The sequence below is a fragment of the Ambystoma mexicanum genome, chromosome 4p (genome assembly GCF_040938575.1).
Source record: "Ambystoma mexicanum isolate Mex_15411 chromosome 4p, UKY_AmexF1_1, whole genome shotgun sequence".
NCBI classification, from domain to species: domain Eukaryota; kingdom Metazoa; phylum Chordata; class Amphibia; order Caudata; family Ambystomatidae; genus Ambystoma; species Ambystoma mexicanum.
In genome coordinates this window covers 1,229,099,812-1,229,388,169 of record NC_090927.1, presented here as the reverse complement: position 1 = coordinate 1,229,388,169, position 288,358 = coordinate 1,229,099,812, and the positions used below count along the sequence as shown (strand labels likewise).

At 45.4% G+C, this 288,358-nt stretch overlaps 1 protein-coding gene across 1 annotated transcript; it reads left to right on the top strand.

Annotated features, from left to right (window-relative positions):
- Positions 1-63,995: 63,995 nt before the first annotated feature.
- On the top strand, positions 63,996-264,828 carry APMAP (adipocyte plasma membrane associated protein). Its single transcript, XM_069606882.1, has 9 exons — positions 63,996-64,249; positions 111,403-111,519; positions 137,221-137,336; positions 151,314-151,406; positions 187,042-187,158; positions 190,527-190,701; positions 209,885-210,019; positions 233,331-233,523; positions 261,976-264,828. Exons 1-9 carry the CDS (start codon positions 64,158-64,160, stop codon positions 262,183-262,185), a joined length of 1,248 nt encoding a protein of 415 aa, XP_069462983.1. The 5' UTR covers positions 63,996-64,157; the 3' UTR covers positions 262,186-264,828.
- Positions 264,829-288,358: the final 23,530 nt, after the last annotated feature.

Below are 288,358 nucleotides of genomic sequence, written 5' to 3'. Positions count from 1 at the left end.
TCCAGTACCCATTTATAATGAGCAGATGTTTACTTGTTGAGGTGTTTAGATCGTTGGTCCGCATAAGAACTCCTTGGACGAAGGGATTCGGATTGTATGTAGCCACTGTCGACCACCAGGAATTTATTTTAATTAGCATTAGGAGGCCTGACGAAGGTCTACCCTTTGGGTTTTTCATAGCTGGATTTAAAAATCTGACATAGCCATCTCTTGACGGGGCCTCACATAACCAGGTCTCCTGCAGGCAGATTACACACACATTTTCCAGATCAGCCTCAAATTTGTTGAATAGGTGCGTAAAACCTCTTGTGTTCCACGATAGGAACACACACGGGAACTCACGCACCTCATGCCATGGCTATTGGGGAGCTAGATGGTAATCAACTTTATGTTGCAATGTCGTGGGCCCTTGATAGGGGCTGTCATCGTGATGTCGCTTCAGTGTTGAGTTGGTCATTGCTTTCCTTAGCTGAGAGGATTTTTGGGCGATGGTGTCCTGTTCGGTGGGCCTTAGGTGCTGATCTTCGACTGGTGTTGCAGTAGCCATTGTTTCGAGAGTTACATCAAATCCAAAGGCAAGCAGTTCCTCTGTTGCTTTCAAGATCGTGTTACGGACAGAGGCTGATTGTCATGCAGCGTAAACACTTAGCTCTCACCCTGAGACGGCATCACGTGGGTGGCCCGGCTCAGCATCGGCGGAGGTACGGGATGCCTTCAGGGTCCGCGGCATTGGACCGCGGGTCACAGGTGGCGTATGCGGCTCAGCGCCGCACAGCAGTGCTGACGCCGCGGCACTTGGGGCAGCGTTGTGGATGGAGGCTGCCATGGCGCCTGTGGTCCCGGTGGACATCCCGACGTCCTGGCCGCTCATGTGACCCTGTGTGTAGCATCACAAACTACGCATGAGCGCGGGTCGCGTGATGGGTGCAGGGTCAATCGGGAGCAGTTCCATGTGATCACGTAACCAGGAAACACAGAATAAAAGCAACACCACTTTTAGTCACACGCTTCTCAGCTGTTTTCACAGCGTGTTGCCAACTACTGCTCCTGAGCTACGATCCAGCTACCTGGCGTATTTTGGACCTTGTTTGCGGATTTCTGGGCTGATTTGGATTGCCCTTCTGGATTGGACTCTTGGTATTGTGTTAATAACGGTTTTTGGAACTCTGGACTCGGTTATTGGATTGGTTCTGTTTTTTCCCTTGGATTTGGTGAACTTGGACACTTTGGCTATTGGCCTTCCATGAACCACAGCATCTGCCACCCCTACTTTGTGCTCCTGAATTACAAACCACAGGTGGTCCCTGGTTGAATCATTCCATCTCTCAGGGAGGGACATCTAGGTTTCCAGCTCACATTGGTCTTCCCACAGGTAGGAGATTACAGCCCTTAAAGTGTTACATTGATTGTACTGACAGTATTTCCTTGTCTAACCCTATCCCTTTCTTGCAGCCACCTGGGATCCGCGTTCCTGTCCCCACCACCTGTGGTCTCAATAATCGGTCAGCGAGTGATTATTTATCTCTCTGTCTGGTACTTGGGAACGGAGGTATACTTAACCTCGTGGAGCTCAGATCGTGACAGACTGCTAAGCCACTTCCGCGTAGTTATGGATACCTCTGCAGGTGATCCGGTGGCTGCTTCGGTCCAGGCTATCACGGTCCTTCGGGCAGATATGACCGCTGCTACTGCGGCTATACACCAGCGTTTAGACGCGATCCAGTGAGAGGCATGCTCTTACACCTGATGAGGAATTTGGGGACGTTGGTGCCCAGCCAGAACCTCCTGCCGCAGTAGCAAACCCTGCTCCGGTATATGTGCCATCCCTGTTTTCTCTGGCAGCTCCCGAGAAATTCCAGGGTGACCCCCGAACATTTCGCACCTTTCTAAACCAATGCAAGTTACACTTCTTATGTAGGTCACAGGCCTTTCCCAACTCCACAACATAAGCTGCCTTTACGTTATCTCACCTAAGCGGGATAACCGCCACCTGGGCCAACCCACTTCTTGAAAACGATAGTCCTGTTCTATAAGATTTTGATCAACTAGTAGCCAAAATGACAAGGGTATTTGATACTCGTCATAAGGCTCAAACCCGAGACCTGGAGCTACTAGATATAACACAAGGAAAATCCTCATTAATCGAGTACATCACATGCTTTAATCAGCTGTCTGTAGAGACTGCATGGCCTGATGATAAGAAGTCTGTTGTGTTTTACCGAGGGCTTCGTGAACAGATGAAGGATGCCCTTGCCGTTGTACCAGCATTACCCACTAAATATATCGAATTAGTGGACCTTGCACTACAGGTTGATGCCCGACACACAGAACGTAAAACAGAAAATAAAAAGACCACCCCACTGTTCTTTAAGTCAACTCCTTCTTCGGATACCAGTGAACCCATGCAAGCAGGGAGTATACCAAGTCCTATATCTCCCGCAGAATGAGTACGCCGCAGGCAAGTTAATGCTTATTTTTATTGCGGAACCCTCTGTCATTTTGTGAAGGAGTGTCCCAGAAGGCCCAAGTTGAAGACCCCGGGTTTTCAGAAGGCTCGTCCCTAGGACAGGGGGGAGTGGACGGGACATTCAGTACAGTTACTTACTCCCCCAGCATTACCAGAAACCTCTAAACCTCTGAACCTACAAGCATATCTGTGTCCCACAGGTGACACCAGCCATTCTGTTAATTTAGTCATTGACTCGGGGGCTAGAGGGAACTACATAGATATATCATTGGCTACTTCCTAGAATCTACCTCTACAGAACAAAAGATACCCCGAAACCATACAAGCAGTAGATGGTTCTCCGCTTGTCTCTGGTCCCGTTAGGCAACGGACCGCACCTTTAACTCTGATACTACAGGACAACCACCAAGAAACCATCACTTTTGATCTAATTACCACACCACAATACGGTTTGATTCTTGGTATTCCATGGTTACGGACCCATAATCCTGTCATAAACTGGGTTCTAGGATCTGTTGTTTTTGATTCACCGTTTTGTCATGAGCATTGCATATGCAATTCAGACACTACAACTCCTGCACAAGCTCTGGGAGCAATAGCCCGATTAACCCTACATGGTCCACCTATCATGGAGAATGAACCTATGGGACATATAATCGGTCTTGTAACAACCGAACTCCTGATCAAGTACCATGATTTTTTGGAAGTATTTGATAAAAAATCAGCAGAACACCTACCCCCACATCGTCCATATGACTGTCCAATCGACTTGGTTCTAGGAGCTCCTATCGCATGTGGACGCATATATTCCCTGTCGCCATCGGAAGAGGTGGTCTTGAAGGAATATCTACAGCATTCACTACAGTTGGGGCATATCACCCCATCTCAATCCCCCACGGCCAGTCCTATAGTCTTTGTGCCCGAGGAAAGGGGATCTCTGCCCTTGCATAGACTATAGGCGATTAAACCAGATTACTATAAAAAAAACGGTATCCGATTCCCCTCATTTCTCCATTGTTAGCTCGCCTGACCCACGCTACGATATTCACCAAATTAGACCTCAGAGGTGCCTACAATCTGCTACGCATCAGAAAGGATGATGAATGGAAAACGGCCTTCTGTACCCGGTGTGGCTTATTCGAATATACTGTTATGCCATTGGGGTTATGTAATGCCCCACCGCCTTTCAGAAGTTTATGAATGAGATTTTCCATGATACAATGGATACATATGTAGTAGTGTATCTCGATGACATACTCATATTCTCCCAATCACTTCAAGAACACATATTACATGTGCAGGAAGTCCTCCATAGACTCTGCTCCAAATGTCTCTACGCCAAACTAGAAAAATGCCTGTTCCATGCACAAGAAGTCGATTTTCTAGGTTTCCATATCACTCCTGGAGGTCTGACCATGAATACTAAAAAGGTCCGTGCTGTCCCAAATTGGCCAGTCCCCAAAACCATTAAAGAGTTACAATCTATCCTGGGGTTCGCCAACTTCTATAGGTGTTTTATCTCAGGGTTTTCAGCCCTCGATGCTCCCTTAACAAGACTCACAAGTCCCAATGTCCCGTTCATCTGGTCCTCACAACAACATTATAGGGCTTTTTAAGCCCTATAAATGGCATTTACCACAGCTCCTATTCTGCAACATCCCAATCCCGATTTGCCATATGTGCTCGAGGTGGACGCCATCAATCCGGCATCAAAAAATTGTTTACGAAAATAAATAGCTATGGGTTCTAGCCCCAATATATAAGATAGAGAAGATAATGGGGGCTTTGAAACGCAAATGGTCCAACGCATGTTAATGGCACAATTATTAACAAGTTGGGAGGTGAGAATTCTCACAGGAAGTGAGCACCTCCCTCAACCTTTGTATTATCTGCTGTAGTTACCATTGACAGAGTCCAATTACACACACTGCTTTAAACAAAGAATTCAGAGAAAGGGGTTTGCAGCACATGCTGAGGCACTTTTGCACAGTGACCATTAAAACAGATGAAACACTTTGCCTGCAGGGCCATTATGATGTGCCTCGGATGCAGCAGCTTCTAAATGCAATGGTTCTGGTGCCCTAGACCCATAAGAATGCTGGAGAACACAATACATTTTTTTACATGTCAGCACTCACTGAATTACGCTAATACCATTCAAACTTCAATGGATAACACAGATGTTCCTGTGAAACTGAGGAAATCTAATGTAGCTTTTGAAGCTTAAATGGGTTTGTCTTAATTCGGTGGAGCCACTGCAAACTTCGAAACAAATCTTGTCAATGTACGTCCAGTTTCCTGAAAAATGTCAACTCCTGTTAGGCTTTAGTTCCACCTATTGGTAGTAGCACGCAACTACTACTGAATCGGTTTTTCAAGCAGGCACCTTTTACTGCTCTTGGCAGCCTTACTGGGAGGCCTCACCAGGCGCTAAATCGCCCAATCCCAGCGCCCGGACATTTAAAATCCTGCTGTATATGTTTGCTACATGCATTCAGTAAGAAGCAACTCACAAATCATCGGTGCAGCTTAAGTGCAGGACCGGACTGAGCCCAAGGCCCCAGACTTGTCAGAGAAACCATGCTCACACATCAATTTCAGGTGATGACAAAGATGGCTTTATTGTTGTCTTGCAATACAACAAAATAGCATCTTGCACCTACTGGGATCTGACAATAACAACCTGACTACCATCCAGATCCCCCACCTTTTTAGGTCACGGGTCAGGTGACATATCCAAAAACTAAAGAGATTCTGGAGTTTCTTATTAGGCCTCCCAGCGGAAGAATATTTCACCTTCCATAAAACAAAACAACCCTTTATTCATGCAAATCTGTCTTCAGAGTCCACTTCTAGTTACTGCACCATGTGACAAGTCCTCCCATTACGCTTCCTGCTGAGGGGCGTAGGCACCCCTCGCATTGTGTTGCCACCTCCACTCTCCGAGCAAGCTTTGTTTGTACCTGAAACAGCCAGTTTAATGGGTCACATCGGATCAAAAGCCCTTGGCTCAAGTTCCTGCAAGTCGGCACTTTTCTCTCTTATGCTGTGTCTATGCTCAAGGGTTTGCTACAGTGATTTGCATATGGTTGGACGGTGGAGCCCTTTTGCAATGGCACAGATGGGCTAAAAAAACTGTGTTGTGGAAGGTTGCCAGAGCATTACCAGTGGCTCAGGTTTATTCAAAACCTTCCACCCCTCACTTTTTTTGTTGTAGTTTGTCTCCCTATATGAGAGATGGTGCGGCCAGATGTGGGTCTCTTGTTCGCTGCGCTATTAGCACAAGGCTGAAACATGCCTGGCGTTGCTTGTGTTTCTGTGCAGTGGGGACCTGGCCTAGCAGTTTGGGCTGGGCTGCTACCATTGGTGGCAGTACCTCACTACTTTGCATATGGTTGGATCCCTTGTGCAATGGCGCAGACGGGCTAACAAAAGGTGGTGTGGAAAGTTACCCAGAGCATTGCCAGTGGTTTAGATTTATTCAATACCATCCACCCATCACTTTTTTGGTTGTAGAAAGCAAGCCTTACCTTAAGCCAAATCTAATAGAACAATGAAACATAATGAAATCCAGTGGAAAAGAAAGTAATGGAAAGAAAAGTTTTGTTAATGCAGTACAGCTAGGGGGTTACCTAACACACATATTTTATTTGCATTTTCTCTGCTGTTTGCCACAACACCTGTCCTCCAAAACGTAGGGTGCATGAAGAAAGTTTGTGACAAATACAAGCTGTCACAATCCTGTAAAACAAAGACAACTAGGCAATATATATATGTTTCAATATGCATATATATGTTTCGATTTAAGTATACTGTATTATAGTTAACATATACTTTACACACATCACAACATAAAATCTGTACATCCCAAATGCACACTCATGATTACCAATACATATTAGAAAAGTACCAAAAGACAAGTACATCCACACAACCAGTTCCTTTCCAGTACAGACATTTCCTCCACGTAAACATATGAAAGAAATAACTGTGGATCAAAGTGTGTCTTTAGGTTCTGTGTCCAGCTGCGGCGACACTGGATTGGAATCAGGGTCCTGTTGCAGCGGCTGCTTGGGCCTGACCGTCGTGTAGGAGTCCATCGTCGTTGATAATTGTGTCTTTGCTTTAGGGGGGGGCATCTCTGCCTTTAGGTCCAGTGTACTGTCCTATTTACGCAGTAGGTGGTTCAGTAGTTGGCGCTAGTTAAGTGAGGTACTTTTTAGTCCCCCAGGTCCACCAATGGAGTAACAGCATGTGTGAGAAGGTTCTAGTTCCGTGACTCACTGTTTGTCCCGGGCTGAGCCCCTCTCCCTTCATGGTCGGGTGTCCTCTTCCTCGTGCGTCACGCTGGGCGGTATCACCGAGCCCTGGTTATCCTGGTTCGGCCGCCTCCCGCTGCTGGACTTCTCCGACGAGGGCCTCTCGTTTTTCCCGCTTCAGGTGGTGTTCAAGAGTCTCCATCCACTATCCCTCTGTCCGAGGGTCCCCCTCTTCCTCCGCTGCAGGGAGCCTCCGGATCTCAACACCTCCCAGGCCCAGAAGCGTTGCACCGCTCAGCGGGTGTAGAAGGTGCAGGTAGGTGGGAGTATTTCCTCTCCTTCTCGGCGGGACCTCTCCGTTCAGGAGCGCCAAGTCTCATCAGCGGCAGTGAGCGCCGCGGGCGCCTCTCCCTCCACTCCGTTCAAGACTTTGTTAGGTCCGATTTCATTTCGGAGTGGGGCCGAGTCAGGGGGGAGAGGTTCCCCTTTCCGCAAATGTGATTGCCAATGCTGTCCGTGAAGTTTTTACTGCGTAATTCCACTCGTTTCAGGATCTCGGGCAGGAGCGCCATGAGTGCTCGTCCTCACTGCATGAGTGCTGGCCACGCCCCCCTTCGTTTTTTATACATCCCCACGGGTTTGGGAAGATAGCCACACACAAGATCTGACCTTCCCACACGCATTTATCCTAGCTAGGAATGTTGTAGGCCACTTCCTGACAATGTGACCTGCTCCTCATCACAGTCCTAACATTAATAAGGGCCAGTGTTTTAAGTGAGATTAGAAATTGAGGGGAGAGGGCTCTCGTTAGGGTGTGTGGCCCCTATCAAGACCCCCCCCCTCGCCTAAAGGTTCGGAGCTGCTAAAAGAAGTAGAGTCGGGGTGAACTGGCATTATTACCTTTTGATGCGCCCAGTCCCTCCTTTTAAACAAAAGAAGGGGCTGGATGCACCAAAGTGTGACACCAATGTGCTCCAACTCACACACAGCAGGCAGCCTTTTCATTCAAGCAGCCACGTGGTATAAAGCTTTAACCACGGGCTCCTTGAATGAAGGGCTGCCTGCTGCTGATGGCTCTGTACTCTGAATCAGGAGGAGGGCTGGACTGCACAGCTCTCCTTTTGTTTCCGAGTAAATAGCGATCAGCCAGCATGAGAAGCACAGCTGATGGCTATTTACTCAGAAACAAAAAGAGGGATGGGCAGTCTAGCCCTCCTCCTGTTTCAGAGTACAGAGCCATCAGGCAGCCCGCACTGCACAGTTATACCTGCTGCTTGAAGGTGTCAGCACATAGGTTTAGAAAAAAGAAAAGGCAATTCCTTTTCTTTTTCTAATCCGAAGTGTTGACACCTGCAGGCAGCTTGTGTAACTGTGCAGCCGCTACATGGGCTGCCTCAGGTGTCAACGTGTCTGGGGCTAGTCGGGGTTGGCCTGGCGCCCTTTCTGGAGACTCCTGGTGCCACTTAAATCACTGACAAAGGCTGTCATCCTTCCACCAGACCCTTTGACAAATAGCCACTGAAAGATCGTTTTATACATGTTTGTTTAAATCTCCATCCTGCTCTGGCCCCAACCACTAGCGCACGGTTCAAAATGGCCATCACCAGGAAGGTAATAGTGTTTCAATACCCATCAAGTACCTTGGAAGGGAGAAGGTGCCAGGACTGTAATGAGGTTGAGGTGGACAAAGTGTTATGAAGATTAACAGGAAATAATTCGGAGATTACCACCACGTCCTCTCTTCCTCGTCCCAGCCTTACCCAAGGACACTGGTTGCCCTGAAATTGAGACAGAACTAGAATGCTAGAAAATCCAGTGCATCTTTAATAACAAGATGAGGAAAACGAGGTCCTATGTGTGTGTGGACTGCAAAACTGTAGAGACAAAACCATGATCCGCTGACCAGGAATGAGTGTAGTGGTGAACAAAATGTTAGAAGCCCACGTGGCCACCCAGCAATTATCCATTAGGGAGATGTCTGTGCCAGAAGCCCATAAGGTGTACATCTGCCAGGAAGAACTCGGCACCATGTTATCCGGATTGCGAGTGTTCAAAACGGAGTAGGACAGAGAGATGGTGTCACGACTCGCTCCCTTCGCTCCCGTTCCCGCCACTTGGGGGCATGTTTTGGGGTTTATTCCCTACTGGACATTTCCTCCGAACCTAATGCTACAGTGCTGTGATGAATTGGGAGTGCTAAAACCTTATTTTCCAAGTTACTTCCCTTCCGGATCCATTCCAGGTTTTTGGCAGCCAGCATGCTACTTTAATCAAATGACTATGCTTCCCAGAATGCCTGGCTCACTGCTTCACCTCCTCCCTTGCAGGACAAGGTTGGGTGGAGGATAGGCAACACCTGTGGCTGCAGGTGCAGCAGGCGGCACACCTGATGGGTGTGCTCGTTAAGCAGCTTTAAAAACCTCAGTTTGCTTCAGTCCAGCGCTGGTCATCGTTGCAGTGTTCCTGTTGTGACTAGTCCCTTGTTCCTTGTTCCTAGCTTTTGTGCCTAGTTCCTAGTTCCTGTTTCTTGTTCCTCCGCCCTGGATTTCAGATGCATGTGCTTAATTGATTTCTGCTTTCTGGATTTCCCTTTATGTCTTCCTCTGTCTGCAGGCAGCCTTTCTCTGTGCTTTACCCTTTGATGCAGCCCAATTTGCCTGTGTTTTCTGTTTCTTTGATGCTGTCCTTTGCTACTGAAAAACTTGATGCATTAGTCTTTCCTTTTTTTAGATTTAGTTTCCTGCCTTTTCTCCTTGGATGGGTGGGTAAGGTTTCCTTTTGTGATATCATTTTCCCTGCTCCTGATCCTTACTTCCTTTTGGGATCCATGCCATGTTTTCCATTTCACTTCTGCATTTATTTCCCATTTGATTATTTAGGTGTGGGGTGCTGTTGTAACTAGTCCCTGTGTGAATGCCTTTTGTTTTCCTCACTATTTCTTTAATCACAATTCCTACTTGTTCCTTGACTTAGGTCTTAGGTATTTAGTTATCCTCCACCCATTGCTGTTATAGCCTTCTGGGTTCCTGTTTGATCAACTGGGTTCGTGGGTTTACTGACATTCAAGTGGTCTTTCCGGTTTTCGTGAGTACTGTTTCTAAGTTCCTTATTCAGTATCATCCAGAGTGTCAGCACACAGACCCTGTCCTTGCTTGCCCTCTACGTGGGCTTAGCACTGTCAGTATCTGTAATAGCATAGTGGGTAAGGAGTTTGCCGACTTTCCTTTCAGTCATAAGGAGGTTCTACGTGCTTACCCCACATCCCTTTTCATATATAGGTATTTTTGTTTCACTCTATCTGCACTCCTGGGTTTTAGTATATATGAGTCGTGGTTCTTGTGTGCACGTTGTTTGATTCAAGGTTATTCACTGTGCGATTTTGTGCACATTTCCCTTGCCATATTCGCTGCCTTTGTACTCACCTGATTAATCCTGACAGATGGTGTCCTTTAGCCATCGACTAGTTAAGTGAGGGGCCTATTGGCACCTCCAAACATCACAAAAATACTAACTGAAGATGGGGAACTGCAATATTCGGTTGGTGTAGAGTGATCTGCTAGGATTGGAGGGGAGAAGCTAGAAAGCAGAAGTTGGGGGGACATTGCCTGCAGAAGGAGGAGTCAAAACCAAGTGCCCCAAGTCCAGTATAGTGCAATCATCGTTTGACTCCATAGACAATCTTGTTCTCTACATCTCAACCCTGGTCCCAATCCAGCTTTCATTATTTTTCTCTTCTAGCTCCAAAACACTTACACCTGTTTCTTAGATCTGTCACTTACTTTTCTATTTTCCATTCTCAACATAATCAGCATCTTCTCTCATTCAGGTAAAAAAATGTTTGTACTGTGAAGCGCTTTCTAATACCAGTGAAAATAAACGTCATGAGCACCGGAGGGTGACCAAGCTAGATTCTCCTCAGGATCGTGGAAATCAGTGGCGTCTGCAGAAACATGCATAGAAAATTTGGAGACTAGCGGATACCCGAGCATCGGTCGCCCGGGTCCTTTCTTCCGTAACACTGCAAAAGAACAGGGGCAGCCCGTGATTGTCTAGGGAGCCAAAAATGTCCACCTCTGGCGGCCTGCAATGGGATTCTCCCAAACGAAATGAAGCAGAACTGATGGACCTCTCCTGGGTTCACGGAAAGTTTCTGCTGAGGAAGCCTGCCAGGGAGTTGTGGATTTCCCTGCTATGTGAGGTCTCCAGTCACAACAATGTCCTCTCTGTCCAGGAACTCAGCGGGAGTCTGATGGACGCAATCGAAAGAGAGCCAAATCCCCCTCCCAAAATTGGCTGACATAAGAGATTGAGCGTTGCGTTGTCAGCGATGACCCTCACCATCTGGAACCTTAACCTAGAGTAGAAGGCCACAAGAACCCATGGGACAGCTTGCGATTCTCTCCAGTTGGAGGACCAGAGAAACTCCCGGTAGAATATCCCCATCCTCAGGCACTTGTGTCAGTTGTGATGACAACTAGCAAGGGAGGGTTGAGGGGAAACCCCTTGAGGAGAATGGCTGGGTTCGACCACCACTGAAAAGAGGCCACCACCTGAGAGATGACTTTGACGACCTCTAAAAACCGAATGAGCTCAGAGACCAATGCACCTCCCTTCCCTCACCTTAGAAAACAAAGGTGTCGACCCTTACATTTTCCAAAATTCCACTAAACGGGTATAAGACCAGGATGAACACACACAATAGATACCATACCAATTAACCAGATCAGAGAAATTGTCACACCAAAATAAATAAACCAGCATTTTAAATCAATGTTGCTGAAAATCATCAGAATCATGCAATTTTGGAATTCCAATAGGCATATATTAACTTCTTGCTTGTCAATGGAGAATGAATACGTGGTGCATTGAAGCAAATGTGTTCATACCATAGATCACGTTAAGTCAGAGCACTTTTGGCATCATTGCCTACCAGGTACTCAAATAACACTAAGTATTGCTCTGTGAAGGTTATGGGTTATCATTGAGGAAAAGGTAAGAGTGCAGCAGATAAACGAAACAGCAGAACATTGATGTGACTGGTGTATTTTCACTTTGATCCACAGTTATTTCTTTCATATGTTTACGTGGAGGAAATGTCTGTACTGGAAAGGAACTGGTTGTGTGGATGTACTTGTCTTTTGGTACTTTTCTAATATGTATTGGTAATCATGAGTGTGCATTTGGGATGTACAGATTTTATTTTGTGATGTGTGTAAAGTATATGTTAACTATAATACAGTATACTTAAATAGAAACATATATATGCATATTGAAACATATATATATTGCCTAGTTGTCTTTGTTTTACAGGATTGTGACAGCTTGTATTTGTCACAAACTTTCTTCATGCATCCTACGTTTTGGAGGACAGGTGTTGTGGCAAACAGCAGAGAAAATGCAAATAAAATATGTGTGTTAGGTAACCCCCTAGCTGTACTGCATTAACAAAACTTTTCTTTCATTACTTTCTTTTCCAGTGGATTTCATTATGTTTCATTGTTCTATTAGATTCGGCTTAAGGTAAGGCTTGCTTTCTACAACCAAAAAAGTGATGGGTGGATGGTATTGAATAAATCTAAACCACTGGCAATGCTCTGGGTAACTTTCCACACCACCTTTTGTTAGCCCGTCTGCGCCATTGCACAAGGGATCCAGCCATATGCAAAGTAGTGAGGTACTGCCACCAATGGTAGCAGCCCAGCCCAAACTGCTAGGCCAGGTCCCCACTGCACAGAAACTCAAGCAACGCCAGGCATGTTTCAGCCTTGTTGTGCTTATAGCGCAGTGAACAAGAGACCCACTTCTGGCCGTACCATCTCTCAAATAGGGAGACAAACTACAACAAAAAAGGTGAGGGGTGGAAGGTTTTGAATAAACCTGAGCCACTGGTAATGCTCTGGCAACCTTCCACAACACAGTTTTTTTTAGCCCATCTGTGCCATTGCAAAAGGGCTCCACCGTCCAACCATATGCAAATCACTGTAGCAAACCCTTGAGCATAGACACAGCATAAGAGAGAAAAGTGCCGACTTGCAGGAACTTGAGCCAAGGGCTTTTGATCCGATGTGACCCATTAAACTGGCTGTTTCAGGTACAAACAAAGCTTGCTCGGAGAGTGGAGGTGGCAACAAAATGCGAGGGGTGCCTACGCCCCTCAGCAGGAAGCGTAATGGGAGGACTTGTCACATGGTGCAGTAACTAGAAGTGGACTCTGAAGACAGATTTGCATGAATAAAGGGTTGTTTTGTTTTATGGAAGGTGAAATATTCTTCCGCTGGGAGGCCTAATAAGAAATTCCAGAATCTCTTTAGTTTTTGGATATGTCACCTGACCCGTGACCTATAAAGGTGGGGGATCTGGATGGTAGTCAGGTTGTTATGGTCAGATCCCAGTAGGTGCAGGATGCTATTTTGTTGTATTGCAAGACAACAATAAAGCCATCTTTGTCATCACCTGAAATTGATGTGTGAGCATGGTTTCTCTGACAAGTCTGGGGCCTTGGGCTCAGTCCGGTCCTGCACTTAAGCTGCACCGATGATTTATGAGTTGCTTCTTGCTGAATACATGTAGCGAACATATACAGCAGGATTTTAAATGTCCGGGCGCTGGGAATGGGCGATTTAGCGCCTGGTAAGGCCTCCCAGTAAGGATGCCAAGAGCAGCAAAAGGTGCCTGCTTGAAAAACCGATTCAGTAGTAGTTGCGTGCTACTACCAATAGGTGGCACTAAAGCCTAACAGGAGTTGACATTTTTCAGGAAACTGGACGTACATTGACAAGATTTGTTTCGAAGTTTGCAGTGGCTCCACCGAATTAAGACAAACCCATTTAAGCTTCAAAAGCTACATTAGATTTCCTCAGTTTCACAGGAACATGTGTGTTATCCATTGAAGTTTGAATGGTATTAGCGTAATTCAGTGAGTGCTGACATGTAAAAAAATGTATTGTGTTCTGCAGCATTCTTATGGGTCTAGGGCACCAGAACCATTGTATTTAGAAGCTGCTGCATCCGAGGGACATCATAATGACCCTGCAGGCAAAGTGTTTCATCTGTTTTAATGGTCACTGTGCAAAAGTGCCTAAGCATGTGCTGCAAACCCCTTTATCTGAATTCTTTGTTTAAAGCAGTGTGTGTAATTGGACTCTGTCAATGGTAACTACAGCAGATAATACAAAGGTTGTAGGAGGTGCTCACTTCCTGTGAGAATTCTCACCTCCCAACTTGTTAATAATTGTGCCATTAACATGCGTAGGACCATTTGCGTTTCAAAGCCCCCATTATCTTCTCAATCTGTGCTTGCTCTTAAGTGAAACAAATGACCAAGTATCAATAGAATTAACACTTTTTATGCAGACTGTTCAATAATGTGTGCTTGTTGTGCAAAAACAGTAGTGGTGCCACGGAGCGGTTTGTGTGCATTACCACCTTTAGTTGGCTATACAATTGTCAACTGCAACAATTACTTTGCATGTAGATTATTATTGTGCAGCAGAAGAAAAAAACGCATTTACTACTGCAAAGTGGGTTCATCCCATGAGGCCAGGTACACATGTCAATCTCCAAAGATGCTACTGCCACTTAGTGTGATGCAGTGAAGATTATATTTTGCACAAGGCCCTAGATTGTAACAATGTTGTGAGAATCCGGCATGAAAGCCAATGAGATGGCTGATTAGGTCTCTCCGTTTGACCATGCAATAAGAGTTCCATATTCCCATACAAAAACAAGCCCTACTCAGTAGCTGTTTCCACCCTCAAAGCCCCAAAACCCTATACCCCCAATCAGTCCTTCACCCCACTCATGCCATGCTAACCAGTTAGATATTACCAATGCACATTTCCTATGCAAACGGGCTAACAAATACAGTCGGTTACTTTTCGAATCCTACCCTAAATCTTCATCCAACTAGAGAGACTGCAGCAGTAGAGCATGAGAACAAGCGTTTAGCAGGAGGGGAGGCTGCAAGAAAGAACTACCATAACAGTGAATTTTTTTTAAATTTATTTATTTTATAGAAACATCAGTGCAACAAACTTTGGTTGAAATCAACCAAGAAAGTTAAACTTTTGTTACATAATTTCTAAGGAAAAGAAGTTGAAGGTAGAATACAAAGCAGAGAAAAGATCCTCCAAACCTTCCTGATGAAGATAGTTCACAAGACAAAAGAAAAAAAAACACATTAGGCCTCATCTTATCATTAAGGACAAATCGAGCAAGAAGGAGTAACACCAGAGGGAAGGAAAGGAGAAAAAAGCAGAAAGAGCAAAAAAGAATCCGACATTTCAGCAGATTTCCGTTAAATTGCGATGGACCTTCAACTTTAAGGAGTCCATGTAATCAACAACAGCACAGCTCAGCTTAACATTGTGGCCAGAGGATGCATAGGCCCACCAATTTTTCATATCATCATCTGCAGGTGCAAAGCGTCCAAGATGACAAGAACGCTATGCCGTGGTAGCTGTGCAAGCTATTAATAAGTGTTGTATAGATTCAGGTACCAGCTTACAATAGCGACAAAAACGGTCTTTCATTTAGTTGTCATGGCGAAGCCAAAGCATGTCTTTGATGTTCAGCGCATTTAGCATTTAGCCATAGTCTCAAAAATTGTTCACGATGGTGATGCGACGGACAACTTGTCAAGTAGCGACGTTGAACATTAAGTTTATGAGCACCTATCCCGGAGTCCAAGGTCTAAGGCATTTTTTTGGCATTGGGCTTGGTTCATTATCCAGCACCAGGCCTCAAGTTTCTTTTTCACAACTTGTGGGTAGTTGATTAGGTCGGATAATGTTTGATCAGCATTTGACAAGATGACATCCAGGAGCTTCTGCCAGATATCCAATAAACTTGAACTTCCACCACCTTGATTGACCCGGAAGATGAACTATGCCAGGCTTGGGGGATTCAGGCTCATCTTACACCTTGCCAATAAGGATTTCCACATGACACATGAATGCAGCGAATTCAGAGACAGTTCGTATCGTATTGCTGTCATCGAAATATGCGAGGGTGTTTTAGTATTCGCTGCCAGAATTGACCCACTAGTATTTGCCAAAAGTGGGCGCCAATATTCCAGCCGGCTTCGGCACCAAAAGTAATAGCCGGAACTACTTTTTGTAGGTAAAATATAAGAACTGGTGCTAGTGTGAATTATCCAAAGTTCTTATTTATCATGGCCCCCTTTAGACTAAATTGCCTCATGCGATTGACAAGATCCTGCTTCCATTGATGTTCATTTAGCGAAGTGTTGAACATGATGCCAAGATATCTGATGGAACTGACAGGGTTTACTGGTTTGTTGTCAATTGCCCACCTAAAGGGTTTTCGCTTTTTTTGTTACCAGATTCCCTAATGGTCATGATCTTCGTCTTGGCGATATTTATTTCCAAGTCGTTCAGGTTTAAGTAATCGTAGAGTTTGGATAGTAATCGTTGTAAATCGATCTGCGTACGATCCAATAACACAAGATCGTCTGCATAAGTCATGCAACTGATCGGAGTGTTGTTTAGTTTTGGGGGGGAAGCATAGCACTTCCTCTAGATGGTTCGGCAGATCGGAAATGAATAACTTAAACAGATCGGCGGCAAGGGGACAGCCCTGTTTAACCCCTTTTATTGTGGGTATTTTTTTTGAAAGCTCACCCTGTTTGTTTAGGCAAATCCGAATCTCTGTGTTGGAATGTAAAGCGATCACTGGTTCGAGTAGGTTTAAAGGGCAATTCCATTTCAATAGTTTCTGCCACAACTTACCTCGATTTACTCTATCGAATGCTTGGCGCATATCGATGAATGCCACAAACATCTTTTTCTTTGCCTTTAAGGTTTCACGTTTTAGTATGGTCAATATTAAGAGGTTGACTTCCACGGCAACCCCTTCAGTGAAACCAGTTTGTCGGATATCACCAATTTTTTCCCAACACATCCAGAGGACTAGTTTCCGTCTCACAAACGAGAAAAATATTTTTCCTATTGTGTCCAGCAGGGCAATGGGGCAGTAGTTGTTTGGATCCGCCCGATTGCCCTTCTTATGAATTGGGATGATTATAGCTGCGCCAGGAATCAAGAATCTGCCTCAAGTTGGAAATTGATGCAAATAGGCCTTCAATAAAAGACGCACAAAGAGATATGTTCTTTTTCAGCATCACATTAGTGATCAGGTCCGGCCCTTCCGCGTGCGAGTTCTTTAGCCTACGTATTGCTTTTTCGATGTCTTGTGAGGCTATTTTTACATTCCAGGTCAGCTGATCATTTCCTGTCAAGGTCTTTGGTTCACTCAAGGGTTCGCTATAGATTTGCGCAAAATGTGATTCCCATTAAGCCTCTAAAATTTGATTGGATAGTAAAGCAGGGCATCTGGAATTACCTGCATTCAGTATGGCCCAAATTTACCGAGAATTCTTCGTGACCAGGAGTTTCATCATGACATCTGCCTTGTCTTGTTCGATTATGATTTTATGCGATTTTAACCAGTTGCTGTAATGTTGGCGTCGATGTTTAATTGCAATGCTCACTTCTACGTCAGACTTTAGAGTACCTTTTTTCTTTCTCAGGATTCTTATGTCATGTCGCATCGCTTTCTTAGCAGATGAAAGAATATTGCTTGATAGGTGCTTGTGAGTAACACCCATGGCACGTTGCGAGGCATGGACAGTTATAAAGTCTGTAAGCAGAGGGGCATAATTTGCCGCTTGTGAATCTTTTTGATTTAGGAACCTTTGACGCAATCTTTGAATTTGTGGTGCACTTATTTGCAGTCGATTTCCACCTGCGTTGATCTCAAGTGGAGTGTTGTACCTTTTGCAGGGCTGGAGCCATTCAATCATGCAGGTAAGTCAAAGTAGATGCTCGCCGTTTTTCATCTCACATACGTGGACAGAAATATCTTGATCGAACAAGTTTCTCGATATCCAAAAATAGTCAATTATCCTTTGTGATTTGTTCTTTCTCCAGGTTGCATTGGGTGGTTGATCGTCATTCACATTGCCATTTACCATATGGCAGTTTCTATTGCAAAGAGCAGACGTCCATAACTGAGCCCTTGCGGAAACCTCCTCTGCAGGCAGGTTTTGATATGACCGTTTCTCGTAGTCATAACCAAACCATGAACAATTTAGATCTCCACAGCAAATGATGGATACGTCCTTGAATTCAATGAGAAGCTTGTCAATTAGCTGAGTCACTGAGTTAAGAAAGGCCCTGGTACTGATTTTTTCAGGATTCCAGTACCCATTTATAATGAGCAGATGTTTCCTTGTTGAGGTGTTTAGATCATTGGTCCGTATAAGAACTCCTTGGACGAAGAGATTCGGATTGTATGTAGCCACTGTCGACCACCAGGAATTTATTTTAATTAGCATTAGGAGGCCTGACGAAGGTCTACCCTTTGGGTTTTTCATAGCTGGATTTTAAAATGTGACATAGCCATCTCTTGACAGGGCCTCACATAACCAGGTCTCCTGCAGGCAGATTACACACACATTTTCCAGATCAGCCTCAAATTCATTGAACAGGTGCATAAAACCTCTTGTGTTCCACTATAGGAACACACACGGGAACTCACGCACCTCATGCCATGGCTATTGGGGAGCCAGATGGTAATCCACTTTCCGTTGCAATGTCATGGGCCCTTGATAGGGGCGGTCATCGTGATGTCGCTTCAGTGTTGAGTTGGTCATTGCTTTCCTTAGCTGAGAGGATCTTTGGGCGATGGTGTCCTGTTCGGTGGGCCTTAGGTGCTGATCTTCGACTGGTGTTGCAGTAGCCATTGGTTCGAGAGTTACATCGAATCCAAAGGCAAGCAGTTCTTCTGCTGCTTTCAAGATCGTGTTACGGACAGAGGCTGATTGTCGTGCAGTGTAAACACTTAGCTCTCACCCTGAGACGGCATCACGTGGGTGGCCCGGCTCAGCATCGGCGGAGGTACGGGATGCCTTCAGGGTCCGTGGCGTTGGACCGCGGGAGCCGAGGGTCACAGGTGGCGTATGCAGCTCAGCACCGCACAGCAGTGCTGACCCCGTGGCACTTGGGGCAGCGTTGTGGATGGAGGCTGCCATGGCACCTGTGGTCCCAGTGGACATCCTGACGTCCTGGCCGCTCATGTGACCCCGTGTGTAGCATCAAAAATTACACATGCGCACGGGTCGCGTGATGGGTGCAGGGCCAATTGGGAGCAGTTCCATGTGATCACGTAACCAGGAAACACAGAATGACACGTGGAGAAGGTCAGGTCCCACAAATGAAGATTGCATTGTGTTTCAAGAATGCCAGCGTCCTCCCGGGTGAACAGCAGAGTTGGGGAGGCAAGCCCAAGCCCGTGGTACTAAACTTGACTCATAAATTGGAAATAAATCGCAAACCAAGAAAGAAGCACATACAACCGGTGAGTTGGCAAGTGACCTGAGAGGCTGGTGTGTGTTAAAGTGAATAAAGAAGCACATTATATCAGAAGTGAAGGCTGCACACGTGTGGATGAGACGCAAAGAGATGCAGACCTGTGAATGAACTTTAAAGTAAAATGCAGCTGTAAGATTAGAAATACTAACTGACTGGTCTGGTGAAAGGAAGTAGCCCACTCGAAAGTCTCAGATAAAGGTACTTTGTTTAAACCTTTGTTTAAAGCAAAGACAGTAAAACAGTGAACTTTGAGTCGAAGTGTTCCTTCGGTGGTCTGTAAAAGAAAGCCACGCACATTTGAAAGACTTCGACATCCAAAAGTGGTCTGAGCCCGACTGAGGGAGACCTGAAGTATAATAAGCCTGGGGATGGGAGCTCCCTGGCAACTTTGTGTTTAACTTTATCGTGAGAGGTCTGAGCCCGAGAGAGGGGGACCTACGAGAACTGTGTGGTGAAAGGTCTGAGCCCGGCAGAGAGGGATCTTTATGAACATTTGGTTAAAGCATTCTTTTGGAAATCAGAGGAAGTGACTTTAACATGGAAGGCCAGACGGGCCTTGATCCACAGGTTTTGAACTGTGTATTGTGTTGGAAGCTGAGCCAGAGTATGTCATCCAGCCTGCAAGGATTGCCTTACTCCGTGAAGTCTAACGTGGGGAGGATAGCTGGTTCAGCCACATTATAATTTTTCCTTTTGCATACATTTCTCCTTTTCACTCTTTTTGTACAAAAGATAAGGCAGGCATTAGGTTTTTGTTAGCATAGGCCATGTTTGATTTGAAACACTCCACTTGGACCGTTTTGTTTATCGTTTGATGGTCGAGACTACTCACATCTTAGTTATAGGGCAAAATAGCAGTTTTTCCAAACCCAATATTTACAATAAAGGTCTTGCAAATTGTATCCATTGTGTCAGTGTCAATTCTTGTGATACCATGCCTTTCCTACATAATACATGCAGGTTTATCAACTTCAGACATAGGAAAGGCTTAGTCGGCCTTGCGGGAAATTGGTATTGTAATCTTGCATGTGAACACAGATCTCTGCAATGAGTGCGTAACACACTGAGCTATCTTCTGAACCATCACAACACTCAAATTTATTAAGCATTTCAACTTTTGGTATTGCATATAATATATTCCCCACGGAAAGTAGAGAATGCTACAGGAGTTGTGTCATAGTGAATGCACAAACTATATAAAAGTGAACACAGAAAGTATTACAGGAGGAATTGATCAGAGCAGAATGGACTTGTCAACAACAGACAGGCAATAGGTTTAGAGCCTCAGCAGCACACCATAAAATATCCTGGTGGGCGCTATTTAAGTTTGGTGAACAATGGGAACTGACTTCTTTAGCTCAGGCAGACCTGTGGGCCCCCTCCAAGGTGGGCGCCTGGGGCAAGTGCCCCTTTGTCCCCTCCCATAAAGATGTCTCCGTTCACTCTTGGCTTGGCCTACCCTTGCTCTTTCCAACTTGTAATAACAATGTTAGAATTGTTGACTGCTTTAGTAAAGATTCAGAGGTCACTCTTCCTCCTAGAATCTTTATTAGGTACACGCGACCACTTTTTTCTGTGCTTTTACAAGTTTTAAGTTCTATAATACATTTTCACTGCGTTTCCTCTTTACGCTTGTGAAAGAGAGAATGTCTGATCACACATGAGTGCTACAATTGAAGTGTTCTATTGTAAAATGATTATCGATCAACTTTGCACCACTTCTACTCATTCCCGAGGGCTTATTTTGCTGTATACTGTTGCCGGCAGTGTTCGTGCAAGGAATAAGAATGCTCGGTTTACCTCACTGGCACCTGTGTTCCTTTCTCTGCGGGCTGGACAACTTCTACAATTTCTGGCTTCACTTTGGACCCACACTCTTTCTCGCTGAAGGCATTTCCGTGTTGGCCATGCAATTAAGGAGACCCTCTCACTCCTGAGACTCTTGGCTCCACAGCAACCTCTGGCCACGGGCTACGACACGCTTCCTGTAATTAGGCTCACATGGGGAAAGGCAATCTTCCTTCATGCCTTTCGCTGTGCAACCTCTGTACATCAGAGTTTGGGGGAACAGGACCCTCACAGGACAAGGAGGTGAAATATGCTGTATCAGAGTCCCGGCTTACCTTTGGTTCTCCCACTTGTGCCAGGATTGCCAACACTGTGCCTTCTTCCTTCTGCTTCTGCTACTGCACACACTCCAGCTACAGTTCTAGCTCTTTCCAATGGCCTGCACCTGAGGGTGGCTTTTAAGCCTCTAAGTTTCCCTCAGGTGTGGCCTATCAGGCTTAATTGCCTGACTACTACTGCAACATGACTCTCCAGCCCTCTTCTTCGTCCCAGTACTTATAGGATTATGGGACTTTGTAGTCCCTACCAACAGAATTAGGTATTTTTGATAAGGGCTTGGTTTTAAGGATATATTTATTTCGCTTAAAGGTATTTAGGAAAGAAGCATTGGAGTTCATTGGTAAAGAGGAAGATAGTTTATTCAAGGCAACATTGTTAGATTCCCTTCCGTTACACCTTTGGGAGTAAAGGGGATTTTTATCCTTAGGTGCCTCAAATGCTCTTTCCTTTCTAAGAGTGTATTCAGAATGTATGTGAAATGTGCCCAGAGCCACAGATTTTATATGTGGTTCAGATACATCATAACAACAATAGGCCATTACATGTTTTGGCCCTTAAAAGGCTCTACCTTTAACAGATAAATACAGCGCCTCATGCTGCAGGATCTCTTCACCACCCTGGGCCTTGACCCCTCCTAGGTGATCCTCCTGCAGTACACCGCCCAAAAGGTCAGAATCAGGAAGCGCCTGCCTTTCACTGACCACCTGGGAGGAGACTTTAGGCAGGGGTTTAGTGAGGGATGCACACGATGCATCACAACACTGGGATGAGGCGGCCCGCCACAAAGAATCACGCAGGCTCTCCAATTAAGTGCAAGGTTGTTTATTTTAAAATCTTTACGGACAAGATGACTCTAACTTCTGGGCAAAGGTATCTGGGCTTACCGTGCGGGAATTTTGGTGGTAGGGCCAGCCCTCTCTCTCTGGTCTTCCCCATTCTTGTCCCAGCCTCCCTAACCCAGTCATCCCTAGTGGGGTTGTTAATACTACAGCCCGGTGACCCCTACTGTCTATCCCTCTTCCAGGGAATAGGTGTAGCTTTCCTGAGACGTTGGCTACCTGAATCCCTAGGGACTTTTAGGCTTTCCCTAACCTGGCCCACTTACTTAGGGATGGTGTCTTCTTCCGCACAGTGTCACTCTCACTTCTTGTACACCAGCTTGTACCTGACCCTTCACTAACGATCTCTTAAGCTGTTGTTACTATCACTCATACCTCCAATTACCCTTTACCTCTATTATCTCTGCTTCCCGTATTCCTCTCACCATACTTCCTTACCTCCGGCTATTCTTCCTATTATTCTCTCTCTCTCTCTACATGTACCACTAGCTACTCCTATTCTCCCACTCCCTATTGCTGTTACTTCTTTTCCTCTATATGGTTCTTACTCTGCTACTGACATTATCCCTTAACTACCTTTAATTCCTACTACTATTACTATGAGACTCTTCTATTCACTAGCACTCACTATCACTCTTTTCTACCAACAGCCACTATACTGTTTACCCCAATACTCCTGCGGCCTACTGCCTTTACTCCCAACTACTACTAATATTTCTTCACGAACCTCAGGGATATGGTGCCTGGCTCATCCCTTTCAATATCATGGAACTTGTGGATATGGTGCCCTTTTCACCCCGTTTGCTTTATCCGCCTACTGCCACTGCTCTTCTACTACTCCTACTCTACTACTCACACACTCCACTCTCACACACAGACACTCCAAAGACCCTTCCTTATAATAGCCTCCACACTCCTTTCATTCTCACCTCCTCTGGTCTCTCAGAAGTCCTCAACCACCTCCTATCCTCACCCAACTAACCCACACTAAACCATTCACACAGGCCTACTTAAATACCTCACCCCCTCCCAGGATTGGCCAACTTACGTTAGCAAATAACTTACCTGGATCCAGGTGGTGGGACAGGGGAAGGCCATGGAGGGCTTAAAAGAGCTGGTAAGCCCCGTCCCTTTCCAACATAGACCCTGCTGGGGTCACGGGACGTTGCATGGTGAAGGCCTCCTTCGGGCCTTTAATATTTTTAATGACGTCCCTGGTGGTGTATGTTAAGACTGGGGGGGGTTATCTGTACTCCTTTCCTCTATATGGCAGAGTAGAAGCACAGAGCACCCCAGCCAAGATTCTCTAAGGGGTAGCAATTGACAAGCAATCAAGGCTTAAGCTCGCAGGAGGTGATGCAGGCTGGTTCATAATTACAGTGTAGTCCCCAAGCACGCCCAAAGGAATGTCCACATGCTATGTTAGTGATAACACAGTTCTTTATGTAAATAAGGTAGAGAATATATACATACACAATAACACACTTTGTGCTAAGGCAATACTAAAATGATAAATATGTAGAATATATATAGTACCACAAGTTACTCTTGACTCCTTTAAAATGCACAAACTGCTGACAGTTGCAATGACATACAAGTCGAATAGCAATGTGAACCAACACCAGACATAGGAGTGAAAAAAGTGGTTAAACAGCAGAATACTTGCCCCTGCCAAAGACACAGTTCTGTGTGAGGATCCCCCCAGCTGGGCAACCTGTAAATAAAGTATATTGTCAATCCCAGTCCATATATCATTTAGCAGAGTCTTGTTCCCTTCTAAAAATGTTCTACTACCCCAATGTACCTGGTTTAGCAGAGTTCTTCGATAGATCATCGACGGATCCTTCTTGAGTGAATTCCCTTTAAGGCAGAAGCTACCGATCGTTGAGATTCCTCGAGGAAAAAGGTGAACAATGTCATTGAGGCAGTAACTTCAGTCCTTGCAGTGCTCATTGACGATCGGTCATGGATATCCTGCGTAGATAAGGCGTACGGTGCACCTCGATGACGAGAGTTTGTTGCCGCAAAGAGTCAATGAAGAACATAGGCCCAGCAAGGTCGTTGGGTCATCGGCATTTGACGTTGGCGATAAGGTCTCGACCACAGCTGGCTTTTGTATCTTCGTCGGCGTCTTTGTGGACTTCGGGTGGCGGGAAACCCACTGGTGGATTCTCCTCGGTTCGTTGTCGACCGTGACTTTCTCCGGCGGGACAAAGTGGTCGACGGTGACGAGCAGGGGGGTCCTTGATTTCAAAGTGTCTTAGGCAATGGAGCGTTGCGGCTCCGGTTGATGAGGTTACAGGGGTCCTCCGAACCTTGCTCGATGGTGGCGGTCGTCGATGGCCTCGATGTCCTGGCGCTTCACTTCAGATTCCTCGGCGGTCCCTGTCTCCGGTCGGCAGCCTTTTGATGACTGACTTCCAGGGAGCCTTGGTGAAGGTTTAGCTGGTGCACGATGTTCCCTCGTAGCTCGGGAGGAGATCTCCTAGTCAGGTACTCTCTTGGACCAGTCCTCGAAGGCACTGCACCTTTTAGATTGTGTCAAAGGAAAGCAGAAGCAATTCTTCTTCTTCCGGCTTGGCTTCGAAAGTAAGCATCAAGTTTCAACTTCGGCTTCTGAACAATTCCAGTAAGTGAGCGGTCCCCTCATATACTGTTCTGACTCTCATTAACACTGCTGAGCCAGGCTCAGGCAGCCAATCATTAAGAGGGGCATTCAGCAGGCAGGTAGCCAATCGGGCTCACAGTACATTCAGGCCATTCTTCTCCATCAAGACACTCCCAACAAGGAATGTGGATTGGGACAAGCACACAGCGATTCAGCACTCCACACTGCATTCATACCAGTTTTGGACAGGGTTGTCTCATTCATTGTGTCACACACTAGAAACTAGACACCCATAACATGAAATCTATATTGGTCACACATTCCATTCACCCCGGTCCCACCCCAAGGGTGTACCCACAAAATACAGTCATTGTGAAGGCTCCAGCCAGTCTGGCCTGGACATCCCCACAATACCATATATGGAACTTCCACCCAACAGCCAGTCAGGGGTAGGGACAGAGTCAGGGCTTCCCAGGAATTTGGGAAAACAAGGTAACAGGCAATAGAAAGCAAAAAGCCACAGGGGCCATCTTGTCTCCTATCAGGAATCAACCGATTCCAATGGCAAGGCCTGGGTATCACAAAATGGAGGATACTCAGAGCACCTGTCAAATTCAGCATGGAGCTGCCACCAGCCCATACCCTGCTCTTTGGGCCACACACAGGTGCCCAAAAACATACACTAGGGGTACAGTGTTGTACCCCCACCCATGGGTGACATAGGGTATCCCAAGGGTCTGTTCACCAAATCAAAAGGAGGAAGAGCTGCACTGCCAGGATTCCCACATGGACTCCTGTGCAGAAAATAACACAGAACACACATGATTAAAGGGGGACAGGACAAGGACATGGAGGCCCTGTCCCTCCAATGCATTTCCAGCATCACAGTGTGGATTAGAGGCCTCTGTGGGGCCTTCTGTTTAATAATTAAATGATCCCTGGTGGGTTAGTGGCAGTTCTCTGTTTGTGCAGACTCCAGCAGGCACAGTCTGCTGTAGCCTGCCGGTATGGTAATTGACACGGCACCCCTTGGTGGAGAGTCCATCATTGCTGCATCTTGCAGCCAGTGTTGCTGCATCTGTGGCACCTCTTGGCAGGGATTTCCATGGACGGCGTTGGGACCACTCAACCCTTTCAAATAAAAGGGGCCTCGAGGCTCAGGGGGACCCCAGCAACTGCCCCCCAGATTGCCAGTCAGCAGTCTTGCAATATAATAATTACTCTGTTTTCGTTCTGTGGCTTAAAATGTGCTTTTTGCAGTGCTTGCATTACAAGCTGAGTTTCTCTTCCCTTGGGATATACAGAAGTGTTGTCACCCCATTCCCTTCTAACACTGGTTCCTCCACATCAGCAAAGAAGGGTTTAGAGCTCTTCAGTCAGCATTTTTTGTTTAAGCTCCCTGGCAGCTGGCCATCTTGTGATAATCGGCAGCTATTAACCTTATCTGTGTCACCATTGCAATGTATGGACCCCACGGGTGCTTCAGACTGTTTTTGCTTTAAGCAGGGGGCCCCCCCAACCATCATGTTGAAATGGGCTCCCACACATCTTCAACCGGGCCTGCTTGATTAGAGTGATCACCAAGCTAGTGGGTGGATGCTTCTATTCTATAGTGGTGTGACTCCACCTTGTACGATAGCAGGGTGTTCGGTAGGGAAGTTTTGCAAATACAGTAATGATGAAGATATGTTGTTTATGTAGAGTTTGCACCGAAACACTTTACACAGAAAATATACAGTATCACCCAACTGACATTGACGCTCTAAAAATCTGACGTATAAATGAAACAAAATACCATGAATGAGCCATTTCTTTAATAGCGTACACCACGCTGGCCAACATATCTATTCCATTCAAGAGATGATAGGGCAGTCCTAGTTTTTACTTTACATTCTGGGACTTGTTTTCCTTGATTTCCCCATTATAAAACCAGGACTATAGGACACGGAATGCAAAGTTAAAACCAGGACTGGGCTAACATCTCCTTAATAGAATGGATAATGTTGGCATTTATGGTATGGTATGAACTGAATAACGTCTAGGCTCTTCAAATTCTGCAGATAAAGCACAGTGAGATACAATCGTGGGTCCAGGATCACACACTTTGTGGTGAAGCTGGCATTTGAAGCCAGTCTGTAGCTTAGGCACTTAAGCACATATATTCTCATCTCTAATTGTTAGAAATGTGTGCTTATACTTACAATTTGCAAGGACAAAGTGAAGAAAAGTTACTTTTTGAACACATAATACAGGTAACATTCTAAGCGTGTCACCTTGTGTTAATGTATGCATTTTGTATTGCGTTTCTATCTAGTTATTTATTGCGTGCCCTATTAACAACATTTGTAACATACCATTTTTGTTGTCATTCTTTTGGGAGGAGGATGGTGGGTGCCAACGATGCTTCCTTCCTGGGGTACAATCTGGTCTACGACCGGCCCTGCTCATGCATGCCTTTTTTGGTTTAAATAGATTATGTTTGACCAAGGGCGGGGTTTTAATTTCATCCCATTCCAATGCTGGAAGGGAAGGGGTACCACAATTTTTTTGCAGCTCAAGGCTTATACCGTATTTGTCCACTAACCAGTCTTCTCTTTTTTTCCTAACATTCCTTTTTCTTTCAGACCAAACATCCACACAGTGCGGGTTTATTCTCCACTGTCACCAGAGGTGTGACCCGTTCCGTCGTCCAGTACCAGTCAACATGCCATTAGGGGCCTTATCCTGGTTACCATTGTGCAGACTTGTCACAGTTCCAATATTAGAAAATGAACAACATACAGTAGTATTGCATTTAAATATAAAAAGTACTTATAAACCTGCAACACAAAGTCTATGCCTTAGGGTAATTATAGTCATTGCAGGTCATTCATAACTGTAACGTTTCTTTCTTGGTCTCATTCGTCTTCTTAGACGAGAAAAAATGAGAAAATAAACTCCTATAAAAATGAATTATATATGTATTATCACAATAGAAATTCTTAAAAATACATAAGATAAACAAATATAAAAATACTCCTATCACCTTAGTTTTACAAATGTCTTCAAGTGCAAAATACCACCTGGAAATAGCCCTTTAAGGACTCGTTCCATCACGAATTGCACCTTGCAGCAGTACATAGCTGCTTTCACAATTAATAGTGCTGTTGCTTCCGAATCTATCAAACATGGAATTATAACACTTCAAATGTTAAATAATCCTAATATTTAACTGTATGTGACATCATACTCGACATGTTTCAGTTCATTACCGTTCCTATTACTGAACCTTCATCAGGAATAATTTACTAGCTTCACTAAGTGCAATGACCAAAAATGCCAATCCACACAAGCAGTTCTCCAGCACGCAGTACAATGTGTGACAGAAATAGACCTCCAAATCACATATTATGCAAAATGATTTTAATTTAATCATCTAAGTCAATTAAAATCACCACACCATGTATTATGATGGGAATTATAAAAGGTTGCAAATACCTTTTGGGTATTAAGCAATCTCTGTTATGGTTCTGCTCCAATTTCTATGGGGACAAAACAACACCATTGCTATCAGTGCTCTTATGGTACGGTTTCACTCTTAATCTGCCTCCTTCGTGAAAGACAGTTATGTCCATTAAATCAATTTTGCTAATACTCATGTAGTGAGGATACTACAGAGATCCACTCTGGAAGTAATTGAGGAGTGTCTTTGGGGTAGAAAAGACAGTAATCCTGTCCCTTACTCTTTCATCCTCTGGTGCACAGAAGTAGATTTAACTGAAAACTACTTTCATTTCTAAGGCGATTTTTTATCAACAAATAGAGGGCCCAGCAAAGAGAGCAATGGTAGCCCCAAATCAGGGCAACCTATTTTTAGAAGCTTTTGAAAAGAGGTTTATTTATGGTAATGATAACCCTTCTTAAATAACATATTGACCTGTAAAAGGTTTATTGATAACATCCTGTTGGTCTGGAAAGCTCAAAGTAAACAGGCAGAAGCTTTTTTTTCCTTGTGGTCAATGAGAAAATCCAATTCCTGCAGTTTACTAACAATATGAGTGTTAGAGAGAATTCTCAGAAATTGGCTAATTCCCTCCACCTTATTTTTTATTTTTTTTATTTATTTATTTGGATTTGTATAGCGCACATCTGCCCAGGGGCATCGTGGCGCTGAAAGCATTCTTACTTGTTACAGGAAAACATGGTATGGATATAGATACATTGCTGAACATATATGAATGTTTATATACAGTTGTGCTTATTTATATACAGTTGTGAAAAAACAGTTAGGACGTGGGGTGGAGTTAGTTAAACAGCGTGGTTTTGAGTAGTCTGCGGAAGACATGGTAAGAGTTTTCGTTCCTGAGCGCTGTGGGGAGAGCGTTCCAGTTTTTGGGTGCTAAGTGTTGGAAGCTAGACCCCCCGGCTTTGCTTCTTTTGAATGTCGGTACGTAGGTCTGGTTGGTCATGTGTGACCTTGTGGGTCTAGTAGATGTGTTAAGGGTGATTCTTTCAGAAAGATAGGACGGAGCCTTGGCTGAGAGGCATCTGTGGGTGATGGCCATGGATTTAAATAGTATCCGCTCTTTTATTGGTAGCCAGTGGGCTTCTTTCCTGGCTTGGGTGATGTGCTCCCTTTTAGGGATGCTTAGGGCTGCTCTTAGAGCATTATTTTGTGTGACTTGCATTTTTTTTAGGTTTTGTGCAGACGTGCCCAGGAAGAGAGCATTGCAATAGTCCAATTTGGTACCTACTGTGGCTCTAGCTACGGCTAGGCAGTTTTTAGTGGATAGGAAGGGTTTAACAGCGTTGATTATCTTCGTGGTGAGTGCGGCAGAGGAGGCTATGGCATTGACTTGCCATGTCATGGAGAGAGTGGAGTCAAGGTATACTCCTAGCGTTTTTACTGCAGTGGAGACTGTGATGGTAGAGTTATCTATGTTAAAGGATTTGTAGTGCGGTGGGAGTTTGTTTAGTGTTTCTTTGGTGCCAACTAGTAGGATTTCTGTTTTGTCCCCGTTTAGGCAGAGGCCGTTGGCTGCCATCCAGGTTTGGATGGCTGTATAGATCTTGGTTAGTGCTGCTGCGTCTTGTTCATAGACCCCTGTGAGATGGAGCAGGACTTGCGTGTCGTCAGCATAATTGGTGTACGCTATGTGGCAACGGTCCAGGTCATTGAACAGTGGGAGGGTGAAGAGGTTGTATAGGGTGGGTGCAGTGCAGGACCCTTGTGGGACGCCACAGTGGATGGTGGTGGGGCTAGCGTTTGCAGAGTCTGAAAAGACTTTCATACGTCATCCCTCGAGGAATGATTTGACCCAAGAGATGGCTTCTGGCGAGAAGTGGGCTTCATTTTTGAGTTGCGTGCCTAGAATATCGTGATTGACCAGGTCAAAGGCGGCAGATAAGTCTAGCAGGAGCAAGAGTGCCAGTTTGCCTTTGTCCATGATGTCATTTAGTTGGATTTTGAGGTCTAATAGGGCTGATTCGGTCCCATGCCCCGGGCGGAATCCCGATTGTCTTTTTCCTAGGATGCGGTTTTCTTCCAGGTATTCCTGTATTTGTGTATAAGCAACTTTGTCGAGGATCTTGAGCAGGAAGGGAACGGTTGTGATGGGTCTATAGTTGTTGGCGTTCTCGGGATCTAGAGTGGGTTTTTTGAGAAGAGGGCACACCCAGGCTTCTTTTAGGCTGGTTGGGACTGAGTTTGAGTTGAAGGACGCATTGATGAAGGTTTTAAGAAATGGTGCTAGTGTTTCTACGCAGTCTTTAACTAGTTTAGCGGGGCAGGCGTCGCCTTTACAATTACAAGGTTTGATTCTGTTGACGATGTCTACTACCTCTTTTTCTGAAACTTCTCTAAATTTGAAAGGAGTAAAGAGCTTAGTCTTTCTGTTCTCAGTCACAGTTTCCGTGTGGGATGCTGATAGGTTGTGCTGAGTGAGATTTTTGTGGTGGTCTATGATTTTTGCTTGGAGGAGTTCAATTTTGTTTATGAGGGCGGACTGTATGGTGTTACACCAAGCTTGGTCCTTAACAATCTCTTGCGACTTAGTAGCCGGTGTGGATAGTTCCTTGAAGATGGCGAAAAGCTCTTTGGATTCAGATGAGGCGTTGGAGATTCTTTCATTGTAGGACGCGGATTTGGCTGTTATGATACTTTTTTTGTATTGGGTGGCCAGTGATTTGTAGGAGGATAGCGAGGATGCGTTGGGCGCGCTTTGCCATAGGTTTAGGGCTTTGCGTTTTTTGATTCGTAATTCTTTTAGTTCTGCTGAGAACCAGGTATTTGAGTGTTTGGTATTTTTAGATTTTTTTCTTTTGTAGAGGGGCGATGGTATCTATGGCAGTGCTGATGGTGGATTTGTAGATATCCGCCAGAACAGCTGGGTCTGATGCGGCAGGGAGGTTAGAAGTGAGGGTGTCTAGGTAAGGTAGGATATTTTCTTTAGTGATGTTCTTGGCGCTTCTGGCCAGGGCTGGATGTGCTGGCTTGAGTTTTTTACCCGAGTTGTTAGGAATGGGGATGAGGAAGTGAATGAGAAAGTGGTCGGACCATGGGGTAGGTGTGATGGAGCTGATGTCGATGCCACAGTTGTGGTCAGCTATCCAGTCAAGAGTGCGTCCTTTGTTATGGGTAGGATGGAGTACTTTATGTTCAAAGCTCAGTTCCTGGAGAACCTGTGCTAGTGTGGTGGAAGGTCTATCTTTCTGGTCGTGGAGTCCCAGGTTAAGGTCTCCTAAGAGGATAGTTTTGGTTGTAGTTTTAAGGTTTTCCCCTAGTAGATGTGAGAGGTTGTCCTGAAAGTCCAGTATTGGGCCTGGTGGGCGGTATACTAGATTGAGGGTGATGGTGGTATTGGGAGAAAGTGCGATCTTGGCAGATAGCGAGTCTACGTTCTCTCCTAATTTGGAGCAGAGTTGTCTTATTTCTAGGTGATCTTTGACTATGTGGGCTACCCCCCCTCCTGTGGATAGTGTTCTGTCCTGTCTAAGGATGGAGTATCCCGATGGGATGGCTAGGGAGATGGCCGGGCCGGCGGCATTGTGTAGCCAGGTTTCGGTGATTGCGAGAATGTCAAGGTCGAGGTTGGTTAGAAGGTCATGAATTTCAGTAGCGTGGGCAGGGAGGGATCTGGCATTAATTAATGCGCATTGTAAATCTGGGCGTGGCAGTGGAGGTGGGGTGGTATTCTGTCCAGTGGCTGCCTTGTTGGTGGTGGCCCTTTTGTGGTATTCTGTAGTTGGTTTGTTTACAGTTTTATCTGGTTGGGTTTGCGGTGAGGATCTGGAGCGGAGGCCTAGTAGAGACCCCCAGCAACTTTGCTGGATTTTTAGGACTTGATTTGTTTACCTGGAGAGAGTGAGACCCTTTTTTCCCACTCTCTCATGTATTTTATTGTGATTTTCGAACACTGTGTTTCTTTTGGTTATGGAGTCTGACAAACTCCATAGGCATCATCTTTTACATTGTGTCACACAGCACCTTCAGTGCAGTGGCAAAGGGAAGTCTTCCAGATTTCCCACAGGTTTAACTACCTTCTCTTGGATAAACTACTGTTTCCAAGGGCAGTAAAGTGAAATTGACTTTACTTACATTTGCAACTTTCTAGACCCAGCACACACTATCTTACAATAGGATGCTGGAGGGGTTACTTAGTATCCCCTTTGTCTAGGTTCTCATGTAACAATTTTATTTTACCCTTTCCTCACTGAATGGCTGGTGGCAGTGGTTTACTTTTAACTACCGTGGTGTGCATTTACCGTGGGCTGAGGTCGCAGCTGCAGTAAAGCACCTAAGGGTGGCATTTTTGTCAAAATGGTCCTGGTTTTCTTTTTTCACCATTTCTTTGTGGAACGGTACTTCTTGAGATTTACTCTGCGCGCCAAACCAGGTTTGGTCCCTTTGTTCGCTTTGCCTTTGGGGGGGATTCATGCGTGAAGCCCGCCTCTGGCTCGAGGGTGTCTGGTGGGGGCAGGAATTGGGGGAGGTGCCCGAAACTCCCTGTGCTTAGTCTCTTATGAGACCCAAATGCACTGTGTGATGATTGGCTGGCTGACTGTCCAGAAAGGACAAAGAACAAGAAAGACGATTCAACATTTGAATCCTCCCGTCCCCTGCACACTATCAAATGCTGATCACAGTAGCTAACTAATACTGAAAAAAGTACTCATATTTCACTTAGACCATTCGTCGAAAAATAACATGTTAAGCAAGATTGTTTTGAAAAACACTGTATTCTTTAGTTTACCGACAAAAAATATATACAATGTATGAAGCAAAAAAATATAAGTCTGTCCTTTGTGGCGACACGTTTACAGGACTGATTCCTCTTTCTCAAGGGCCTTAACGGACTGTAGAATGAATAAAATGCCGGAAACCAATATGAAAAAAATTGTGCAAACAAATTCATAAACCAAAATGCAACCAAATAAATGGTCAAGGGGTCATCCTAATATCAATTTGAACTGCAAAGACATTGGGTACCAAATTCTCATTTTGTTGACAACAGAACATTAATATGAAGTATATCCTCCTTGAAAATCTGTATATTTTCACATGTCAAAAATAATCGTATGTTTCCGATCCTGTTTTCTGGATCTAACGTGATTAACATATGTACTGCATTCAACATTTAGCATATTAGGTATTGAGCCTCTGCCATTTGATGTTTTTTTTATTACAGTTGTCTGTTGGGTTGACGTTTTCAGATTGAAACAAGTACAATTTCCCTGTTGATCTGACTGACCTGGCACGTCCGTCTTTGGACCTAGAGACTTTAATGGAGTACTGCGCTTGATATTGAATTTAAATACGAGGGATAGTAGCCGTCTATTTTGATAAGGTAAACACCTCTTTGATTGTCCACCTCCATACTCGGTCAGGATTAACCAAGATGGTTTCATATTTCAGTATATGATACATATTAGGTGACCGCATGATCCACTTGGAATCTTTACAAAAAACGTACGGCTGAGGATCAGAACCGAATATGCTAAATGTTGAATGCAGTACATATATTAATCACGGTAGATCCAGAAAACAGGATTGGAAACATAGGATTATTTTTGAACATGTGAAAATATACAGAGTTTCAAAGAGGATGTACTTCATATTAAGGTTCCATTGTCAACACAATTAGAATTTGGTACCCTATGTTTTGGCAGTTGAAATTGAGATTAGGTTGACCCCTTGACCATTTGTTTGGTTGCATTTTGGTATACGAATTTATTTGCACTGTTTTTTATATTGGTTTCCTGTATTTTATTCATTCTGCAGTCTGTTAAGGCCCTTGAAGAAGAGGAATCAGCCCTCGAAACCCTTTCCCACAAAAAACAGACTTACATTTTGTTGCTTCACCTCTGTACATTGTATATATTTTTTGTCTGTAAACTAAAGAATACAGTGTTTTTCCCAAAAATCTTTCTAGATGCTCATTCCTCCTACTTCTGAGCACTGTAATAAGGGTACTGCCATTTACTTGCCAATTTTAAACCGTGCCACATCGGCTTAGCTAATGTTGCTGTTTGTATTCAGCCAAACAAAGAGAGTGGGAGAAAAAAAAAGTCTCTGTAGTGTACAAGACGGTTGATTCTTGGCAGAAGGGGACAAAAGCTTGATAACATAGAAGAGAACGTTTGATGATGCGGAAACTGGGGCAGAAACACACCACTGCATTACGTAATTGGCAGTGACAGTCCTTGGTATTTACTTTGATGGACCACGCCACTGCCATGCATGGAGAATCAAGAAAATGATGGGTGTTAAAGTAACCGTTACATGGGGCCTGATCACGAGTTGGGTGGTAGCTCTTAAATGCGGCAGTAACCACGAGTCCGTCGTGTTTACCCCCAGCAAAAATGCTAATTTTTGGTGCATATAACACCAGCGTTATTACCGCACGGTAAAAACGCCAGAAATTCCCAATTGGACCCAATGGGGATTAAGTTAGCACCCAACCCATGATCTGGCTAACGCTAATTAAGTTGCACGGTATCCCAGCCGGGATACCGCCCAACTGGCTATCAGGTACATCGCCTGGTATTATGCCTCGGATAGTAGGACAATTTATGTTGCTGCACCAAATGCTGCTTTTGCATCAGTTCACTTCAATGAGTGTTGACATTCCGAACATTCATTGTAGTGTTGGATTATGGCAAAAGGTGAATGTATCGCTTATGCCCATACATTGTACTGGGAAATAAATGTTGAAGTAGGGCGCTCATAGTTAGATCCCTTTCTCCCTGATGTGGGTTTATGTAGGGTAGCTGGCATGCTCAGGGCGGCACTGGAGGTAGGATCATGCTCTTTCTCTCTGTGCATTCACACTCTCTGTCTCTCCCCATGAATTCTCATGCTCACTCTCTCCATGCGCCTTCATGCTATGCGTGCTGCGACTCTCTTATTTTATTTATTTATTGTTTGCTTGTAAGGTGCTTATACAATAAGAATATACTGTTTCAAAGCTCCCACGGGGCAGGGAGGGAGGGAGAGTGGGAAGTACATTACAGTAATTACAACACAATATTTAAAGAGCAGAGCTGGAAGAGGGAGGGGGCGAACCTTTTATGCCATGTGAGTATTCAGAACATGCAAGCGCAGAAGGAAGAGGGGTTAAGTGCTGGAGAGTCTGAGCCTGTGGGTGTGCCATGGACGAAGTGCTAGAATGTTGAGTGCTACACGGCCTATGATGAGGGAGGTGTAAGTGCGAGTCTCCAGAGCAGAGGGAATGCAGATGCAAAGTGCTGTGGAAAGACAGGAGCTGGGAAGAATTGGTGTGGGAGGTGTAGAAGTAGTGTAGGAGTAAGGACTCTGAATTGTAGCAGGCACATGTAGCTTGTTGTTTTAGCAAGGGTTTGAACTGCAATAGGGGTCATGGGAAGACTCATTTCTGAACTCAAGAGTGTGAGTCTCAGATATAAATAAAGGGATGCCAATGCACAAGGCACATGATTGAAATTGCACAGAGCACATGATTAAAATTGCACGTTACTTCAGGATGGTATTTCAATGGACTGGGCTGCACTAATTATAATAACTAATATAAATTAAAATACTAACTCAACCCAAGTTAACATACAATATAATCCTTCAACAGCACTGAGTGCAAATCAGTCTATGTGGAAATAAGCTGAAGGGAAATTTGGAAAATGCATGAAGCTCTTTGAAAATGGGAAAATAAACATGCAGGCTGAGTGTTTGTGCAGGATGATAAAAACGCTAACATCCGTTTCACTGATAATAGGCCATTGTATGAAGCAGGAAGCGCACGAGAAATGTTTCATTTTTCTTTTTAAGAATGCAGTTAGCTCAATGAGGAAATCACAGAAGAAATAGTGTGATGTGGGTGGATATGGTCAAGGGAAGTATTTCCATTGATTGACAGGGAGATGTAATAAAAAGTAGATATTCAGACATCTTTGGGCACTGGGAGATCGTGGAACAGGGAGCTGGCTGGAGACAGACTTCAGTGCTGGCAGGCTGTTTGGTGTTGTAGTAGTCCTTATCCGAGTGACCGATCCCGGGGGAGGCAGGCGGAAAGATTGATGGCGAGGTCCACGCTAAACGGAATCAATAACGTCGCTCGCCAACATTCTAGGTAAATATAAGTTAAGTGAGGAGCTGCAGTCTTGAGTGAAGTCAGCTAGTTAGGTCATTTCATTTTAGGTGCTTGTGCATGTAACATAGCTGTGTTTTTTTCTGTTTCTCAAAGTGTATGTCTCTTGCCAAATTCAGGTCTCCAAGGTCAGTTGGTAAAACCTGACACAGTTATGAACTCTGAAAATGTTCACAATATATTTGCACAATGAAATATAATGTAACCAAAACCGTTACTCTGTGTTACTTGCATACCTTCATTTTATGAAAAGGAAACAGAATATTTCACATTACTGTGCTTCGTTTTTTTTATTTGACATGCATATAGATACAGAAGTGTTATAAGAGATATATAAACATAAGGTAGCTGTTTAGCTAGAGATTCTGAGTGAATGTGCGGTATTTCAAGTGCATGCCTTACAACTGTTGAAACTCAGCCAAAAGGGCATAATGTGGTATTGTACATGAAATACCATGAGGAGGGGCATAAGCCATCCATCCAGAGGGTACCAAGTCCAGTATTTTGTCATTGTTAGTGACCCTGGTAAAAACAATTATTAGGCAATATTATGAAATTAGTCTCACCACCATAGAAATACCACAATATACCACCAAGAATGATAAAAATACCGCTATATGCCACCATAATAAATAATAGCACAAAGTGATACGTATAAACCCAAAATATATCCAACATATTTGGTGTGTTAGTCATTCCATTGGGAAACTTTAAAACAGTTACCAGGCATAGCCTTGCATTTTAAAGCATAACCATATTGTGCACCCATTAATTGAATTAGTGCTGTGTAGTGGTACAGTATTGTGTGCTCATCTGACTCACCCAATAGTGTCACCATGTCCCAAATCCAGGCTGAGTTTTCTGAATTGGCAAACTATCTTGAGGCAAAGCTTTATGCCCATGCAGTTTGGTCATCAGAAAATGCGACAATATGGAAAGACAGAATTACCACGGAAGTTGAAAAGGAGGAATTTGAAGACATTATTGATGAAGGAAGCATTGTGTAGGTGTGCCTCATGAGGCTATTCCAAGCATCAGAACGCAAGGAGGAGAAAGACTGCATTAGCATGCCACGTTGTGGTTTTTGCTACATAGGTCCATAAGAATGCAAGGAAATGACAGTGAAGTCATTAGCAAATTACAATGTAGCTTGGACAACAAATGTGATCAGGTTCAGCAGTTAAAAGCAGAATTAAAACAGAGGGAGCTAGACACGGAATTGCAATCTAAATGCAGCAGTACGGCTACTCAATTGGCTCAGAAAGAGAAACAATTTGTCATGATGCCTACCCCCGGGCATCAGGACCAAGCCCATCAGCTCCGGGAGCAGGCATCCAGATACTTATTAAAACCCCAACAGCCCCGGCTGGGGGCTGTTTGGGTTCAGTCCTGGCGCCATAGGCGCCAGGCTCATAGACTTTACTTACCTGATGCAGACCATGCTGATAGTGAGTCCAAGCCAATGTGAGGCCTGGATGGGACTATTTTTCTACAGGGACGATTTTTTACTCAGGCGTGGTTCTAGGGAACTTCTTACCTGGAACTACTTTGGAGGCTATTTAAACCACGCCCGAACAGCAGCACACGCTTCTCGTTATTCTGCATCCAGCAGCGTAACGCTCACCGTGTCTGCAGTCTGCATCCAGTCTTCTGCCACGCCCGCCTCAAATCTGGAGCTCCTAAAACCAAGAGGAAAGAAAAGGACAAGATTAGAAAACAAACTATTTCGAATTCCTCACCTGATTTCGGATCCATCTCGCCTCCGGACCTGGAAAGAACATCTTATCTGTACGCATCGCATCTTCAGCTGCAGCGCCGCGCCATACACACCAGTCCTCGCAGCATCTTTCGATTCGGCGCTGCCTCCATCATTTCTTCGTCGAACTAAGGAACCTGAGGGACAAAAGAAAACAACAAGGTGAGCCGAGAAAACCAACAAATAAAACACTTATCATCATAGACTTACCTGATTACCACTGGAGGCATTATTCTATAACTCTCCACATCTTCATGTGCCGCACCTTCAAAGGGAGAGAAAACAACAAGTTAAACACCTGCAACATTTACCGGACGGCGTCGGGTAATACAGACTCTTACCTGAGCGCCACCAACTGCCACGAGGGGTATCTTCTCACGATCTTAGTTGCAAGACAAGGAAGGAATGGGGGGACAAGAGTGAATCATCGGACATATTGAAATCTATGAACTTGATACTTACCGAACCTTGCCAGGAACCTCAGAGTCAATACTCTCCGGAACTCTCCCACGCCTTCAAACCAGTGAAGTAACTGGCATCAACGCGCCCCTGCAATCCACGCAGGATGGAGAGCTCATCATTTAAATACATAAGGTGAGGTTCCTAAAAGGGGATATCGGAGGTGACAAGAAGGGAGAACGAGAACAGTGGGAGGGAGCTATCACTCATGTGCACGGGTGGCTAAATCCCTTTCTCCACTTGCAGGAGAATACTTCTACGGATCAAGCAGACGAGATTAGTCTGGCCAGTCCAGACAGTCATCTCGGCACTACGCATCACGTTGGTGGAGACCGGAGCTGTCCGGGTCCGATCAACGCTTCTCTGGGAACCAGTTGAGCGTAACACAATTCAATGAGAGTGAGCAAGAATTAACCCACTTAAAAGCAATTTTAGAAGAAATAAGAAAAGATAAATATGTTGATAGTTCTTAAATACAAACCCTTCAAGAAGACAACAGGGAGAAAGACAGAGAATTCCATGCTATGGAATAGGAGATATTCAAATTACTGGGCGAAAATGACAAAAAGGACAAAGCGCTTAATCAGTGTCAGGTACAAATCAATGAACTGCAAGCAATAATCAAGAATTCTGATCTCTGTCATGAGGCAGAACAGCTTCATGGACAGTGCAAGAATTTAGAACAGCAAACACTTAGTATCAAGTCTCAGGAAAGGCGACAAGGAACAACATTCAATGAAACTGAACTCAGTCACAGCTCTGGCCAAGGAAACAATGTATTCCTGTAGCCAGACCTAGCTATAGCCCAATGGTAGGGTATGAATCACTGACAAATATTCACAATCATTCCTGCCCACAAGAGAACAGAAATGAAATCTATCAAGACTTTGATTAAACCATTCAAAAAGGGGGGCGGGGTGATTGTTGCATGGAAAACCATTTAGAAACCGTTCATGATATATTTAAAGCCCTCCAGATACCTAGGGAACAATATAGACAGTACTTTCACCTAACCTTCAGCAGCTGCTAGTGTCATTCGGGGTCTCAATGAACAGGAACATTTGTCATGGGCGGACTTTGAGAAAGAGGTTAGACATCAGTTCTCTCCTTATCAGTCTATACAGGATGCTGAAAAAAGCAGCTTATACTATGACAGCCAAGCCTGATATGTCCCCTCGCCAATACCTTCAAAATTGGAAAACAACCTTTTCACGCTTGGATGTGGCCTTTAACGCCAACTCTGCAGAATTTAAGACTGCATACTTTTATGGACTCCAAAAAGAAATTGTATCCCAAATAATTTGTGAATTTGACAGGTAAAAACCACTACAATGGATAATAGAACAGGGGACCAAACTATATGAAGTAATATTTGGTCAGAGAGAAGAAGGACCGAAGAATAAAGAGACAAAACCCAGTCCAAAGAACCTGCACCAGCCATTCTGGAGATAAAATCTGTAAAGATGCTGCTTGAATCAGCCCAAGCTCAGGCAAGAAACAACATGACATCTAGCCAAAGGGGCATGCCTCCACAGAGGACATCACCCCAAACTTCTATGTTCTAATCCATTGAACCCAGCAACAGGAATTCTTACATTAACCCTAGATATTTGGGTAATTCTCCCAGAGTAGGATTTTGCCACGATGGGTCAGGTCTACATAACAAACAAAATCAAATGTACAATGGCCCATACCAAACATTAGGGGCTCAGAGTAGGTTTCACCCTAATACAATGTGTATGACCACCAAGAAAGATTAGATAGAATCATTGAAAATGGAAACCAGAATAGGGGATAATTCCCACCAAATGAAAGACAAAATATGAATTATGTCCCTCACCAATGTAACCAATCAGCACAACCAGTCGACCATGGCCAAAGGATGGACACTCTGCGTTCTCCACCTCCTGTGTCACGTGAATTCAGAGGTAGCACAAATAAAAATCAATCTCTTGAGAGGTACCAGAATAGGCCTAATCAGGGGTGAGTTTAACCACTACCGGCCAAGTCCATAAAGAGAAGAATTCAGAGACATGGACAGGTTTCAATGCTTAGAGGACCAAGTTAAAATGTTGTCTGAACAGATTGGAAAGTTATGTGGAATTCAAAAGCAACAGCCAAGTGAAGGCGCAGAATGTCATTCATAGGAGTAATCTTGTGCGTTCTGACAATAAGTGACTAGTGAATAATCCCTGCACTGATGAAAACACAGATGTCTGTAAATCACCGTTGAATAACGGTTCTGAATTGCTTACTGATTTAAAAACAGGAAAACAAATGAATGAAAGTGAGACAGGGAATTTCAATACACACAAAAAGTGAGTGTGGTTCAATTTAGAGTTGAACCGGACTATTGAGGTGTGTGAAAATGAAGAACTAAAGAGGAAAATGAACAAGAAAAACCCAAAGAACAGAGAAACAGATTCAAAAAGAGCATCCAATGTGAAAATAGAACACAAGGCTAAGAATTAGGATCAACAGTTAGATAATCCACACTTGATAGTCAGAATATTGTTGATGCCCATAAAGAGGAAACAATAGCTCAAAAGTACAGTGCAAGTCAGTCACCTGAGGAGTATTTTGACCCACGGATATTCCAAAGGACAGAAATGACAGGCTCCATGAAAAACACAGATAAGTGTCAGGTGTCAGAAGTTGACAGGCTGTCACGTGACATTTGTGAAAATATCCAGTCAAAAGGTTGCAGTAGGAACGCTGGTGGTCCCAAGTCAGAGGGGCAGTCAGTGGCTACATTCCAAATGGGTTCTGAGCCCAGGAGAATAGGCAAATAAATTCAAAATGAAGTGGGCAAAAAGGAGGGAAAGATGTCATTTAATATGCCAATTTGTCTAGCAAGGAGTAAAAAAGAGCTAAGGAAAGAAAGTCCTGAAATCAGAAAAAATTCACACTTTTTATGTGTACTAGAAGAGGTTGAAGATAGGTTCTATGCTCTAATTACTATTGAAGAAAAATGTAATGCATTTGCAATGATTGATACAGGTGCCTTAGCAACGATAATGTCAAAAGAACTAGTGAGAAGCATCAATTAAGGGAGATTCCCACAAAATCACATAAAGGTGAGGCAAAATGAAGGCCCGGTGTACAACTTCAACGGGGAAGAAATACCTATCAAAGGTGTTACTGAGGTTGACATAAAGATAGGGAAGCATCGGATGAGATAAGAATTGTTTATCACATCCATTAATGAAATACCTTTTCTCATAGGGACAAATTGCCTGAAGAGGTTGTCGCCCCTTATTGATGGGGTAAATGGAGTATTGTGGTCCTTAGCTAAAAAACATTGAGACCTGAAAAATAATGACACAAAGCAACAGTATAAACAAATGTCATACCATTGCTAAATCAGAAAGTGCAGTTGAAATATATATTCAGAATGGCTGTGTGCCCAGCGTCACTGTCATTCTCATGTGTCAAGATGAAATGCGAGGCGAAAAAGAAAAGTAGTCTTTAGAGATTTATTTGGACCCCAAGAAAAAATGGCAAACACAAATAGATGAAAACATATTGAGTGTTTATCTAAATGAAGAAAAATGCAAACCAAATGTCACCATAGAGATAAATAAAGAAAATCACATTTCAACCATCTCAGAAATACAAATGGAAGATGGGCAGCTATGGATTCATATCCATGTGAATAGGCATCCTAAAATGATTTAAGCTATTTTAGCACTTGAACACGAAAGAAGTTTCATTAGTACCCGGCGAGAGTCCAGCAGAATGCATCACGCATTCTGATTGGCTCTCACCGGGTTGTTACCCGGCTGAGAATCCTTTGATTCTTCGCTGGGATTCCAGCCGCCTTGTCCTTGGCGGGGGGCGTGGCAGCCGCTCAACCAATGAGGAGGCATGAAGCGGGGACATCCCCGCTCCAAGCCTCCCCATGGCTGAGAGGCTGCCTTCGCCCCCGCCGGGGACTCGCGTAAGGCTTTTTTTTCCTTTTCTTTTTTCCCTTTCCTCCCTCCTTCCTGCCCTTCCCACCCCACCCCACTCCACTTACCTTCTTGCTCCTTCGTCCCCGGTGAGGGACGATGGCAGCCTCCAACCGTGTGGAGACTCGGAGCGGGGCCATCCCCGCTCCGTGCGTCCACAAGGTTGGTGGCTTCCATCATCCCCGCCAGGGACACAGGTAGGTTTTTTTTTGTTTTACTTTTCTTTTTTCCGTCCTGCCCGTCCCCACTTCCCCCTACCCCACTTACCTTCCTTTTATTTCAGGAGCGGACGCCCTGGGAACACTTCTGTTCCCCACGCGTCCGCTCCCGATGGCCGCCATGGACTCTGTTTTCCCTTTCCCGGTGGCCATTATCTTGGTCGTTTCATTTTTTTTTTCTGTCGCGAAACGCAGCTTTTCAGGACAGGAAAAAATGCTCTTGGTATAAAAGATATTGCAGGCCGGGCTACTAATAGCAATATGCCCCTCGCAGCAGGGGCATTACCAACTCAGGCCTATAACTATGGGCCCGGGGCATTACCTGAGTCGGTAATGCCCCCGCTGCTTGGGGCATGTTGCTTAATTAATGAAAAGGTACTCCACAAATAATTGACAGGGACGAGATCCCAAAATTCAGAATACAGAATCAATGCATTTTTGGCCTGGATGATCCCGAGTCGGGGGAAAGAATTGTAGGAAGACACATGTCAAAGATCACAATTGGTCCTAAGAGTATTCATCATAATGTATGGATTGTGAGTGGGACACAAAATACATTTTATATAGGAAATGACATCATGCACAAAATGTGTATGGTAGTAGACTTTATAAGTCAAAAGGTTTGGCCCAGGTTGGGTGGAGCTGCACCTAAATTTGAAGACAAGTTTACTATTGCACCCACATGACACCATATGCAGCTGAACTGCAAGTGAAAAGGGATTTTACCATTCCTGCATTCACTAGACAAGTGACAATAGCGTCGAAAAACAGAAAGGGACAACAGATAAAAGGTTCTGATGCATTTGTTCGCCTAAATGAATTCATGAGGCAGCAAGGGTTACAATGCAAATATACCCACTGATAGAGATTGGGGATGGACCCATTCAAATCCTGGTGGACAATAAAGGGTGGCAACACATTCATTTGGAAGAGAATTCAGCAATAGGAATGGCAATACAGAAGACTTACTATGCTGCCGATTTCAGTAACACAGTGATTAGGAACATTCCTGAAAGCTATGTGACTGCACAGGGAGAGTTGACAGACTCCTTGGATTCTAAGCCTAAATTAATCTTTAAAGTTCAGTCTGTGTACCCTTATGAGCCAAATGAAATAGTGTGCTGTTATCAAGATGATTGTATTCTATTCGAATTAAGTGAATCTAAAAGAGAAAAGCAGCATATTGAAATGGAGGTCAATGTTCCAAAATATTTGAGTGTAGTGACCCTCCAAAGAGATACTGCCACACGATTTGAGGAAATTACAGAGGTTCCTCCTTAGGAGGACTTCCCAGAGGTCTCTAAAATGGTAGAGAAGCAATTTAAAGTGGCAGATGCTTGCACAAGTGAAGAAGAAATAGGCCAATTGAGAAAAATATTAATGGAATTGAAACAGGTTTTTGCCAAAGATGTATATGATTGTGGATTAACTGATTTGCATGTTGCCACACTACCAGAAGAGCATTGTAGGAGGCCAGTATGTGTGCAACAATATAGGCATGTTGGAAATCCATAGATGATATAATGAAAAATTTTGAATCTAGAGGAATCATTGGGCCCATTCATAGTACATCAAATACCCCTATATTTGGTGTACTAAAACCTAATGGCCAATGGCACTTGTGTTCAGGTCTACGAGAATTAAACGAAAAGGTACCTATTTCAAGGTAGACCATTCCATTTATTGATCAGGGTCTTGAACAGGTTTATGGTTTATGGGTCAAAGGTGTTTACCACATTCGACCTTACAGCTGGATACTGGTGTGTGCCACTAGCTGAAGATATTAAAAAAAAATGTGCATTTTCTTTTGACAAATCACAACATGCGTGGTCTCAGATCCCTTTTGGATATGTCAATAGTGGCAGTGAGTTTGGGATATTGCTGAGCAAGCCACTGTTGGATGCAGCTGAAAACAGGACAATAGTTTATGTGGCTGATGTGCTAATAAAAAATGAAGATCTGAAAAGCCACTTCAATGAAATTCGACATGTGCTTAGTCAGCTACAGAAGGCTGGGGCAAATGTATCTTTACGGAAAGCTACGTGGTGTAAAAAAAGGGTAAACTTCCTAGGTCATGAAGTGACAGAGTATGGATTCAACCCACAAAAGAAATAGGTGCAGGGGATTCATAAACTAAAAGATCCCACTAATTTGAAAAGTTTAAAGAGTTTGTCAGGGATGACAAGTTACAAAAGGAAATGTATTAGGAATTATGCAGAGATTACACAACCTTTAACGAGATTACTGAAGCAGGGTGTACACTGGAAATGGGTAAAAGAACAAAATGAGGCAGTAGCCAGGCTAAAAGAGTGTTTAATGAAAGCACAATCTTTAGCATATCCAATAAATAAACAGGATTTCTTTGTAGAAATAGGATTTACCAATCAATGTATGTCAGCAGTGTTATATCAAAAACATGATGTGAATAACAAAACTATTGCATATGCTAGCAAAGCATCATCACAGGCATAGACTGAATTTAGTGAATGTGAAAAAAAAGTGCTTCTGACCACTGTCTGGGCGTTACAACATTTCTGTCCCATAATTGAAGGGAAGCGGGTAATTATTGAAACATATCGCCAGCCTCTGCAATTCCTACAAAGTAAGTGAATCAGATCAGGGAATATTAGCACTTCAGGGATTTCCTGTAGAAGTGAAATATGGACAAAATAAAAAAAGCCCAGTTGCTCAAGGAGTAGCAGAGTTGCATGATTGTGCAGCTGTATGTGCACCTGATGACACAGAGCAAGAAACAAATTTGAATGAATTTGAGCAATCCCCACACAAAGCATTCATCACAGAAACATGTAAGGATTTACCAACTGTGTATGCAGATGGATGGGCATACCATGTAGAAAATGATTCATAAAAAATGCTAATAGCGGGAATAGGAAACATATGGTTTAAATGTGATAACGTTCCAAGAGTAAGCATGAGGATAGGTCCCAGAAGTAGTCAAGTGGCAGAATTGGCTGCTATTTATAAGGCAATATCTACAGCAGTAGAAAATAAACTCAAGAAATAGTTCTAGTAACTGATTCTGATTATGCACAAAATAGTTTAGTAGAGTATTTACTTGGATGGAAGTGAAAGGCATGATCACCTATAACAGGAAGCCGCTTAAAAATGGCAAGTTAATTCAAGCCATATACAAGCTTGTGTCAAAAATGATCTGATAATCCATTGGAGGAAAATATTGGCCATTTGAAAATGTCAGGTGAAGATAAAGTGGGAAATGATAAGGTAGAACAGTTAGCCAAAATTGGAGCTGTAATGAGAGAATTATTTCCTATTGAACACCTGATTGGTGAAATATAAGTAGATGTGATAACATGTTCCGAGACTCCAAAAACAGTTGAGCAGCTTGTGGCACAATGGAGCTTTGATACTCCAAATCAGAACCTGATCAAAGTGCAAAGGGAAGACGTTATTCTAGGCCTATTTTATAACCATTTGCTAGACGCTGAACGCAATCCTTTGACTGAAGATGATTGGAAAGGAAAAGAGGAGTAGAGACTATTATTAAAAAACAAAAAGGAAATTAGATTACAAGACGGACTGATGATTATAGAGTCAGAGACAGGCCAAATACTATGGGTAGTACCTTTGTCATTTCAGTGACTGATGTTATATCATGCCCACGATGCCATAACTGCAGGACACAGAGGTTCACAAAGAAATGTGGACATTTTAAAAGATTACGCCTATTGGTCACATGTGTCTTGAGATAATGAGGTCTACACCAGAGGGTATTTAGTGTGTTCTCAGTGTCAACCTGCATCACCTAGAGCACCGCTGATGAAAAGGGGTTTCAAACTCCCAGGGTCTGATTTACAAATCGATTATGTCAGGCCTGTAAAAAGATCAGCAAGGGGAAACAGGTACATGCTGACAGTAACTTGTCTAACGTCCAAATGGGTGGAGTGCATTCCAGCCCCAGATTGCAGCGCACAAACAGCAGCCACTTTACTTGTAAATCATATTTTTTTCAAGATTTGGTTTACCTCAAAGAATAGAGTCAGACCTTGGAAGTCATTTCACTAGTACATTGATGACTAAAATATGGCAAATATTGGGTGTGAAGAGAAAGCTACTAATTTCTTACAGGACCTCCTCTTCAAGGGGAGTAGAACGGTGTAACAGATCAATAGTTGATATGTTGAAAAGGTTTGAAGCTGAAGCAGGGTCTAGGTGGGATTTGTGGCTTCCATTGGTAATGGCTAGCAGGTTGACACCCTCTAAATCAACAAATCTCAGACCCCCTGAAATATTGACAGGAAGGAAAATGGTTCTACCACAACACCTACTTTACAGAAAAAATAAACAGGTGCTTGTAAATGCATCCAAAATTCATGAATATGTGGAAGAATTGAGAAAGCACTTGCAACATGCATTTGCGCAGCAGAATTTGGAAAAGTCTGCTGACGGTGCAAAGACATATTATGATAGGATGTAATTTGTGAGAGAGTATGAAATAGAAGACCATGTTTACAAATTACATTTTGGGAAAGGGAAACATAACAACTTCAAGTTTCTTGCAGCATGGCAAGGGACATATAGAATTGTAGATATTATTTCACCTGTGGTCTACAGAATTTCTAAAAAGGAGGGAGAACAGTGGAACAGTTTGTCCATGTTAATCGAATTAAACCATTTCACCCGAAACATGAATTTAAAAGACTAGTGCGATGTAAGGAAAAAGGTTCCAGTTCTAGTAAAAAGCAGCCAAGAGGAGCTGCTAGTAGGAAAGTGATTCAAAAACTATGGTTCCCATGAACCTCCTGCCAGTTGGTACAGGTGTAACATCACATAAGGATAACAATACTATATTTTGGGGACAGAGGGAACAGGTGAGCGAGGGGCCCTAATCCCAATTAGGGGCAGCTCGAGGCTGATCCCCGCCGCCATTCATATGAAAGCTTGTGACAATTGTTTGGCCCCAGCATGTGAGCTGTGACATGCTCATAAATTGCTTGTCTTTTGGAGTAGGTTCTGCCTGCTTTCTCTTGTCCTTTCCAAGTGAGGTGGGGAGGTGTGCGCTTATGTGCCTTTTATTGCTGTCCAACCTGAAGTCTCTACAATGGCTCCCAGTGACTGCGAGGATAAAGTTCAAAACCCTCTGCATTGTCCACAAGGCCTTCTGAGGCCTGGGGCCTAAATACCTTCAACTCTCTCTTCCTAAATATCTTCCTTCCCAAGCCCTTCGCTCATCCGTCTCCAACTCCCTCAGGGTCAGCCGCTTCTCGAAGCAACGAGCTGGGGGTAGATCTCTCTCCGCGGCAGGGGCCTCCCTCTGGAACAGCCTTCCTGCCTCCCTGAAACTTGAGGAGAACCATCTACGGTTCCGGAAGCACCTCAAAACCTTCCTCTTTGCTTCTGCTTTCTCTCGCCCTCTCCCCTTCTAATTCTTTGCTGAATCTGAACCGAATCTGCAACGGGGCCACTCTCGCCGGCCTCGGTCCTGGGCCCAGCCACTCTCCACTTGCACTGCCTCCCTGGCAACCCCTGCACTGCGGGACTGTCTCTGTATCCCTACAGCCCCCGTTCCCAGCACTTGTCTGCACTTACCTTGCACTTGCCACCAGGCTGTCCCTATTTATTTTATTCTACTTACCTTGTACTGCACTTCCCCCCTCCCCTCCCCTTGCACTTTCTCCCTTCCCCTACTCCTGCACTTGCGCAATCTGAATAACACCTGTATTAGTAGGATTGTTGTCTGTCTTCCCCTGTTCCCCCCTCCCTGCCTCGTCGCGCCTTGAAACACTTGAAACCCTTGTGTATAGGCGCGTTACAAATGCCATATCATATCATAAGGCACTTAAGCCTCTCCCCGGCCCATGCTGCTTGTTGGTGATTTTGTATGCAGGCACGGACCGGAGGAGGCAGATGCTGACTTTTCAGGTGGAAGACGTGGAACTACGGGCCTGGCGGTGACAGCGTGCAGCTTATCCCTCTTGAGGGATTGTTACCAGTACGCCATTGTGACCGCGGCCAGACTTGAGCGCCGAAGGACGTTCCTTTCCCACATGGCCTGGTGAGGCACAGAGGCACATGCGGCGGTGAGGCCGCCAATGCTGGAGTATGCATTGCCTGGGGAGGGGCTGGCAAGCCCCCCCCCGCCCTCCCCCAGGCCTCAGTCTAGTGGGAATATGTTTATTGTCCTGTTCATGATCTCATTAGTTGTCGGGTGTGGACGCACCATTTCTATTCTTAATTTTGCATAAACTGTGCCACACCTTTTTGCGAGAGACTATTAAGGCTACAAAGGGACGCACATGCACGAGTAGTACCTTTATTACTAACCTTGTGGGGCAGGTGTCGACCTGTCGTTTTGAACGCTTGATAACAGCACACGCTGGTTCAACTCCGGCACTGAGAAATGGGGGCTTGCTACATTTTTTCGTGGCTGCTTGCTTTGTTGTAAATGTATGTGAACATGTCAGTTGTATGCAGCTTACAGGCACTTTCTGCTGGATGACACGGCAGGAGGGATATGCTGGTTATTCATTTTGCTCACTGAGCTCAAGTACGGTGCAGTGTTCAGGCATATGTTGCAAAGAGTTAAAAAAAATAGAACTGTCATAGCAATGGTTATTGAGAAAATGTCTTGGCCACATGGCATGTTATTGTTGTAATTCGTATTTGTGTGCATAATCAAATTTTATTTCAGATGCTCCAGTGGGAAAGGAGAGTAAAAGATTTCATGTGCTTGGTACCTACGTTGTCTTTTCTTTTTACTCTAGAACAATCATTTGTTTTCCTCCTCAGTGCTGGATCCTTGGAGCGCTGGATACCTGGAGGATACGACTAGAATGGAGTCCCTTGGAAATCCCCCTGGATGAAGAAGGGGGGTGAAGGTGACAACCCCAAAAAGATGTGAAGATGATGACCGCCCAAAACATGTGGAGATGATGACCTTGAAAGGGGTCCCATGGAGTCCCAGAATGGAGGAGTTCCATTAAGGGCGGATTCCTGTGTGATTTGATCACAAACTATTATTTACAAAATCTACTTCTATTACAGACTATTTGGGCTATTTACATCACAAACTATTTTTACTACAGGCTGTATTTACAAACACTGTTTCCATCATGGACTATATTTATCACAGATGGATTCTTATCATAAACTGATTTTTGTTATTTTTACATGTGAAAGAAGCCAATGACACAGTTTTGTTGGATGTATGTTTTCTAAATATGTTAATGATTTGTTTTTAGAAAGAAAAAAAAACAGATCACCAATTTAATAAAAAAAGATAAAAGATAAAGGTGATCAAAAGAAAAAAGATAAGATCTCTATAAAAAAAAGTTAAAAAGAAATTAAAAAATAAAATAAAAACAGATCACCAATTTTTTCTTAAAGATATTGATGTTTTTTGTTCAAGACTCAATTCTTTTGGTCAAGACTGGAAATGTATAGATAATGTTTTTCATACATGGGTGTTGTCTTATTTATTTTCGACTGATAAGAGAAGATTCAGTTGGGAGAAGCACATGCATTTTAGGACATCTGGGTTTGTTTTTCTTGCAGTGATTTCAGGTTATATACCAGCAGTAAAAAAGGAGGGACTGTAGGAGTAGGGACTATGAATTTTAGCATGCACATGTAGCTTGTTGTTTTAGCATGAACATGTTAGCGTGGGTTTGAACTGCAATAGGGCCTCAGGGGAAGACTCATTTCTGAACTCAAGAGTGTGAGTGTCAGACAGAAATAAAGGGATGCCAATGCACAAGGCACATGATTGAAATTGCACAGAGCACGATTAAAATTGCACGTTACCTCAGGATGTTATTTCAATGAACTGGGCTGTGCTAAATATAATAATTAATATACTAACCTATATAATACAATCCCTTAACAACATTTAGTGCAAATTAGTCTATGTGGAAAACATCTGAAGGCAAATTTGGAAAATGGGAAAATAAACGTACAGGCTGAAAGTTTGCGTTGGGTGATAAAAATGCGAAAATCCGTTTCACTGAAAACAGGCCACTGTATGATGCAGGAAGCGCAAGAGATATTTTAATTATTCTTTTTAGCAATGCAGTTAGCTCAATGAGGAAAACACACACAGAGGAAATCGTGTGATGTGGGTGGATCTGGTCAAGGGGAAGCATTTCCATTGATTGACAAGATGTAATAAAAAGGGTTCGAGTAGGAGTAGCTATTCAGACGTCTTTGAGCACTTGAAGATGGTAGAACAGGGAGCTGGTGTAACGCTGACCTGATTCCCGTAGAGGCGCCGGTCTTGACTGGGCGTATACCGTATCTTCAAAGGTGATGTGTAACACACGGCTGGCTCTTTGGGCTGGACCTCTGTGCACTGTATGTCTGACTCGAAGGGTAAGATGTCTTAGGTAAGTGAACGCCGTGCTCTCCATCTGCCTCGGGGCAGGGTGCTGTAACCAGTTTCTTCACTGGATAAGGGGAGCAGGCCTCTTGACTTCAGAGGACTGCTGTCTGTCGTTTACTGCACGAACGGTAAGTTTCGAGTAATTCTAATGTCTTTAAAGTCTTTAGTAATGATGTTTCTTGTTTTGCAAGGTTCCGGCGATGGCGGATGACGGGCTGAAGTGAGTTGAAGATGGAGCCCGTGTGATGAATAGAAGCGCCTGGAAGCACGTAAGTAAGCGCTTGTTGCCTGCTTCACGATGCGCTCTAACTGTCTTTTTATTTTGCAGGTACAAGTTCGGAGCGGCTGCAGGGTGCCGGAATACCCACTGGGTTAGATGTGGAAAGGAGTAATGGCACGTGAGTATTAAAGTTCCCCAATGTCTTTAAACGCACCTTGTTTTGTCTTTCAGATGCGGGATGCAGCGCCGAAGGCCTCCGGAGCGTGCGAAGAGTTGTAAAGCTTTTGTCTTTCAGATGCCGGAATGCAGTGTGAAGACCTCCGGAGCGCACGAAGAGTAGGTAAGCCTTTGTCTTTCAGATGCCAGAAAGCAGCGCGAGGCGTTGGTGACAGCCGATGGACCAGGTAAGTGAAGAGCTGTCACTGAAGACCGTAATGCTAACCTGTTCTTTCTTGTCTTTATAGGTGTTGCTGAAGACTGGATTCAAGATGGTAAGCCTTTTTCCTTAGGCCCAGGATCAGATGCAGAAGACACGATGAGCGTTCTGCTGCAGAGGATGCAGAATAACGCAAAGCAAGATTCATCCATCGGGTGTGGTTTAAATAGCCTCCTGTAGTGCTTAGGTGTCTCCTTCCACAGCCACGCCTAGGTAAGAAAAGAGTTCCTGCTTTCCAGAAGAGTTCCAGTGTTCTGAATCTAGGGAGTGGCTCCTGTCCCACCCAACAGGAAAAGTAGTTCCAAACAGAAGAGGATCAGAGGCTCAACTGGCAGGCAAGTAAGCAGCATGGTCTGCTGCAGGTAAGTCCACCCAAGCATTATGAGCCCGGCGCTTCCAGCGCTGGGACTGGGCATATTTATGAGCCTGGTGCCACTGGCGCCAGGACTGGGTCCAAAAGGTCCCAATTGGGACTGGTTGGCACTCGGAACCTGGGTTATGTATCTGCTTCCGAGGGAGTTGAGAAAACCCTGACCTTTTGGAAGCAGAGATCATAACAGTACCCCCCCTCAAGGCCCCTCCCAAACCGGGCTTCTCCGGGGGTTTTGGCTTGTCGGGAAATGTTCGGTGAAATCTTATGATTAGGCGAGGAGCGTGGACATATTCAGCAGGTTCCCAGGATCTCTCTTGGGGGCCGTAGCCTTTCCAGTCAATTAGGTAAAATAGTTTAGATTTGGAGATCTTGGAGTCCAGAATGCTTTTGACTTCAAACTCGAGTTCTCCATCAACTAGGATAGGTTTTGGAGATTTAGTTAGTCGGGTTTGAGGTTGCACGGGTTTTAATAGAGAGACGTGGAAGACCGGATGTATCTTCATGTGCGGGGGCAAGTCCAACTTGACCGCTACTGGGTTTACTATGGTAGTGATGGAATAGGGACCAAGGTATCTTGGGTTGAATGTGCGAGGCCCTTTTAGAGGTAGATATTTGGTGGATAACCAGACTTGATCCCCTACTTGATATTGAGGGGCTTCCTTCCGATGTTGATTGGCTCCTTTCTTGTATTGTTCTTTAGCCCTTTGAAGGTGAGAAACAGCTACCTTAAAGGCTTGGGTGATTGTAGAATGCAGGTAGTCTACTGCTGGTGTTTCAAGATCTTGGAGGGGATCCAACTCCGAGGTTCGAGGGTGACTGCCGTACAAAAGAAAAAACGGGGTTTTCCCAGTTCCCGAATGGACAGAGTTATTGTAGGCATATTCGGCTATCCAAATGATGTCTTTCCAAGTTTTTTCAGTTTGTTGCAGCATGCAGCGTAAATACTGTTCCAGAGTTTGATTGGTCCTCTCGGTTTGTCCGTCGGTCTGAGGGTGGTGACTGGTCGATAGTCTCACATCAATTTGAGCCGACCGACAGCAACTTCGCCAAAAATGAGAAATAAATTGACTACCTCGATCCGAAATTAGAACCGAAGGAAAACCGTGCAGTCGGACGATGTTTTCGAGAAATTCTCAGGCCAGAGTTGCTGCTGTTGGCAAGCCTTTGAGCGGAATGAAATGCGCCATCTTGGAGAATAGGTCCACGATTACTAGAATCGTATTGTATCCGGAGCATGGAGGTAGATCGGTGATGAAGTCCATAGAAAGCGTATGCCAAGGGCGAGGTGGGATGTCAATAGGGCGTAAGAGGCCTGCTGGTCTTTCCTTTTGACTCTTGTTTTGGGCGCATACTCCACAGGACATTATAAAGTCTCTGATATCTTTTTTCCAAGACGGCCACCAGAAGTAGCGCTTGATCTTTTCTGAGGTCTTGGCCATACCGGGATGTCCTTCCATTAAAGAATCGTGATAGCAAGAGATTACTTTTTTCTGTAAATCTGTGCTGGGTAGGTATAATCGTTCTTGGAAATACAATAAGTTGTCCTTTACTGCAAAGTCCTTTCCCTGCAGATGCCAATTCTGTATGTCTGCTGGAGTTACAAGTTGCCTGGCTTTATCCTTAACTTCCTCTATGGATTCTGTGGCGATTACACCCAGAATTCTTTGTTCGGGAATGATTGGTACAGGTTTAGGGTTGATCAAGTGTTCTTCCACTCCCATCCGAGAAAGGGCATCAGCTTTACCGTTCTTTGTACCAGGTCGATAGGTAATTATGAAGTCAAACTCGGCAAAGAATAATGCCCAACGGAGTTGTCTAGAGGATTGGGCTTTTGCGGTTTTCAAATATTGCAGGTTTCGGTGATCCGTAATCACAGTAACGGTGTGTCGGGCCCCCAGCAGATAATGCCGCCAAGCCTTAAAGGCAGACTTGATAGCCAGAAGTTCCTTGTCAGTAATCGTGTAATTGATTTCAGGAGGCGAGAATTTGCGGGACCAAAATGCCACGGGATGCAACTGATTGGTTACCGGGTCCTTTTGTGATAGAAATGCCCCCATGGCAAGGCTTGAAGCATCAGTTTCCACGATGTAGGGGAGTTCGGGGCGAGGGTGTTTTAAGATTGGTGCAGAGATAAATTTAGTCTTCAAATCCTGGAAAGCTCGTTCCGCCTCGGTAGACCATTCAAAATGTTTGTTTTTCTTTAACAAGGCAGTGATGGGCTGGACTATTCGAGAGAATTCGGGGATAAACCTGCGGTAAAAGTTAGCGAAGCCTAACATGCTTTGCACACCTTTTACTGAGGATGGTGATGGCCATTTGAGAACTGCATCGACCTTCTTTGAATCTATACGCACTCCGCCAGGTGATAATGTGAATCCCAAGAATTCAACTTCAGTCACGTTGAAAACACATTTTTCCAACTTAGCGAAAAGTTTGTGTTGACGCAATCTTTCGAGGACCATTTTCACGTGTTTCCGATGTTCAGATTCCGATGAAGAATAAACGAGGATGTCGTCAATGTAAACAACCTAGAGACCCAAGCTACTCCTCACTGATGATGCCCAACAAGGCTGAAACATGTCTGGGGATGCTTGTGGTCTCGTGCAAAAGGGATGTGACCTAGCAGTTCGGGCTGGACTACCCCTTTGGGGGTGGGACCAAGCCTGATTTGCATATGGTTTTTCCCCTTTTGTAATGGCTTGGCAGGCGAAGAACGATGGTCTGGAGGTTTGCCCAGAGCAATGCCAGAGGTCAAGATTTATTCTAAACCTTCCAGCCATCAACTCTTTTGTTTTGCTATTGTCAATGTAAACAACAACACACACATCTATGAGCTCTCTGAGGACATCGTTCATAAAATATTGAAAGGCGGCCGGGGCATTGCAAAGTCCGAAGGGCATGACCTGATATTCAAATAGCCCATACTTGGTGCGGAAGGCCGTCTTCCATTCATCGCCCTCTTTTACTCGTACCAAGTGGTAAGCTCCTCTAAGATCCAGCTTTGTATATATGCATGCTTTTCTGACTTGGTCCAGGAGTTCAGGGATCAAAGGTAACGGATATCTATTCTTAACGGTGATCTGGTTCAGGGAGCGATAATCTATACAAGTTCTAAGGTCTCCTTCCTTTTTTGGAATGAAGAACAAAGCTGAAGAAGCAGGGGACTTGGAAGGACGAATAAACCCATTTGCCAGGTATTGATCCAGGTATTGTCGAAGGTGAAGGTTCTCAGGCTCGGTGAGGGCATAAATTCTACTACAAGGAGGAGTAGATCCAGGTATCAGGTCTATCTGGCAGTCATAAGACCTATGAGGAGGTAGAGAGTTAGCCTGATCCTTCCGGAAAACATCTTGGTATTCTAGGTATTCGGGAGGTAACTGGGGAGTCTCTGAAGAAATTGCTGCCAGTGCAACACCAGGTTGAGGGTGACAAGTAGAGACACATTCTGGAAACTGGACCGTTCTTGCTCGCCAATCGATCAGAGGATTGTGTTTCTCTAACCAAGGTATTCCTAGAATAATCTGAAACTGAGGGGCCTTGATCACATCGAACACGATCTTCTCATGGTGTCCATCTTGACTTACTAGCGTCACCTCTTGAGTGGTATGCGTTACTGGCCCGGAGGCTATCTCCGTACCATCCACCGTAGTAATGACGTCCTTTACAGCCTTGGGACAAAGAGTTAGATTCATCCTCAAAACCATTTCATGATCCACATAATTGCCGATGGCACCGCTGTCGACGTAAGCTTCAATTGCATGTAATCGATCCGGATTATCAGGGCTAATGAGGACCATAGGTATCATGAAATGCGAGGTCACGGAACTGGTTTTCACGCTCGGCAAGAGGACCTCTATTCTTGTCGGGCGAGGTTGTTTCCCTGCTCAGAGTTTGTAACTTTGGTAACTGCAGCTCCTACTGCCTTCTTGGCAGGTTTCACCGGACAGTCTCGAAGAAAGTGCCCTGAGTTTCCGCAATAGAGGCATAATTGCATCTGTTTTCTCCTTTCCCGCTCCTTTTGTTTTAGAGGACCTTTCAGACCCCCTATTTGCATGGGTTCCCCGGAGTCTACTCCTTTGGAAGGAGTTGGCGGTTTGGAAAATACTCGAGCATCAAACTTGGAACGATCGGCCTTCCTGTTCTGCAGTCTGTGATCTATTTGAACGACTAAGTCTATATAGTCCGAACAATCTTGTGGGGGATTCACTACTTGGGCTAACACATCTTTGAGCTCTCCACGTAGACCTCTATAAAACAGCGTAATCCTTTTGTCCTCAGGCCATTGAGTTTCCACTATCAGTCTGTTGAAAGACGCAATATAAGCCAAAAGGTCTTGATTACCTTGTTGCAACGAAAGAAGCTCATTGTGCAAGGCCTGCCCCTGTGAATGTCTTGCGAACAGTTTTTCCATACTGAGCTGAAAAGCTTGAAAATCATGGAGTACCGGATCATCTTGATTTACTAGAGGGATCGACCAGTCTGCCGCATTGCCACTAAGGTACGAAAGCACGAAAGCTACTTTAGCTTGATCAGTTGGAAAGGCTGCTGGCCGGCATAAGAAATGCAACCGGCACTGATTGATAAATACTGCAAACCTCTTTGGGTCACCAGAAAATCGTTCGGGTGGAGCCAGAGGTACATTCCCAGGTAGGTTGATCTGCACTGGATTCATAGAGGATGTAGAAGGAAGATTTCCCCCAGATGCGGGTAACGGGGTCTGTCCGGCTTGTGACTGTAGCAATTGTCTAGCGAGATCATCTGTTCGCTCCTTGGAAATAATCAGTTCCCTTCTTAGAGCGTTCGTTTCCTGACGGGCTGCATGCACTTCTGCCCTTAGTTCCCCAAGTAACTGGGCTAGCTGGTCGGTATCCGAGGTTTCCATAGCGCCTGGACGGGAGTTTTGTGGTAGGCTTTGCGTTCTGTAACGCTCACCTGATTCCCGTAGAGGCGCTGGTCTTGACTGGGCGTATACCGTATCTTCAAAGGTGATGTGTAACACACGGCTGGCTCTTTGGGCTGGACCTCTGTGCACTGTATGTCTGACTCGAAGGGTAAGATGTCTTAGGTAAGTGAACGCCGTGCTCTCCATCTGCCTCGGGGCAGGGTGCTGTAACCAGTTTCTTCACTGGATAAGGGGAGCAGGCCTCTTGACTTCAGAGGACTGCTGTCCGTCGTTTACTGCACGAACGGTAAGTTTCGAGTAATTCTAATGTCTTTAAAGTCTTTAGTAATGATGTTTATTGTTTTGCAAGGTTCCGGCGATGGTGGATGACGGGCTGAAGTGAGTTGAAGATGGAGCCCGTGTGATGAATAGAAGCGCCTGGAAGCACATAAGTAAGCGCTTGTTGCCTGCTTCACGATGCGCTCTAACTGTCTTTTTATTTTGCAGGTACAAGTTCGGAGCGGCTGCAGGGTGCCGGAATACCCACTGGGTTAGATGTGGAAAGGAGTAATGGCACGTGAGTATTAAAGTTCCCCAATGTCTTTAAACGCACCTTGTTTTGTCTTTCAGATGCGGGATGCAGCGCCGAAGGCCTCCGGAGCGTGCGAAGAGTTGTTAAGCTTTTGTCTTTCAGATGCCGGAATGCAGTGTGAAGACCTCCGGAGCGCACGAAGAGTAGGTAAGCCTTTGTCTTTCAGATGCCAGAATGCAGCGCGAGGCGTTGGTGACAGCCGATGGACCAGGTAAGTGAAGAGCTGTCACTGAAGACCGTAATGCTAACCTGTTCTTTCTTGTCTTTATAGGTGTTGCTGAAGACTGGATTCAGGATGGTAAGCCTTTTTCCTTAGGCCCAGGATCAGATGCAGAAGACACGATGAGCGTTCTGCTGCAGAGGATGCAGAATAACGCAAAGCAAGATTCATCCATCGGGTGTGGTTTAAATAGCCTCCTGTAGTGCTTAGGTGTCTCCTTCCACAGCCATGCCTAGGTAAGAAAAGAGTTCCCGCTTTCCAGAAGAGTTCCAGTGTTCTGAATCTAGGGAGTGGCTCCTGCCCCACCCAACAGGAAAAGTAGTTCCAAACAGAAGAGGATCAGAGGCTCAACTGGCAGGCAAGTAAGCAGCATGGTCTGCTGCAGGTAAGTCCACCCAAGCATTATGAGCCCGGCGCTTCCAGTGCTGGGACTGGGCATATTTATGAGCCTGGTGCCACTGGCGCCAGGACTGGGTCCAAAAGGTCCCAATTGGGACTGGTTGGCACTCGGAATCTGGGTAATATATCTGCTTCCAAGGGAGTTGAGAAAGCCCTGACCTTTTGGAAGCAGAGATCATGACAGCTGGCTGGAAACAGAGTTTAGTGCTGGCAGGTTGTTTGGTGTTGTAGCAGCCCTTATATGAATGACCAACGCTTGGGGAGGCAGGCAGAAAGATTGAAGAGGTCCGTGCTAAACTGAGTCAGTAAAATCACTCACCAACATTGTAGGTAAATATAAGTTAAGTGAAGGGCTGCTGTCTTGAGTGAAGTCAGCTAGTTAGATAATTTCATTTTAGGTGCTGTCTATTTTTAAATGTGCATGTAATTACGCATTTGTATTGAAAACCGTAGCTGTGTTTTTTATCTTTTTCCAAAGTGCATTTCTCTTGCCAAATTCCACGTCTCCAAGGTCAGTTGGTAAGACTTGACACAGATATGAACCCTGAACGTTTTCGCAATGTATTTGCACTATGAAATATAACGTAACCAAAACTGTTACTGTGTAACTTGCATACCCTCATTTTATGATAAACAGAATATTGCACATTGCTGCGTTTAGTTTTTTTTATTTGACATGCATTAAGAGACAGAAGTGTAAAAAGAGATATCTAAACAGTTTAGGTGGAGAGTCTGAATGAATGTGCAGTATTTCAAGTGAATGCCTTACAACTTTTGAAACTCAGCCACAAGGGTGTGATGTGGTATTGTACATACAATACCACGAGGAGGGGGCATTAGCCATCTATCCAGAGTGTACCAAGTCCAGTAGTTTGTCATTGTTAGTGACCCTGGTGAAAACAATGATTAGGCAATATTATGAAATTAAGTCTCACCACCATAGAAATACCCCAACAAGTTACCACAATATGCCACCAAGAATTATAAAAATACCGCTATATACCACCATAATAAAAAATACCATAAAGTGATAGGGATAATCCCAAAATATATCCAACAGAGTTCAAGGCCCAGAAGATGCATAAGGGATAAGGACAGCGATTCAGCAACTGTGAGATTAGCTGAGAAGAGAAGGAGGGAAGGAGGAGGAAAAGGGGAAAGTCTTAAGGAGCTTCTGGAATTTGAGGAGATCCTGCTCCTGGCGTAGGAGGCTATTCCAAAGGAGTGAGCCTGCAGTGGAAAGTGAGCCCCTGCCCTCTGTTTGGAAAAAGGTTTTACACACAAAGAGCTGGTGCCAGAGGAGTGAAGTGGTCTAGATGGAGAACATTTGGTGAGAGAGTTGAAGATAGTGTGGTCCCCGGGGCCCAGACGGCCTTGTGGATGATGCAGGGGATTTGAATGTAATTTGTGCAGCAACCGGGAAGAAGTGAAGACATTTTAGCGCAGGAGAGATGTGGTCCCCGGGCGTAAGGCCAAGGATAAGTCTTGCTGCTCTATTCTGGATAAGCTGAAGGCGTCGCAGAGTGGAGAAGGAAGGTTCAGGAGGAGACTGTTACAGTAGTCAAGTGTACAGAGAATAACAGCTTGAGTCACATTGAGCCTCTAAGGGAAAGTGAGAAAAGGTAGAATTCCTTTGAGAAGGAAGCGCTGATAGTTGGACTTCTTGGCAATGTCCTGAGGGTGAGGGAGGAAGGAAAGAAAGAGAGGAGTTGAAGATGACTCCAAGGTTTCTGGCTTCAGTTGAATATGCAGGGGGAGAGCCCAAGGAGGAAGGCCAGAGTGAAGGGAAGAAGGAGGGAGTGTGGTGGGAGAATGGGATGGGTTGTGAGGGAGTGTAGAAAGGGTGGTCAGAATGTCCTGAGTTTTGGTGGCAAAGTGTAAGGCCAGTGAATTGCAGAGGGCCTGTGAAAGAGAGGCGGGGAGAGGAGACTGCAGGGGGGTTGGCTAGGTCCCTGGAAATTTTGAAAAGTTCAGCCGTATTATTGGACGCACCAGAGAATTGTGCCCGAGTGTGGGCTCTTTTCTTTGCACAGATGGCAAGACTGTATTGCCTTTGGAGCAGGTGGCAGGCCAGTTTGTCAGAGGATGAGCCTGAGGTTTGCCACTTCTGTTCTGCTGCCCTGCACTTTATTTTCAGGACTGCAAGTTCGGTGTCGTACCAGGTGTTACACTTTGAGGCAGGGATCAGACGGATGCTCATGACTGGGGCAAAAATATCAAGAGTGTTGGTGATGGAAAGCTGGAGGTTGCTGAGTGCGGAGTCAGAGGTAGAGTCAGAAGTGGGAGGGTGAGGAGGTGAAGGTGAAGTCAGCCGTAGTCACTCACTTTATCTGGCAGGTGTTAGAGCATGAGGGTGGTGTGACTTTGGGGGGGCGTCAAGAGGCCAATGGGACCCACACGAGAGAAGAGGAGAGCGTGGTCTGTCCAGGAGAGAAGGGAGACCAGTGGAGGGGAGAGGTTAGAGTGAATGAGGGCATCTAAGCCTGTGCCGCAGTGTGGGTTGGCCCCGTAGGGAGAATGAGAGAAAGCGAGGAGCAGAGGTTAGTGAATAGAATGGATGCAGAGCCAGGGGAGTCCAGTTGAATGTTGAAGTTATCCAGGAGGAGAAGGTTAGAGGTCGAGGAAAGTAAGGAAGAGCAGAAGTCAGCCCATTCAGAGAGGAAAATGGAGGTAGCGCTTGGAGGCCGGTATATGGTGGCAATAGTCAGGGTGGGTGTGGGAGAGGTGACCAACTTGCAACCCAGGCTTCCAAAGGAAGAGTAGAGCTGACTGCGTTAGATGGAAACAGGAACCCACTCAAGGAAGATTGAGGCAACCCCCCGCCAGTGCGGTGAGGTCGAGGCTTGGAGATTATTTTGAAGCCGTCAGGGAGGAGGGAGTCAAAGGCAGTGACTGAGCTGGCATTGAACCAAGTCTCAGTAAGAGCGAGAATGTCGAGGTCAATATCTTCAAGAAAGAAACAGATGTCAGAGAAGTGTTTGTTGGATGATTGGGCGTTAAGAGTCGCCAGGTGGAGGAGGTCAGCACTTTTGAAGGTTTTCTGAGGTGGGGTACAGGGGCGTGGTACACCATTGAGAGGAGGGTTAGAGGGAGAAGGTAGGGATGCAGGCAAAGGAAGGAAGTTAATTGGAGAAGGCAAGATACTGTCCAAAAGAAGGAGGTTGGGTTGTGGACCCTGAACGAGAATGGTGCCAGTGTGATAGACGTTAACGAAGAAATGGGAGGATGCAAAGTCAGCCAGGAGGACTTCCCACTTGGTGCCACCGTTAATAGAGGCGTGTGAGGAGGGAGAGAGGGAGTGGAGATGAGGTGGAGGGGTCCAGAGAGCAGGAGAAGGGACCGAGAAAAGGATATCAGTGAAAACCTCTCTAGAGGAGGCACTGACATAGGTGTCTGCAATGGGAAGTCCAGGGTTGTTACTCAGGATGTCTTTTTTTGTGCTTCTTCCTGCTGGACTTGGAGAGAGAGAAGGGTGATAGTGTAGCAGTTAGAGAATATAGGAGAGATGGAGAGAGCCATAGGAAGGCAGAGGATTAGCCAAGGAATGAGGGAGGAGTAGAAAGCACTGCTCAGTTCTGGCTAAACTCACAAGGAGGCCTAGTAGAATGAGGTTAGGGAGAAAAAGAAAATTCCACAGGAAGTAGAATTACATTTGATGAGTGGTACAGAGAGGTGATGTTTTAAATGGGGCAGAAAACAGTGCAAAGAAGATGGAACACAAGTATACAATAAGACTAGAAAATGCTGTGAGGAATGAAGCTAGATGGGCGAGGATGGAACTATATAGGAAGCCTCAGGAGAGTTAGTGATGGAAGTCGGATGAACTCACTTTCATCGCAGCAGGGGTTGTGGCAGTCCTTTGGGGCAGTTGCAGTGACATCAGCAAGTAGTATGTCCGGAGGACGGATCATTGTTAGAGATGTGGGACTGTGGCTGTAGCTGTTCTGACCCAGACAGGAACAGAGAGGAGCCTTAGAAGTGGGGCCTTGGGAGACGGGCCGGCATTCAACTGCTGACTTAGATGATTGGGCCTTTCAAGGAGCAGAGGCCCAATCCCATTTTAAAAACAAAGGAGGTCAGCCCCTCGACCAGAAGCAGAACGGGCGGCCATGATGGGAAGGGGGCCACATGCTGCCTCAAACTGGAAGCAAGGGCTAATGGCACCAGGAGAATGAAAAATAAAAATATTTGCTTTTCTCTCTCCTTGCACTGTCATTGCCACACTCTCTGTGCACTGTTAATCTCTTTCTCCATGTGGTTTCCCGCTCTTTTTCCCTCCCCTTTCACTCCCTCTGTCAGTGCACTGACTCTCAATCACCTTGTACTGTAACAATCTCTCTCTACTACCATTGTCAAACTCTGTCTCTCTTTAGCGCCTTCTTCTCTCCCTGCCACCTTCGAGGATATACCCTTGTGCACTACACACTCATTCCACATTATCCAACCCTCACCTTTGCTCACAGCCCTTACTGTTTCTCTCATCATTCCTTACTGCTTCCCTTTTCTTTTTTTTTTTTATTTTAATAATTTTTATTAAGTTATGTAGTATACAATCATAAAGTCATAACTTCACAAACATAATGCAGTAAAACCTATACAATGGTATGGGTTAAACAGTGGTACAAGAAGGTGTTCCGAGAGAGCAATTAATTTAGTACACTGTGTATATTTAGGAGCTTCCCTTTTCTTTTACCCTCCCATTCTCGCCCTTTTTCACTCATATTTCTTCTGGGTTGTCAATAGAACCCGTTGTCAATTGAGTCCTACCTTTCTCTATTCCACTTCTCATTCTCGTGCACATCTGCATCTTTTCACATTCTCCCTTGAAACGTACTAGTGCTCACAAATGCAAAGAACAGCAGTAAACACCAAAACTATTAGCTTTGTCAATGCTTAACTTACAGATGTTGATCATTTCTGGATATGAAACCAGTGTTTTAATGCATTGCGTGCTTGCACATTTTATTCAAAAGGTGCTTGACTGAAATAATTAATTATGTTTTGTGGAGAGAATAGACCCGTATACAGCGAAAGTAAGAAATGTACAAGCAGGTGGTACAATTGCTTTACTTACGCCTTGATTTCCAGTACAAGGGATGTTTAAAATGTATGTTGAAAACAAGGAAATGGGGCGTTTTAAAAACATGCAAAAGGGCATGGGTACAACTTTAAACAAGAGTGCCACCACCAGGATATTATGTCTTCCTTTAGCCATTTACTTCGGACTCCCAGTCTTTCTGGCAGTCTCTGGTCCTTTTGATTAAGCCAGCAACAAAAGCTCTTCAGGTCATTATAAACCGCACCCCTCCTTTCTGTCATGCCAGTGCTATGCAGAAATTAGCATCAAGATTGTGGGGCCGTTTAGGTACGTTTAATTTCACAAAGAGATGCTAATTTGGACATATAGGCGGTTCTTCTCGAACCATTCTGAGCACGTTATTAAGCCAATGGCTGAATCAAGGAGTAGATGGGTATGGGTAGGGCACGTGTTTGCCCTCTTCCTCTGCGCTGCTGCTTGTTAAATTTAAGTGTTAATTGTTAATTATGTTAAAATACAAATCTCCCAGGCGGCTGTCGCTCTTGCCCTCCAACTGTGCTCTTATGTCCAGATTCAGGACGCTACATTTTTTCTTCAACCAAGGGTTGACTTGCACCTCTTCCTATATTCACAGTTCATAGTTGCAATAACGAGCTATCTGTTTCTATACAGGATATTCCCCTTGGTGGGTGAGACGAGACCCCTAACTTCTCTCCGGGTTCAAACGATTACACGAGAAAGTATTTCCTGTGTTGCGCGGTGAAGCCATCTTACACACGGCAGCACGACTGAAAAGTACTCTGATGTATTGTACCTCAATGGACCGAGTCGGCGGCCATGTTGCTAGTGGCAGACACTGCAAGGGGCGGGCGGGTTCAGCGGCAAAGGCAGGGCGAAGGGAAGGTCGCTGAGCGGTCAGCACTTGCGATCATTTGTGCAGGTTGGTGAAGTTCCCGGTTCTGCAGAACCATGAATGACGAGGATGGGCTACGGCAGCGGCGCCCCCTGCGGGCTCAAGTCATCTCCGAGGAGAGCCCCGCGCAGGTTGCGCGTGCGAGCAGGTAAACAGCCGAAAGTATAACTCGCTCCATGTGGCATGCATGTAATTACCCCCGGCATCAAACCGCCACAAAGAGGCAGCTAGCCTCTGATCACGCGATTTTCAATGGCTCTTTTTGCAAATGTGCAGCAGCACTGTTTGGAGCTGTTGGTTCTGCATGAAGACTGCGGGCTACCTGATGTAATTCCAGCCAACTTTGCAGACAGCCTTCTTTCATGTTAATGTTGAAGGTATCTATATAGCGCACAGTCACCAACGAAGTTGGTCTCTCATGCGAGTGAGTCGTGATGGGAACTGTAAAGTCTAATAGTACCATACCACTTTGAGCATTCGCTCTGTTTCTCAGGTTGCTTTGTCCAGCCATAGATGGTAGTGTAATATACATCCCTGGTAAACGTAGCACTAGTTCTTTTAATTTTTACAGAGCGTACCTTTAGTTCCAAGGTTCAAGAAGAACGCTTTGTCTTAATTTCTCCTGAGCCAAATATTGAATCGCCTCAGGCAGGATATTTAGTGCACCGCCAGTTTCACAAGCCACAGCTAGGCAGACAGACACGCACACACACACAGCATCCTGGCTTTGCAGGTCGTTAAGGTACTGAGGTTGCATATTTCTTTTAATCAGTGTTGGAGCCTTTCATGTACATGGCAGAGCATTTCCAAGTCGAAGAGCTCACAAAAGCACCAATTACGATGCAAATAACACAAAACGTCCACTTAATATGTTTATATCCATGATTTGTCTATGCAAATAAAGTAGCTTTAAGTCATTAATCAAATGTTTTCAACAACGGGCTGGAAATTTGTGTCAAACAATCTGCATATAAATCTTTATTACACAGCTTTTTTTGTTACATGTCTAAAATCAATGAAAGTCAAGTGGCGTTAAGTGTATTTTTCAGGTTGCCATTATCTTGCACTCTGGTATTTATAGTTTACCATTTCAGGATGTGAAAATTAAAGCCACAATTGTATTCTTATGGCTTAACATGTTGACATAAGGAGATGCGTGCTGTCATGTGGCTTTATTATGCAATTTGTCTTTTTTGACTTGAAATCCAACTATATGAGCCAAAGGTGTGTGATCTTGGTCATCCCCCAACGCCATCTATCGGCCAATCCCACATTTTTGTAGGCAGGCAAAGTACCACTAATTCATTTTTTCCACTTCCACCCCTGTGTCCAGTGCAACTGCTTAGCTGACAAGTGGCTATGGCCATTCTCTGACAAAGGCGAAAGGGCAATGTCAAAAGAAGGGCCAACTAGGTAAGCCGGTTTGGGCTCTGCTATCGTGATCAATGTAATGTCCTTGGGCACTGTGTACATTGTAGTTAGCATTCTTCCACCGTTCTGTTTTTCAAGTCTGAAAGTGGTAGACCGAGTAGGAATTGAAGTTGTAAAACGTTCAGTTTGGCCTCGGAGTAGAAGAAGGGACGTAGAAATTCGTGAAAAGAAAATCAAAACATAATCTGAATGTATACAATACTTCTGTGGCTTCAGCACTGGCATTAATATTTTAAACTAGAGGTAGAACCGAGCCGGAAGCCTAGCTTGGCCCTGAGAGCCAAAGGATGAGCAGTGCCATATACTGCCATTGGAAAACATGTGTGTACATTAGTCTGCACAGTATTTTGTAATTATCAGACGTGAAATACTAAAACATGGTGTGTTCATCATTACCATAACATGCTATAAAAGGTTATGTTTTTATCTACACATTACAATTACGAAGCTCCTATATATACCAGACTCAGGGTTGGACTGAGTTTCAAGTATTTTGGTTGCACCATAGGTTGGCATGGACAGAAACCATGTTGGCTACACTTCCTAAAAATGCAACTGAACATTACTTAATATCTGCCTTTGGTGCATCTTTGCAGTTTTGTAATTCTGTACAGGCTGTTTTCACACTACTGTAATGCACTGCATATTTCGGGCTGGGTGGAGGGGTGACTAATGTCTCTACTCCATGAGCCCAGATTGCACGTATTCATGTGTGCGCATATTCATGTGTATGACATCGCCCACTCACGTAAAATCTCACAGTGAGACAAATCTAAAAGTTCCTAGGGCATAGGCATTGGGCTGAAGTGATATTTTGGAGGGTCACAGCAAGAATGATGTGATTTAATTATGCCATGCTTCAGAAGCCACTTTATATATTTGGTTTTCCAGTGGCATATCTACTCCACAGGACTACTGTGAAGGCGAGGCACAATTGATTACTATTGGGCTCTATGATCGCATACCTCATGTATGAAGGCTATTCAAATGTCAGTTGGCTTTCCAGGCATGGGGTTATCTATTCCAGTGAATCCCACGTTGCCATTGACCAAGTACTTTCTTCTGCATAAGGGGGGCACAGAGGCACATATTGTGGTATCTATTGGGGATAATGTTGCAGAGCTGTTAGGCTTTAGTCTTTTGTCTATTGGGTTTATTACAGGATAAACATCATTGCTGATCTCAAGAATAAACTGACTGAATTACTAAAAATGGTGCACGTTGTCCTACAATGCTCTGGGACAGGACTGTGGGGTAACAGTTACATGTCCCCCGGACCTTGGCCCTATGGCTTTTGTTTTGTGTTTAGAAACGCAGACCATGGGCTTCTACTAAAATCTGGTCTGTTTTATACCTCTGGGCTTGCTTTTGGAGCTGACCAGGAAAGAAAAATAGAAATATAGGGAGAGAATAACGCTATTTCTTGGTGTCGGGCTTGGATACAGAAAGTTTGCAAGGTGTTCTTGGAAGGATGGGCAATGTGTGCCTCCACCGCTAGGTGTTGGACACCCCCTTTGTTGGAATGACCGTTGGGGTTTGAGAGAGGACCCTCAAGGGCTGGAGATACCCAGAGTAACCAGCCAGAGACCGGTAAAGCAGAACGAGGCTTTGACAGAAGGGAGCTGCAGGAAAAACAGATAGGATAAGGAAATAAAGGCACCAATACACATTGTGGCATAACCCCTTTGACACACTGTCTCCTTGCTCTAGAATGGCACGATGCATACGTTTCTGTCAGAGCCTCATAGAGTTGTGTCCTTTGGAATTAGCTGAGAGCTCGTGACATGTTTTTATTTATTTATGTATGCAGTAGGAACAATGCTCTTTTGATCACAAAAGAATGAGAGATAGATTAGAAATCAGATTTGACGGGAAGCAGTGAGCTTCTTACAATGGGGTGTGTTTGAGGGACATTCTGACTAGTTTGTAGAGGGGAGCAAATGGAACAGTCAGCGTGCGCAAGACATAAGTGGACATACATAGATGAAGGACAACCAACAATTGCAGAGTTTTAAGTGCAGGTAGACGGTACGGCCAGGTGTGCTCAGGAGGTGACCGTGATGGGTGAAGTGCTGGAGTGGAGGCAGAGAAGTGAGGTACAGAGGCAGGCTAGAGGTGAGGGAAACATGTTAGCTAGCAGTCATATGAGAGGTAAGTTAAGAGGGTAACTCAGGTGAGGAGGTAGGCTTTTAGTTTGGTTTTTAACAAATCTCTGTGGACTATTTCTCTGAGATATTTCCATGGAAGTGGAGCAGAAGTAAGAAAGAGTGGACACAAGAGGAAGCCTAGCGAGGGCGAGGAGCCACAAGGGTAGTCAAGGAAGCAGAGTAGAGATTATGAGAAGAAGAAATTTAAATCTTGCACTGTTTTGCATTGTCAGCCACCCAGATCGGTGAGGGAACAAGGAAGTGGGTATGACGTGAGGGAGTTCAAGGAGAGTCCTGGCAGCAAAGTTAATGATAGTGTCAAGAGGACAGAAAACATAGTTGGGGAGACCAAAGAGGATGCTGGCACAGTAGTCCAGTTTAGAGAAGACAAGAGTTGTTATGATTTGTGTTGCAAGGAGTGAGGTGCCTGGTTTTCCTAATATTTAAGAGGTTCAAGTGAGCTGTTGCAATTTTGGAGATGAAAGCGGAGAAGGTGGGAGAAGGGTCATAGGTGAAACTGCGGTTTCTACCTGAGGAAGAGGGGAGAGTGTCTGTCAGGTGGGAACTTTATAGGCAGAGGAAGAGAAGACAGAGAGCTTTTGGCAGCGAAGAAGAGAACTTCTGTTTTGGTATAGTTTAACATTCGAGAATGCAAAGCCATCAAATATTTAATGGCAGAGAGACAGTTCAACATTTTGATACAGAGGTCAGAGAAGAGTTCAGGAAAAGAGAAGATTTTGGTGTTGCCCGCGAAGAGTTGTTACGAGAACCCAAAGGAGGAGATTAGCTCCCCAAGAGCAGAGGTGTAGAGTTTAAAGAGGACCAGACCCAAGACATAGCCTAGTGGAACACCAAGAATTAGAGTAGTGAGTTGAGAGGTGTTGTTGCTCCAGGAGACAGAGAATTGGCGAGATGCAGGGTAGGATTCAATCCAGGCAAGGGCTTGATCGCGAATCCCATAAAGAAAGAGTATTAATGAGATCAGAGCATTTTTAGAGGATAGGTTGGAGTGTTTAGCAGAGGCGATGAATTTGGACACATTCATGAGAGCAGTTTCTGTGAAGTGGCAGGAGCAGAAACCTGCTTGTAAGGGGTCTCAAAAGTTGTGGATGTCTACGAAATTGGTGAGATGGTTGAACACAACCCTTTCGAGCACTTTATAGTAGTGCAGAAGGAGAGATTAGCCGGTAGGCTCAGGTCAGCCCCTTGTTTTTTTAGGAGAGGGATGACTGTAGCTGTTTTCAAAACGAAGGGAAAGCAAGTTGAGTCGTAGGACAGGCTGATGTTCAGCAAGGCAAGAGGCCACTAAAGGGGCAATAGGCTTGACTAGCTGAGGAGCAATATTGTCTGATGAGGCATAAAAGGGGTTAGCCTTCATCAGTAGAGATGGCAGTTCATCAGTACTTGTGTGACTAAAGTGGGAGAGGCAGAGGATGATGGTAGACTAGGTGGAGTGTAGGAGAACGAAGGTCAGGAGGGAGTCTCTAATTATGGAAATTCTTGCAGTGAAGTATTCAGCTAGGCCCTTAGCTGTGAGAGTGTAGTTCATAGTCATGAATTACGAGGAGTGAGTTTAGGGTGCCCTGTAGTGGCGAGAATGATTTGAAGCTGGAGAAGGCAGTGTTGGTGGAAGAGGCATTGGATGTGAAGGAGGAGACGGAGAACTGTAGGTCGGAGAGGAAGGGGGATTGGCAGAAGATTTACATTTCCTTTTAGTAATACGAAAAGCAATTGGGGAGGAAATGTCAGAGGGTGGAAAGGAGATGGTGGTGGAAACAATTGAGTGATCAGATATGGATGGTGTTACAGTAGGTTAAGTGGCTGAGAAAGAGGTGGAGATGAATAAGAGATCCAAAGAGTTACTCCCTGTGTGAATAGGTAGGTTATGGATAGAGTGGAGAGCCTGGTCAAGGTTAAAGTCACCTAAGAGAATGAGGATGGAGATTATGTGAACCGAGTGTGGCAGAGGAACAGTAGAGATGGTGGATTCAAAGGAGAAGAGATAGAAGAGGACGTGCATTGGAGATTATTGAGACAGGAAGAGAGTAGGTGTCTGATGCCTCCACCTCTGCCAGTCAGTCGAGGAGTGAATGAAGAATAGGTTGGAGTCGTGTAGGGCCGCCATAGTGGCAGTGTCAGATGGAGAAATCCAGGTTTCGGTGATAGCAAGAAGGTTTAGGGGAGGAGAGCTGTAGTGAAAGTAGTCAGTGGTAAGGGACGCTTTGTTGCATACATACTGAGCATTCCAGAGTGCAATGTTCAGTTGATGAGGTAAGGAAGAGTATAGAAGTTGGGTCACAGAGGCAAGGTGGATAATTTTTAGAGGAGGTATGGTTAGATCGTCGGCTTGTTTGTTGGATGGAGGTGGAAGAGAGATGGAGTAGTGAGAGATTCGAATTGTGAATTTTATAATAGGGATAGTAAAGGAGAAAGTTGTAGCATGCTGGGCGAAAGCATAGTGAGAGGTGACTAGGAGGAGGAGGAGCACCAATTTCTTGATTCAATTGTCATGCAATTTTTACAAGTTTACATTCTTCTGTTCCAATCTCTAAAACCTAATACATTCAGAACATCATGTCCATAGTTTTGTCTGTTTTCTTAACTCTTCTTCTGGAGCTCCAATTTCTGAAAGAACTGGCCAACTGCTATTACATAGGATGATTGTTCTCCTTCCATTAAACGAAACCACCAATCCTCTTTGTTCCAAATTTGAAGACCTTTAAGCACATGGCTTAAATGAGTATTTCTTAATGTAACTAGTCCAAAACAGGATAGCAGCAAATGTCTGATTGTTTCCTGATGTTCTGCGTTCTTACAAAATCGGCACTCATTGTCAATCATCTTATAGCTCTGATTTCATTTGTCAGAAGGAGGTTCAGACGTATCCGTGAAAAGATTTTGGGCAATGACTTACTAGGAAGTTTCTTCATGTAAGTTGTGAGTTGATTACTTTCCTTGCTGCTGGTGGCAGGTGAGATGTTAATTTATTTCTGGAGGCCAGGCAGATAGTCTGAATCCTGTCCCACTCTTCCGATGTTTTTGTTTTTAACTTGTTGGGATTTTGGATGAACTAATCTTCAGTACAGTTTATCTCCTCTAGGCTCCTTATTTTATTTCACCCAGTTTACCAGTACTTTGGTCTTCTTTCCTTCAATTTCTGTCTTTGCAATGGCAAAAATGTTTGTGCAATTACTTATGAGTGTCTTGCTGTATAACAACAATGACTTTCTTTTTACCTTTGATTGCAGCGATGGAAGGCATAGTTCATAGCGTAATGATGCCATTGAGATTGCCAACATCAAACTCCATACTCGCCACCAGAAAAGACCTTCCAGTCAAAGCCAGATCTCCCTTGGAATCATTGGCAACACCTCTGAGCCATAGATCAGGGATGGAACAACTTTTCCTTTGTAGAATTGTATGATCAGAATCATTGAGAATCGGCCGTACTTTCTATCGATCAGTCTGGCTTGTGAAGTTAATTCCTTTGCTTTTCCAAATAAGTTGGCTTGCATTGGGGCTTCACGTTTGCTATTGCTGAAGATCACTCCCAAGTATTTTAACTCTTTTACTTGTTCTATTTCCTGCCCTTCCAATTTCTGTTGAAATACCTCCATTTTTTTTTTTCTTTGTCGGCTTCCCCATAATCATCTTGTTTTTTTTGTTGTTTATTGCTAAGTTGTTCTTAGTGATGTAGTTAGCCAGGTTACTTAGCTGGCGTCGGAGTCCGATCGCTGTATGGTTTAATAGAATTAGATTCCTGCCTTCTCCACGTGGACAAACATTTACCCCCCACCCCTATTGTTGGGGGGGAAAAGATCTAACATTGGATTTGTGGTCCTTAAAGAAAAAGGTAGGTGCTAGGGGACACTCCTGTTTAACCTCTCTTGCGGTTTGGATTTCTTTCGACAAGCTACCTCCCTTATTCATTCGTACTCTCATTGATGTATTTCGATGGAGAGATTTAATTGGCTCTAGAATCGGGATATTTTCTCACTGGCAATTTTACCACAGGATTTCACGGTTGACCTAGTCAAATGCTTGGACCAGGTCAACGAAAGCCAAAAATATCCTTGGGCTGCCATCCAGTGTTCTTCCCTTTTAATGTACTTAAGAGGAGGATGTTTGATCAAGTTCCCGCGTCTTTTACAAACCCTGATTGAAAAGGGTCTTCATTGCCGGATGCTCTGGCCCAAGATTGAAAATTGTCCAACATCAGAGACCCGAAAACCTTATCAATGACATCCAGTAAGGCTATGGGACGATAGTTTTTTGCTGTTTCTCTAGGTCCACTCTTATAAATAGGAACCACGATTGATGTTGTCCAGGATGACGGAATGGATCTTGTTTCCATGCAGTTTCTGATGACTCTCTATAAATGAGAGGCCCATTCTTGTGGGTGTTCTTTTAGGTCTGCATTGGTGATTCCGTCTGGTCCCGGAGTCCTTAAGGTGTTCAGTTTTGATATTTTCTTCTTTATCTCTTCCATATCGTAAGGGACACTCCATACAGAGGCACTCTTCTTTTGGCAAGTTGGCAGGGTTTCATCTGGTTTTTGGAAAAGGGCTGTGAAGTAATCAATCCAAGCTTTTTCTCCTACGTTATTTTCCAAAGAGTTGTTTTTATCGTTTGTGGTTGTTTTTATTAGAGTCCAGAATTCTCTGGATTTCCTACCGCACACTGCTTTCAACATTTCGGCTGCTTCGGCCTGGTATAGGGTTGCTTGTTGAGACCTCAGCCAGTTTTTGTATCGCTTTGCTGCCCCGATGGTCAGGTCTTGATGTTCATGAGAATTGGTTTTCTGTGCCAGGTGTCTAGCCTTTCTACGTTTTTCCTTTCAGTGACCAGATGTATATCGTATTCATGCTGATAAAATGTTAATGTTTGATTGTGCCAACTTTTCTTCTTAATTTGGTAGGCAATTAGGAGTGGTAGGTATTCGATAGAACCTGCGGTTATTTCATCTCTGATTGCAGTACTGGTCTGATTGTAGGTGTCGGTTATCTCTATAATAGATTTTGCACTTAATCTAAGACGAGTACCACTGCTGCAGGCCTTGACTTCTGCCATCATCCTTGATCTTGCCTCCCGTCTTGTTATCCACCTGACCCTCACCAGTTCGAATTGCGGCGTTGGTGGTGGTAGTCCACACTCCAAGGTCCTTAAATTGAAATTAATCTAATCAAACACATTTTAATTCCCCTTTATAATGTTTGTAAAAAAAAAAATAAAATAAATAAAAAAAATAATCACTAAGAGGCGTAGATGAAGATGGCCGCCTAAACACATTTCTCCGGACTCCTGGTTGTTATACAGAGTTCTGCTGTGGTCCCAATGAGGGTGATAGATCTGTTGTGGCTGGCTGACTGCTCCTGGATGACGCGGGTATCAGACTGAGTCCTCTACTCAGGGAAACGCTGCTTGCATGCTAGGTCACATCCATATGTGGAGTAGTGATTGGAATGCTGTGGGAGACACGAGACCTTGGTACATGCCTTGTGACTGCTGCAGCCCGAAGATCTTGTATTGCTGATTGAGAGGGGCGATGAGATGGTGATGATCTACCAGTTGGTGTACAAGGGCATTACATTCATGTAGAATGCATACATCACAAAGAAGGGCCCGCTCCCGGTTGCAAGCGCGTTGTTCATGATGCTGAAGCCATGGAGGACTCTGTACTCTGGTGGGTCTCCCGGAGCAACATCGGAGCTCTGTGCCCGTTGCAGCCTTGCGCTACCGAAAGCTAAGAGGTGTGAGGAGTGGTATGATTGCCGGCCTTGAAGGTTGGCCCGTGCCCCTGGAGGAGGACCCATGAGCGTGTTGGGCTCTGTGCCTAGAAAGAATTGAGTGGCTTGGTCTGGCCTCTCGATCCTGTGGACACGGCTTTGGTGTCAATGTGACCCTGTGATGGCACGGTGAGGCATGGAGTGACTGGTGGAGGATCAGAGAGGCTGTGGTGTGGTTGAGGCGTGAAGTGGAATGGTGAATTGGGAGGTTTGGAAGACAGATGGGTCAGGCTGGACGTTTCCCCTGAAAGTCGTGGAGGCTAGGATATTCTCTCACTGGATCTGGCTGAGAATACGGCCTGCCAGGAGACGATCAGCTGCAGGGAGAAAGTGTTGGTTCTCCCTGAATGCTCAAAGTGAGCTTAAGCAGTGGAGTGACACTGGGGGCCGCCTGACACTTACCCACCTTCTAATTTCACTGGTGGAAGCCTGGAATAGGCGACATGACACAGGTCCATGCCCAGCAAATGGAGGGGGGGTTGGTTTGGGGTTGCTAGGTGACCTCCAGACAGATATCCTGTGTCCTATCTGAGATCAAGGCCTTCAGGGTGGCGATACAGAACACCATGTCTGTGATCAAAGAGAGAGTGGACAAAGTGGAGGACAGGGTGGAGGCCTTGGATTATAACCAACTGTTGACAGAAGTCCTGGAGGTGATGATGGAGACAAGGTTGAAAGACATTGAACGCAGGGAGCTGGAGATACAAAGCAAGTTGGATGATGTTGTTATAGGGAATAAAGGAATAACGTGCCCCTATTGGGCCTCCCTCAGACAGACGGTGAGATGCCCTCTGATCTTGAGGGAAAGGTAAACAGACCTAGTTAAAGGCCTGCTCTGCCCGGTAGTTCAGGACTGTTGTGTTTGATGGGGCCCATCGTGGTATTTGCATTTGTTTTATTTGTATAGCGCAGCCAGGCCCGAAGGCAATCGGGCGCGTATCTTCAACAATAAGTTACACATACAATAGATTCCAAGAATTACACATAGTTAGACGAGTGGTTACACTTAGGCAGGTTACAATTAACGTAGCAGATAATTCATAAATGTATACAAAGGTGCAGTATTATTCAGATCAGTAAGTAGACCCCATGGTCCAAAGTCATGTTGGGATCAGGCTGTAACCAATGGTTCATGTGTAGTGGTAAGCCAGAGCTTTGCTTTGTGTTTGAATGAGTTCAATGACGGTAGATTTCTGATGGTGAGTGGCAGGGTGTCCCAGAGTTTAGCCGCATGGACTGGGAAGCTGACACCTCCAGCTGTTTGCAGCTTATATCTGGGGATCGAGAGACCTTGATTTTGGACGGATCTCAGAGTCCGTGTAGGAATGTATTGAGTGAAACTTGAAGCTAGGTAAGTGGGGGCCAGGTTATTTATACATTTGTATGTGAGTGCCAATGCTTTCAGGGAGATCCTTTGGGAGACTGATAACCAATGAAGGTTCTTCCTGGTTTTAGAGATGTGTGCTGATCTGGGGATGTTAAGTGCAGCTCTGATGGCACTGTTTTGGGTGATCTGGAGTTTGTTGAGGTTCCGTTGGTTAGTGCCTTGTTATAAAGCATTACAGTAGTCCAGTTTGGACATAACCAATGTCCTGGCGATGGTGATGCAATTGTGTGTGGTGAGGGAAGGTCGGCAGGCTATAATTAGCTTGCAGGTGTAGGCTGATGCAGCTACAACTGCATTGGTTTGTCGGGTGAGGGAGAGTGTGGAATCGAGGTGGTTCTCGTATCTTTAGATACTTTGATGGAGTTACCGTCAATATTGAAGGAGCTGTAGAGTGGGTTCAGTTTGTTTAGTCTCTGTTGTGTTCCCAAGATGAGGAGCTCTGTCTCGTCATCATTGAGACACAACTCATGTTGGGCCATCCACGCTTGAATGAATTGGTAGATGTCGTTCAGAGCTTTGGAATCGACAATTTGGTCACCGGTAATGGGAATGAGTATCTGGGTGTCATCTGCAGTGGTTTGGTAAATACATTGTAGAGTGTGGGGGAGACACAGGACCCCAGAGGGACTCCGCAGGGGACTGATGCAGGATCTTCAGAGGAGGTAGGTGAGAAGACTCTCATTTGTCTGTTGTCGAGGAAAGACCTAATCCAATTGGTGGCCTTGTCCGAGAAATGGGTGGCAGATTTTAGGTGCTGACAGAGGATTTGGTGATTGACCAAGTCGAAGGCAGCGGATAAGTCCAATAAGAGAAGGAGGGCAAGTTTGCCGTTATCTTTTAAGTCCTCAATTTGTGTTTTCAGGTCTAGAAGAGCTGTTTCTGTCCCGTGTTTGGGTCTGAAACCAGATTGTCTAGTGCCGAGGAGATTGTTAGTTTTCAAGTAGTTCTGAATCTGAAGGTATGCTGCTCTGTCTAATATTTTTAGGAGGAAATAAACAGTGGTGATGGGTCTGTAGTTTGTGGGTACCTCAGGGTCTAGAGTAGGTTTTTTTAGGAGAGGGATAACCCAGGCATCCTTCAGGTTGTTGGGTACCATTCCAGATTGGAACGATGAATTAATAAACGTTGTTATAAAGGGCGCCAAGTCGTGTCCCAATTCCTTAATGATAGGTGCTGGGCAGGAGTCGCCTTGGCAATTGGGTGGTTTCAAGTTACAAATAATGTGTTCCACCTCTGAAATGGTAAGTGGGGTGAAGCTGAAAGGAGTGTGGGTAAAGGAGGCTGTAGGGAGTGACACTAGTTTGGAAAGGGGAGAGGAAATGAGGGTGGTTTGTTTGGCATTGATTTTAGATTGTAAGGTGGTGATTTTATTAAGGAGAGCGCTTTGAATATTATTACACCACGTGCTGTCCTTGCTACAGGTGTCGAGTGCAGGGGAAGGGGATTCTAATTCTTTGATGGTGCGGGTTCTGGGTCAGGGCCAGGACCTAAATCAGACCTGTATAAATGTCACTATTTCTGGGATAAAGAGGCCATCCTCAGGAGGCCATGGACCATAGGAACATTTGAATGGGAAGGTGCCTCGATCAAGTTATTTTAGGACCCATCGGCTTGTACCCTGGATCGGAGGCAACAATGTAGGCTGCTGACATCTTGGCTACAGACAGAGGCAATCCGGTACAGTTGGAGGTATTCCTTTGCATTTCCTTTTGAGATTGGTGGGGAAAGCTAGGAAATCAAGGAAGGGACTATCACTGAACAACTCCATGACCTGCAGGGTACTAAGAGTCCACCTAGGTTGCAGGGACAAATTCAGATGAAGCAAAGATTCAAGAACAATGTTTGAACATCCGTGAGTGAGGGAAAAAAAGTAAATAGAGCAAGGAAGTTCAGGAAGATGACTGTCTCTCCCCTGAAAAGAAGACTGCTTCATAGCTTTGAATCTTATGATATGAGGCGTTGGGGACTCTTGGTTCTTTGTTTATGATGGTTGCCGTCTGAATATGTGGGAAGAGCAACTGCTTTTTAAGTATAGATATGGCGGAGTGACAAGGATATGTGGGGTGGGAGCGTACTGTGACTGGTGGTCTGCACTTCTAGTGGCCCAGGGATATATGGGCATCTCGTGGGTCAAATTACTGTTTTATTTGGTCATGTTGTTTGTGCGCTTGTTTTGGTTTTCAAGTTAGAGTTTAGGGGGATATGTTGGGGTTGGGAGGGGAACATGGGGAAGGGGTTGAACTTTCTAGGTATAATTATGGAAATAGGTTCTAGGGGAGGATGTTAAGCTGTGGGGTTGGTAGAAATGAACGATTGGACCAGAAGTTATGGGTGACATCAAGGTTGGAACACTGAATGTGAAGAGGCATAACTCTTCCCTACAAGTGCTCCTTACTGCTGAGGAGTTTTGAGCAGCTCTGTTTGGGTGTTTTGTTTTTTCAGGGGACACATTTCAGGAGAGAGGACGAATCCCGTTTGGCCAGTAAGAGGGACAGTCCTTCTGGGTGTCGGAAGGGGAAAAGAAAGAGTGGAGTGGTCATGATTTGGCTAAATCTCTTGCTGAAAGAGGCTCAAGTGAAGAGGGTGTTTGATGGGAGGTTACTCATGGTTAAGGGATTCCTGGGGGTGATTAGGATTTCTCTGGTCGTGCTCTACATGCCTAATGTATGCCAGTTACCTTTAATCAGGATGGTCTTCGCTGCCATTGGGCAATGGACCGAAGGGCTGACAATGGTGGGAGGGGATTTCAATATGATCCAGAACCCTAGGTTGGATTGGAAATCTGGGAAGAATGGTGCTCAAAGGGAGACTAGCAGGGATAACCGCGTTCACAAACCTTATTGTGGATCACTTTTGGCTGGACATTTGGCAATCTTGACATTGCCTGCCGGGGCAGAAGGTACCTTCTTTTACCCGCCTCGCAATACATTCATAAGAATAGATCTTCTCCTCCTATCAGGGAACATGGGGGATCTGTTAGGACAGTGGCAGTGGAGACAATAGCCCGGTCTGATCCTGATATGGTATGGCCGTGATGACACTAAACATGGGGGGGTGGTCTGAAATTGTGTGAGCCTCAGGTAGCGTTGCAATGATCTTTTGCGATACAGTGATTGGAGAGTTCTTCGAAAAATCTTTTTTTAGACAAATTACACAGGAGAGATTTCACAGTGCCACATTTGGGAAGAAGCAAAGGTGACTTTTAAGGGTCCCCTTATTGTTGAAGGTGCTAGGAAATATTGGGAAAGAGGCCTGATAGAGAAGAGGTTGAAGGAAGACATTGCCCAGTTAAGAGCCAGCCTCAAGGGAGAACGGGAAGTGGCGGAAGCAACGCTACAGTCTATAAGGGATGAACTGCAGGAACTACATTCCATACTTCTGGGAGAGCAGGATGATGAATTTCACGAAGCAAAGATATTAAAAGACGGTGGGTCCATTCTGGCCCATAGACATTGCCTACGAGGAACGAGAGGAGGGTAGAACAGATAAGGCAGGAAATTATGTTCGAGACCCTCGGGGGATTCTACCGCGATTCGCAGAATTCTATAAAGCCTTGTACAGTCGTGAAGAGACTGCCTCTGAATCTGACCTTGAGGGCCATTCAGGGTTATTCCCCCTTGCTTCTCCACTGTCTGAAGATAGAGCGACCCTTGAGGTCACCTTGGGCCAGGTGAAGATGGCCATTCTACATATGAAGGTAGGGAGGGTCCCTGGGGAGTATGGCTTCACATCTGCATTTTATGAAAAAAAGGTCTTGGCTGCAACTTTGGTCACGGTACTCAACAGAATTAAAGCGTGTGGAGATGTGCGCCCCTCCTTCCTTAGTGCCTTGATAACATTGATCCCGAAAGAAAGAATGGATCCAACCCAATGCTCGGCATATAGACCAACATCCCTCTTTAGATACCAAGATTTTCACACAGGTCCTGGCGTCAAGGCTGAGGGTGTTACTCCCAAAACTAGCCCATGAGCTGGGTTTGTGTGGGATAGGCAAGGGGCAGACGACCTTAAATAAAATAAACATTGGATCTTCTTGTTTCTTTGGAGGCTGAGAGCAGTGGGGCCTCTTCCTGGATGCTCAAAAGACATTTGTTCGGATTAGCTGGTCTTTTATGAGAGCGGTTTTGAGGAAGGTGGGCACAGGAACGGTGTGGATGGGTTGGCTCGGGCGTTATATTTGTTACCCTCCACTAAAGTGCTTGTTAATGGGATGAAATCACGATCCTTTCACCTACAAAGAGGTACTAGACCGGGTTGCCTGTTTTCTCCCTTGCTATATGCACTAGTGATGGAACCGTGGGACTCTGGTGTGCGGTGACTAGCCTACAAATTGTCATTGTTTGTGGACGATTCCTTGTTGTATGAGACCAAGCAGAGGAAGGCTCAACTACCTCCTGAACGGTCTGCAAGAGTATGGTAGTTTCTCAGGATTTAAGATACATCGCACCAAGTCGGTTCTTTTCCAGGTGGGACCTGTAAGGGGTGTTGAATTTGAATACCTACAGACCCTTCCATTTGTGATCAATGAAGATGGTTCCAGATATTTAGGAGTGCAGATCCCCACAGATCTGAATGAGCTGTTCGATGTGAATTATCTGTCACTATGGGCTAGAATTAGACAAGATCTAGAGAGTTGGGGGAAGTTACAATTGTCTTAGATGCCGAGGTTGAACTGTATGAAGAAGACTCTCCTTCCCAGGTTTTTCTTATTCCAGATGGTGCCCAGAGTGGTGTCGGATACCTTCCATCAATCGGTCATGCATGCTCTTTTTCACTTTTCTATAGAAGGGATGTGGGGGTGTCTTAATCTTGCCTATATAGACGGGTGGAGTGGGACTCCCCAACTAGCATCAGTACTACAGGGTGGCTCAACTTTGAGTGTTGGTGGACCACCGGGTGGTTCAACTTTGAGTGTTGGTGGAACACCTTAATCTGCTCACGTGTAAGCAATGGGTGGAGCTTGAAAACGCTGTCCTGGCCCCACTCTCCATAGGGCAATAGTTGTTTGTCCCACAAAATAGAATCCCTAGAGAGTCTTGGAGCATCCCGTACTGTCAGTACTTTGGAGTATGTGGAAAGAAGGGTATCTACATAATGGCTTACATCCTGGCCTTGCCGACTGAGTTGTATTTGCCCCCCCCTTCTCTGCGAGATCTGATTAGTGAAGCGCTGGAGTTTGAAAAGTGGTTTGAGGCTGGCTTGGAGAAAGCAGGGCAGTTGTGGGATGGGGGAAAATTTCATTCCATGGATCTCTTGGGGGTGTACCTACAGATTGGCCCCCTTTCTGTATTTCGATGTATACAGCTGAAGAGTGCATTCCTTGATCCAAGATGGGCGTGGGGCGGATAACCTTCAAAGGGAGCTGACCGCTTTTGAAGAGATCCTTCTGCAAAGGTAGGGGGGGGGATCGAGGGGCCTGGTGTCCAGTATCTATAAAGGGCCTCATTACAAGGTTGGAGGTACCCATGGCGCTATTAGCGCCATGGCTGCCTCCAAAATCGTTCCGACTCCGGTCTGGAGGATGGGGCAATTACCGTTCCATTCCGAGGTCAGTGGGACCGGTAATTCCCCATTCACCAGAGCCATTCCCCATTTCCATTTGAGCCCCCATAGGGCTCAATGGGAAGGGGGAAGACGGCAATAACGGTACTGCAAATTGCGGTACCGTTATTGACCCCGGCATCCCTTTGCGGGTCCCGTCCTTAACGCCTGATAAAACCAGGCGTTAAGGATGGACCCGCATAGGGAACTCGTAGTAGGGTGGTAAGGGATTACCAGCACCGATGCCCTTACCGGTGCCGTTAATCCCTTACCGCCCACCTCGTAATGAGTTGCTCTTGGCTCAGCCGCCTGCGGATGCGAGGGCTAGGGCAGCGTGGGCAAGAGACTTGGGCATGGATATTTCGGACTCATTGTGGTCGAAAATGCACCATAAAGTTTCCCAGAGCTCTGTCGCCCTGCAGTATAGATGGCAGGCAATTTAACTTCTACACGGGTGGGATTCCAGTACGAAGATGCGGTTTTTCAGCGCCGGATCAGTAAAATGACTAACATAGTTTCACTGCAGTGAAATGGGTGGTTGCTAGGAACGCTACAGCCTGTCACCATGATAGATTTGTGGCATTGCACGTACTTTGGAAATGTAATGCAAACCCGGCATCGAAGCTACTTAAAGGGCCGAACCACAAGCGCCAGCAACGGAAAGGGGGACTATCCCGCAGGAACTTTCTGCCAGGCCCAAGGAGACGGGCTCGTGTCCCGGTTAACCATGAGCTAATAAGGTTGTTGCCTTTGGCTTCCCTGCCTGACCGCATTTCGTGTGCCATGCTGGCGACAGCACTCTTCTCTCTGCATGCCTCGCTTTCCTCCTCAGCCACCACACCAGTGTTACTTTCTCCCTGCACATCTGGGCATTTAATTAAACGTCACTATCTTGTGTTGGATATTGTAAGCAGAATGTTTTGGGCGCTGGATCTTGAAAGGGATACATGATTGCCAAACTAAAATGTTGAACCTTTTTAACTGCCATGTCCTTTTTTAGTTTTTGCAGAAAAGTGCTCCTTTTGTTTGCACATGGGCATCATTTGCCGTTATATACAGCTGGTAAATAAGCACAGAAGTGGCAGTGTCATGGCATCACTGGCTGAGGATGTCCTCCTTATATTTTGAAAGAAATGTGGAGGGAGGACTCTGCTCATGGCTAGTTTCCACATCGCCTTTACCCGTTTACTTGCCCCCAATTTTTTTTTTTAACCCCATGCCTGGCCACTGCACAATATGGCAGCCAGCCCACACTATTATACACCTGCCTATCCCTACTCGCCCTACCCCATGCGTGCCTATCACCCCCTACCCACTATGAAGCCAAAGGCTGCCCCCAGCTTTTAAAGTCCCCACCCCCCCTCGCCTCCCAACGATTAGCATCTCTTTGGGACCTGAACAGCCTCTGAATTGGGGTGAAATGTGTATCTAAGGGGCCAAAGGCAGCTAGATATTGAGCCCCCTGGACTCATAGGACGGGAAAGAGGGTCTATATCTATAACTCATGACCAGCTTTGAAAATAGTCGTTCAGCTCCAACCCCCACCCCCCACAACACGATCTTGCTGTCTCAACCATTGGCGATAGACGCAGTAAAAAGCTTCTGCACGCTTTTTACACTGTCTTTTACTAATGATGTGTCTGCAAACACTTAACTTGCAGACCTTTTTCTAATTACTGGGTACGTATTGGCCCAAGTATATGCTGCATTCTTGCCTGTAAATGGAAATGGCTTTTATAATGCGCTTATACACGGGTGTTTCAAGGCGCGACGAGGCAAGGGAGGGGAACAAACAGAAGGAAGACAGACCACGATCCTACTAGGCCAGGTGTCATTCAGATCGCGCAAGTGCATGGGAGGGGAGGGGGGAGAAGTGCAGGGTGCCAACACATTTGGCTTTGCAATGCTTGTTTGTCCTCTATCAATGTTTACAAAGCTGTGCCTATTTGCATTGCAGCAGCTCCTTCTGTGCAGTGCTCTCGTGCTTTCTAGCAAGGCACTTTGCGCCAGAAATCCCCCATACAATGCATACATCTGACCCACCCTTGCTGGGCACTAATACATGACCATGCTTGATTTCCACACGGATATGCGTGCAATTCCATTTTGCTGTCCATGCCAATTGTCTAGCGCCCGTCTCAACTTGCAGTACTGCTTACAGCGCATTACAGAACAGTTACATGCTTAAGTGACTATGCTAACAGTCTTTATGCGGGTACAAGATGTGACATGTTCAAAACGCTGTGGTGTGCTCAATTTTGCCTTCCATAACTCCACTGGCTGCATGTCAAGCAGAGGATCACGTTTGAACTGCTCGGCTTTATGCGCAAGTGCTTGCCCGGTCTTGCTCCTCCATTTCTATGTAAGAAAATGTTTCAATGTTGTCCGACACAATCGTTTCGATCTGAGGACTAGAAACATTTGGTGGTGCCCCGTCCTCGATTCCATTCTCGTAGTGAGAGACCATTTGCCGTTGCAAGCTCAAAACGGTGGAACCTGCTTCCGCGGGAGACCTCCGCAACATGCATATTCCCTCTATAATATCTAGAAAGCAATTACAAACCTTCTTTTTCAGTGAGTCTTCCCCGTTGTAGTCATTTGTAGATTTTAGAAACCATGATTTTACAGTAACAACCTAAGACAATGGGCCTCATTACGAGGTTGGAGGTAGCCATGGTGCTATGAGCACCATGGCTACCCCCTTACCGCATTCCGGGTTTGGGTTCCCGAAATAGGGACTTACCGGGTCATTCCAACCTTGGAGGACCCGGTAAATCCCCATCCCCATTCCCATTTGAGCCCCCATAGGGCTCAATGGGGAAGGAGCTAATAACGGGCCCGCAAATAGCAGCCCGTTATTAGCTCCATGGTCCCTTAGCAGCTCCCGCTAAGGGCACCTGTTAAAACCAGCCAGCCTTAGTGGGACCCGCTAAGGGACCTCGGAATACGGAGGTAAGGGGTTACCGGCACCGGCGGTGCTGGTAATCCCTTACCTCCAAACTCGTAATGAGGCCCAATGTGATTGAAACTTACTATAGTATTATGACTCGTAAAATGAGAATTGTGAAAGATTTTAACATTATGCATATGATTTGGAACATACTAGCATTACTTGAAAAGTGAGAATTGTGAAAGGTTTTAATATTTAACCAAAACACAATAAATAAATAATAAAACTTTCTTTTTCAGTGAGTCTTTCTTGTTGAGTCATTTGTGGTTCACCTGCACCCAGATACAGGTGTTCTGTGAGGACCTCACTCCAGGTATGCGCTGTTTAAATCCTAAATCCAGTCGAACCTCGACAGGGCCATGTTGCAGTGTAGGGCCTAAACGATGGTGCGGAGCCACATGATGCGGACGGCTTCTTGATGAGGAGCAGTCCCTTGCATGAAGAGCCCCTTCTGCTGCTCCTGCTGCGTGTGTGCATCCTCTGCTTCTGCGTCCAAGGAAAAGAGTCTGCAATGTCCTCGCTATATGCACTGCTTGGACCTGGACACTGGCTGGGGTAAGTGGAGTGTTTGGTATGCAATCGCCAGCAAAACTGCCCCTGGCAGCGGTGAGGGCTCATAACCTGAGGCGGTAACAAGGCCCCACATGTTATGCTCCTGCAGTGTGGACACCTACACAAAGCATACAATTCCTCTGCAGCCGCCCAGGCTCCATTGCCAACTCTGCCCACCCTGGCTACCTGGCCACCTGGCCTCCTACCAACCTCACCACTGCGCGCACAACTCCCCTGCCCCCCCACCCCCTTGTCACTCCCAACTGGAGAGGCTCCCTTGCCGACTCACTCTACACTGACAACCATGTTAGCCTCTTCCACCCTGCTGCCTGGGCCACCCACCGCCACCGCATTAGGGGCTCCCTTGCCTCCTCCTAACTCTATCTCTCAGGCACCCTTGCTGCTTACGGGGGGGACCTCTTGTTCCCTGCTTCCCCCCCATGCAACTCCTTCAAAAGTGGCAACCTGCTCCATGTCGCCACACTCTAAACTCTCAACTCTGCTGTCAAGCACTCCTCTGATATCTGCCAGCTCTTGGAGCTTGAGGTACTTTCTCTTACTGAGACCTGGTTTAAGGACAGCTCTGTCGTGAGTTTTGAAGGTCCTCTCGGTGCCCAGAAAGGCCAGAAGGTGAAGTAGCCTTGATCTTTCCTGAGTGGATCCCTGTTTCCACTATTCCCACTCGGGTCTACTCCTCCTTTGAATGCCTTGTCTGCAGGCTCTCTCTCACCTGTCCCCTCTCTTAACTCTGGTCACCTTCTATCGGCCGCCAGGGCAGTCCACCCTCTTCCTCTTGGAATGGCCTGACCTGGCCTCTTCTCTTCTCTCCTCCTCCTCTTCCCAACTCCTGGCTGATCTTAACATCCATCCTGAGTCTCCTGACTCTTCAGGACCCATCCGGCACCTATGTGACTCCCTTTCTCTTTCAGTTCTACCCTCTGGCCCAACGCACACTGCTGGTCACACCTTGGATTCTCTCATCACCACAGACCTCCTGCTCTCTACCCCTATAACTACTTCACTCTCATGGATTGACCATTCTCTTCTTTCCTCTCACTTAAGCTCTCTTCTCCTTTGGCAATAGCACACCCTACACCACCTCCTGCTTTCAAGGTCATCCGACCCATGAAAAGTGTGTCAGTGGCTGCCTTTGCCTCCACCTACTCTCCTCCGTCTACTCCTACAGCTGACTTTCACCCTGATACAGCCCTCTAACTTTCAAGGTTCCATCTCCAACACTCTTGACATCCTTGCCCTTGTCATGAGAGTCCGACTGAAGCCTGCCAAAAAGTGCAATTCTTGGTACGACTCCAATCTGGCTGCCCTTAAACGCAAGTGCAGAGCAGTAGAACGGAAATGGGGACCCAGGGGCACCCTCTGACAAACCGGCCTGCTGCCTTCGTCATAGGCAATATAGACTCTGCATCCGCTCCAAGAAAAGAGTCTACATTCAAGCCCGCATCTCCGCGGCATCTAACAATACGGTCAAACTTTTCAAAGTCTACAAGGAACTGGCCAACCCTACCGGAGCCACATCCTCTACTACACCTACCCATGCTCTTTGCTCGGTCCTGGCCACACAGTTCACCACCAAAACACAGGACATCCTGTCCTCTCTCTCTCTCCCTTCTGCTCACCCCCTTGCACGAACATCTCTTGGGCCCCCTCGGTCGGCACCACCCCTCCCCCTCTTGTCTCCTCCCTCTCCCCTGTCACACTTGATGAGGTTTCTAGACCAGTGCGATCTATGAAAGCCTCTCCCAAACAGGTGGATCCCTTCCCCTCCAAAACCATCAAGGACAATATTGGCACTCTCGCTCCAGCCTTGGCCGACCTCTGCAACCTCTCTTTCGCCACTGTAGTTGTCCCCTATCCTCTCAAGCACTCGCTCGTGCTCCCTCTGCTCAAAAAACCTTCCGCCGACCCATCCATTCCGGCAAACAATCGCCTGATCTCCGTCACCCCTTTCCTGGGCAAACTCCTGGAGAAGCTGGCTATCACTCAACTTACCCTTCATACTGAATCTGTTGGTTGTGTCTCTGACCATCAGCCTGGCTTCAGAGCATCTAGAGGCACTGAAACTGCTCTTCTGAACACCTGTGATGACCTGCTCTCAAATCCTGACTCAAACTCTCCCTCTGTCCTTTCTTCTTGACCTCTCTTCTGCCTTCGAAACGGTACACCACAACATCCTGATCACCTGTCTCTGTGATACCGGGGGCATCGTAGATCAGGCCCTGGCTTGGCTCGCCTCCTTTCTCTCTGACCGGCTATCCCAGGTAGAACTGGGGCCCTTTCTCTCCTCTACCACTCTCTACTTATGGTGTCCCCCAGCGATCTAACCTTTCCCCCTGGTTCTTCAATATCTACATGGCCACCTTGGTCCACAGGATCTCTACCTTTACCTCTAACTTTCAATGTTATGTGAATGACACGCAGCTCTCTTTCAGGCTACCTTCTGACTCCTCGTCGCTCATCCCTGATTGTCTACCCGCAATTTAGGCTTGGTGTTCTGCCAACTATCTCTGCCTGAATGCCAGTCAGACAGAGATCGTACTCATTGGGACCTCGGCTCCTACTTTCCCACTTTCTCACTGGCCTGCCTCTCTTGGCCCTGCGCCCTGGCCTACTAATGAGGCAAAAACTCTTGGTCATCTTCGACTCTACTCTCTCGTTCTCTTCTCACATCTCAGACCCCTGCAAAAAGTCCAACTACAAACTGCATCTCATGAGAGGTATTCTACCTTTTCTCCCTTTTCCCCCAGTTCAAGATCCTCTGCATAATCCTGAAGGCTTTCTGGGCCCAGGGCCCACACCATCTACAACACTTTCTTCCTAAATACTCCCTCCGCTAGAGTCCTCTGCTCGTCCTCCTCCAACTCTATGCGGGTGAGCCGCTTTCACAAACTGAGGTTTGGGGGTAGATCTTTATCCTCTGCAGGTGCCTCCCTCTGGAACAACCTCCCTGCCTCTCTCTGTCTTGAGCCGGAGCACCTTAAGTTCTGAAACCTCCCCAAGACCTTCCTTTTCTCTTCCTCCTTCCCTCACCCTCTCTCTTGATAACCTCCTTTCTTTACTCTTCACCCTCCTTCTCTCCCCTAATTCGTTGCGGATTTTGCTGACTGGTTGCCTGGTTCAGAGCCTACAGGTCCCAGGCTCCCCGCCAGTCTTTTGCACTTAGCCCTGGGGCGCTGCACTTTGTTCAGCATGACTGCACTTTCAGCTTAGCTCCATAAACGGGGCAACCTCTATGCACTTAACCCGGGGCCCTGTTGGACCGGACTCGTTTTGTTCCCACCAAACTAAATGTCCCCCCACCCGCCCATGCACTGCACCACCATCTGTACGTATGCATTACCTAAATGTACTTGGACCAGTTAGAGATGTCTGTACTTTTCCCCACCATCTCTCATCCTCCGTCGCCTCTCCCGCCCTCACCCCCGAGCTTGGTCGCAACTTAACACATCAAGCACTAGCACTAGGAGAAATGTCGCTGGACCTAGTATTCTAGTTTCTCTGGGCTGATCATTCGGAATCTTCAAGGCCTAAGAATTATTACTGTGTTCCCTTCCCGCCTTCAAGCGCTTTGAAGCACTTCACTTGTGTATAAGCTTGTCAAATAAACCTTGTGGCATTTCGAAAAGTGCTGCGTAGTTGGCTTGGTATTCAATATTCTACCCTTAGGCTTCCAAACCCCTCTCTGAGGCGTTTTAGCTGAATCGCTACTAGCAAATGCCCAATTCCCGCTCCTGGAGTGCCCCGGTATGAGTGTTCCCTCTATCATACTCACCAGTACTCTGCTGTTCCTCCAGGCGTCTCCACAGTCTTCTCCGTTTTCCACTTTCCTCCTGGGAAAGTGCTGGGCTCTACAGCGAGCAGCGCTTGCTATCAGAGAAATCTTGCTGCAATGGTCTGCAGCATTTGAAAGTCTTTCGTGTTCCACAGCTCCAGCTGGAAACGCGCGGCTCAGGTAGTTGCTGGGGCTCTGGTTCTCTCATGGGCTGCTTGGGTCACAGCACCTCTCACGCCATGGCAACACACAGCGTCCTCTCTGCCGTCCCTGCTCCAGCTTGCTCCTCGACTTTCAGCTGCCACCTTCTCAACAGGCAGGTTCCCCCTTCTCCTCTCTTGGCCTCCCATTTTATGCACCTGTGGCCTTTAAATTGGTTGCAGGTGTAAGTCTTTTGCCTGACCACAATTCTAGTAATTAAAGGGGCATGCCTGACCTTCCATATTCCTCTTCCTCATCTCAGTACCATAGTGGTGAAACGGACTAAAATGTGCATTACTCCTAGTTGCCGCTTCTCTTCCTAGTTGTAAAGGTATGTTAATGTGGGACAATAGGTGTGTAGGCAAGGGCAAAGGACTTGCAATACCCTACGAAGGTCAGGGGAGGGTAGGACTCATTCTCAGCAGGGAATGGTGGATACCATGTCTCACCAGCAGGCATCCTCTTCCCCCAAGGACCCTCCACCCAGCATCCTCCCTTGTATCTCCATCCCAAGGGTCAGGATCCAAGAGCAATCGCCTTTCCCTGGCCACCTAAGAAGACGATCCAAGGGGAGTAGATGGGCGGATGCCCTCCGTTTCCTCACACTGTACTCCAGAGGTTGTGGATTGCTGCAAAAGAACCTCATCCGGCCATTGGACATCAGTCGATTTCATTTGCTGACTCAACCCATCACTGCTTGATTAAAACCGATCTCTGCTACAGGACTGCACCGCATTGTTGGACCGTTCCAAGCAAAATTGACAACCTTCACACCTGTGATTGAGTGGCAATCATTGTCTTGAAGTAACTTCATACTGGCTCGACCCGTTTTCAAATGCTGAGAAGGCTGGCTTGACACTGTTGCGTGCCAAGGACTAGCATTAAAGCTCTTCTCTACAACATTAACATCTGCTGCCGAAATCCATGCCTGTGAACTCCGGTCTTCAATCCAGGGTGCCCCTTTTTTCCAAAGTCTGCATAGTGTGTTTTCTTTAACAGGGATATGTTACAGCATTTTTGATTCGTTTGTTTGTATTAGTTTAATTAAAGTACTCTACATTTATATAACCTTGGTTGGACATTTTTGGCTTCTAATGCTTTGAAATAAGATTTGTCCTAATGCTCCTTATTAAACCTTCACAAGCACACAGTTGTTCAACAGCTGTGCTGTAGGTGATGTCAAGCTAACCAGACTCATCTAGGCTACTAGCTGGAGCTTAATAGCTCCCAACAGGAGTGATCCCCGCAGTAATGTGTGCCATCTGATTCCTTGCTAAATGTAAAACTCCCAACGCCTAGTATGCAGAGGACACAAAATAAACGCTTCAAAATGGACGGATTGCCACTGATGTACTTATATGATATCCTAAGCAACACTTTGTTTTAAGGACATATTGTCTCAGCGAGGTTACACCACGTCAGTTATTGAGTAACTCTTCTAGCTAATGATCAATTCAAGTCCACAGGATGAGACCTAAAATGCAGCACCGAAATCAACTTTTTTTTTTGTTGCTGTTGTAACAGCACCTTGTGAAAGACGGCTGTTGTAAGAGCCTCGCCGAGCCCTTTCACGCGGATGTCTCCATCTCCGGGATTCGTGCCATGGCCGCATAGATTGTGACATCGCCCCCGAGCGTGTGCTGCTTATGTACAGACTACACCGCACCCTTTCTGCCCTTTGGCCTTTTTAGTAGTGAAGGGTGAAGGCTGGCGCAACCAGTCTACCCAGATTATTCGGAAATAGCAGATGCCAGTTCCCACCTTTGCCTTGCTTTTGTACACGTGTTTTTCTTTATCCCATGGCAGCTTACATTTATTTCCCGGTTTTTATTTGTTGTGTGTTCTTATAGACCTTTAGTATTGCAGTTGGCAGCAACAGATGCAGACGTGCTGCTCCTCCGGGTAATATGCACTTTGCATAATGCACATAATGTTAAACCTTCCGGCTGAACCCCCTACAATCTGTTCAGAGGGTAACCATTGTCAAAGGACAAATAAAGCAGTGGGTGGTAGCAAACAGAATAAACCCATACATAGTTAAACACTTTTTTCTAGTAATGTTCGGACCTTTTATGTTGTTGCATTCGTAACACCGCCGAGGTAAAGTAAAATCTAAGAACTACGCCTTACACAGGAAATCACCAGTTGAGTTTGCATTTGAAATCTCTAACGTAAATTGCATGTCGATGTTCCTCAGCCTGATGGGTGGGTCCAGCCATTAGGCACTGTTGCTTGTCCTTTTCTCCCCGTGATTCCCTTCCTTAGGCGGGTCACCCTGCCTATATATTCAGAGTCGCCACCCTTAGAAAGACGCTGGCCCCTCCACCGCCCGCGTTTCAGTTATGTTTGTTTTAGTGGGCCACCCCAAGATTTCCAGTGACCTCGTCAGACCACCCCTATAAAAAATGTCTGGGGGCGCCATTGTATATATTACCCGTCATCCCAAGAACGAGACGCAGCCTAAGAGCTGCACCCAACCCTGCTCCAAGAGTACAGAGCGAATGGTCAGCATTAGTAGTAAGGTGGCACAGAGGGAGCAATCTTGCTAATCCCCACCCCCTGCGGCGTCTGGCCCGGGACTACAACATGAAGGTAACGGTGTGTAGCTCGTTTCTTGTGTGATTAAACCCGAGGATTTGCCTGCAATGTCGGACTGGCACATGAAATTGGGTCGAGCACGAATGGAAAAGTGGGCCACAGTTGCAAAAAAAGGTTTTCACTAGTACTCAAGGGGGAGTTTTTGGGTAAGATATGTTGCGAATAGAGGATTTTAAATATTCAATAACACTGGTCAAAACTACAAGCCACACAGTGAAGTAATTCATCAGACTAGCCAAATAACGACTTTGGGCCAAAAAACTGCCTGACACTTGGGCGTGCTCAAATTGCCGAATAGGCCAGTCCGAGACTTATTGCCATTGTCTCGAGATGCGGGCCAAGCCCTCACTATGTAGTCGTGGGTTATAGAAGTGGGCAGTAAGATGACGTGAATCCATGTCGAAAATGTTGATTGTCTGGTCTACTGTGAGAGCCAATGCGTATAATATCATATCGCTACAACACGGTTCAACTCGATATTGGTATGATATGTTATTTATTACATGCTTACTACCCAAAGGTTTCTAAGTGTGGACCCAGGAATCGAACTCCGTGTCGTCTTGGTTCCAGGACGAGCACATTGCCGCTGAGCTATCCTACCGAGACAAGATATTCTAAAAAAGAACATTTATGAACTCCTGTTTTTATGTTTGAGATGGAAGACCTTTGCAAAACAACCTACTTGGAACACATTGTGATGACGTCTGCTTTATTATGTTGGCAGCTGAACCGACTAAAGTAAAAAAGGAATATTAACTTATACTTTGACCTCCTGGGGAACAGGCAGGTCTACTTGATAAGTACTAGGATGCTTTCACTTAAATCTGGAGTCATTTCTTGTAACTATCGTTTACACTATGCATAAGTTGTAGGAAATGTGCTTACCACCTTCATATTGACTGACTTTAGATTTTTTTTTAGGTTTGAACGTTTGCTGAATAGTCAGTCCACTGTCTTCTACGTTACCCTTGCCTCGCTTGTTCACTGGTTCTAAAATGGTTACTTCAGCTTAATGAGTTTCTCACTAAAATGTTTAAAATGGCTTGTTTCAAGAACTGTATAATTTTATTTTGTTTTGTAAAAGAAATCTGTGCAAAGAAAAATGTTCATATTTTAACGTGACTATAAATTGAGCACGCTGGAGACATTACGTTTGCCACTCGCGTATATGATATGATATGCCATTTATAACGCTCCTATACACAAGTGTGAAATAGTTCTGCTAGAATTCAATAACCGCTCGCTTATTTACCAAAATGTATTTTTTTCTGTCTTCAAACCATCATCTATTTGTTTAGCAGGAAGCTGTAAAAGGCTGTTTATTTTTAACAAAATATTTTAAAATGGAAATGTGCAAACTTTGAACCCAGGGCTTTCAAGAAGAGTGCATCCTAAATGTTTGTGTATCGGATTCCATACTTGTTATATACATACACTGGCTTGAGGAAGATCCAGCTTTCTTTTTACTATATATTTATCAACTAAAGGTGAATCAACATACTCCAATAATTTGGCATTAACTAAGCTGTATGTGTGGTCTGGACAGATGTTTCGTCCGTCGCTAAGAATTGTATCCTTCTTATACTTTGTTTGATATGGCTGGACCGATTGGCTTTCCCAGTCCTTATTTCCAGTGGCCTCCTGACTTTTTTTTCCTCCCTTATTTTTGTGATGCTCCTCTGGAAAGTCCAAAGGCCTTGATTGAAGAGTTTCAGGCTGGAGATACTCGCCATTTTCCTCTTCATTTTGTCACTTGGGTATTCTCCTGCTTCATAGCAAAGAACTACACATGCCAAGAAAGAAGCTTGACTCGATGGTGGAATGTTCTGCGTGATGACTGTGATTCTGGAAATGCATTGGAGGACCAGGGCCTCCCTTTCCTTGTCTGTAGTCCTTTTTCATGTGTGTTCTGTATTGTTTTCTGTCCAGGAGTCCATGTGGGACTCCTGGCAGTGCAGCTATTCCTCTTTTTGGTTTGGTCTACAGACCCTTGGGATACCCTAACGGCACCCATGGGTGGGGGTACAACTCTGTGCCCCTAGTGTATGTTTTTGGGCACCTGTGTGTGGCCCACAGAGCAGGGGGAAGGTTGGTGGCAGCTCGATGCTGAATTTGACAGGTGCTCTGAGTAACCTCCATTTTGGGATACCCCGGCCCCGCCATTGGAATCAGTTGATTCCTGATAGGAGACAAGATGGCCCCTGTGGCCTCTTGCTTTCTATTGCCTGTTACCTTGTTTTTCACAAAGTCCTGGGAAGCCCTGACTTTGTCCCTTCCCCCTGACTGGCTGTTGGGTGGAAGTTCCATATATGGTATTGTGGGGAAGTCCAGGCAAGACTGGCTGGAGCCTTCCCAGTGACTGTATGTTGTGGGTACACACTTGGGGTGGGACCTGGGTGAATGGAGTGTGTGACCAATATGCACTTCTTGTTAGAGGTGTCTGGTTTCTGGTATGTGACACAAAGACTGAGACAGCCCTGCCCGAAACTGGTATGAATACAGTGTGGAGTGCTGAAAGGCTGGGTGCTTCTACCAATACACATTCCTTGTGAGTGTCTGGAGGGAGGAGAATGGCCTGAATGTACTGTGAGCCTGATTGGCTGCCTGCCTGCATGAATGCCCTTTTGAATGATTGGTTGCCTGAGTGTGACCCAGCAGAGTGAATGAGAGACCAAACAGTATATCTGGGGACCTCTCACTGATGGAAATCGTTCAGAAGCTGATTTTGAAACTTGATGCTTACTCTCGAGGCCGAGCCGGAAGAAGGTGAACCGCTGTTGCCTTCAACGCAATCTAAAAGCTGCTGTCTTCAAGAAATGATCCAAGAGAGGACCTGGCTAGGAGACCTCTTCCTGAGTTATGAGGGACCATCGTGCACAGCTAATCTTCGCCGAAGCGCCCTGGAAGTCAGCCTTCGAAAGACTGTCAACCGGAGACGGGGACCGCCGAGGAGAACGAAAAGAAGCACCGGGCCGTCCACTGTCATCAACCAGGGTTTGCAGGTTTGCTATAAACGCTGGAGACCCGCCGAAGCCGTGTTGCCCAGACGCGGGAACCGCTTGACGCTGAGCCGCAACGCTCCATTGATTAAGCCACTTTGAATTCAAGGACGCTCTCGCCTGCACCGCTGATTACTTTGTCCCACCAGAGAAAGTCAAGGCCACTGACGTGCCGAGGAGCATCCACTGGTGTGTTTCCCGCCACCCGAAGACCGCAGAGGTGCTGACAACTCGCTGCCCTTTCTGGGCCAAAGTTCTTCATAAACTCTTTGCAGCAACGAACTATCATCGTTGAGGTGCACTGCACGCCTCATCTTCGCAGGACATCATGACTGATCGTCGACGAGCACCGCCAGGACCAAAGCTGCTGCCTCAATGCCTTTGTTCACCAGTTCTTTGAGGGATCTCGATGATCCATGGCCCCTGGCTTAAAGGGAGCTGCTCAAGAAGGATCCATTGACGATCCGAAGTCAAACTCTGCTTAACAAGGTACATTGGGGTGGTAGAACCTTTTAAGAGGGAAATTAGACAAATATGGACTGGGCTTGTAATCTTTATTTACAGGTAGCCCATGTTGGGGGGGGATCTACACACAGAACAGTGTCTAGTGGTAGGGGCCATTATTCTGCCTGTTGCTTAACCAACCTACTTTCCTCCTAGGTCTATGGTTGGTTCACTTTATTAACTGATTTGTATGACATTTGAACTGAGTACAGGTAATGCATTTTAATGGAATCAAAGAGTAATTGTGGTACCACATAGAAACTGTGTATATTTACCATTTTAGATTATCTTGAGCACAAAGTGTGTTATTGTGTACATAACTTGAGCCTATTCATATAAAGAACTGTGTTTTCACTAACCTAGTGTGTGGACATTCCTTTTGTGGGTGCTTGGGGACTACACAGTATTTAAGGACCAGCCTGCATCACCCCCTGGGAGCTTAAGCCTTCGTTGCTCGACCAGAGCTAGCAAATGTAGAACCTTGGCTGGGGTGCTCTGTGCTTCTACTCTGCCATATAGAGAGCAGGAATACAGATAAACCCCCTCCCTTCCAGTCTTTACAATGACCAACCTCAGTGAGCTTGGTTCTTAGGATAGGGATGGCCTACCTTTTTAACCCCACCCGCATCTCTCCCACATAAACGGTGCATTAATCTATCTGCAGTGTTGAAATGGAAGAGCAGGGAACTGAATGCGATGCTAGGATTTCACTGCAGGCTGAGATAATGGGATTTCAGAATTATCAGCAATCAACAAGTGCCCTAGGCAATGAGGTGTCGGGAAAATGCATTCCCTTTCTTTAGATCTAGGGATGACAAGGGATTGGGTGTGTAGGTTGGATAACCATTCAAGCTTGACGCTGCAGTGAGGTCCCCCTACTGCCTCCTAAGCCAAATGCACTTCATTGTTGACTGATTAGCGTTGCCCTCTGGTTCTTCAGACAAGAGTACTTGGCATTTTCTTTCAGGGCATACCCTAGCCTCGGCCATCTCTCTGCTCTCCTCCATGCCGTGTAGCCTAACTGCGTGCCAGTCATTGCAGCTGTGTGCTCAAGATTTCTACAATTCTGGGCCTTCAGTCTTTCACCAGTGTCTCCTTCGCCATCATTAGTTATCCTGATTGGCAGCAGTCCCCTGGCAACTCCCTGATGTGGAAACCTGCAGCTGTCATGACCCATCGGACACGCCCCTTCTGGGCCTCCTGGTCCCTGTCACGTCGGGGCTTGCACTCTGTTGTACTACCAACATGGCCGCAAACACTGAATGCTACCTACCAGCCTTCACGTTCACTGCAGCACGCTCGATAAAATAGCCACACCCCCACGCTTCCGCGCGTCTCAACGCTACTGTTAGCTGTGGCTAGACGTGTGCTCGTAGTTCGCTTTCACAGAACTTTGTTGCCTTCCTGGTTCCCGGATCCTTGCTTCATTCTATCCCTTCTCCTTCTTACCCAACCTTCTCCCGGAATCCGTGCACCCGCCTCTTGAGTGCCTCTTCCCCCTTATTTTTTTCCTGGATTACTTGGAGTTTACTATCAATCCCAGACAAGATGCTGAACGAACACTGGAAGCCGAAGACGGCCGAGCGGGCTTGTACACAACCTGAACCATAAGGAAGAAAACTTCTACAACGGAATACATCAAGCAGCGAAAACATGTGAGAAAGGGGGAAACCTGTGACAGATTGAGACGCCACCTGACCGAAGTCGATACAGACATGGAGGCGGCCGTCCAGGATCTTATGTGCGGCATGCAGGAACTATCAACCGAAGTACAAAACTTAAAGGCAGAGAATGCCGTGCTAAAGCAATTACTTTTATCCCACGATTCTGCCACGAAGGAGAGCGTACTATTGGGCGCCATTGTTGACAAATACGATGGGTCAGCAAAGAACCTTCGTGGATTCCTAGATTCCTGTTTGGTCCACTTTACTTTTAAGCCCTATTACTTCTCCACCCCAGGGCTAAAGTGGGCTTTATTATTTCACACCTTACCGGGAATGCATTAACCTGGGCCACACCATTAGTTAATGCCGGAGATGCCCTCCTGGATGATTATGACTGATTCATTCGAGCACTTAAGACCATGTTTGACCGCCCAGATCAGGTCTATAGTGCTCGGGAGCGCCTTCTCGATTTCCAGCAGGGCTCCCAGGATATGCTCACATATGTTACACGATTTAAGCAATTGGCTAAAGAAGCAGACTGGTCCTCTGAAGCCTGTTGCACTCTCTTTCGAAGAGGGTTGAACGAAGACATCAAGGATGAACTGGCCAGGGTGGCACGTCCAAGTTCATACCAGGCCCTTATGGATCTTGCTCTACAGATTGACTTTCGCATAAGGGAAAGGAAGGCAGAGAAAAAGAAAACCAAGTTATCCTTCCAGAGGAATCCCATAGAGACCCCCACGAAATCCGAAGACAGTTATGCCCCTATTAACCAACCTGAACCCATGCAATTAGGGGCCTTCCGTGGACCAATAGCCCCCCAAGAAAGATTACGAAGGATCCATACCGGCGTATGCATGTATTGCGCATCTGACAAGCATTTAGTGAGCGAGTGTCCTATAGCTCCTCCATGGCGTTCGGGAAACGCAAGTTCCTGATCCTAGATGGAGCGCAGTTTCGGGAGGGAGATGTTGGCTCCACATCTATACCATCCTTGAACTCTCCTGGACAGAACAATCTGGTAATTCTACAGGCCTTTCTATCACCATCCAAGAAGAACACCTACCCCATTCTGGCGTTAGTGGACTGTGGGGCCATGGGAATATTCATTGACCAAGAATGGGTCCTTAAACACCATATTCCCTACGAATCCCGGAATGTCATGCAACCTGTAGAAGCAATTGATGGGAGACCCCTTTCTTCCGGACCAATAACCCTCCAGACTAAGGAAATCGAGCTAGCAATAAACCACCATCGAGAGAAGATAAGGTTTGACATCATAAAGTCTGCCCATTACCCATTGGTTTTGGGAATGCCCTGGCTACAAAGACACAATCCATACATCAATTGGGCAGCAGGTTCCTTGTTCCTGGGTTCCGAATATTGCATGTCTCATTGCCTACCCCTGGACCCCACTCCGACACCAGCGGAAGGACTTTCAGCAAACCATCTAGGTCCACTCTCGGTCTCAAACATCATCCAGGTTCCTAAAGTCTATCAGGAATACTCTGACGTGCTTTCTACTGCTATTGTTAAAGCCTTACCTCCTCATAGACCAGAAGATTGTGCCATTGAAACCAAACCTTCAGCTGTGATTCCCTTTGGGAGGATGTTCATTCTATCCGAACCCGAGAAAAAGGCCCTCTGTGAATACCTAGATACTAACCTTGAAAATGGCACCATACGACCATCCAAATCTCCAGCAGGAGCATCACTGTGTTTTGTTCCGAAGAAAGACACCAATGAGCTCAGACCTTGCCTTGATTATCGAGGCCTAAATCAGTGCACCCTAAAGGATCGATATCCATTGCCCTTGATCTCAGACATCCTGGAAGCAGTAAGAGGAGCGGTGGTGTTCACCAAACTGGATCTTATAGGTGCCTATCATCTGATCCGCATTAGAGAAGGTGATGAATGGAAGACAGCCTTCAGGACACCCTTTGGTCATTGTGAATACTTGGTCATGCCTTTCGGACTTGCTAACGCCCAGGCGGTCTTCCAACGTTTCATGGATCGGGTGTTTTCGGATATGCTATTCCTTTTTGTCATCGTGTATCTGGACGACATCTTAATATTCTCAAAGGACCCACTCAAGCATGAGGAACATGTTAAGGCAGTATTACAATGGCTACGTGAACACAAGCTCCTGGCAAAACCCGAGAAGTGCCTCTTTAATGTCCCTACTGTCCACTATCTAGGATTTGTTCTTAGCCCAGAAGGTATTGGAATGGATCAATCCAAGGTGAATGCTGTACTATCCTAGCCAAGTCCGACCACTGTGAAACAGATCCAGTCCTTCCTGGGCTTAGCTAATTTTTATATGAAATGTATACCTTCCTTTTCCGAGATAGTCCAACCAATTATTGCCTTGTTGAAGAAAGACGCTCCCTTTCATTGGGCAACAGCTCAGGAGGAAGCCTTCCAACGCTTAAAAACAGAGTTCAGTCAAGCTCCCATCCTGGCTCAACCTGATATCAATCGGCCCTTCTAAGTGGAAACTGACGCCTCTAACTACGCCATTGGAGCAGTTTTGAAACGAGAATTCTACGACAGACTGGAACATCCTTTTGCTTATCTTTCACGGACCTTAACTCCCAGTGAAACCCACTACTCTGTTTTAGAAAAGGAACTGTTAGCCATCCGTCAAGCCTTTACCGAGTGGCATCATTTACTCTTGGGAGCAAAACATCCGGTCCAGGTTCGCACGGACCATCAAAATCTTCAAGTATTACAGGCTTTGGAATGTAGAAATACCCGTCAAGCCCGTTGGGCCTTCTTCTTTGCCCAATACCAGTTCCAGATTCACCACGTCCCTGGAACGCGGAATCTCTCGACGTCCTGATTACAAACCCTCCTGCAGGCCGTACATTCCCTAAGATGTTTCCCCATACGATATTTGTAGCTCAAGCAATCCGCCCCCTGGAAGACATTTGCTTACAAACCCAGTCCTCTGAACTCTGGAAGAACATTTCAAGGAAGAATCAATGGGATCTGAAAACCAAGGATGGATATTTGTTAAAAGATAATGCCTTAGTCATTCCCACACAGAAAGTACAACAAAGGATAATAAACCTTTACCACAATACACTTCACTCTGGACATTGTGGCATTACCAATACTCTCCGTCTCATACAAAGGCAATTCTGGGTCAAACTTCATTGTGGAATTGCTACCTTCCAGGGGATAAACGACTATCATGGTCACCTTTTGACTTGTTCACTCATTTTGGCTCATTTTACACCCCTGTATAAACTACCATGCTCATCAGAACCTGCTGCAATTTTCCTGGAACACATATTCCGGCTTCATGGTCTCCCTTCCAAGATAATATCGGACAGAGAACTCCAATACATTTCTCAGTTTTGGAAACGCCTTTGTCGAATACTAGGAATTCAACGTGCTCTCTCCTCAGGCTATCATCCCCAAACCAACGGAGCTACAGAACGTGTGAATCAAACCTTAGAACAACATCTTCGATGTTTGGCTGCCAAGGTCCAGGATGATTGGTCCCTTTTGATACCTGTGGCTGAATTCGCCTATAATAACTCGGATGACTCGGCTGTTAAAACCAGCCCTTTTTTCTGTAGCCAGGGGTTCCACCCTTCGGTTCTACCTTCTGTCCTCCCCCATCCTACACCGGTTCCTACAGTCGATTCCTGGATTGAAACGCTTATCAATGTACAAAGAGAAGCCAAAGAACAGCTAGAAAGAGCCCGGAATAAGACCAAACATTATGCGGACTCGAAGAGAAAGACCTGGGCCCTCTTACTCAATAGGCGGTAAAGTATGGCTATCCTCGAAACTACTGCCTAGACATCTACGGCCAAATAAACTGGCTCCTCGATAATATGGGCCTTTTCCTATAAAAGAAATCATCAACCCAGTGGCCTTCCGCCTCAAATTGCCAAATTCCTGGAAGATCCATTTAGTTTTTCATACATCTCTAATAAAGCCATACATCCAGACCTCTCGGACTAACCTCAGACCTAGCCCTGTCCTTGTCAATGACCAACTAGAATATGAAGTCTCCCGAATGTGACTCCAGATATAAACGTGGTCAGCTCCAGTACCTGGTGGAATGGAAAGGATATCCACCCAGTGAACGCACTTGGGAAGCCGTCTCCAATTTGAATACCCCCAGGTTACTCTGAAGGTTCCATCTCATACACCCGGGCAAACCTGGTGGGACGGGTTTTTGGAGGAGGCATGCTGTCATGACCCATCGGACACGCCCCTTCTGGGCCTCCTGGTCCCTGTCACGTCGGGGCTTGCACTCTGTTGTACTACCAACATGGCCGCAGACACTGAACGCTACCTACCAGCCTTCACGTTCATTGCAGCACGCTCTATAAAATAGCCACACCCCCGCGCTTCCGCGCGTCTCAACGCTACTGTTAGCTGTGGCTAGACATGTGCTCATAGTTCGCTTTCACGGAACTTTGTTGCCTTCCTGGTTCCCGGACCCTTGCTTCATTCTATCTCTTCTCCTTCTTACCCAACCTTCTCCCGGAATCCGTGCACCCGCCTCCGAGTGCTTCTTCCCCTTATTTTTTTCCTGGATTACCTGGCGTTTACTATCAATCCCAGATAAGAAGTTGAACGAACACTGGAAGCCGAAGACGGGTGAGCGGGCTTGTACAAGACCCAAACCATAAGGAAGAAAACTTCTACAAAGGAATCCATCAAGCAGCAAAAACAGGTGAGAAAGGGGGAACCTGTGACAGCAGCAGCTTTACCCAATATCTCATTCACAGAGGGCTCTGGACTTGTCCTGCGGATGGTACATTGGATTAATGCGGCCGCCTGAAGAGGTGTAGCACAGAGTATAGCGACAACCCATACTAACCCAGCATAACCCATGGCAGTGCGGGACATTCACAGGCTGGCCACGCATGCGTCCTCGCGCCCATCGAACTCCCTCCTACATTCTGAAGAGCTGTATTCAGTGTTCAAAGGACCTGTAGAGATGTATCTATGATCTCTTGAAAAGCCTGTGTCACGATGGAGTCCTGTGTAAAACAATAGCCCATAAGAAGACTCTTCTTGGTGAATCTTAGTTTATTTTTTTCAGTGTCAATGCCCTCGACTAACCCGATTTGCTGTTTGCTAGTGAAGTAATCCCTTAATCACACTGTCAATTGCAAACGTTGCTGATCTTTTTCAACGCGCGTAAAACTGTTTCCCCGTGTTACTGATATTGAAATTAAACTCATCCCATTTCCTTTCCAATGTAATTCTCTAATGAGTCCATAAAAAGCCTAGAATTTGTTGAGTTTATAGTAGGAGTCGTGAGACTATGGAAAGGGATGGCACAAAAAGACAACTTTCAATAAAGGCTATTTTCAGTAAAGAGTGCAACCGTTTCCTGTAGAAGCTATTCCATATATGTCGAAGTTGACCGGGGTTAGTGGCAACAGTGGGGTCAACTTTCTTTTCCCTTTAGGACAGCAAGACTGCATTAATCTACCACATAACTGAGTCAAAAGACACCGCCTGTCACAAATGAAACTCTGACTGATGTTGCAATGACTGGGTTTAATTTCACCAAATGACTGTTCTAGTTCTAATGATTCAGGAGTGCAGGAAACCAGTATGTTCTTTTGCACAAACGGTTACTGCTCCAAAAACTATTACTTTTGGATTTAATTTTTGTTTTCCCCCACCCAAAATATAGCAATTCATTTTAGGCTTCAGGCTGGATGGGATAAATTGGATCAGACAGAAAAAATTAGCTGAGAAACAAAGAGCACTACAATATGAAGAAAGAGTTAGAAGCAGACTAGGAAATGGAGAAGCACGAGGCGGGGCAGAAGGAAGATGAGGGGACAGACCAAGGTTCCAATTTTCCTTTCTATGCTAAAAAGTCTTTTCAGCAAAGGAACAAAGGTTGAAGAAGTACGATTGGTGGAAGCCTACATTTCTAAACCTTGTTCTCTTTCCATGTAGGCATTGTTTTTTTTTTGTTTTTCTTTCATAGGTGAGAAGTTTCCATTAGTGACGTTTTGGTAAGGAAGTATTTCAGGTAAAACGATTTATCATGGTATATAGTACATAGAACAGAACCTCCTATTTGTACTTTAAAATAGTATGTGGAAAAACTGCCAAAAGTCTATTAAGCTATATGTTGCCTTGCCTACAGCTCAACAGCTCTCTAAGATACCAAGCAAAGTTTGTGAACCCTTTTTCAAAAACTAGAGAAGAGGGTTCTTAGTCACTATTTCGTTTTCTTTTCTCAATGCTATGTTTGTAATGGGGAATTTGTAATGGTGTGTACTGGCATATTTAAACTTGAGATCCTCAGTATAGTTGAACCTCAATGTCACCATTTTGTAGTTCTTGCACGGTCCTTTGTTTTCTGAACATGAATGGATGGATCCAGTGGGGGGTAAAATGCCCACTTTTGTGAATTCTAATCCTGGCATCTCCGCTTGAGCTCCACTGTGTGAGCTTGTGCTTCATGTTTGGCAAATGCAGGAACACTTGAAGGGTTGGCTTTGCTTTTTTAGAAGCCATTGCAAATCTAACTTTAACTGAGGAGAATTTTTGAAATCTGCTTTGCACAAATTAAGGACCAAAGTACCCTTGTTCAGGTTTACAATTAAGTGACTTTGCCTTTCCTCATTTTCCACTGTCAGCATGCAAAGATAACAACATAGTTCAAGCAAAGCCGCAGGATTTCCCTATCCATCAAGTAAACTTTGCTAGGCCTTCGGGCTACATATTGGTACTTCCCACTAGCGAAGGGGATCCGTACTGTGTGCCCCTTGGGCATGCGTACCTATTCTAATGTTAAACTACGAGACTGAAAATATGACTTTCTCGTTGCATAATCTACAGACCTCCACTCCTATAGTTTCCGGAATGCTGCTTTCGCATTGGCAGACTGCTTGCTCTTCCGGTAAAACAGCTGTATGGAGAAAGGTGGCTTTGTCCCGATTCAAGACCAAAAACAAGTAATATCGAGTCACTAAATGATTATTTTTATTTCAGATCGTGACATGTGGGCCTTCAATTATAGCTTCATACCAATTTATAACCAAATTAGATTATGATTTAAAAATGGTTGAAACAACGATTCCAAGATGGCCGCCGGAGCGAGAAGACGCGAGTGAGTCTCGCTCCCGCCGGGCCACTCATTAGCACCTTAGAAGCAGCGAGCCGGAGGGTGGCTGTACCGCACACATAGCTCCGGGTACGGCTCCGGTCACGGGCTGCAGGAGGAGGTCACATCGGCCCCCTCCCGCGCAGAGGAACGGTGCTCCCCCTCCCACTCCCCCATCGGGACAAGGAGCGGCCTGCGCCCCAAGAACCACCATCACAGGCCCCCCCAGAAGACGCGAGGCGGGGGCCATCGGCGGGGGAGGCGAGGATCGGGGAGGCCCCTCGGAACGGTGCCCCGGCATTGCGGCGCCCAGGGGTCGGGCAGACTTCCGGCAGCTCCGAAGAACGGGCCCGGCGACCCACGGCAGCAGCGGACCCCGCGGGAAGAGCGGGACGGAGCCGGGTGCGGCGCAGATCCTCCACAACCGCCCCGGGACGTCGGTATCCAGCGGCGGTCCCCAGCCCGGTGGACCACAAGGTGAGGCGCCCCCCCCTGGTGCACCCCGCGCCCTCCTGGGGCCCCGTGAATTTGGAGGGGCCCCCCCCCAGCGCCGGCGGCGAAACCGCACGAAGACCCACAAGAGGGATCATCCCCCCCCCCCACCCCACAGCTGAGAGATAAGTGGAGGTGGTCACAAACCGGAGCACCGTAGTCAGACCCACCCAGGGTAACAGAGTGCGGTGCAATCTCCGAGGGCTGCACTAACCGGAGCCCCAACGCTGCAGCACACGTGGGGTCCTTACAACAGGCGCCACACCTAAGTGGACTATACACCCCCCTTCCCTCCTAGTAGCCCCCCGAAGCCACCCCCTACAACGATAAACAACCCAAGAAGGGACACGAAATCAGCAGGACGCGCCAAGGCCCACCTAACAAGAGGCTTCCCCCCGGCCTAAGAAATAGGAGAGGGGACGGGCTCGCCCGGGGGGACTCCAAGACGAGAACAGTTAAAGGAAGACATGTCTAAAGCGAAGGGGAGAGGGGGGGGATCCCTACAGACACTACAGCCCCCCAAACAAGACTCCAACCTGATACTGGGGTGTCCCCTGCCCACATTTGTGTCGACCAGGAGCAGGATTCAGGAGGACTCTTCTCAACAGGCCGCGAACTCGTCCGAGACGAGGGACTTGGCCCCCGGCTCCCAACCTCTGACAAAAGATGATATGCACTCCTGGTTTAAAGAACTACAAGATAAATTAATGTCAACGGTCCAAGACCAGTTTGCAGCTATTAAACAGGATATGCAACAGGCAATTCAAGGAGTTCAACATGACATTGTCAACCTGGAGGAAAGGACTGACACCCTAGAAAAGATAGTGCAAAACGCAGAAGAGGAGGCCCTTCAGCGCGCTGAAACACAAGAACACCTGGTGCGCCTGACCCATAATCTAGAAATTCAGTGCGAAGACCTCGAGAATAGGTCCCGCAGATCGAATATACGCATCAAAAATATGCCAGAATCGGTCCTGGACGGGGACCTAAAGAAGGCTGTTCAGGAGGTTTTCGGGGATATCATCGAAGCTCAGGACCCGGAGACAGTGGGGATCGATCGCATACATCGAGTAGGCCCGAGACGCACGGGGGCTCCGGGAGAGAGACCCAGAGACGTCCTGGCGGCTTTGTCCTCCTATCCACAAAAAGAGCTTATTCTACGAAGAGCAAGGCAGCTGGATCAAATCAGGATGAATGGGGCAGACATTCAGCTGTTCCAGGACTTATCAGCCGTTACACTCCTAAAAAGAAGAGAGATGGCCCCTCTCACGAGGGAACTGGTCACAAGAGAGATAAAATATAAGTGGACATTCCCTTTCGGTCTGCTGTTCGACTGGGAAGGGAAACAAAGGAGGGTGACCACCATGGAAGAGGGGCTATCCATTTTGGACATCCAGCCAAGGGAATCCTCGGCCAGAAAAGACAGGAAAATGGGGGAACCACACAACAGGCCGGGGGGTTGGGAAATGGTCCGACAGAAAAGAAAACGGCGCGGAGGGGGTAGGGATGGGACTACCGTAACAAATTAGTGGATGCAAAGATGAAAGCACAGAAGACCCGGGGCCCAATAGCTGAAGACAGCACATGGAACGGCCCCCAATGATGGAAGTCGCAAACGATAGACTTAGTTGGCCCGGCTCGGAGCTGGAACAACCCACATAAAGATCAAGGAACAATGAGGGGTTTATGACTCCCCAATAAGTTAACCTCGAGCCTACAGAGGGCTGGGAGCGACAGGCGGAACGCCAGAGCTACCTTAGGTACCTGTGCCCTCCTCGGGTGTAAAGTTGCGACAAAGTTTTTGGTTGAGGGAATTGTTTATTGTTTGGGAGGGGAGGGCAGATCTTCCGGAAGCGAGAAGGGGAAGCACAACTCGAGCTCTACACTTGTACAATCAGTCTATTTGAAATGGGGAGGATTCGACTTGTAACATTAAATGTAAGGGGCCTGAACTCCCCGGTGAAGCGGAAAGAAGTAGAGATCATGTTAAGAAGAGAAAAGGCGGATGTGCTATTGTTCCAGGAGACCCACATAAAAGCTCAAGATAGGGGGAAAATTCGCCTGAGAGGATACGAGATAATTGCACAATCCAACGCAGCCGAAAAAAAGGCGGGAGTGTTGATCGCTGTGAAAGGAAATATAGAAGTAAAGGTGATCGACAAAACCTCAGATAAGGACGGAAGGTATGTCTTTGCCAATATCAAACTACACAACGTCCTTATGACACTGGCATCCATTTACGCCCCAAACTCGGGCCAAGATGGCTTTCTGAGGGACACAATGGGGAGGCTGGAGGGGTTCGCGAAGGGGGAAATGATAATAGGTGGAGATCTAAATATGGCCTGGCACCCCCATTCAGACCGTAGTGCGAGCGGACCCCTCCACCAGAGCGCCCCCTCTCAGCGCCTGAGGAAACAGATGGAAGGCATGGCTCTGTGGGACGCGTGGAGGGAACATAAAGGCCAAACCAAGGGCTACACCTACTTCTCACACGTTCACAACACAATGTCTAGAATAGACTACTTCTGGGTGTCAGTGGGGGTCCTGGGTAAAATACAGGATCTGGAGCTGGGCCCCATTTCACTGTCAGACCATGCACCTATCTGGCTGGAACTGTCGACTCCGGGGAACGAAAGAAGAATATGGAGGTGGACACTCCCACAAGAAATACTATCCGACCCAGTGATGGGAGAATCCATAAGGGAAAAAATGGAAGAATTCTTTGAGCATAACGACACGGGGGAGGTCCCCTTGAGCACCGTATGGGAGGCGTCCAAAGCTGTAATCAGAGGCCATCTAATTGCCCTCAAAGCGACCAGGGATAAACAAATTCGGCAGTGGGAATCAGAACTCGAAAAGAAGCTGTCGGATATCCGGGAAGAATTAATGTCAAGCCCCACAAGAGACCTAAAACGGACACTCAAACACACAGAGGGTCAACTCGAACATCTCCGAAGCAAACAAGCCCAGAGATCTCTCCTATACCTCAAACAGAAATACTACATCAAAGCCAACAAGGCAGACCGACTTCTCGCCCGACTGCTCTCGTCGAAACGGAACGCAACGACCATCAAGAAAGTCAAAAATGCACACGGGGATACGCTAACGAGCTCCGAGGATATAGGGAACACATTCAGGGAATTCTATCAGAACCTGTACTCCACAGAGAACCCAAATGAAGCTGATCAAAACAATTTCCTGGCATCGATCCCCTTTCAGAAAATATCAGAAGAAACCAGAGCAGACCTAGAGGCCCAGATAACCGAAAGCGAAGTAAAGAAGGCGATAATGAGCCTCCCGCTCAACAAAGCCCCCGGCCCGGATGGGTTCACAGCCACATTCTATAAAAAATATGTAGACATCCTCGCCCCATTCCTCACTAGACTTCTAAACACCTTCAAAGATAGTGGGAATGTCACTCCATCTATGAACGAGGCAAAACTTCTGGTTTTTTATAAACAAGGGAAGGACCCCTCCCTCCCGGGCTCATACAGACCTATAGCTCTAATTAACCTAGATTCAAAAATCTACACCAAAATCCTGGCGGCCAGGCTCTCCCCACTGCTCCCCTCCTTAATCAACCCAGATCAATCGGGTTTCATTCCGGGAAGACAGACACATGACAACACCAGAAGACTAGTCCACCTTATAGAGAAAATAAAATTCTCCCGCACCCCAGCAGTACTACTTTCTCTAGATGCAGAAAAGGCGTTCGACCGTGTAGAATGGTCAATGCTCTTTAAAACTCTGGCGCACATGGGATTTGGGAATCAATATATTAACATGATCAAAGCCAATTACTCCTCCCCCTCAGCCAGGATAGCGGTAAACAGAGAAATTACAGAGAGGGTGGAAATATCCAGGGGAACGAAACAGGGCTGCCCACTTTCGCCACTCTTGTATGCGCTATTCCTAGAACCCCTACTCATTAAAATTAGGGAAACAGATCAAATTAGAGGGATTGAGATGGCGGGGAAACAACACAAGGTTATAGCCTATGCGGATGACATGCTTTTGGCACTGGAGGACCCTACCCACTCAGCCCTAGCGGCGTTCCACCTGCTGGAGCTATTTGGGAGCATTTCTGGCTTAAGAATAAATAAAAAAAAATCAGAAATGCTTATATTGGCAGGGTGCAGAGTAACACTGGGTAGAGAGGCAGACAACTTGGACATAAAGGTAGTGGAAGAGGGCATAAAATACTTGGGTATAACACTGACTCACAAGGTAGAGACTTTGTACACCAAGAACTATCCCCCACTCCTAGCCAAGATTCAAAGAGATCTAGAGAGGTGGAATCCCCTAAATATTTCCTGGTGGGGGAGAATACAGTCGATAAAAATGAACATTCTCCCTAAAGCACTGTACTACTTCCAGTCCCTACCGGTCGGGGTCCCAGACTCCTTTTTCAGAGCCCTAGCCAAGTCGGTCTCATCCTTCATTTGGAGCAGGAAACCCCCCAGAGTATCCAGAACAATCCTCACATCCAACTTCAGGGAAGGGGGCCTAGCACTCCCACACTTTAAGAACTACTACCAAGCGGCCCAGCTCAGGATTCTGAGAGAATGGCTAGGAGATAAGCAACGAACGATATGGGTGACACGGGACCGGGCGGTCGCCAGAACGCCACTAGAAGTCTTATTATGGACACCTAAGCAGCACAGGCACCCGAATCTTCGCATAAGTGAGATTATGAAAACCACGCTGAATGCATGGGACGAGCAGACACGGAGAGAGATCATTACCACGACTACGGCCCCGTTCACCCCAATCTGTAGAAACCAGCAGTTCCCCCCGGGGACTGAGCAAGGGGCATATGGGAACTGGGAGGAAGCTGGTTGCAGGAAAATAGGGGAGATGTTCGTGGACGGGGAGCTGAGATCTTTTGCCAACTGCAAATCATTTTGGAACCTCACTAATGCGGACAGGTACAAATATGAGCAGCTTAGACACTGGCTGATCACGCCTGAGATCACCCATGCGGCGACAAGAGAACTTACCGCCTTTGAAAAGTTTCTCCTCACAAACTCAGGAGACAGAAAACTAGTGTCCAATCTCTATAGGTTCATGAATACCCGGGGAGAAGACATCAAGTGGACATACATGAAAAGATGGGAAAAAACGCTGGGAATAGTCATCACCGCACAGCAATGGCAGTCGTTGTGGTCCGATATCCACAAATTGACCAGAGCAGTTCAAACCAAAGAAATGTGGATAAAGATCGTCACGCAATGGCACTACACCCCGGAGAGGCTAAATAGTATGTACCCACCTACACCTCACCGCTGCTGGAGAGGCTGCACAGATGCAGGCTCGTGGAGACACATTTGGTGGGACTGCCCCAAGGTTAAACTCTTCTGGACAGTAGTAATAGCCGAACTGAAGAAGATCTTCCCAGAAGTGGACCGGTACACGGAGAAAACCTGGCTCTGTGGATTCACGGACCACAAAGTCAACACACTCACCAAGGCGCAGCGAAAAAGCTTCATGAGCCTACTCATTGCGGCCTGGGCAACAATCGCACAGGGATGGAAAAATAGAGACCCACCGATGCTGTTCACCTGGTTACACAAGGTCTGGTCCCAAATGACCATGGAAAAAATCACACACAATCTCCATGGAACACATGGCTCCTTCATAAAAGAATGGGGTGGAGTGCTAGAATATCTCCAGTCAGACTACATGGCACAGTGGTGCCCGCACTCTATAAAAATCTCTGACTTATTCACCTAGTAACTAGCCGCGAGTACTTTGGATCAATGACTATGCTTCCGGAAGAGGGTGGGCGGGGGAGGTGGGATGGGGAGTTGAGGGATTGTTTACCTTTTGTATCACCTACAAAATAATAAAAACATGTTTTAAAAAAAAAATGGTTGAAACGCTGGTTAGAATAGAGTCTAGATGCAGTTGATATAGTAGTAAAATATCTGGTCTAATTTAAGGCATTGATCGCTTGGTTAATATAATCTAGTGAGTTGCTCTAATGGGATATAATGAGGAATGTTAATGTTTTTATTTCCTTCCTCTAGAAAATCCATTAGATCGGCTTACATTAGACGCCAGGCAAAAAAAAGAACAGTCAATTCAAAGTAGATAAATATACTTCCCTCCCAGTAGCAGGTGTACAGAAATGAATGGGACTCGAAATGTGGCTCAAAATTCTTCCTCAGGCTGACCATGGTGCAATTTTGGTGCTTATTAATCTGGACCTGCTGCCGGCTTTTTATAAAGTAGGCCAATGCCTCATTTTGAAGTGGTCAGCCAGGATAGATACCAATGATATATAGAGCGCTATATAAATGCCAAGTAACATAACCTAACATAGCACATGTTTCTAGCCCGGCGCTAAACTGCCTCAAGTCCTTTTTGGATGACTGGAAATGTAGTAACTTTGGGCCTGTTTCTTTTTGCTCCCCTCAAAATTGCATGGTTCAACAGAGCACCCTGCTCTCACCTGTTCTTTTTGTCGTTTACCTGCAACCCCTTGCAGAAATCGTGCAACCCCCTGGAGATGTGATTTCATGTGTATCTTTGCTACTCCAGTCTGGTCGAGAGTCAATGGACCAGATGATGATTGTGCAGCTCTCTCTGCTGCATTAGAGAACGTAACTGGCTCGAGAGCAGTGCTTTGAAGCAGAGTGCTTCTAAAACGTTAGCAGCTTTTCCACCCTACCTCTTTCCACTACCCCAGAAATTTCTAGTGTTCGATTTCCCCCGGACCCCTTTTCTATTACAGTTAAAAATGTTGGAATTCTTTGTGACAGTGATCTCTGTTTTAATGTGCAGGTTGGCGCTGTTGTCAAGAACTGCTTGTTCGAGCTTTGCCAACTCTGTAGAATGTCTCACTTTTATTCACAGCAAGCTCCTCTCTATGGTAGTTGGATCTGTGACCAATATTGTATGTTTATGTATTTGTAATGCGCAGCAGACCCAAGGGTATCAGGCCTCAGAAGATGCATGAATATTTTCAGCTGAGGGTTACACAGTTATATACATACAATAAGCTAAATCAATACATCATTACATCATTTAACAATAATGTACAACATCAACAGGGCATTTACAGTGCAAGAAGAAGAGTAGTAATAGACGGAGGGTGGCTGGGGTGCATTAGTGGTCATTTTCTTTGAGCCACTTAGTGCAGTTATGCCTGAAGTTCAGATAGGTTTGGTCTGCCCTCATGTAGGGGGTAGGGAGTTCCAGAACTGTGCAGCTTTGACTGGGAAACTATTTCCACCGGCTTTAGTCAATTTGGACCGTGGTACTATCAGACAATTTGAGTTTGCCGTTCTAATGGGCCAGCTGGAAGATTTTTTAATCTCTGCGAGATAGCGGGGTGAAGCGTTATTTAGGCACTTGTGTGTTAGCAGTTTTTAGCAGGATTTTGTCACTGGTAGAAAGCCAGTTATTCTGTCTCATCGCCTCCGAGGTGTGCTCTTTTCTAGTTATGAACAGTGCTGCTCTAAGGGCATTATCCTGGAGAATTTAAATGTTGCTGATAGTGTACGTATTGGCACCAAGGTATCGGGAGTTACAATAGTCCAATTTAGATAAGATTAAAGCTCTGGCCAGGGTAGTACAGCTATTGTTAGATAGGAAAGGTTTACCAGCGCTGATTAGCTTGCATGTGTATGCAGAGGCAGAGGCCATAGAGATAACCTGTTTGGTAAACGAAAGGGTGGAGTCTAGGTAAAAGCCTACATTTTTTACCTCTTTAGCAGTCCAACCTGTACTGTCTGGATGCTATTTAGTTCTCAGTGTTGGGCACAATCAATACAAATCAAAGAAAATCAATTTGTGAATGGAGTACTTCCGAATTAGGTATTAACTCCTAGCGATTGGAAGCGGGAGCAATCTTGCATATGGTAAGGGAGATCTACAGCTAAAATGTATACTGCAGTGTACCAAAACCTCACCTATTCCTGACAAAGTAGTGTCGGCCTCAAAAGCTTTCCATCCTAAAATGTCCAAAAGGTACACGTTTTTTTTAAATCTTTTTAATATATCAGTAGTTCGTTTTTCAAAGCATTGTGTGTTTTGCTTTCTCAAACTGCCAAGTGGTCAGATTAAACATATCACTGTATGACGCCCTAAAACGCTCACCTAGTATGCATACATCAGCTTGTTTTTTTTTTATTTGAATGTTTTTCTGTCTAGCTCCTACAGTGGCAAAATCTTCCGAGCGACCTTCATGACTCTGGCCGTGGCTCTTCTCACTCCTTTGCTTGCAGCAATATGTCTACTGGAAAGTCCAATAGAGCCTCAAACATTAAAGTGAGTTTATACTTTTCACCAAAGGCGCTTTGCCCTGTTGAGAATGCTACAGTGCTTGTCTTGGGTGCATTTATAAAATGTGTAGTTTTACTTCCACCTCATTTTAACATAGGTGGTAATAGTAACAATATTTGTTTATAGTATGCCATATTTTCTACAATTTTGTGTTGCTATGCAGAAATGTTTACATGTATTTACTTTTTTAACTAAATCTAGAAAACTGTACCTGGTGTTTCATATGCCAATCTAGTACATGCCTTCTCTCTCTCCCTCTCCCACCCACCTCCCCTGTCTTCCAACAGAACACTACACACCACTGATTCCACGCTCTCTCAAATACCTCCCCTTTTCAAAGGTCTGCCACCTCCACTTCACTGTCCTTCCTCCACCTGGTCTCGGCCCCCCTCCAGCTCGTACAACCCACACTCTAGCTCTGCCTGCTTTCAAGATGCATGGCTGGTGGTATACTCTGCCCCCTGACCCCAAATTGGCTGCAGTGCAGGGCTCACCTGACTTTGTGCTCCAATCAGTGCCTGCCTTTTCCCTATGAGGTTAACTACATAGGTGAGCTGCTTTAAAAACCACGCCAACCTCCTCCCCCTTTTCTACGCAGTTTTTAATACCATCTCTGGGGGGCTCTCCGTCATGTTGCATGGCTGTAACTTTGTTTTTCTGCTCTGTTTGCGGGCCTTCTGGTTTCTTGCAATGCTGGTCATTGTTAGGATGTGATGACCATTGCTGGGTCGCCTTGGTGGCTGGTATTGTTGTCATGCCCTTTGGTAGATTTCTGGTTGGGTTTTCATTGCTGCTTCCAGATCCAGATGGATTGTTGGAGATGTGCTTCTGAAATAAAAAAAAAATTGTAGGGTCCAACGGTGCTGGGGGCATTGAGATGCAGAGAGTGACATTAGGGTTGACATTTTCGTCACATAGTTGGGGTGGGGGGGGGGGTTCTTGCCTGCAACATTACCCCAGACCCCTTCTTACCGCAACTCCCTCTTCAGATGTATGGGCCAGGGCTACCTTTTTATTTATTTTCATTTTTATTTTTTTAGTGAGCCTCCCCTCTCTTTGTCAGGTCATGACCCTGTTAATTTATGTTAACGGCATTTCTTAAGTGCAAACGGTCGCCCATGGGCATCTTGGCGCTGGAGAGAGAAGCAAATGTCCATAATGAGAGGATAAACAAAAACATGTGCAGATTAGAAAATAATTGTCTTTATCGCTTTCCTAAACGGTAGATGGTCAGATAGTTTCTTTATCGGAGGTGGCAACTCGTTCCATGTAATAGCGGCAGCCAGTCAAAAAGAACCTCCTATCCGTGCACGTTCATAAAGCGGCACAACGAGCAGGTCGGCAGTAGCAGAGCGAAGCTGGCGACTAAGAACATAGCGCACAAACCGTGACCCTGTCACGTAAGTTACATTATAGGTACACCACGTATTAGATCCTCATTCCCTAGAAGAAGCTCTGGTTTACTCCACTTTTAGGTCAGATTAAACCTTTATTTCATCCCCAAATTGTTGCCTGTGCTTGCTCTGTACCCCACAAAACTTTACAAAGTAGAACAAAATATTACAAACGTACATCTTTGACATTAATTACATTCCCCAAACAATGAATTAAAGGAGGTTTAGGGCACATGTTGAAGACTTTTAAAGAATATTGAGTCTCACATCATGGGCAAAAGCTAAGTCTGCATCTCATTTGGAAGTTTGATTTAAAGCACTATATGTGGCTCCTCGTTCCTCAGAGGATGCTCCTTCTCACTGGTGAACTGTGGCCTCTTCTACCTCTGCTTGCCCTCGCCGCTGCAGCCCTAGATGCCTCCCACATTAGATCCAGTTGTAAACAGACCTAGCCTCTGGCCGCACCCACTTCCCACACTTTAACTATTCTGTGCATACTCTTTCTCCTTCCCCGTACTCCTTTACACACAAATAGGATCTGTTCCTGCCGTTGGGGGGCAGAGGGGCCTGAAAAACAAGCATTGGCAAATCCAACAGTTTGGGCTTTTGGGTGTAGGCATGGTATATGCATTTGCAGAGCACTACCATAAGTGGTGTCAGATGGTCATAGACGTACGGTAATCAGTATATACATTTCCACATGCTCATTCAATTCATTAGATGCTAATCCTGTCCTTTTTTTACTTTGCATTCTGGGACTTGTACATCTGACTCTACAATGGGGAAAATCCAGGACTACAAGAGCCACATAATGGCAAGTAAACAAAACGGAACAGGATATTCGTTTCCCGAATAGAATGGGGAATGCTGAAATTTATGGCAATAATTTTTGCACATCTCGGACATCTCCAAAAAGTCCCACTACAAACTGCACCTACTCAAAGGCATTCTACCATTTCTCACTTTCCCCCAGAGGCTCACCATCTCGAGAGCCCTGGTTGTCTCTAGGCTGCAACAGCCTCTTTTGCAAGGCTTTCTAGGGCCGGGGCCTGCACTATCTACAACGCTCCCTTCCTAAATGCTTTCCCTATATAGTTCTCCATTCGTCCTCAAACTATTCGGGTGAGCCGTTTTCTCAAACAGAGATTTGGGGGTAGATCTTTATCCTCTGCAGATGCCTCTATCTGGAACAGCCTCCCTCTATGTAGAGCCAGAGAACCTTAAGTTCTGGAAATTCCTCAAGACCTTCCTCTTCTCCTGCTCTCTCCCTCTCTCCTGCTAACCTCTGTTCTTTCTCTCTACCCTCCTTTGTCATTCTCCTGCCTTACTCTGTTCAGTTTTTGCTGACTGGTTGCCTGGTTCACCCCCAGCGCCTACAGGTTCCAGGCTTCCCCACCAGTCATTTGCACTTGCCTCCGGGCCGCTGCACTAAGTTCAGCATTACTGCACTTCAGCTTACGCTCCACGAGCGGGGCAACCTCTCTGCACTTAACCCAGGCCCCTGCTGCACTGGACGTGTTTTACTCCTCCCCCATGCCCCCTTCCTTGCAACTCCATCTGTACGCATGCATGACCTGCATATACTAGGATTGGTACATTTGTCTGTCCCGTCTCCCACCCCCCACCTTTTTGCCCCTCCTCTCAAGTTTGGTCGCAACTGTAACATTTCATGCACTTGCACTAGGAGAATTGCTGTCGGGCCTAGCATGCTCGTTTTTATGTTAGATCCTTCAGAAATTTAAAGGCATAAGAATGATTACTGTATTCCCTTGTTCCCTTCCCGCCTTGAAGCGATTTGAAGCACTCCACTTGTGTATAAGCGCTGTGTATATATAAAAAATTACAATGTGATTGAGTTTTTCAAAGTGGACAATTCAGGAGAAAATGCGTACGGTACGACCGGCTTTGGTCATAAGTGAACTATCACCCCCTAGCACTCTATCGGGTCATAAGTGAGCTCTTTTCGCACCGCCAGTACTGCAGGTGATGCAAAGCAGCATGAACACGTTTCACCCAGCCAGCTGGGTCTGGACTCAGACACCATTGAAGCTCCCACATGAAAAGCGGGCACTCTGCTTTCATATTCTAAAAAACACAGGATAGCAAAGTAACCAAATTGTTGAGTTTTTCTCTTCCGAATGGGCGACTCTGTGCGGCACTGTAACCAATGGAAAAAAGGCATATAAGAGGACAATTGTTTCTTTTGCTGGCTGATAAAACTAAATTATATCGTAATTTTTTCAGCAAAATCTATGGTAATTTTTGCAGCAGAAAAGTTAATGCAAAATGATGGTGTGCAATGCATGAAACATAGGAGGTATAGGGTGTTTCTTTTTTTTCTGTACTTTGATGATTCCTCAAATAGGTATCGCACCAACCAAAAAAGGCAGATCCGCTGAAAACTGCTGTTTTGTTAATCTCACAATACTGCATGCCAATTCCATTTTGGATTTTGGATTTGGGAGATGCAAGTCCAGTGTGGTCTGCATTCTGGGATGTGCAGTATTTGTAGTCCTGGATTTCCCCATATCCAGTACTACAACTCTCGGAATGAAAAAAACACTGGGCTCATCCCAATGGAAGTGGGAATGTTTCAATGGATGCTCACAAATTATAGTAACGCAGAAAGAATAAAAGGCCTGCAGACAAACGTTGATACTTGAACACAGACTATCCTATAGTTACCCGAACGTCCAAAACTCGAGCACCTGGAGTAACTAATTAGGGCATGTAGATGTCCGCAAAACACGAATAAGAACGCTGTTAGGGTTTTCCCTCTCCGGGCCTTAGCCCTAAGTTAAACCCCACAACCAGTCTATATACAGCCGTACACACCATTTTTGGGAGCTTGCTGCACGCGGACCGTGTTCCAAGACAGTCACTGTAACTGCAATATCGAAAGAAGAGGTGAGATGAGAGCAAGTGACTGTCACCATGGTCATGATGGCTCCAGCAGGAAACTACATGCTCTCAAAGGGAACTCCATTTTGAAACGCAGTAGAGCAGGAAGGGGCCAAACGCTGCTCTATTTTAACCATCCGCTCCAGTACTTTACTGAAGCTTTTTGACTCTCGACTCAAAGTGCACACTGCCTAAATTTAAATGCAGGCCGTGCATTAAACAGATATGTCAACATTCTCCAATCCATTCCAGGGACTTTAATGCAGTCCTGGTTTAAACTTTGAATTCTGGGGCTTGTACTCTTGGCTTTCCCGGAGGATAGCACAGCGGCAACTCACAGGTCTTGGAAGCAACACCACGCAGAGCAACAGAGGTTTGAATCCCGGATCCGCGCTCAGAAAGCAAACTCAGGTAAGGTATTAAGCGCATTATAAAAAACAATTAAACTAAAAGTCCCAAAATTAAAATCTAAAACCAGGATCTGGACTATTGTCTCCTGAATGGAATTAATAGTGTTGGCATGTATGGTTAAATTGAGTTATGATTTTACAGCTCCATTTAATGCTCTGCCCCATTTTGAAGCAGTGACAATACAGAGGAGGGGCACAGAGCGGAAAAAAGATTTCCACTGTGCATTACTCCTCCATCTGGTCAGCATACATTGTAAGCCATTCCATGCGGCCGATGCGTGCTTTTCAAATTAAGGCATTGATTCTCAGAAGACTGCTTTGAAAAAACCCTGGCAGGCACTTGACTGCAGAGCAGGACCACTAATCGAGACTGTTTCCACGTCACACAATTCCAAGTAATTCTAAATGTTGTCAAGTCACACGCAGATGGCCATTTTTCACGTGGATCGACATATAGGCACTATTAGTGCCCTGAGCTACCCTTTTCACTGTAGTTGGGCTAATTCAACCCGATCGATCCACTACTTTGTTCGCTAGGTGCACTACGGACCACAACACCTCCCTTAATCAAGCACAGCCACCACTGGCCCTATGTTGCTCATTTTTCATAGATATATCACGCTCACCCGTCACAGGCACTTGAGTCACATATGACCAGAGTGATATATCAAATCCCCGGCTGACTTCATACTCTTCCTACAGGTACTAAGCAGCCCATACAGCCAACATACAGAGATCCAATCTCCTGCGGCATTACCAGCCATCCTGGTCACACTTTTTCCTTCGCAGGTACGATATATACCTACCATCCAGAAATAATTAACTCTGACTCCTACCAACCAGGTAATCTTATACCTCCCCCTTTTTTCAGCTCCTAGCCACAGCAGGAACAACCACTCCTTTCCACCAGTAACAACAACGGTGTTCCCCATTAATTTTACTTCGTGAGACGACAATACTAAGGTAGGTCCCGGACCTGCAGTCTTCAATATAAGTAATTTCCTTGGTCACTCCTCTCTGACACACATCCTGTCATCCCTCTTCACAGGTAACTCGCATTACCTGGATCTAAACTATTATGTCCAGATAACAGTTCGGTCTCTCCAGACATCTGGCGTCACTACAGCATCCTCTGTTGGTCATTCGAGTTCCAAACCAGAAACACCCATTGTGTCGACAATAAATGCGTACAACTATTGATGAGTAGTACATGAAATTGCACGATTAATTCTGCTACTGACCCTGACAATAATAATGTGTAGCTAATTGTGTCAATGTACCTCCTTTCATTTGATTAATGCTTTTAAGGCCTTATGTTGAGTTCTAGGCCTACATTTTTTAGATGTCTGTCTAATATTCATTAAAGCTTGTTTTTTGTATTTATCACTGTGATCCTGTGACCTTGTGTTCTGGCTAGTATTTGTAAAAAAAAAATAGCTTTTTCTGCATTCCGAATCTACCTTTAATGCGTCCCTGAACTGGGGTAGTTTTTGACTCTCCCTTCTTCAACTTGGCTGTTTGGGTGAAAGCAGGGGAACAAGGTGCTATGCGTCTGTTTACTATTTTTTGTTGGGGGTATTTTTACTCCCAATTTTTTTTTTTTTTTTTTTAGATTATTTGCCTATTTTAGGGTGTAAAAGTGGCCGATATACCCTTATCTGTTGGGCTGCTTATAGGTGTCGCTAGCGAAACTGAACAGCCCAAACTTAAAATCTGATTGCGCTAAAACACCAGGACAGGAGGACTTTGCTGATCTGTTGCTCCATGCTGGCCCAGAAGTCTGGAAACAAGCACAGCTTGGAAGTGCAGTGTTAGGCACAATTGTATGCAGTACCGTTTGGGTTACTGCTGCACTACAGCAACCCTGACTGCCTGTCAATAGGAACCCAATCTTTTGTATAAGCCTGTACTACACAATTTGGTAGCGTGTTGAGCAGCCACAGGGTTATCTCAAGAGTGGTCAGTGTGAGCTGTAGGGTAGTTAAGCATAGATTCATAGTGACAAGTATTCAATTAAACTCTTACACACAAGGTTTCTTGAATAAACACTTATTAATTTATTTATCAGTCAGTTAGGATAAGCCTTCTTCAGAAGGGAGCAATATAAAAGCAACACACAAATACATTTCAAAATTACACACTGTTAGTTTAAAGACCCTTTTGGGATGGCCTACAGTCACAACCTACACCCTGAGGTGACTTTAATAGTTAGGCTGCTGGGGACATTAATATCTTACTGTAGCATTTAGAACATTATTAGGAATTGGTTAAAGAAAAAGGTTATTAGAACAAAGAAGAGTTCACAAATATGCTTAAGCAGGCAAATACTTTTGGATCCCCTAAGCAGAGTCATTCAGTATAACAGGTTAGGCCAAAGTCAATGGGCAAAAGTCTATATGAGCTGAAGCACTTCTGGTAGGTAAGTAGAAAAGTCTTTGCACAATGTTTTAGAAGTCTTTGAAGAAAAGAAGAATCAATGTAGGGCGACAAGCTGTTTAGACTTGTGAGTAGAAGATGCAAGCAACTCTACAATAAGAGGTAATGTCGGGGTAATGTCCCGGGGTTCGGCAGGGCTGTCCGCGGACCTCCGGGGTTGGGGAGGCCCCAACTCTTCCTGCGTCCCAACCAAAGGAGTATGAAGCACACACAAGAGCAAAGAGTTACTGCTGTTTATTGCACAAAACAGACAGGGACAGGTTCTTGGAGCGTAGGTACCCAAGGAACATCTCGGCGATGATGGGCTCGCAGGCCCTTTTTCTAATCTGATGACGCTACTATGTGCGTCAACTGGGAAAGTTTGCCCCTAAATCTAACGCTACCCCGGGTTGGCTCCCCGAGTGGTAGGGTCAGTATGGATCAGTATAGGAGGAAATATTAGTGGTGAAGAGGTCAGGTGGTACGCTTGGGTCGTCCCTAAAAATGGCTACATGGAAAGTGTTACATGACGAAAGTTAGTGATTGGTTGAACTATAGTGTCATCACGGATTAGCTTCTCATGTTCTGATTGGTTCATCCGCGAGTCCCGAAGCCTGGGACCATTGTCGTTCCCAGCTCGCGAAGTACCCGGTGTTGGCAACAATGTATGTCTATGTGTCAGTGGAAGACAATGAACAGGTCTTACTACTGGCTATTGGGTGCTCCTTTCCCATTGCCGCCGGTGTCAAATTTGTAACTTCGTTGTTGCAGTCCGGGTCCCAGACATGAGACCCGAGAGCTTCTCTGGTCCTTGGAGCTTGGAATAGTATCAGGTCGGCCTGGTCACCTGTTAAGGTATTGTGGCTGAAGCAGAATTACGGGGATTTGATTTCTATTTCTGCTTTGAGGAGTGTTTAGCAGTGGCAGGTGTAACCTTGGCGCCGAGAGCGCGGCGTGTAGATTGCAACTTCATGGCCTTGGCTTTGGGGCTCCCGTCAGGGTTTGTTCTGCATGATCAGCAACTTGCAGCTCCATCTGAGCTGCTCTGGGCCTGGGGACTCTGGTTTGTGGCCTACCTTAGCCTAGTCTATGGGTGGCGGCATACAGTCCATAACACAGGGGTCGCGAGATGCGACTTGGGTCATTATGCATTAGTCCATCTACAGGGTGACATCTTCAGGGTTTTTGTAGCAAAAAACGTCAGCAAGCATATACACGAGCTCTTCTGGCGTCTTGCGTTTCTGCGGTGCAGTAGTTAGCCTATGTGAAATATAACAACGATGCATGTGTGTAAGTGTGAGCGGTCCTCTACGTCATAGCACTGAGTATGTTCTTCGTGTGGGCTGGTGTTTGTCTGATCCAGGTGCTTGGTGGCACGTGTGTTCTTGTCCGTTGTGGCTATGTCGTCATGTCATCTCTAGCGATGACGATATTGGTGGGTGACATCTAGTCAAGTTGGTCCATATGGTCGGTCTCAGCTCCACTTGAGGTCCCATCACGTGCTTAGGATGGCGCGCAGCTGGCCTGGGGGTGTGGGGCGTGGTCAGGGTGGATCTTGATGTCCCGGGCAGCAGTCAGAGGGCTGAACTCATCCTACGGTGGGTGCTTAGGTCTTGACGTCATAGGCCATGGTCTGGACGGGAACCGGGGAAAGGGATCGTACCATTTTCCCTCTTCAGTAAGTTCTCTCAGACTTTACAGTACCTTTTGGATTGAAGAAGAATGCAGCAGATGACTGCTGTTCCTGTGCGGCTCTGCAGATCTCACTGTTCCTGGGCCTCAGCCATGGGGACAAGAGGGGGGACTTCTGGGAACTCCTGCACTGCAATGGGACGGTCACCGCTTGCAACCGGCAATCTTCAAACAAGTGGCACTTCGGTGTTTCAGCTCCTCGCGACTACCGTTAATACCAACACCGCGTTTCCTAGCTGTCGAGATGGACTTTCCTTGCTTCATGGGACCCGCACTCTGTTGAAGGGGCTCAGGCTCGGTCAGTCCTGCTTCCTGGGAGTCCAGAGGATCTTCCTGGAGCTCTTGGCCAGCTTAAAAGCAACACACACAATCTGGTGTTCCTCTCCCTGGCTATTCGGTTTCCAGCAGCAACTCTGTGGAAATTCAACCAGCTCTGAGAAGATGTCTAGGTGGTTTACTTTGGAGTTGATTGGCCCCACCAACTCAAGGGGAGAAGACCTACTTGCAGGGGCTTTTCTGTCGATAAGAATTTGAAGTTTCAGCATAGCAGCAGGGCTTCAGGGCAAACCAACGGTCCAGGAGTTGCAGCAGGCGTCCTCTTCAAGTTCTTCTTCGGTTCCTTCGTTCCAGTGGTTGACTCTGCCTTCCAAGCCAAATGCCTCGCCTTTTATTCAGGTTTCTTCCATTCATTCCAGCCTAGCTGTCAGTCACCCAGCAGGGTGGCTGTCCTTGCTGCACAGTCAGCTGGCCAATCACCACAGAGAGTGCATTTGGGTCTCCTAGGAGACTAAGCACAGGGAGGTTTGGGCACCTCCCTCACTTCCTGTCCCCTCCAGATACCCTGGAGCTAGAGGCAGGCTTCGCTCGTGAATCCCACCAAAGGCAAAGCGAACAAAGGGGCCAAACCTGGTTTGGCGCGCAGAGTAAATCTCAAGAAGGACCTTTCCACAAACAAATGGTGAAAAAAGAAGACCGGGCCATTTTGACAAAAATGGCACCCGTGGGTGCTTTACTGGAGCTGCAAATGCAGCCCGCGGTAAATGCAAACCAGGGTAGTTAAAATTAAACCACTGCCACCAGCCATTCAGTGAGGAAAAGGGTAACATAAAAATGTTACATGAGAAGCTAGACAAAGGGGATACTAAGTAACCCCCCCCAGCACCCTATTGTAAGATGGTGTGTGCTGTGTCTAGAAAGTTACACATGTAAGTAAAGTCAATTTCACTTTACTGCTCTGGGAAACAGTAGTTTATCGCAGAGAAGGTATTTAAACCTTTGGGAAATCTGGAAAACTCCCCTGTGCCACTGCACTGAAGGTGCTGTGTGACACATTGTAAAAGATATTACCTATGGAGTTTGTCAGGCTTCATAACCAAAAGAAACAAAAAGTTCAAAAATCACACTAAAATACACGAGAAAGTGGGGAAAAAAGGGTCTCCCTCTCTCCAGGTTGAAAAAATTCAAGTCCTCAAAATCCAGCAAAGTTACTGGGTGTCTCTAAGGTGGAGGGAATTGGCACATTTCTGAGAATTCACCCTAACATGCAGTGAAAGCAGAGGACGTCATTCTTTCAGGTTGCATTTATATCCTAGCTTGGACCCACACCCCTTGGCTCAGAAAATAAGAAAGGACGACAGCTGCCTTGGGGAAGAGGAAGATGTCTTGTACTTTTCGACATATACGATACAAGAGGATTTAGAGTGACCTATAGATCTGGCACTTAAAGCTGCCAATATTCTAAATTCACATTTAGGAGAAACCTGGCGCATAAGAAAATGGATCAATGCCAGATGGCTGCTCTGTCAAGCCCCAATGTCAAACAGTTTGGAAGACCCAGATTAGTAAAATAATGTCTGTGGGACAAAACCTCGAGAAATCCTCTTTCGTAACTATTGCCGACAAACGAGCAGCTGATAATATAAAATGGAACGTAATGAATAAGCCACAAGGGGGCCAGTCTTTTCTACTACCTCAAAGGGGGTGGACAACGCCTGTGAAAATAATAAGGTGAGAGAGATGGTCCTGGACGTTTAAGAGAAAGAGCATTAAGCAAAGTCCGCTTAGGAAAAATCAGGGATTGTATTCCCTGCAATTGGAATGTTTTCTCCTTGCAGAGGATGGATTAATTTTAAATCGTTCAAACGTGGTGCGATTATTTCATCACGCCCCCCCTGCTGTGCTTTATTCAATCGGAGGACACTAAAATAGTGGACTTTGTAAAACAGATGGACTTTGATACAGTTAATATCTGGTGTCTTTAAAGCATCATTATTGGAAGTGGCCCATTTATTACTTCCCTTAGGATTTGAATTAAGTGACTGGAGTTATAAACCGGGGCGGTCATCTCTTGGCCCGTGTAACCCAAAAGAGATATTGACGGACCACTGTTTGTCAAAATGGTAGACGCACGAGGGAAATCTGCATAAGCACTGCAATAGAAAGGGTAATGAGAAGGGAGAAGGGTATCTTGAAGGCCCAACCTCTCTCAAGATCCCTCAAAAAGAGGTGCTGAAAGTTTCTTTTAATACCATTTGAAGGAGGGCATTATGAAATGATCAAGAGGTCGTGCGTATGTGGAACCACAGGTTGTTGGAGAGTCCCAATTGGATGTCACAAATAATAACTAGAGAACGCTTGGTCCATGATCTTCTGGAAAGCCTGGGACTTTGTACATTTGGCCTCGGATCAGGATGTTTGTGATGAGAAATTAGACATTATTAGTTTCCAGGAAACAGGTTTGAGACGAGCCCCAATCTTGGATGGATATAGTGGCTACCTAAACCCATCTTACAGTGGGGGTTGGAGCGCGGGTTGTCCTTGTTCAGGTTTTTGTGAAAAACGGGATTGGTTTGACTGTAGTAGAAGCCTTGAACCCGTACCCGTTCCTTCAGGTTTTATATCTGAAACTTGATTGTACATCGCCAACTGATGACAAATGTGGTGTGATTCTCAATTTAAATTGGAATCGATGGCTAGAAGTGATTGTTTTGGAGAGCAGTCGTAGATGCGATTAATAATTTCTATAGCCAAGGTAAGGTTTATTTTGTGATAGTGGGAGGAGATCTAAATATACTGTTAGGCAACATTGTATGTAGTATCCCTGTGGGAGACTACACCAGCCTTGTCCTCCTGGCAATAGGTAAACCAACCTTTGGTATAGGCCTGTACTACACAAGTTGGGAGTGTGACTGAGCAGCCAGGCTTATCTCAAGAGGGGTCAATGTGAGCTGTAGGGTTGCAGCATACAATTTCACAGTGAAAAGTAATCAAGTAACACTTATACACAAGGTTTCTTGATTAATTATTTATAAAATTAACGGTCAGTTTTAAAATAAGCCTTCTTTAGAAGGGAGCAATTGACAACAATAAACATAGACTTAGAAATACACTCCTTGAGTTCAATAAAGTAAGAAGATACCCTTTTGGAATCGCACACAGATATTCCTACACCCGGAGGTAACGTCAATTGCTAGGACACTGTGGACATTAATATATCACTTTTCACACTTAAAAGGTAATCCTGAAGTTGTGGCAAAAAGGAAAAGTTTAGGGAAGGAAACGATGGTTAACAAGTTTCTCAAACAGGCAAGCACTTTTGAACCCCCCACTTCAAAATACATTAACCCTTTCCCAGCTATACAAGTAAGGTATGTATGACTTTTTGGAGGGATAGTTAAACACAAAGTCAGAGGGTAAGAGAGTCTTTCAGGGAGCCAGGACAGTCAATGTCACTTGAGCAAAGTCCAGGGGAGCTGAGGCGCTTTTTGAAGGTAGGTAAAAGTCTTGCACAATGTTAAAGAGAGTTTTGTTGAAAAAGAAATCCCTGTTGGGCCACAAGCTGAGAGGCTTGTGAATGGCAAAGCTGCAAGCAACTCTGCAAAGGGGCAGCCAATGCAAGTCTCAACTGAGAGCAAGCAAGCTACACAACAAGAGGAAAGTACCCCTTAGTTCATAGTACCTTACATATGAAAACCTGGTTCCAGCTGGCTTCTGTTCCTGTTGTAGTTCCTGAAGATCCTGTTGTTCCTGGGCTTCAGTCATGGGGACAAGAGGGAGGACGTCTGGGGACTCCTGCACTACGATTTGAAAGTAGGCCGCAGCAATGGGCACAATACAGATTGGCAGCACTTGCCGGTTTCAGCTTCTCGCTAATAGCACCACCGCGGTTCATGGACACCTTGTGGACTTTGCTTGCTTCTGGGATCCAGCACTCTTTGAGGTGGCTCAGGCTTGGTCAGCCCTGCTTCGAGGGAGTCCGGAGGATCTTCCTGGAGCTTGGGTCTGGCTTAAAAGTGATGCACTGGATTCTAGTGTTACTGTCCCCTTGCACTTGGTTCCTGCAGCAGCAATGGAAGTACAGCCAGTAGAGAGAATGAGTTTCAGTCGAGGTCGTCTTGGGGTCGATTGGTCCCACCAACCCAAGGGGAGAAGTCGTCCTTTGCTGGCGTCTCTAGTCAATGTCAAAATGGGAGCTTCAGCACCGCAGCAGGCCTTCAACTGGGCAAACCAACAGACCAGGAGTTGCAGCAAGCGTCTCTTCCAGTTTCTTTTTTCGGTTCCTTCGTCCAGTGGTCGACTCTCCTTCCTTGCAAAAGACCTCACTTTTTATCCAAGTCTCTCCCGTTCGTTCGCAGCCTGTCTTTCACACATCAGGGTGGCTGTCCTGCAAGGACAGACAGCCGGCCAAGCACTTATGGGTGAATTCCTGTAACCAAGGAGACTAAGCAGTTTGATCGAATTTAATCGATCAAATGGTACTGCCCGAATTTGGCCAGATTTACCACTTGATCAATTAAATTAAATCAAATTGGGTATTACTGTCTCTACACTTCCAGGAAATCCCACCAAACACGTTCCCAGTAGACTCCTGGCAATCAAGAAATACAAGGTGAGCCAACCGTGGGTCCTGAGCATCATAATCTTGGCAGTGATTATCATAGTTCTGACAGTCATTCAGTGCACTCGGTAAGAATGGATTGAATTGCACTCTCACGCTTCCTTTCTAGTGTTGTCAGAGGATCCCAATGATTTGTAGTCTTCTGGGACCTTGTAGCCATGCAACACACTTCTACCAGGGCAAAACCACTCTAGTTGTTCCCCTTCTTACAGAAGCAAGCCTCTGTAGTTTTCCCCTCTTGCCATAAAGGACGTTTCGTATCTGGATTGTTTTGAGGCTGCAGTTATTAGTAGACTCCCAGGTGACAGGTCCTCTTTTGATCTGGTAGTTTTGCAGCTGCCAACATGATCTAGACTAACACCCCTGCAGGCGACTTTATTTTCAGTATACTGTAGCCCCGGCTTGCTTTAAGGGACAGGCCTACAGCAGGATTTTTGCTCCATTGACTTCTTCCCATTTTGAGCTTTTTCACAGTGTGGATTTTTGGCTTAGCCAATTCCTGTTTCTCTGCACTTTGTGTGTCCTTTCTGGCTTGGTTACCTCTTGTCCTCACCTTCTCATCTCACTGCTATGACACCAACTCTCTGGAATTCTGTCCTAACTCCCTCAGAGTCTTGTATGTTGGCTGTGTTAATTCAACCAGTGACTGCTTCGGTGGATAGGTCTGCTTCACCATTAATGTGGGTTTGTGTGACTGGTGTATGCCTAATGGTTCCATCTCCTGCTCATGTCACATTTCTCAGCTTATGTTTAGCCCTTGTGGTATAATACCTTAGTGTGGCCAATCATCAGGCCCATCTGGGTGTCATGATCCCAGTAAGTGAGCACAGTTTCCATTCAGGCATTCAGGAGAAGCAAGGTACATCACATCAGTCAGCAGGTCAAAAGTGGGTATAAGCCTGGTAAACATGGCATTGGTAACATTCATAGCATATGCTCCCATAGTGTCTCATAGTGCTTACAGTGGTCTCATACACTCATCATGGCCGCTGCCAGATCCATTGATAACTTACAGCACGCTCTATACTACTTTCAGAGGGAGCTACTTAAGCCCCGCTTCCACCGGAGCGCTCGCTTTGCATCTTCTCCACTGACAGCAGGTAACGCTACCGGCATCTCTCCTCACAGAACCTGTGAAAGGAAAAATCAGACATTAGTTTTCACAGAAAAAAACAGAATTCCCTAGTTATTGAAAGACTTAAAGACTAACTTATTGAACCGAAGTTATCTCCGAAGTAGTTTTTCAGTCAGCTGTGTTCCTTATTAGCCGCAGCATCTTCTGTCAGAAGTTCTCTACAGCCGCAGCATCTTCAAGCAGCATTCATCGTTCGCAGTCGCAGCACCTTCATTCAGAAGTTTCCTCAGCAGCCACTGCATCTTCCAAAGGTATTTTTCCTCAGCTTACTGAAAACCTGCAGACAAACAAGGTATTTAATTAATGAACAAATGTAATAGAAAATAAGAAAGAAGAAGTTTATATAAGTTTACGTATCTGAAGTTTCTTCAAGTTTTCAACGCTCAGTTATTGCCGTGCTCTTCCCCAAAAGGCTGCAGTTACTCCGCATAGACGAACTTACACTAGTTGAACGCCAGGGGCGTTGCTGGGGGGGGTTAAGAGGGCAATAGCCCCTGATCTTTTGGTTGTAGCCCCGGATAGAATCTCAGGAGCTACAGCCAAAAGACTAGCTAGCCCCCAGTCCCAACAGTTCCGACATCAGCGTAGCCCCGGGTCTTTTCCAGACCTAGCAACTCCCCTGTTGAACGCTTCTCCATACCGAGTAACGTTGCAGTCATCCCACAGCCATTAGACTCTCCGTTTTCCGAGAACCTGCAAAAAAAGGGAAAATATTAGAAAGAGAGGTCTCTCCAACGTAGGGACTATTTTCTCCAGATACTTACCCAAGACAACTTCTGGAAAAGCAGAGACATTATGAAGGCAAGAGTCTATTGAACACCTCAGCCTTCCAAGTAAAAGTTTCCTCATTCCAACCCACCTCTGTAGAATAACAGGGTGGAGAGCTCCATAAAACATAAACACAGGTGAGAAGAGAGGAATTACCAAAAGCACACACTTATACAGTAACTTCTCAGAGATCGGTATTATAGGAGTTCTATTGTTATTGTTGCTTATACAGGAAAGGAATCCTAAAAGTGCCCAAGTAACAGCTCCACAGGCTGAGAAGGCATTACGCTCCCGAGGAGTCCAGTTAAGTGTTACACTGGGCCAGAAGACTGAAATAGTCAGTTTGGTCTCATTAATCCCTCCCTCTCCAACAGAGCTGAGGGTTGCCGTCCAAGGTGCCCTCAACTCTACTGTGGCTCTGACCACATTTTTCCTCCATTGCTCCCTCATGCTCCACTAGTGAGCTACCGCCAGAGTTTCCAGCATCTCTGCGCCTTCCGTGATTTGGGCAAAGGACCTACATGGACTTTTTGAACTTCCTGGTTGCTAGCCCCTATTTGTGCCTGTACGGACTCTGTTCATTCTTCACTTCTCACCATTTCACTGCTGTATTCCTGTCCCTCACTTTCTCTACGTTCTCCTTCTAGAATGGCCTACTCTCCGGCTTTGTCCACTGCGTTTTTGGGCCTTTTTTTCTTCAAATTAATTCTATCTCTTTTAATATGTTTTTGTACTCTCCAATACAGCTTGTTCCTATTCCTGTAAACCCCATAACCCTGGTTATCCCCTTCTCCCCACTCTCTGTACTTCGTAAAGCTGAACTGCGATGGAAGAAAGATCAATCCCCTAATGATCTTGCTGCCCTCTCCTCCTTTCACTTTTCCTACAATTCCTTCCTGCTTGACATGAAAAAACACTACTTTCCAGATCTTATCGTGTTGTGTTCTGATTCCAAGTAAGTAGAATGACACAGTTCCTTCCCTGTATCTGTCCTATCCATTCCCTATAGTGTTCAGTTCCCCATGTGGCAGTTGTGGAAAACAATGATGTAGCTTAGAACCTGGAAGGGAGACACTTTGTAGAGAAGCTGAGGGAGCAATTCCCTCAGTGTTCAAGTCCTTGGCAGCGGAATCCTGAATACTGCACCTGTGGAAAACAACGGTTTACTCACCAGGTTGATTTATGCTGCTGGAGCCTTTTTTGCCAAACTACTGCAGTGAGAAACTAACTTATGGGACCTGCGGAGAGGGGATGAATGGGGGATTGTTCAAGACACTAACTCTTGGGTGTCCCTCCTGTCTCAGGTATACATTTCTTTGAGGTGAGCCTTTAGAGCAATTCCCATAGAGTTCTATTTGGCGTCCTCCTGTTCAGCTACGTCTAGGGTCCTGGGTCAATTTTCCGACCTGTGGAACACTTCTTGGCATCTTCTCTAGCCATCTGGGGTTGCTTGTTACAGAATCCACACCTGTGGGGGTAGATCAGACTTTACTCCATTAATGTGAATGGAGCTGTGAACTTATTTCCTTTTCCCGCCTCCCCCTTGCTCCTTTTCCCGCCTCCCCCTTGCTCCTTTTCCCGCCTCCCCCTTGCTCCTTTTCCCGCCTCCCCCTTGCTCCTTTTCCCGCCTCCCCCTTGCTCCTTTTCCCTCCTCCCCCTCGCTCCTTTTCCCTCCTCCCCCTCGCTCCTTTTCCCTCCTCCCCCTCGCTCCTTTTCCCTCCTCCCCCTCGCTCCTTTTCCCCCCTGCCCCTCTCCTGTTTCCCCTGCCCCTCTCCTGTTTCCCCTGCCCCTCTCCTGTTTCCCCTGCCCCTCTCCGGTTTCCCCTGCCCCTCGCCCCTATTTCCCCTGCCCCTCGCCCCTCTTTTCCCCCTCGCCCCTGTTTCCCTTTCCCCCTACTACCTTTTCTCCCACTTCTGGTTCCTTTTCCCATGACTTTTGCACCCAACTAAGGCTCACAATCTGGTGTGTACATTTCCTGGGACTTCACTTTACCTCTCTATTATTGGTACAGAACAGTAGTTCTAGGTAAGTTGCTGTTTATTCAGGTGGTTTAATTGATTATCAATTTCAAACACATGTATAGCATATTTTGGTTATTCTGGGCTCTTTCGCCTCCCCCACTTCTATCTCCACCTGCGGTGTCTCCCAGGGCTCCAAACTCTCTCCCTGGCTCTTTAACACCTATCTTGCCCCACTTGCACACCTCATCTCCTCCTTCTGCCCTAATTTCCAGTATTACGAAGACGACACACAACTCTTGTTCAAACTTCCCTCTGACCCTCTCTTTACTTCTATCCATTATTCTTTACTGCCTATCTGCCATCCAGTCCTGATGCACTTCCAATGATCTCTGCCTCAACGCCAGCAATACAGAGATCCTTCCTATTGGGACTCCTGCTCCCTCCTTCTTCCCCTCACTCTGGCCATCTTCTATGGGCTCTTCCCCCTTCTCCTTCATCTGAAGCCAGAAACCTGGGAGTCATCTTAGACTCCTCTTTAGCTCTCTCTCACATTCTAGACCTTGCCGAGAAGGTGCACATTCAACTCTACCTCCTCAAAGGAATTTTTCCTTTTCTCACTTTCCCCCAGAAGTTAAATGTCTCTATAGCTCTGGTCCTCTAGAGGCTAGACTACTGCAATAGCCTCTTCCTTAATCTACCCTCTTCTTCTCTACGACCCCTCCAGCTAATACAGAATATGGCTACGATAATTATTCTTGGCCTCAAGCCCAGGGACCACATCTCTCTAGACCCAAAAACCTCTCCACTGGCTCCTGGTTGCTGCAAGGATCAAATTAAAATCCCTCTGCATCATCCATAATGCTGTCTGGAGCCGGGGGCCGGGGACCACGGACTACTCTATCTACAACTTGCCCTCACTAAATAGTCTCTGTCCAGATCTCTACGTTTCTCCAGAACCAACTCTCTGTGTGTCAATCGCTTCGCTAAACGGCAAGTTGGTGACTTATCTCTTCCATCTGCAGGCTCCCTGCTATGGAACAGCCTCCCCCTCCCTCTTCGTCTTGAGCCGGATCTCCTCAAATTCCAGAGACTCCTCAAGACTTTCCTTTTCACCTCCTCCTTCCCTTCATCCCTCTTCTGCGAAACCCCACAGTTGCTGAGATTGGTGGCCTGGGCCCTTGTGTCCTCTTGAGCCCTGGCCTCCCACCCCCAATAGCCTCCAGCTTCCTCCGCCTGCTCCCAGCACTTACCTCTGCACCCACTGGCCTATGCCACCTCAGGCTTGCACCTATTTGTTGGCAGCTGACCATTCAGCTAGGCACTTACAGCTGCTCACTCCCTAGCACATCCCTCCTGGTTCACCTTGCACGTATCCACCCATACCATCGTCCCTTCTCGCTCTCTGCACTTGCAAGCTGGGAATGCTCACAAGGCCTAGTAGGTCCGCCTCTATCTTTCATTGTTAGATCTCACTTTCATTCCCATGTTCCCTCCCTGTTGTCCTCTGGGTGCTTTGAAACACAATTTACTTGTACAAGCGCCTTAAAAATGCACAGTAAATAAATACAATATTTTAAGGGTAATAAGCATGATTTTCAGACTGGCTGAAAATGTTTTTTTGGGGTCTGATTCAAATCTGAATGAAGAAATTCACAAACATTGACTGCCACCACATCAAGACTTAACCTGCTGAATAGAAGTAACATCGGTCCTCTCCTCACCTACCTTTTCGCTAAAATACCCCTCTCCACTCTTCTACTCAGTGTGCCCGATGTTGCCCCTCTCTACCAAATCCTTGGCATTGCTACCAGCACTTTCTGCAACATTCCTAGATCTTGTCCCACTTCCCCTCACCGTTTCTACACGAGCTGGCTCTTTAATTCCCTACCCCATTGTCTTGAAATCTATTCACGGACGAGCCCCACATTATTTGGCATCCTCCACCTCTAGCTGTTCTACAACACGCACCCTACGCTCTAGCAGCACTCAACATATATGCATTTTCTCTGGCTTATATTCCATTTCTCATCAAACCGTTAATTACTGCTACTCCTGTCCACATAGCCATGCATTGCCCTTTTTTCCCTGTATTCCCCCTTTGTGCGGCTTTCTGCTTGAAGTACATTGTTCTATATAAAATGCAGGTATTTCAGCGTTGGTGGGATGCTTTAGGGTTTCCAGAAAGGGAGTGTGGGATGAGTGTGGCAGAGTAAGGTAATGCTTTTGACTCGAAGGCTAATGATAGGAATTGACTTAGACACATTCTGTATGTTCTACCATCGGCATAGACTTTGCTGCCAATGCTTGAAGACTTTCCTGTAATTTGTATCAATCGTTCGCTTCTGTGAATTTGATTTGCTTTTTTTTTTGCTTTCCTATAATAAAAAGACATATGATGTGAAAAATGTTGCCACTCGAAGTTACGAAGTATCCTGTTTATTTTGGGGTAATTGTCAGTAGCTTTCCTCATACAGTTTGGTTGTTCTAGTCTTGCCACCGTACATTTTGGTAACACGGCATGGTAGCATTTTGGTTCAAGTCCAATGTAACTTAATGTGAATAAGCAGAAATGATTCTATCGAACGAGTTTCTGCCTTTGTTCCCCTCACTCTTCTCGATGTTGCCATTTTGCCAATCAGTATCTCAGAGTGATCGGCATGAAAATGGCCACAATGCTGTGTTTCCATGGATTAGTTAACTTGGTATATAACCGTTCCTTGTGTCATAGCAAGTCCCGAGGTTTTCAACGTTTCACTATACCCGAGGCAGTCCTATTGTCTCCAGATACGTAAGTTGTTACCGGTTACCAGTGGGCAACAACTCTCATTAAAATGATGAGCTTTGTGTTTGTTCCACAGCTGGTGAATCCCAGACTCTCGTGTCAATGAATCACCATTGTTGGTTCTGCTCTTTTCATTTGTGAGGCCACTCGTCTTTGTGTATTAGCAGTCTGCCCAGCCTTGGCATGTTTTCTCGTGACTTAAAGATTTTTTAATTTTTTTGTCCATATAGAATATATTTTTATAGTACCAGTGAAACAAAGATAGTCTATAATGGCAGCATTATGTAAATATGTACGTTGCTGCCACACAATTGTATCTGTATCTGATTTTCCATGTCTATCACATATCGTATCTGTATATATTTGTATTTGATGCCCATGCCATAAGAAACTATGTAACCATTACTGCGCCCAGATGCCTACGGACCCGGTGCACAATATAAATAAATAAACAATTACAAGTTTGCTCTCAATTGATCAGCACATAGACTGATCGCCCTGAAGTGATTATCGTTCTGTACCACACGACATCTATTTGGATATCGAATTGTGGTGACTGATCTGGTGGTCATCAGGATTATATTGTTTGTCGGCAGATTGAAATGTTAAAATCCTGTCAAACATAGCTCTACTGATTTCTTTACTAATTTTATTGTCTTGCTCTTGTATACATCCATTTTCGTCCTCCTTTTCTCCTTTTTTAAATTCTTTACACCTTCCTTCCCCCTTTTTCTTCTTGTCTCTTATTTAATTTGCTCCTTTTCTTTCTTAATTTTGTGCCTATCCTGTATTTGTATTTATTTTATTTATAACGCGCAAACCATCAGGCCCGGAGGCATCAGGGCGCATTCCTTCTGTTTTCAATCTTTTTATTTCCTTCCTTCTTCCTTTCATCCTTTCTTCCATTAGGTTCCTCTCATTCACAGGAGTCCCCCAGGGTATTGTTTATTAATATAGCGCCCATACACAGGCAAGTGTTTCAAAGCGCACAAGGAGGGTGGTAACCAGGGGGAAAACAAACAGTCGCTCAGAGCCCTTAAAATGCTGAGGCGATAATAGTCTGCACAGGCAGAATAAGTGAGTAAAAAATGCATTAACAGTTTGGGAGATGGCAAATAGGCCTGGTAGCGATCCTGCAATTTTAACAGTGCAAATAAGAGGTGAAGATGAAGAGAAAACAGACATACAATCTTCAAGCGTGGTGCGTACGGATCGAGCAAGTGCACAGATGGTCACAGGTGGTGGAGGGGGAGGATCAAGTGCCCACAGTCGGTTTTGACTGGGGTAAGTGCAGAGTGAGCCTCTCCCTAGGGTACATTTCTCAAGTGCACTGAGTGTGGGTGAGGTGTAGGGCACTGAGGCAAGTGCGAGAGGACTGGCGGGGGTGCCGGGGACCAGTGAGACTCTGAGGTACACCCGAGGGACAGGCAGCGTGCTGTATGGAAGAGGAGGGAGAGAGGGAAAACTGAACTGGGTTAGCAGGGTAGGGGATAGAAGGAAGAGGAGAGGGGGAAAGTCTTGAGGAGTTGCATGGATTCTGTTTCCAGCTTCCTGTCCACCCCTATCCCACCCATTACTGATAATCATGTTCTCTTATCATCTTATCAAAGGGTGTCCCACCTGAATCTGCCCTTTGTACCCTCTGCCCATTCTTCTTTCTTGACCCCTTCCCCTCACCACGTAATCTTCTGCTCCCTCAACCTCAGAATTCCCGTCTCTCCCACCCTGCTTCCTGCCCTCACCTCACTCCAAATTAACCTGCGCCCCTCTCCTCACCCTCACAAACAGGTTGACCACTTTTAATCAATTGACCGGTCTATACTGTTGACCAGATTTATGGCCCGATTGACCCAACTATAAGTTGGGAGTCAGTCGGGCGGCCCTAAACCATGGTAACCAAAAGAATTGGAATAGAATCTGAGTTGATGTGCACGCGTTACCTGAAAGGCTGAAATAACAATTCTTGCACATACATCAGATTTCAGTTTCTGCTAAACTTAAATGTAGCCCCTGTTTCAGGCCCTAACAGGAGCCAGGAGCACCCATTCCGGGCCTATGTCAGGGATAGTCCCCATTGAGATCAATACCTCACCCAACAGCCCACCTAGATATGGAGGATCACTGCACTTCCAAATATAAAATTGCTGTTAACGGGAGATGGGCTACACCCTGAGTTCTTAGGTTACTAATGAACATAGACACCAGGGTGAATGTTATAGCGATCCCAACTGGGAACCCCCTTTGTTTAAAAAATAAACACATACTTTAAAAATCCTTTTCCCCCCTTCTCTCTCCAGGGATTCTGCTGGCGTGAGCACCAACTAAATGGGGGCCTACTAAATCAGCTCACCCTCCCTTGGAGGGGTCGCGGCGACCCTTGGGGCGAGTCTGAAGCAACTGGTCGCTTACCTAAACTCGGGTACCACCTGTGAGAAACCTGAGGGTATTCTTACTACTAGTCCCCTTGGATCCTCTATGCAGGCAAACAGGAAAAGGCCATCGCTATTGGATCCTGACCCAGAGGTGGACAACTGAGGGAGGATCACCTGGGTAGAGGGTCCTTGAAGAGTGGGAATGAGATACCTTTGGGCGAGACATGGTATCCTCTTATGCACTTGACAACCGGCTTAACCCTCCCCAACCTTAACAGTTTATTATAAGGAAATTCCCCTTTTTTCCCCCTTCACGTACCCAAGAGTACTGAGACGAGGAAGAGGCAACTGAGTGTTGGACAACAGGTGCACTCACCACTTTGGTACTGGGACGAAGAAGATGAGAAGTCAGGCACGTCCCTGTAACGAGAGCCAGGCAGCCTTTAACGAATAACACCTGCAGCCCATCACCGGACACAGGTGTATTAGGGGAGGAATGCTTCTGCAGTAAGAGGAAGCTGGAAAACAGAAACACAGCAGAAGCAGTTGTGCGGGAGCAAGGGAGGCCGAGACGCTGGAACGCCGACTGAGATCCTGGGAGTCCTGCTGGAGTGAGGGTGCAGGACGGAAGCCCGCGGAAGGAAAGGCGGGCAGCAGGCGCTGCCGAAGAGCGAGGGCTGCGCTGCGCAAAAGAGCCAGAGCAGGCGGTTTGAAGTGCAAAGAGGAAGAAGTCGTTACGAGGAGCTGCAGAGTTTGGGTAAGTGTCTGGGACACTTAAACACGTCAGGGAGCTCCGAAAGACCGTACATGTAATAGCGGTCTACGTAAAGAAACAGTTGTCTTTATTGAATACAGGAATGAATGAATGAAAGCAACTAAGCTACATCCATTGAATACTGAACTGAACGAAAGAAGCACAGTGTGTCTCTTGAATACCGAATTGAATGAAACAAGCAAAGCAGCATTTTTGGAACGCCGAATTAAACAAACTAAGCAAATATGCTTTTATTGAACACTGAATAAGAGGAAATAAGCAAAAAGACAATTGAACTGAATGGAATAAGCAAAACATATACCTGTTGAATTAAGGGGAAAGGAAAGAACAACCTTGTTGCACTATGACACAATGAACTGCCAGCCGAAAGTAAGGCGAATGAAAGATCCTGAGTGCAAAGTTGAAGTCAAGGTTGAGAAATCACTGATCTGTGAAAGTCAGGGTACTGCATTCGAGAAAATACTTGTTTGACTGAATATTGAACTACTCAAGGAAACATGAACATTCCTGTAATGGGTGGACCATGTGGTCTAAAACTGCGCCTAGACCAGAGATCTACTATTAATTGAATCAAGAACTGGTGAAAGTGAATGACAGGTTCCTGGTTGCGTGACCTGGGTGGATCATGTTGTCTAAAACTGCGCCAAGACCAGAGAACCCTAATATGACCCCATCCATCTCATGGGTGGACCCACACTCACTGCACAGCCTGTGCTTCCTTAATTGTCCTGACACCCCCGTGCACGCATGTGGGTGCGCCCATCTGGGTGGGCCCCATAATCTGGGGTCCCACTTGTCACCACTGTACCCTCTGCAATCTTAATTTCATGGGGTGTCCCCTGTGAAAGGGGATTCCGCTGCATCAATGCAGCGCACGCATGTGCGTTAAATACATTTTTTTAATAATTATTTTTTTATTGTAATTTTACTGCTGCTGTCACTGCATTGGGCCTGCAGCCTGGCGGGCTTCCTGGCCTGCACTCTCTGCAATGTGTTGTGAGACGCAAGGGACGGGATGCTGGCCTTCTCCCGGCTGCTCCATGAGGCAGGCTGAGGGCTTCTTTCACCCTGATTGCCCAACAGAACAGCAGAGGATGTTCCCATCATCGCTCTTCACCCGGGTTGACCAGCGAGCCAGCCCGGGGCTTTCTTCTGGAGCGGACTTCCCCACTCTCACCTCCCGGGCTGTGCCTGGCATACGCAGCCCAGGTGGACTTTTGGAAGGGGCTTCCCTCTCTTGCCACAAGGTGGACCGACAGGGGCATGGCCCGTCAGCCTGGGCCAACCCCCTTACGTGGCTGTGCTGGTCTTTTTTTGGCCCTTTGCAGGCTGCCTTGGCCCTTGATGATGTTTTGGCTCATCTGGACTGGCCCCCGGGCGGGACGGCACCCGCCATGGCCCCGGGTCAGCCGAGCTGGCCTTGGCAAGCAGCACAGCCCCCTGGCTCACTCTTCAGGGGTCCCACATGCGCTGCCTTGCATTTTCTTGTGGCACCTATGCCCTGTCGGGCAGCGAAAGGCAGTGGCCCCAGGTAAGTCTTTTCCTCCTCTGTTTTTCCTTTTCTTATCTCTCCTTCTGTCCTTGTCCAATGTATTTTTCTAACTGTCACTTTTCTTTCTTCCTCTTGGGATTCTTTCCTCCCCTGCCTAGCCCATTCTTGGGCAGGGGAGTTATTTTATTCCTTTGTTTTCCTTTTCTTTATTAACATTCCATACAGCCCCATTGAGGGCTGGATGGATTGATACAAAACACATGTAACGCGCACACGCTCAGGCACACACAAACACACACACACGCACAAACATGCGCTCATGCACACACGCACATAAGTAAATGAAAACACGCACTACATGTAATAAATCTAGGGACCCTTGGGGGACAAGGATGTAGCCCCTATCAGCCAGGCCCTGTGATGCCATGGGCAGATGGACTCGGGGTTAACATTTTCTAGGTGCAAGCTACTAGCAAGGCATAAAAAGTCACTCTTCTCAGTTCTCCACATACAGCTAGTGCACCATGTCTTTCTGCCAAGAGTCCATAATCCCGATCCAGTAACCTTTGGAGAATGCTGGTTCGATAGGAAGCTTATATTCTTGTATTCTGCTAGCATTATATCTTTTGCAGTGCATCATTTTCCTCCCCACAATCTCATGTTTTTATTCTTGTTTTTGATTTTTTTTCTAGCTTGCAAGAACCGCCATTAATGACTGGCGTTCTGGAGCCAAACCTAAAATTAAGACAAGCAGTGAGACTGTATGAAGACCAGCTTGTAGGACCAGAGTCAATTGCAAACATTGGTGGTAAGCATGTAAACAAATGACAAAAAGATGTGTTGTTTACATTCGTATAACTTCATGTGCCATTTGTTGTAGTAACAACTTATGACCGCTGGTGAGGTTATTCGTGCTGCAGTAGTAGCAATGTTGTTCTCCTTAGCCCTTGACACAAACTGGTATTACTGATTAGGAAATTAATAACCTCTTTTTGACTTTTTCATTCAAATATGAAACATCTACGAACATGTATGTTATTAGACTGTCATGGTGCAAAGTATTTGAATGTAATGCGCTCCAGTACATGATCCAAAGTCAGAATGGTGTTTTACTTTGAAATATCAAGTAGTTAATGTTAATAGACAAAACAAAATAAGAACAAAATTCACCAGTCACGTTTCTATGAGGAAAACATGGTACGTGTTTTAGGCTTTAATGAAAGCAAAATAACATGACTGCATTTCTGCTGTCTCACGCAAAGATATGACCTATTGTCGAGCAAAATTAGATTAAAACACACATTTGTTACATGGGACAGAATGCATCCATCATCCTGCATTTCAAGCCCTGAACTATAAGTGAACCAAAAGATCTGCTTCTGACCCTGGGTTCAACAGAATATCCTTCTCAAAACCAACACATGGTCACCATCAACAATAGTAAGCAAACCTCAACTATGAAGTTCACTTAAATAAGGTCTGTTGTATAACAGTTTCAGTTTTCATTGCTCGGTACCTCAAACTAACAATAGGAAGATCCAGATTAAGAAGAGCTGATACAAGGCCATTATTTCCAACAGGAATGTAACAAATGAGTTTTCAACGATCTTCAAATTGCATTAGATTGGAACATTTCCTAATATCCAGTGGAAGACTGCTCCAGTATTTAATGCAATAACCGTATTGGATTTACCAAAACCTCTCACTCTACAAAATCTCTGGACTGATGGGAGAAGACATGAGGACAGTCTAAGAGGTCTACTAGGCAGGTACCAAGTGAACCACACGTTCATATATAGAGGGACGCATCCATATAAGTTATGTTACGTTAAGAACACTTCTAGAACCCATCCTTCACCAGCTTAGGGCATCATGGTGCTATGGAGGTAACACTGTATAAGGGTGAAAGAGAAACCGAAAGGAGAGGCCAACCGGAGCAGCTCAAGCTGAGAAAAGGAAAGTCTTCAGTGAGTGCCGAAAGGACAGATGGTCCAAAATCTCAGAGTGGCATAGGGGTTGAGTTCTATAATTGGGCAGCGGCAAAGATTAATATGAGCTCACCTGCCATGTTTTCGACAACCTTGAAGGGTTGGAAGAGGGAATTCCTTACAGTAGTTAAGTGGAAACATTAAGAATCTTGAATGGAAATTTGATAAAAACATAAATAATAGGAAGTGGGAGATGCGTGCTGAAATACGCAGTGTTAGGAGCGCCCCTAACATATGTCAGAATGAGAAGATGGCGGAAACTAGATGCATTCATCTGGTACCAAAGAATTGGCTCCGATTCTATAAAGTTCAAGCATATATAATTGGAAATACAAGATCTTATGAAGGAAATTGTTAAAAAGCATGCAAGAGGCATTTGGTGCAGATTGAATAATCATGAACCTGTGCAATTAACAACCCAACCCACCTGTGTGTCTGGACCAACTTGAGTTGCCCACTTTGCTTCTCTTCTAGTTCCCTCAGAGGTGGGTTCCAATACTGCCATGAGGGATATAGGAGTGCAGCATTGTGGGAGATGCATTTTGACCGAGATGACATCTCATCAGCTATTAATAAGCTGAGTAAATCAAGAGCATTTGGTCCTGATGGGATATCGAATTGTCTGTTAAAATATCATGTTAATCTCTATAGTTTATATGTGCAGGTCACTGCTACCATTTCTATTCCAGAGACATGCAATCAAGCCATTATTGCCCCTATTTTTAAAAAAGAATGTAGGGACTCTCCTAGTAGTTAGGCTAATTTCCCTCATTGACACCTCTTCCAAAATACTTTCTGACTTCATACAAAGATTTGATAAGGTGGGCCGAGGGAGCCAATATGTTGAATGTCTTACAAACCAGTTATAGAAAGGGGATTGGAACTATGATCAGTCGTTTAGTTTTCTCCATCTGTATAGCACAGGCTGGAATGGGAAAGGGTAGTTCTATTTATGTGGCTAACCTGGATCTATCCTCCGTGTTTGACAAGGTGAATAGAGGACACCTCTGGGCAGAGCTTAGTTTGTGGGGGATAGATTCAGGGCTTTTGAACATACTGTTTTTGTTTTATGACGACAATGAGATGGGTTTGTCTCAATGCCGATGGAGAGTTAACTGACTCTGTGCTCATTGGAAGGGGTCTGTGTGAGGGCTGTGTCCTGGCGTCGATTATTTTCAACTTGTACTTATCAGATCTGTGGACTTAGTGCGACAACTGGATGGTGTACCCACCCGAAAATGAATACCTTGGTAGAACTTTCTATCGCCTAAGTTGATGATCTTCTATTGCTGGATTTTGTTCCTGCTGGTCCTTCGCGTTGTCTGAATGGGGTAGCAGTATTCTTGCAGGAGAATGAGTTGGTAATTAATGCAGATAAATCGAGAGTTATATCTGCGCGCCATAAGAAGAAAAAACAGCAATATTATTGGTCTATTGATCATGTTAGGATTAAGGAGGTAGATGAGATTTTATGTTTAGGAATATTGTTTGCTAATAAACTTCAGAAGCATAAAGTAAAAATTGGGACTAGTGATGCCATTTATATCACTGATAACGGTGGTAAAAAGTAGGTTATGTGCCTTTTCAATCCTCCCTCTGAGTTCTATCCGGTCTAGGTAGCTGCAATGTGTTTACATGGTATCGAGTTGGCTTCATTTGGAAATCGAAAGTGGTTGATATTTTGGAAGGTAGGATATGGAGGGCTGTATTAGGACTCCCTATTAGCATCCTGAGATTGGAATTGGGATTACAATCTTGGTGTTCCATTTATAAAGCAAGAAGTATAGGGCTATGTATGAATATTGTGGACAAAACGAGCCCCACTTTGTGTAATGAACTGGGGGAGGTGGCTGGAATAAACACACATTTTTCTGGTAAGTGTGTATAGATGATGTGTAATTTTTATTCAGAAAATGGGTATTGTCCCTAGTTCTTTGAAACTGATAATTAAGAATTGAAAGTGAACTCGGGACAAAATAGAAGATGGTAAGGATCTGCTTAGGTTAAAACTATACAAAGATGTGCTGCATTGCTATTCAACTTCAAATGTAACAAGACCGTATTTGGCAAAATTTCCATCTGAACACTTTCGAATTTGTTACATGAAATTAGGCTTGAACTGTCTACCAACGTTGGAGGTACTTGGTCCCGAATTGGGGGTCCCGGATGATAAAAGAATGTTCAGGTTATGCGACTTGAAATGCACCAAAACTATTTACCATCTAGTGATGGACTGTCCTGCAGTGGCGAACCAGAGGATAGCATTGCTGGAAAGATGTGTTCACTCGTCTGCAGTTGTATCAGAAATTGTGTGGGAAAAACTAATGAATGGCAGACATATCTCTTTATTGATCGTGTTTGTGACACTGCTAAAAGGGATTTTTGTGAGATTAGAATTGCAAATAGGTTAATATGATTTAGATGTCTTTTTAGGGTGAAATAGTGCTTGTTTTTTATATTTTTAATGTGTGGTATGAATTGGCTTGTAGACGAGATTTATTGTGTTATAGTGAATAGAAAGCGTTTCTAAATCTGATGAACATTTATGGATAGGGAATTTTGTGATATTAATATGCCTTTCTAATGTGATTTATCATTGTATAAAGGTATACTTTAAACCAAATACACATTAAAATAAAAAATAAATAAAAAAAAAGTAATGTGCTATCACAGATGGGCATAACGAATTGTAGCTGTCCTGAAGAGATTCCTGGAGATGGACGATGCAGTGGCCCTTTTAGACAGAATTTGTACTGCAGCTATTATTAAAATAAACAGTTCAATTCCAGTACTGTAGGAGAGTTAGATGACCGAACTCTGGCATTACTGAGGTATACAAATATCCAGTAAGCACTGCCACTGCATTGCAGCTTACTCCACAAAAGATGGACTGCGGTGCAATTGTTACCTAATGCATAGGTTGGATATTCCAGTATGTCAATGGGCAACCCCTGCCACTTGTGCTTGGCAGTTGAATCTGAAGCTAAAAGGTGGTCTTACACTTGTATCCTAGAGCAAACCTTAACACCTTTTTCAGCCATTAATGACTTCAGGAACTCCTCTGCGCCACAAAAGTTGTTTTCATTTTAGTTTTGGGTGAAAGATGATGAAAAAGCCAACTTTGTCAAAGTATTCCTATTTGGTTTATGAATACTGTAATTAGTCTCTTTTCTATTTGAGGTATGCATGCATCCAAGCTTGGTGTATGCATCCTACCATGCTGTTTTTGCCACATAAAAGCATCACCTTGCAGCCAAAACAATGTCACAGAAAAGAAAAAGGATGTTGAGAAGCAGCAGTCCTTCGTCAGTCTTTTCTTCTGCTAAGTCAGTTCCTCCTTCTTCATCAGTCCTTTTCCCTTGTCAGTCCTTTCTGCGCCTTCATCACAGACTATCAGTCCTTCTAAATGTTGGCAGCCCTCCTTCATCAGACCTTCTCCTTTGTTACAGTCCTACATCTTACAGTGCACTCTTTTCATTCATAGTCCTTCTACTTCACTGCAGCCCTTCTCCTTTGTTGCAGTCGTTATCTTTGCCACAGTGCATCATCAGTGTCCCTCTCCTTTACCAGGCTTTTGCCAGTCTTTCCTTCTGCTTCATCACAGACTGTCCTTTTCTTTAATCAGTCTTCCATTTCGGGCCATCCTCTTTGTCAGTCCACTGTGCAACCCTTCCCTTCCCCCTGCCGCAGTTCTTCCTTCGCCATACTCCTTCAGCAGTCTTTCTCTTTTGTCCTATTCCAATATAACTATCTCATGTCCTCTGTCATTTGTTTTCCCCTGTTGCATGTCCTCCTTATGTCTCTCTGTCTCTCTGTGGATCACTTTCTCTTGCTTGCTATCTTTCTCTCATCATCACTTAGTCTAGGAAAATCCGTTACAATATAACAATACAAAATCAAAGAAAATATGCATTAAAATTTGAGCTGCCAGTGTCCATAAGAGGCGTAACCAAACTAAGACACACGCAATACAAATTTCAAACTCTTAAAACATTATCTATGTCGCTTTCTCACAGTTCTCCCTCTCTATATTGGCAAAGCTCACAAATTTAGGTAACAAGGACCTTTCTCCTTTTGTGACAACTAGCGGGTCACTACTTTCGTCACTGTGCCATTGTTGGTGTATGTGCAGTATTCCCTAGTCTCCTTACATGTTTTAATATTGTTTGACTTAAAGGAATCGGAGCCACTTTTTTCTCCTTCTCCATCTATGATAATGTCAGCATAAGCCTCAGATGAGCAAGAAGTGCACCACCATCTCAGCTGCCTTATCAGATTCAGAGTCTGGCCCTAAGGGCCTTGACCCACTTACGAGTTTGCGTGCCCAGAGAGAGGTATCCCAACATGAGCTACATAAGTAGCTTCCTGGCCCCTTTCTATACTTCTGGCCCCATGGGCCTCCATCTCCCATACACCCCTCCCACCCCCCATGAATGTGGCTGTGAGGATGTGAGCAGGGTGGCCGCCGGCGCCCGAGCAGAGGAGCCCGCTGTACCGCGGGCGTGTGCGGCGTGGGCGTGTGCGGCACAAACGCTGCCAGAAGTCGCGCTGATGGGGGGGGTGCCGGGGAGGTGTCCCTGTCGACGGGAAAGCCTTGTCGGCGTTCCGGGGTGGTGCCGGCGTTGCAGCCGCAGCGCCGCGTGTGCCCACGAGGACCCGGGCCACTGGCGCTGCGGCTGAGCAACCCGGGAACACGGCGTGCATCGGCGACCTCCGACGGCGAGCGGCGGCGGGGCTTGGGAAGTCGAGAGCCCGGCTCGTGCCGACCGCTCGAAGTCGGAGGAGCGCCGTGCACGTGGTCTGGAACCAGACAGGGGGGGCAAACCAGAACCCCCTCCTTACCTCGAGCAGGGCAGAACTCCAGCAGCAGCATGGGGCCTCGAGCAGGACGGGCCTCCGGGGAGCATGCCTCAAGGGAGACACCATGTTGGGGGGCGGGGCCTATGGAGAGGGAGTGTGTCAGACACGACCCAGGTGGGATAGCGACCAGGGAGTGGCTGACAACAGGGAGGGGGAGCCGGGACCAGGCAGCCAAGGGAGAGGAGGAGGAGGAGGAGGAGGGCAGGGGGCAGCTCTACTCATAGAGGGTGGGTGCCTAGGGTCCCCACCAATCGGAAAGGGGGGGAGGGAAGTTGTCCCTGTTTGGCCCTCTTTCCCTCCAAGCACCGGGTATAAAGGGGACTGGCCTAATGGCAGTGTTGTTGCTTTTTGCAGGGAGAATGAGAGGAGAGTGAGAGCAACTGGTGGGCCTATCCGGGTCCGTGAGAATAGGAGACACTTCAAGGGGAGAGGAACTCCTGGTGCCTTTTACTCACAGTGAAGTAACTGTGGGACAACCTGGAGTCCAACCACCGTGGTTAAGACATTACATTTAACCAGTGTGTAATAAAGGTCTGCAAAAACTCCACATCGGCTACTGTCCTGATTTCCACAGTGGCGCACAATAAATCACTATGATTTTGATTTGGTTCAGTTTGGTAAGGCCTCCAACCCTTCTCGCACCCAACCTCAACAATTACCCAGTGCCACAATGGATTAAGAAACAGGCCGGTGTGTAGTCAAAATATATAGATTTATTTTATGTGAACCAAATTTGACAAACTAACATCAGCCACCAATGCTGTGGCAGCACAAGAACAAAAATGACTTCCGTAAAGGCACCAACAATGCAGAACAAGAACAATTCAAGACAGTGATTGCTGATTTGGTTATAATACTTTTCTCCCAGCAACCCCCACCCTCCAAACATTAATTAGCCTTAACTGAAGGCCAGTGGCAGATGGTGGGGACATAATGGTAAAAAAGTTTCAGGATTCTAATAAGATGCACTCTTTGGATAAAGGAATTCAAGGGGCAAAATCGTGTTTCTACTTGTCACCACAGATGCAATATGAGGGACAGTAAAGCAATAGGAACATATGTTTTGCCACACCTAAACAGAACATGCAGGGCTTTGTGGTTCTGGTCAGAGCACAAAGGGGCAATTTCAGTTTTGTACCCTGTACATGCAAAGGAATACCAGGCTTCAAACTTCTGATTTAAAATGAAGGGGATCAATGGGGAATCTTCGTTTGCACCCTGCACACTCCTGTGGAAGCAGAGTTTTGGGATTCATTCTTTTGGCAGATCTTTGTCGATACCGGCTCACAACACACTGGGAATTGGGATTGGTTGGTTTTCTCTACCCACCTCCCACATGTCTGGTAATAGGACAAGGAGATGAGGAGAACACTTTGTCATCCCACTTTGACAGGTGGGCTCAGCATGTTCAAAACTAATCTATCAACATAGCAAGTCCCCTAATTTTTCACCTCTTTACATGTATGAATATATTTTTAAGATCTACACTTTAAGGCAAATCAGATGATGCTAATCTGAAGTCGGCACACCCTTCCTATGCAGAAATTGTTTTTTTCTTCATTTGCTCAGGAAACCGCATCAGTGAAAAATATGCCACTTGATAGTTCTCATGTTAATTATTTACTTCACCCTCACACCAACTTTCAAATCTCTTGGAATCGAGGGAAGGACCAAATCAAATTTTCATTAATAACGTTTTATTTTATCACACAAAGATGGTTTTAGCTTGGTTCAAAGGGGGCTACTGTCACCTTTTAATAAAAGTCTGGAATGACTGTTGTGGCACCTATGCTGCCTTTTTTATGCAATAATATGTATTTTTCTATTAATTCAACTGCAGCTTTATCTTAAATTGCATTTACCCATAAGCATGTGACCAGCCAGAGGCTGGCTCATGTTTGTTTGCCTCGCCCTTTAAGGCCTGTGAGGGCCCTCATAGCACTCTAATGGATGTTTTATGGAGATTGTGACATCAAGGTCACTCCTGCTGAAAGAGCTGGCATGGCCTTATCAGTCCTTACTGTGGTTTAAATCTAAGCAGTGTATTTCTTTCTATATTTTTAAGTAATGGCCCTGATTAATGGCTGTCAACCAGACCCCTCTCCACAGGACATCAGAGGAAAGGTCTTGGAGGTTAAGTTTCATTTTTGGAGAAATGACCGGCTGATGTTGTCCTGCAAGCAATGGCTTTTAAACTCACACACAATGCATTCAACATGACATTTTATACGGCACCTGGGCCTAATATCCAGGTGTAATGTGCTTTAATCTCACAGTTGCAAAATATATGAATATCCATTCTAGATTACTTATTGTCCATATTTATAGGGCAGTTACATGAGAAAGCCTGTTTAATCTCTCAGTCTATTGGGCACTTCTCTGCATACTGACATTTGGATGAGGAAAAACAAAAGGACATTCTTTTATTTCTTGTAAATTGCAATGAGCTCAGTTTGACTTTAGATGCCTGGAGCACAATCTGGTATTACATTGAAGATAATGTACGCACTGTTGTCAAGTAAAAGCGCAGCTCTCCATGGATTGAGTAAAATGGCATTATCAGCCACATGTCTTTCATTTCCTCGCTGAAATGCATTGTGCAAATCTTTGCACTTTTGATTCAATCCCACTTTCTTTCCTTTAGATTTTAGGCCTGTTTTTGGTTCAATAGGCCTCCTGTCTGACATCACCATTTCTGTGCTGACTTTATACTTCTATGGGCATTTACAAAGCACTCTGGCCTCTTTATTTCTGGCATTCAGAGGTTATATTTCACTTCACAGGCAGCCTGGAGCATTTGTTCAGGTTACCAAAAGTGCCCCGTTAAAGGTCTTGCTTCCCTTAGGGAATCTTTAGTAATCGTTGTTTGAGACTGACCGGGTTCCAAAGCACAACAAATGCATACAAAGTTTTTCTCCCAGCCAGCCATGCTATCTGGATTGTCAGAGGAATCTAGCTCACACATCAATTTCAGGTGATGAGAAACTCAGGCATCTTTATTCGTTGTCTTGTAAACCGAGAAATAAAACCGCATTGTACACCTAATGGGGACCTGACCGATTTTAGCCCGACCCGCCTTCCAGATTCCTTAACTTTATAGGTCACACATCACCTGACAGAATCAAAACCTAAAAACATACTAAAATCGGCACTAGGCCTTCTGGTACACTCCTCCAACCTGACGAAAACATTGAACTCTTTCATTCCGTTGCATTTCGGGTGACTGCATCATATGACTATTTCCGATTGGCCGATTCCCATCGTGGGGCTATGGACATCCACCCCATGACACTGGCAGTTGCATTGTACATTCTGGTCCAAACTGGCTTACACAAGCATGCAAGTTCTTCTGACTTTGGAACTTTGGACTTTGGAACACATTATTGCTGACCAGCCCTTTTCAGTTCATGTTACAGAGCGAATACTGAATCAAATCCGAAGGGGAACAAGTGGGAGCAAAGAAAAGGGAGTCTGGTAATAACAAAAAAGAAAAACCTTTAGGGGATTTGGGCTATGACGTAACAGGGGTTTGACCAGCTTTATTTTGTTCTTGTGTATTGTCCATCAGTAATTAATTAAACTTTATTATTATCTTTTGATTGGATTGAATTGATATTTTATTTGTATAGCGCGCATACACAAGTGTTTCAGAGCGCGACAAGGCAAGGGAGGGGAGCAGGGGAGAACAAAAACAACGATCTTACTAGGCCCAGTGACAGTGAGAATGCGGAAGCGCCTGGGAAGGGAATAAGAGGAAAAGTGCATGAAGAGGAGGGAGAAGTGAAAAGTGTGGTGCAGAGGAGAAAACAGATAAATAAGTGAATAAATAATAAAGGAATAAACCGTGGTAGTGCAGCCAGCAAGTGGCAAGTGCTGTGTTTAGCAGACAGTATGTCTGATGATGTGTAGAAAGAAAAGAATGGGGGTTGGGAACTGAATGAGTATAGATACAGACCCCAGTGCAAGGGGTGGCCCGGAGGCAATACAGGAGGGTGGCAGGGTGAGCAGGTACCTGGGCCCGGAGAACAGAGGGTGGACAGGTGCACAGTGCTGAGAGAGAAACAGATTAGCAGGGGACAAGGGGGCAAAGGCAGAAGCAAAGAGGAAGGTCTTGAGGTGCTTCCGGAACCGGAGATGGTTCCCCTCACATTTTAGAGTGGCAGGGAGGCTGTTCCATCTACCCCCAGCTCGTTTCTTAGAAAAACGACTGACCCTGAGGGAGTTCGAGGTAGAAGAGCGAAGAGCTTGAGAGGGGAGGTATTTACGGAGGAATAGTTGAAGGTATTTTGGACCCATAAATATTAATTTATCTATGTATTCATTTATTTACCACACTATTTCACATCATCATACAAACATCCAAGTCTAAGGGCCTCATTACACGGTAGGCGGTAAGGGTTTACCGGTATTTTACTGGTACGGGTAAACTCTTTACGCCTTACTACGAGGTCCCTTTGCGGGTTGGGGAATTTAACGCCTGCTTTTTGCAGGCGTTAAAAAACGAACCCGCAAAGGGACCGGGGTGCTAATTACGGTACCGCAATTTGCGGTACCGTAATTAGCGCCTTCCCCATTCCCATTATGCCCTATGGGCAAAAATGGGAATGGGGAAGGGCAATGGAGGAAGGAGGAATTACCGCCTTCCCAACCTTGGAATAGGGCGGTAATTCCCCTTTCCTCCAAGGCGGTACCGGTAAATTACCGGCATGAACCATGGCGCTAATAGTGCCATGGTTTACCGCCTACCGTGTAATGAGGCCCTAAAACTGCATTCAAAGTGAAACTAGACTTGAACAATTACCCTAAATGCAGGTCCATTTTAAAATTTTGAAATATATATATGGCACCACTCAATAGTTTGAAACCAACAGTTTGTATTGTCATTAATAGTTCACAATTTGTAGAGAGTGTTAGTAAGGTGTGACTTGATTTACAAGAAATGTGCCACCTGTATTGCCACCAGTTTCACCCTCTGGGCTTTTTCAAGACAAATTAATTAAATCGGCTTATTTTCCAAATCAAAACAAAAACACTTGCCAATTACAACTTGAGTAAGGCAGGTTCTTTCCAAATCGAAACAAAAACAGCTGCCAATTATATCTTGAGTAAAGCCGGCTCTAAGATGGAAGACGAGATATGTGTACATCATAAGGTTCATTACATGTTTACAGAACATATTCAATAAGACATGATAACATATATTTTTTTAAAAGGGGGGAAAACAGAAGAGGGCATTCAAAATGGCTTGGTATAATCTGGTCTGGTATAATCTGGTCTATGAGTTACCCACAGTACGAAATTGGTAAAATGGCGTTTCAATGAGAGCTAGGACACAATACCACCCCTAGACAAAGAAAGTCATTTGGAATTCCCTTTGAAAATGAGAAGAGGCTTCTTAGTAAGGAATTTTCAGCTTAAGTAGCTGTGGCACATCATGCATAGCCCCAGAGTTCAGCACCATATATGGACGCGTAGTAAGACTTCCATTGACGTACATCCATGGCACGTGCAGCAATTCCCCCAGTCCCCCATGTCCTCCTCCCAACCCCCTACAGCTTCCTATTGAACCTCAAAAACCTGTCTGCAGATTGGCCCAATGCATTCCCACTCCTAGTTCCTACCTTGGTCCCCCGAGGTGAAGGCAGATCTTCCTTCTATGATCCACAGTTTACATAAACACTTCTCTATGGGCATGTCCTGTAACCTCACCCATTAAGCTTGTGTTTGTTATGATCTTGTTAATGACCATCTTGTTGTGAATAATTTATAGAAGGCACCCCGTTGTTTTGCTGTGCGAGTGCGGTGCACAGCCTTGTCTGCAAAAAGCAGGAGAGGAATGTCTTTGCCTCCACCCCTGGGCACGCACAGTTGCTGCCCTACCAGGAACTCCTAAATTATTCCAGAACAGGCTTTATTGGGTGGGAGCTATCGCACATGCCCGTTTTACACCCGTACCAATAGAAATGCGCCGCTGGAGTTCCTGATCTTACTCTTTTCACTCTTGTGAAGCGCCTCTAGTATTTCCATGTACCACTCTTTGGCCTTCCTCTCGTGACTCCCACAACAACTCCCTATTCACATAGTTGAAAACCACTTTCAACTCTAGACAGCTTTCTCTTTCCCCTTCATCTTACTGGGGATTGTGATGCTTGGTGGGCTGGAAATTGCACTAGCGAAGGCTATAAAAGAATTAAAGGTTGAAAAGCATTTGGAAGAGGGCTCGACACTGAGGCCCTGATTCACAGAATGTTTTTCAATGGGGTTTTGCCATTATAAAACGCTTCTGCGAATGAGTCCCTAAATGCGTTAAAAATGTGATGGGATGTCCGAGAATTTAGCTCTGTAATGCTGCAACAAACCACGAAGCCTGTGTATGGAACTGTTTGTGGTATTTTTACGTTTTGCAACTGGGTGCCTCACTTGTTTGGAAGGTTTGAGGCAAACATGGGGCGTAAGCTCTGGAAACCGGGACATTAGCAGCAAGGACTTCTGTTGTCCCAGAGAAAGATAGTACAGTACGAATGCTGCTCAAATGTTTTTCTGGCCAAAATGACCATCTGGCCTTCATGATTGGATCTTCCTGACATCAGTCATAACTAGCATGCTTGAATTAATGCTGATGCCCTTTTTGCATGGGCATGCCTGGTAAACTGGTGCTGGTTCTTTTACAACACGAGATTCTCCTCTTGCTTCAATCTCTCCAGGACTGAAATCTCTACATTGGCTTCCAGGGCTGCGAGGATTAAGTTCAAATCCCTCGGCATTGTCCACAAGGCCTTCTGGGGCCAAGGGCCTCAATACCTTCAACTCTCTCTTCCTAAATACCTTCCTTTTCGAGCTCTTCGCTCATCTGCCTCCAACTCCCTCAGGGTCAGTCACTTCTCCAAGCAACGAGTCGGTGGTATATCTCTTTTCTCAGCTTGGGCCTCCCTGCCTCCCTGAAATTTGAGGAGAACCATCTCCCGTTCTGGAAGCACCTCAAAACCTTCCTCTTTGCATCTGCTTCCCTGGCAACCCCTGCACTTGGGGACTGTTTTCTGTATCGCTACAGGCCCCCACCAGCACTTGACTCCTCCTGATGTCTACACTTACCCCTGCACTTGCCATCAGCTAGCCCTACTTCTTATTGTTTTTTATTTTATTACCTCATGTACTGCACTGTCCCCTTGCCACCTCCCACTCCGCACTTTTCCTCTTCCCCTTCCCCTGCACGATCTGAATGACACTCGGCCTAGTAGGATCGCTGTCTCTGTCTTCCCTCTGTTCCCCCCTCCCTTGTCGCGTCGCGCCTTGAAACACTTGTGTATAGGCGCGTTATAAATGCCATATCATATCAAACAATAGTTATCAAGCAAAACATGCCTTCCTACCAATGGTCACCTAGATCATGTATGTCTGTATTCTTTTTCAGAGTGGTGCAGTCTTGTTATCAGTCCTGCAGTAAACTGTTCTGGTTACACCTTTCTTTTGTGCATCCTTTACAGTCTGGTTAATTGAAACTTAGTGTGTTGTAACATTTATCATACCATGTTGGATGGACCAGAGATAACGTGTGTTTTTGTCCTAGGAGGCCCTGTAATCTGCAGGTTTCGTGCCACAGCTGCTGATGAGAAATGTTTCATTATTTAATGCGCCCGCAGATGCTGGCTGCTTGTTTAATGTCACTTGATGTTCGGGACTTCATCCTCAATTTTCTTTGAGATGGGCCCAGTCTTTATAGTAGCAGCACACATTCATGTCTATGAATGAGAAGTGCTTGCAGCAACTGTAAAAGCCAAAGTTATTGCCTTTGGGCGTGCTTTTTCTAAATGTGTCCTGTTTACTGTAGTTGAATCTTCGACATTAATAAAACTCATTGTTTTGACATTTTATTTTGTGTAAAATTGTACAAAGAGCCCCATCGTGCTGCATTTAAAATGTGTGTGATTTCTTTGCAGATGTTCTATTCACTGGTACAGCCGATGGCCAGATTTTGAAAATTGAAGATGGAAATATCCACACAGTAGCTAGACTGGGGAAATTGCCATGTGGTAAGCAGATAGCTGCTCAAGAATGTGTTTCTTTGCTACATAAGATGGCTAGCACTGCTTCATACAAATGTCTAATTGACCACATAGATACTGCCGTTTTATGGATCCCTTGCCTATTCTGATGTTTTGCCTTTACCCTTCCTCTCCTTCCCCCAGAAGCTCACTGTCTCCCGAGCCCTGGTTCTCTCAAGGCTGGACTACTGTAACAGCCTCTATCTTAATCTGCCTGCCTCCACTCTCCGCCCTCTGCAACTTATCCAGAACAGAACTGCGAGACTTGTCCTTGGCCTCAAGCCCAGGGACCGTATCTCTCCAGGACTGAAATCCCTTCACTGGCTCCCAGTGGCTGCGAGGATTAAGTTCAAAACCCTCTGCATTGTCCACAAGGCCTTCTGGGGCCAGGGACCTAAATACCTTCAACTCTCTCTTCCTAAATATCTTCCTTCACGAGCCCTTCGCTCATCCGTCTCCAACTCCCTCATGGTCAGCCGCTTCTCGAAGCAACGAGCTGGGGGTAGATCTCTCTCCGCAGCAGGGGCCTCCCTCTGGAACAGCCTTCCTGCCTCCCTGAAACTTGAGGAGAACCATCTCCGGTTCCGGAAGCACCTCAAAACCTTCCTCTTCGCTTCTGCCTTCTCTCTCCCTCTCCCCTGCTAAACCTGCTTAACCCCCCACTGAATTCAGCACTAAACCTGCATCTGGGCCACTCTCAGCAACCTCGGTCCAGGGCCCAGCCACTCTCCACTTGCACTGCCTCCCTGGCTCCCCGTGCACTGTGGGACTGTCACTGTACCCTACAGCCCCCTTCCCAGCACTTGCTCTGCACTTACCTCGCACTTGCCACCAGCTGGCCCTTTTTATTTATTAATTATTATTTCTTACGCTACTTACCTTGTACTGCACTTTCCCCCCCACCTCCTCCCCCTGCACTTCCTCCTTTCCCCTTAACTCTGCACTTGCGCGATCTGAATGACACCTGGCCTAGTAGGATCGTTTGTCTGTCTTCCCCTTGTTTCCCTCCCTCCCTGCCTCGTCGCGCCTTGAAACACTTGTGTATAGGCGTGTTACAAATACCATATCATATCATATCATATCTATCCCCATTTAAATGTTTACCCTTTTCTGATCACCCACTGGCTATTTTTCCCCACTTCTCTTTTGTCATGCGACTTGTATCATAGGACCAGACAGTCAAACTTTCTTTGAATGTTTTGTGCTAAGGGAACTTTACAGCGTGTGGGCAAAATAGTAAACCGAGTAGGCATAAAGTGTAGTGGAAACGCTAGAGTTGGGGAGCCAAAGAATCCATGGGTAGTGCCGAGCCAGAGCAAAACCACAGGGTCTTACTGGGCTCTGAGAGCCAAGCCGGCAAAAGACACATGCCTCGCCTCCCTACCCTCAAACACATAACTCGTATTTGCCATCCTGCCTCCTCAGCCCTTTCAACAAACTCCCCCATACCTAACATCCTCCTCACTGCACCCACAACTCAAACGCATACCTAATGTCCTGCCTTCCAGACCCCATAACAGGAAACCCGCACCTGACATCCCCATTTTGGACTATATCGTACTCTGTAATGAAGATATTTGTCAAGCATCACACACTTTCCATAAGACTGGATTTGATGCCAGTCTGTACTTTAGACACTTGACCACAATTCTCCTCATGGCTTGCTTATATGAATGTGCGTTAATGTACTGTTTTAAGGAGTTGAAATAATGTTTTATAAAGATGGCTGGAAAGCACACGCATCACAATATAAGCCAATTTGACACAGATTTAAAACCTTATGTTAAGCAAAAAGAGTGATGATGGCTTTTTATTTTTTTTAACTCCATTCTGATTCGAATTCTGCATGTACCAGAATGCAAAGTAGTGTCGGCCTAAACAATCGCATGTGTTTTTGCAAGTGTCCTTTCTTTAGACTAAGATACACAAAAACACGGCGTGAACATTCTGTAATCATTGTTTCACACAGACTTGGAGCTGGTTATTTTGAACATCTTCTGTTGGACTTAAAACCCAGGGGATGTATTCTCAGTCCTTCAGCAGGCACAAGTAGGCGCTACAGGGAGCACCCACATGCCCTGGATGGTGCTAGATTGAGGACAAAACCGGAAGGGATGTATGTGGCATGTGTGAAGCCTCATGTCTAAGTAAGCATCACCCATGCCAAAGTCCAGTGTTGCCTTCCCTAAAAAACTGGGTAGTACATAGGGACCCAGTGACCAATGCACAGAGCCCTGTGGGTGGGGAGGAAAAGACACTTCCCTGATCTCTATATAAAGTAAAGGAAAATGCCCCAGGAAACCATCTTCCCGGCCAGTGTACTATATCTTTTTTTTCTTTCCTTTAGTAGAGAAACATCGCTCATAAGTGGTAGAGCAATGAGCAAGATAAGGGATACTTCAGCCTGTGGTGCGCACATTATAAAAAAAATCTTTGGAGCAAATGCTAAAGTTTAATCCACTATGTGTAAGTGCAGCTTTTTGTGTCGTGCACACTAAACAGAAATTTGACACATTTTTAAGTAGCGCGATTTTCCCAGAATTGGAAAGATTGGTCTGATGTGGAATTCAGGCTTTTTTGGTTGCACAGTTTGCAATTGTACAGATTTCTGGCCCCTGATTTTTCCATTGCATCTTTAGTTTTGCAGCAATATGCATTTCCTGGCAAGAGATGAACAAAATACTCTGTTCAAGTAGATGATTACATGCAGTCATGTGTACTGTCAATGGGTGTTAGTGTTACTTTAACATACTTTTTGAATGTAACGAAGGATGAGGTAATGCTTGCCTTGGTTCCTGTTGGGCTCTTGTTTTACCAAGGCACGCAAGCTGTGCCAGAGCCAGTCATTGGGCTCCAACCAGGCTCTCTCCCACCTCTAGGAAATGTCAGGATTGCTCCAGTGGTTTTAACTTAGTAAACTTTCAGGGAAAACTAAACTTTCAATGTAGCTTCTCTCCACTCTATGTTCCAGGATTCTCTTCACTGACAGATATTATGTAACCAATCAGTGTTTCCTGGGGCTTCCTTCACTAGCGGGGTCAGGTAAACGATCTTGAAACCGTCTGATTTCCCCATGCCCTAGTTCCTTCTTCTCCTGGATTTTCTTTAGAATGAACAATATACCAGCTGTGTCAATGGGGCGCCACCGCATCCTTCTCTTATTCTATTTACACTTGTTCTTTTAGTCCTGGTTATCCCTTCTGCAGGCCACAAGAGACTGTTCTCCCTGGTGCTCTGCTCCAATTCCCTAGACAAGGGAATTGGGGTTTTAAGTTGAGCTGGGGCAATCCCCAAGTTCCTTGATGTAGATCAGGGAAGGTTGCCTTGATAGGAGAGTAGCCAACAATCCTTGTACCCTCCCTCAGTCACGATGTCCTTGCCTCTCGGCCCAGCCTATTCCCTCTCTCTGTTTTCAGGCTATTCCCTCTTCATGTTCTGTCACTTTTTCTCGTGGTTATTTCTTTCTCTGACTTCTCTAGCTTTCTCCTTTTATCCCTTCACCAATTTCTGTTCTGGTCATCCTGATCGTACCTCTGCTCTCTACTCTATTTTGCAGATTAATTCCCTCAACATCTAGTCTACTCTGTTTCAGCTCCTTCTCTTTACTTAATTACCCTAAATTTGTGTCCACCCCCTAACTGTGTACCATTTCTCACCTCCTTCACTACTTTGGGCGCAGTCGTTCTTCCAACCACTGCTCTCAAAATCTCTGCAATTAATCACACCTACCTCAGCCCGTGGGATATCGCCCTCCTAATAATCAGGGCCCTTCTCAATAATTTCTCTCTCAAATCTCGTTCTCTCTGCCAGATTGCTCATTCTCTGAATTCCTTTAACCCACTGTGCAGAACCCTCCTTAGTGATCATCTACTTCTTGCTATTACCTCTCCGACCTTCCTCGTCCCTATGGCCACCATCCCCTTCATTATTGCTTTCTCAGTTGGCAGTGTTCCGATATCTCACTTTTTTCACCCATCTGGGTGACATTATTTCACCCCCCTGGCAACAACCCCTTTCTGTTTTCCTCCCCCCCCTGGCAACAACCCCTTTCTGTTTTCCTCCCTCAATAGTCTCCAGATCTTCATCCCACTGGGTATCTTTTAAAGCAGTCTGTGGATGTTCTTCACCCCACTAATAATGCCTAATAATTTCTCCCTCTTTGTAGCTGACTCCAGTTCTCCCAACATTTTGGTTTGGTTTCCTTGGTCTCCCATCAATGCCAGTCTCTAGTATTTTTTAGCCTCTTGGACCTCTCCTCCACTCTTCTGGGCCTTGATCAATCTCCAGGTCTTCCTGCTCTTTAACATTTATTTTATTTAAACCTTTATGCAGTGCTGGCCATACCTAGAGGGTCTTGGCGCTCCTTTACTCCAACTTTTCCAGATGTCCTCTTGTCTCCACTCTCGGGCCTTCTGCTACTGTTCCAAACACCCATACTGTTAGATTGAGCCCTGGGTCTGCGCCTGTGTCCTGGAATTGGTTACCCCTCTTAATCTCACCTGAGCTTGCTCCTAATCATAGGGGATGAACAAAGCCTTTTTCGAATGGATTATGTCCTCCAACGTATTCCACATCTTTGACATGTAATGTCCACAGCTGTGCACTTCGGAAACCTTCGGCAGAGGGCGTCCTGCGTCGATGGCATCGGGTCACTGTCCTTCGAAGGCCTCTGTCGAGGACGACTTTGCAGATTGTTATAAATAGGATGCACTGTGCCCGTAGCCTCAGTTCCGTTTTTTCCACGAACGTGTTAACTTCATGAGACTCGGTGCGCCTCGTGTGTTCATCATAACGGGGTCTTTTTTCTTCGACCCCTCTGACTCTGCGGTCTGGCTTCAATGCCTGCCCGGACTGCAAATCGAAAACGTCGCTCACCGACCCCCACCACATTTGTTTGTGGTGCCTTGGTGAGTCGCACGAAACGACGACTGTTTGAAATGCCAGTCGCTGACTGCCAAGGCCTTGTGGGAGTGGAAGGGGGAAGCTCCAGGTAGGTAGGGGCTCTAAGCCTGTTAAGTCCTGAACATCCAAGTCCAGGGGGGTTTCCACCGATGACTCGAGGGGCGATTCTCCGCGTCGGAAGGAGTCCCGGGGATCTTGGTCCCGGTGTGGTTCCCGCCACTCATCTTCCTCGTCCTGGCACTCTAGGAAGCGCGCCGTCAGTGGTCACCTACCCCTTCCTCCTCGGAGGATGGTGCCTTGAGGAAGATTACGTGCCCAACGAAGTCCTCGACTCCGGAGCAATGGGCAGCATTTAAACAATCCATGTTAGCGATTTTTCAATCGCAGGGCACGGGTCCGGTTGCGCCTTCTGACGAAGCCGGCCAGAATCGGTCTCATACCGTGGGTCGCACGCCTTCGGGTTCACGAGGCGACTCACATTGGGAGTCGTCGAGGTCCCATACGGACAAGGAATCAACAAGACGCAAGAGACTTGTCTCTAGGTATCGGTCCTCGTCCTCAGCGAGACCGCAGCGGCCTACGGAGGGATCGATGCTGGCGTCGACTCGGTCGGTGCTGTGTCCGTCAGACTCGGATGTCAACGCTTTGCCATCGTAGGAGCCCACGGCACCATCGGCCCCTGTGTCAACACCAAAGCCTTCTTTGCTCACAACAGCGAGGTTGTCGATGCTCTCGGCGTCGAAGCCTTTGGCGCTACCGGCGCCTTTGGGGATTTTTTCTCGAAATCTGCCTTTGGAGTACCCAGATATTGTTGATCCTCCAAGGAAGGCTACTGGGAAGTCTGTATGGCCAGTTTTGGCCTCCAGGCCCTCTTCTGTCCCCAGGCCTGGGTTTCAACTCCCACTGGATGACATTTATGAAGAGGAGGAAAGGTCTGAGGTTGAGGACCCTGGTGACCTTGAGGATGCTCCACTTTCTTCTGGAGACAAGTCAGTTGGAGGAGTTGCACCAGACCCTCCATGATGGCAGTGGGCTGGACACTTCTTTGTGCAGGATGATCTGACGGACATTTTAGATCAAGGTCCGTCCTCTGACCCAGTTTTGCCATTTCATCTTACCTTGTAAAAAAGGGTGGCAGCTGCTTGGCAGTCCCTGGAATCTCTTCTGGTTGTTAATAAGTCTTTGACCAAGAAATATTACCCTTCTGTTGGCGACCCCAGCTATTTATCTACTCGCCCCACTTCCAAGAATTTGGTGGTTCAGGCGGCTATCGTTACCTCGAGGCAGGCGGCGTACCCTACCATCCCTCTGGATAGGGAGGACAATCGGTTCGACGATTGGACCCGGAAGGTATTTTCTGCTGGGAGCATGGCCTTGAAATCGGCCAACTCCACGTGTGCCATGGCAAGGTTTTCACACACTCTGTGGAATTGTTTCTTTGGCGGCTGAGCATATTCCCGAGGGGGAAGAAAGGGATGGGTTCTTGACTCTCGTACAAGACGGCAAGGATGCCATGTGCGAATCCCTTCAGTCGGGTTTGAATATGGCCGAAAGTGTTAGCCAATCCATGGCTGGGAGCACAGCTATATGCAGATTTGCGTGGTTGCGGAAGTCTGGGTTTGCTCCGGATGTGCAGGCTCGTCTTCTGAACATGCCCTTTGATGGTGCACATTTGTTCGGCAGCAAGGCTGACTAAAGCCTTGAGAGGTTGCAGACCTCAAAAGCTGCGGCAAAATCTCTGAGTGCCGTGGTGCGTCAACCCTCGCCTTTTCGTCCTAGGGGACAGCAGTGGAGGGGAGGTTCTTTTCGTTACTACTCCACCTTTGGTAGTACGAGAGGGGCTGTCAGTCAAAGGGGCAAGCAAAAAAGTACCCGTGGTGGTTGGGGAAATTGTGGTGCCAAAGCCGCTCAGGCAGCTGCCTCTATGCCTTCAGGCACTGCCGCAGCCGCTTCCAAACAGTCATGAGGCCATGGCCCATGGTTCGTCGGTTGGGGACAGACTGTCTCAGCATCTCAAAGAGTGGCGGGCCATTACTTCAGATGCTTGGGTTCTGGATACCATAGCCCACGGCTACTTCCTTCCCTTCCTTCAGGGCCTCACGACAATCCACCGGGAAAACTCTTTGAAGCTTCCGGATCTGCTCCTTGCGCAGGACATCTTGTCCCTGCTAGAGAAAGGAGCTATATTCCTGGTGCCTGTAGCGTAGAGTAAAGAGGGATGGTATTCCCCTTAATCTTTGATCCCAAAGAAAGACTGGGGATTGAGACCCATCACGGACTTGCATTGGTTGAACAGACTTCTCAGGAAGAACCAGTTCAAGATGGTCACTCTTTCTCAAGTCCTCCAGGCCCTTCAACTTCAGGATTGGTTGGTGTCTCTAGACCTCAAGGATGATTACTTTCATGTGCCGATCCATCCCGCGCACAGAAAGTACCTGAGGTTTGGGGCTGGCGACTCGCACATTCAGGTTTCGGATACTGCCGTTCGAATTGACCTCCGCCCCGATGGTCTTCACCAAGCTCATGGTGGTGGTGGCAGCATACCTCAGGCGAGGGGGGTATTAACGTCTACCCCTACCGGGACGGCTGGCTGATGCGGGCGCGCTCTCCCGAGCTAGCGTTGGATCATCTTGGTGTCACCTGCCGCGCCCTCCACAGGCTGGGATTCTCCCTGAATTTCAAGAAGTCTCACCTGACACCTTCCCAACAGCTCCAGTACATCAGGGCTGTGTTAGACACGTCTTGGGGACGTGTTCGCCTCCCAAGGTAAGGGCTCATCACATTGTGCAGATGGTGGAAAGGTTTCAACATGCCCAGAGTCTCCCAGCTTTCAAATTCTTAAGGTTGCTCGGCCTCATGGCATCCTGCATTTTTCTATTGCCAGAGGCCAGGCTGCAGATGAGATCCCTGCAGTGGCTCTCAAGATGCAGTGGCCGCAGTTCTCCGGCAAGATGTCGGATCCCATTCAGATTGCACTCTCGGTCTCCCAGGATCTTCTCTGGTGGGCCCACAAAGGTAACCTGATGAGGGGGGAACAGTTTTGTCAACCGTGGCCGGAGGTGATGGTAGTGATGGATGCTTCCCTCCCAGGACGGGGCGCTCATGCCAAAGACTTGACCGCCAGCGGTCGTTGGGCTCCATCGGAGTCCAGACTCAACATCAATTTGTTAGAGCTGAGGACCATCAGGCTAACCCTGAAGGCGTTTCTGCCTTCTGTACAGGGGAAGAGTGTCCTGATAATGATGGACAACACAGTGGCCATGCATTACCTCAAAGAAAAGGGGGTGAGGGGTAGGGTCAATTTCGTTGTGCAGAGAGGCAATGCAGCTCTGGTTCTGGGCCATCCAGCAAGAAATTTCAATCTCAGCAGTTCATCTGGCCAGAGACGAAAATGCAGTGGCGGACACTCTGAGCAGGCAAGCACGCTCCCCGAGTGGGAGTTGGCTCAGGAAGTCCATCACGATATCTTCGCCCATTGGGGAACCCCGCAAGTGGATCTCTTTGCCACTAGTGTCAACAGGAAGTGTGAGAGATTCTGCTCAAGGGAATTTCCTCCAAGAGGAGCCTTAGGAGACGCGTTTGTGGTGGATTGGTCATTCCCACTGCTGTACACGTTTCCTCCAGTCCCCATCATTCTTCAAGTGTTGTGGAGGTTAAAGAGGTTTGGTTTCCACATGATCCTCATTGCTCCGGATTGGGCTAGGAGAGCGTGGTACCTGGACCTTCTAGAAATGTCCATCTGCCCTCCACGCCGTCTTCCCCACCTAGAGGATCTGCTGGTGGGAGGGGGGAGGTTGTGGGAGATAGAGGAGTGGGGGGTTTGCGGGGGGAAGTTGAGGTGGGGGGGATGGGGAGGGGGTGTCAGGTTCTCCATTCAGAGGTCAAGACTCTCAACCTTCACGGTTGGTATCTGAAAGGTTGAGGTATAAGGATTGGGACCTCCCGGATGTTGTAATGGAGGTGTTGCTTTTGGCCAGGCGGCCTGCAACAAAATCCCTGTACCGTTGCCTTTTGCGTAAATTCTGCGACTGGTGCAGAGTTCACAATGTTGATCCTTTTCAGTGCTCCATTCCTATGGTTTTGTCTTTCTTACTTTCTTTGGCCCCCAGGGGCCTTCAAGTGGGTACCATTAAAGGTTACCTGGTGGCGCTGTCTATCTGTAAGCCCTCGCCTGAAGAATGTTCTTACTTTAACGTTGTTTTGATTTCTCAGTTTCTTAAAGGACTGACTAATGTGTTCCCGCCGTCCCCTTTCCAGGTGCCGGTTTGGGATTTGAATTGGGTTTTGAAATTTCTCATGGGTGCTCCGTTTGAACCTTTGCACTCTTGTCCTTTGAGATTACTGTCTTTCAAGACTGTGTTCTTGGTTGCGGTTACTTCCACTCGCAGAGTGAGTGAATAGCAAGCACTTTCATCTAAGCCACCCTTTACTGTGTTTCACAAGGACAGGGTTGTACTGCAAGTACGTCCTTCTTTTCTACCTAAGGTAGTCTCTGAATTTCATCTGAGTCAGAAAGTGGTTCTCTCATCTTTCTATCCTCCTCCTCATCCTGGCAAGGAAGAGGAGAGATCCATTGGTTGGATCCTAGGAGAGCTCTGAGCTTTTACATTTCTAGGATGTCAAGGGTCAGGGTGGACGATCAACTCCTTGTAGGATATTCTGGACACCGATTGGGCCAGGCTGTTAGCAAACAGACTTTCTCCAGGTGGATTATCATTACCATTATGGAGTGTTATTGATTGACAGGTAAGGACCCTCCTGAAGGGTTAAGAGCTCATTCCACTAGGGGTGTGGCTACTTCCACGGCCCTCCAGTGGGGTGTCCCTATTAGGAACATTTGTGATGCCGCTATATGGCCTTCCATCCACACCTTTGTTAAACATTAATCCCTGTATACAATCCATGGTCAGGATATGGCCTTTGGGAAGGCTTTTCTTTATTCCGCAATCTAATTGAGTACTCAAAATTATTTTCCCGCCTCCATTTACTGGTACTGCTTTGGGAATCTGCCAAAGATGTGGAATACATTGGATGACACAATCCATTTGAAGAACAAGTTACTTACCAACTGGTAACGTTCTTTCGACTGGATGTTCTTCCAACTTATTCCACATTGCCCTCCCAGCCTGCCCTTCAGGAGAATTTCCTATGCAATTGCAGCTTCTGTATCCACAATGCTAAGTGCAGTCAAGCAGACATGAGACTGGTGCCACACGTTCTGATGGAAAAAACTTAAACTGAGGCTACGGGCGCCGTGCATCCTATTTATAACATCCTGTGACTTCGTCCTCGGCGGAGGCCTTCAAGGGACAGTGACCCAACGCCATCCGTGCAGGATGCCCTCTGCCGAAAAAGTTTCCGAAGTGCACAGCTGTGGACTTTACCTGTCAAAGATGTGGAATACATTGGAGGAACATCCAGTCGAAAATATGTTACCAGTTGGTAAGTACTTGTTCATCTGGCTGGTCCTCCGTTTCAGAATCCACTTCCCATTTCCTGTTGTTGCAAAGCACTCTTTGGTAAGGACATAGCTCCCCTTCTTCCCCCAGTTTGTGTGAGCTTGGTACTTGAAAATCCTTTGTCAGCCTTTTCATTTCCTCTAAATGTGAAAGCATTGCTTGTTCTCAGGTACAATTCTAACTTTGTCTCGCTGTTGAAGGAAGACTCCCAACATCCAGCAATGGATTGCTAAGTTTACACCATTTGTGGGTAGAAATGCTGAAGGAAAACACAAACTGGCTTCATTGTATCATGCATGAGAGCTCTGGGACAACTTTCTATGCCCTTTTAAGGGGACTATCCACTACTGTAAGAACCTTGGCAACCGTAACTGTATCAGTTTTAAAAGTATCTTGTATGTAAGGCTGACACTCTTTGAAATTTTGTGTGTCTCTTTTCTTGGTGGTACTTTGGGGCTGGCTAGTGAGGCATGGCCTGCTTGCTTAATCCACTGGATGTTCCCAGACCGAGGCACGGAACTGTCAAAGTATATAGAGTGGTAGGTCAGGGACTGGGGAGTGACAAGGAGGCGTTGTGAGTGACTTCCTTTATTTTGAACAAAAAGAACCTGAACTATCTCAGCATCTAAGACTCGAGTCTGGAAAAAGAAAAGATATCCAACAGGGTAAACGTCAGTACAAAAACCAAGAAGGTCCTCTGTCCAAACCTATCGTAACCTAATCTCTGTCCCTACCACTATCAAAAAGAAACAAATCATCATAAGATATACTTAGGCCCTAGGCCCTTGCATTGGAATGGTACCTGGTTTTTTAACCCCCACTGAGTAAGTTTCTCTCAAGAGGGATCAAAGAGTGAGTGTCTTTTCAATCAGTCTTTGTTTACTCTGTCAAATAAGTATACAGAAGTGTCTGTTTAACATTAGTCCCCTCTGGGGATCATCTGGTCTATGTCCTTTTCCTCACCTCCATCCAGGAGGGTATCCCATGTCTTCTTTACCAGGAAAGTTCTGGGCTTTCTGGCCCGGGAGGTAGCTCTTGGATTTACGCCCAGGTTGGGTATGGTTTTTCTTAGCCCGCTTTGGGGTATGGTTTTTCATAGCCCGCTTGGGCTCTGGCTTCTCTTGTCCCACTCTGGGGTATGCTTTGGTTTTGCCCTCATTCCCTGGAGCCACTGCATACCTTTTTAAGCTTTGTTTGTGTGCTCCTCAGGTGGACTGGGAAATTAAGCGCAGGCGTTGCCAGATCCTTTGCATCTTCTGTGTTCTCTGCCTCGGGCGGAGTATGCGCCTCCCTCTCTGGCTTCCAGTGACACCGTGGCTCCCGTTCCTCAGCCTGCCAGTTATTGCCCAGCTTGGGCTCCGCACAGCTCTTGTCTGGGCATTCCCGGCTTCTCCAGCAGGCTTGTCAGCATTCCGTGGTATGTTTCTTGTTCTGGCCTGCCACGCTGGGTGTGTGCTCTCCTCTTTCTGCCACACCTGCCAGGTGGAGGGCTTAGCCCATGTCAAAATCTGCAGTTGTCTGTCTCCTGATTCCACTATTGATTGACTCATTATCCCCCTGCTAGTGGGTGGGATTTGGCACGGTTTGCTCAATCCCAGCTGATCCTGTGTACATAGAGGGTCAGAAACCACACCAACCATCCTTGCAGGAAGTTTCCAGTTATCAGATATTTTACCCCCCATATAACCAACAAAGGTAGTATTGGAGTCTTGGGGATTGGGAGGAAAACTGTTTCCTTTTTAGGAACTTCCTGTCCTCTAAAGGGGAGAGAGGATCATCCCAATGGGATCCCGCTTGCCCTGTCTCCTAAGGGGTGTTATGTTGAGTGGGCTCCCCTCCCTCATCCAAAAGGAGGTGGCTCCCCCTTGGTGAAAGGGGACACATTCCCTGGATTACTCACAATAGTCACTCCCTTGCATTTTTACAGGGTTACTTCTTGGCTGTCCAAACATCACTTGCTTCCATAATGTCATCCAAAAGTGTTCAAATCAAAAAAATTGATGTGTGTGTGTGTGTGTTCATCTCTTAACACAAGTCCCAGTCATCCCTGAATCTCATTCTGCTTGTCTCGCGGGATCTAGTTCATTTACGCTTGTCATTCCTAAACTACCCTACCTTTATTGATTCAGTACAATGACAAGATTCCACTTTCCCACTTTGCACATGAAGACCGTGCATATTATCAATCTCAGCAACATAAGATAATTTACAAGGTAATCACTCGAAAGTGGTGACTGTGAGAGGAAAATAGCCTAGGCTATTTTCACTGGCAGCGATCAGCTGATGAAAAAAATTGAATTGTGATGGATGTAAAGATTTAACTGAATTCTAGCCACTGGCATTGCTCTGGGCAATCCTCCAAACCATCCTTTTTCATCCTGCTGTACCATTACAGAAGAGGAAATATCACCACTCTTGATCTCACCCCAAGATAGCCATCTGTCTAGAACTGCTAGGTCACATTCATTCAACATGAGGCCAACAACATCCCCAGACATGTTTCTGCCTCTCTGAGCTGTCATTGGGGGGGGAGCTTGGGACTGTAGGCTGAGCAATCTTAGATCCTCGTCTTGGGTGTCCATGTTATTGTGGCTTATGCAAAGTTATACCCCCGGGCTACCTTAGTGATGATGCTCAATGAGTCTGGAACATGTTTGGAGTTGTTTGTGGCCTTTGGCAGAAGGGTTGAGGCTGGATCCGGTTTGGGCTGGTTTACCATGCTTGGTGTGGGAACGAGCCTGAGGGTTTCTCCTGGCCTCAAATGACTGGTTGATGATTTGGAATGGTGCCCATACAAATACATTTGGATATGACTTATTCAAAAGGTTGCAGCTATCGCAGTTTAGTTCTGCAAGAGCAGCACCACGACCCCTGTGACGATTCACAAGGTGTCACAAATTGGGTGTGAGGTGCACAACCTATTGTATATAGAACAATGTCCAAATCTAAATACCCACTTTCAAAATGAAAGTAAATTTCAGGTTCATCTGGGTATGCTTCCCGGCCAATGGGAACATAAAAAATGAAGCAATTAATAACCTGCTGTTGCCAGTAGGGAAACCAAAATGCACTCCTATGTTGATGTATCCCTTTAAGTTTAACTCCTTTCAACCAATTTAGAAAAATTCACAAAAACATATAAGCCAAGGTTTTCAACATTCTGTATTTCTCATATCGTGTCCGCATAAATCCCAAAAGTTTTTTTTCACTCCATTTTATACAAAAAAACAGTTCTATTTATCCAAATAGCAGTTCGTACAATTCCCTCAACTCAGTTTCCACAGGTTCTTCCCAAGAAAACTGATAGTCGAGCTTGTATATTTATCTGACAGAAAACAACTTTAATAATGGCAATAAATCCTTTGCTGTCACATTGATTTAATCCTATAGATTCCAATGCGTTACGGATTATAAATCCGTCTTCAGGGCATGTTCGATGTCATTCTAGTGTTCCCACAATTATTTTTTTAATCCCACCTACAAATACATTATAAGCCAATGCACAAATTTCACAACATTGTACCAGTAGATAAATAAACTTCCACTAACCTTCCAAAAAGATATGATGCTCCTATTCGAGTGTACCCAAAATTAAAACAAAGTATGTGCATAGAGGTCTGCCCCATGTCAATACCCCCAAGGCATTCAAATAACTTATTTTAACCTACCCAATGGTTTAAAAGAAACCAATCTGCAGAATTAGAACGGTCAATACAGTAGTGGAAATTCTCACTTTCTATCCCACGTTAGATTAAACCAAGTTGAGTAATGATTTTTGCTGCCCAACTTGTTTGCGATTCCTGCTGCAATAACAAAGATAATACCCACATCAGTTTCCTCATTCCTGAGGCTCCGATCTTCATTGCCCCCGGGATATCTTACTTACAGCAATGATGTTCTACATTGTGCAACCACAACAGCTGTCGAGCCAGATTAGCCAGACAGCTGCTGTGTGTGCGTTTAATAAAACGTTTCCACACGTTCTGACGTCTCCATACTCCGCCGAAGTATCATAGCTTATTGTGATTCAATGCAGCCAACTTAATTGTACCAAATCTCAATGGAATTTATTTGAAAGGATCTGATATCCTCAATCTTGCTTCAATGTGTCCTTCCTTATTACCGCACATTAATTACCATATCTGTTTCTTTGCAAAATAAAACAGCAAACCGGTCGCGTGCCCCACTACCACTCCCACAATTACTTTAAGGCTCACACTGTAACCTGCATGGCATGTTTAAACTGTAGCAGTTCACATTATTTAATGTCTCCAGTGATTGTTTTTGATATTCTTCAGGATTTGAGATATTCTGTCTATATCTTAGACGGTCGGTAGGCTTCGTAAAAATCCTCATATTTAACCCGTTATTTTCCTGGATGTAGAGATTTATCGAGAATAACAGGTTGAATACCAGAATTTTTACAAATCCTACCGACCGCAATAGACTTCTTTTGGCTACGAGTTTCCATCCTAATCGCACACTGGATAGTGTGCCATTTAGCCAGTTTTCAAGATATAGACTCAATATCTCGAATCCTGAAAAATATCAAAAACAATCACTTGCGTTACAAGGGAAAATTCTTGCAAGAAATGATGACCCATTATAGTGGATAGAGTTGCGCAAAGATCAAGAGAGAGGTTACTTATACCTTAGAAACCGAAAGTGAGTCCTCCAAGAGTATATGTGACCACATCTTCATTACAGAGTGCTAAGATCAAACTGGTAAACAGAAAACCATGGCACATGATGTCGATGGATCCGATACTAGAAAGACTATTTCCAGATCCACCTGTATTTGCATATAGGATAGTTAAGCTCTAAAAAATAAATAGAGCAGAACTAATGTCTTCAAATAAAATAAAAAGGGTGTTTGTAGGCACACAACCCTGTTATAATTGCCAACACTGTGGATATGTGATGAAAGGCAATGAAACAACTCACCCACATACAGGGAAAAAGATAAAGTTGAGATATTCTTGTACATGTGATTCTGAAAATGTGATGTATGCACTAAAATGCCCATGTGGGCTCCTCTATGTGGGAATGACAACAAGGAAGGCAAAGGTCTGTTCGACTAAGCACAAATCGAACAGTCAGAGTAGGGACATCTCCAGTGGCTACACACTTTCTAAAGGCAAGATACAATGTGGCGCAAATGAAATGTGCCAGTCTAGAACAAGGAACGCCTAGAGGAGGGGAGATCTAGTAATATTGTTAATGCAGAAAGAGGTGGAATGGATTGACCAATTGGATTGTTTGAACCCAAGAGGGATGGACAATGAATGGGAATTGACATGCTTTATTTAATTATGATGTATGGATAGATCTTGAGCAGGTTTGCCCTGTGAGGAGTATTCGGGTCACTAGAGGACAATGGGAGAAGAGCACATGTTAAAGAGCCATTTAGTGACGATCAAAGGAGAATGGGATCAGGTTAAACCTGAGAGCTTAAATTGAGCAGAGGTTGAACAGTGGAATCAGTAACCCCTTGCTGGTCATGGAACTAAATGGTTGCTAAGGACCACATTGGTTTCTTAGTGGTGATATGACCTGTGAGGTCAGATGAGGAAACACCAGAGGTATATAGGCACCTGGACTGTTTAAGGTTGTAGCTCTAAAATCTACAGCTTGACGTTAAAAAGTTATACATATATGTGACCCGGGGGGGGGGGGTGTGTTTAACTAGGAGGAATCGTCTTGATAGTACTGAAGACATCAAACCATGTGAACTGCCATGGTTTAAGCATGCCGTGCAGGTTAGAGCGCAAGCCTTAAAGTAATTGTGGGAGCAGTAGTTGGATCTGTGACTGGTTTGCTGTTTTTCTGCCTCTTATACTGCTTCCTGCGAGTTTCTTTTGGGCGCTTAAGCACAATGTAACTATGTACCTATTTGTATATTTGTATTTGGCATCCGTTGGAGTTGGTTGAGAATTATACACGAGTGACTAAATTCAGATTCTAGTCTGTTTTGACAAGATACAGATATGGTAATATATGTGCGGTATAAGGAAGGACAAGTTAAAGGAAGATTGAGGCTATCAGATACTTTCAAATACCATTGAGATTTGGTACAATTTTAAGATGGCTCCTTTTGCATCACAATAAACTCGTTACTACTTCGGAGTATAGTCATGTCCAAACGTGTAGCAATGTTTTATTAGATGCACACACGGCAGCCAACTGGTTAATCTGGCTCAACGGTTGTTGTTTGGAAAATGTAGAACATCATTGTTGTAAGTAAGATATCCACAGGGGAATGAAGATCGAAGCATCAAGAATGGGGAAAATGACGTGGGTATTATCTGTATTGTTGCAGCAAGAATCACGAACGAGTTCGGCAGAGGAAATCCTTACTAAACTTGGTTTAGTCTAATATGGAATAGAAAGTGAGAATTTCCACGACTGTATTGACCGTTCTAATTGTGCAGATTGGTTTATTTTTAACCATTGGGTCATTGAATGCTTTGTGGTTTTGTCATGGTAGGTGGGATTAAAGAAATAATTGTTGGAACACTAGAATGGCAGTGAACATGCCCTGAAGATGGATTTGTAATCCGAAACGCGTTGGCATCTGCAGGACTAAATCAATGTGACAGCAAAAGATTTATTTCCATTATTTTTATTTTATTTTACAATTTTTATTCAGCATATAACTATACATCTAACAGACCTTTAATCTCCACCACTTTACGCATACAGTTACATGCTTTTGTTTTATTTCTCTTCGACCCCCTTGCCTAGCCCCCTGCCTGCCCCTCACCCAACCCGGCCTACATTGCATTGCATTACTCCGCTTCCTATTCCCTTTACCTTCTTCGTTATCCATCCGTCTCTGGACTAATTTCCATCCTGACAGGCTTGGTCCGGCACAGACAAAGCAGCCACCAGTTGTCTCCAGGCTTCCAGCCCCCCGTTTCTGGATCCTCATGCCTCCCCCTAGCCTCTTGCCACACCACAGTTTCCGCATTAGCCCATTTCAATAGGTCTCTCTACCATACTTGTGACGACGGTCTCATCTGTGCCTTCCAACCCATTGCGATTATGTTTAGCCAGTATGTACACTAGGTCTTTTAGTTTACTCACAGGCTTAGCTCTACGAGGCCTCGGGAATCCAACACTAAGACTTTCCCACAGGGAACTCACGTCTAATATAATCTCCACTTTAGCCATATTAGTACCCTCTTCTTCCCAGAATCTACCAATCTCTGTACAAGACCAAAACATATGCACTAACCCTGCATTAACCACCCCACATTTCAGGCATGTCTGTATTCCCGCATGATTAAACTGAGCTATTTATCCAGAGTTGGGTGTGCTCTGTGGGTTACATATAGTTGTATTTGCTGCAACCTTACATTTCTTGATACTTTTTTGTGGTACCCTTGTGCTCTACTCCACAGCCCATCCGACATTGGTTCCCCTACGTCGTCCTCCCACTGCTGTCTTGTGTGGCTCACCTCTTTCCCCACCTTGGACATCAATAACTCGTATATTCGGGATACCTCATGCCCCCCTTCGACAAGTCATAAATTGTTTCTATTACCGTATCCGGCTGTAAGGCCTATTCAGCTTCGAGCCACATGCTCTTTATGAACATTAGGAGTCTGGAGTATTTGATGTGCTGTCCTCAATGTAATCCTGTGTTTTCCACCAGCACCTCAAAGCCCCTGGGCTTCCTGTCTACCAGCATGTCACCCACTGTTGCTATCCCAACCAGTTCCCACATCCTCCTAACGTTCAACCTAATCTGAGCATCTGCTCCTTTCAATGCCACCAGTGGAATCTGCGGGGAACACAGGGTAGCATTATCTATCATCTGACGGGCCCTACGCCACATCATTGCTCCCAATCGCAGCAACCAACCCTCCCCGACATCTTGTACTCTAGGTAACCATATTATCTCATTTAGGAAATGGGGGGTGCTCCCGGCACTCAGCAGCCTAGATTCTGGCATCAGTTCTTCTGATAACCACTTAGCCACAAATTGGAGCTGACTGGCCAGGTAGTATACTTAAAAATTAGGCAATTTGATGCCTCCTTGGTTTTATGGGTTCTGTAGTTTCCACAATGCCCCTCTACATCTTGAATTGTGCCAGATAAAGTCCCTACATATACTCTGTACTTTCATTAAAAAACTTTATTGGTATTGCATGTGGAATATTACCTAAATAATGTAGTAGTCTGGGCAGCACCACCATCTTCAATAATGCTACTCGACCCATCATAGACCATAGTAGTCTGGTCCAGAATGCCATAATATTCTCAATTCTGGATAGCACCTTTTCGGTGTTATGCCTGTGTTCCGAATCAGGGTCGTGGTATATATCTATACCCAAATATCAAAACGTCTCAAGTTCCCATGCTATCGGCAGCACTGACAGCCTGTGCATGTGCGTCCCAACGTATGCCCCTAGAAGGTAGAGGCATGAATTCTGTGGGTTAACTGTTATACCCGACAGTGTCGCGTACCTTGCCAGTACATCTAAAATGTATTGAAGGTTCTCCTCTGGATGATGCAGATACAGTAACACGTCATCGGCATATAATGAGATCCGGTGTAGTTTCCCCTTCATACTGACTCCCGCTTCCCCATGCTCCTTCCTCAGGTACATCGCCAATTGCTCCAACACTAGTATGAATGGCATCAGGGACCACGGGCAACCTTGTCTGGTACCTTTACTGAGCTGCCATTGTTTAGAAATAGTAGAGCCCGGATTGACCCTTGCCACGGCTCACTGTATAATAATTGCACCCACTTCAGGTATGTAGGCCCGATCCCATACCCTTCTAAAACCGCCAGCAGCCAGGGCCATTTGACGGAATCAAATGCTTTCACTGCATCGAGTGAGATTCCTGCAAACCCCTCTGTGTGCAGTCAATTGTATGGTGTAGTCTCCTTAAGTTGTTGGTTATATATTCCTGTGTGAAACATATCCAGTCTGGTCTGGATGTATGAGTTTGCTTATAACTGGTCTCAACCTATTTGCCATGACTGCCGGAAGAATCTTCCCATCCTGATTAAGCAGTGAGAGGGGTCTGCAGGACCCACAATCTACATCTAGCTTATTTGGTTTAAGGAGTGGGATAATTACCGCCTCCCGCAGAGACTCAGGCAGTTTACCCATGCTAAGCGCGTCATTTAATATCGCTAGGAGTGGGGGCAGTATTTCCTCACTATATGCCTTACAAAATTCACTGGGGCGTCTGTCTGCCCACATGGCATTGCAGGTCGACAGTTGCTTCATCACGTGTTCTAATTCTTCTATCATTATAGGAGTTTCGAGGCTCTCTCTGCTATATCCAGTTTGGGGAGAATGTTCTCGGTTAATGCCTCTTGTATATCTAATCCTTCCCCAGAGTCGCCATATAACCGCCTAGCATACTCATAAAAGCTTTTGTTCACTCCCTCTTCAGTTTCTTGCAACTGACCATCTTCCCCCTGCACAGCCCTGATAGTTTGCCGGGGTGGTGCTCTCACCTTTGTATAACCAGGCAAGAAATCTGCCTGGGTTGTCTCCTTCAGCATGATGCGTCTCAATATATTTCTTATAGCTTAGGTTACCCAGCCTTTCCCAGTGACCTCTACACTCCTGCCTTTAATCGGGATACCGATTTGGCTTCCTCTTTGGAATCCTACACCCTCCCGCATAGTTCCTTCCAATGTCTCTTCCGTTCTTTTCAACTCCAGAGTTATGACCTCTTGCAACCCTTTATTCTTGGCCATAGAAGCCCCTCTCACTACCACTTTAAAGGCTTCCCATAACACCCCGCTTGCCTCTACACTGCCTTTATCATGTTCAAAATACTCCTTCACCTCCGCCCTCAGGTCCTCCCGGAACCCTGTGTCCTTCAGTGCCTCTGCCCTTAATATCCATGTCGGGATTCTAGCCCGGGGTGGGGGGGGGGCAGACCTGCCAGGTCACAACCAGAGGGGCATGATCTGACACGACAATGGCTTTGTATTCTGCTATTGTCATATCATTCCTTTATCGTATCCCTCTCGTTAAATGCTTAATCCAGCGTTGTGTGTAAGTTATGTGAGTAACCCCAATTTAGTGGGTGGCGCTCCCTCCATATACATCCACCAAATGAAAGGCATGCAACAATGTGTTTAAAGCTTTAGCTACTTGGGTCGGATGAGCTAACCTTTTGTCCGACCTGTCCATCTTCGTGTCCAAAATACAGTTAAAGTCTCCCCCCAGATTATCGCACCATCCATATAAGGACCAATCTTCATGTATAGAGCTCTGAAATATGCTGCTGTATCCTGATTCGGTCATATGCATTAATTATACTAATTTCTTTACTTTCGACCAGCCCCCACATCATTACCAACCTACCATCTTTGTCTATAAAGGATTGCAGGAGCTTGAATGGGACATGCAGAGCTATCCAAATCAAGACTCTCATAGCATATGCTGAGTAGGCTGCCCCCAAGGTCGTCCCTTTCCATTTCTGCACAATTCTGTCTTGTATTTCTCTAAACAGGTGGGTTTCTTGTAACAGTGCTATGTCTATCTTTTGCCGCCTTAAGTATGTCATAACCAGATTTCTTTTAATATAGCTATTAAGCCCCCTCACATTCCAGGTTGCTAGCTTAAGTTTGCCCGTCATGCTCAGTCATTATCCTCTCGTTCCTTGCCCCCGCCCTCCGTTTCCTGTTTCGTAATGCATTATTGTAGGCCAACTCCCTAGTAACTCCCCACACTTAACTCCCGACCTCCCCAACCCCCCACCCCCAACAGCCCCAACAATAGCTCCAAAACTGAATCTCATGCTTCCCCGCGTCTCCCTCTTTTCCTGGTCCATTGCCAGTACTCTGAGTGCAGCAGGTTGAGACTTTGATACCAGCATCCTAACTACCTACCTAACAGGGTGGTAAGAGTGATCCCTAGCGCCGCCCATGCAGCACACAATACCCCTGTATTATGCTAACGCCAATAGGGCCTCAAACACAGTTGCATAACAGTCTGAGTGTCTCTGCCACTTAAGCATTTATCAGTCCCTACCCCTCTACCTTGCACATTAGGATACCGCTCGCCGTTCACATATCACTCTCGGCCACCCTCTGGTCACGCTGCTCTGGCATATTATGCAAGTCCATCCATTTGTTCACATCCTCTGGGGTTTCAAAGAACAGAGCACAGTCCTTGTGGAACACCTTCACCTTCGCCGGGTAAAGCAGGATATACTTGAGGTTAGCTGCCTGCAGCCTTCTTTTCACCATCCCATAGCACATCCTTTTGGTTTTGTACGAAAAAAGTGTAATCTGGATATGCAGTGATGGATGCCGATGCCCGATTGATGGTACCTCCTCTCCGGAAATGTTCCAGGATTTTCTCCCTGTCCTTATAGTTCAATATTTTGGCAATTATCGGCCGGGGTGAGGCGCTGGGTGGCGGTTTCCTCGTAAGGGCTCTATGCGCCCTCTCTACTGTGAACCCCTGGGTGAGTGAACCAGCCCCTATCTGTAGTAGGAGCATATTGTCATTATAGTTAGTCGGGTTCTGGCCCTCCTCGCCTTCCGGTAATACAACAATTTGCATGTTGTTTCTCCGAGCCCGGCCGTTTGCCTCCTCCGCTCTGTTTTCCAAATTTTGCACTTGTTGTTTCAGGATAGAGACCTCCTGGGAGCTGTCCTTGCAGCTGCTCGAGTTGGTCTTCACCTCTTTCTCCAGTGCCCCTGTGTGCTCAGTCAGCGTCCTGACATCTTGTCTCAAGAGGTTCATGTCTATTTGCATTGCATCAATTTTGAACTCCAGTGACGCTTTCAGATCGGCTATGGTGACCAGTATTTGTTTATCCTTCCTCTCATGCATGTCTTCCTTGCCTATATCTTGCGGGTGTGTCTTAGCACTTTCTGTCGTCTGAGTGGGTCTGGCAAAAGCGTCTAGGGACGACTGCTTCCCTTTGCTTTTGTTTGCTTTAGACACCATCGTTGTTGCTCTCAGCTTTTCCTAGCACCCACAGTGACACCAACTGCCGGTCCGTGCCTAGTAGGAGGCTCCAGCTACTATTTGTGTATTAGGACCTACAGAATGTCACCCTCGCGGCAGGTCACCCCTCGCGCGCAGGCTGTCCTATAGTTGCACGTGTCCAATTTTCACTAGTTATTCAAACGGGGGTCCAATGCATATGTATCCCTGCGACCGCTTCTCCACCTTGGCCCACTTTACTCCTCTACACACTGTGCATTAACCGCAGGTGGTGGTCAGCATGTCGTTTCCTTGGTTGTTCTCACTCTCTCCTCTCTGTATCATACGCCTTGCACCACTCAACCCCTGCTCCAGCCTGGGCTATGAAGCTCAACTCCTGTAGACTGTTTGGTCCGCTGTATCTTGCCAGCGCTTTTGACTTGCCTACGTGCGTGCTTTTTCACCTTGGCCCAGCGCCGGTTTCCTCCTCCAGCTCCTGTCTACAAGCCCTGCAACATCATTCTGTGCATTCAGTGTTATTGGGGCCTACCGGCTTTCCGTTAACTCTGTCACTCCTACATTCCTTACTTGCCCCCAAAACGCCTCCAGGAGTTGGGGTGCTTCTGTGTCTCTGTTGCCCCCATTGCGCCTCAAGTATTGTGCGCTCGAGGTCCGTCTGCCTATCCTCTACTTGCCGTTGTCAGGGGCCTCCCACGAGGGTGCGCTTCTTGTCTTATGCGATCGTAGTTGCATGCCACAGAATCCGCTGCCTCCAGTAGCTATTCAGGTTCATCCACGTTCCTTCTTGCCTCTGGCATGCAGAGAATTTCGCTGCAGGCACTCCAGTGTCACAATATTGCCTTGAATCACTGCGGGTCCATTAACGTGATGCTTTGTATCCTCTGTGCTCTTGGGGGCTTTCCCTGTGTAACAGCACCCCCCCCCCATCCCCCTACACTCCCCCGTCTGCCCAGGCACGCCGCACCCGTCTGTGTACTGGCTTCGGACTGCAAACATTTGTTTTTTCACACACCCTCTCCCGCCGCTACAATGTATCCAGTGTTCAGTTGCGCGGCCCATTCATGTAAATTGCATCAGTTGCACAATGTTTATCCGCGGCTCCTACCATCACCCGATCCTCATCATGTAAATCGGGTCCACCATCCACCCAAGAGGGAGCAATGCTTCGTTCCACCAGCGCTACAGTGTGTAGCCTCTTCCTTTGTTACCAGCCGGGTGCCATTTTGTTTCCACAATCCACAGGATCACGCCGACTTCATTAGCTTCATACTCCTCTCTGTATTGCCATATTATGTCAGACTTTTCGCCGCTGCACGCCCCTCATCTTCATGATGCTGTAGCTGCAGATTCACACTTTACAGCATATTTAGAGCACCTATTTTCAGGCGGATCTTATTCGGATCTGCAGGAGCACCCGGAATGCACATCTCAGCCCGTGGCCATGTAGCCACGCCCCTCATTGCCATTATTAAAGTTGTTTTCTGTCAGAAAATTATTGACAGGCTCCACTCTGCCGGTGTTATTGGGAAGAACTTGGGGAAACTGAGTTCAGAGAATTGTATAAACTGCATATTTGGATAAGTGGAACTGTTTTTTTTTTTTTAATAATTTATGTGGACATGATATGATAAATACAAAATATTGAAAACATTGGCTTATGTGTTGAGGTTTTTTGTGAATTTTTCTAAATGGGTTGAAAGGAGCTAAATGTGAGGGGATGCATCTGCATAGGAGTGCATTTTGGTTTCCCTACTGGCAACAGCAGGTTGATTGATTTGCAAGGTGGTGTCACTTCTCACCAATGTAAAGCCCTTTTCCATGACGCTATGGAGGTGCGGCCACTACCCAATAGTCCTCTTATGGGTGGTATAATGCGGGAGCGCTTCATGGAGAGGCACTCCCCCTCTGGGGACATGGACGATTACTTGGGGTACAGCCCATTGAGTATTGTCACTCCCCAACCCTGCCCACCGTTCAGAACCATTTTATTGAAAGTAAACCTATGTATTGTTGTAACACAGGGCATAAAGCTAAAGCCAAAAGTACTAGGTCGAAAAAGAGCACAGGAGACATGGAGGTCATTGACTTTGCTAGTACTGGTATAAGGTGGCCCAGAGGAGGCATGAGGATTGAGTTATCCACAGAAACAAACGATTTATACAATCTGCCAGGGCGGATTTCAAACGCTGTGGGCCGACCAGAGTCGGCGAAGAGTGGAGAACGCCGGTGAATCACAGGAGTGCTATGTGGGTCTAGCTGATGCAGACCCGAATATGAAGCAGGAGAGAAGAGATGAGTAGCATACCAGAGCGCAGGGCCACCTCAGTGCTGTGGAAACAGAAGAGAGAAGCCTGGTAAATCTGAGGGAAGAACCCGGGTCTGAGGACGTCCCGGTGGCATGCCGAAATCGCTCCTAAAGGGGAGGTGCGAGAGACCCAGAGATACCCAGTGGGGACACAGGGGTGGAAGATAGATGGGTCGGGGACCCTAATAATTGTATACCCAGCATCCAAGGAGAGATTCCTCGTTGCAGTGGTGACAATAAGCCCACTGACCACCAGAAACGGGTCAGAGACCCTAATCAGTACAAACCAAGTATCAGAGGAGAGTTTCCTCGTCACAGTCGCAACAATAAGCTGTGAGGGGTTAGCAATGTGAGGTGGACAACTGCTTGTAATTTTCTAAAAGTAAGGCATTTTATTTAAAGTAAAAGTTTGCATAATAAACTTTGCTTGCCCTACTTTATCGAGGAATTCCCTACCTATTCTAAAGGCTAAGGGAATCATCTCTAGAATGGGTAAACTGACCCTAGTTCTAAACAACAAACATTAAAAGTAAATGATAAGCAACACAAGATAAACAACAATAATTAAACAATATTTGGATGACCTTCACTTGTCCTTGGTAAGATCCTTTTCCGAGGGTTTTAAAGTCCGCTTCAGATTAATGTTCAAAGGAAAAGAAAAGTCTTGAACCATTTCTTATCAGTTCAATGTCAAAACAAAAGTTTGTTTGGCATAGTGTTTGGTTTGGCAGAAACTTTAAACCTACAATTTTGTCTGACCTGCGAGGAGTTTGGAAGAGTCTGCTTTCACTTGCTACCCTTCTGTTGAAGGAGGAGTTTGCCTACAAAAACACCCGCCGCAGCGGAGCGTGGCGGAGTGTTTGGCAGATTGTTCGGTAAGAGTGGCAGCCTCAACTTATTCAACTGCGGTGGAATCTTACCATCAATAGTGCAGGAGAAAAGGGTAAGATTAAGAAAAACCTATCCATTCAAAACAGTGCGCAATCTCTCCCCCTCATTGGAGCCTTTAATATTTGTAAGGACTTCTTAGCGCGTCAAATTCGTTCAGCGCACCACAAGTTGCTGCGCACAAAAAATTGGAATCTATACCCTTCACTGGTTTTTGTTCAACAAACTCTTAACGGAGCCAGTGAAGGTTAGAAAATAACATAGAAGTTCGCCACTAAACCCTTCAGCAACATTGTTTAAAACAACAGAATAACAGAATCTTACCTGGGCGACTGGACACCCGAGCTGTGGAGGTCTGCGGCAGGTGCCGAGCGGGTGCTTGCAAGGTCTCTGAGTGCCGCTGTGCGGCGGGGGCTAAGAGCGGTGACATCACATAGTGATGCGTCCAAGGGTGAAGAAAAAAACAGGAAGCTGAACGGATAAACAAAACCAACACGCCTACAATCTAACGACGTGTAACAAACAGCGGTGACTGTTGAACTTTCAAGCCTTTGAGCCCCTATCTTGCACTTGTAAAGCACAAATACAACAGGGAGACTGCAGGCCTGGCGCCTTTGATCCCCATTCAATTACAAGACGAACAAAAATATTAACATATAACCAAACCTGAACGGAATGCGAAGAACGTGCAGAGGACTGGAATCGACCTAGACGATCGAAAGAAATGACAACTGAAAAAATTTAAACAAAATACAAACAATGAAGACGAAAATCCTGCAGACTCAAACAACCAAACCCTTGAAATACATAAGACCAAAGACCAAAAAGAACAATTGCCAGAACACAACCACCGATGGGATGGGAATATTACAAACTAATTACAATCTGCTTGAAACAACGAAAGAAGTATCTCAAGTTGACAAAACAACAAGCAGCAACCAATCAGGAAAACAATCAATTGAAAATACAGAAGAACAACGAATAGCCAACACTTCCACTCCATTGGCAACATTGAAATTAAGAGCTGAGCGTGCCAAACAAATATGGCAACAAAAATTCAATACTCAAAACAGTGAAAACAAACTACTTCACTCGACATTACAACCAGAGATGAAAAGAATGGCAAGGCTATCCGACATAAGTGATAGAATCTCTGATATCAAACCATGAAAAGCGAACCCAACTTTTTGGTCAGACTTCCCATAACGAACTATCTAATGATCTCAGAGAGATGACCTCTACACCAGCTACAAGAAATCACAATCCGATAAAAGAAAACGACAAGCAAAACTGTAAAAAATAAAAAATAAACCCAAAATGCAAACAAACCCAATGACTAATTAAAATCAATGAGAGCCAAAAGCAAGGCAAAGTCAGATTAAAACAGAATCAAACAATCATCACACATATAGAAAACGTGAAAAAGAACAGGGTTCTGATTTCTGCGATTGCGGTAAGGAACACCACAATCCAATAAAACCAATCCCAACAACAATGGCAGAATTCCCTGATGGGAGCATCTACCCATGCTCTAATACCCTTTCTAAAACTATTAGAAAATCATACTGATACAATGAAGGCTCAAGCGCCGTTGCTTGATCCTTCTTGACCCAAGATACGATAAGTAAGGTACATACTAAGCAAACTAGTATAGGTGCATTTTTTACCTGAATTCAAGACCCGCTGGATAAAGAAGCAGAGTGTCCTGCCCAATGGCAGGCTAGACTGTTTGACATCGCTAGAAGCGATAGACACGTTAAGAACGACATAACAGCACTCATAAAATTGGTCAAACAGGTAGGAAACGATAGCCATAACAAATCAGCAAGCCAACAAGAGAGCGAAATAAGATCACAAAATCGACAAGAAATGAATGCAGACAAAAATGCTAAGAAAACTGCACTTGTAATAAACTAAGCGAACAAAACTGAAGTTGAACAAACACAACCAACCTTTGCAATATTTGAAGGCCTACAAAAGGAAACTAAACAACAAAAAAAGCCTAAACAATAGCAAAATAAACCATCAAGGGCAAAAAATAGTATGAAAGGATCACAAGCATTTTTAAGAAACATACGGATCCCTCAGCAAGCAAGCAAGCAACCAAGTGCAGCAAAATCAAGATAAAATGGAAAAGAAACAAAATAATTCACAGAAAGCAAAAAAAAGACAATATACAAGAAGACACAGAAATTGCTGAGATAGAAGACGAACAAAAAATACAAGAAATCCTAATGAACTTATCTACATACACTAATGATGAAGAAACATCAGTAAGGCTCGACGATTAATATATTATATTCGAAGAAAATTACACACAAGACGATTCATTCAAAGGCAACACAATAAACATCGAAGAGACCATACTTACATGTGAGGACATTTCTGATGTCGAACTTCACGTTTTCAACGGAATATGATTTGAATGCTTCACAAAAAAAGACAGAAACCAAAAAAATCAATCATCCAATACATAGAGAAGAAAAACCAGATATGTCTTACCAACGTTTAAGACCCAAGAAGTTCATATTCAGATAAAATAATAAACAATCAATCAAAATGGCAAAGACAAGAAGGCATTGTTTTAAATGGAACAAACGTTTTTTTTACATTTGCTACATGCCATTCCAGAATTGCAATTGCACGAGATTACATCTGCTGACATTTGAATAATCGAATTTCCTCAAGAATACAAGACTAACAAAGTAGTAATACACCTACAAACAAGAACAGCAATTGTTAGAAATAAAAAAAAGAACTAAACACAATGGGATTTGAAATCACATACAAAGACGGATCAGATAATCGAACAGTTAATGAAAAATCGCATTCCACTAATAAACCCTCATCAATGGATAAAGCATAACAAGAGGTTAGGACTGTAAGAGCTACTTGGAAGTTATGTTGTTGGAACTCCCGAGGATTGAGAAACCATCCATAGAAAGCAGGGATTTTATATGTTTACAGGAAACTTGGATTAGCAACAAACCAATATGCGATGGGTTCATGACATATATGAACCCAGCAATTACACGAGAAAGAGATTGTCCCTCGTCAGGATTTTTAACGATGATTAGAAATGGCAGAGGCCTCCACGTGATTAAAAACACCAACTTGACTCTGTTCATACAAGTTACCATAGTAAGAAAAACTACTGAAACTTCGAGAAAGAAGGATGACACTGAAACACTGAGCACAAGAATAATCTGTCTCTGTAACATCTACTGGAGTCCTTGTGCAATAAACAACAGCGTATTCATTGATACCATTTTTTCAAAATTAGATGAACTCAAGGTCACTTACCTGAAAATGGAAATAATCCTATGCTGCGACTTCAATATTAATTTATTTGACCAAACTTGAAATTAAACTCAAAAATAACAAATTGGCCAAGAAAGCCCAACTGTGGCTCAAAGAATGTGCAAGAAGAGACCTACACCTCGTCAACTGCCAAATTCAAGGTGATATACCAGCAAAATCGACATGGAGTAAAGAAAACACATTGGACATGTAGATTACATCTTTGTTGCTCCATCCTTGATGACGGACTGAAAAACTCTGGATATTACAGATAGCATCACAAGCGATCACAACATCTTAACTCTGACATGGAAAGAGGTACAGTTGCTAATTTTATGGCCTCGAAGGAATTGAACCATGGACTAAATTGTCTCTGAATATCTGCTAAAGAGACGCAACAACTACCAGCAATCTTTCAGGAAACAAACCTGACAGACCACTGTAAGATTGAATATTAATAGTTATTCCAACCATATAAAGGAACTAATATGAAGCACAGATCTTGCTTGCAATCGCATGACCATGCCTACAATCAGGAAACCGCTACCAGGAAAAAGGTCATTAGACAAAATATTCGATTAGCAAAAACTCCAAACAAAGAAGAGAGCAAGAATATGATCTAAAAATACAAACCGCAATATAGAAATTGGCAAAGGAACACACAAGCAATCCGCATGCAATACAACGCTGAAACTATGTTAGCCACTCTAAATCAGCATGACACCAGAAGCATGTGGAATTTACTGAATAACAAAGACTCAAACAAAGACCTGCTCACGGCAGATGTAACTGAGATAGCCTGGCTTGAAGACTTTACAAAAATCTATGGCGAAGAGGTAATGAAAGATCGAATCCAACAAAAGTCGAAGTCAAAAAGCAACCATGGAACTTCAACTGGTCCAATGAAGAAATATTGAAATCAATTCTATTAGTCCACCCATCAAGAGCACCTGGCCCTGACGGCCTGAGTAACCAGATTCTGAAGAAAAATCCGGAAATATGGGCAAAAGTATGTGAACACCTATTTCATCTCATTAAAAAAAATAAGCAAATACAAAACACTTGGAAAACTGCTACAATTATTCCGATTTATAAATAAGTGGGAATGGAATCAAGCCACCAACTATCGACGGATAGCTTTGCTAGATCCACTTGGGAAGTTATTCGCTACCATACTGCAACATCGTCTGATTGCATATCCAAGAATCAAAGATTTGATATAAGACAAACTGGTTTTGTAAGGGGAGTAGGTACCAACATTAACCTCCTCATACTAACCCTATTTAAGCTCGAAGCCATGATATCGAAGATCCAGACATTAGCAACTTTCGTCGACTTTCAGGTGGCATTCGACCGTGTAACACAGCAAAGATTGTGGGACAAACTGAGAACTTGGAAATGTCCTTCAAACATTCTAGAGCCCATTATAGCCCTATACTCTTCGACAAGTGTCTGTGTCAGAATATCACAAGCATGTGCTGTAACAAGTCATACAAACAATTAATGGCTTAAAACAAGGATGCCCACTGGCTGCAACACTCTTCTGTTTATACCTAGCAGACTTTGAAGAACATCAGAACTCTTGAACAACTAATCCACCAATGTTGAATTGAACACCAATAAAATGGATTTTGTATGCTGATGACTTAGTGCTTTTTGATAAAACACAAATCGGCTTGCAAAAAAAGAGTGCATGCTCTGTCTGATTACACCAAAAAGAATGAGCTGAGCTTCAACCTGACAAAATAGCATCTAATGCCTCTAACATAAATCACTGGTATTAAACGGAGACCACCAAACATTTTCCTACAAAAGACAAAACTCGAGAGAGTGATGTCGTCTAAAGTCTAGGAGTGTGGATCGATCAAACATCAAAGGAAGCTTATGGAAAGAATGCACCATCACAAAAATGGACTCCATAGCTCGCCAAGGTGCAATGCTGCACAGGAAATATCGTATATTCTCCTGCAAGCCCCTGACAATGTTCTATCGCCAAAAAGTAATTGCATCTAATAACATATGGAAGTGAAACCCTCCTAAATGTATCATGGAAACTCTGGGACACAATAGAAGGAAGATTTTGGAGAAAAGTGTTGGCACTCCCTCCCTCTTCTCCAGTTCAACGAATTAGATTTTAACTTGCGCTCCAATCTTTACAATCCATCGTAACATGGAAAATGCTGGACTTATATAGAAAAACTGTAATGGAAGATATTTCAGCTATGCGGCTCTTGCGCACCCAGCCTAAGACCATCAAAATACAATACTAAATACATGGAAGGAAGCTTGTAGCAAGTGATGACCGATAACACGATCACAGAAGAAACATTGGCATGCAGGCCTACAGAAGCAAAAAAGAAAATTCAGCAAGCAGACTGAATTAATACCATAGAAAAAAAACGGAATTGAATCAACTTCCAAAGTATTTAGAGTGTTTTCCCCGTCGATGAACGAGAGATACATTTCTAAGGCTACAGCTGAACTTGCTACCAAAACTGGAAGTTCAAGTAAAAACCAAACAAATCCCAATAGACCAAAAATATTGCAGACACTGTCAAAATATTAAAAAGACTGAAACATCTTGCCACATATTTATGGAATGTGAATCGTTGAACCAATAAAGAGAAAAATGTGCAGCAATGCTCCACAAGAAAACTTGAACTACTCTAGAGAAGAGCGATGGGAGACTATATTTGAAGGAAATCACAATTGCTTGATCTTCTGAGTCGTGCAATACTGGAATGAGATCTGTGACAAACAAAAGCAGAGCGTACTTGAACAATGAAAGACCTCACAAATATCTGACAAATTGAAGAATGAATATGTACTATTTTAATATTTTCCTTTTATCTCCTTTTTTCTTTTTCGTTCTTTCCTCCTTTTCTTAATCAATTACTCTTGTTTTAATATAGAATGCTACTGTTAGCGATTCAAAGACAAATGTAAAAGTTATAACTGTAAAACTAAAACATTAATAAAAAGAAGAAAAAAAAAGTTCATCAAAACACAATCCACTGGTAGCAATTATTTGGTTTGGTTGAAAAGATCCCCTTCCAATCTCCATCAAAGAAAATAACACTGATGGTAATCCTGGTTTATCTTCTCTTCAAGGTTATTTGCCACAGTTCAAAAGAAGAGGTATTTGACTTCTCCAACTACAAAGTTACAATGGGTTTAGACTTTTGCAGTATGTTTTGTATATTTGTCAGGATACTTCTTCTTTGGGTTGCTATTTCCTTTTAACAACCATTCTTCTACTGCTGCTACTATGAATACAGTTACTTTTGTTTCACAGTATGCAACTACTTCAGAACCACTTCAATATGACATCCACCCACAGCTTGGATACCACCACAGTATAAGCATTTGTTCCACTGCTTTATGCTTAGAATTATCAGCAGAGTCTTCAGGTAGTCCAGGCATTCTTCCCTTTAATGACTTTCTAAAAGGGGTCAGTCTCTTTGCCGCTTCTGTCTGCAAGGATAACCTGCCTCTGCCCACAAGACATACTTCCTTTGAAATCCAGCAGTCTCTTAGCATTCTGTCTTTTGGAAATTCTTTACAGGCACCCAGCTCCCCTTCGCCAGATTATACGCACCTCTTCTACCCCAGTAATGACCCAGAAGCTGTAGTGCCACTCTTTCAGCTTTAGATAACAACGCCACACTTGTATCTGAGGCCTATGACTGGTTGAAAGCTTCACAGATTAGGTGGAGGGTTTGAAACAGGTTTTGTTTGACATTACAAAGGGATCGCCTGGTTTAGGTATTTGCTTGTTTCCTTATTCAGTACAATTATTTAGTGAAATAAAGAATATCAGTTCTATATTATATACTGTTCTGTCTTCAAAGAGAAAGCAGAATTAGGTACATGTGACTAGTCTTTAAGATAGAATTTAAAACTTAAATATTGACTGAAATTGTATTCCCGTGTAGCATCAAGGAGGCAACTTCTAACTTCCCCCGGGAAACGCAACCGTTCTTTGATGTGGTTTCACTTGTAACTCTTGTAAAATGTTAATGGCAGGTTTTGAGTACGAGTCGGTAAGCATTCCTCCTAAACAATTAAGGACATGCAACCACTCCTGTAATGTGAGAGTTCAACAATGGATTTAACTGATTTTACTTTCACATGAACACTGCAGCCCTCAGAATAACTGCACGTGTTAGATTTCCATTGTTAATAGTCAGTTTAGAATTAACGAACAGCTTCTACTCGCGTTCAACTCTACGCGAACTACTTTGGAGCTGGTTACAGTGAATCTGAACAATCCGCTTCACTCAACAGCTTCCGGTACACTGTTGTTGCAGGTTGCTCTGCTTCCCCGACTTCCTCACCTCTGCTACTACTTCGGGCTCACTTGGGACCCACACCCTTATCCTGCACTGGTGTGTGGCCACTTTAATTGGGAGTCTCCTTCAGTCCCTAAATCCTTGGCTTGCTTTCTGCCTCTGGCCTTGGGTTGCTTCATGGCCACGGCTCTGCAATGACAGCCGCTCGCTTCACATGGGGAAATCTTTACTTCCAACACGTCTTCCTCTGCGCAGCCTCTAAATAAAGGTTTTGAGCGCACCGGACCCTCTCAGAACTTGCAGGTGAAATCTGCTGTGTCCACGTTCCAGCGGCCATTCAGTGTTCCCACTTCCTCGTCAATTGCCAGCCTTGTGCTTCTCCTCTTCTACTACTGTTGACAGCCTTCCAACACCTGCTCCATGCCCTTCCTTCTTTCCTTTCCTGCTAGGGCCCTTTATGCCCCACAGGGTTGACAGTTGACTTCAGGTGTTTGCCATCAGCCTCAATTGCCTGACTACTACATCTACATACTTTTTCAGCCCTCTTCCTTGTCCCAGTCCCTCTAGGATTCTGTGACATGTAATTTGTTTCAACAAAGTTAGTTTTCTCTGCTTTTTGATTATATATAAAGGTAGATGTAATTCCTTTAATAATTTTTACATATGGGCTGTGGGTTTTAACGTTTGAAGAGGAAGATAGTTTAGAGATGACATTTCCACACTCCTTTGTAGTGGATCTTTGGAAATGAGGATGGCATTTCGCTTTAACTAGCAAAAAGGTCTCTTTCTTTCTTAGTGTGCTTTGATGTTGCAACTTTAGGGTTCACAACCTTAGATTTAATGAAGGTTGAGAAACATTAAAATGACAATAAGCCAGAACCTCTTTTGAAACGGTGGTAAGAATCACCCTGTTAGAGGAAAAATACTGTTTCATCCCATGGAATCTCCTCACTACCCTGGGTGCTGTCTCCACCCATGTGATCCTCCCGCAGTTCACCACCCCCAGGGTTGGGATCATTAAGCGTCTGCCATCTTCTGTCCACCTGGGAGGAGATTTTGGGCAGGGTTTCTGGGGATTCTACACAACGGAGACTGGTCGGGGAACCTAACCATTGGAACCTAAGGATCCGAGGAGAACTTCCTCGTCGCAGCAGCAGTAAGAAGCCCACTGACCACCAGAGAAGGCTGTGGGACCCCAACAAAAGGGAAATGAGCAAACGGGGAAATTCCTCTTTGCATTGGCGACATGAATTCCAGTGATCCACAAAGACGGATTTGGGACTTTGGTAGCACCAACATAGAGTGCCAAAGTGTACATCAAGCTCATGATTGTGAGAAAGAACTTTCTTGACACCAGGAGAAGGGAGTCATTCTAGAGATGGGGCTAAAGCCCTTGGAACCTACTAAATACGCTAGGGGAAGGGAGTCCTTCCTCCTGGCCTTGTTGTGAACTGTGCCAAGTAATATCAGGAGAAGGGAGTCCTCATCCTAGTCTCGTACTTGGAGTTGTGCTAGAGACGCCAAGGAAACAGAGTCATTCCCCCTGGTTTTATTGGAAACTGCATAGATTTACACCGGGAGAAGGGAGCCATTCTCTTGGACGTGGGACTGTATAAAGGCGTTGTGAAACCCGCAAGCCAAGGAAAGGGAGTCCTTCCCCCTGGCATTCTTGTTGCAAATAAACATTTTTGAAAACTATCAGAGCATCAGGAGAAGGGAGACATTCTCCTGGAGGAGGAACTTTCTAGAATAGTATCCTTTAGGCGTAGTGTGAGGGATAGAGGTAAGTTGGGACACAGGATGGTGGAGTTTGATTTGACCGACATTCTGATGTACCCTTTAGTATTAGTTTTGAGGCAGGGAAACCCATCTTAGAAGATAGGTATAGTGAGGGCTTTTTATGCACAAATAAGTCTATACCACCACCATGCCGCCTTTGTGTCTGCTTCCTTCTTCAACACCCTTACACCACTTAAAGAAACTCATATGAAAAAATAAGATGTCTTGTTAATCAGCATTTACCTGTTTCAGGAGGATTAACAAGCGGAAAAGAGTATGGCCAGCAGCAACATTGGTGATTTAGGGAAACCTGCTAAGCAGATCTCACTCTCCCATTGTCAGAGTAAAGCTGTTTAGATAGCTCTCCCTAGGTAAGGAGTAAAGCTGTATATCTGGAGTGCAGAGCCTGAAGCACATTGGCACAAGCTCTGTTGGTACAGTCCATACCACCTGGAATAGCCCACCAATCCGATTCGATAAAATCTATCCTTGTGTTTCTGAAACAAATTACACTTCTATCTTTTGTTGACATGTTGATGAGGAAGCTGTGGTTGATTCATTTTCACTTTATTTGAATTTCATCTTCACTTGCTTGAAAACATGTTTTTTTTTCTTTAGAGACTGAACATTGTGTAGGCTGCAATGTTTAATAGAAATGTGATCTAGATCTCAAATTATGCTTCTAGGTCTTCTCTTTCTGTAATGTTGTTTAACTTGGTTTATCTGTTTGCTTCTAACACTTCTATATTGTCTCAACAGGAACAAGGGAATATGAGCCCACATGTGGAAGGCCCCTGGGCATTAGAGTTGGTCCAAATGGCACTCTTTTTGTTTCAGATGCTTACATGGGAATATTTGAAGTTAATCCTGTTACAGGTACATTTTAACAATGCCTTTATAGTCTAATTTGTTGACCCGGTGAAGATTTAAAATGCCTATCCACAAATAAATCTATGTAGATTAATATCAAAAGCTTGGTAAAATACTTGGATTACAGATGGTCAATTTCCTCTCCATTTATCAACAACTGTTATCCATATTCCTAATGTTCATAGTTTTGTCATGTGCAGGACCGTCTATACATATGCTTTGATGTGTGGGGTGCCTCTGCTCACTAATTGATGCAGGATACCTTGTCTACCCCACCCTTTCCCTGCTGCATGGCAGGGGCTATTTAGTCCTGTCCCTTTACAGACCTGGAGACATGCAAACAGACTCTTGTCTAGCAAGATGACATTAGAGCAAATACAGGAAGTGCCATGCCTTCAGGAAAGAAGAAACTCCAGAAGAGCTTGCCAGGACATTGTTCACAAACCCTGTGTGCAGGAAACCATGTTTGTGTGCATTGGAGATCATAATTTCCAAATGCGTAAAAAATGCACAGCTTCACTGAACTGACATCAGAAAGGTTTAATATATATTTTGATTAATATGTCAGTGTTTGGGTTTCTCATTAAGTAGCACCCCAATCTCATTCCCCTAAATGTAAAATTCCACCCCACACTTTTGGGCAAGAAACAGGCAGTTTGTTTAAAACTCAAATTTATTGAAATCGTGGCATTAAAGGTGGTCCACGACTTTATGCAGTGGAAGTCACCACAGTGCTACCTAATAACCAGCAGCTTGTCTAAAGAAAAAGAATCTCACTATTTCTCACACACATGCATTTATTTCCATGATCAATTTCTTAAGTTCTGAGTAACACTAGATAGACATCCTAGTTGTATTTCTACCTCTTGTTGTCAGTATATCAAAATCTTTGACTTCACACATGTCTGCAAATTACACAAACTCACATTTACCAATGAATCAAAGCATTTGCTTTCCCCAATAACCATCAATTTAGATAATCAGAGAGCTGTTGCATGTCTCGCATTTAGCATTTAGATCCGGTGCTCTGTGCTTCTAACGTGCGTGCAGTTTAAAGTAGGCTTACAATGACTTTCATTAGAATTCTGCAGGTTTTAGTTTAGGGAAGCTGCGTTATCAAAACAGAACACAGAATTTCTGTTCCCCCAGTCAATCTAGAAGAATGGTTTTAGAATTGTATTACTAAGGTATAGGTGTCCATACCCGACTAATGATACTCATTTGTTATCTGTATAGCACTTTCACCAAAGTGCTATACATAGAATAGTTTACATACAATTATCACCCAACTGAAGTTGTTACCCATTTATTGACCTCTGTACGATGAAAGGATGAGTGGGCCCTGCCGGGAATCGAACATCTATGTACCCTGCAGATTACACACCGATCACACCAGTGAGTGCTCAACCCACAAAGCTATCTTAGTGGCTTCTAATAAGCTAGTAAACTAATGGCCCCACTCTGCAGTTTTAAGACTGAGGGGTATATGGGATTTACATTTGCATATTTTTACTGGGAGCAGGAATGACTAGATTAAACACTCTCCTCTCCCATCCCTTATTAAATAGCTATGGCCTTCGAAGTACACACATTATGAAAAAAAAGCCTCATTAAGCTCTACTATGGCCTCAACATATCTCAGCCCAATGTTAACTATTTCTTTGAAAACACGATCATTTAATGGACTTATAATTTTTTTTAAAGAGCAGTGCACTGAATGCACACGAATGCTATCTGTAGCATTGCGGACACAACTCAGAAAGGTATTTTAAGTTGGATTGAATTGACATCGCACTTAATTTTACATGTAGTGAGATTGCCCTGTTTATTTCCAATTTAAATTAATTTATTTTGATATCTTCTCAAAACATCCCCTTTCTGGGACTTTGCAGAAAAAATAATTAAATGGAGTATATATCATTTCTGTTAGGGAACTATAATACTCCCTTTTTATCATCTAAAGCCATTAGAAAAACCTCATGTCTTCCTAATGGAATCTGTCATCTGGTTCCTTTCTGCAGGCTCCTTTCTGCAGGTTCATTAGTGGACAAGAATCATTCCCTGACACAGGGCCCTTCCTTTCTGCAGATCCAATAGGAACAGGTGGTGTTCTTTCCCACTTTCACAACGCTTTTATTTCCTGTGCACACGCTTGTTCCACTATTTGATTGGATTGTTCGTTCCATTGGCTTATCCAAGTCATACACTCCCATTGAATACACATTTCAATTTTCATTGGATGTTCATATTTCTATATTTGTGATCCGAAAATGTGGGGGCAACAACGACTCCTAAACTTGGGACCGAAAAGTCATTTTTCTTTCATAAATTATGATGAAAATATGCTAATTCAATTAAATGAATATTGAAATCTGTGCTTGCAGACGTCACTTGAATATGTGACATTACTATTTGACATGCCTTATACAGTTATGCATGTTTCCCTTTTTACACATTAAACATCATAGGCAAAGTTATATGGCTACAGAATTATGAGCATAATTAGCTTCTGAGTGTAGAAAGTGAATTGTGCTCTACATTTGAACTTCAGAATAAGATCCTGCACTTTTGCACATAATCCAATTAAAGAAAATGATCTAATGGGTTCAGGAAGTGATTGATTCAAAATAGGATGACAGGTCCTTTTGTTCTCACTGTATTTGCATCCAAATGGCCAGTTTTATTGTAAGCCAGAGTTCAAAAGTATCACTTTTAATGTGTAAATCTCCCTTTTGAGGCTGGCCTGTAAATCCGACGATCTTTTTACTCAAATTGTTCATGACTCCGCCAACAACACATTCTATTTTCCTAGTATGTCACAGTATTTTTCTAATATTTTCCCCTGGAAGACTCCCAAAGGCGAGAGGGCTGCCTGGCTCCGAGTTCAAACCCAGGTCATCCTGAAGTAGCACAATATCAGGCTGAATCAGACATCAAATGTATGCAAACCACACAAAAGAATCGCTGCTTTTTCAACATATTTACACTGTAGGATATTCTTTAGTTCACTAGATCATTATAAGCTTTGTACAATAACCTGACAGTTGCTGGAGAAATAAAACATTACATTAAAAAACTATGAATAAATGATGATTCCTTTCCATCAATTATGTTAGTCCATACTAAGGAGAGCTTGCCAGTCTGAAGCCCTATGGAATTATAGATCGTCAGTGTGCATCCTGTCTGCGTTACTATCTCTTTTTTTCCATGCTCTCCTTAAAGCCATCCCACATAGACCTACTAAATACTTTTCTGAATTCTGTGAGCTCTGCAGCACCAACATGTCTCATCTCCTGTGCCCTGTTTTGTTTTCGGCAAAGCTTGGCTTGCAATAGTTTTTTTTTGCCAATTATGTTTTATCACCATCTCTGTAGGTGAAGCTGTAATGCTCATTGATTCCCAAAAACCAATTCAAGGGAAGAAGATGTCCTTTGTGAATGATCTTGTTTTGACTCAGGATGGGAGGAAAATGTATTTCACAGATTCCAGCTCTAAATGGCAAAGAAGAGACTTTCCGTTATTGATCATGGAGGGGACAGATGATGGGCGGTGAGTGCATCCATACAGAACCTCTATACTTATTTTTTAAAATAATGAAGATTGCCCATGCTTACTGCACAGGTCAGTCTTTATTCTATTAAAGACACAGAGGGCGGGCATTATGCTATTCTTTCTTTATTGCTGCCAATCCAGCATTTCAAAACTTTAAACATTTAAACAGGGATTTTCTGCTTGGAACATCAAGAAAGGAAAAATACTACATTTAAAAGTTTAAACTCAAGTCTCTTTTGCTCCAACACTACAGGTCCCATGAGCCTCTCCCTTTCTGGTAGTCCTGAGGCTACTCTATTCCACCTATCCAGTGGCTGCTCCCAGTATAAACTGCCCCAGCTCCAGGTCCTTTCCTCTTTCTTTGACTTCAAACAAGTCTGACTTTAATCAACGACAATCCAAGCCAGTCCAATCCATGCTTAGGACGTTCTTGGATCCTTTCACTTTCGGCTCCACAGGTCCAACTGGACAACTTGCCTTGTCATGACCTATTGTCTCGAAATCTGTCAAGCCGGCTTCTGCTCGTCTCCTACGGGAAATGACAGAAACACTGTGAGGGCGGGAATGCGTAAAACTAAATACAAAATGTCGGTACATAAATATCATGAAGACTATTGTATTCATCTGGGTGGGATATAATGCTCGCCTGTGTCTTTAATAGAATCAAGACTGACCTGTGTAGTAAGCATGGGCAATCTTCATTCTATGACAAGACAGGAGGCGACCATTATGCTTGTTCAAAGCTTGCTACCACCCTATTAGTCGTATCTGACACTGGCTTCAAATAAAAGGTTTTAAACGTAGGTTCTGAAGACCAATCGGCTGTTTTCATTATGTCTTTTAAGGAAACACCCACTGAAATTGCCCTGGAAGCCATTGGGCCCTTGACAGAATGCGCACCATATATGGCTAAATATATTCCAGCCCACTGCATCACTTCTCTCACCCACCTAGATTGTCGCTGTAGCCACCGCATGGTAAGGTTTACTACGCGATATGAGCAGCTGGGTTACGCCTTGCGGCCCCTTTTGCATCTTTGTAATCTTTGATGCATTGCGCCACACACAACTTCTTGCTGCCTACACAATAGGGGTATGAAATAACCCTAGAATCGGTCATTGTTCTTTTCACTATGTTAAATGCTACTCCCTCTGGATAAAAGATCTTCCTGTCAATTTCTAGGGCTTTCACGTCCGACACCCTCCGACACGCTGTTAAACCTAGCAGCATCGCTAGCTTTCCTGAAAGCTGTGAGCGGGAGAGACTATTGTTTTCAGGCCATCTTAGAAATAGTTGAATGATGTCTCGAACGTCCCATAAGACTGCGTACTTGGGTTCCGGCTGCCTCTTCAATTTAATTCCTTTCAGCAGCCAACCGAATGCTGGATGTTCTCCCACCGGGTTACCCTCTACTTTGTCATGCCCCGCCCACAGAGCGGATCTATGCACTCCTAGGGTCCTGTACGCGCAACCTTCCTGGAATCTGGTCGCCAGAAAATTGATAACGTGTACTACAGCTGCAGAAACGGGATCCAAAGCCTGACCTGCATACCATTGTGACCAACTGTCCCATACTGAACTGTAGCTCCTAATGGTGGAAGGCACCCTGGAGTATGACAGTCTGCAGCAAGCTGTGAAATGCCTGGAAACTCCCATCTCTTCCTGAAACCCTGCAGGCTATGAAGCGTAGTGATCCCTCCTCCATCAGCGGGTGATGCTGACCGGCTGGGTTGATGAGAAGGTCCGGATGATGCAGGACTATCCTCGAGGGGGGGTGTGGGGGGGTGTGGGGGAATCCGAAGAAAGTTCCATCGCTATTGGAAACCAAGGCTGGGACTTCCAGAATGGGATGATCAGCACTAACTCTGCTTCTTCCCTGCAAACTTTCGCTACAACCCTCGTGATCATGATGAACGGCAGGAACGTGTACTGAACTGCCCCGGACCATGTCTGGAGGAATGCATCTGTACCTGCTGCACCCGGGTCCATCCCCCAGCTGAAAAAATTGCGCGTCTGCGTGTTCAGTCTGGATGCAAATCGGTCTGTATCTAGGGGTCCCCATGATTCTTGAAACGTGTGAAATACTTGAGGTAGTAGCCTCCAGTCGCTGGAGTCTACCAGATATCTAGAGTTCCAGTATGCAATGCTGTTCTGCGTTCCCAGAAAATACTCTGCTGCTACTGCTATCTGAGGCTGGAGGCAATAGTGCCTGAAATACTTCGCCAGTTCTGCTAGCATCTTCGATCTGCGGGAGTTTATACTGAGAGCAGCCGCTCGATAGGTGGAGTAGAGTATCCTCAGGACTACCAGAAAGGGAGAGGTTCATGGGACTTGTAGTGGTGGAGCAAAAGAGACTTGAGTTTAAACTTTTAAACCTAGTATTTTTCCTTTCTTGATGTTCCAAGCAGAAAATCCCTGTTTAAATGTTTAAAGTTTTGAAATGCTGGATTGGCAGCAATAAAGAAAGTATAGTATAATGCTCGCCTCCTGTCTTCTCATAGAATTCTTTGACCACAGCCAAAGTGTCAAAATGTATTCTTGTACCAAGTATGCATTTGAACCCATTTCCTGTGTGGTTTTGGAAATTATTATTTTTGATGGAATGTATTGACTTTTGACGGTGAAGATGGACAGCTGTGCCACTATTGTTTTGGGTGCTTTCAAAAGCAGCATTCAAGGTGACACCATTGGCCTAATTGACAAAGCTTTGTTTTGGAAAAAATTGGTACATGCCAGTGAGCGTCTTTCATTTGCACCTGCTGCATGATACCCCATTCGCAAATCCTAAAACTGGATTAAATCTGGAGATGCCTCGAGAATGTGTGAAAGGCCTTTGAACAAGGGTTTGTAGTTCACATTTGCACATGAGCACTTGAGATGCTTCTGACATCGCTACATTTTCCCAGTCCATACCTTTTGAAATCGGGCCCCATATCATTAAATTGATCTTTCCATGCCTCTTAAGTGCATTTTCTTTTAACCAAATATGAAAACTGTGCTGCTTACTTTATTGATTTATTTATATTTCAGACAAAAGCTTCATCATTGAGAAAGAAGCTTGAATTATATTCACTCATGTTCTAAGGCATTGATGTACTATCCTAATTTGTTCATTAGAAGCATATTACACTAGTCATAAAGTAGCTAGGATCATGCACTCTGGGTTGCAATAAAAATACTGATTTATAAAGTAGAGGCAAAGCATTCGTAATTAATTGAAGCAACGTGTTCTTAATATACAACAGTAATGCAACCTCTCTGCATTAATAGGCCACATTTGTGGAAATAAGCATTTCAGTTTACTTTTCATGCAAGACTGCTGGCTGTGAAGTGGTCAAATGCAGTCTGCTTTCTGTCCTCCATTTTACAGAGAACACAATATAGATTAGGGAAACATCTAATAAGTTAAGCAACATTACTGTGAGTTATACTGTGGACTACTGTTATTTGCATGGTTTTCCGGCACTCCAGGACAGGGAGTGTTTGGTTAGTGGATACAGCTGGAATATGCGAGATACTTTTGAAGCTGTGTTAATTCTTGCAATTTGGAAGTAATGGGCTACTGTGAGCAGGTCTGTTTTTAGGTGCCCTGTGTCAAGGGCATAGAGGCGGGTGTATCCTAATGGGAATCTAATGTGCCCATAATGCTAGGGTTCATTGGCAGGAGTGGTGGTATGTAAGATGGCTGTAGCAGTGTAGAGGTCTCTTGTTTTGGTGTATGTAGGGAGGGATTTTAAATTGCTGTGTGAATGGCATAATTGGTCTGCGTATGGTGTGTTTGGGGGAGAAGAATAGTATTAGTGTTGAGCAAAACAATCCATACTGTGGGGCAAACATCACTATAGGATGCTAAGGACCAAAATAGGCATGGTGCTTAGGACCAGACTCTGTGGATGTGATAATAAGACAATTGATACCATTGTGGAGCTCTTACTATTATGCTATTGTCTTTTTGGGGCACGACCAGCCTTTTCTGGACCCAACACCACATTCTAAGGGGTGTATAGGTTCATTATACATTTTCCCATCCTCCCAATTGGGCTCTGTGTATCCCAACGCGTGTTTCCTCTGACTGGGAACAGGTATACTTTCTAAATGAAGGACATTCCCTCTGACTCTACAGAAAGCCTCCCTAATGAGACTGCATTCTGCAATTAAACTTTGCAATTCAGATTGATCCTTAATGTCAAGTTGTTCTTGGTCATTTTGAACCCATTCTATCTTTCCAGCTGGAGTCTGTGCAGGGTCCGAAATCTCAGGTGAATTTTGAGGTTTACGTCTCGGTGTCACAGGCTGAGACCTTGCTGCAGAATTACTTTTTTGTTACCAAGTAAGAATCCTCCTCAGAGGATCTGAAGTGTTGGACTCTAGTGCCAACATCTCTAGATCAGTGCTTTTTATGCAAACTGCCTGGAAACATTAGACATTCACGGTGAGACTTGCAGGTAGAATTTAGGAGCTTGTGAGGGGTTCCATTATCAAGGTTACTAAAACTTTGGCGAGTCTCTGCATACACCTGTAGGGTGACAAATGTCTGGTTCACCAGTGTCATGCTGGGAGGGATTTTAAGGCCTTTGATATACATACCACCCTTTATAATATTTTCTAATATTCAAAGGTATTGAGTTATAAATGTTACACTGTCTTTCAAAGCCACAATGGACACTAATGTTGCATTTGCTTTAACTCTTGGGTTCTACAGCAGACGAGAAGGCTGCATCGGACTTTACTACTCCACCTTCTTGACAAAAGGCTAACTTGACAGATGAAACTCCTATGGTTTTACCCTTGGTCATTGTCTATGTGGCCCTTAAGCCCCACATAGACAATTACCAATGCCTTGGAATTCAGGGGCTTGCTAGAGCTAGGCTTCTGCTTGACAGTAAGTAGGTGCACCACTAACCCTATTGTGATGTGTGGAGAATGAAGGGGGTTTGTCTCTTCTCTGCAGGTGGGGGGCACTCCCTTTGGGGCTAGGGAGATGAGCCAGCTCCTGCAAAGACCCTCCCTAGCGGTATGGGCAAGTGGACCATCAATGGAAGTGACTCCCCCTTAGTGGACAAAGGCTTCCATTCCAACGAGGAAGTCCCTAGACCCAATACCAGATCTGCATATATGTGACTGCCTGCAATGAAGATCAATATGTCTTCCTTATGTTGCGCTTCAGGCAATGTGGGAATAAAACAGCCATACCAAAAAAGAACAGATGTCTTTTTAAAAAGAGACTTGCATGTTACTGGGACGAGTAGCTCTTGTTAGGAGATAGAATATGGTATGCAAGGGAAGCTACTTAAGTGATTACGCCTTGGAGAGGCCTAGCAGAATTAAGTTGCGGATCCTGAAACTTTTGGAAAGGCAAGGAATGCCAGAGTATGATGCTGGAGAGCCTTCTCAATCAAATATTTTTTCAAAAGTACTAGCCCAATAAGACCCAACCCAATAAAGATTGGGAGTCAACGCTTTTTTGCTGTGCACAATGTCTATGGGAAAATTAATAGGGACTAGGCCGAAAGTGCTTTTTTTTTTTTACGTTTTTATTTTTTAACAAATTCTTCCCAAAATGTCCTTTCCAGGGGAACTGTGCGTACAAAATTTTTGGCAAATTCATTTTACAAGTAAGCCACACTATAATATATATTTATGTATGTCCACACACTCACAAAACCTTATAAGACGACCGCACTCAGAGGCACCACTACAAAGCACAAAAAATGCTGGATCAATACTGTAAAGCCAGGAGGGGGGTGTCTGTATTCCTGCTCTCTATATGGCAGAGGAGAGGCACAGAGGACCCGAACCAAAATTCTATATAGGGTAGCGCTGGTCGAGCAATCAAGGCCTAGCTTCTCAGGAGATGATGCAGGCTGGTTCTTAAGTACAGGGTAGTCCCCAAGCACCCACAAGGGAATGTCCGCACACTGTATTATTTAAAACACAGTCTTTATATAATTAATATTCAAGGTTATGTACAATATCACGATAACTCACTTTGTACTCGGTTATCTATAATGGCAAATATACAGTTCTGTGTGGTACCATAATTACTATTAGATCTCTTTAAAGTGCATCAACTGTACGGTTAAATGGCACACAAATCAATACGAGGAAAGCAGTTGGTTAGAACAAGTGGCAGAATACTGGCACCGCTACCTAGACACAGTTCTGTGTGGAACCCCAGTTTCTCTTCAGCTTCTGAACACTAATTCTAGCAGTGAGAGGCGCCCAGATATACTAGTTGATCTCCCATTCATTCTGCTGGGTCACACTCAGATAACCAATCGGTCAGAAGGGCATTCATGCAGGCAGGCATCCATTCAGGTGCATAGTGCATTCAGGCCATTCACTTCTCTGCAGACACTCGCAACAATGTATGTGTATTGGGACAAGTACCCAGCCATTCAACACTCCACACTGCATTCATGCCAGTTTCAGGCAGGGCTGTCTCAGTCATTGTGTCAAACACCAGATACTAGACATCCACAACACAGAATGCGTATTAGTCACACACTCCATTCTCCCAGGTCCCACCCACAGGGTGTACCCACAACATACAGTCACGGGGAAAGCTCCAGCCAGTCTGGCCTGGACTTCACAACAATACCATATATGGAACTTCCACCCAACAGCCAGTCAGGGGGAAGGGACAAAGTCAGGGCTTCCCAGGACTTTGTGAAAAACAAGGTAACAGGCAGTAGAAAGCAAGAGGCCACAGGGGCCATCTTGTTTCATATCAGGAATCAACTGATTCCAATGGCAGGGCCTGGGTATCCCAAAATGGAGGATACTCCGAGCACCTGTCAAATTCAGCATGGAGCTGCCACCAGCCCATACCCTGCTCTGTGGGCCACACACAGGTGCCCAGTATCATACACTAGGGGCACAGGGTTGTATCCCCACCCACGGGTGCCATAAGGGTATCCCATGGGTCTGTACACCAAACCAAAAGAGAGCTGCACCGCCAGGAGTCCCACATGAACTCCTGCATGGAAAACACGACAGAACACATGATAAAAACGGTAAATGACAAGGATATGGAATCCCTGTCCCTCCAATACATTTCCAGCATCACAAATACATTTAACATTTATTTCAATATAGCAGTGGCAGGGAGCATTGTATTTCGCACCACAAGGTGCTTGATCACACAAGTATACATAATTCATCCCAGAATAAATATGCAACCAGTCCTTTGTCCATTGCGAATGCATGCAATGTTACCCTTTCCTGGCTGGAAAGACCACAAACGGCGGCCTTCTTGTGCTACATTACATATCAATACACACAACCCACATAAACAAAATAGGTTTGGTGAGCACACAATAAATATGGCATATACCTAACACAATTAAAAATTGTGACTAGTGAAAAGAATTCACAGTCCATGCATACTATTTTGCAATAGCTTCCCATAATAAATGTCATGCAAAATGCCAATATGTAAATTGTGACGGTGCAGACATCGGAGACAGACACAGGCATGTTGGTTTGCTTGATGCGCCTTTAAAAGAAAGGGGATTGGGAAAATTCCTAACTTTCCCTAAGCCTAAAAGGGGTTTCCCTACCTCAACAAAACTAGCTAATATCAGTGTCAGAATGTCCAAAATAAAGTTCTCCGTCCTGTGTCCTAAACCTAATCTGACCCTCGCACTATAAACTCAACAGAACTGTGCCAAAGAGGAAACAGATGTCTCTTGGCTGATTTCCTCCAGCCTTAGTTTGTGGTTTCCAAAATGAAAGTTATAACAACAAAGAAGTTCAAGGGAGTTGCTCTCCTTCCCTTTTATAGTCACTATGGTCCCAGGTAATGGCTTTCCTCTTTGTCCAACTTTAGGTTGATTCACAGTCTTGGTTTATTCTCCTGCCAGGATCTGTGTGAACCTATTGCTTGCAGAGGTTATTTTGATAGCCTGGATTCCTTGCCGGGCATCCCACTGGCTCACAGCCTTGTTGTACTCTCATGTCAAGGTCTGTGTCTTTTCAGTTGTCCAGTGTACCTAGTTCACTAAACTGCCAAGTGCTTTCATATGTATTAGTCCCAGATTATGCTGCCTTTTGTTTCCCCTGTATCTTAGGTTTTTCTTTTGTCAAATATTGTTAGCTGCTTTGGTGTCTTGGATGCTGTGATGTTTCTTTGGGCTTGTAACATTCATGTGGGGTTATTTTATACCCCCTTTCAGCCTAGTCATTCCCTCTTTTCTTTTGAGGGCCCGATCCCACTCTCCCCCTGCGGTACCTTCTTAGATGGCTCCATAGCACGGCTCACCTCCACACCGCTTAGACTGTCCCAGCAGGCTTTCAGGGATGCTGTCGCTCTTCCTCCACTCGGCACCGCTGGCATCAGCTAATGAAGACCCCGTTCTCTGGGCTCCTTTTCTGTTCCGCTCAGTACCGCTATGAACCGGAGGAGCAGTGGCATTCCGGGCTCCCCCTCCACTCTCCCGAATCCTGACATGTCTCTCCCTGTCTGTGACAGTACTACTCCTCCTCTGGCCGCACGCGTTTACTGGGGGCCACAAAGCGGGCTACCATTCTCCAGCCCATCTTCCAATCTTTGTTTCCTTCCCCGTCTTTCTCTTCTCTGGTCGTGAAGCCTTGCTGTAATTTACATTACGTTCTTGGTTATTCATTTCTCTGCATTCTCTCTGCCTCAGTCTGCCTCTACTACTTCTTTGTTCTGGACCACTGCTGCCACTTCTATTGGTGCTTGATCGGTCATCCCTTCTTATTACATTTCTGAAAAACAACTAGAACGTTGATGGCGGATCTTCTGCTTGTTCCTTTCCACCCCCTTGAGGCCACCTTGTCCCAGTATTGAAGTCATTGTTTTCTAAACGATTTGTTTTACTATTTTTCATTACAGTACTTACTGTACCTCTTACTGGTACTATCTTACACAAACACATGGATTTTGATAATGTGTAAGGATTTAGAATGGGTGCTGTAGTCTTTTGAGGAAATGCCTATGTTTGGGAATGGGGGTGGGAATTCTTCTCCTAATAAAATGGACGACATCCTCCGATTCGTCACATACCCTTCCCCATAGGACAGAAGCTCTCCCATTTGAGACTGAGGATAGATTCTTTATGGAAGTGCTTACCAATGTTATTTCCCACGATGAAATGGGTGCATCTTCCCCCAAAATCATCATCTTCCCATCTATCAACTGTTGAATAGGTGGAGTGGGTACTATTAAGCTAACTTAAGATTTTATTAAAGTTTGGGAAATCCATCCGTATAATTCTTTCTTCAGCAAGACCTGGCATTACAGCTATATTAATGGTTTCTTCCTGGTCCCGGATCTTAGTTATTACTGGGGTTCAGTGGTATATTTCTTGATCCCCATGTACACAGGTGATTTGAATAGGGTCGCTTCCTATTAGTTCTTCAGGGTTAGAGTTTGGGCCAAAGGGAACAAGGGGAAAAATAGTCATTCAGAGCCCTTGAATTTCTGAATGATACAAGTCAACACAGGCAGAGTAAGTGCATACGATACAATTAACAGTGTAGATAACAGCTAATGGGTCTGATGACGATTCTGCAGTCTTTCCAAACCCCTCAGTACATAGCCGGTCATCACTTAACAGTGCGAAAACAATGCTCCTTCTGGGAATGATGGCATCCTGTATTTATCTAGTGCCACACGGCCGAATGCGCATGCGTCCAATGCAAGAGTGGCTAGCAAAACAATGGTTACAAGCAAGCAATCTAAGGGACGATCTAGTGGTGGTGGTTTCAGAACCCCTGGTTCAATCGCTGCAGTAGTGGACCAAGGACAACCTATTTAGGGAAAAACCTTTCAACACGCCTTCTATCGAAGCCACTCTTACAACAGACGTATCCCTAACAGAGTGGGGAGCACATTTTCTCCATCATACTGCACACGGAGTGTGGACACAGAAGCTAGTGCACAAGACTGTCCTCATGCTGGCAGACAGCACCACAGCCATGTTCTACTTAAACAGGGGGGGGGGGCGGACACATTCTCCAGGGCTATCCAAACTAGCCCAGAACATTTGGCTGTGGGAACTAAAACAAAACGTGTTTCTCCTGGCACAACATGTTCCAGGGGAACTCCATTCCCTGGCAGACAATGTAACCTGGAGAGAGTGAGACCTTTTCCCACTCTAATGTATTTTTCTGTGATTTGGACTCTGTTTCTTTTGAATTTGGAGTCTGACAAACTCCATAGGCATCATCTTTACATTGCGACACAGCACACCTTCAGTGCAGTGACACAGGGAAGTTTCTTAGAATTCCCAAAGGTTTAAATATCTTCTCTTGGTGAAACTACTGTTTCCAAGAGCAGTGAAGTGAAATTGACTTTACTTAAATTTTTTAACTTTCGAGACCCAGCACACACTATCTTAAAATAGGATGCTGGAGGGGTTACTTAGTATCCCCTTTGTCTAGTTTCTCATGTAACATTTATGTTACCCTTTCTACAATTAATAGCTGGTGGCAGTGGTTTAATTTTTCTGCCATTGTGTGTTTTTACTGCAGGCTGCAATTGCCTAGGGGTGCCTATTTTGTCAAAATGGCCCCAGTCTTTTTTCGCCATTTCTTGTTGGAAAGGTCCTTCTTGAAATGTACTCTGCGCGCCAAACCAGGTTTGGTCCTTTTGTTTGTTTTTGTCTTTGGCAGGATTCACTGCTGAAGCCCGCCTCTGGCTCCAGCATGTCTGACAGGGGCAGAAAGTGGGGGAGGTGCCCAAAACCTCCTGTGCTTAGTCCCCTTACTTACAGGAATGCACCAAAAGGTGATGGGCCGACTGGCTGTACTCGAAGGACAGCCACCCTGCCGGGTGACTGACAGCTAGGCTGGAATGAATGGGAGAAACCTGCAGAAAAGGCAAGGCTTTTTGGCTTGAAGGCAGAGTCGACCACTGGACGAAGGAATCCGAAGAAGAACTTGAAGAGGACGCCTGCTGCAACTCCTGGGCTGTTGGTTTGCCCGGTGAAGCCTGCTGCTGTGCTGAAACTCCAAATTCGTATCGACAGAGAAGCCCCTGCAAGGACGACTTCGAACCTTGAGTTGGTGGGACCAATCAACTCCAAAGTAAGCCACCTCGGCATCCACTCGAAGCTGGTTGCAATTCCACTGCAGTTGCTGTTGGAAATGAAGAGCCAGGAAGAGGAACACCAGTTTGTGTGCATTGCTTTTAAGCTGGCCAAGAGCTATAGGAAGATCCTCCAGGCTCCCAGGAAGCAGGTCTGATTGAGCCTGAGCCACCTCCACAGAGCGCTGGACCCCAGAAGCAAGGAAAGTCCATCTCGACGGCCAGGAACCGCAGTGTTGCTGTTTGCGGTTGACACGAGGAGCTGAAACACCGAAGTGCCACTTGTTTGAAGATTGACGGTTACTGTCGGTGACCGTCCCATTGCAGTGCAGGAGTCCCCAGAAGCCCTCCCTCTTGTCCCCACGACTGAGGCACAGGAACACCATGATCTGCAGAGCTGCACAGGAACAGAAGTCATCTGCTGCATTTTTCTTCTAACTAAAGGTAGTGTAAAGTCTAAGAGAACGTGCCTCTTGTTGTAGAGTTGCTTGCATCTTCTACTACTCACAAGTCTAACAGCTTGTGGCCCTACATTGATTATTCTTTTTCATCAAAGACTTCTAAAACATTGTGCAAAGGCTTTTCTTACTTACCTACAAGAAGTGCTTCAGCTTATATAGACTTTTGCCCATTAACTTTGGCTTAACCTGTTTCACTGAATGACTCGGGGGATCAAAAAGTATTTGCCTGCTTAAGAATATTTCGAGAAGAAAGAACAAACACCCCGAAACTTCAACTAAGAACCGCAACAACAGAACACACCCCCACAGACAGGTTCAAAGATCGGACCAACACTGAAAGAAGAGACAAATCCCTTTACCTAACTCCATACCTCGCTGAGACCTGCTCACCAGATCGAACCAACGCAACGCCAAAACCAACTACACTGAACAACCTACCAACATCACGAAGAAGGACAAACCCCACCAGATACAACAAGCACACAACTGAAGCAATAACCCCATACATCACCAAAGCAAGAAGAACCCACAACCACGTCCCCTGGAAGACGAACCAGATGAAAACAAAAACCCTAGACTAAACCTAGAAATACTACTCGAGGACGCCGACAACCTGAAACCTGCTCCTGAACAAGATCAGAAAACGACCCTAACAAAAAAAGGCAAACCAAGCTACACCTCTAAACTCCACTGCAATCTAATAAATGCAAGATCTATGTCAAAACACTCTACTGAGATCTTCGACCTACCCGACGACAACGGCATCGACATCCTCTTCATCACAGAAACCTGGCTGGACGACAACTACAAAATCACACTCCAAAGCTGCCTTCCAGCAAACTTTAAATGCCTTCAAATAAACAGGAAAAACAAAAAAGGAGGAGGCATCGCAATAGCATTTAAAGAGCAGCTGAAAATAAGAACAGACGAACCACTCAACATCCCCAACTGCGAGTCCATGGTCATACACCTAACAGCTAGCCCAAAAACCAACATCACATTCATCCTGGTGTACAGACCCCCAACTTATCATGCATCCTTCGTCGACAACTTCATAGAAGCAATAACCAACATAGCCATCAACCACGAACACCTAATCATACTGGGGGACTTCAACATCTGGTTCGAAGACAAGTCATGCCAACTCCCAAAACTCACTGATTGAACAACTCGCCACCATGAAACTATGACAACTAGTAAAAGGGGCAACTCACTCAGCAGGACACACCCTGGACGCATTATTCTCAGAGGAAAAACTCATCACCACGGCACCGCCAATACAAATACTGTGGAGCGACCATCTCATCATCCCATTCGTAATCACTCTGCCTACTCAAGTCTACATCCAACCTCCCAAACTCTCAGCCACCACAAAAAGAAACTGGAAAGACGTCAAAAAAGGCAACCTATTCGAACAACTGGAGTTAACCAAGCCCTCAACAACAGAACTAGACCTAGCTGATGTAGACGCGAAAGCTGAGATATTACACAAATGGATTGCAGATACAAATGACAAGATGGCCCCAGAAAAACCATTCACACCATCAAAAAAGAGAGCAATGGCAAAATGGTTTACCCCACTACTAAGCACCATGAAAAAAGAAAACATAAGATGGAAACGGAATGGAGGAAAGATTACAACCCAGGCAAAAAAACAATGTTCCAGAAGCAAATTGGCGCATACAAGAAGGAAATTCAAAAGGCAAAGAGAAGGCATTATGATGACAGAATCACAAATGCCACCAACACTCAAAAAGAAATGTTCCGTATCATTAAAGAAATGAGAAACCCACCAGGCTGTGATAACTCCCCAACCCCCTCGGAGAAACTATGCAACAACCTTGCAGACCACTTCAAAATGAAAATCAATGACATCCGACAAACCATCCAACAGAGACCAACCAGCCGCGACATACAACCAAACTAACCTAAATCAGAACCGCAGCACAAACTCAATAACTACCCTGAAATATCAGCAGAGGCATTCTCAATGCTGGTAAAACACAGCAAGAAAGCGGGCTCACCGATGGATCCCTGTCCCCCGGACATCTACAAATCAATCCTCGGACAAGGAACACCATCAGAATACTTCAGAAACCTTCTAAATCTATCACTGGCGACAGGAACAGTACCAAGGATCTTCAAATCGGCTTACATCAAACCACTTCTGAAAAACACAAGCGGGGACGTAGATGACCTCTCCAACTACAGACCAATCTCCAACATCCCCTACCCGGCTAAACTCCTCGAAACCTACGTATACAAACTAACCCAAGAATACGTTGAAGAACACCACCTGCTAGACCAAGCTCAAGTCGGCTTCAGACCCACAAGAGGTACAGAAACAGCACTACTATCCATCTTGGATGACCTAAAAACAAACAGACTCCAACACAACATCTGCCCTTATCCTGCTTGACCTCTCCGCAGCCTTCGACACAGTTAGCCATGACACCCTAACCAAAAGACTAGAAGACATAGGCATAACAGACACAGCGCTACGCTGGACTAAATCATTCCTAGCAGACAGAACTGAAACCGTCTGGATCAAACCCTTCAAATCCACCCCACGAGTCAACGACTGTGGAGTACCACAAGGATCCTCACTAACACCACTGTACTTCAACATCTACCAAACCCCAGTAATCGAAATCTTCAAGAAACGCAACATCAAATGCTACAACTATGCAGACGACACTCAAATCATCTACAAGATCAAAGACACCCAAGCCGATCATTCAAACTTAACCGACTGTCTAAGTCTTCAACTGGATGAATGCCAACAACCTGAAAATCAACCCAGGAAAAACCGAAATCATGATCATATCCAAAGACCAAGAGAAGGAAACCGCCATCCCGTGGCCAACGGAAATGGGATCTGCACCATCACCATCTAAGGTAGTAAAAAATCTGGGAGTCCTGATGGACAACACCCTAACCTTAGAACCGCAAATAAACGCAACAGTCAAGAAATGCTTCTTCCTCCTCCACACGGCAAGAAAAATACTACCTTTCCTCTCCTTCACACACAAAACACTCACTATCGTCGGCCTCATCATGTCAAGTATCGACTATGCAAACAGCCTCTACCTCGGTATACCAGAATACCTACTGAAGAAGCTACAACGGATCCAAAACACAGCAGCCAGACTACTCCTCAAACTATCCAGAAGAGAACACATCACCCCGGCCCTAAAAACACTACACTGGCTCCCAGTAAAACAGCGTATCATCTTCAAAACAATGTGCATAACGCACCGGGCAATCTGCGGACAAGGAGCAGAATTCCTACAAAAGAAAATAACAATCTACAAGCCAACGAGACCACTCGGATCAACCAACGAAATCCGACTGGAAAAAAAAACCTTACATCAAGAAGAAACTCGGAGGCACCGCATTCTACCACTTAGCCTCGAAAACATGGAACAACATCCCAAAAGTAATAAGGAACATCAAAGATCACCTTAAATTCAGAAAATTACTAAAAACCTGGCTCTTCAATGCCAGAGACTAAAACCGAAACAACAATAAGACAAATGACTCAACAAAAAAGGACATTGACAAAACCCTAGGATTGACAGAAGTACTCTGAGCACCAGTAGGGCTGACGCTGGACACAGGGGTCCACCTGCGAGACCCAGGGAGACGGAGGCAACAACTCCAGCCAACCCTTACCATCCCCCACCGCCCGTACAGCCACAACTAGGTACCACGGGGCTGTGGAACGGACGAGATACCACCAATCACCACACAATCGGAAGTGTGGACGCTAGCAGCTGCGCTAGTCATTTGGGGGGGGTGAGGAGCATGCAAAGTTATTAAGGGAGCGGGCGGAGGGGACAGCTAAATCCTCAAACGGCCTTGAATGCAAAAAACGGGCACGTACCTCCTGAGGCACAGGGTGTACAAGCATCCTGTCGTGTAAGATTACACGGGCCCAACCGGTTCAATCCAGGATAGAGATACCAACTAACCAATACCACTAACAATTTCCTTCTCTGCATACACCTCTCAAACTCCAAACCAAATGCAACCACAAACCTCCAGCACAGCAAACCGCACGAACTTCACTACACTGCAACAACAAAACAAAAAACACACATAGACTCGCACATCAGCACACGACGACTACCGGCCGCATACACCCCAGGCCCAGCCGACGGAACCGCCGGGCTGAGGCTGCCAACATCACATCACTGCAATCTTGCACTTTTACAGCCTCCACCCACTAACCCACCTCTCCCTCCTTCTTTCAGAGCCGCCAGGGGACCACTCCGGTGGTGATAGTGCGCGGTACAAATGACCTTTAACATTAACATCTTTTGTTTGTTCTAATAACCTTTTCTATGACACTCATCCCAGTACTATTCTAAATGCCAACAGTAATATATCAATGTCCACAGTGTCTTAGCTAATAAAATCAGCTGAGGGTGTAGGAAGTGTCTGTGTGTCATCCCCAATGGGTGTTTGCTGATTTAGAAACTAAGAGTGTGTATTTTGAAGGTATTTGTGTGTTGCTATTATATTGCTCCCTTCTGTAGAAGGTTTATACAAATGACTGGTAAATAAATTAATAATTGTTTTATCTAGAAACTTTGTGCATAAGCGTTTATTTGGATACTTGTCATTGTGAATCTTTGTGCAAACACACTACAGCTCACATTGACCCCTCTTGAGATAAGCCTGGCTGCTCACCCACACTACCAACCTGTGTAGTTCAGACTTCTACCAAAGGTTGGGTCATATTGTCAGGAGGCTAAGGTTGTTGTAGTGCACACAAGGGGTACTACCCAAAATCTTTACCTAACAACGTTGCACTAGGGATAACATTACAAACATGCCCAGTTGACCTCCCTGTTTAAAATTTTAAAAACTTCATGTGCAGTACTCTGCGCCTATCACAAGATATCGGCCTATGCAAAGCATGTGAATCCAAGCAGATGCAATCATCAGAAATCCGATTGCGGTAAGTAATATATGCCATACATATACAGGGCGGTGATGGCCACCCTATAGTTAAGGTGAACATGTGCACATAGACTTTTCCCAAAATGCTATTGCTAATAACATCTGACTTGCTTATAGTCCTCCCCAAACAGGACATTATGGGGAACATTCTTGAAAAGATGAAAAAGTTATTAAGAAAACAAAAAAAGCAGTTTGTCATATTTCCACTCATTTTCCCATAGAGAATTTTTATTTTATTTTTTTAACAGCAGTAGCATGACAACCACTGGGCGTATAGGCACCAAATAAGAAATATTTTGGGCACAAAGCGTTGACATCATTTCCTTTACTGGTTTGGGGTAAAAACATCTAGTCGTTTTTAAAATATTTGACAGAGAAATGGTGCCGCCTGCTCCTAAAAACCTTTATATATCTCCCAAGGTGCTTTGCAGCTGAGCGGTTTTTCAGAAATGGAAAACCTGCCATTTTTCGCCCATATTCCATAGCTAATAACTTTTAACTCGCTGGATGAAATTTTCCCAAGCAAAGGTTATTGGTAATAGTTTGTCAAAACATACAAAAGTTATTTAGAAAACAAAGCAATCACAGTTTTCGGCATTCGCTCATTCATTTTCCCCATAGAGAAAAGAATGCGATTTTTAAACAGCTGCAGTGCGAAAACCACTGGGTGGATTTGGACCAAATAAGAAATGCGTGTTAATGCCGGGGAAAGCTGAAAAGTAATTCAGAGGAGGAAAAAGGATGCAAGCACATCAGGCTAGAGGTCGGGAGTGGGAAATAAGACACCATGTGAAGTTGGAGATTTGGGGGTTGTTTAGACTTCCAGTTAAGGGTAGAACATTTTCGGTTTATCTAGCGAAGACTGCCATAATCCTGCAAGATTAATGTGACCACGCATAAAAAAGCACACTCGGAAACAAATGCGTGTGTCACAAAGTGATAGGGGGTAATGGGAGAGGTTTAAGGAAGGAAAAGACAATTAAGAGGACTGGGGGGGGGGGCTTAGAAAAAAGGAGAAACACATGCTGTGACGATGGGGGGAGACCTTTTTAAAAAGTTTTTTTCCCATTATCGTGGGAATCTGCAAACCCACACCCTACAGCTGTAACTTCTGTTTTCAGAAATTACTGAAATTATTCCTAGAATAAGGAGTTAGGAAAGAAAGGTTTAACATCTGCAGCACCTAAATCTACTAATAAGGGGCAATGGGTTTTTGGTAACAAATTATAATGGTGTGACATGGCCAGGGTACATGGCTAGTGGGCCCTAAAGAAAGCTATTGGTGCAACATGTATAATGGCCAAGGCCAAAATCCATGGCTACTGTCTAGTGAGACCTCAAGAAACATGTACAGAGGGTATGGTCGAAAAGCCATGGCTCGTGGACCCGAAAAAGAAATCTATTGGCGCAACATGTACAGTGGCCGTTAACAAAGGCCATGGCAGTGGGACCTGAGGAAACTATAGTATAACAAAATCCTTGAAATTTAGTGAAGTTTGGAAGTGATAACCATCTTAACTCTGCGTCCCCTTATTAAGCCCATGAACACATCCATATATAACAGAAGAGATTCCCAATGACGTACAAAATGGCATCATGGGCGACGCTGAGTTAAGATGGTCATCACTTCCCATGTTAATTGGTGGCTCCCATGAAGAACGATCAATACACCAGTCCCCTCAATCCTACGTTTACAGGAATGGAGCATTTAATAACACACATCACCATATGTACATTTGATGTACATCAATGTGCACATCCGCCATACGTTGAAAAGTGTATGATGGCTTGCGATATGTTGTAATTTTATAGAAAACCACATTACATTGAAGCATCCCTCCTTATCGAAGTCTCTCTACCTCTTTGGCATAAACATAAATACCTTCCCTCTGCCCAATAGGCATGTGAGAATCTCAAACAGCATTCCAGAAACTCAATTTAAAAGACAGGCTACTTAACACACCCACATGCAAATTGCTTGTAAAAAGGAAAATGCACTTTTAGCGTTTGTTTGTTAGATTCCCCTCAGTAGTATTTCTGTTGCATTAATGTGAAAAATTGAGTACATTTGTCATTTTCAGACAACTTAAGGTTGGGAAAATGGGTAGTAGTTAATAACCCTTTCCATCGATTCTGGTTCAGCACCAGTAACTAAACTCTGCTTGTGGGTGCAACTAGGAAATGTCTTCATTTAACTTTTTCTAGGGATGTACATAATGAGATATCCTTTTGGATCTTTTACTTGTGCTAGACTGATATGTTAAAATCAACTTCTCAACAGTCTGTTACCTTGTTCTAGTAATTCATATCTGGTCCTGTAAACATTTATTTTGACGGAGACAGTGCTGCTGCGTTGCCATTTTGAAACATGTCTTTAGAGAGTGTTGGCTGTCACCCTCTGTACAGTTTCTACCTTTTAATTATGTGACAATACCCGAAAAGCCATCTAAGGGTTGGGTGTATTCGTTTTCTGCCACTTGATAGGTTAAAAGGGCTGCCTGGTGACATGACATTAAGATACTTCGCTTTGCTCCAGAAAGGCCTTTTTCATATTTCATTTCTGCTTTCCCAGCCACGGTTCCCCAAAAATGTATACATGTGTTCGTATTAGCTGTAAATTAGTTGGAATATAGACACAATGGGCTAAAGTGGCTCTCATGCATTCATTTATAATGGTTTCTTTCCTGTTTTACAGCTTATTCGAATATGACACTGTAACAAAAGAAGTGAAGGTATTGATGGTTGGCTTGAGGTTCCCAAATGGAGTCCAGCTGTCTCCTGCGGAAGACTTTTTAGTTGTGGCTGAAACAACAATGGCAAGAATAAGGAGGTGCGTACATTCTGATATCGGATCTATGTGATCAATGCGGAAAATAAAATTAGAATCCCAAAATATGGATTTCTTTTTTAAATATATTTTTTTACCCCTTTTTTACCGCATATATAACCAGATGGAGACCCCTGCACCACCCCAATAGCCCTCCACCTTTATTAACCTACCCCACTCTCATATATATTTCAGAAATTCTGTATTTTGGGATTCGAAATTACTTCATTCTCTAGTTTGGTATGATCCCCTGATATCAGGGCAAACATGTTTTTCTACAAAGGGATTCGGAGGAGCACATTTGTTCTTCATGGATAGCCTTCGTTATAGCTGGTGACTCGATCACGTCTGATTCCGTTTGCTATTTAACTGCCTCTATTTTTTATTTATGTGGAATGGTTTCAAACCAACCATTCACACTAATCATTCAACATCTTTACAAATATATTTTAAAATTTCAATTGCGATTATTAAACACTTTAGGCGTTTTCACAAATTTGAAGTAGGAGAGAGTTTTTGCCATAGTGTTATTACTTCAATTGTCAGTTAGATTTCATACCTGTTCAATAGTCTACCCCAGAAAAACTCATTAGATAAGGCAATCTGACCTTTTAGTAAATGGCAATATAGATCTGCCTCAATGCCCTGGTTTACGCATTCGATAAATAAGTGGCATAAAGAATCCATCACGCCAGGCCCTTAGAACAGCCCACATATCGTATGTTTTCTCAAGATCTTTTTCCAGAGGCCACTATTTAAAGTATATCAGGATTATTGAAGCAAATTTCCGTGAAAATATGATGGATAAGTCTATCAGAGGATCCTTCTAAAACTAAAATATTTTTAGGTACTCAATTGTAGATTATTGTGCTTACCAAAAAGTCATAATTTAATGAAAGGTATTACTTTTCTGCTTTCTATTTTATGTATTTAAGTATTATAGCTGGGCTCATTAGAGCATCTGATAACGTATGTCAGTCAGAAACCCATCACAAGTGGAAGTAAATAGATTTAAATCTACATTCTTACTCTAAGATCTCCTTCGAAGAATACAATGTAATGAGGTCCCCTTACCAAAGTCCCTTTCCTTAATTAAGCCTGGCCAAGTGAATTTCATGTTAAGTGCATTGGAAAGGAAGATGGAAGAACTAAGGTGGTCTTCCAAAATCTTCCTTCCAGAGTCAGGAGCCAGTCATAGGAATTGTGCAATCTGATCTCCCTTACATATAAAATAGTAGGGTCCACGTATTGCCTGTAGGCTTTGATGAGAGGAGATAATGACAATCCCTCATTTTTCCCATCACCCCCCCAACATAGTCATTAAAGGGCAAGATGTTCCACACTATTTTCTCATGAACTCCAGATTCTGACATAACCAAAAAAAATACAAAATGATTACTTATCAAGTTTTATTTGCCCACGCATCAAAACAAGCAACCCTTTTTTTCTTAGAAGGAAATGTCAAGAGCCTTGATTTTTCTCAATATTAATCTCTAGAGCATTTAGTTTAGAGCTATCCCAAATTGCGCTCAAACATCTGAGAGCCTATGGGGGAGTGGAGGATCTTGTGAAACAAAACGACATCTGAGTTGGCAAGCCAATTTGTATGGTTGTCTTATATTTTTGGGGGTATTTTTTTATATGGCTCCTGGTTTTCTGGTATTTATTTCTACTAAATTTCTGTCTGTATGTATCCATAGATATTTACTTAACATGTTATCTGTAGTTATCTGCATTTTTGTTTTGCACTGTAAAATTTGACATTGGCGCTTGCATGGCAGTAAACGGAGCCACAGGCAGCTGAGCTCCTACATGTTCCATTTTCACCTTTAATACAATTGGGGGTTCTATTTGCTTAAAATCATATTTGAAACCTGTAGAACGTGAACCTAAAAATCACATCACATTTTTTCCACAACGTTTCCAAAAATGGCCACAATTGCAAAGACCATTTACTTTTTTTTCGTGCAAACTATGCCACTCATGGATTTGGACCGCAACCAAAAGATTAATCTCTGTTCTCTAATGTATCGACAAATGCATACACAAACCAACACACTCACATACTTGCTTATATGTTAAAAGAAAAAAATACCGACATACAAGCACAAACTGAACTTGCACACTAAGCAAAGTTCCATTTTAACCTTTCAAACAAACAGATGGTCTTTAAAATCAAATTAAGTATTCTGTGATTGATTACTACTGAACTGAGCTGCATATCTGAAGTGTGACCTGATTTTAAAGAGAAATCACCTAATTTCTTTACACTCTGCATGCTTTATTTGTGCACTCCGTTGGCTTTCAATGTAGTGATGATAAGATAGGGAAAGACCAACAAGAGATACCTTTCCATTTTTTTCCAAATAAATGCTGACAAGACAAACATTGATTTCCGTCTGTATTTGTGTCAAAATCTGTAAACACAAAAGAGCCTGATTGTTTACAAAATAAACTGTTTCCCCCAAATCTGCCATACACAAAAGGAAAAGGCGTTGACCTAAAATAAATCTCCAGTTATGGAATTAGCCTGTAATAAATTAATTTGATTCTCTAGCATGGGGTCTGCCATGGGTTCACATGCTCATGAATATTCCCCGTCGTCGGGCTGGGAATCCTGAGTAAAAGAAAAACAGTTTCAGTTTAGTTTCCAAACTGTCTTTCTCCTATAAACCAAGCACTGAGCTCTGGATCATACTGCCCCCAGCCAATGACTGCCCTCTCCCTAAGCCTCTCCTTAGGCAGCCAGCTTCAGATTTTTACTGCACATTCAAGTATTGGGAGTCCTCGCGTTTTGCTCTTTGAGCTTTGTGTTTTTTTCGTGCTTTTTTTGGTAGGAAATCTGTTTTTCGATCAATTGATCCTGTGTGCTCCATTGTTTAAACATCCGATTAACGTGGACCCGTTTTTCAGCTACTTTCATCGCCCCTCAAGAGCAGACATCATTGAGTGTTCTTCTTGGAAGCTTCTAGAAGTTCATCAGGCCTACACTGAGCCGGACCATGCCGGAGGCGAAGAAAGGATCTTCCCTTTTCAAGCTGTGCACCAGCTGCGGTTTGTGGAATGTCTTCACGGATGACCAGCATTCAGAGTGCCTGTATTGTCTACACCCGACGCATAAGAAAGAAGATTGTGAGTTTTGCTGTGGCTTCTCCAAGCGCACAATGAAGGATCGACGCATCCGGTTGGCGACGTGGCTCAAGGCCAGGGCCTCTACCCTGGGTGGTTCACAGAGGCATGCCTCTTCCGGATCCAACCAATCTGAGCGGGCTTTTATGTCCTTTTGAGGGCGCCCCATCCATGGGGGCCCAAGACAAGGCCAAGCACTGCAGGTCTGCTTCCATCTGGGTCCCTGCGCAAGCATGTCCTGCGACGGTCAGGGTGTGTTCGTCTGCCTCGATCTCCAGCTCTTCCTCCAAGAGAAAGTCAGCTACCCTAGGGAAGCTGCGGGAGAAACCGGAGAAGACCAAACAGGACAAGGTGTCCAACCTGCCCGTGAAGGCCCGGGTTATCCAGGCCAAGACATCCTCTTCCATCGAGATGGTTGCTGCCGCCGTCTCATAGGTGAAAGGGGCTGAACCGGTCCAGTGTGCCCTTCCTCCCAGGCGAGCTTCGGCCAAACTGGTAGAAAAGACTCCAGAGAAGAGGATGGCGGAACGTAGCCCGGGACCGACACCTTAGGACCTGAAGAACAGGGTGTGGGGGTGCAAAGGTGCAGGGGGCTGGGGGGAGTCCAGGGCATAGACATTTCTTTGTCCGACGAGGAGTAGATACTTTCCGTCCACACCATCCAGGGTGGTGACGACGCCAACGACGAGAACATTGAAGCGCACGGTGGAGGTGACGACAACGTCTACGGGGATGACGACATGGACGTTGGGCCCAGTGACCCCGTTCCCCAGGTGCCCCCTGAGAGACCCGTCGCAGGATAACCTCTCGACACTCCACACGCTGGTGTCAGAGATTCAGAGGAGGATGCCGACGGCGCCACCAGCAGTGACCACGTTGACACCGGAGCAACCTCTGGCGAAGAAGGAGACACCCTACACCTCCATTCCAGCTGTCGCTCCCCTCCCCCTGGGGGGACGGGGAACGACACGGTGACAACTGACGCAGACGATAACAACGGGATGGGAGAACCTGCATCACTGCTGCAGAGAGCTTCTCCACCAGACAAAGTGGGATCCTTGCATTCCATGCTCACCTGTGCGTCAGTGCGTCAGATCTTTTCCAACTCACCCCGGAGGAGACGGAGGGCTTCCTGTATCATTGCCGGAAGGCGAAGAGGACGACCATCCTGTCAGTACCGCTCCTGGATGACGTCTGGGATGAGGGGCTGGCACTGCTGAGGAACCCCCCTTCAGCCCCAGCGAAGAGAGACCGACTTGAAAAGAAGTCCCGGGTTCCGGGAGTCTGCGCCCAAATATCTGCAGTCTCAACCATCACTGGACCTGGTGGTCCTGGTGGCAACCATGAAGAAATCGTAAAACTCGTCTTCTTCATCTACACCCCCGGACAACGAGAGGAAGGAACTGGATTCAATGGGTAGAAAGGTTATCTACTTGGCGGCGGCGACGGTCAAGGCAGCCAACGCCCTAGCAATCGTGGCAAGATACGACCGGGAGCTTTGGTACAAGACGACTCTGTTCCTGGATTTCCTCCCCGATGACAAACGGGTTGAGACTTTGGAGATCCTCCAGGAAGGCGAGGCGGCGTCGGACCATGCCATTACGATGGCCCTCGACATTGTGGACATGTGTTTCCGCCAGATGGGAAACAGGGTTTGCCTTCGCCGTCGTGGCTAGATCAAGGCCACCAACTTTCGATAAGAGGTCCAGACGAGGGTCCTGGACATGCTTTTCGACTGAGGCAACCTTTTCGGTAAGGCCGTCGATTAATCCCTCTAGGCCATCAAGACCGACACGGAGACGGCCCGTGCCTTGGGCACTCTACAACAACACCAGACGTCCTTTCGTTCCTCAGGAGAGAAGTCTGGCAGGTCTTTGAAGGGTTTCAGCAGGGGCTCATCCTCTTACCGCTAACCCTCCTGTTCCTCGACCTAGGAAGCCAACAGGGGTCGCTCCAAGGCCTTCAGAGGTGGCCACCGTCATCGTCAAAGCTCCCATGGTGGTGCACCGGCCTCCAAGCAGGACTAAAGTGGCCAAGACGTCAGGGGCCCCCCACCCCTGCACTCCGGTGGGAGGCCAGCTGGCGGACGTAGACAGCGTGTGGGAGGCCGGCTGACGGCCTTGGTCAGCGTGTGGGAGACCATCTCCACCAATCTATGGGTGCTAGATGCTCTCGTCCATGGACACACTTTGGAGTTTCAACGGAAGTGTGCGCGAATACCACCGGTGGCCCGACAGGAAAAACACACCGCTTGGCTGCTGCTGGAGGTTCGAACCTTGTTAAGAAAAGGGGCGATAGAGCTGGTTCCAAAGCGACCGGGGGCTGGAGACCCATTCTCGACATGCGACGACTCAAGTTCATAAAGTCCCAGAAGTTCTGAATGGTCATGCTGCAGCAAGTGCTCGGCCAGTTGGAGGAGGGTGACTTTCTGTCATTGGATCTAGAGGATGCGTACTTACACGTCCCCATTCACGAAAAGAATTGCAAGTTCTTGCGCTTCGTCGTACAAGGGAAGCATTACCAGTTCAAGGCTCTCCCCTTCAGACTGTAGTCAGCGCCCAGCGTCTTCACCAAGTGCCTGGCTCCGGTGGCGGCCATCTACGACTGCAGGGGATTCATGTGTATCCGTACCTGAACGACTGGCTCATCCGGGCCAAGTCAAGGGACATCGCCGTCGATCACACGACAAAGACAGACAGACTTCTGACAGACCTGGTGATCTTGGTGAACTATGCAAAGTCCTGCTTGACTCAATCGAGTGGTATGCAGTGAGGATCGCCACGGTGAGGACCATCAATGGGATTCGGCTCTGCAGATTGTGGATGTGTCCACTCCTGGAGTTCCTCGACGCCCGTTGGGTCCAGGTGTCAGGAGGCTTCCAGAACAGGATTGCACTCAACGAGGAGTTCCGTCGAGTGGTAAATTGGTGGGGTTTTCGCTCCAACATCGCCGGTGGCATGAAATTCCAGAGCCCCCCCGTACCAGCAGACGGTCACGACAGATGCTTCCCTGGAAGGGTGGGGAGCCCACACTGACCGTCTTCACGCCAGAGGCCTGTGGCTGCTGGAAGAGAAGATGCTTCACATCAACGTACTGGAACTACGGGCTGTGTTTTGGGCCCCTGGCTCGTTTCTGCCATCCCTCAAGGGCAAAGTGGTGAGGGTCTTCACGGACAATACCACCACAGTGTTTTACATCCGGAATCGGGGGGGCACCAGATCCCCAGCGCTCTCCAAAGAGGCGCAGGACTTGTGGCACTGGGCCGTCGCCCAGGGGATGTTCCTCATTCCATTTCACCTGGCAGGAGTTAAGACCACTGTTGCCGACTCTCTCAGCAGGGAGCTGTGCTCTTGCCACGAGTGGGAGCTTCGGCAGGATCAAGTGGACATACTTTTCCTCAAATGGTGCAGTCCGCAGATCGATCGGTTTGTGACGGCGAAGAACACCAAGTACCAGAGGTTCGCCAGCAGGTTTCCCCATCCGGGTGCATGGGGGACGCATTCGCCTTCCCTTGGCAAAGCCAGTTTCTGTACACGTTCCCTCCGTTGCCGCTGCTACTACGAGTAATCATTCAACTCAAACGGTGCCAGTGCAGGATGATCCTCGTCGCACCAGCGTGGCTGAGGCAAATCTGGTACCTGTACCTTCTCAGCATGTCAGCGTCCCCTCCAGTCAACCTGCCAGTGGTCGCAGATCTTCTCGCCAGGGAAGGAGGCACAATCCTGCAGCACGACCCAGGATCGCTGAACCTGAAGGGCTGGCTCCTGCAGCATTAGAGTTTGGTGGGTACGAGCTGCTTGGAAGTCCTCGCCAAGGCCAGAGCGTCATCAACTCTGAAGTGTTACGGATACAAATGGAAGCGTTTCGTGACCTGGTGCCGGTCGCAGAAGATTAACCCTCTAAGGTTCATGGCCCCCCAAGTCCTTCTGTATTTGTTGTCGTTGGCTAAGTCGGGGCTGGCACATGCCTCCATCAAGGTGCATCTGCTGCTACACCAGATCTCCAGGACAGTCTTCTGTTTGGTCACACCGTCTATTGAAGGAATTCATCAAAGGACTGTTCCGTTCGTTCCCGCTGGTGAAGGCTCCTGTCCTGCCGTGGGAACTCATTGTGGTGCTGAATAGGTTCATGGGGGCCCCATTTCAGCCAATACATCGGGCTCCGCTTATGTTTCAGTCTTGGAAGATAGCTTTCCTCGTGGCCGTCACCTCTGCCAGGAGAGTAGGTGAGATCCAAGCGTTGTCCTGCAAGCAGCCTTACTTGACTTTCCACAAGACGAGGGTGGGGCTGCGGATGCACTCCTCCTTCATGCCCAAGGGTCTTGGTGGAAATTCATCTCAAAGAGCCCTTGGTGTTACCTGTGTTTTTTCTGACGCCTTACTCGCCGGTGTTGGGCAAAGTTTGTATGAAGTACCCTCTGGGAACATTACAAACAACTCTGACTACGGGTATTGGAAACCCAACCTTTGGTATAAGCTTGGACTACACAGTTTTGGAGGCGTGTTGAGCAGCCAGGATTATCAAGAGGGGTCAATGTGAGCTGTAGTGGAGTTACACAGAGATTTACAGTTACAAGTATTCAAATAAACTTTCACTCCAATTTTTTGAACCATTATTAATTTATCAGTCAGTTAGAATAAGCCTTCTTCAGAAGGGGGCAATATAACAGTAACACTCAAATATACTTCATGAAATACACATTCTTAATATCTCTAAATCAGTAGATACCTGTCATGTCCTCTGTCATGTCCAATCGCTCATCTACTACTGTTCCCAGTTCCCACATGCACTCTCAACAGCAGCGACAGCAGCAGCGGCACAGCCGCAGAGGTTTCCCGGCTGGTGGACCATTGTCTTTGCGCCCCTTTCCATGGTGGCGGTTGCCATGGCGACTCCTTCACGCTCCGCGGCGAAACAAGGGCGTATGGAACCCACGCATCACATGCCCGGAAGACGCCTGCAACACCAATCCCTGTCTGCGTTGCGTTCCATCTGACACGCAGCTGCGGTCACGTGACCACGTCACATGACCACGCTCGTATTTAAAAAGGGCGAGCAAACGCGGAAACATTGCTTCACAGCTTCTTCACGGAGAACTGCTTGGCGTTTTGGATTACTCTTGTTATTCACGTACTACCTTGATCACGGAACGTTTGCTTGGACTGTCTTTTGGATTTTCCCTACCTGGGTTTTGGCGTGCTCTCTGATTACCTGGACTTTTGACCGCTGGCTTGGATACTGGACTTGGTACTTGGATTTCCCTGTCTCCAGTTCTGTCTTTTGGCTTCTGACCTCGGATTGTGTTTTGGATTGATCACGGATTATGTTCTTGTTCCATACCTAACTCCGGTGTCTCCCGGAGTGCCATCAGAACACCTCAGCCTGCCGCTGCTGTCAGCATACTATCTATCTACGCCTACAGCTTCCCACCTGCCCACTATAGGTAAACTGCTGTTACATTGTCACTACTGGCCCTACCATTCTTGTCAATTATCACTGCTTAACATAACCCTTCATTGCCTTACAGTGGTCAGGGGGTTCTTCGGGCGTTCCCGTTTCCAGGCTGGCGACACTCTACACCTTGTGGCCTCAAAGATTGCTCGAGTAGTGTTTTTGCTCTTACTCGTGTGGCACTTGGGGACGGAGGTGGTATTTATCTACACGACCATCAAGTCAGAACAATACCCTTTTGGGATGGCCCACAGACACTACCTACACCCACAGGTGACTTCAATTGCTAGGCTGCTGGGGGACATTAATATATCACTGTTGCATTTAGGATCATATAGTAATGAGTCAAAGGTTATTTAGAACATATGAGACCCCAAATATTCTTAAGCAGGCAAATACTTTTGGATCCCCCCAGAAAGAGTTATTCAGTACAATATGCTAAGCCAAAGTCAATGGGCAAAAGTCTTATGTAGGATGAAGGGCCTCTGGTAAATGGAAAAGTCTCTGCACAATGTTTCAGAAGTCTTTGAAGAAAAGAAGAATCAAATGAAGGGCCACAAGCTGATTAGACTTGTGATTAGAAGATGCAAGCAAGTTCTCTCAGACTTTGTACAGTACCTTTTTAAAATGAAGAAAACATCCAGCAGATAACTCCTGTTCCTATGCAGCTCTGCAGGTCTCACTGTTCCTGTGCCCCAGTCGTGGGGACAAGAGGGAGGATGTTGGGGGACTCCTGCAATGCACTGGGATGGTCAAAACTTGCAACCGGCAAACTTCGCTTTCAGTGGCTGTTCAGTGTTTCAGCCCCTCGCGTCTACCGCAAATAGCAACACCATGGTTCCTGGCTGTCGAGATGGACTTTCCTTGCTTCTGGGGTCCCGCACTCTGTTGAGGGATCTCAGGCTGCGTCAGTCCTGCTTTCTGGGAGTCAGGAGGATCTTCCTGGAGCTCTTGGACAGCTTAAAAGCTGGTGTTCCTCTCCCTGGCTATACGGTTTCCAGCAGCAACTCTATGGAAATTCAACCAGATCCGAGATGGATGTCCAGGTGGCTTACTTTGGAGTTGATTGGTCCCACCAACTAAACGGGAGAAGTCGTCCTTGCAGGGGGTTCTCCGTCGATGCGAACTTGGTATTTCGGCACTGCAGCAGGGCTTCACCGGGCAAACCAATGGTCCAGGAGTTGCAGCAGGCGTCCTCTTCAAGTTCTTCTTTGGTTCCTTCGTCCAGTGGTTGATTCTGCCTTCCAAGCCAAAAGTCTTGCCTTTTATTCAGTTCTCTCCCATTCATTCCAGCCTAGCTGTCAGTCACCCAGCAGGGTGGCTGTCCTTGCCGGACAGTCAGCTGGCCGATCACCACAGAGTGCATTTGTGTCTCCTAGGAGACTAAGCACAGGGAGTTTCGGGCACCTCCCTCACTGCCTGCCTACTGCAGACACACTGGAGTCAGAGGCAGGCTTCACTCGTGAGTCTCGCCAAAGGCAAAGCGAACAATGGGACCAGACCTGGTTTGGTGTGCAGAGTAAATCTCAAGAAGGACCTTTCCACAAAGAAATGGAAAAATGTTACATGAGAAGCTAGACAAAGGGGATACTAGGTAACCCCTCCAGCACCGTACTGTAAGATAGTGTGTGTTGGGTCTAGAAAGTTACAAATGTAAGTGAAGTCAATTTCACTTTACTGCTCTTGGAAACAGTAGTTTATCCAAGAGAAGGTATTTAAACCTTTGGGAAATCTGAAAGACTTCCCTGGGCCACTGCACTGAAGGTGCTGTGTGACCCAATGTAAAAGATGATGCCTATGGAGTTTGTCAGACTCCATAACCAAAAGAAACAGTGTTCAAAATCACATTAAAATACATGAGAGTGGGGAAAAGGGTCTCACTCTCTCCAGGTTAAAACAATCAAGTCCTCAAAATCCATTGCTGGGGGTCTATAAGGTGGAGGGAATTAGTACATTTCTGAGAATTCTCCCGAACACTCGTTCCGCCCCACCCCCCCCAAAAAATAAGGGACAGGAGGATTTAATCCACCCTTGGATGAATCTCCTTACTCCAGTCGGTCATACTTTCTGGAGAGACCATCAGCATTTGGTGATTACACCCTGACCTATGTTCAATGGTAAAATCAAACCCCTGTTGGCTGATTGACCATCTTAACAATTTAGGATTTTCCCCCTTCATCTGCATTAACTATCTCAAGGGTTGGTGGTCTGTTTGAACAAGTATGGTCTAAACTTCTTCAAAGACCACACAATGGCAAAACATTCACGTTCTATGGTTGCCCACTTTGTCCCAGGTTCCTTCAGTTTCCTACTGATGAAGCAGATTGGATGTTCCCTGCCTTTCTCATCCAGGTGGCTCGGAACTGCACCTATACCTGTATTGGAAGCATCTGTCTGTACATTAAAGGATTGGTTGTAGACAGGAGCTCTTAAGACTGGAGCTTGACAAAGTGCTTGTTTAAGTCCTTCAAATGCCTTAGTGCACTCCTCATTCCACCTGGCCTTCTTGGGGAATTTGGGTGAGATCACCACATTCAATGGAGAAGCTATGGACCCATAGTTCTCACCTGTGAGATCTAGAAAGGCTCTCGCTTGGGTTTGAGTAGTAGGGGTGGCCCAGTCGTGTACAGCTTGTACTTTGCTAGGCAATGGCCTTATTTCACCACCGCCTACCTCCTGTCCAAGGTGGACCACTTTACTGTGACCAATTTGACATTTAATTGCTTTTATGGTCAGATTGGCCTGCCGAAGAGCCTGCAATACATTTCCTAAGTGGTCAATATGTTCCTTCCAAGTAGGGCTGAACACTGCAATGTCATCCACGTATACAATGCAGGAGTCCTCCATCCCATTCAGAACATGATTCACCATCCTTTGGAATGTAGCAGGTGCATTATTTAGTCCAAAAGGCATAACCTTAAACTGGTAGAGACCTCCTGGCGTTGTAAATGCAGTTTTCTTCTTGGCATGTTCTGTCAGAGTTATTTGCTAATAGCCTGAGGTTAGGTCAAATGTACTGAGGTACTTGGCTGAACCAAGTTTGTCCACCAGCTCATCTGTCCAGGTAAAGCATGGGCATCAGTCGTGGTGACTGCATTAAGGGCTCTGTACTCCACACAGAATCTCAACTCCTTGGATCCTGCCTTTTTTACTAGCACAACTGGACTAGACCATAGACTTGTAGATGGCTCTATTACCCCGAGATCAAGCATCTTGTTGACCTCTTCCTTGATGTGGGTTCTTACATGGTCTGACATTCCGTAACCTCTGATTTTAACAGGTAAACGGTCACCAGTGAGAATCTCATGCTAGCCTCAAGGGGTCAAGCCTGGTGATAGTGAAAACAGAGGGGCAAACTGATTTAACCGAATTGTGCACTCCTCCTTCTGTTCCAGTGTCAGATCAGAAGATAGATTAACTTCTATTTTCCCATCTAATGGTTGTCCCTAAAGGAGGCCAGGTAGAGGTTCACTCACCTCCTCCTCTTGAGCAGAGGCTAGAAACAAAGCTCCCAGTTCTGGTCTAGAGACATAGGCCTTTAGGCGGTTGGTGTGAAAGACCCTGGGGTCCTCTTTAGGGTTGCCCAAGTCCACCACATAATTGACCTCTCCAAATTTTGTCACAACTTGAAGGGTACAATCCATTTGTCCTGTAAGGCCCTCTGCCTTGTAGGTACCATAACTAGAACTAGCTGGTCTTGACCAAACTCAACCATTTTGGTCTTCTGGTCATGCCAATGCTTCACCAGAGCCTGACCTGCTTTCTGTCATCATGTGGGTCATTCTCTTTTGGAGACCTAACACATAGTCAATGACTCCCACTGGCTTGTGGGAAGAAGCACTCTCCAACCCCTCCTTGATTAGGGCCAATGCACCTCTAACCGGATGACCATAGAGGAGCTCAAAGGGGCTGCATCCAACCCCTTCCTGAAGGACTTCTCTATAAGCAAAGAAGCAGTAGAAGGTCCCACTTTCTTATAAGGGGTTCTTCTAAAGCACCTATCATGCTCTTCATAGTTCTATTAAACCTCTCTACTAACCCATTGGTCTGGGGATGGTATGCTGTTGAGAACTTGTAGGTCACTCCACAGTTTTTCCACATGGCTTGCATGTAGTGAGACATTAGATCCCCTGTCAGAGATATCTTCCTTAGGAAAACCTACTCTGGTAAAAATACCAAGTAGGGCCTTAGCCACTGCTTGAGCAGTGACAGTCCTTATAGGTATGGCTTCAGGATATCTGGTAGCATGGTCTTCCACAACCAATATTATTCAACAATCTTGTAATCAATTCATTTTTCTTTCCTTTAACAGGGAGACTCCTGACTTTACACATTTCTTTCAGTTGATCTGCTGTTAGAATGATCAGGGTTTCCTGCCTGAAGTTATCTATATCTGGCATGTTACAATTGCTTTTCTAGTGGAGCTTAGCCTTGTGAAGTTTTTTAGTTGAACAAAAGCAATGCAAATTCTAGTGTAACAACTCTACAATATATCCTCACCACCTGCCAACAGTGTTAGGCAAAGTTTGTATACAGTACTCTCTGGGAACACTACAAACAACTCTGACTACGGGTATAGGAAACCCAACCTTTTGTGTAAGCTTGTACTACACAGTTTTGGTAGCATTTTGAGCAGCCAGGCTTATCTCAAGAGGGGTCAATGTGAGCTGTAGTGGAGTAACATAGAGATTTACAGTTACGAATATTCAAATAACTCTTACACTCCAGGTTTCTTGAATAAACAATTGCTATTTTGTTTTTATCTGTCAGTCAGCTAGAATAAGCCTTCTTCAGAAGGGAGCAATATAACAATAACACTCAAATACACTTCATGAAATACACCCTCTTAACATCTCTAAATCAGTAGATATGCTTTTGGAAATGGGCTCTCAAACACAAAATGAGTTCCGCTGGAACATGTTGCGACAGGAGGAACAATCTTCTGGCGAACATGGTCTGCAGAGACCTCCCACTACCTGTACGGTACGAGTGGCGATTGCACGAAGACATTGTTCTCAATGTCTTCGCAGATTGGGGCTTCCCAGAGATCGACTTATTCACAAATCTGGAGAACGCACAATGCCCAGATTACGCCTCCAGGTACCTGCTGAACCCCTCCAAGGGGAACTGACTCTGGATAACATGGTCAGGGAAACTTGTCTATGCTTTTCCCTAGACTCCCCTACACAACAAGATAGTGCACAAGATGCACCAGGAACCAGTCACGATCATCCTGGGGGCCCCGATGTGGGCCTGCCAACCCTGGTTCTCTCATCTGATGGCAATGTCAGTCTCCCCTTCAAGGAATCTGCCATGTCCATACAACATGTTATCACAAGACGGGGGGGGGGACACTTCACCCATGCCCGCAAACTCTCAACTTAGTGCCTGGCTCCTGAGGTCATAGAGTTCGGACACCTCCAACTCCCTCAAAGATGCATGGACATACTTCGAGAAGCACGAAAACCTAACACCAGACATTGCTACTCCAGCAAATGGAAACGCTTTATCATCTGGTGCAATGCAAAGAGCATCAATCCCATTGACTGCTCACCAGTACATATTGTCCTGTACCTGGCTCACCTACTAGATTCAGGCCTGGTCTTCAATTCCTTAAAAGTCCACTTAGTTGCACTTTCAGCTTACACCACATCCTAGAAGAAGGTTTTGTGGTGGAAAATTCCAGTAATCAAGGCTTTTATGGAGAGGTCATCAGCATAGTTGTAGCAGGTTAGGTCATGTGAGTGGATTAGAGCAGAGCAGGGACTCAGGCGTTGAAGAGTAAAGGGGATAGGGAGGTGCCCTGTGGGACTCCGTTGATGACAGGGCGGGGGGGTAAAGGTGTTGGGAGGGAGGAGGGTGATTTGTGATCGGTTAGTGAGGAAAGAAGAGATCCATCTTAGTGCAGTGTCCCAGATGCTGAGTGAGTGGAGACTGTCCGTGAGGATGCTTTGATCGATAGTGTCAAATGCTGCCGAGAGGTCAAGGAGGGTAAGTGCCGGACAGCCTCCTGAGTCTCTGGTTCTTTTCAGGTCATCCCAAATGGAGACGAGGGATGATTCAGTTTCTCAGAGGGGTCTGTAATCAGTCTGGGTGGGGTCGAGCATGGAGTTCGATTCAGTGAAAAGGCAGAGCTGGGAGTATGCCGTAGGGTCAATGAGTTTGTCTATGAATCTGTCGTTGGAGATTAGTAGGTAGTTGGCCGCAAGGAGTGGGTCAATGGAGGTTTTTTTGAGTAGGGGTTTGAAGTGCGATGTCTTGAATGCTGCAGAGAAAATGCTTGAGGTCAGGGAATGGTTAATTACAGATCTCACAATGCTGCCTGCACAGATTGAAGAGATTATATTCTTAAGGAGGGAGGCGAGAGGGGGCATGGATCTCCTGGAGATCCAGAAGTGCGGCTGGTAGCGAGTAGCTTCAGGAATTTGGGCTGGAAGATGGTGGAGAAGGAAGAGAGGATAGTGGGGCTGGCGGGGGAAGTCCAGTTTCCCACAAGGGAGCCGTCGGGATTGGTGGGAGTGCTGCTTTCTTAGTGCTACTGGTGTGGTTTCTTTCAATAGCGATGTTGTAAAAGTGGTCCGAGAGGGCATCAGAGTGCTTGGGAGATTGTAGAGGGGATGGGGGTGGAAATCCAGGTAAGGGCCATGAATTCTGAGACGATCTTGTGGAGTTCCTGCCTGGAGTAGCGGGCATTAGAGATTAGGTTCCAGTAAAAGGTTTTGATTTTCCAGATTTCTGCCCTGTATGCCTTGAACTGCCTGCCGTAAGTGGCTCTATTACAAGGAGAAGGGTTTGTCGGCCATCTGTGTTAAGTGTTTTGAGGAATTTGATGTAAGGGGTGAACCACTTGTCTGCGGGAAGATCTGGTGGGGGTGAGTGTATGAGGTCTCTTGAGTTTAGGGCAAAACTATGTTAAGGATTTCTTTGGGGCACCAAACTACTCATCCATATGCACCCATCAGTGAGCAAAACATTTCAGCCTTCCCATACACACACCGTTCTAAACAGAAGATGAGTATTTTTCTATTGCTCCCAGAAACTTTTAAAATCTAATGGAGGGTTTGTGGGGAGGGAGTGTGTGGTTCATTTTACAATTTAATATAAATTCTTAGGATTTACAGGCAGTTCCAAAGAATACTGCGTTTGTCGGAGTCCTACCAAGATACTGTCAACGTATGCATGTTGTGCAAACATTCTTGGATGTTGTCAATATTTTCAGAGTATTTCTAACATATCCAAGGTTGCTGCTAATATGATCCTCAATGGGCCAGCATTTGAGGGGTGATTTTCAAGCATGCTCTGGCACTCTTCGGTCTAGACCAATTGAGCTCAGACTCTCATGTTCACGTTGCTGCAATAGTTTCACTTTGCCAGAGTAGTGTACATCGTCATGCCAGTGTCTGCATTGTCCATAGAAAATGACCATGCTATTTTCATCAGTTAGGTGATATTGATGCTGCTAGCCTAAAATGTTGCAACATGCAATATTGCATATGGCATTATTAGTCCACTAGTTAATCTGGCCACAAAGCAATTTCTCAAGAACAAGACATATCCCAGCTTGGAAAATTATACAGTACACTGATCAAACCTAGAATTAACTATATATGAACTAGGGGCTGTGTGGGTCATTACATTGTACAGTGCCGTTCAAGCCCATACATAGATGAGGTTGAGAGTCCGGGTGTGGCTTTTGGAGACTGAAACAGACAGAAGCGGTTTACCACAAGTGCAGGTGTGTGCATGCAGAAGAAGGCCACCCTGGCCATGCATCACTGTCTTATTTCAATGTACTTTTAGTCTGTGAGAGCACACAATTTGCTCAGATGCAGATTTCACTCGATGAAGCTGCAGAGGTGTGGGGCCTCCTACCAGCTCCACCTAAGGCAGGGGCCTCATGACTCACTCTGTTATTTCTACCACTCTGCCTGCATTTTTCCTTAAATGCTGGAGCTTCTTTGAATAATTTAGAAATGTATTGCGGGAGAGCGCGAAAAGGCCGGTTTTGTATCCAGAATAATTGTGGTGCCTTTTCAACACGCGGCTGTGTCGTCCTGATTAATACAGCCTTGAATTTGGTCTGTGTGTGGCACAGTGCTTTTGTGGCTTTTAAGCCCTGCATTGTTAATTGCTCAAAGACGGCTGTTCCAGTCTAACCATCTTCTGGCTCTTCCCTGTGCCTGCAGTCTGGCCCATTCCCATTGGGCAGCGAGTTTCATTTGACCCATTGAGTGTCTCCGGGAGGTGGGAGCCAGCACCAGCAACTAAGGCCCACATCGAAGGATCCTGCCTGTTTCCTGTACGCTACCCAACCCCCAGCCCGGTCGCCTGTGATGCTGTGTGCCCCCCCGGTCACCTATGATGCTGTGTGTGCCCCCCCGGCCACCCGTGATGCTGTGTGGCCCCCCACCTCCCCGCCGGTCACCTGTGGTACTGTGTGCCCCACCCCCTCCCTCCTGGTCGCCTGTGGTACTGTGTGCCCCACCTCCTCCCCCCTGGTCGCCTGTGATGCTGGGTGTCCACCAACCCCATTCCCCCGTCGCCTGTGATGCTGTGTGTGCCCCCCCGGTCACCTACGATGCTATGTGCCCGCACCTTCCCCCAGTCGCCTGTAATGCTGTGTGCCCCCCACCCCCTCCTTCCGGTCACCTGTGATGCTGTGTGCCCCCACCCCCTCGCCCTGGTTGCCTGTGATGCTGTGTGCCCCCACCTCCCTTGTCACCTGTGATGCTGTGTGCCCCCCACACCCTCTTGGTCACCTGTGATGCTGTGTGAGATACGTCCGGGTTTTGCGCGCTATATAAATAAACAGGATTGTTTTCCTCCACTCGAACACCACCGAACACCAACAGTAGTGTGCAATTTTAAGTACGAGTCTCCAAGTTTAAGGAAGGCCGCTTTGTTAATGTATGCTCTGTAGGGGTGCATACAAAGTAAAGCAAATTCTCCCCTGGAAGAGGAGAGCTGAATATTTCCCAGGATTTCTTACATTACTCCCATTTCATAGGAAATTGACTGGATCTTGCCATGCCCATAATAATCTAAATTGGACAAAAACAAGGCAACCATTTGTTCTGAAAGAAATTGTATGATAACAGTGTACATTAGAACATGGACAAGTACACTTCATGTCTGGACTTCATTTCCCCCTATGCCAAAAGCAACTTGTTTTTCCTCCCCGTCTACTGGTGTTTGGAAAGATTTCTCTTTTGACAACTTTCCCTCCATAGTTTCTACGGAAGCCCAAACATTTTTCTTTGTTTCTTAACCTGTTCTGACTTTTTGAGGGGAAGTACAGCCTTCAGCTTCACCTCCCCTGTCTTTTGCTCACTTATTAGGGTGGAAAATGATCACTCCTTCAGACTATCAATACTGGGAACTATGCTTCCCTTTTATCTTTTACATTTTGGGGTATGCTGTGCAATAGGGATACTTTTGTATCACCCTAGCATTTTACACTTGGGATATTTGGTTTCTTTTAAATGTACCTTAAAACATATGGCTACTAAACGTGGCTAGTGTCCCAAAAAGGCCACGTCACAAGATTTTCACTTGTTCTTTGGCCATATTGTTGTTTGGCCTTCTTCCCGCCATGCAAAGTCAGGAAATCCCATATAAGGTCATGCACTTGCCTGGGAAAGCTGCTGCTTTCACTGGCTAGTGCTGCCTTTGTCTGTGTGTGTGGCCCAAGAAGTGGGTGGGACTATCTGGTCCTGCTCCACATCTGTGGGGCATGAGTGAAACTAATAGTTGTCCCTGATTGGACAACTACTGGCTTTTTGAATTATGCAGATCTTTTACCATTGGAGGGCTTGGCCTTGCTTCCATGCTGGATTTTGCATATGAAGAGGACTCTTGCAGCCATTCCTTCAGATCAGCACTAGAGCCAAGAGCCCCTCATAGAGGAACAGCAGACTGAAGATCCGACAAAGACTCCCAAAGAGACCTGGTATCTTTTCCTGTGTCTAGCCCAGTTAAGCCCTGTTGGACTGCCTGATCTGTAAAGGCCCTTTATGGTGCTTCAACCCTTGGACTTGTGTGACCAACCAGTCTCGACGTGTTCTTGAGGATCCAGCCGTCCTCAGTCTTTGGAAGAGTCCCTCGACTGTCCAGCTCTCCAGTGGGCTACCTCGCTAGAACCGTCACTGTTCTCTGTTTGCAGATGTACGTGATTATTTTGATTACTAAAATTGTGAAAACGTAAATTATGAGTTTGAAATGTTTGTTAAGGAAATAATCACGAACATCACCACAGCGAGCCATCCCTCCCTCCCTCCACCTCCCTAACCCTAATGCATCCATACTTGGCTCCAGCAGCCAACTTACCTTTACTCCTTCACTGCAATGCCCACAATACCCATTGAGAGGTGGAACTTCCACCGCAGGGTCCTTTTCTCTTTTTTTTTTTTTCTTTGTCCCCCGCTCTTTTTTTAATGGAAGCAGGGGACACCCTTGGGCGTTTTGTTTTTCTTTTCTTTTCTTTTTTTTTTGTCAGCTTCCGTGTTTGCACTCACAACTTTGGTGGTCACCGGCATATGGTATAAATCACCTTCCTGCTGAATTTCAGCATCCCAGCCTCAAGGCATCCTATCCTGATAGGACTTCTACATCTGCAAATGGAAGGATGCTGCATTGTGGCTTCTGTGACTTTTAGGCACAATGTCCCGTTCTTAGTGATTTGACTGGTGAAGTTGGGAAATATCACTTGTGACTTGGTTCCATCTTTACTGCATTACTCTACTTACCTCTTTTGTTAATTGAAGTGTTGGAATGCATTTTAAGAACCTAGGGTGAATGTATATGTTTATTACTGACTATTGTGTGATAGTATCACCTGCTAGTTTAATTTTTAAGTGTGTGTTTAAGGCCTAGAATTAATATTTATATTTGTATTGTAAGGTTGCAGAAGTACGAGTCATGACAAAGTTGTGGTAAATTGGTTGGCATAGACTTTTACTTACAATCGGCAAAAGACAAAGAAAAACAATTCTTGTCCTGCTTACTATGAGGGGTTGCACTACCTCAACAAAAATACTAAGGACCCAGTCAGGATGTCCGTAAAGTAAAATGACCACTGTGCTGTGTCTAAACGTTTTTCCGTCCCTTACGCTTTCAAACTAACTAAAGAAAACTAGATGTCTCATTAATCCAGAAGGAGGCCCCTCTCATTCTGGACACTGACTCCAAGTCAGTCTTGTGAAAAAATATGTAGTTAAATTAGACCAATTTAAAGACAAGCCAGTTCCCCAATCTCTGGGAGGGAACCTCTTCCACTGCCTGTGAATCAAAAATGTACCTCTGCAGTCTTTTATGAGGGCTGGTTCACTGACCTGCCAGACCTGACCGTAGACTTCACCAATAGTGTATCAAGCCTGGTTCACGAACCTGCCAGACTTGATTTCATAATTTTGAGTTCCATAGATGTTTGCTCTGTCGCTGGTTTCCTGTTTTATCTTTCTCGGGGTCTCCCTGACTCCAGCCCACTGTTTATAGGTATCTTTGCACTGTTGTGGGTCTTCAACCCTTATATACTGATGGGCCCTGTCCATTTCCATTTGGTTCCCAGACCCTGTTGTACACTGGCAGGGCTTCCCCGCTTTCATATGGGTCCCAAAACCTGCTCTTCTGCAGGATCTCTGTCCCTGTTTTACTTGTAGTCTACTTGGATAGACCTGGTATACTCTCCCGCCAGGTACTATCCCACTTAGGTGTATTCCCAACGTTCGTATCATCTTGTATAATTCCAATGTCTTCGAGATTTGGTTATCATTTTTACAAAGTTTGTATCAAATTGTACAATTCCTCGTTTATCCCCTTGTGCTCTTCCTAATATATTCACAGGGCTTGTCAGCTCCCTCTCTGCCCCAAAAGCCGGTCCAACCTTTTCCCTACATTTGGGAAGTCTTGGGGTGGTCTTCGGTCTCTTCTGCAGGGGACCTGTTTAAGAAAAGATGAAAGACCTATTTGTTCAATTAAATGATCTTGACATGCTCTTAAAATATTCTCCTTCTGGCTTCCCTTTTTGGATCTTTTGGCTTTATTTGTGGTATTTGTCATGTAGTGCCCTCACGCCTTTGGGTCCATGGTTGCGCTATATAAATGTATGAAAGTAAAGAAGCAGAGCTTCTCTGTTGCTGCCACACTCAGCGTTCTCTTTCTCGTAACTCCGCAGCTGCAGATTCTCCCTCACGTCTCTAGCTTCCCCCGTCCTCGTTCTGCTTTAGCCGTCTGGCTTCCTTTCTCTCTGCCGCTGGTCAGGTCTGCCTCACTTGGACCTCTTCGATAGTTGCAACTCTCTGCATCCCGGGTTCCAGCCTTTGGGTCCCCTGCCACAGAAATGACGTCTTTCCCTTTTTATGATTAGGGCTGCCTCTTGACAACTGTACTCCCTGTGTTGATTCTGCGGTGGGCTTTTGCCTCCTTGTTCCATCTTCTTAGTCTCAATGGTATTTTGTATTAAGCTTGGGTAAGTCTCCCTCTTCCGTCCCAGTATTGGCAATGAGACCTTCTACTCCACCATAACACACAGCGGTATGAGGGATCAGAGGGGCCAGAGTTGGGAGTAAGGAGAGTGGGGATGCCAAAGGAGTAAGTGAATACTGCATTCTCCTAGGGCCATCGTCATTGGTCCCATGAAGGATTTCCCTCCCATGAGATCCACTCGCTGAGTACCACCCCGAGGGGGACTATTGGGTAGCAGCCTCACCTCCCTGTCCTCATGGAAAGGGGCCTCCCCCCATGGAAACGGTGACAATACCCTGGGATTCGTCACAGTATACAGTCCTGCTAAATTGGATTGTGTGCTTCACAGTGTGGACTCACTGTGGATACCTGACCCCATTCTGGATGTTAAGAGCATGGGTCTAAACCGTGTGAAGAACAGGAGGCTAACCCTACCATCTTTGATCTTAGTTGAGTCGTGGTGCCAACCCGGTAGGTAATGCAAACCACCCCTGGGCACAAAACCCAATGGTTTGGGCCAACAGGAAACCTACAAGTGTGATTGACAGGTCGCAATATAAAACTATGAATATTTCAAAGAAGGTAGCATTGCCCCGAAACTGAATGACCTGCGAACTGAATGGTGGAACCACTCACAAGCTGAGGACTATGTTTGTGAAGGGAGAAAAAGGGGAGCAGCTCTTGTTGTCAGGATCCAAGGAACGTTCAGGGGCTGCAGAAGACAAGTGCAAAATGGCATGCATGCAATCCCCAGGATGGTAGTTGCCCTTTTTAAGCCTTTAGTCTTGGAAGCAGCAACTTGTTACCCAAATGAGAACCGTCTAAAAAGAAAGAAATAGGCAACACATTGAACCAAGTGTGGGAGCCCCTCTACTGAGAATGAACATGGTTCAAATAACCTAATTTTTGGAATTTCCTCCACTCTGGGGGGGGTCTACAACCACATTTTAACTCACCGACTCTTCAAAGAGGAGAAATATCCATTGTGATATCAGTCTGGTCCCACCCACAAGGGCAGTCCAGCACCGAAATGCTTAGCAATTCTCCTCTGAACAAGATTACCATCAGCAACCTCAGACACGTGTTACGGCCTTGTTGGGCCTCCTCAGTGAGGTGAAACTGAGCCTCGCTAAGGCACAGGGAGCAAGGGCTCCACATCTGAATTATCCCAGGTTACGTTGGGTGAAACCTGAAGAATTGCTAAAGACTAGACTTAAGTAGTGTGCCAATTCATTCTATGCAAACCAACCTTGTAAGGTGGGGAATACCTACAGGCTTTGCTGACACTTTGATCTCCTTAAGGGCAGGGTAGAGGTCTTTCCTGGTAGTTGCAAGGGGCCTTTGCTTTGTCTATAGTGGACAAAGAGCTCATTTCCAGCCATCACCAACTTTGGGACAAGCCAACTCTGTGACCAAAGTTTGGACTGTGGGCGAGCATTGTCAAGACGTCCGGCTGCTTGACAAAATTGTCACCCCTTTGCAAATGACTTTGGCAGAACACTGTTCTGCTTGGATACCCAGAACCTTTTTGCTTTCTAGATAAGAGTTGGACGCTCACATTCCTGTCATTTTTGATTGGTTACCCCATCGCAGACTTTGTATTTCTTATATTACCTTGCACGAGTTACTTGGACGTCTATCCCATTGAGTTACTTATACCTTTAAGTCCATCATCTTAAACAAGTTAAAGGAGCCCATGAACATTGTAGACACTGTGAGAAGGGCAAAGTTGTCTGGCTCAAAACTCCCTTAGAGACTTCCCAACTGTGGAGAAAGCGGAATGTCAAGAAGGCTTCTCTTGCGTTGCATTGTCTCTTGTGTTATCCCTCCATTTGGTCTCCTGAAACTTCATAGGCAGCATCGCACTTTCTGATGTATTAAGCATTGTTTTATTCCTCTCGCCTGATTTTGGAAATTAACTGTATTAAGGCCTTTGTAAACCTGCGACTGTGTGCTGTTTCCCATATGTCATGATGGATGTCGTTGGCTTGCTGCTGGCCTTGCCAAGTAAGGTACAGGTCAGCATGAAGTCAGTTCTGGTGCTTGGTGTCAATGATGGCAAGGAGGTGGTGTATGGTCATCATATGTTATTTCAGTGACAATAATTTGAAATGTTCAGAAAACAATGAGATTTCTTCACAAACATGATGAATAAGTAGTTACATTTCTCTTTTTTTAAATATTTGATTTTAATTATGATGTTTCAATGTAGCTGACTGATGGTTTATTTCTGTTTTATTTTTTGTGGTTGTTCAATATCTCGTCACTGCAGGTACTATGTATCAGGGTTAATGAAAGGAGGAGCAGATATGTTTGTGGAAAATATGCCTGGCTTTCCAGACAACATTCGACTAAGCAGTTCTGGGGGCTACTGGGTAGCGATGTCTGCTGTTCGACGAAATCCTGGATTCTCGATGATGGATTTCTTGTCTGATAAACCTTGGATAAGAAGAATAATTTTCAAGGTACTAATACTTTATTCATTTATTTGTATTACAAAAGGCAGTGCCTTGGCACACTACATGAGTTGCTATTTGCTTCATACAAGGGAATTGTTTGGTGTGGAACAGCATTTAGTGAGACTTCAATAGGTAACGTTTTTTTCTGCAAGCCTTGTCCTTCAATTCGTCTGAATCATGAGGCCACCTTGGCTACAAGATAGGTACTGGTCCGCTCATGACTGCAGGTTTTTTCTAGAATGTGCTTGCTTCAAGTGATTTGTTAACGCATATGAAATGGATTTCTGCAAATTTCTGGTGGATATTGGTCGAAATTACTTTTACACATAGTGCTATACCAACAGTTCCTCAATTAGCTATCTGACCACTCACACATCTCCTAAACCCTAAGCTGATGTGTCTAGCTGTGTAGACACAACCGTTTTCTTGATGTGCACAGGTTCCTATCATGCTGTCAAGATAAACCATTAAACAAAGTAGCGATTCATATGCCATGTGGACTGTAAGGCACAGCAAGATGAATACTAATCTGATTTTCTTCTCATTTCCCTTGTTTAAGATACATATTGGTCCCATAAACGTTGGCGACAGCTACTCCTCTAAGTTAACATACATATATTTTTATACTGCAGTTGTGTAGGAAGGTTCCCTTCCTCTTTACCTAGAATTTTGGTGGTAGCTCTAATTCAGAAAGCACATTTTGGAGTAGCAGGCCCTGCCTGTAGTGATGTAATTGCCATGCCCCCAAAAGAAGTCCAGTCATCTCTTCAAGATATATAAAAATGACTCGGTGTAAGAAGAAATGGTGTATTTAATTTCACCTGAGATTATTTACACATTTGTCAGGAATTTGTAAAACGCAACTAAACTTTGTATTTGGTGGCTTAAATATCCTGCCGGTGCAAGTTTGCATACTCTAGTTTGCTTTTCCTTAACACTGCAAGGCTATTTAAAATCATCCGTTCAAGTTATCATCATAATACGTCTATTCGGATAAAAAGAAATCCATTAAACATCGCAGCAAGTCATAAAAGCAGTCAAAAGAACAATTCCAGATACAAAAATAAATGTGACAAAATCAGCATATATACAATCAACCATAACATAAAACCCCATTAATGAAACAGAATTGTGGTAGAAAAATCCAAATAATATCTCCTTACCATCATTGCCTGTTTAAATAAGATAGTAGCGCCCAATTCACGCAAGGTGAATCCGCCAAAGCAAGATAATATAGGGCTTGGGCGGCATTGTAAGAAATTCTGATGCCGAAGTACTGGGAGGATGTCTAAATAATAAGGGTAAAAAAAATATAAAATGGAGAAGATCATCGACAGTCATATGGCAACAGGGGCAACTGGAGTCATTGGGGAAAGCCGGGCCAAGTAACTGTATTAGCTCTTAGCATTAGATTGTTGAAGCGAGCTCTAGTTATTAGTCAACAATTTGATTTCTTGTTGGTTACTGTTAAATACATTTGGATAGACTCTGCATTGCTTACAATCCCGATTCTAGTGCAGATAGCAGCAGCACCTTTAGGTCTACTACTTTCCTCAACAAGTGCAACAAAGCGGCCTGAGGATCGTTTGGGACTATATGTAATGCAACCTATCATAGGCTACATTAAATCACTTGTCTCTCCAAACCAAATGCACACTTTGAGAAATGCTCTTCCAACCAACGAGTAGGTGTGCTAAGGAGAAGTTTAATTTCTTGTGCCAATTCCCCTCAACCTGAGACCCCTAGCACTTTTGCTGGACTTCTGGGAGTGTGTGCTTTATTCTCACGAGTGAGTGGGACTTTTTAACACTCACTCATTGTTTTTGCTCTGAAATGGGAACCCGATTTTTCTGCTACTGTATTATTTTTACTTTTAATGGAGTCATGCTTTCCTCCATGTATTTCACTAAAGGCATCTGTAATAAATTGTTGCAGCACACAGCACCCTATGTGCAGTGCTGCTGTGAAGTCCTTTGGGCTCCCCTTCCTATTTCTATTACGTTTTCCTGAGAACTACTGTATTCAAGGAAACAGTCTCATTTAAAGACTTTCCTTTAATGTTTACAGAACCTTGAAACAGTTATAACTACTTGTTGGCTCAAGCCAACACTTGTGCAACTTCCTAAAAGAGACTCCTAGCCTCCTGAAAAGATTTTAATTGGAAGCTGTGACTAAGGGCACAAGGCCCATTCTTTTCTAGCTAGAAAAGGACATTTTATGGTTAGACTCTTAATTCTAAGGTTTTGTATGGTGTTTGCTGACTTCTTTCGTCTCAGCCTATGAGTGCTCAAGGTCTTGATCGCTTACCTGGTTCTATTTCTTCAGATTTTTCTTTTTAAACCTTTTGTTTAATTACTTGGGAAAACCTATATCACAGTCATGTTTACATGTAACTGAATGGATACATTGGGATCAACCGAGCACTAAAACAAAGAGTTTACAGCAACCAGGCACAAGGTCTAGCACAATGAATTTATAAACCTGTTCATGCCGTGGGTTTTGCTTCCACTACTACGAACAAGCTTGTATACACAGAGGTAAACCCGTATATCCTTGTAAAGAGGTGGGCTTCAGCCTGGTCTGTTGGTTTGAGGGGGGCCAGGTGTGCATCTGGAAGCCCAGTAAGGAGGCATTTTCCCCACCAATGTGTGAGATAACGAGGGCTTGGACCATCATACGGAATTCATTTGGGGAATGAAGGGTTTGATTTTGCAGAGTGTTTGGATCTGTAGATATGCGGTTTGTGCCTTTTTGGTTATGTGCTTTTGGAAAAAAAGGCTAATGTCAACAATGAAGGAAGGCCAGGCATATGGTATATGGCTGAGTTTGACAGCTGAGGGGTGAATCCTTCGAGGCACATGCCATACAGCCATTTTTGCATCTGTTGCACAGGTTCTTGTTTGGTGAGAGGACCGAGAAGGACAAATTCGGTCTTGGCAGGTTCAGTTTAAGGTACACGTTTGACATACGTGTTTGGATAGCACCAGGCATTCGTGGAGGCAAGCAATGTCCTGGGGGCCACTGATTTTGATGCAAGCTGAGTGTCCACATACTGATGGATGGTTGGATGAACTCTTCATAATCTGCAAGGAACCTGCCAACCCGTCCGCAATATCCGCTGCCCCTATTCCTCCCCAGGCCCTTTGCAATGCACTCGCCACTCACTTCACCTCCAAAATCCAGGACATACTGAGCAGCCTTGTCACGCGCTCTTAGAACACATCCCCCCCCCCCCTTGTCTCCTCTGACCACTCAACCTCCTCCTTCCACTCCTTTGCCTCTGTCTCTCCGGATGAAGTCACCAGAGTTGTCAACTCCACGAAGGTCTATTCCAAACAAGTTGCCCCTTGCTCATCAAGAACAACATCTCCTCCTCGCCCCAGCTCTCGCTGATCTTTGTAACCACTCCTTTGCTACTGGGTCTTTTCCTTCTTCCCTCAAGCACTCTCTTATGCGCCCCCTCCTTAAAAAAACAGTCACCAGACCCTTCCTGTCCGGCCAACTTCGCCCCATCTCCATCACCCTTTTCCTGGGGAGACTGCTTGAGAGGTTGGCCCTCCCCCAACTTAACTCCCACACTGAACTTGTTGGCGGTCTTCACGACCATCAGTCTGGATTCCGAGCAGCCAGAGGCACGGAAACTGCTCTTCTGAAAACCTGTGAAGAACTGCTTGCATCCTTTGATTCCAACTCCCTGAGTGTCCTCACCCTCCTTGATCTCTCTTCTACTTTTGACACAGTGAACCGTTCCATCCTCATAAGAAGGCACCATGACACCCTTGGTATCGAGTAGCGGGCACTGGACTGGCTTACCTCCTTCCTAACAGACTGCTCCTCTATAGTCATACTGGGCACCTTCTCCTCCAGTACTTCCTCCTCCTCCTGTGGCGTCCCCCAGGGCAGCCTTCGTTCGCCATGGCTCTTTCACATCTACCTTACTCTGCTGGCATTCCTCATTTCCCCTTTCTCACCCAACTTCCAGTGCTATGCTGATGACACACAACTCTTCTTCAAACTTCCTACAGACGCCCTTGCCCCTTCCTTCATCCCTGACTGCCTCTCAGCCATCCAGCCCTCGTGTACTTCTAATTATCTTTGCCTCAATGCCTGCAAAAGATCCTCCCTATTGGGACCCAGGCGGCCTACTTCTTCCCTTCACTCTGGCCGCCTTCCATGGGCTCACCCCTTGCTCCCTCTTCGGAAGCTAGAAACCTCGGAGTCATCTTCGACTTCTCACTCTCCTTCGTCCCTCATACTTCAGACATTGCCAAGAAGTCCAATTTTCAGCTTTTACTTCTGAAAGGAATTCTACTTCTCCTCACCTCCACCCAGAGACTCAATGTCATCCGTGCTCAGGTTCTCTAAAGGCTTGACTATTGCAATAGCCTTCTCCTTAATCTACCTTTGTCCAGTCTGCGGCCCCTCCAGCTAATCCAGAATAGAGCAACAAGACTTATCCTTGGCCAAGCCCAGGGACTGCATCTCTCCTGCCCTACAAAGTCTTCACTGGCTCCTGATCGCAGCACAGATTAAATTCAAACGCCTCTGCATCATCCACAAGGCTGTCTGGGGCCAGGAACCACTCTATCTGCTAATCTTTCTGACCATATAGTCCTCCTCTAAACACCTGTGTTCGTCTGGCACAACTCCTTGCGTGTGAAGCGGTTTGCGAAACAGAGTGCAGGTGGTCGGTCGCTTTCCTCAGCGGGCTCCCTTCTTTGGAACAGCCTCTCCCTCCCTCTTCGTCTTTAGCAGGGCCTCCTTAAGTTCCAGAAAAGTCTCAAGACCTTCCTCTTTACCTCTTCCTTCACTCTGTCTCCCCCTGCTAATCGCATAGTAGCTTGACTGGTGTGCAGGGCCTTTATGCATCCTTAGGGCCCCGACCTCCCACATCTTTCATCCCAGCTGCTGTCTATCCCCTGCACTTGCCTCGGCTCACCCTCCACCAATGGAGGTTGTGCTTAGCTTTCTTCATAGCACTTCTCCTGCTGCTTACCATGAGCACCACAGCACCTATCCCATACCCCATTCCCCCGTGCATTTGCACCTTCTGAGTACTCACAAGGCATAGTAGGTTTGTCTTCCCCTCCCCATCGTCTCTTCTTTGTTGTATTTAATTATTTATGTTGTAATTACTTTGTCTATCATCCCAGTCTCATCCCTGTTGCCCTGTGGATCCTTTGAAACAGTAGTTGCTTCCTGTATAAGCGCCTACCAGTTGAAAAATAAATAAATAAATGGCTGTTTGGGACAGAGTTCCCAAGGGTTCCATGAATAGATTGAAGATGATTGGGGAGAGAATGAAACCATGGGGTACCCCTCAGGTGACTGGGAGTTGGTCAGATCTGAATGAGCCCATCAGTACGAAGTGCCAATTGGATAAGTAGGATGCAAACCATTTTAGGACAGTTCCAGAGAAGCTCATCTGTCCGCGAGGAGGGAAAGGGGTATTTGGTGATCAGTTGTGTCTAAGGCAGCTGAGAGGTCTAAGAGAACTAGTCCCCAGTGTTGAGGTTGAAGTGAAATATACACAGCTTCATTTTTATTAGCCTATACCAATGCTAACCGCCAGGTTTTCAGAGTTTGGGGGATTACTATTTTTCCAGCACCACAATATAGCCCAATTCGCTAACAAAAATGCACTATTAAGAAATCTTCTTTTCACCCTCTCCATTTTGAAGTAACACCCAAACGGGGACCAACGAGGGTCAATAGGAACATTCAGATCCACCATTAAAGGTAACAGGGTGCAAATGCCTAACCAATATGCAGGGAGCTACAGACATGACCAGGACATATTTGTTGTAAACCTTTATTCAGCGTGAGCCATCGGGTACAAAATGCAAACCTATAAAACACACAACAAAAAAATACAGATTAAAACCCTTAACACGAAAGGTACTTCAAATATAAACAAACTAGAGCCATATGTCACAATTGTTAAAATATCAGGTTAGCATAAAGTGCTAGAGCATACAACTGATACAATTCTGCATATAGCCGTCCTCAGCTTGTTCCTCTTATACCATGCCTGGCGAATGTACCCAGCAACAAGAAATACAACATTCAGGTTTTCAGCAGATTTACAAAAATGCATGGATTTCCTAGTTGTTGACATCCCACAGAGGTAGCAGTTTCAAATACTGCCTCTTCATATCTTTAACCTGCACATAGAAGTAAGAAATGAATGAAACTCTCATTCTGTGTGACAAATTGAACATCTTTTACTTTGGTTCTTGTCCCAGATAGCGATAACAGACCTCAATGGCAGGGTGCCCAAACGTAGTCTAATAAATTACGATCAGGTACGTGGGGGAGCTATAACATTGCGATATCCCTCTTAGCCTTGCAATTGGCTTACATGTTAGGTGATCTAGCCCACTGTACAGCGTAGAGCACATTAATTTACTTTATTTCTCCTATACCTAGGCTGAATTGGCTGATGATTTTGCAGTCATGTGGATAGCTGGGGGGTTTTCCCAGTACGCACTTAGGCCTCAGGTAAATAGCCATTTCTTCACGTTTAGCAGCCACAGAACTTTATTACTACCCCCCAAGGAGATCACTTAAGAAAGTGCCTATCGATATCTGGCCAGACCAGGATTGCCCCATACTCTCAGCCAATAATATACCGGTCGCATTTTTGCTTCATCACCAATGAAGCCAATTTCACACTCCATCCGTACTGAAGCAGAGGGAGTGCTTTGGGGAAGGAGTAGGACACTCCTAAGGAACTTATTCTCTATCACTGTGAGGGGGGCAGAGTTTGTATGGCCCCATATCTAAGATCCAAAAAGGACCAAAGCTTTTATCTGAGCGTGACAAACTGCCAGGGCCCGTTTAAATGCCCCTCCCCCATGGCCAAGATAATACCTTTTTCAGAGCCCCACTAGTTTTCTCCAAGGTAGTCTTAGCCTTAAAGAGATGTGCAGACCAACTGGCCCCCCGGATGAAAAATGTATGCCCAGGTAGTCATACCACTAGACCTGTGCCAGAACATCACCTTCCACCATAATTTTCAGGGGTCTGTTGCTGTTATTCCTTGGACTGAAGATCATCAGCTTCATCTTACTAATATTGATCTCCAGCCTAAGCTCATTACATTTGCTCACAAAGCCGGTCACTGCCCATCACAACCCCATCAGGGACGTGGTCCGTAACACTGCGTTGCCTGCTAAAAATAAACCTTACATATACTTTTCAGAATAGCACAACACACATTCAAGGTAAGAACTTTTGTAACTGTTCATTCTCAGAGTTAAATTTACCAACTAACTCCTTCGCAAGTAAGTGCACTTCAAAACACTTGTTATATGTTTCAAGGCAGAATCCTTTTCTTATCCAGTCATTCCCTATTCTATTGCATGAGTTCTCTGAGGCAGAAGTGGGCCCCTAGTGGTCTAGGTGCCAGCTGTAGGCAGGGTGAGATAGGGTTCAATTGCAGAAAAAGTCAGGGTTCCTGTCTGTGGAAGACTGTTCAAACAAGTAGGTAGTTCACTTTAGAGTTAGTTAGGGTCCTGGGACTACTGAGAAGACACCCTAGGAGGATTCCAGCAGTGGGCCTGGGTGAACTGAATGAGACGACAAACAATCACAGAAAACACCCCAAAAGCTTTAAAGAAATCACACAGGCTTAAGGTAAGTAAATTCCCCAGCCGACACAGTAACTCTGCACTGAAGAAGAGTTGCAGCAGGAAGATTTCAGGATCTGCAGCCAAAAACCCGGTCAATGTCTTCTTTTGTCATGAAGACTGAAGAATTTGGAAGAGATTTTGCAGCAGGGATCAACTGGGGAGGATCCAGGGAAGAGTTTCTTCACAGCAGGATGCAGCTCTGTAGTTTTGGTGCTCTTTTCAGGAGCTAGAAGAAGACTGAATATCCCAGTTGGATTCTTATCGCCTCCAAGGTCCAGCACTATGATGAGGGGCCTTTTCGAACTCTATTCACGTCTCTCGAGGTCCTGCAAGATGCCACCAAAGTTTCAGCTCGATTCGGAAGACTGTGCACTGCACACTGGCTCGGGGTCCCAGGGTATTGGGGGTATTGCAGCACGACGTTGGATGGCTGAAAGTGCAGGTTTTCTTGAGTCTAGTGGATCTCACCAGGCTTTGGGTCGGGGTCGTCGTTTTTGGAGTTCGTAGGTCGCTTGGAAGGATTGGCTACTGTAGGCTCCGGGTACACAGCAGGCTCTCCGGTCCCTGGAAATCATCTTAGCCGCGGTTTCTTCACCATCTTCTTCGGATACAGGTTCAGTGGTCGACTACCTCTTCAGCTTCCAGGATCAGACTTTTATGTAGGAACCCAGCTAATGAAACGGATGTGCAACATTCAAATTTGGGGGGAAAAATGGGGGTTGGCAGTCCTTTCAGGATTTCACCAGGAACTTCGCGGTCCAGAACGGTGCTGCTGACGTCTCTTCAGGTCTTCTGCTTCTGATGTTCCTCACCAGTGGTTGACTCTGCCTCTAGTCCCCAAAACCTAGCTTCTCCAGCATTGGATCTTTCATGGATTCACATGCTTAGTATATTCCCGTCGACAGACTGGGAACACTCAGTACGCTTATAAAGCCGTTTCCCATAGGACACAAAAGTGTTGAAAGTTTTCCTATCTATGTCGTTTTGGGGCCGCGCACGCATGCCCCACCAGGACGTAGCGGTATAAATGCCCCGCCGCCGCGGCTCCCTTCAGATTTCAACCGTCTCCAAAGTAGTGGGAGCACCCCATGTAGTCTACTATTTTGTCTAGGTTGTGCTGTTGGAGTTTTCTCCCGATGTCAGGGAAAGCACTGTTCCGCCCGTGCTCTACGTGCGGGTTGAAGGTGTATGAGGGGGACGGACATATGGATTGCATATATTGTCTACACCCTCATCATTCGGCAGACAAGTGCGACATCTGTAAGGGCTTCTCCCAGAAGACTCTTAAAGATCGAAGTCGAAGACTTGTGGCATGGTTAAACGATGGAGCGGGGGCATACCCGCCTTCGGAGGTGGGCTCCACGCGCAGCGTGGCCTCGGTGTCAAAATCTTCAGGGGCCCCGCGCCGCTCGACATAGTCGGAACCCCCGTTGAAGAAATTACGACAGGCGGAGAAGGAATCATCGAGAAGCCATTCTAAGGAGTCTTCGTCGAAGAAAGCCTCGTCATCCTCATCTTCGACGAAGAAAGACAGAAAATCAAAATCTTCCACGGGTGACCTAGAGTCGAGATGCAGAGAAGCGTAGGTCGAGTTCGGAAAAGGCGGGAACGCCTCAAGGACCTGCACGACCACCACCGTCGTCGACGGCAGGGCATTCATCGACCACTTCTCTGCCACTGACACAAGTGGTCTCAACCGTTGTTGGACCGCAGACGGTAACAACGACGTCGATGACAGGGCCAGCTTTAGCTTTGTCGACGGAGACCCCGCAAGAGGCCTGGCGACCTGAGGTATCCGACCTAGTTTTGCCGGAGACACTACTGCAGTAAGAGGCCTTGGTGTCCTCGGGAGATGAGGATGTGAGAGTAGCTGGCCCTGCAGACCTCGGGTTACGAGGGATTACCAGGCCTCTCTCGGGGAGCATTCCGGGGTCTACCCCTCTTCTCAATCCGCAGTCACTCTTGTCGCTGGAGGTCTTATCCACGTTGCTGAAGACACTGGACGAGAGACTACCTCAAACAACTCCGGCTAGGTCGGCCATCGACGACCCGGGCCCGTCTCGTCGGCCATCTCCGTCAACCCCCACGGCAGTGCCTGTGGGTGGAGACCCCTCGGCTCCACGCCACGAGGAAGGAGAGCTGATAGATTCGGCGGACAGTAGAGCCTTATCGGATGTCTCGCTTTCCCCCTCCAGGGATCCAACCTGGGAGTCTGAAGCGGAATTCGAAACCCCGAAAAGCCAGGCTCAGCCGTCTCCCCTGGACGACATTGGGTCATTTCACACCATGATGGCCAAGGCTTGTACAGAATTCGGGCTGGCCCAGGAAGAGGAGAAAAAGGACTGTTTTCTTTTCGACCACATGGGAAAGAGGAGAAGGTCAGTGTTTTCAGTACCCATCCTGGATCATGTGTGGCAGGAGGGGTTACAGACCATGCACCACCCTTTCTTGGAACCGGCGATAAAAGGTTGTTTGGAGAAAAAATTTAAGGCCCCAGAGGCTACCCCCCAAGTGTCTCTCTCCTCCCAACCAAATCCTGACTCAGTGGTGTCGGCAGCGGCGGCGAGAAAGGCGAGGGCCCAGCACAAGTGCACGACCCCCCCCCCTGGAAAGTGATGCCAGAAGATAGGATGCTTTCGGCAAAAAAGTGCTGTCGGTAGGTGCTACCACAGTGAAAGCGGCCAATTCTCTGGCCATATTAGCTAGATACGACAGGGAGATGTGGCACCGACTGGCTCCTATGCTGGAGCATCTTCCGGAAGAACATCGTAAGGCGGCGATGTTACTGGTCAGGGAAGGTGAAGAGGCCTCCAATCATGCCATAAACATTGCGGTGGTCCTCACGGAATCGGGGTTTAAACAGATGAATAACGGTGTGATTCTCCGAAGGCCAGCATGGCTGAAATGCACCAACTTCCGACCGGAGGTGCAATACAAGGTGCTGGATATGCCTTTTGAGGGGAGACCTTCTGTTCGGCGAGAAGGTGGACGAGGCCCTGAAGGGCATGAAAGAGGACTCGGACATGGTGCGTTCCTTGGGGGCCCTCCAAAGTGGTCGAAGTTTCCGGTCTTTTCGTCCCTTCAGGCGAGCATCGGGAAATTCCAGATTCACGGCATCGAGAGACGGATCCGTCAGTAGGCCAGCATACCCCTCCCAGGGATACAGACTGGCTTCTCAAGCAGCAAAACGATGCCGGGTCTACCAGGCCCCCAAGAAGAGAACAGGTTACTCGTCGACGAGGGATAAACAGACCAAGGACCAGCAATGACGGGCATCGGAACGTTCTGGGAGGCAGGGTATCGTGCTACATCAACGAATGGGAGCAAATAACAACGGATCAATGGGTGTTGGACACTGTAAGATACGGACATTCCCTGCAATTCAAAAGCAACCCTCTGCACATTCCACCAGCGTTTGTAGCTCAACCCCATCTGAGCGTGTTGCAGCAGGAAGTAGCACTTATGCTACAAAAAGATGCTATAGAATTGTTTCCGTCGTCACAGAAGGGTCAAGGGGATTTATTCCCGATACTTTGTGGTGAAAAAAACCAAATGGAAAGTGGCGTCCCATTCTAGACCGGCGCGATCTAAACAAAATGTTGAAAAGCCTAAAATTAAAGATGCTCACGCTCCAAGAAGTGATCCGGTCAGTTCAAGAAGGGGACTTTCTGGCGTCTCTGGACCTGCAGGACGCGTACTTCCACATACCGATGTGTCGGCGACACAAAAAGTTCCTAAGGTTTGTGGTAGGGCGGACTCACTACCAGTTCACAGTACTTCCTTTTGGGCTGAAATCCTCTCCCAGAACGTTCGCGAAATGTTTGGCCCCGGTGGCGGCCTGGCTGAGAATGCAAGGCCATCATGCATACCCGTATCTCGACGACTGGTTGGTGAGGGGGTCCTCCCCTATGTCGACTCACACAAGTTTGCAGGCCACCATGCACCTCTTACAACGGCTGAGGTTTGCGGTAAACTTTGAGAAATCCTCGTTAACGCGGTCGAGAAGCTTGGTGTTCCTGGGCGCACAGTTCGAGACCCAGTCAGGGTTAGTGAAACCATCCCTCGACAGAATCACCAAACTCAATCGATTGGTAGGTCAGCTGAAAATCAATACCAGACTGTCAGTGAGAAAATATATGTCAATTCTGGGCGCTATGGCGTCCTGCATTCCTCTGGTGGGCAACTGCCGCCTGCTCATGAGGCTGGTTCAAGAGTTTCTGGCAGACCGGTGGACGCAGGCCCAAGGGCTCTGGTTGGACAAACTGACCGTCGACAACGAGCTCCTACTAGCTCTTCAGTGCTGGCAGAGCTTCCAGAATCTATCCAGAGGGGTACCCCTACAGGAGCCGGAGTTTTGGCTAACCATAGTGACGGACGCATCCCTGACAGGCTGGGGAGCACACATGGGTACTCTACAAACGCAAGGTCGATGGTCTCAGAGGGAATCTCTCCTGCACATCAACGTTCTGGAACTGAGAGCAGTGCGCTGGGCCCTGAAGTCGTTCCTGCCGCACATCAGAGGGTCCACAGTGAGAATATTGACAGACAACACGACGGCAATGTTTTACTTGAGGACGCAAGGGGGCACGCGATCCAGAACCCTTTCCACCGAGGTTCAGAAGGTGTGGCATTGGGCTCTGAAACACGATATATCCATCGTAGCTCATCATCTTCCGGGTGTACGGAACGAGCAAGCAGACTCGCTCAGCAGAAATATGGACCAAATTCACGAATGGGAGATAGACAGCGTTCAGTTGTCGAAGGTCTTCGAGAAATGGGGACGGCCTCCGCTGGATCTCTTCGCTACGCAGAGGAACAAGAAGTGCGAAATGTATGCCAGCAGGTGGCCACAGGAAGTCTCTCTGGGGGAAGCGTTCTCCTTCCCGTGGACGGACAAGTTCCTCTACGCCGTCCCTCCGTTCCCTCTAATACGGCGAACTCTGCATTGGATACGCAGGTACGGGTGCCGGGTCATCCTAGTGGCACCGTGTTGGCCGAGGCAGCCGTGGTTTTCCGACCTGCGTCACCTGTCAGTGGATCAACCAATAACGTTCCCAAAGGTTCCCAATCTCCTGTACCGGGACGAGGGAACAGAATCCAGACAGTCTTAATCTCACAGCTTGGCTCCTGACTTTTCGGAATTTGGTGCCTTGAGCATTTCGTCGGACTGTCGGAGGATCCTGCAAGCAGCGTGAGCCCCTTACACCAACAAGTCGTACGAGTGTAAATTGAGATGGTTCTGTACGTGGTGTCAAGGACAGACGGGAGTGCAACCTCTAAGGGTCACTCCGGAACAGCTTCTGCCGTATCTGCTACACCTAGCGAAGAACGGATTATCTTTTTCATCAATAAAGGTACACCTGGCGGCCATCTCTAGATTCACGAGGAGGAGGAAGTCATCTCCCTTGTTTAGTGACGGGTTGGTGAAACACTTCATGAGGGGTTTGTTCCGGACGTTCCCTCCAGTTAAACGTTTTTCACCAACGTGGAGCCTTAATATGGTGCTAGCAGGGTTAATGAAACCACCCTTTGAACCAATGGTACATCGTTGATGAAGTTCTTGTCATGGAAAGTGGCCTTTCTAACATCTATAACATCAGCTAGGCGGATCTCGGAGTTGCAAGCGTTGGTCATAGACCCTCTGTACCTAAGGTATTTTAAGGACAAAGTGGTTCTGTCAACGAATCCTTGTTTCATTCCAAAAGTTCCTACGGCTTATCAAAGCACTCATCCATTGTCCTGCCCACCTTTTTTTGCGACCCCCCCCCTCATCGGCTGCGGAAAAAGTCCTACATACCTTGGATGTAAAGAGAGCTTTAAAATGTTACCTTCATCGGACTCAGCAATTTAGATCTACGCAACAACTCTTCGTTGCATATGGTCCTTCGGCAAAAGGAAAAGCAATTTCAAAGCAGGGACTGGCCCGATGGGTCTCGTCGACGATTGCCTTCTGTCATTCCAGAGCGGGAAAACCGCTACAAGGGCGTCCGAGAGCTCATTCCACAAGGGCAACTTCGTCGTCAACGGCGTTGTGGGCAGGAATCCCCCGACGGACATTTGCCAGGCGGCGGCATGGTCAGTGCCTCACACATTTACCCGCCATTACTGCCTCGAACGGCAGCATGCGGATGAGATATAAATGGGAAGAGCAGTCTTGCGCCATCTGTTTCAATAAGGTAAGCCCTTTTCAAGAAGGGTCTGTGCTTATTTTGACATATGTATATATGGATGTATATAAGGAGATATATATATATTTACATATGTATATATGTGTATATAGGTATTGATCTGTGCATGTACTGTTGCGTATTTTACATGGGCGTCCTATGTAAGCGTGGTTCGCTATACATATGCTTAGGAGGATGACGGATTGCATTCACACCTCCTCTTTTTCAGGATCACTGCTGTGCATTCTATTCTAAGCATGTGAATCCATGAAAGAATAGTTTCTTACCTGTAACTCCATTTCTCCAGCATTGGTATCTTTCATGGATTCACATGCGCCCGCCGGCCTCCCCGGAATGCAATCGTCTTGTATATCTAGGTTTCATCCCATTCATTTTTGGAGGGGTCAAAATCTGAAGGGAGCCGCGGGGACGGGGCATTTATACCGCTACGTCCTGGTGGAGCATGTTTCCGCGGCCCCAAAACGACGTAGATAGGACACAAAAGTGTAGAAAGGTTTCCTATGGGAAACGGCTTTATAAGCGTACCGAGGGTTCCCAGTCTGTCGACGGGGAATATTCTAAGCATGTGAATCCATGAAAGATACCAATGCTGGAGAAATGGAGTTACAGGTAAGAAACTATTCCCTTTTCATGAGATTTCCCATTCATTCACAGCCTAGACTGTCAATCACACAGCAGGGTGGCCAGCCAGCCAATCGGGACTGGTTTCACTCAGGCACACCTAGAGACAAAGGACAGGGAAGTTTCGGGACCCTCTGTCACTTCCTGCCTTTCCAGACACACTGGAGCCTGGGCGGGCTTCAGGGCTGAAGCCTGCCAAAGGCAAAACACACAAAGGACTCAAACCTGTTTCAACTAACAGAGTAAAGGCCAAGAAGGGACTAACAAACAGAAAATGGTGAAAAAAGGGCCATTTTGAGAAAAATTGTTATCCCTGCAGCAGAGGGTTCAACCTGCGGTTAAAATGCACACTGGTAGTAAAAGTAAACCACTCCCACCAGCCATTTAAAGTATGTTAGTGTAACAAAAAATGTCACAGGAGAAGTGGGATAGGGAATTACTAAGTAACCCCCCAGCACGCCATATAGGGTGGTGTGTGCTGGTCTCGCAAAGGAAAAGCTAAGTAAGACAGGGATCATCTTAATATTCTTGGGAACTGTATTTCACCCAAGAAAATGTAATTAAACATTCAAAGACGTCCAAGGGACTTCTGTGTGGCACTGCACCTAAGGTGCTATGTGTCGCCATGCAAAAAGCAGATGCCTATAGAGATTGGCAGACTTCATAAAACAGTACCATGCAAAAATCTTAGGAGAAATACATGAGAGAGTGAGAAAAAGGTCCACTCACTCAGGAGTAAAAAGCACAATCCCTAAGGTTGAAGGGAATTAGCACATAAATGAACATTCTCCCCAACCCCTCCCCAGAGTTCCTCCTGGGCCTCTTCGAGACCACACTAATCAGCAACCTTTGGAAGGATTTAGGTGTCTTGTTTGTGGGCATCTGGGCGTTCAAAAGCAACGTTCATTATTCTGGGGGGCCCTAGTGACCTAAATCTAGATCAGGCCTTTGGCAGCCCAAAACCTCTGTCCTGGCTCCCATTGGTTTGTCTTTTGGGATGGGCGTACCTGCCCTTGCTCGGCCATTCACCTTCCTTTCTGGTTTTGCAGGCCTGCAACACAAAACAATTGTATTTTATCTATCTGGCCTAAATGCCTCTACGTTTGATTTCCCTGCTTGGGCTTGGGATAGTGAATTGATACGTAACTAGAATTGTTCAGTTTTCACAGCCTTAAGGGCAACCTTTGGTGAGTTTGCCTGATTTTTAATTGAGGTGTACTGACTGACTGATACTAGGGGTTGCGGTCTATGGTGTTGACACTCAGGCTGCCCAGTGTTAATAACTACTAAATCATAACATCAAGAACACCAAATGGTGAGCCGCGCCCTTAGTTGTGAAGAGAACAATTCAAGGTAGAGCCATTTGTTGTTTCAATTATTATAATTAAACAGTTTGTCCAGCAAAGTAGAAGGCTCTTTAGTTTCACTAACCATATATTTCAACAGAAATAGGCATCTTGTTGATTTAGCAAGTTTTTTACAAAGCAATATTGTTGGTAAATCCACAAAATTCAAAAGAATAGAGAACCTAAACTTGTTTTCACAAATTTTCACAGATTTTTAAGACGATTGGTTGGTCCTCCGATTGCACCGTGTGGAGTGCAACAGTTTAAGGTGCTTTCAATGTATGTTATTTCACATATATTGTTATTAGGGTTTAGTTAAAGTTCTTAATTGGTGCCTTCTTTGTTAACTCCCTCCATTTGTAATTGCCTTTTAATTTTGACATATTCCAAAGTTGTGTTAATCCTTATGACTCTTTCCTAGATTGGAAGTGTGACGGACATAATATATTTTTGAGGCTTCGTGCTCTGCGATACGTGATATTGGATTCTCAGGCAAGTATGGTCTGAGATCTTCATCTGATGTATGGATCGACCAGTGTTTGAATAGAGTTTTTCGACCTATGGATGCTTCGGAGTTAAATGTTGTAATGAATCTGATATCTTGATCCTTTGATGTTTTGATCCAGAGTTTGTTTTGTAGTAGCTCAGTTCTTGGTCTGAGTAGTGTTTTTTTTAAATGCTTTTTTGAGGTTTGAATTATGATATCCTCTTTCACAAAATTTCTTTTTGGCTTTAGTCACATGTTTTTTCGAATTCTTCAGTAGTCGTGCAGTTCCTTTTAATTCTAAGGAATTCCCCACAGGGGATATTTGTTATAGTATGATGAGTGGTTGCTTGTGGCATAGAGTGTACTTTGCCTGACTTTGGTTTGACATAGAGTGTGGTTTGTATGATGTTATTTGCCACATATAGTTTCAAGTCAAGAAATTGGATCCTCTCTGTGCTTTCTTGTATGATGATCTTAAGATTGTAAGGGTTGTTATTGCGGTACTGATGGTATTCCCTTAGTTGTCTTGATGTTCCATTCCAAATCAACAGTATGTCATCGATATATCGACCCCAGAAAATGTTATTATTTTGCGTGAAGGCCGGTTGTTGCCATGCATACTGTAACTCATAATGGCCCATGTAGAGGTTGGCATAGGCTGGTGCGAATTTGGCCCCTATCGCCGTGCCTTGTTTCTGTTTATAGATCATGGTGTTGAATAGAAAAATATTATTGTTTAATACAAAGTTGAGTATCTCTAAGATCATAGCGTTTTGTCTATAGTAGGAAATCGAACGGGTTTTCAGAAAGTATTCAGTCGCCTCAATGCCTTTTATTGTGTAGTATGTGGGTATACAAAGAGGAAACGTCTAGAGTAATCAGTTTGACATTTTCTTCCCAATGTACTGATGTCAGTTGTTGGATGATGTGTTTCGTATCCTGTATGTAGGAGGATAGGCTGGCCGCCAAGGGTTGAAGATGTTTATCGATAAAATCTGAGAATGGTTCTGTTAAAGAGCCTATGCCATTAATAATTGGTCTTGTTGGTGCTAGGTCCAGGTAAGGCTTGTGAATTTTTGGTATGAAATAAGCTATAGCTGTTATTGGATAGTTTGGTGTCATACAATTCCATTCATCTTCAGTCAAAAGTCCTTGTTTATACCAGTCATTGTTCATTTGTTGCCATTCTTGTGTTGGTATTGGATTTTCCTGTATTTCCTCATAACATTCTGTGTCTTGAAGGTGTATATTGGCCATTGTGATATAATCCTTGGCAGTCAGTAAAACTATTTTTCCTCCCTTATCCGCAGGTTTTAGGATAATTTCCTGATTGTTTTTCAGTTCCTTTATGGCTTTCATTTCCATGGTTGTCAGGTTGTATCTGATCCTTTTATCCTGTTTTCGGTACTCGTTCAAATAGTGTTGTCTGAGGTCATTGGTGACAAGTTTTTGAAAAATGTCTATTGAGGTTATCATTGGGAGATTAGGATTAAATGTTGATTTGGATTTGAGTTTGGTTCCAAGTGCCAGTCCAAGGTCTAAATTCAGTTCTGATGCTAGAGTTTCTATAGAGTTAGCTTCAGAGTCATCTTGTAGGCTCAGCAGTTTAATGGTGTGTTCTGCCATTGTGGTTGTGAGTGTTGAAGGCGAAAGTGTTGTTTTTTTAGGTTTGCAGATTTTGTTGGAGTAAAGTTTTTTTCAATTTGAGTTTTCTGCAAAATTTGAGATCCACATTTGTTTGGAAATAGTCCAATTTGCTTGATGGGCTAAAGGAGAGGCCTTCAAGTGCCTTTATTAAGTGGTGGAAAGGTTTAATCCTGTTAGGTTCATGACTGTTGTCCTTGTTTATTTGTTTTTGATCTTGTGGAGACTCCGGGTCTTTCTCTCTCTTCGAGCTTCCCTTCCCCCTTGCTCTTCTCCTCTTTGTTTTCCAGATGTTGAGATATTGTTGTTTGGTTTGGGTGGTAGTGATTTGAAGACCGGGTATTTTTCGTGCCCGCCTGTATTATTGGTATTCTTCTAAAAAAGTAAACCTATTTTCCACTGTTGTCAGAGCGGTCTCTGTGTCTTTAGCTGATGGCTCACTTGGGGTATCAGTCTCACTGCCACTTGCTGAGTCTATGTCTGAAGATAGTGGGGTTGAGGTTAGTGTTTCAGTTGCTTGTATAGATGCTTTGTTCTTTTTTTTGGACTTGCGTGCTGATGTAGGGGGTTTCTAAAATGTGTAAACTCTGGTGTACTTGTAGTCGGATTCATCTCTAAAGAATTGGCGCTGTTTTTTTACCTTTAATTCATTGGTGTAAATATTGAGGAAACTGTCTAGTATCTGATAATTTTTGAAAGTGGCTTCTGGCATATTCAGGTTTGTAATTAGTTGTTTGGTAGTTTCCATTTCTTTCAGTACACGTTCATGCCTTTTTTTTGCTTTTTAAATAAGTCTGTGAATCATTTCTTTTGAGGTGTTTATAAGTAACTGTTCCCAATCTTTAAGTGCCTCTACTTCTTCTTCTTCAAATGACGGGAAAATACAGATTCGTAGCCCTCTAGGTATTCCATTTGCTTCTAGGTATTTTTCCAGTGTTGCAATCTCCCACCATTTGGATATTTCTTTTTTAGATTGTCGTTCTAGTTTTTCAAAGAGTCTCTTGAGTGAGTTTGTATTTGGACTGGCTTGTCCATTGTTGGATGCTTGACTTGGTGTGGTTCCAGAAAATAGTTGTTGTGCCTCTTCCATCCGTGATTTGAAGTGCTGCAACATTTTGTTTTGTGGGGATAGACAGTTAGTGGAGGTAGAGGTAACTCTGCTCAGGTTGCTGTCTGAGAAACAAGAATTGTTCTTGATGTTTTGATGTAGTAGCTATTAACACTGGGCAGCCTCAGTGTAGACACCATAGACCGCAGCCCCTAGTATCAGTCAGTACACCTCAATTAAAAATCAGGCAAACTCGCCAAAGGTTGCCGTTAAGGCTGTGTAAACTGAACAGTTCTTGTTTCTCAAAAAACACTACTCAGACCAAGAACTGAGCTACTACAAAACAAACTCCGGATCAAAGGATCAAGATATCAGATTCATTACAACATTTAACTCGGAAGCATCCATAGTTCGAAAAACTCTATTCAAACACTGGTCGATCCTTACATCAGATGAAGATCTCAGACCATACTTGCCTGACAATCCAAATATCACGTATCGCAGAGCATGAAACCTCAAAAATATATATTATGTCCGTCACACTTCCAATCTAGGAAAGAGTCAAAAGGATTAACACAATTTTGGAATATGTCAAAATTAAAAGGCAATTACAAATGGAGGGAGTTAACAAAGAAGGCACCAATTAAGAACTTTAACTAAACCCTAATAACAATATATGTGAAATAACATACATTGAAGGCACATTAAACTGTTGCACTCCACACGATGCAATCAGAGAACCAACCAATTGTCTTGAAAATCTATGAAAATTTGTGAAAATAACAAGTTTATGTTCTCTATTCTTTTGAATTTTGTGGATTTACCAACAATATAGCTTTGTAAAAAACTTGCTAAATCAACAAGACGCCTATATCTGTTGAAATATATTGTTAGTGAAACTAAAGAGCCTTCTACTTTGCTGGACAAACTGTTTAATTATAATAATTGAAACAACAAATGGCTCTACCTTGAATTTTTCTCTTCACAACTAAGGGCGCGGATCACCATTTGGTGTTCTTGATGTTTGATTCAGAACTAATTGCCAAGCTATGCTGCTACTTTCCCCATGGGCTGCACAAGACTAGGCCTCACGTTAAATATGGCAGTGCTTCAGTATTTCACATGGCGGGGACCAGGGCCTACGTTTACATTATTGCACACTATTTCACCTATTTTAGTCTAATATCGCTTATACTTGGACATACCTATGTTTCCATGACAATTGGATAAAAGTACATTCGTTAGTGCCCTTTGCATGCCCTACTCCCCTGCATTTGCGCACATGCATTTCCTTGTGCACTAATATATTTTCCTCAATCTAAATCATTTGGTTTGACATGGGACCTCAACGTGCATCCCATCAGAGACATACAACCACAGACAAATGGAACCAGTGTTCACAGGTGAGTCAGAGGATCCATCCCAACAGTAGACCTCCTCTGCTCTAGTTTCTCTCCACTGCCCCTCCCCATCTTATTTCCTCTTTTTTTTCTATGTCCCGTTATGTTCCCTTTGCTCCCAATCCCTTTTCCTACTTGATGTTCCCCTGCCCTCCCTGTGCTAATTCCCACTTTAAATCCTTTTCTCTTCTTGCCCCTAAACGTTGGAAAGCTTTTCCTCTCCGTTCCCTGTCCTCCATTTAATTCATCCCGGCAATTTGTTTTATGTACAGTGCTTTGGCATATATCACTCTATAAATAAAATTTCAATTCAATTGAAGTTAAGCAGTTGGAAAATGTTCCTGACAGGAGCCTGCAGAGTGGATCCTAGGAGAAGCAGCATTGAAGGTTGTGGTTTAACAGCCAGGGAGTGGGATGATATGCAGAGCAAGGAGAAATAGATTTGGATGCCCAGGTGAGGTCAGTAGAACCCTCTAGAAAAATAAACTCTGTGGTAGGGAGACTCACCAAAGGTAAATCGGAGATCCAGCAAAAGACACACTTTTGCCCAAAGGTCACTTGCTACGGATTGGGAAAAGTGCATTAGGGCCCACCACTTGAGATGTTCACAGTGGAAGGATGGTACAAGGGTGCTGCAACACAAATTCATTGTGGAGTAAAAGGTCCAGCAAAGGCTGCATCCATGCCAGGATGACAGGCGACTACATCACTGGCATGAACTGGGAGATGAAGAGCCACTAAAATGCCTCCTGAAGAACAGACCAAATTGGCCCCACTGGATCACAGGGAAGGGGCTCTACGCAGTTCTTCTAGCCAGTAGAGGGGCAGAGTCCCAAATGATTTTGATGCAGAGCTTCCACAGTCTTCATCTGGTGAATCATCCCTATTGGATGCCTCAGGATCAAATTCCAGCCGTTGACAGCATTCCAGATTCTTAGTGTCAGGTTTTGTGCTATAATTAAGGGTGGAAGTCATCCCAAACTTCCAATCAGACATGCATGCACTATTCAAACTGGCCACAAGCTAACCATTTATGGCCACCACATAGCAACAAGCAACGTTTGAGGGCATTGTTCCAGGCAAACTCTGGATGTTTATTCAGGGGAATCCCAGAAAGTCTGCTCCTACAATCACAGTGACAAACCCACACTTTACTATCTCCTAGCAGGAAAATGTCTGCACATTATCAATCTCAAGGCAATCCCACTGAAGTTTCGGCAAAGCACAGTTGCCCGGTAACTGCATTTCACAACACTACATGCTCCATTTTTGAAGCCTTAGGAATAAAAGGCTTTGTGTGAGCCAAAATAAATGCAGCTCGTTCAGCAACCTTTTTTAAAAGCACACGATCTCCAACCAGAACCCGTAAAACTGTCTGGCTCTGACTAAGGGGCACCTTTTGGTATCCCACACCTCTGGGATCAATAAATGTCCCCAAAGGGCCGCATGCATGTAAGTGTTGTGTCCCCAGTAAGACCTGGATGGATTTCAATGGGAAACAGTCTGCACACCAGTAAAGATTAGCAAACCGTGGCGGAGGACTTTCTTCTGACACGTTTTGGAGTTGATGAGCATCTTCCTGCCACCAAAGGCCTTCCTTTCACTTGCATGGAACCGGAAGATGATGTTGATACTCATGGTCAAAAACACTGTAATGGTCTCATAAATGAGCAAGGGGTGGGAATCCAGGTCATTGAGGTCATGTCTATGCAAGTGTCGGGCGTGCTTGACACGAGGGCACTCTAAGCTGATTGTCTTATTAGACGCACAACTGAATACTGCAAAACCAATATTTCAAACACGCATTTTGGAGGAAGGGACACAAGTGTCAAGCACACATGGGGCCAGTAAATGCTAATGCTTCAGGATTCTTTTCGCGTAGATTGGAGTGTACCGCTTCTGCCTTTACACAGCCCAAATCTATGCAGATTCATCTTACAGACAACGGGGTTATTCTGCCCCAGCAGGCGAGTGTCCTGCCATCTTACCATCCAGATCAGCTCTGCCCCCTGGATTGCGAGGAGGTGGGCTGCTCAGGTTAAATATCACTTCTAAGAGCTTTTGCAGTTTTTTTAACTTTTCGGCACGCTCATTCCACCTGGGATCTTAATATAGTACTACCTGTTTTGGCCCACCAACTGCCCCAACCCATTGCAACTGCCAACATGAAGGTGGTGACCTAGAAGAAAGTGTTTTAAGTAGCTCTTAACTCTGTGAACCAATCAGCAAATGTAAGGCACTTTTAGCAGGGAAACTACTCTTTGCTCTACTGAGGCCAACCTGTGCTTCCTTTGTTCCTAAAGCATTGACTGCTTTTAAACTCAGTGATAAAATTGTGTTGGTGATATGTTTCCAATCTCTGCTCATCTTTCATGTACTAAATTAATAACGGACGCCCCAGATAAACTTGAGCTCACCAAGTAGTGCCATGTTTATGGTAGGTTGTTTGTGACCTATGCAGGTCTGTCCCTCCGGTACAACAGTGACAAAAGATTCCATTATAGGCTGAGTGGTGACTTGCAACCTTGGATGCTACTCAGTGACTGGTCGGACTCCCACGCTTGGCATGCACTCTTTTCTGTCAGCGCCAATGGGGCTTCCGTGGCTTTCGTCTGGAAGTCATCTGCAGGGTACTGATATTGGCATTGGACATGAGCACAAACGCTAGCACACGCATTGGTTAGGTTATGCTTTGTAGCCTGTTTGGTTGTTTCTCTGTTACGGGCAACCTAATCCCTCTTTTCCAGCTAATTCTGGTATAATCTTTCCCATGTGTCTGGAGGAACCGTAGTGACTTTGTAGTTATAGTCCGTTTTTCCTTTCTGCAGACAGCCCACCTTCTCCTCTCCCTTTCTGTAAAAAGATCTCCCTTTGAAGCATGTGCAGAGAATAAAAGGGCTGCGGAAGAAAGGCTGGTGGGCTGATAGGAGGGTTTGAGGCATGAGGGTGGGATCAGCACACCCAGTCCGGCCTTTCCTTTTGCTTTTCGATTCTTTTTGGTTGTCACAGCACATTTTTTGCAATGTGGTGTGGGTGTCCAACAAACCTGGAGGAAGGGCAACATGGACTACCAGTACAAATCACTAGACTTAAAAATCATCTGTATTAAGTCCAAGGATGTATGCCCACTTTGCAGACAGTAGACAAGGCTATCAGTGTGGCATCTTCTCGTTTTCTGTGGCATGCAGTCAGTGCTCCAGATAAGATTTTGAGGTGGGAATATTTTACTCCCTATTTTTAAACTTTGAAGATGTGATTTCAAAGAAGTAAAAATGACTTTTGTCCAGCACAGAAAAAAGTAAAAAGTATCACCCTTTCACTAATGGAGCAAATGAGCACTACCACTGTGATCTTCACCTCACTATATCTTGTTTTCCCAACCCCTCCTATGCTCCGTTTGACTTCTTGCCTTTAAACATTGGAACTTTTCCTTCATGTCTTCGCCATCCATTACCATTTATGACTTTGTCTGAGGCCATCTTCTTTCCACTATCTCTAACTTAATTAATTCTCTAAACTACAGTGCTTTGGTGAAAGCTGTAAACAAATGTCAATACAAAATATAAAATAAAAAAGAAATACATATAATGCATTGCTTTGGCCGTAACATTTTTCGGGTACTAAGAAGAATTTAGAACCACTCTTTAGGGTTCGTGGGCATTTAAGGATTTCCTGAAATGTTCCCAAAGACGGGCATATTTGAGATGAGCTGAAATTGTACTGCAAGTGTTTGAAGAAATAACAATGATAATGTCTGCAAACATGGCAAGTTCTACTTTCCTGGGTTCTACACAGAAAGATGTAATCCTTTTTACTTTTAATCATGTCTCGAATTCCCGATCTTCTCTCCAGAGAAAACAGAAACATACTGCATCACGACCCGCCGTCGCTGAGCCTCATGGCCTGGCTCCTGCAGACCTAGATTTTGGCCATTATTCCCTGCAGCTGGAATGCAAGAAGATCCTGGCCAAGGCAAGAGAACCCTCTACGTTGTCATGCTACTGCCACTAATGGAAACGCTTCACAGTGTGGTGCAAGACTCAAAAGATTATGCTGCTGCGAATCACAGCTCCGAAGCTCCCCCGTATCTGCTTTCCCTGGACAAGACTGGCCTGGCTTACGCCTCTGTCAAGGTGCATCTGGCTGCCATATCCCGTTATACCATGGCACCTGGTAAGCACTCCCTATGGTTGCAGAAGCTCATAAAGGAATTTCTCATAGGCCTCTACAGGACATTTCCGCCAGTGAAGGCTCCTGCTCCAGCTTGGAAGTTCAACATAGTTTTGAATAAGCTCATGGGTGCCTTGTTTGAACCAATGCATCATGCCCCTTTGATGTTTATCTAGTGGAAGACAGCTTTACTTGTGGCCATCACCTCGGCTAGGTGGATCGGAGAGATCTAGGCCCTCCTTCATGCAGCCGTACTTACCCTTCCATGCTCTGAGGTTGGTGTAGCAGACCCACCCCTCCTTTATGTCGAAGCATCCTTCAGAATTCCACATCATCAAGCCTTTGGTTCTGCCAGTCTTCTTCCCGAATCCTAATACACTGGCGGAAAGGACACTGCATTCGCTAGACGTTGCTCATGCCTTGAAGTTTTATGTGGCATGCACAAAGGATTTTTGGAAGATAACTCGACTTCTTGTGAATTTTGGCCCAATCGGGCCTGAGACGGCCCTTTCTAAGACTTACATTTCCAGGTGGCTCTCCGGCTGCATCATACACTTGCATCATCTGGCCAACAGACCCCTTCCAGGCTGGCCAAGAGCCCATTCCACCAGAGCTATCACAGCGACCACCGCGTTTCTCTCTGGTGTTCCCCTGCTTGACATCTGCAGGGCTGCTATGTGGACAGCCGACCCACGCCTTCACCAGATTCTACTGAGTCGACAGGGATTGCAGGGAGGAGTCCTGGGTCTGCCAATAGTGCTGCGCAACCTGTTTGTTTGAGATGTGTCTGTTCCATGGGTAATTGTATTGCTTCTGTTGAGCCTTGCCGTGTGTGTGTGTGTGTGTGTGTGTGTGTGTGTGTGTGTGTGTGTGTGTGTGTGTGTGTGTGTGTGTGTGTACGTGTGTGTGTGTGTGTGTGTGTACGTGTGTGTGTGTTTACGTGTGTGTGTGTACGTACGTGTGTGTGTGTGTGTACGTACTGCTGTGTAATCATGTTTGTGGGCATGTGAATCCATGCCAGACCCCAACTAGAGAAAGAACAACTTGCCTGTAACTCATGTTCTCCAGCATGGGCTTGGCATGAATTCACATGCAAACCCTCCTGCCTTCCCTTCTGTGGCTCTTCTTGGTTCATACTGCCACTTTACGTGCTCTACCAAATCTGAAGATGGCCACCAGGGAGACTGTCATTGGATGGGGGCATTATGACCCAAAGAAAAGTGATTGGTTATAAAGGAGACAAGCACTTTTCAGGCTAAAGACAAACTTTCTTATTTACAGCCTGACGACGGGGAATATTCATGAGAACAGGAGTTACAGATAAGTAACTTGTTCCTTCATAGGGCTGGTTGCATTGCTCTGCAGCTATGTCGCCAGCCATCTGTACATCGATCCTGGGGTACCAATCACCAATTCTTACCTACATTGTCACTATAACTGCATTAAAACTATTGACTTTGTCCTGTTGGTTTCTATGGACAAGCATGTCTAAACTTGTAAAGCTCCCTAAAAGTACTTTAGAAGACATCTACTATCTGCAGACCTGGAGGTTGCACAATATTCCGTTGCTTTCTGATGTATACTAATTTGTTATGCATTTCTATATGAAAAAGCAATCCATATACTGTTTAGAGCCTTTGCTAAAACCGTTGTCACTTGTACTTTCTTTTTCCTTAAGTTTTCAAATGTGAATTTGTTTTTTTCTAGAGCGTCTACTGTTTTTATAATACTTGTATTCTATTTTTTGACTTCTTACCTGATTTTGGAAATTTCTCAATAAAAGGACAGTGGGTGGGTGTGTATCTCGGCCTCTTTATTTGGTGCTTATCTATATTTATCTGTACCTTGTTGGAGTCAACCCCCCTCCTATGAGTGTAGCTAGACTTGTCTTCTATACTATGTGAGAGTTCGAACTAACATTTAGAAAACCCTGTAGAACTACTACAGGTTGGTCTTTCTGATTCCCCACCACCCCTCTCATCAAGGACCTCAGACAAGCTTAATAAAAACTACAACGCTCCCTCCAACCACTTAATGCACTAAAATATACAACATACTTAGCAATGCCCGTGGCAGGACTTAGTCCAATTGATACATTCCACAAATATTCAAAATCACTCGGGCCCACTTAGCCATATTTCATTAATCACCTAGCCCCTATCACGGCATGCACTATTATAGCAGCACTAATGCTGAATACTGGTAGCTTAGTTAACATTTATTGTATGTAAATTTGTATAATCTGTTCCCTGTTTATCACTTGTTAACGCCTTTAGAACCACAGACAAACTGTATGTAGTGCAGCTGCACTTTACAGTGACTTCTGCGAGGATAGGGCGTCGGCGCCCTTCAAAGCAGAGAAGGCTCCCTCTGGACACTGACTGCCACGTCCAGGGTATTTATACATACAAATCGTTATTGACCTCCTCTCAGCCAATTGGAATGTTTAGAGCTGCAGTCAACAACTATTCTGTGTGTTCAAAAGCAAACCGGGAAACAGCAATGCAACTTCCAGGCAAGACGTTCTCCAACAAGACACTTCCTCTCTGGGAGGTTCTCTTTTTTTGCTGCAACGTGCTATTAAACACAACATCGAGAAAGCTAAGACATGGGAAAATGCTTTCTCTTTTTTTTATAGAGAAATATTTACCTTACATGACATCTAATGCATGCTCATATTAAAATGCATTATCATAGTTTGCAATTTAAATGCTTACCTAATGTAGACCACCTTATTTAAATACCTCAAAATAAAAACACATTGGTTTGCCTATTTGCATTACTCACTATAAAAGTAGCGTTTTTACTTCACCACCAAAGCTCAGAAACATGTATTGCTATTACCACTACGTGCGAATAGCCTTATAGATCTCGGGAGGGGTCCTCATCGCTTTGGGATAAAGACCCTTCCCCATCTTTTAGCCCTCTGCTTCACCTCGGGCCTTTACTTGGTGGCGGGTCGTTATCCTGCAATAATGACACCTCCATCTCGCTGTAAGGCTATATTATACCTTTTTCGGCCAGCTCCAAGTTATGTTTTTCTTTCTTCAGAAAAGCATTTTGCAAAATGTCACTTGGCTTTGAGGTCACTTGCGCCCGTATATCTACTTTAATAATAATAATTTGGCATTTATATAGCGCTACGAACCCTCAGATATCTGAGCACTGCTTATTATTACCCATGGTGTGTGGTGCTCATTTATCGACCTCAGAAGGATGAAAGGCTGAGTTTGGCCTTGCCTGGGATTCGAACCTGCATTAGCAGACTCTGCACGGGTGTCAAAGCGAGCGCTCTACTCGCTGTGCCACTTGACTGGCCACCAGACTTTAATCAGTCTATGGCCCACGTTCTTTAATGACATTAAGGGTGGTGAAGGCATTCCCTTTTTTGGGAGTTTGGAAGGAGGTACCATCTATATCATATAATATTTGCCACTGCCACTTAACCCCCGTGTAAGGATAAAATGTGGCGGCCGTTGTTGTTTTTGGATGTCAGCATTTCAAACTCTAGGCACCCTTTAATCCTCACCACAGTTTTTCGCTGGATCTGCGTTCTTTATTTGGTTCCCTAGTCCAAGGTGGAAGATGGGCGCTATGCCAAAATGAGGAATTTGCCATTATGCATCAGACAAATACTTGGCTGTAATGCTTTACCTGCAGTACGTTTATATGCCTCCTTTTTTTTTTTATCCTTGTGACTAATTAGAATTAAAAAGAACATTGATTTTTGGCAGTCCATTTCTTTCTTCTGTCCTGCCTCTGAAATCAAAAATAGTGATGTAGAAGTATAGACTGGTTCTTCTGGTTACCGTTTGCAGCAGCAAATTCAAAAAATCCGAAATATTATCTAAACATGTAATGTTAAGGTTCTTCAATTATTACATACTGACAAGTCTGCAATTACTTTTTTTTGTGGCTAGCTGCTGAGTCCCGATACCGTGATGAAACTGGTGCCCAAGTACAGTCTGGTTGTGGAGCTCAGCGAGAGCGGATCCTACAAAAGAAGTTTCCATGATCCCGATGGACTGGTGTCCACCTACGTCAGCGAAGCGCATGAGCACGATGGGCACCTGTTCCTGGGCTCCTTCCGTTCCCCCTTTCTGTGCAAGCTGGACCTTCACAATGTTTGACAGTGCAGCCAGTGGGGGGGGGGGCCTGCTGCTGTGGGCATAGATTATGTTTGTCGTCGACTGCACTGATACCGAGCAAATGGGCCCTCTGAAGTCTATTGCATTTTGCAAGAGCAGACCGTGGCGGGCATTGGTGTTTTAATTTTTCCTTCTTCAATTATGAGTTTCTTTATGAGGCGCTCGTATGTTGGTCCAAGGCATGCATGTGGAAAGAATCCAGAACCAAGTGGCCAGGGACATACGTTTACAGTTTCTTCTGAAGTGGATAACGCAATAGGGCTACTGAGCAGCAATTTGCTATCTAAATTGCTATGAAGAACACTCAACAATCACATTTCAGTGGGTATCCCGAGGGATCGGCTTTAGCATAGCAGCACATGTGCCACCGCCACACTGTGCACTCCACTCCAGATTACATACTCCTGGGTTGGGGGAAGACGCGTGGTTGACAGGGTGTACTAGTTCCCATATCTGCACTTCATATTAAAGCATAACCGCCATCATGAGCCATTCGCTTTGCCCATCGGAACTAACATTTGATGGTGTGACTCATTTGTGATATGATAGCGGTTTATTGTGATGTGGGTTTTGTCCCTTTTTGATGTTTCTAGAGCAAGGCCTTTCTGGCGCACAAGAACTGGTACCCTGGATTAACTGTTGGAAAGGAAGAACATTCCTCATTTGTAAATTATCAAGTGGTTCCAAGGGGCTCTTACAATGAACAACCGGCTTCTACAATCTTTGATAAAACTCTGTGTATTGCAACCTGCTTCTCTACTTCTCTATAGAAACATCTGTACCCTACCTTAGGGGAGTGATTGTGTTTCATAAGTTTAAAATGATCTCCCCCTTCTGCTCCAAAACACGTTTCTTTTGGGGGGATGGGCACTTTGTAAACATTACTTGGACCATTTATTGGTTAACGTCTAAACTAAGGCAAGGGTGTCATCAAAACTGTGACATTGAAAGATAAAGGAAACTGTCATCAGGGATGGGTTTGTGTGAGAAACAACTGCTGTGTCGCAAAACTCTGCGGGAGTAGTTACAGCAGGCACGGGTTTGTGCCGCCAGTCTCCTGTGCGGTATCTTCAGCAAAGTACCTATCGATGTCTGGGTAACATAGGTTCGTTAAAAATGCGTAAATGTCTTTCTGATGTCTACTTGGTACTTTGTCTTGTCTGCAGTTACTGAAAATGTGCATCCACACAGTGTCTGCTTGTGCCTTACTTTCGACGTGAGATCTCTTGATAAAGGGCTGCAAGGTGCTGTGGTGTGTAAATAATTACTGCAAATGTGTCTTTACTACTGTGACGGTACGAAATGAATGTAAATGGGGCGTTATAAAATGTAATTAAAAAAAATACTTTATTTTACTTTAGGCTCCCCTTCAGTAGCATTAAGCATGCCAAAATCGTGCATCAATAAAGTGTCCATAATTCAAATATTTTAAACTGGTGAGAAAACTAGCAAAATGGCCCTGTTTACAGGTTCTAGTACTAATCTTCGCCATGTAAACCTTGAGCATGCTGTGTGACTCCAGGGTTTCTTCTGCTAGGTCTGGTGGTTAATGACCGAACTCTTGAAATGCTATGGATGGGTCATTTAAACTGAAGAGTGAAGTAGTCCCTATGTTCCGAATTGATTATACAGCAGGTCATCTTGAATCGTGTTGTATTTTCCAGCAAGCACTGGAACATGCACCCAGCTTGGCGACAGTGGGTTATTCTGTTTTTTTAATCCGGCACCCCCTCATATTTTGAGACAAATAAAGTATTCTCTTTTTCTCATTTCCGTTGCATAATTGCTGAAACTCATTGCATAGACAGCCAACACCCTTAAATATATCCTGGGTAGTATCCATGACGACTGATGTTGCTTTCACAGATGTAAGCTTCCAAAGCAGTGCTCTTACAGGCTTCCAGCTCAGAAGTACTTTTATGACTCCGAGATGATGGTCAGAATGCTCCGGTTCTTGGTGGCGTCGGGCATGTATGTATGGCAAATGACTTTTGCGCCACTCCTCAGCCATTTACCAACGACAATGGGAAACCTGGTCTATGCTGCAACACAGAGTTGCCCACAGCAAAGAGCTGAAAACCTGAGCTGCTTCTGCTTAGGCTGCATTGTGAGGCGCACAGCTAGATGTGCAGGCTCCCATGCCTCCTACCTAATTGTCTGCACAAAATGAAGTGTCGCACTCTGCATTGGGTGCTTTTGAATGTGTCCTGTAATTTGTTCTGGTGCGCATGCAGGCTGAGAAACTGCTGCCCCTGGGAGAAGGGGGGCCCTACCATGATAGGGGGTTTCATTTGTATTTTATGCCAACATTGACAAGAAGGCGGCTCATGGGAGGAGCCAGGGGCCTAAAGAAACAAATTAAGAAATGAGCTGCATAGAGCACCCTTTCACCTTTTGTTGGCAACATGGGCACAGTGGAGGGGAATTATACCAGAGGACACCCAAGGCAAAGTAACTAACAGTAAACGGCAGCAGAACAAGTTAATGTTATTTCATATTGATGTTTAAGGAACAATTCTTTTAAAGCTACAAAATAAATAATTATAATTTGATATTGCACGAAGGGAAAAAGTAGTTTTTTGTATGAAACACCTGATCTTTTATAAAATGCCATCCCAAACCGTTTCTGTGCCTTCTTCTTTCTTACCATATCCAAGATGCCCTGTAATTAAATGGAAGGGATGCAAAAGATTGTTTTCAGTGTACTTGAATGCACGGGGAGGCTCTGAGAACCCACACGATTAAAAGCATGCATTTCTGTTAAATATCAATCAATTTATTGATGGAACTTTACTCATCGTGTGTTCCCAGAAGGCTTGTAGCTCAAGCATGCCTATTCCTGGAGTTTTTTCTCACCTTGTCAATGTTCGAATAAAAAAAAATGCACCAGTCCTTGTCCCTGATGGTGCAAACTGGCTTGATAGTTTGTGTTCTTGTCAGTGGGCCCACACCTTCAGGGCATCAGGATGAATAAAGCTGGCAATGCACCTTTCCTTCCGTCTTCCTATGCAGTGTCTGTATAACGAGCTGTTGCCGCACAGAAGAGGGAATCTGGCACAACACACGTGTGAGCTGATGATCAATTGACAATGGACAAGTGAGTGAGAGCCTTCATTTGGCACCGGATCTGCATCGGCAGATCTGGACGTTTCTTTTTGCCCCTGGAAAAAAGAAAAAAATCCGATCTCACTTATGCCTGGGAGGATGGCCGATGCTCAGCCAAAAGCAGCGCCACCTTACGGTAAGACATAGCACTGCACAGCTGCTCATTCAGCCTTCCGTCCGACTATACGTGTGTGTATGTATGTATGTATATATATATATATATCACTCACTCTCTCCTACAGAGAACTTTAAGTGGGCTGGGTCCAGGCCCCGGCAGTCTCCTATAAGTGGGATTAAACCGGGGCCCCCCGGTCCCACCACAATGTTGGCGGGACACATAATCCTGCCCCCTTCCGTGATGGGAGATGCGCCCGCCATTAAATCAGGCAAGCTGGCAGAAGTGCTGCGGCTGGCTGGCACTTCTGTCAGTCACTATAACTCCCTCTGGTGACCCCTCACTTGAGGAAATTACATCCCTTTGTTTCCCCATCCCCTCCTCAAGTCGCTGAGGCGTCTTTAACACTCGGTGAACTTGGGGATTCCTTAACATATTCAAGGTTTATAAAAGATGGCTTGAAAAATACACAATTCAAGCCATCTTTTATAAAGGTTTGCCCACGGACAAAGATGCCTGGTGCTTTATCCATCGTCAAAACTTTGTAAAAGATGGATTGAATTGTGTACTTTTCAAGCCATCTTTTATAAACATAGAAATGTTTTAAAAAGATGGCTTGAAAAGTATGCAATCCGTAAGGTATGCACACAAATGTTATATATTTGTGTGCGTACCTTACTATGGTTTATGTATTTTTAAGCCATCTTGAAGTACACAAACCATAGTAAGGCACACTAACAAATATATAAATGTACGCATTTATATATTTGTATGGCATAGGAAGTATATATTTGTATACCTTATTATGGTTTGTGTACTTTTCAAGCCATCTTTTATAAACATAGAAATATGTAACATACTACTATGTTTACAAAAGATGGTTTGTATAGTACACAAACTATAGTAAGGTACACATACAAATATATATACATGCTTACATGCATTCATATATTTGTTTGCGTACCTTACTATGGTTTGTGTAGTTTAGGCCACGCACATCCCACCGGCCACGCCCCCAAATGAGGCCTCCCCCTCGATTTCTTACCCAACTTAAAGCCCTGCTCCTCCCACCATCCCTGCTCTCCAGGAAGCTCAGCCAGCCCAAGCAATTCTGCTCCTGCTCCCAGTTCAGGTTAAACGCTTTCTCGGGCCAGAGAAAAAAACTATCGAAAAAAAGGGAGAAAAGTAGATGGATAAATGACTCACCCGGAAAAGCAAGCTGCTCCCGGGGCCTGGTGGTAAGACTGTAGGGCTGACGTTCTCCCACTGTGTTAGCTGGTGGGGACAAGAAAATAGAGGTAAGTGAACGGTCTTCTCTAAGTGATAAAGAAGACTCTTATCAGGCTGGTCTCCTAATGCTCCATTTACAAAACAGAGGCATATTCATACGGGGCACACTGCAGATTATCTCTGCGGTTTTAGCCCCATTCCCTGCACACCCTCAACAATCACTTCGTGATGACACGTATGACTATTTACGTTTTTACCTTTTCTCTTTACCGTAATCTGACAAATTCCATCCTAAATAACTTTTTCCTCTGAGCATTTATCCATCCATTTTTCTCCATTTTTTTCTTCTTCGTTTACGTTTACACAATTTCATACAAGGCACAGTTATGCCCAAAAGGAGTAATTCTATTCATTTACTATGGAGGTGGCAATACCGAGCCACCTCTTACCTAGCCACACAAGGTCAGTGCTTGGTAACCTTTTTAAAGCTGTTATCAAATTAAGATGTTTATACAATACCTAGGAATAGCAGAACCTAATGATATATTTCCATTCTCTTAGGTTAGAACTTGAATACCTTTGAAATACTGTAGAGAACCTAACGCTCCTTGCCCTGAAGATGGCATGATTAATTCTGAGAGGAGTGTATTGGATTGCCTACCTCAAACGTAAATTATGTTCACACGATGATTGTAATTTGATGTACTACGGTTGATTTGTACTATTGACCTACTTTTAGGTTCTGATGAACACTGTATTTTTGGGAATTTGTCACCTAAATACAGAATGTTTTGTTTAAGAGCATACAACCAAACATGTATATGTCTTTCTTTTGGAAACTTTCGTCCTGTGTTTCTTTGTTACTTGTTATTGAGAATAACAGGATTAGATGTGCATTTTAACACAAATCCATGCCCTTTGATGGCCAGAACCTGTTTGCGGCGAAAGATGATGATGCCATCGAGAAATTCCAAGCGTCAAAGTTCACAGCAAAGTAGTTGGGCTTAGCTGTGCAGCAACCTTCTGTACCTTTGTCAAGCGGTCAGGGTTTTCACCCCTCAGCCTCCTAAACCCTGCCCGCTTGAGGCCAGGCTGCCCTGGGAAGATTACAAGGGAAGTGCTTCCCAAAGGGTAAGGGTAGAGGTGCACCCAGAGGGGAAGCAACTGGCCACTGTCCCCTCGGCACCACAAGGAGCAAAACCTCTGCGAGGTCTTCTGCCATGGCTCCCCTGTGCAGGTGGGAGAAGGCTTTCCCTGTTCAGTACGGAATGGTCCAAGACCACGTCTGATGCGTGTGCTTTACAGGTAAATTAACAGTTTTACTGTCTCCCATTTGTAAAACAGCCTGCAGACCATTGCCCTTGCACCATCGCCTTGCCGCTGCATCCCATCCTTTTGGAGGAGGTCCACCAGCTTCTCTCAACGAGTGGGATAAAACTGGTACCGCGCTCGGAACGAGGCAAGTGTTGGTATTCCACTTAGAAGGACCGCAGATTTGCATCCGACAGTGGATCTGAGGCTGATGAATTTGTTCCTCTGCAAAAACAAATTCAAGATGGTTTCACTAGTCCAGATCCTGCAAGCCCTCTATCTGCATGAGGAGTTGGCATCAGTGGACCTTTAGGATGCCTACTTCCAAGTTCTGATTCATCTGAAACGCAGGAAGTAGCTGAGGTTCATGGTGGGCCAACATTACTAGCAGTTCAAAGTCCTGCTGTTTCGTCTTTCTTTGGGTCCCAGGGTTTACACCAAGCTGCCAGCAGGGGTGGTGCCTCGCCTCAGGAGGCAGGGCATTCACGTCTTTCCCTACCTGGATTACTGGCTCGTCCGAGCTTGCTCCCCAGATCTAGTGTTGGAGCACCTACTGCACACATGCACAGCTTGGGCTTTTCCCTGAACCTAATAAAGACTCGGGTTTCACCATCCAAATCTCTGATTTGTCAGAGCATTCAGGACACTCGCCTGTGCAGGGCATTTCTGCCTGAGGACTGAGTGGTCAATATCGTCCGGGTGGTCAATGTCCTCCAATCCCAGGAACAAGTCAGGGCCTCAGCTGTTTGTCACCTTCTGGGCCACATGGTCTCCTGCCTCCTAGTGGTCCTGCACGTGAGGATGGGCATGAGATTGCTTCAGTCGCTCCTCCTTTGCCAATGGTCACAGATTCCAGGCCACATGTCAAACCTTATGCAGGACTCAGTCCAAGTGCCCTAAGGATCTTGCATGGTGGGCCGTGAGAGACAATTTGCTGAGAGGTGTGTTATTTCATCAACCCTGGCTCCAGGTGACCCTGTTGGGGCCCTCACCTGTCGGAACTGACTGTGAGCGGACTGTGGCCTCCCTCATAGCCTCATGAACATATCCATTTGCAGGAGCAGCTGAGTGTGATCAGGCTGGCCCTGGACACCTTCCTCCCCTCTGTGAAACACAAGACTGTGCTGATTCTGATGGACAACAAAGTGATGGCATGGGCTCCTGCCTGTATTCAGAGAAACAATGTGGCTGTGGGCTCTGAAGAACAGAATGGCACAGCGGATGTCTTGAGCAGACAGACGTTGGCCTCCCCTGCATGTACAGCTCTGCCAGGAAGTTCTGGAGGAAATCTTCTCCTGCTGGGGAACTCCTCCAGTGGACCTCTTTTCTTCCAATGTGAACAGGAATTGTGAGTTGTTCTGCTCCAGGGAATTTCGTCATCAGGGAGCTGTGGGGGACGCAATGACGGTAGAGTGGACATTCGACCTCCGTTGTGCATTCCCGCTGGTTCTCTGGATATTTCACCTCTTTGGAACGCTGTCGGAGGATATTCCACTTGCACTCTTAATTGAAGGGGTGGGTTCTCCACCCGACCATCAGCAGCCCGAACCTTCATGCTTTGCTACTGAGAGTCTGTGATACGAGGAGTGCGACTTGTCATACGACATCCTTGATGGGCTCCTTTCAGATCGGAGACCTTCCACAAAGTGTATGCCTCAAGATAGTGTAAATTGTCCGCTTGGTGCAGGCAGGTGGATCTGGACCCTTTATCCTGTCTTTTGTCCCCTGTTTTGGATTTGTTGCTGTTCTTGGCTCAAGCGGGCCTGCAGATTGGCACTGCTAAGGACACCTTGCTGCTATTTTGATTTTCAAGAGGTCCCAGAACAGAACTCGTTCATCACAAAACCCACTGTCATAAAGTTCTTGTGGCGTTTGTACAACCAGATTCCTCCATGCCAGTTGAACTTCCGGCATGGGATTTAAATTTGGTTTTGACATTCATTATAGGAGCTTCATTTAAGCCCCTACACTCTTGTTCTACTAGATTGCTCACCCTTAAATTGAAACACTTGTGTATAGGCCTGTTATAAATGCCATATCATATCTTTCTGGTTGACATCACTTCAGGGAGGTAGACGAGTGAGCTCCAGGCATTATCTGTTAAACCCCCTTTTTTGGTTTTCTCCAAAGAGAAGGTGACTTTAAAAGTGAGACCCTTCCGAAAGTAGTCTCGCATTTTCCTCTCTTTGAAAAGATCCAACTTCATGTGTTTTTCCTCCGCCACATCCTTCTAAGGCAGAGGAACGATTACACGGCTGGACTCGGTGCAGGCCCTCAGCTACTATGTCTCTTGGACGAGAGAGGCGAGGAAAGATTACCAGATTTTCATATGTTACACTGGTGCTGTGCTAGCAGGGCTGTAACCAAACAGACCCTGTTGAGGTGGATCATTCTCTACATCTTGGAATGCTATGATGTGGCTGGGAAGGATGTGCCTGAGGACCTCAGAGTAGTGGCTGCCACCTCTGCCCTGCAGAGTCGAGTCCCTGACCTGGACATCTGCCAGGGGGCAACGTCAGTGTCTGCATAAGTTTGCTAATCATTACTGCTCAGATTCCCTTTCAGGCCAGGATGTCCATTTTGGTAGGGGGGGTCCTCCAGAGTTTTCTGGTCTAGGTAATGTCCTTGGCTCTCTCCATATGCTCGTTCTGCTTTGGGAGCCTATCATGGATGAGGAATGGTTGGGAGGAAGGAATCGATTAGACGAATAAAGTGCCTACTGCTTGGTAATGTTATTTCTGATGGATGTTCTTCCCGCTGATTCCTCATCGCCTCCCTACCTGACCCTATTGGCAGATAGCCAGTACACCATTTTGTGGTCCTTCAGAGTGTTTGGGGAGAAAGGGTGCAACTGAGGACACAGCGGCTCAATATATACTGGCCCCGACGTACTGTCCAGCGCAGGGCCGCGCTGTTCTAACCTGTCGTCTGGACATTTTTGTCCGAAAGAAGGCTATGGATAGCATATCATAGATCAGGAATCTGTGGGAGGAACATCCATCAGAAAGATCACAAATACATGTAACTAACTTGTTCTTTACTCTTCCCACCATCATTACCTGGGTCTTTCCTTAATAATGAGGTTTCTTTGCTTAATGTACTTGCAGAAGGCACCCAGAAGTCTATACTTGGACAGCTCTGAACAGTAAATTAAAACTGCATGATCTGAACACAATAGCATGGGTAAATTCTGGCCTCCCACCATAGCCACATCCAAAATCTGATTTATTAATTAATCCTCCAAGTTATACAGGAATAGAGTAAATAAAGAGGGAACCAGGATGCACCCTTGCATGACTCCAGCCCCCAGAGGAAACTATGATGTAAACTCGCTATGCAATCCATAATGATCTCTGACTGCATTTCCTTCATGGAGAAACTCTTTAATAGTCATACAACCTTCCCTCATCCTTTCTTTCTGTAATTACTCCCCTTTTTCTGTTAAATGAGTCAAAGAGGGCTTTCATATCCATACAAATGTGGAAAAGGAAGGATTGCTTCTAGTATATTTATCCAGAATCAGGTAGTCTGATGTACTTGTCCATGGTATTTGGGCACACCTTTAAGCCTGCCTCGGACTTCTTCAGAACTTTCATCCTCCAGCCTTGTATACCTCCCAAGAGTAGTTTACCAAACATCTTTCCTGATCTGCCTCGAAGCGAGATAGAGGGAATAGTTTCCTGGCTTATCTCTGTCCCCCTTTTTAAAGATGGGAATAATTTTGAGTATTCCACAAAAGAAGACCTTCCCTGTTCCCAAGGCCTTATTTGCAAACCGCATGAGATTTGGGGCCCATGAATCCTCCTCTTGCTTATAAAGGACAGCTGGGATCTTATCTGTCCCTGGAGCTTCTGTCTCCTTTGGGTACTTTTTGTGATTGCGTGCCTCAGTTAATGTGCAGGGGGGGGGGGGGGCAACCTTATTCCTTTATCTGGCTTATTTACAATCCTATTGTCTGTGTCCATGTAATGTAGGGTAGAGACATATCGAGGTATCTGCTATTATTGAATACTCCAGCAGCAATATAATATTGCTCACTTCTAAACTAACTGCCTCTTTTATCGTTATTCCTAACTAGCATCTTCTGTTCCAAAGCACCTTCTGGGCCACTGCCTAATGGGCTGTTCTCTGTTTTAGCTGGATTAAAATATCTACCCCTTCCGCACATTCTTACCATCCCAGCAAATCAATTTTTTTCCAATAAGAATTCATCATAGAATCAAACACCCACCCTTGGTTTAGAGTTGCACATTAGCTTACCAATATTTAAGAAGGGTTGCAACATCAATAACTCAATTTCCTCAAATACTTCAAGGGTGGCTAACTGATCCTGTAATGATGGAACCAGAAGCTTTTTACATGAGGCTGTATTATGGGTAATCATTTTAGGAACCATCAATACTAAATCCATATCAGCCCAGCCACTTCTCCTATGAGACAGACTCAGAAAGGAGGAGAACTCTCCTACCCTGGTTCTCATCCCTCTCTGGACTCACAGGAACACATTATTTACCGTTAACAGGTCATGGATATTCTACATGATTAAGTCCAGCATATAAAACCAGGAATCGGTTTGCATTATAGCATAATAAATCAAGGTAAGTAACCTCCTTTCTTATCCAGAAAGTTGGCTCTGCTGGACACCAAGCATAGACCTGATCTTGTATTTCTTCCATTAAGGTTCGGGAACACATCTCAGACTTTGTCTCCCCTTGCCGCACTATATCAAATTCCCTCCCTGGAGAAAGATGCATTAAAATCACATAGGCTCATTATAGCAGACCTTGGTTTACATACTTGCTTCCCCCCCCACTCCCCCTCCGAACGTATGTGAGGGAGAAGGATAGGACTGGAGGCTGTTGCCAAGAGCAGTGAATCTGATTTTCTTGAATCTCCCTCGTGTGGGCATACACACAGCAGCGATAGAATTCGGGTACTCGCCAATTGGCCCCCCAACTGTTAGTACCATTCTCTGCGCCAGATGGGAATGGACCATTGATGAACTGTTGCACCTGTGCCCAACATGCTTCATGTGTTATGTGGGTTTCTTCCTTGGGTTTTTCCTGTGCTGACCCACCCAACTTATGTTTGCTTTGCCTGCGAGACTCGCGTGCATGGCACCTTTGCAGTGTATTTAAGAGTCTCTCTGAGGTCCTTTACTTCATCAGAGTCTCACACAGTGGGAGTAGGTCTTCCAGACATCTCCTGCACAGGAAATGTTCAACTTCACAAGAGCATGATCTTCTTGTGTGGAGAATACCTTGAAGGGACTCTCCATGCACCACAGGGGTCTGTTTAACCCTTTCCCATCCTCGCAGGAAAAAAACAGACCACTGTGTAAGGAGCTACTGGAGACTTGCATAGTACCCCTCTCTGGTGCCTCTTTGAGCAGTCTACCTTGGAGGGGTGAATACCATGGCCAGGACACCCTCACAGTACCCCGCTCCATTGGCTCATTGAGTCGTCAGCCCATGGGGAGGCAGGCGGCGATAGCCGTAACCAGTAAATGCACAAGAAAGATACCAAGTAAAAACTGCATTGGAAGGGTTTGCCATATTCTGGAATCCATGCCACCACTTCCGGGACTTAGCATGCACCTTTTGTTTATTGGTATCTTACTGGAGACCTACTGCCTCAGGGTTTCATCCTGCTAAGAGGGCTTTGAGGATGTCCAATGTCTCAAGAGGTGTTCTTCCCAACGGCTACTTTCTGAGGCACCTGAGAAAGACTGCTCCCCGTGGCATGTTTTACACTTTCACGTGGCACTGTGAGAATAACTCCAAGAACTGTGTTTTATTCATGTCTTGGCTGCTCAGGGACCTGCACCCAGCTTGCAAGAGATGGCTGTGCGCCATTGGCACATGGGGGCGGGGGGATATCAGGAAGTCGGGAGACCCTAATGCAAGCAGAAAATGCTGGGCCCACCATTGCTAGTACATTGCCTGAGGTGCAGAGATATAGCCTACATGTCCAGTGGACCCCCATTGTGTGAGCTGTATTTGTGCTCCTGTTTTTGGCTTCCTGTAACAAGACACTTGCTTAGGCCTTTGCCCTTTAGCACCCACGTTTTCTCTCACAAGCCCATTTGCTCTGAAGAGATAGGCTTTCGGGCCCAGCAGATGAACAGCTTTTGACAGGTCCCAGGAAGGCAGGAGTTTGCAATATTTGGCTCTCCAGCTGTTTTGGACGGACCATTATCAGCCCAAGCCAAGTATAGTAGATAGTGAGGGATCATTGATTCATAGACCAAAACATCTGAAGAGCTGCTGGTTGCAGACCCCTGCAGAGGAGATCCTTTTTAAAGATAATATCCTGGAAGACTTAACAAAATCTGTGACACCCACTTCTCTCACTGTATCCACCCACAGGAATGGGTTCTTAACTTTTTCCAATGCACCATTGGAGTTACCCTCAGCCCAGTAGCCATGGTCTGTGCCTCACTAACGCCACTCCATGGATTGTACCCGCTGAAGAGGATAAGGGCGAATCACTTCCTGTTTCCACAGTGGAAGCTGGAGAGAAGACCGAGGACAGGAATGCGAAACCCTGCAGTCCGTAGGAATCTTCAATGAGAGAATTTGTGACATCGAGGAGTTTCTGGAGTAACCTATGCCTTACTCTTCCATAGGTGGAAACGGGCAAGTTGGCAGATGTCCACGCTCATGAGCTGTATAGGAGTGGCATTCCTCCCAAAGCAGACGTGGTGCAAGAAAACAAGAACATTTGGAAAACAAACCCATAACGTCCATCCAGTTAACAAAACGCTGGTCAATATGTACTGTTAGGTGCAGAGTGAGAAACTGTGTGTTGGCTCTAACCCAATGGTCTAATTGGCTGTAGTCTTTGCCTTTTTAGCTCAAGGTTAACCCCCTGCTTAGATCTCCGACTTGGCTGCAGGCCAACCTATGATGACCCCTTCAGGAAGGGAGGAAAAAGCCATAGATGAAATGGGCAGGAACGCATTTACCAATAGAGCTTTACATCTGCGCCAGATCAATTAAAATGACATCTTAGCTTCCAACGGTTTCCAGAATTTGACATTGCAGGCAGCTACTACTGCACACCGTAGCAGGGAACTTGAGGAACATTTTTTGGCAGGTCTGGGAGAGGCAGAAAACGTTTGCACACAACATGCTTAAGTTTCATGCAGGTCATATCAACACAGCTCAAAAAGCATGTGGCTGGGTTTAGATATCAGGAGGGTGGCCTGACTAAAAAGCACAACGCTGCTACCGGAAGTGCAGAAGAAAGTTAATGCATTTCCGTTAGGCGGTCTTACTCTTTCCCACCTCTCAACAGAGGAGTCACTTAATAAGGGAAGAACAGCCAATTGGTTTCTTTGCCTTGACTATGGCTCAGACTGAAAAGTCTAAAGTTTGTGATTAAGCAAATCAAGCAGGATACCACATCAGTTGGAAGATTGATATCCCTTCATTTGCTATCCTGAAGGGAAATAACGACAGACCCTTGGACACTTCATTGTATGTCCTAGTTACGCCTCCTGCACCATCTCCCGTTTCCCAAACATTTTAATAGAATCTTCTGGAGTGCATACAGAAGTTAATGAAACTGGATGCAGTCAAGAAAATTCCTCTGGACCAGGGATGCTTCTCCTGCTTCTTTGTGCTTTCTAAGAAGGACGAAGTAGGCTGTAGGACCCTCTACCTCTCCAGCATCAACACATTTTTGCCCAAGGAGAGATTCACGATGGTCATCATGGGGGGAGGGAGGGATTGCCAAAGTGTGCTACATTTTCAGGACGTGCACATGCACATCCCGATTTGAGCATACACAGAAAATGCCTAAGAATCTCAATACTGATTGTCCTGTATTGGTACAGGATTCTGCCGCTTGGGGTGAAAAGTGTTTATCAAGTTAATGGACACTTGAAGGTCCCATTGGCTCCTCCAGGGGATTCACATTTACTCTAATCTGGACACATGGCTAATCCAGGTAGCGACTTCTTCTGGCTTAAAGGATTCAGTCAATACTGTCCCTCCACGGACACATGCGCTACACCTCGTTGGCAAGCCAGGATAAATCTACCTCGCCTGCTGGCCAGATATATTGGTTGATCTGGGACTGCAAAGTGGGGAACGTCTGCCCTCCTATGGGGTGGTTTTAAGATCTACACTGCATCTGTGTGGAGTTACTGAATAACATTTTGCTTATGGAATTCAAATTCCAAAGATTGTTGGGTCTTATGGACTTGTGTATTCTTGTGGTTCTACATGCCAGGCTGCACATGAGGCACACCTAACATAATGTAGTCACCCCTTCATTACAGGACAGTTTGTCTCAGTTGTAGCGCATTCCGATTTCCAGAGATGTGCCCAGACCTACTCTGGTGGATGGATGAACAAAAATCTCTCTGGTGGTGTTCCTATCTCCCTCCCACCACCCACAACGAGCCGGTGGGGCTGATATGGACCATAGGGAGGTGCAGGACCTCTGGGACTTGGTATAGCGTTTCCAATAAATCAACGTGGTGCTGAAGATGACATTTTCTGGCAATTAAAGATTTTCTGCTCCTCCTTCTGGTACAGAAGGGCTTAATATACACTGAAAATTCGACTGACCTGTTCTACATGAACAAAGAGGGGGAACGAAGTTGGACTCTGTCATCTGGCATTGAAGATCTTGACTGGTGTCTCAACAACTAATTCTCCTATAGTTTCTTACTTGGTATGGGTGGAGATTTTTTAGGGTGGACTCCCTGAGCTGAAAGTCTTATTGATATTTTATTTCTATTGCGCTCATACACAAGTGTTTCAGAGCTCGACAAGGCAAGGGAGAACAAAACAACAATCTTACTAGGCCCAGTGACATTGAGAACGAGCAAGTGCAAGGGAGAGGGGGAAGTGGAGAGTGCGGAGCAAAGGAGAAACCGATAAATAATAATACATAAATAATAAAGGCAACAAACAGTGGTAGTGCAGCCAGCAATTGGCAAGTGCTGGGTTTAAGGCAGCAGACAGGGTAGGTCTGATAAGTGCAGGAAGAAAAAATGGGGGAGGGTGTCTGGTTACAGATACAGACCCCAGTGCAAGGGGTGGCCCGGTGGCAGGGTGAGCAGGTACCTGGGCCCAGAGGGCAGAGGTTGGCCAGGTGCACAGTGCTAAGAAAGAATAGATCAGCGAGGGGGAGCGAAGGCAGAAGCTGTCATGCATGGCAGGCAAATTGCCTCGGGACCTGAAACACCGTCTCCACACAAAACTGGTTATGCCCATAGAACTGCTAAGCCTTTCTATTCTAAATGGCGGTTGTTTGATATCTTGTCTGGAAAACGAAATTTGCATTATTCACGTCGTTAAATTCACATGATTAGAGATTGTCACGTGTGTTTCTGCATTACGTTTATAAGCAGCGTGTAGACGTTGCTCACTGCTTCTGATTGAACCAAGATGGCGTCTGGTAGCTGAATCTTTGATCTGCGTCCTCACATCTCTTCAGCAACTTCTTTGGCTTTCCTGCCACGTGTTAATTCCACACGTGAACTCCTGTAACAGCTTCCAAGAAGATATGGCTGTTTACCTTGTCCTCGTGTATCTTTCTACACGCTACCATAAGACCAACGGACGGCTTTTCCTGCACACATGAGTTCTAGCAGTCCCGGCTGTGTGTACTTTTATTGTGTGTAAACCACACGCGGTTTCTTGAACTCTTAACATGCGGCTTCCCAGCTGCGTGTAAGTTTGTTCGCGTGCAAGCCACACGCGGTTCCTGAACTTTAACGTGCTGTTTCCTGGCTGTATGTACCATTGCACCTGTAATTCCACATGCAAGTTGTGCTACTCTTTTGATTTAAATCCTGGCACCTGTGATGATACAACAGGAGGATTTCAATGCCCTATTTCTGTTCTATGTGGGAAAGGAAGTACTGCCAACAACTGTTAATTAGAAGGTGATTGTGCACAGTACTTTGGACACTACCCTGTGGTGCACCAACCCGGTATCTAGCGTGAGCCTCGTGCCGTTCGGGATACGTTTTCCCTTACTAACCTTCCCTGATTTTGTTGTTTTTTTCCTAATTTGGATTACTACAGAGAGTTGTTGGCGGAGCCTCCAGTTATCAGAACCTACAGGTTAGTGTTGTACTAATTGCTATTGCTGTGCTATTAGTGAGAGTTAATGTTGGGACACTTCCTCATTATACCTTATTGTATCCTAGGCTGACTTCCAATGGTTTTCCCATGCCCTTTCCAGTGATTCCTCCCCCTGCCTGTTCTATTAGTCAGAGAGTGCTATCATTTGGAGGGTCTATTTTGTCTTCATTACTTTCAAGCCATTTGTCACATCAAGGATCCGGAAGAGCCCTACCAATTGTATCCTTTTACATAAGATACTTGGGTGATTTATGACCGAAGCAAAGAGGAAGGTCTTGAGGTGCTTCCGGAACTGGAGCTGTTCTCCTCAAGTATGCTCCAAACAAATGTGAGTTTCACAGGAAGGGTCCTGGATCTCATCTCTGAAATTTTGGAACTCAATTTTGGACCTTTTGTTTGCCAATGAGCAGAACAAAAGATATCTCCTGTATGCCTCCTGGACGGGTCTAGTACCTGAATTCTCTGGAGGATGCACGCACTAAAACGATCTGGTGGCTCTCATCTCATCCTTATGGTGCTGGCTTGGCTGGGAAGGATTTGATGCATTGAATTCCAGAACCTGAAGAGTGGACTGCTCACATTCCTCCCCTTAAGCAGCAGATCTACTCTTCAAGCGAGGACCGGTAGTGGTTCTGGAACCTCCACTCAAACACATGTCCTTGGCAGCCTGGTAGTCTATGGGGACTTGGGTCTTTTGGAGAGGCACCTATAGGTTATCAAGGGTGCAAGACAGAAATCAGCATTTCAGTACACCAAAGAGAGGATGTGTTTCTGTCATTGGCTCCTTGCCAAGCCATCAATGCCCTGAATGGCCCAACTGATGAGGGTCTTTCATTCATCACCCACTTTGCTGAGACAGTGGTTTCTGTTGACATCTGCAACAATCTTTCTATCGGCTATCCGGGCTTACTTGAATGTTAGTTTCCAATCTTTCTCAATTTTGAACCCGAGTGTTAGAAGCTACGTCAAAAGGCTGATGGGGCTTTTTCCACCAAGAAGGAAGCTCTCTGGGACTTTAGTGTTGTCCTGCCAGTTCTAAAGCAAAAGCCTTTGAACCAATGGCCTGCTTGGACTTGCGGTCAGTCACTCTTGAGGCAGAATTCCTGGTGGACATCACATCAGCACATGAGAGAAACTCAGCATCTCCGTTGGACAGCCCACCACCAGAAGCCAGGACACGTGCAGACTTGAAATCCACTGCTGCAAAAAAGGAAAGGAGCAGAAAACAAGCATTCTTTGCCTAAGTCCCAAGACTATGGAACCTGTCAGCATCAGAATCGCTCCTACAATTCAGAAAAGAACTCAAGATCCACCCATTCAAGGAGTCTTTCCTCCTCAACACCTAGGCAATCGCATCGCCCTGTGCACCACCTGACTTGCTAGACACCGTCCGCTCCGCTCCTCCTCGACACCCTGCTCAGATGTACCCCTCCTCTGTATCCATCTTCCCCCCCCCACTGTATATCTGTCCTGTTACCTCTAAAACGTGCTCTGTTGCTTCTTGAAGCTAGGTCCGCACTCACATACCATAATAATAATAAAATGCTTTGTGAGTTGAATTTGTGGAGTTCTGATGAACACTTTCTACTCTTTGACAGGGAAAAGGGTGCTCTTAAGGCACATTCTTCCTTCCAAGGCTAAATCAGCAACCACTGCTTTTCAGAGGCATATCCACTAAGAGGAAATTTGCTCGGCGGCTAACCGGGCCACTCCTTGAGCCTTCTTTAGACAATATGCTCTCTATGAAAGTACTAAAGCAGCTGCCACTTTTGGCAAATAATATTGCGAAACCTCTTCATGACAGATCATTAGTCTTCTGATTACCCTTGTCTGCTCAGAGATGGTTTGTGAGAATGGTCCTTAGATCTTCCCCTCTCACATCCGGGTGGTAAGTTAGAGTGGCTGAGTAGAAAGGTGGCAAGGCATACTCCTCCCAGGCTGCAAGAAAAGACAAGAGTTGGTTAGTGTGGTGAAGATAAGCAAATAAGGGAAATGTGGAAAGATTATTCTATTTTTTATTGAGCATTTGTATGTTGCCTATACATCAAAAAGTGTTTTCAGGTGCCATGAGACAAAGGGGAAGTTAGGAGGGGGGTACAGAGGAGAAAATAACAGTAACGTCCTACTAGGCCTTGTGACATTCGGATCGTGCAAGTGCAATAATAGGAAATGTATGGAAAGAGGAAGAGGGAGAAAGTGCAAGGGGGAGGGAGTCAAGGGGCTGGACAAGTGCTCAGGTAAGGGGATAGGGATCAACTAGTGCAAGGGAGGGGAGGTGGACGAGACTCAGTAGGCTAGTCTGGGAAGGGTACCCGATGGCAAGTGCTGGTAAGGGGGACACTGGTCGATGGAGGGCCTGCATTTTGATGATAAACTTACCTTCCAGGAGATAGAGAAAAACAGTGTACCTAGGCACATACTAGCCCAGCCAAGGGCAGGAGTCCATAGGTAATGTCACATGGACAATCAAAAGGAAAATAGACAGTAAGGGGGTGGGGCAGACCTGAAGGGCATGAGGGTGCAAGGGACACACAGTACAGTCCTTGGGTACCAGATCCTAGGGAAACAAGTCCACAATTTACATTCTGAGTCCAACGAACACTGTGCAAGGTCCTTGGTGAAAAGTACAGGGCCTTAGATTTTCCTCGTTGGTGAACAAACTTTCTTCCTATGAATGCCAGAACTAAAGATAGGGAATAGTAAGTAAATACAAACATATCAAATAGCTTAAGGACCATAGCAAGAGAAGTACTTGTAGAAGAGGTGTAAGAAAAGTCAAAGGTCTTAGGATGGCAAAAGATGGCGACAACAGCCAGCAGGTTGGTGGAATGCACTGGTATATGGCATTGCATTTCTTTTTTTTTAGCAGCATGCAGCACTTCACCATGAGCCAGACGGAAGTTTTGTAGACGGGCAATTCACTTCATAACAATAGCAGGGAAGTTAGCAGTAAACAGACCTCAGTCTATAGCAAGGTAAACAAGATTATGAAATGGCAGGCAGGAAGGTGGTCAACCAGGCCACTGGATCGGGATTAACGCCAAACACGGGTCACATCATCACACAAGTGTGTCTATGTCTCGGTGCAACGCTTTTCACTCCGAGTCATGGCGATAGTAGTTCCACTGGGGTGGCGATCATGAAGCCATCAACGAAGTTACCAGCTGGGATGGATGCCAATTACATGAAACCCAATCCTGACACTTAGAAATCACCCTTAAATTTGGAGGAAAGGGGACTAGAGAGTAAGGAAATGTTACTGTAGTGATTACTGTGCTCTTAGTCCATGCTGCCCTTTCCAGCCTACTATGACCTTCTGCCATCACCACTTAAAGAGTCACCTAGTCAGACGGGACAGGGAGTACCCGGACAGGGTATTACTGTGCACGTGTGAGGGGAAATGCAAGAAAATCTGATTCTCTGCTGCTTGGCAACAGGCTCCAGTACCATCCCCATTCCTCTGAACATCCCAGAAGTATGATGGAAAGGGGGCTCTGGATGCAGAGTACAGTAGTTACTATAATGAGTAATGTTTCATATATGGCCTCTAGTGCTTTCATAGTGGCAGAATCCCCCGTAGTCTCAAAGTCTGTCACTTTGATAGTATCTAAAATAAAACCCCATCTTTCTGTGATTCTAACATACAATATATCGGAAGAGTCTTTTCAAGAACCGTATGTTCCCAGGCCACCTGCGGCCTGCCCTTTAGGTTCTTTTTTAGCTGGCACTTTGTATAGTTAAAAAACGTATAAAGTGAAAAGCCCTAACACCAAAGGCAATGGGGTGCTGTACCAAAATAACGACCATAACAAAATCGAATATGAGGCATTAACTAGATTTAAAACAACAATAAGACTAAGGCAGTTGCAGTTTAATCAAAGCAAATGGTGAATAGGTCAGAGTGGCAACAGAACTAGGTATACTTGGGGGAGACAGGGGTGGGCGGGGGGTTGAATATCGACAGGTAAGAGATTCTGCTGAAAGATTTACATTTTTAAAATGTTTTTTTCTAGCCATCGAATATCTGCACTTATAGTGTGCCTGAGCCTTCCGGAAATATGCACTTTATTAGTTAAATGTAGCCTGCGCCCCTAAACGGTAGGGGCTACGTGCTTATCCCCCAAGGGAACATCTAGAATACATATAAAACAAGGGGGGTGGGGGGGGGGTGCGTGTGCGTGTCCGTGTTTCCTTTCTGGGTTGGCTTGAACCATACCGAGCTCTCCTACCCAAGAATGGGCTTGGCAGGGGATACAATAATCCAGAGGGGATTTGCAAATGAAGGTGGTTAAAAGAGACCGTTGAAAGAAGGTGAGAAGAAATAAGGGAGAGAGGAAGACAAAGAAATCCGAGGGGGAGAATAAAATAAAAATAACTCCCTGGTGAGTCCCTGCTTTGTGCGGCCTCCCAGGCATAACAGCTCTGGGCCGTGTGAGGGAGCCCCCCAGAGAACGAGCCAGGGGGAGGAGCTGCTTGTCAGGGACTGCGACAGGTGTCTGCACAGGACTATTCAAGGGCTGGGCATCGTGCATGGGGCTGCCTGGGACAAAAAAAACATCCCAGTCCAGCCGACGTGAGGCGGGGCAGCCTGAACCAGGATGCCCAGTTGTGCCCCTAGTTGGGCCCTTCTGAAAGTCCTCCAGGGCCACGTGAGCTAGGCGGCGGCCTGGGAGATGAAGAGCAGTGAGCCCACACTACCCCGGAGGGTGAAGAAAAGCTCCAGGCTGGCTCGTCGGCCAGCCCAGGTAAAGCGCGAGAGGTGTGAAGTCCCAGGCTACTCAGTCGGGCAGCTTGAGTGAAGAAAAGCCACAGGCTGCCCTGATGCAGCTTCCCGCCCCGTGTCTCCAGGACGCCTTGTAGAGGCAGCAGACTGGGAAGCAGAGACGGCCACGAGTGTGCTGTGCTGACAACAGCGGGTCCTGTTGTCCTGTGGATGCTGCCTGATCCAAAGATGCTGCTGGACGTGGCTGTGAATGTGGCAGCATCCTCACAGCACAGGGCTACAACCTAAAGCCAAGATGGCATCCAGGAGTTGCATTGGGGACTAGGGCTGCGCACACGCCAACAGGGCTGCCTGAAAGCTTTTGAAGCGGCCGTGGTGGTGAATGCAGGCAGATCCCCAGAGACAAGGGTTTGCAACGCGTGCAATGTGGTGAACTTTGGGCCGGGGCCAACCCAGAAGATTGAACAGCAGGGGACTAAGGCCCCAGTTACATTAGGGGCCAGGTCCCCCAGAGACAACATACAGATTGGGGACATCGACAAAGACAGCCCTAAAGGGTACAGTTATGGGGGTGACTGACTGCAGCAGTCACCCTCCATTGTGGCAGAATGTATTATGTGTTTATATGTGGTATGCCATTATTTGTCTTTGTGTGCATTCATGTATGTATTTAATTACTAAATCTTAAGTAATGTAAAGGTTAAGTTGGAGATAATAGAGTGGGGAATTATATAGCCAGAATGTTAAGTAGGTTAAATGTTCAGTAGGTGTAGGATGTTGTTACAGGGGAAGGTACCATTGCGTGAGATAGCTGAAGGAAGCGCTGGCCTGTCTGAAGCCGCCTAGGGAGCATCCACAGAGGCCATCCCCGGGCCTCACACTCCATGTGGGTGGTGCCTGGAGTTAGGAAAGGGGTCTGTTGCATCAGACTCACCCTATGGGTCCTAGAGACCTCTCCAAGGAAGGGAGGGCTGACCTAGCAGACACACCTCTAGTTGGTACTCATGCCAGGTTAATGTTACGGAGGGGACAGGAAGCGTTAAATAAATTGTGTTTCCATAAATAAAGAGGGGTCTCCATTGGAATCCCTATGAAATCTACTTTGGTGTCTTTGTCCATTAGTAAGGTAAGAACTCTGGGTGTATCCCAACTTCTGTTAACAGCAATTTAATTGTATAGGTGCAGCATCCGTCCCCATGTTTCCAAAATGTGGGGCTTAAAAGATAACCCTTGTAAAGAACAGGGTGTAAACAAAAAAGTTAACTATTGCATAGCTGTAACGGGATATTACACAATCAATTTAATTGCAGGAAAGATTGTGGAAAAGCAAACATTCTTAACTTGCAGGAATGTTAGCACACACAATTGAAAATGGAACTGGTTGTATTAGACAGGTTAATGAAAAACTGACACGGAAAGAGGAAGAAATTAATGACGAAGAGAAGGTGAGTGTAAGGGAGAAACCCCATTTTATTTCAGTTCACCTTTGTGAGTCCTCTGGACTTTTTACTTTTTGTTTGTGACTTCTTTCCGGACCTCACTGGGTCTGTGACAAATAGGTTTTTAGCCTTTTGGTGGGCTTATGGCTCCAAAGTTAGGTGCTACTGCCAAAGGTGCCCCTTAGTCTACCCAGATCAGTATCCTCATCGTGGTTTGTGGCAGGGTCACTTATTACAGTGGTTTTACGAGTGTGTGCTATTTTTGCTCATATGAAGCCTTTTCTTCACAGAGACTCCAAACATTGAGTCATTAGTGTCGAGAAATTCAGCATTCAGGCAACAGTACTTTGTTGCTTGCTCTTGTTCGTATGTGGTCATTCCTGTCTGCTCCCAAGCAGTCGTTTTCTGACATGTTCTCTGTACAAGCTTATTGCATGGGCCTGCAACCTGTGGCTTGACGGATGTTATAGATTTCAACTCCCATGATCCATCACCACTGATCATGCAGGCTAGGAATAGTAGGATTTGTAGTCCAAAACATGTGGAGAGCCAAAGATTGCAGACCTGTTATGGGGGAATGCATGGGTGTGCTTGTAAGGAAAGTGGGTGGATGTCTAGGATTCCTCTGGAATTCCCATTGCCCCTGTTTGTGCATGAATACGCCCACAAAAGTAGGAGTGTGGTGGTCAGCACGGATTAGTATGTTTGGTTGGTGTTTGGATTACCTTCTGCCCTCCACCCAGTACCAAAAATGTTGTCAACTGCTTGAACTTGATCTTGAATAATCCAAAAGACAAGTGACTGTAATACAATGATGCGCATACTCCCCCAGCATCTTTTGAACTCTTAGAAACCTGGCAGTTAAACTCTGCCTCACTTGTGACCAGAAGGAACTATGCTTAGTGTTCTTTGCCCTTGATCCAATCTCAGCTGGGCTGACTGGTCAATTCCTCAGAGGTCAAGGTCTTTGTTTGCTTACCTTGCCCACTCATCTGAGCACTGCAATCATGCCTGCTCCACTCTACAGACTCTTCACTCGAACCTCCCTGTCTTTGTTGGGATCTCCCAATGGGGGTCTTGTTTCTTGCCTCGGAGTGTCAGTTCCATTCATCCGTGCCTGTAGGTCTTCGGTAGTGCGCTCGATCATCCAGAACCAAACCGCAAATGTCCTGGCCAGTGACATCACTGCTCGTATCTGCAGTCTTCTCTCCTGGAGAGTGAAACTCATTGGACAGGACTTTCTCTAGTAGGCCCTCTCCTCCTTCTATGCTCCTGAGTCCTTATGTGTGCCTCATTGGCAGAACCCCTACTTATTTGCATTGGGTTACATTGGTCTTTTGATTCCTATGGATACACAGAAGTACATAGGAGATGGAGGGGGCGGTGCCGGGGGGGGGGGCTTTCGTCCGGAAGCCTTGGTAAAAGTCAATTTCAACTTGGTGGACTTGTGCAAACACTTTATTATCATACGAGATCATTATTCTGTGTTTTTATTACATTCTGAAAAGTGATTGTTTATACCTGTACATATTTGGTATTTCCTATGCATGTAAAATGCAAGTTTAGCATGGAAGCAACTGTAAAAGGGGTAGGCAACAGAGGGTTGCAGATAAGGCGCAGAGGTCGCCACATTGGGTAGGGGAAGACACAGTGCTTAATGTGTAAGAAAATAAGTGCCAGGGCTCACAGTGTTGATTATGAGGCAATCGCCCACCTACCCCCGTGGCACACCCATTGCTATTGGCTGCATCATCCATTGTTATCACTGGTACAGTGCACTGCTACTGCCAGCCACATCCTCTGCCAACGCATTTGGGATCTCCTGTGATCAGAGATCTAGTGCAGGATGAATATGGTGGAGGGAGGAATCTGAAATTGCACAAAATATCAATAACATCACAATGTTTGGTGCAGCTGACCTGTTTAAAGCTATACCTGGTGACTACTACAAAAGAAAGTGCACTGCAGCACCCCAAGCTAATGATGGTCAATGACATACAGCAAGTTGTATCCTTCTGGTTTTGTGCTTCTTTTCAAAAGGGTACTGCAGCAAGTGTCACATAGCACAATGTTTAAAAAGCTTGATAGATGACATGCCAGTTTTAGCATATTTCCCCACAGGTATGTGACAAACTGCCCTGTGTGCACATATTGTATAATGTAACTAACGCCCAAAACACAAGACAGTCGTTAATGCACCGTACTACACTGGTGAACCAGAAGCCAGTTTTCAAAAATACCCAATATGATAGTCTTTAGAATTCCTGCCTAGGAGCCAACATGCAGAAAATGACTGCTAAACCGCCCACCAATCTTCTCCATTCTTCAACACTTAAGTGTGTTGCTTTTGAATATCTTGATGGAACATGGTTATCGTTATGCTGAGAACTGCTCTCTAAAGAATTACGCTTCAGGCATTTCATCATGGGGCCATCGGAGGCAAAGATGTTAAGTTACAAAGTGTCCTCCCAAATTAGCTTATTTAAACCAGAACCATTGTCTCCTCTACTGGGTACAGTTCACAAGTTCCAACATGAGCTGCTGCTTTGGATAGATAGCAAGACAGGTGCTGGGATTGTTGACCAGCCACAAAGGGGCTGGTGCGGTGCACCTACTCAGGAGATCTTGGTAATGGGAACCTGGAAACTAATGCACAATGGGCTCCTGAGAAAGCAAATGCCTGGACCACATTGCAGCAGAACACCCATCCACCTAAACGAAATTACTACAGCCACAATGTTCCATCTTCAAAACATGCACATTTGGAATGTCTTTGTGACTTGAATCACTTATATTATCCTCCAAAGGGGAGAACAGAATTTTGCAAACCCATTGGACCAACTGTGGCCTTCAAATTACAGGAACCTGGTACTCCTTTCTCCTAGTGGGATGTATAGGGTGGGGGACCGAGGAACAGGCCTGTCCAGGGCAGCCTATCCCACATTGTTTGTTCTCTTTAAGGAGGAGGACATTAAAATAAATACATGTATGCTTCAATAAACTGTTGGTGGCAAGGCCAACTCAGTGGCACAGAATCTTTACAGAAACTGATACCAGATACACCCACTTTGCTATCTTGCTAGCATATAAACTTTCGGGGAGGACTGTAGAACCCCAACACATTCCCAAGCCAATGGCTCCACTTGGTGGCCATTTTGGCAGACGTTGTGGTGGGCCTAAAATACACTCTCCACCTCTCTGCCAAACAATGACAAATGCAACTACTTTCCTTTAACTTATTAAACATATGACACAATCTCATTCAGACATAAAAAGAATCTTCGTTTGCCACAACTTTTACATTTTAATACCTTCACTTGCAAATGGTCTTCTTTTGCTGCCCAACCTTCTAGCACTGTTCTGTTTGTGGATGGCTTCTGGGTTTACTCTTTCTGTCACCTCTGCATTGCAGGAAGACCACTGCTCCCTTACCCTCCATGCAGCATTAGCATTGAATCCGCAGACAGACCTAATATCCATACTCTGTGTTGCAGTTGTCATGGTTTATTGGGCGGTCACTCAGCATTGGGAGTTCCTTTCCCGCCCCCAAGCAAGGTGGCGCACAACAAAGCGCTTTGCATATTCAACATATCTCGTACCCTCTCCTACCCTTTAGCAAATACCCTCTTTACCACCAAAGAGCTAGGAACCAGGCTGGTGTATAGTAAGAATATTTATTCAAGGTTTGAAAAAGAATAATAAGACCGTCACCAAGACCCCAACCACCAACGCTGTGGAACAATACAAAATCACAATTTCAATTTACTTGCACCGATTGACTGACGTAAATTTCGAATGGACTTCCAGATACTACAACAAACAGGTAAAATTTAGAGACGGCAGTCATCACTTTACATCAGATTTCTTGCACTTGAACCCATAGAACAATATACCTCAAACAGTGATTGCTTAGTTTGTTATCAAGCTCTTTTCGAATGGATTGTGTCCTCCCATGTATTCCTCATCTTAGATATATATCCTTAACTTCAGCTTTGCTGCTCCGGAAAAAAATATTCTCCACCAGAGGGCGCTCTGCTCAAGTCCGTGGCGTCGATGTCCCTTGGCAGTATCCGTCGAACGTCAACATCATCTGCTCTATAAATGGCTTGAGCCGCGCCCGTTGGCG

What these genes read in the sequence shown, in the direction of transcription:
- APMAP (XM_069606882.1), top strand. Translation starts at nt 64,158, where the DNA reads ATGAATGACGAGGATGGGCTACGGCAGCGGCGCCCCCTGCGGGCTCAA. An exon ending in TGAAGTTAATCCTGTTACAG is followed by an intron (nt 187,159 to 190,526) that starts GTACATTTTAAC and finishes CCATCTCTGTAG; the next exon opens with GTGAAGCTGTAATGCTCATT. An exon ending in GAGGGGACAGATGATGGGCG is followed by an intron (nt 190,702 to 209,884) that starts GTGAGTGCATCC and finishes CCTGTTTTACAG; the next exon opens with CTTATTCGAATATGACACTG.